The sequence below is a fragment of the Prinia subflava genome, chromosome 1 (assembly GCF_021018805.1).
Source record: "Prinia subflava isolate CZ2003 ecotype Zambia chromosome 1, Cam_Psub_1.2, whole genome shotgun sequence".
In the NCBI taxonomy this organism is placed as follows: domain Eukaryota; kingdom Metazoa; phylum Chordata; class Aves; order Passeriformes; family Cisticolidae; genus Prinia; species Prinia subflava.
The window spans coordinates 82,881,098-83,169,455 of NC_086247.1; the positions used below are offsets into that span (position 1 = coordinate 82,881,098).

General features: G+C 41.0%; 3 protein-coding genes across 9 annotated transcripts; 2 read left to right on the forward strand and 1 right to left on the reverse strand.

The window, feature by feature from the left end:
* Nucleotides 1-20,595: 20,595 nt before the first annotated feature.
* Nucleotides 20,596-147,930, reverse strand: PIGN (phosphatidylinositol glycan anchor biosynthesis class N). 3 transcript variants are annotated; one of them, XM_063400681.1, is made up of 29 exons: nucleotides 147,411-147,805; nucleotides 134,096-134,356; nucleotides 130,044-130,165; nucleotides 128,842-128,940; nucleotides 124,148-124,254; nucleotides 117,985-118,109; nucleotides 116,639-116,769; nucleotides 112,764-112,880; nucleotides 108,273-108,313; nucleotides 106,690-106,749; nucleotides 105,499-105,591; nucleotides 103,580-103,635; nucleotides 88,538-88,616; nucleotides 86,270-86,452; nucleotides 82,858-82,994; nucleotides 81,735-81,834; nucleotides 81,530-81,622; nucleotides 80,100-80,191; nucleotides 78,305-78,416; nucleotides 74,072-74,180; nucleotides 69,118-69,220; nucleotides 66,721-66,823; nucleotides 64,536-64,622; nucleotides 61,310-61,365; nucleotides 60,767-60,842; nucleotides 59,419-59,492; nucleotides 56,525-56,567; nucleotides 54,824-54,876; nucleotides 20,596-20,989 (listed from the first exon to the last, which is right to left on the reverse strand). In XM_063400681.1, exons 1-29 carry the CDS (start codon nucleotides 147,413-147,415, stop codon nucleotides 20,896-20,898), a joined length of 2,811 nt encoding a protein of 936 aa, XP_063256751.1. In that variant the 5' UTR covers nucleotides 147,416-147,805; the 3' UTR covers nucleotides 20,596-20,895. The 3 variants fall into 3 exon arrangements, with proteins under 3 accessions (XP_063256751.1, XP_063256759.1, XP_063256742.1); XM_063400689.1 differs by lacking the exons at nucleotides 20,596-20,989; nucleotides 147,411-147,805 and adding exons at nucleotides 46,531-46,906; nucleotides 147,876-147,930; XM_063400672.1 differs by lacking the exon at nucleotides 20,596-20,989 and adding an exon at nucleotides 46,531-46,906 and having other exon boundaries at nucleotides 147,411-147,803.
* A 374-nt stretch (nucleotides 147,931-148,304) lies between these two features.
* Nucleotides 148,305-225,544, forward strand: RELCH (RAB11 binding and LisH domain, coiled-coil and HEAT repeat containing). Of its 4 annotated transcripts, none has more exons than XM_063400701.1 (29): nucleotides 148,305-148,921; nucleotides 164,989-165,078; nucleotides 173,018-173,089; nucleotides 173,199-173,254; nucleotides 173,364-173,477; nucleotides 175,458-175,661; nucleotides 175,751-175,842; nucleotides 176,838-177,146; nucleotides 181,440-181,515; nucleotides 181,908-182,003; nucleotides 190,626-190,738; nucleotides 194,597-194,687; nucleotides 198,386-198,457; nucleotides 199,242-199,382; nucleotides 199,872-200,036; nucleotides 200,734-200,881; nucleotides 202,716-202,872; nucleotides 203,417-203,540; nucleotides 204,248-204,296; nucleotides 204,695-204,774; nucleotides 205,558-205,664; nucleotides 206,272-206,371; nucleotides 210,326-210,408; nucleotides 211,346-211,409; nucleotides 212,950-213,088; nucleotides 213,460-213,576; nucleotides 214,576-214,664; nucleotides 219,022-219,092; nucleotides 223,755-225,544. In XM_063400701.1, exons 1-29 carry the CDS (start codon nucleotides 148,438-148,440, stop codon nucleotides 223,873-223,875), a joined length of 3,624 nt encoding a protein of 1,207 aa, XP_063256771.1. In that variant the 5' UTR covers nucleotides 148,305-148,437; the 3' UTR covers nucleotides 223,876-225,544. The 4 variants fall into 4 exon arrangements, with proteins under 4 accessions (XP_063256771.1, XP_063256778.1, XP_063256787.1 ...); XM_063400708.1 differs by lacking the exon at nucleotides 210,326-210,408 and adding an exon at nucleotides 211,066-211,148; XM_063400717.1 differs by lacking the exons at nucleotides 210,326-210,408; nucleotides 214,576-214,664; nucleotides 219,022-219,092; nucleotides 223,755-225,544.
* Nucleotides 225,545-233,105: 7,561 nt separating this feature from the next.
* Nucleotides 233,106-261,098, forward strand: TNFRSF11A (TNF receptor superfamily member 11a). Of its 2 annotated transcripts, none has more exons than XM_063400737.1 (10): nucleotides 233,106-233,438; nucleotides 245,490-245,571; nucleotides 246,012-246,137; nucleotides 246,688-246,831; nucleotides 247,956-248,049; nucleotides 248,395-248,489; nucleotides 249,351-249,458; nucleotides 251,300-251,352; nucleotides 252,984-253,836; nucleotides 257,958-261,098. In XM_063400737.1, the coding sequence occupies exons 1-10, from the start codon at nucleotides 233,379-233,381 to the stop codon at nucleotides 258,335-258,337; spliced, it is 1,995 nt and encodes a 664-aa protein (XP_063256807.1). In that variant the 5' UTR covers nucleotides 233,106-233,378; the 3' UTR covers nucleotides 258,338-261,098. The 2 variants fall into 2 exon arrangements, with proteins under 2 accessions (XP_063256807.1, XP_063256816.1); XM_063400746.1 differs by having other exon boundaries at nucleotides 251,303-251,352.
* Nucleotides 261,099-288,358: the final 27,260 nt, after the last annotated feature.

Below are 288,358 nucleotides of genomic sequence, written 5' to 3' on the forward strand. Positions count from 1 at the left end.
ACACGTCAGATGATTTGATGTGTAAGTACAAAATGTAGGGAAGTTGCTCCTTCAGTACCAGCTGACTGCCTTTACACTCAAAGGAAAGATATCCCAGGAGGTGATTCAGAGCAGAAATCCATACTCTGAGTCCCCTCCTTGCTGCCTGGGCTAATCTCCCTGCACAGATAAGATAGGGGGAAAGGCTTCCTGCACTGAAGTTTAGTGCCCAAAGAGTCCTCTGAGGCTCCCAGTCTCGGGGACCGCCTGGGTCTGCTGACACATCCCCTCGCTTCCTTCAAAGCGGTGGCCCAGACTCCTCTCAGTGAGTCAGTCACCTTGGAGGAGCCACAAACGCTGTATCCCACCAGCAGGGTCCCACCTCTGGCACAGGGGCACTGCCTGTCTCTGGGCAGCGCGTGTGGGTGTGCCTGGGATGCGTTACCCGTGTCGGCACAGCACGGCCCAGCTGGAAGGGGACCTCTGCAGATCCTCCTCTCCATCCCTCTGCTCAAAGCAGGGGCAGCATCGGCCGGGCACTCAGGGCTGTCTGCTGCTGCATTTTGAACATCTACTGCCAGTACAGAGAGCTGGATAAACACACCAGGGGTGCTACCACAGCAGTTGCTCTCTGTACAGTCCTGGATATTGTCTCTGCTGCTGCAGCTGTCACGAAATGAAAGGGAGGGGTTGTTTATAAGCTCTGGCGATTATCTCCAGAGCTGCACTTTTCTCTCCCCTTATCCCATCACAGGGCAGTATTTAGAAAAATACACTTATACAAATCAAATCTTTGATTTGACTGCACTGAGTCATGCCTGTATCTTCTTAATAATTAATAGTTCACTGTGTATATAACAAAAGAGAAAACATATATGTGAAAAATATTTTCACAGTGATATCAGTGAATTTCAATTACCAAAGCCCCATTTTTTAAAGACCCTAACTCTTCTGTTACCCAAAGCAACACTGAATTTGTTGCTGGGCACTAACTATATTGAAAGTCCATTAGTTAGACAGCCCTTCAGTCATCCATGTTAATTCATTCTCCTCTGAAGCAGATGAGTTTTAAGAGAATTACAGTCCTCATATACAAACAGCACCACAAATAAATGGCATGAAGATATTTCATCATAATTTACTAAGTGCAACCACTACTTCACTGTTCAGGACTTGCATACTAAAGCATCATGATAGCCCTTTGGCACCAGCTCTACAGAGTAAATACAGGTAGTCCTATTGCTGACAAAAAGCTCAATTAAAAAGAAAATTGAGGTCGCAAACATAAGCATTTAAAGTTATAAAACACCCAAATTAAAGCTGACTGTGCATGTCCTCCCTGCCATAACCACGTTTCCATTACATGAGTGCATGTTGCTTTTCACAGAATCCTGGGCTTCCCTTCAGTTGCATGGGATCTCAGAAGCACAACCCCAGCTTCCTGCTCCCCAGTGCCAACCTCCTCTGCCATCTTCCCTTGTGCCACCACCCAAGTTCCATGTCCCAGGCTCCCTGTTCCCTTATTGCTGGTCTCCAGCCCTGTTAGGCCACTTTATACCCTTCAGCACCATCTCCCCCTTTTCCTTGTCCAGCTGTCACCTATATTAATCCCAGCAGTTTCCAGCCTCAGTTTCCCACCCCAGCACCCAGACCAGCTTTCTTACAGTGAGGCCCAAATACCTTCTCTACTCCCCAGTTCCAGTCTTTCACTGCAGGCTGCTTTAGTCCACCTCTTTATGCCAACTCCATAAATAAAGGTCCCTTCCTTCTCATTGCTTGGGATCGAGGAGGTCATTGACACAGAGCACAAGTCTCCATGGCTGCACCAGGAGACACCAAGAAGAGCATTGCCAGAAACCTCCCACTCAGTCCCTGCAGCCATAGATAGACCAGAGCACAAGTCTCCACAGTCTGAAACATCAAAGAGATCACCAGCCACACTTAGAAGCCTCTGCCAGGAGTGTACATACTGTGATTTTCCAAAGATTTATAATTTAGCTGAATCTGGGTATTTTTCACAGGAGCCGGAGTTGAGTTGCACCACTGTTTTTTTGGTTTTTTGTTATTTTGGGGTTTTTTGCTCTTGCATTTTGGAAGGGGAATCACAACCAGACAGTGATTAATGTTATGTAGAAAATCTAGCTTCAAGCACTCAGTGGTGTTATGTCTTTCACAGGAAAAAATGTCATAGAAAAAGCTGAACAGCCAGAAACATCCCTCCAGAATGACACTGAGCTGTTCATCTGGCACAGAAAACGTTAACCCAAAAGATTAAGGTTTCAACAAGCTGCAGAATATGAAAAAAAAAATGGTGCAACTCAACTCTGGCATTAATTAAAGCACACTGAGTAGAAGAAAGATTATTTTCTCTAGCCTAGCAGAAGTAGCAGATATATTATCCTTAGGATAGTAAGAGTCCACAGTTCACACTATAGGCCTTGAGGAGATGAAATTGCACTGTGTAAACACTTTAAATATAGTTCATTAGGACCTTCAGGACCAATCACCAGGTTCAGGGTGCTTTATAGCCCGTGACTGGTGTTATAAACCCTATGGTTACCCCAGGCAGAACACCCAGCCCGTGTCCAACAAAGTCCAGGAATCATCCAGACATCGTGTCTGTCATCGTGTACTTTAGCAGAGAAAAAAGTGAGGTATGCAAGTCTCAGGTTATGCAGACTTGTTTTCTTGACTTGTTTACAGTACACGTTTCCAAGCCACTGGCTGATCTTTCCAGCTCTTACCTGCAGGACAAGCTACTCTGAAGGATCCTCAGCTGAGTAACTTTACTCACACCGTGTTAACAGAATGAGAACCAAGGCCTGGAATTTCAGAATGAAATCTGAAGCCCACATGGAAAAACAAGCACACTGGGATGTTGATGTGCTGGGTACTGGCATGGCAGTGACTGCACTTCATTCTGACACTTTCTGAAAATCACATCATTTATAACTAACACTACAGCTGCAGATTCCCCTCCATTTACAATGAATTAAGTAGCAGAGCTCTTTAAGAAACCCCACAGATTTCCTGGGATAGACACTGTGGTTAGTTAAGCGCATGACTATGTGAACTAAACTTTTTTTTTTTGTTTTATTTGGGCTTCTGAAAATGAAAGCATCCTGTCTGTGCCTCACAGAGGGGAAGGCATTGCTGGTAGTCATGAAATAGATCAAAAACAATGCTATCCCTGCCAGAGGTGCCTGGTCAAACTAAACTGGTTGATGATAACCTTGTACAGCAGTCTTTCATTCAGGGCTTCATCTTGCAGTCCTTACAGTCCTGGAAGAAGCTTGGGGAATTTCAGTGGTGTCTAATTTGAAATTTATTTATGCAAGCAAATGCTTTCAGGACATACCAGCCAAGGCAGACACATTCACACCTATGTCAGTGTGTCCAGACTCAGGAGGACTACAGTTGCTGCTCAATGGCCACATGGGCTCCCTCCTTCTGCCCTGCTGAATACAAGATGATCCTGAGGGAATTTCTGCAGCGGCAGAGCTTCAAAACAGTCTTTTCCCAGCCTCACTCAGTTACTAGGTGTTCTTTCAAACAACCTACTTATGGTCTGAGAGAATAAACTTCTTAGTAAGTTCATAGATCAGTCTCATTAGTACTCACTCTTCTAGAGCTCCAGTCAAGCATTTTCTAGAACAGCACTGCTTGTGTCTCATGTAAGATTGCTGCCAGAAAATAAGTGCAGAGTTCCCAGTTCAGACCTGTGGGCTGCAAGGCTTGCTTCAATCTATGTCTACTCTCACTCCTGTAACATGGCAGCTCTCACACATAACTCTGATTTAAAAAGAGGTGTTCAGAACCCTATCTTCGTACCATCCTTAAAGGAGTACAGACCTCCTTAGAGATGTGGCTGAAGGGCAAAAAACTGCCTAAGTTTTATTTCTGAAGTCAGATGGGATTTACACCCTTAAAGCTTTTGAAAAATTTACTGTATCGCTGTTTGAGCTGAATAAAAATTACCTGTGAGAAAGGTGCTTTTTTTTCCCCCCCCCAACACTCTTTTTAGGCTTGGAAAAGTCTTTCCCTTGCTCAGGAAAAGAAAAGGATTAGGCTGTTTTTCAACTTCACAACGTTCCAAATTTTTCCAGATTCTCTGAAGAGGCCACTGGGTGCAGGTGGGTGTGACTTTCAGGGCTGTGAGCCTTGCAGGGCCACACCAAGTCCCATTAAAGTGAGTGGTGGGGTTTCCATTGACTACAATAGGGTTTGGAGGGTCCCACACAGAAGCTGCTCTAGATCTGGGAGAGCTGACGTCCCTGCTCACCTGCAGGGAGAGAGCACAGCACATGCAAGGAGGGAGTAAATTACGTCTCTCTTTTTTACAAGGAAAGTTTGCCTGATTCTCATTTATTTCAATCCCAGTACCTATATCTCAGCATTAATAATGGACCAACCTGCAAAAGGAGCTCATGGAAGCTGCCAGGTTTCCACCAGGGAGACTTGGGGTTAGCTGCCCAAGGCAGAAGGGAGCTTTGGAGAGTGCTTTGTTTAAAGTTGAAGCGTTCAAAACTGTTTTGCACATTCATCATCCTCAAACAGAAGTGCTTGGCTGCCCTCCATGGAGGGAGGGAAATGTGCAGCAATGGGACCCTCAGCAGCTGCCAGCAAAAAATAATCTAGAACAACCATGAATAAATAAAATACATTTTGCTAGGCCTAATATTACACAGCTTTCTTCATGCTCTCCCTCTAACACTGTAACTCCCTTCTAAACATTTCTGGTTTTAGTTTTTATCATGAGTTGTTCTCTTTCTGTCTCTCTTACTTTCAAGCCCAAACTGTGATTTTCTCCTTACCTGCAAGTTTCCCCTCTCCATTTCTTAATTTCCTACTCATTTCTCTTTTAATCTTCTTTTCAAACCATTCTCCACAATAACTTTGCAAAACTCCAAGCCTCTTTTATCTTATTATTTTCTCTGCTAATGTTTCCTTTCATCATAATCTTCCCACCTTTAACAAAGATTTACCTATGTGTGGCAGAATTCAATTCCATTTTTAAGTCAGAAGTGTTTTGCTTTATCTGAATGTTTTTTTACACCAGTGGTGCTAGTGACAGATGAGAAAACACACATTATGTATTGCACTGCATCAGAAGTGGAAAAATCAAGTGGTCTGCAGGGTCTAAACTCAGGATCAGCATCTTTCAGGCAATGCCTGAATGGAATCATGAGAGAGACCAACTTCAGCAAACCCTTTTATTGTTTAGCATGTCACCTTTTCTACTCATCATAGCTGCCTTAGGCAAATTGGGCTGTTCTCCACAGGACACAGATAGTTTCAATCTTGTTCATTGTGGCTTTATCAAAGTTAGGTCAGGAAGCATAGTTCTCAATGCTAGGATTTTATTTTATTCTTTCCACCTCATGGCCCATTAAGTCCTTCCCTGCTGCTATGAAGTGTATTCTTCGGCCTAAACTCCTTAACCACCTTCCTCATCATTGCCATCTTATAAAATAACAGCATCCTGCTCCATCCAGATCCCGCCCCAACCAGCTTGTTTTATCCTTTAATTTATGAGGGAAACTTCTCTGATGTGCAATGATGGGTCCAGGAGACTGCCAGGTAGCTTTTGGCAGAAGTGCTCGACTGGACAAGAAGGACCAAGCTACCAATCTGAGGTGACGAGGAGCCCACCCCTGGTACCTTAGTCCTGCTTCTCTCCGTGCAGCCAATCCTCGCCTCGCATTGAATTACTTTGAGCTCTGGAAAAAGCTGCAGTTGCAGGTTGCTGCTTGCCAGAGTCTAATGCCAAAGTCCTACCTGTCCAGACATCCCATATAGCAAGAAAGTGCTGATGGCAGCATGACAAACCTCTCTTTGGAGCTGATGCTGTGTAGTCATGTCTGCAGCTGAAGCCCCGGCACAGCCTCACCAGCGGGTTGGTTCTTGTGAATGCTCTTTTAAGGCAGAGGAGGTGCAACGGTGTTGCCACAGCATGAAAAATGAAATTTAAAATAGTGAATATTTACAGAGCAAGGTTATTCTGACTGACTGTGAGGTGTGATTTTTTTTCTGCTGAGTACATGTAGTGCAGCATCTCATTTCATTCTGCCACCTGTAAGCTTAGGCAAGAAAGGTGTGCTGTGGCACAGGGCTCTGCATATGGACTCACCAGTGTTTCCTACAGATCTCTCACATGCTGCTAATCACTTCTGCGAAGGGGTTGGGGGTTTTTTTTGTGGAGTAATATCAGAGGGAGAGTCTCAGTTTATGGCCCCAGTGATAAGAGCCATGGCTGCTGCTTATCCACAGAGGTTTCTGCATGCTTATCAAGATCGATAAACAGCGACAGTCACCCCCCAGCGACGCACCCTCGCCTGCAGCGATTGCTCTGGATCTGGAAGCTGACTAATCTCTGTTTATCTGCTGATGTCTTAACTACCCTTATCCCGAGTGTGCCTCTGTCAGGAAACATCCAGTAGAGTACTCACACTGGCCAGAGATTTAATTGCGCTAAACCTTCATCTTTAAATGCTGCAATATTGTAGCAGCTGCAGATTGTTTTATTAAAAAAAAAAAAAAAGAAAGAAAGAAACAGACCACAAAGAAACACACACACACAAAGACAAACAAACAAACAAACAAACAAAAAATCCCACCCAAACCAAACAACCACAACCACCCCTAACCTGTTTTATCACCATTGTCTTCTCCAGATAATGTCCCAGCAGTGTCCAGTGTCGGCCAGGCTTGCCTGTGACCACAAAGAGGTGTTTCACTCACTAAGCAGTCCTCAACATCTCTCCTGGCTTCTTCCCTCCAGGCACCATTTGATAGCCTGGGATGTGGCTGGGATAGTCCCTCCAGGAGCTGATAGCAATCAAGGTCTTTGCCTCCTCATCCTCTCCGTCCTCTGTGAGTCATCAGGATTCACTCCCGGTCCTTTGTCTCTTTACTTGGCTGTCATTTGACTGTATTCATGTTCCTTTTCTTTCTGCTCTCAGCCCTTGATGGCCTAGGTCTTTGTTTGTCCCCTGTTCTAACTTGTCCCTTGTTTGAGGAGCTCTGTGTGGGAAGGGGGGCCTGTGATGGTGAATATCCGCTAAACTGAGGATTTTCTCTGTTCTTGGAAGGACAGTGCAGCAAAACCAAAATCCCCTACTGCCATACTTGGCTTCGCCCCATTTCTCATCTTCCCTCCTTCTGGGAGCTCTAGCCCACAGCAGCTGGTCATAGCCCGGAATGGGTCATTTTCTCCAAAACTGAAGCAAAGGGCACCTACATTTTGGACGACCATCATAACAGAAAAAAGTAGAAAATTTTGGATGAATGGGGGGAAAAAAAATTCCAGCACTGTATCCCACACATGAAAGTGCAGAGTAAGCAATTGGTACTCTACAAAGCTTGTTAAAAGCCCGAGGTTTTGAGGGAGCAGTTTGGTACCAGCTTTGGCCTGCACAGTAGAATTGCAGGCCAATACACATTCATCACTCTAATTTTATACAACTGCTTTATTTTCACAGTTTATGGTGGCACCATCTCATTTATGAGGTACACACTGCAGTTACACATATGGCTGTATTATTTTCAGCACTGCAAGTTCAATTAGCAGTTTCACTGAGCTAAGACTGTCAAAACAACAGCAGGAGTACACACCGTATTGCAGCTGTCCAAAATTTATATATGTTTATGCAATAAATACATAGGAGTTTGTGTGCTTCAATTTGGGTCACTGGTTCTAAAATAATACCAGGAACATCCGGTGAAGTTTGCTGTCACTGACTCAGTTTCAATGACTGCGGCTCCAGCTCCTCATTTACACCTCGGATAATTATGGCATGATCATGGGTCACAGAAACACTGCTTCTTCCCTGCCCAGAGATGTAATGAGACAAAACACTGATGTGAGCAACCGGGTCTCTTACTCACAGCCCAAGCCTTTAAATACAAATTCCTGTTCACCCTCCAATGCCCAAGTGGTAGGGTGCCAGGAGCTGCCCTTTGGAGACATCTCTGTCCATAATACTTTATTTGAGTAATTTGCCAGCACCATAAATGAGCCTCCCCATTAAGGATCAGTTTCCTAGGGAAAGATGGGCAGGATGGGGACAAGGAGAAAAATTATACTAATTTCCTGGGTGATTGTGCTTGCTGAAAAATGTGCCAGTCTACATGTTGCTGATTTATTCCTAGTGCATTAAGTCATTTGGGAGGGTAAAACCACAGTGATAACGAGAGGTGCTATCGGGTGCTGCAAACAGATTGCAAACTCTGCTTCAGTCAACACCAGTGCTGACTTTGCCCAGCATTTGCATACTAGCAAATTTAGCAAAGAGGTGGCTGTTGTTCAAAGTTATGAGAAAGAGCTTGGCTCCTCCCCAAGCATTCATAGTGCTTCTGAAATTCTCACCTTTCATGCAGATGCTGAGCAGTAAGAAACTCTCTTCTCATTTTCTCAGTAAGAAAATCAACTTCTCATTGCTCCAGTTTCCCAACATGCAAACCAGAGAGAATAAAAGCTACCTTCTGGCGCATTCAAAAACTTGTTTATAGTCTTCCAAGTTTTCTTCAACCCCTGCATGGAAGATACCACTGGGGCATGAAGTGTAGTGAAGTTTCCTTCAGCTCCCATGGCTGGTTCTGGTACAATGAGAAGAGGAAGTGCCTTCAAGGCACCAAATCCGAATTAACAGATGTTTCTGTCACTCCTGCCTTCCTCCTTTCTCCACAAAATAATGGATCTATCCTTATCACCACCCCTTACACATGGCCAAATATAAATATAAAGAGGAAAATACTTAGAGCCGGAAATGAAGACTTGTGGGACTCGGCAGCCTCTGAGCATGTTTTCTTTCACATCCTGACAGAGCCTGGCATAAATTCAGCTTCTGACATGCAGGGGAAAGGATACCTTTTTTGCTGTACTTTTTTGGCCGTTGCCATTAATTTGGCTCACTTTCCCCTGCAGTAATGCCGACAAACACATTGCTCACGGTAGCATTTCAGCAAGTCCATTCAGGCAATTTATGTTTCAATATTTACGGACAGCAATGCACCACTTGGGCAGTGGGCTGAGCACAAATTTATATTTAAAACCTCCCAGGACACACGAATCCCTTTTTATACCTTCAGGTGGAAGCTCCCAGCACAGGATCCTCCAGCCGCATGATACATGCATGGGATTGAAATTTCACTCGTTCTGTACTGATGTCATCTTCCCTTCATGTGTCTCCTCCAGCCCTTCAGGACAGTTTTTCTTTCAACCACGTTTTAACATTTGTGTTACTTCATCACGAGCAACTGCCTCATGCCAATTTGATCTTTTTGTATGAATATGTTTTACTTGAGACAGAGTGGGAACTTGCCTGTCACAGCCACTGCACCTTAAAGTTTATGCCCCCAGTACAGTTTCACAGTACAAAGAAAGGTATTAACCCCCATATTATGTGGTTTTCTAGGCTTAAATTGGTGTGTTTCCTTCCTGTTCTGCTTATTGACTCATTTCCTTAAATTTGACTTGAGCTTGTTATTGAGTGTTAGCCTCAGTACACTGGTAGTGGCCGTAACACCCCCAATCGAGCAGAAAGAGAGGTGATAGCAAAAGACAAAAGATTTTCATTGCTTTTACAAGAAAGTACAAATTATTATTTTCTGATGAGAGACAAGGAGAAACAACAGTGGATAGGACAACCATGGAGCAGCTGACGTATTTCTTTCACAGGGAACCTTACCTGTTGCTCCAGTGTCCAAGCATATCTTGTAAACCCCACAGAAATACTGACCTGGATTCCCAGAGTTGTCATCAATTCTCTCTTGTAGTTAAACATGTTTAAAGATCTCTTACAAGAGAAGAACAGAATCCAAGAGTACTTTTTTCAGGAGCTGAGGAAATTGAAGAACAACTGCTTTTCTCCTCTACCTTAACAAATATTTGAGGTTCCTGGTATTCATTCTATCTGGATCCCACTGGACATTTTGCTTAACATAAGTTCTTTTTTTTTTTTTTTTTCTTTTTTTTTTTTTTTCTTTTTTTTTTTTTTTTTCTTAAGTGGATTAAACATTTATGATTTTAATCCACCGGAGAACAGATTTCAACAGCAAATGTGATCTTGCTTTTCCATGCTCAGGCACATATTTGCTCCAAGAGGAGCCTTTGAGTGTAAATACCAAGAACACAGCAAATGTTCCTGATTCAAAATTGCTTTAAAGCCAGCAGCTGTCTGCTCCCTTATACCTGGTCCATGATTAAAGATTTTTTTTTGTTGAATGCTTGCCCCTGGCTCTATTTCAGCAAGGTGAGAGACCCATGTGTGATGAAATACATTGTTATAGGAGTGGCTGGCTATCCAGTGTCAGCTGAGCTGTGTCCAAGCCTCCAATGGCTCAAGCACAATTTCCTGCCTGCAAGTGCACCTATTGAGATATCTAACTTTGTGATCTGCAAGGAAGTGCTGTGGCTCTGGTTTTTTGCCAGCACTTCAGCACATATTTAATAATAAACTGCAGGTACCCTACTTGATACTCACATTTAATTGCACCTGAACTGTCAAAATGCAGCCTTTGATCATGGATAAGTTTCAAGCTTTTGCTTGCAGTTAAGCAGGATGTTACAGGAAGCATCAGGCTGCATTTGGAGTGGAAGTAAAGGATGTCAAAGAACCCAGGTGCTTTCATTCATGCAAAATTTGTGGGTAAAGACACGATGAGAATGAACTAAGACCCCACCTCTGGGACAAAGCTTTAGGAGCCCAGGACTCATACATAGTCAGGCCTTAATAGTCTTTGGCCTTGGGCAATTCTTTTAGCCTCTTTGGCTCCCCTAAAACGATAATGTGGTAATACCTCACTTCCCTCACAGGCTTTAATGTGAGCTCATTACTCAGTGTCCCTAAGATACTTTGTAGATAAAAAATGCAATTTGACAGCAAAGGCCAAATTCTCTTCTCATTTATCCCAGCCAATATTAAAGTGAATTGAGGTGGAGCCAGGGAAACCCAGAGGAATATTTGGCTGTAGGCATGAAGTACCATGACTGACCTGTCTCTGCAGAGCTCATTGAGGAAGCTCCTCCAACCAGCTCTCTGGCCTCAGCTGGCACAGAAGCCTCATGCTTATTTTATTTAGTTGCTGCTTCTTCTTTAAATTGGCTGCCAAGGACTCAGTCACCGCTGTTGGTGAAGCCAAAGGGCTTTGGTTTATGTTGATTTGGATGATCTGCAGGCAGAGGCATCTCCTCAGGTTTTGCAGTGCAGGAGGCATCACTTTGGGGCAGGCAGTGAAAGGTGACTGGGAGTCACCTGCATCCAACCCAAACTCGGTGACTGAACCAGCATCAGTGTGCAGAAACAAGCCCCAGAGAAGCGTTGTGTGAGGCCGGGGCCACCTGGACTGGCTGCTGTAGTCATCTGGTAACAGTGCACCCTATGAAAAGAGGTACAGAAAGGCAGCTGTGATGGCCAGGGTCATCCCTTCAAGGGAAACGAGAAAATGGGAGACTCTCCATCAGCTGGGTCAGGAGGCTTGACTTTTGAAGCTGTCCTCGCTCTGTTTTGGGGACACTGGCACTGGGTCAGACAGGGTGAGAGGAAAAATCCCCCTGCCCCAGGCAGCTGGATCACTCTGCAGGGACCCACCAGCAGCACATAGCCAGGCCCCACCTCTGTTCTTGGGGTATTTTGATTATAGTGAAAGGCTCAAGAGACAGAGAGAGGAAAAGCTTGTTCTATGCTAAATTGACATTTGAATTGTGAAATGCATCTAATAAATTACATCTCAAGGAGGGGCTTAATCTGATCAGCATTTCAATGAGTCTGATACTGAATGACATGCTATCCTATAATACACCACGTCTGAGATTATTATTATTACTGTTACTACTATTATTATTATCATTATAATAATTATTATTATAATCTCAGGGTCTTGGGAATACAATCAAGAAAATATACGTAGTGGTTTTGTCTAGCCTAGACTGTACTAAAAGAAGACAGAACTTACTGTCCCTTCTGCCTGTTAAGTGAGAAAGGAATGTCCTATATTTGTTCTTTTGGGAAAAAGAAAAGAAAAAAAACAAACCAAAAGAACACATTCATGGTACTGGCTCACTCATACATCAGAAAATCAAGGGAGACACCACTAAGGATCAAAGGCTTGCCAGACATGCAGCTGAGAACTTACTAGTGGGGTAAAGGACTGTTTCCTCCTCTTCTCCCATCCCGCAGTCCCTGTTTGCCTGGTCCCTGCCTCATGCTGGGAATAAACACATTCCCAGACCAATGGACACCACGGGGTTTATCAGCTGCCCCAAAACTGGTGTAATGGGTCCAGCTCATGGCCCTTTTCCACAGAAGCCTCAAAGAATAAAACACACATCCAAGCAAAGGCATGGTACATACCATACTAAAACATGCACAAACTCAGGCATCTCCCTGAGTCACCTGCATGGACATGACTTTTGGGTTCCATGGACCTGTGCTTTGCATGTGCCTCCTGGGCCATGTAGCTGCATTTACAAAAGCCACAAGGAGCAAAGCACCAGCACCAGCCAGCAACAGTATCATTAGCTTATAAGCCTTGATAAATGGAGGTGAACAGCTTTTTATGGCAGGAAAAGTATGTAATAGCGGCCATCTCAGGTATTGTGGTGATAAATGGTATTTTCAATACCAACATTATGGTTTTCCAGAGGTAACCTCTGATACTGAGAAGAAATATGCCTCTCTGTTTGTGGCAGGGAAGGGAGCCCACAGAGCTGTGCCAGAAGGGCTGCCCACGTGTCCCCATCCCTCCCGCCAGCCCTTCGCACACTGGCCATCAGGGCCATCGCAATAATTCACCTCTAGCCCGAGATCCAAGAGCCTGAAAGTCACAAGTCACATTGTCATCACCTCATGTGCCTCACCAACCGCAGTGGTGCCCCAGAGAGGGGAGGGGAGCGGTGTGAGGTGGCAGGGAGAAGGGCAGGGAGGGATGGCTGCGGAGAGGAGCACTCGCAGAGTGGCGTCCGTGGCATCGCCCAGCCGTGCTCAGCACACTGAGCTCAAGGGCTGCCTGCACCCGCACCACTCCAGGGAGAACCAGCACCCCAACTGCATTGCTCTCTGTGAAGCCAGCCCATGGGAAAAATCCCCCAGGAAGGTCAGTGGGTTTTCTTTGTCTGATGATTCTGAGACATTTCTCCTTCAGGTAGACTGGGGTAAGGTGCTATCTGTGGAAACCCTGCTAGCAAAACACTTCACTAATGCATGTATGGTTTCCCCATACTGGCTTTGGTTAAAAGCCTTTAAAGCTCTTGCACACTTCCGTTGCCCTAAGGGAGAACTATCACCTAAAAGTCTGGCACTTTATACATCAAAGGATGTCAGGAGTAAAATTAAGCTAGATGTTTTCATAAAAATGTATCATCGTAAAATCCACTTTGGTGTTGTTGAGTGAAGAAGCTAGGATCTGAAGAGAAGCTTAAGTAAAAGCTCCACTTAGAAAAAAGATAAATACAGAATATTTGTACCTTGGGACATTTGTTTTCCCTTTTGAGACCCTTCATGAGCTATGCTGGTGTTTAGCTTCTGACTCATGCACTTGTTCTCAGGAAATTAAACACCATATCCCCAATTTTTTCTTTACATGAACATAAGCTGAGCCTGTAAATGTAAGCTGTCTCCACATTTCTTAGTGAGCATATTGCAGCTCCTACAATTATCCAAATAAAATGCACATAACTGTAAGGTAAATTGCCTCTTACACCATTAACTCGGGTTTTATCTGGCTGTTGTTAGGGACAACCACATGTCACTTATGGAAAGCCAGGGGTTTTGAGATGTAAGCACAAGGGATTCATTAGTTCCCCAGCATCTGACCCATCTTTAAATAACAGGCTGGCTTTTCAGAGGGACCATGCTCATCACTTCCTTGAATTGCTCAAGCCTCCTTTAAGTGTCTTAGACTGAGCCCATGAATGCAGAAATTCCCATAGCTGTCTGAAATCATGGTATTTGTGTCCAGCTAAAGGACTAATTTTTTTCCAATATCAGACCACACACACTCGTATAACCACAAGAATAATCGAGAAGAAGAAGCCAGGTTTGACTAAACAGGATGAAAGAGACACCAGTGACAAATTTAGTTCAACATACCCATATTATACAAACAATAAATGCATACACAAATATACATTAAAGCAAAAATACCACTAATGCTTGTGGTTCTTTCCTCAAACCCAAGCAATGCTATAAAGGAAAATATTTATAAATTTTCCTTTTGGTCCTAGGTCCTGAAAGCAAAACTAGTGGGTAGAAAAGAAAAAAGAAGCCAAATTTCACTGAATAATCCCCAAATAGAAGCAACCATGCAAAAAGATTGGCAAATACAAACACGTTGAATTCAACTCCTTCACATTTTCATAATTTGCAGTAAATCATGGCCATACTATAAGCACTGGAAAAAGAAAAAAAAAATCTTTTCAGCCAGCGGTGCCTGCTCAGAGCTAATGTGTATTGTGCTGTTTGCATCACGGCTGCCCCAGGCTGTTTCCTGAGAGATTGGCTTTGCGTTGCCTCCAGTGCCCAGCAGGACAGGATATAGCATATTACTGTCAGGATGCAACCAGTTCAAACTGTTCCCAGTTCTCTGGGCCAGCTCAGGCAGAAAACAAAAGCTGGTTTAAAGTAGCTGTTCCCAGGACTCCATTAATCATCAGTCTGCTGGGTCTTCCTCAATCCCAAAAACAAGCAGGTCATCCACCTCTGATTGGTGACCAAAGAGGGCCACCTTGTTCCAATGACCAGGGAAGGAAACCTGGAGAGCAGAGCTTTGAGAAGTGTAAGGGTTTACCTACAACAAAAGACCCATCAGACTTTAAGAAAGGCTGTTGTGTACAGGGGCATCATATGTGCTATGCCACTGTAGGTCTACATTTGTATTTTATACACAGAAACTCATGTGGATTGAAGATATGGGCTGCAAAAGCACATAATGAAGTGCTTTTGCATTTGTACAAATTTTTACACTCCTTTCTGTATGGCTTTTACACTCATCTGTCCCTTGAAAAACTGTCCTTCTAAAACACCCATAACTCAGCAGTTTTGAAGAAGCAGGTTCAGCCAAGCAGAGAAATGCAAGGGTGGGAATCAAGATCTAAACCTGGAACTCACTGAGCTCAGGCTGTATCAGAGCTTTGATCCAGAAATACCTCTGGTAAATAATTATTTTGATTCCCATAGTGTTTGGGTGGCCAAGAGGGTGCACTCTTTTCTGTCAGGAAACAAAATCCATGGAACTCTCGGGGAAGGATTTTTCCTATGCTGCATAATGATAATGATTGTACAGCTGCCCTACCTCTTTCTTTGCCTAGGCTTTCTGAAACAGAAATCTTAGTTTAGGATGACATTGGGGCTGTTTATTTAAAAATATGAAACCAAAGAACCAACTTCTTTCCCATGCAGATGAGGTGAATTTTCTGATACTTAGGTGTTAAGCTCACAGTTAGTGATGAGCATGATCTTGAACAAAATTCAACTCTTCAAAACATGGTTAAATAATGCAGTATGTTCCTTGGCGGTCCTAGATACTTCTAGAAGTTCTTCATAGCCTGGAATTGGCATGGGGGACATTAGACTTCAACTGGAAAGGCAAATTTAGTCCTAAATACAACCACTCGGCCCAAAGCTGTGCCTTTACTTGACATGAAGCAGATTGTTACAGAGGACAGCAGTGACAAACTAAACAGCTATTTCCTCCCCTTCCCAAGGCAGAAATCAAGTGTAAGCTGAACCCTGCCAATCATAGCACACTATTAACAGTGGCAATTACAGATAATCACCACAATTACTAATAAAACATTATCAAGGCCAATGGCATGGGTGATTGCTACCTTTCAATTAGGAAGGTCCAAGACCATGGCAAGACACACTCAAGAAGGATGGCAGTACAAGGATTCCCACCTCCCTTCCCGTTAAATGGCGCCCCTTAGGAGACCCCACAGCCACAGTTCAGGAAGAGAAGGAGTGAAGGTGTGTCAATCCTCTTCCCTGGAAGCAGCTTCCAGGGCAAGACTGGGAGCACAGCTTCACTAAAAAGTACCTGCAAAATAACTACTTCTTAAGCACTGTGATACCTGAGTATGACTGAGATGGACATCCTAAAAAATTTCCAGCTTGGTGCTTCCCAGAGCCACAGCTGAGGATCACGCTTGCAGGCTCTAGCTCAGGACAGCTTCCTGGCAACACTGGGGCTTGGCTTGACCCTTAGCACTGATCTTTGGTCTCTGTCAAGCAGGAGACCACATATCCTCCCTCAGTCCCCCAAAAATGCCTGGCTGTTTGCTACAGGGACTGAGCACAGAGAGCTGAGGGAATTGAGCAAATCCTCACTTCCAGCCTAATGCACATTTGCAGAGGCAAAAGTTAGTGCGGTGGAATTGTTAGGCCATCAGCCTTCCTGGCTGTGGGTCACATCTTTACATGGCCATTGGGGGACGCAGGAGAAAGGTATTTTTCCGGCTGACCTGCTGTCTTCAGAGGTTTGCATTTCACCTCACTCTCAAACTGATTTCCCACATTCCACATTAAATTATATATGAGCAAGTGGCAACTTGTGTGCCGGGTGACACAAACCAGCAGCAGCAGTTCCCATGCTGAGGAACACCTCATACACTTGCTTATTCTGTCAGAGGAGCTATGCTGAGATGGGTGTTTGTGTCTTCTGCAAAGGAAACAGCACTGGTTGTGTGTAACCTGGCGCAGAGGCACTTATTTAACTGGCATGCATCTAAAGCACAGGCTCCCATTTCCTTGGGGATTATTCTGTGAGGAGCCCCCTGAAACCATTCAGGTAAACATGGAGTGTGCAGCATGGTCCCATTTTGTGGGGACAGTATGTTTGCACGGGGTGCAGCAGCAGGAGGCTCATCTGGACAACAGAAAAAGTCAGCTTGTTTGGCTCATTTTAATATATTCAAGTAAAGGAAAGGAGTCTCGACGATGCACAGGATAAGAATATGCTCAGTTTTGGTCCAAAAGTAAAGTACAAAGTAAAATTATTGCTCTTCTACATGTCTTCTAACACTTCACACTGAGCATCGAATCTGGACCTTATCTCCATTCCCAGCACATGCAGCTTTTTTTCCCATTCACCAAAATATTTGCAGTCACGGGTAAAAGTGCCTTTTATTGGTTTTACAGTCCCCTTATATTGCTGTAAAAGAAACAGGATTTGATTCAGTAGCAACTATGTGTTGCTGAGCACAGAGCAAATTCCCGGGGCTTTTTATTGGATTTCTCTACTTGGTACTAGGCAAATCCCCCAGGGGGATCAAAATTACTGCAAAGTCCAAGAGGAGCAAAAGTTTCACAATATATAGCTGGGCCAGATCCAGCAGGCAGCCTGGAAGGCTGCCAGGCTGCCATTCCCCAAGCAAAGGTGGCTGGAATCTGCAAGTCAGGTCCCAGCAGTGTGAGCAACTTCAGGGCGATTGGCTGGCAGGTCGATGCAGCACGCACTGGAGTGGGAAGGAAGTCACACAGCTCTGCTGGCAGGTGGCAGAAGGTCAGTGAGGAAGAGGACACCAAAAAAGGGTGAAGAGAGAGTTTCTATCCAATCAATGCACAGAAAAATCCCCTTGCTATTACAGAAAGGAGCACAAAGACATATTACAAGTATTTCATTTACACAGTCTTGTCTTCCACATGGGCAAACAGTGACAACAGTATCTGGCTTAAAACAAGGGTTAGAAAACCATTAGAAAACACTTCTAAAAAAAATTAAAAATCCATCCACTTTAAGATTTACCCCATGTTGACAATTTACCCCATGTTTATCCCATGTCGACCAGCAGGTCGAGGGAGGTGATTCTTCCCCTCTACTCTGCTCTTGTGAGAACTCACCTGGAGTCCTGAGTCCAGCTCTGGGTCCTGCAATATAAGAAGGAGGATCTATTCGACCGAGTCTGGAGGAGGAACATGAAGATGATGAGAGGGATGGAGCAACTCTTCTATGTGGAAAGGCTGAGAGAGTGGGGGTTGCTCAACCAGGAGAAGAAAAGGCTCCAGGCAGACCTTATAGAATGTTTCAGTACCTAACAGAGCCTACAAGAAAGCCAGAGAAGAACTTTCGACAAGGACATGTAAAGAAAGGTGTCTCTTTCATGGCAGGGGGGTTGGAACTTGGTGATCTTTGAGGTCTCTTCCAACCCAAACTATTCTCTGAAGATTCTATAAATTTGCTCCATAGTTAGAGAGGAAGCATAGAAGAAGAATTTTGCTGAAAATTCTTGGCGGAAATTTTCTGCGATATTTTCTGTGACTTACACACTGACCAGTTGCCTTTCCAAGGATGCTTTGTGGAGAAAGTGGGGGCAACCATCCTATGATGCCTCAGCAACAACCAGCAAGGCTCTGAAACCTGAGCAGCATGCATAGTCTGAGAGATACAGTCATACAGAGATTTGAGAGCAGCCATAAATTTCATACCCTGAGCAACTGCCCACACTGCAAAATATCACTGTTAAGAACTTCCCCACTGTGAAGGCAGCCCCACGCTGCCAGAAAGGACAGCCTACAAAGGCTATGGTGGAAGCTGCTACTCCAGTGTACTCCCTTTCCATAATGCTGCTTTGGGGCCAACCCAAAAATCCTCACCCTCACCTGCAGGGCACACTAAGTACTACTGTGAAATACAAGTTTATCAGTTCTAGAAATATGGACATCAAGTATGAGCATCTGGAACAAAGGCATTTGGGAGTGGATTCCTAAGAACTGTACTGAGATATAAATCTCTTTGATGGACAACCATTTTTGACAAGGTATTTCCTGAACAGGATGAGGAATCATGATTAAATTCTTAGAGACTGATGAGCAGCTCTGGGGAATGTGAAAGAAACATCCCAGGCCTGGGCAAGGAGGGCAGCACTGTTTTTTCTGAACTTTTCTACAAACATTTCTGGGCATTAACAATGTGACACATGTAACTGAAAACTTTGGATGAGTAGATCAAACATATGGAAGAGCTACTTACCCTAGGCTAATGCAAGTTTATGTTTTCAGTCTGTATATCTTTGCTGTGGATTTAAATCTCAGCAAACGGCCCTCTCCTAGACAGCTTCACAAAGTCATCTTATCCACCCTTCACTGCAGCATCTCTGTGAAAATGACATTAATAACACTTATAAAATATCCTGTGATCTCTAAGATAGGGGCATCTCCACACCACAGACTTGCTGGCAAATAAACATGGCTTTTTCATCCCACTCACTCAGAGCCTCAGGTCTGGATATCAAGTTTGCATGTGCAATACAAAGGGTCGGAAAATCAGGCTCACAGAGCTCAATTTCTTTTTTATCCTTCAGCCCAAGGAGGCACAGTGTGTGAATGACCTGGGGTCTTGCAGCTCAGGAGGTCATGACTGGAAAGAAGAGTAGAGAGTCACGCTCCACTTAGATCTGCTGGAAATCACCCTTGCCCAAACCGGGCAGAGCTTTAGCCTCATCTGTGGCTCACATCACACTCTCCAGGAGCCACACGCTGAGATATCCAGATAGCTGCCATCACACTGGAGACCAGCTGCTGGGAGGAACAACAAGGGCTGCAGTGCAGCAGCCTCTGCTGGGGCTCCTGCCATCCATCCTCAGCCAGGAGAACAGGCAGGAGGGGCACAGGGGAGGAAGCATGACCTTCCACAACACCCTGCAGAGGCAGCTCCACACCAGCTCTTTGGAGAGAAACTGTTTTATCTGCCATGTGTAGAAGATGCGAGATGGGACTTCTACCCACTGCCACTGCAATGTAACTTGCAATAAGGAGCAGTAAGTGTAAACTGTAGAGTTTCCTACCACCTACAGGAAATTTCTAGTATCAGGGAATTGTGTGTTTGTGTTTCTGTGGGAGCTTGCACATACATTCAACCCTATGTACTTTAATGATGTTGGTTTTTCCTAAGAACATGGATGATGACAGGCTCCATTTGTCCTGCAAGATTTATAGCAAAGGAACAAAGTCGTGCAAGAGAACAGGACTGAGCAAAAAGGCAACTCTGCCTAGGCAAGCTTGTGGAACAAGTTCAGGAAAACCCAGCAAATAAAATCAGAAGGTGGGGATTCCTTTGAAAAGTCTGAGCTCAGTGCCTGCAGTGCCAAACTTCTTGTAGAGATGAGGCATTGCTTTCCACAGATTAATTCTGCAGAATCCATTTCTTGGTAACAAGTGACAAGTCCAGCAAAGCACAAAAGGAGCAGCCCTTTTGCTAATTTGTTAGCATATTTGGAGAGGTTTGTATAAGAGCATGTGAATTGTTTTATATGAGCACAGTTCCAGCCAAGGACACCATGAGATTCACAGTCTGCTGGCATGAGGATAACGAGGTCTAAACCTGACCTAGATGATCATTAATTCATGTCACATTCCCACCAGTGGGGCTCCAGTTCAAGTCCACCTCTTCCAAGTTGGCACAACTTGCTGTCGTGTTTCTACAATATCTGCTAAGAAGCAGATGCAGTGAGGTCATGGTAAGCTTTGGTCATGTGGGAGCAAAGTAAATTCTCAGAGCCTTTAAAAGGCAAGAAGAGATAAAAGGGAAGCAAGACTTCCTTGAGGAAGGGATGATGGATGGATATTGCCATGTCAGGCTACGTAAACACAGCTGCAAATCTCCATGTAGAGTCAAGCTGCTTTATGGGGTGTTTATTACACATCTAGATGGATATCTCTTTACATACTTATAGAAAACAAATATCCACATAAAATGCCCTTCTGCAAGTGCTACTCAGGCCTCTTCATTGCAAAGAAATTTTTACAAGTGGAATAAGGGAATACTGTGAAGCATTCAGATCAGAGCAGTGACTACAGGTGAGCCATCCCGATGAGATCAATGGCATTACAGTCCAGCACTCTGTGGTAGCAACATCAAAGCATCTTCTGAAGTCCTGCAAGCACTGCCACCACTGGGTCTTTTAACAGCAGTTTGAGGCCCTCAATCAGCTGCCAACATGCCATTAGTGCAGGGAAGAGTCACCAAGAGCGACTGTAGCACCGTGGTATCATTGGACATACAATAGAAATCAGCTCTGAAAGAAATGTGGACATAAAACCAAATAAAATCAGTTGCCTTGGCAAGGGATCAGTCTGGTTTATCAAAATATTTATGGACACAATACCTCGGCTTGCTTTCCTGCAGGCAGTCACCAGGAAAGGAAACATGGCTGGAGGGATACCTGACACCAGATTTTGCACCTTTATAGCAACATCTGCTCAGATTGTTCTCAACTTGCAACCAGCAGTGTAGCAGTTTGCTAGTTCTCATATTTATTTTCAGCCAGATCAGCACCCTAATCCCCATCATCTTTTGTATCAAAACAAAGAAGAGGGCAGGAACAAAATGCCAATAAGGAAGGCATATCTCCTTTACAGTGTGTCCTCACTGGCACAAGTTTTACAACCAAACTTCCGGTTAACTATCCTCTGTACCTTGCATCACACCTATGAATTCCAGTATCACCTTCTTTTCTCTCCAAACTCTTCCAGATTTCTTTCAGAGAGGCTATATACCAGTCAGCAAAGACTAAGCTAGAACTAGAAAAAAGAGCCACATATGGGGACTAGCCTGTTAACAAAGCTCCAGCTAGAGAATGATGACAACTCCCAAAAGAGCCATCAAGGACTTCTCTACTCTAGGACTGACAGATGCTGAGCAGAGGCGATGCCTTTAACAGATCTCTTGCTACTCCTTGGCCCTATGGCACTGGAACAGAAGGACACAGAACACTGAAGACACAACAGTGTCTCTCTTGCTGGTGGAAGCCTTTGATGTGGCTGGGCAAGTATTGGGGCTAACCCAGCAAAACACAGATGCTACACTCCTGACCACTTCCTTACTGCATTACACACCCATGCATCAGAGCATGTTTCTTCAGTACAAGCATAGCTGAAAAATTTAGAAAATAAAATACCAAAATAGAAATCTGGGAAGAATATCTGTACTCATCTATTGGAGGAAGCCTAAACATGAGTATGCATGAGTCCATGGGAACTGATGAGATTCCTCTGCAGGGACCTGAGAGTCCTAAGCCACCATCTGTCATTTTTGAAAAACCGTGGAGTCAGGTGAAGCCCCTGATGACTGGAGAAAGGGAAATATAACCTCCATTTCAAAAAGGGCATGGCCAGCAGGTCAAAAGAGGCAATTCTTACCCTCTACTCTTCTGAGATTCCACATGGAGTGCTACATCCAGCTCTGGGGTCCCCAGCATAAAAAGGACATGGAACTGTTGGAGCAAGTCCAGAGGAGAAACACAAAGCTGATGAGAGGACTGGAGCACCTTCCCTCTAAAGACAGGCTGAGAAAACTGGGGCTGTTCAGCCTGGAGAAGGTTGCACGGAGGCCTCATAGCAACTCTCAAGTACATGAAGGGAGCCTACAGGGAAGCTGGAGAGGGACCCTTCATCAGGAACTGTAGGGAGAGGACAAAGAGTAATGGGCACAAATTGAAAGAGGGGAAATTTAGGCTGGATATTAGGAAGAAAATCTTTACTGTGAGAGTGGTGAGACACTGGACCAGGTTACCCAGAGAGGCTGTGGGTGCTCCATCGCTGGCAGCGTTCAAAGCCAGGTTGGACAAGACCTTGAATAACCTGGTTTAGTGGGAGGTGTCCCTGCCTATGGCAGGAGCTTGGGAATAGATGATCTTTAAGGTCCTTTCAAACCCCTTAACATTCTGAGATTGAAGCAGATACGTAGCATCTATTGCATAACTATTAGATATTATGGCATCTGTGGGTAACCTTTATTATTTCCAAATTTTCTCTCTGTATTTAAAACAAAAATCCCAAACTTCCTAATCACACATCTTTTCCTCTCAGCTGACTTCTCACTGTAGTGACTAACCAGATATACCAACCACCTCAACAGAGATTCTCGTAAACTGTGGCCCACACTTAACATTTTCAGCATAGCTACAGCAACAAGCTCCATTTTATGATTTAGAAACTGAAGCTTCTGGTTTCAATAACAATTTTGCAGTCATTATGTATTTTGTTAAGGGGATACTCATAAACTGCCCCTGCACCAGGAACATTTTACCAGCAGAGAGCTTCTGGTGGAGATGCCTGGCTCTAATAAAAGTATTCCACTCCTCCAGGCATTATCAGATGAGATGGGAGGTTTTTTCCCTTATTTATTTTTCCTTTGGGCAGGCTTAGTACCCAACAACCCAGAAACTCCTTCCAGGACAATACAAGGCACTCTGAATCATGGGTGTCTCAGACACTCTCATGCCATCCTGCATCCCCTCCCACTGAGGGAAAAGTAGAGAAGAGCAACCAAATCCTCCCCCAGCAAAAATTAATGGTGACAGGAGATGTAAGCTGCTTCCCCCTGCTTTTCTCTCCCTCCATGTCCTCCCTCTGTGTGTGGCTCTGAGGAAGATGGTAAAAGGTGAAAGTTGTCGTGGGAGAAGGAGAAGCAGCATTTCTCATAGCTGAATTTTTGCCAGCATGAGCTGTGGTTCATGAACTCAGACTCTGGCCCAAGGCTAAGTTCAATTGTGTCTGAAGTCTGATGAAATGCTTCGCATTGCTCTAATATAAATTTTTCTTTCAGCTGAGGTTTTTTCCAAGGCAGGAGACAATTCCTCTGCCCGACTAAAAAACAGGCTTTGAGCACTGTTTGTAATGTATTAAAAGGGATTTGCTTTGTTAATTTTCACAAATACCAAGTCCATTCTGCAGGCATATAAAATGTACAGTTAAAAAAACAAGTGATCCATCTAAGGATCACAGAGGTTCTCTCTTCCACATTATGTCCAGTTGAGATAATCAAGATCCTGAACTTTAGGATTTTGTAATTCACAATGAAAAGTTTGACTGTAAAAAGATATTTCTAATACTAAATGGCTCTTTACAAGACAAAAACAAGATCTAATGGCTGGAAACTTGGCTAAGAAGATACAATTAATTTTAATAATCACTAAGCATTGAGAGTAATTAGCTGCTAGATCAAACTACCACTGAATAATAATAATTTTAAAAAATTTTAATTTCTGGCTTCATTTAATTCAAAGTACATGTTCCATTGTAAGGTGAACTGTAGCTCAAACAGAAGTTACAGGGCTGAAGCAGAAATTACTCAGAAAAATGCTACGACCTGCATTATACAGGTCAGGTTGGATGATCTAATAGTCCCTTCTGGCCCTAAATCCTATGAATTACAAATCCAGGGTGCTCTCCTTGGAGAGTTTGAAAATGCTTTGCCGACACGAGGTTATAATCCACTGTCATACTGCATGCCAAGCATAGCATCACCTCAACGACCCAAATCTATGTTTTATGGCCATCTCTAAAGGGATCAACTTTACTTATAAGGGTATTAAATATTTCAGAGGAATAGCTAGCAGATCTGATATGTGGAAATTTTCCCTTTTACAAAGCGAGAGCAGGACAGATGTGCATTATGAAGGTCCCTGGGCCAAGGACCTCTGTCTTCCCAGCAGGAGCACCATCTACTTCTAGGCTGATGTCTTGATGTCACCCTAGCAGAGCCACAGCGACCTCAGGTTTCAGGCTTTTCCTTACTGAAAGAGTAAATAATCTGACCATCTACCCCATCTCTCTACATCATAAGCAAAATAATGGGATGAAGATTCATTCTCCTGCTTTAGAGGCTGCTAAACAAGTAGTACAGCAGGGCAGTGCATGCTCTTGTGGACACACTGACACCCATATTGAAACACAGGTGTGTGAATGCCCCATCCCTGGAGGTGGTCAAGGCCAGTTTGGACAGGGCTTTGTCCCTGCCCATGGCAGGGGGTTAGAAGTAGATTATATTTAAGGTTCCCCCCCAATCCAAACCATTCTGTCATTCTATGATAACAAGGAATTAAATTTTCAATAGGCAACTTTAAGCTATATAGGGGTTGCTTATTTTAGTTGCAGACTAACAGGACAGTAGTTTGAAATTGCCTCTATGAACTCAGCTCAAACTTTGGGAGATTTCTCTGTCCCGACACAGTAACACAATAGACTGGCTCCAAAGCAGCTCAGCTCCAGGAGAAGATGCCCCACTTCTGTGTAGCAGGAAGCCCAAGCCAGCCAGCTAACCTGGCAGACACAGATGACTTCTTCCCTTGGCACTCTCCCACCACAGGCACAGCAAGATCCCCCCATCGCCAGGGTCAGCCTTTGCTCAGCAGCTTTACAGGTCTGGCTGGTTCCAGACCAAGCTCCCTGGTACAGCAGATCTCCAGAGGTGCAGCATGGGGTGCTGAGCCATGATCCAGAGCTTTCCTGGACTTCCTAATGCTACTGAGAGGAAGGATTATCTTCTGAGGATCAGTAAAGTCTGGGAAGGTCGAAGATGTCCACAGAAATAGAATTAACATGCCTGAACCCAAATGCCTCCTCTTTACAGAGGCAAGAAGAGCTTCAGAGGCCTTTCTGTGTGGCTTATGGATAGAGGAGGGCTGAGTGATCACGTACAGACTTTGGAAGTGAAAGAAGTGTGTGAACATCAAGGCTTGGAACAACTGTGACCATACAAACATCTAAGGGAATCTAATCACTGTGGTATCAGAAGTGCTGAAGCAATGTTTGAGAGCAGAGCAGGGAATGACCCCAGAGAGGATCATCCCATGCTCCTGCTCTAACAGAGTGTGACCAGACAGCTGCTCATGCCCATGTGACTTGTGTAAAGCCCCGTGAGGCATCCCTCCATTGCAACCGTCAAACCACAGATCTCTTACACATAAAGCTGCTATAGAATGAGCCTGAATACTTTTCATAAAAGCCTGATCCAAACCTGCTGAAGAAGATACTGCATTTAACTTCTGCAATGAAGCCTAACAAGTGTTTTTTAATATGCTACTACATTGCTCAGCATGCCCTTTCTCTCCTTTCACAGTCACATGGCTTTCCTACTGAGTTTTGTTTTGACCTAAGGTAGCAGTTTCAGCAGGCACACATCATGTGAACAAACCAGATAATCAACTGGTTTGTGATTTGCTGGTGATTTGCTGGTGATTTCCTTCTGCTCATGTTAAGTCAAACAGAGAGAGAGCACCCTTGTCTTCATAAAGCTCAGCTACGAAAACCTCAGCCAAGAGAAGTTAGGAAGTTGCTCCTCAAGTCAAATTACCCTTGTGAAAAAGGCATATTGTATATGTGGCTCTACGCAGATATTTACTATATGTAATCTGATAGATAGAAAAGTTATACTATATTAACATTAGAATAATGTAGTGAATATAGTTTTGTAATTAACAATAAGTTATAGTACAATAGAAGCTGTGTATGTGTGTTATATTTTTTTGCTCAAGAAGAAAAATTCCTCAGCAGAGAGATAACATTCACAGAGGCCCCTAAACCTTACAGAGGCCTCTAAACCTTCTAGTGAAGAAGAATTTATGGCCTCTTATCCACAGAACCTAACTTTCTCAAGGACGTATGCTCTCATGTGTTCTTTTAATTAACAGAAAGCTTTTGTGACAAGAAACAGCTGAAAATTACTTGTTTTACGTAAGATATGAATAGTCATAAACTGAAGGCTTAAAAAAGACTTCTCTTTGTTCTGGGCCCTTCTCCTTCCTAGCCTTTGTCTGGGAGGGAGGGGGGACAAAAGCCCGGGCTACCTTCTTTGCTCTTGTCTCATTATTTGTCCTGTCTCTGAAAACTTTTTTTAAACTTTTATTATTGTATTAATATTTTTGTAACCAATTTTTATTCTTTATTAAATATTCATAAATTTCAAAAAAACGAGTGATTGGCGTTTATCACACCCTTAAGTCTATTTTGAACCACTCTGTAATCAAGAAAAAATGAGGAGCCAACGGTTTTGTTTCCTTTCTGAGCCTTTTTATCTGCTTTGGCCAAGGACTCCTTGCTTCTGGACAGCTGGGTCCCATTCCATAGACTGTGCTAGGGCTTTGCTGCAGGATGTGTGTGGGTATGAGGCAGGTGGGAGCTGTAAGCAGCAGAGCATTGACTGCCTCACCTGAGGCAGGGCTTAATGGTTCTGAATCACAGTGTTGAGGGTCTTCAAGACTTGGGCAAATAGATTAAAAGTGATAATAAAACATATACTGAAACAAACATTCTTCTTTAAGTTAGAATAAGCCCACTCTGAGTTCAACAAATGCATGTGATTTGTCTTGGTTCTCTTTGTGTAAAGAGTGGGTTCATCACCAATATTAGTTCATAGCAATGTGTTGAATTATTGATTTGAAAGGCACATCTACCATCATAGTGGAGCTCTATAAATAAGCTGAACTAAAAACACTTGGACAGACACATGTAGCTAAAGGACTTCATACTTCAGTGGGCAAAACCACAAAATACCAAAATAATTAAATTTGTCCCTAAAAAGCCTTGAAAATAATTGGGTCAAGTTTCCCTATTTCATCCCCTCCTATTTTATAAGATAATTATGAACAACTCAATACACCCAGTTTCTGGAAGCAAAATTCTGCACATCCTTATTTTTCCTTTCTGCTTCCAAAGAAGCAAACAAAAGAAAGAATAACTGAGTCTGAGCACAGTTAGGTCTGCAATATGCCACTGGCTCTTCTCCATACAGCTCCCTTTAAGTCAAACCAGCTGATTAGCTCCGAGATGTCCGTCTCTGTACAATCTCTCTTCCCAGAGCCAACAAAAAACAGAATTGTGGTTGCCTGAACCAGAACAGTGCTTCTGGGATTTTTTCATGCACTCTCCCTGTGCAGAAGAGTCAACATAATAGTGCAAAATGACAAGATGTTGAGCCACAGTGCCAAGACAACTTGCACACTTTGCATTTTTCCTATTAGAGATGCATCAGTGGTTCTGGAAAGGAAGAGAGGGAGAGGAAAAGAGAGAAAATAGTGCAGAGGAGTCAAGTCCAGCTCCAAAAGCCTTTGTGTTTTCATTTTGCTATTAAGATGAGATATTACAAGACAGTGATGATTTGTAGACTTCAAGTATTGTAAAAATAAAATAAATTTGTCCCTTTATTAAAACCATTTTCCCAGGGAAAAAAAACCCCAAAAACCAAAGAAAAACAAACACAAACAACCAACTAAACACCAAAGCAAACAAAAAACCAGGACCAAAAGGAAAAAAGGACCAGAACATTACAAACTACATAGCATCCTCAACTGCGGGCCTCCCACTAAGATGAGCAGAGAAAAAATCACAAGCAAAACCTTCTTTCAGAGCCTTCCTCATAGTTTTTCTGGGAAATATTCCCTCCAGATCACACTACCAAAAAACTTGTGAGTTCCATTTCTTTTCTTACTATCATAAATGAAGAAATATGGAAAGTTTTGAATGGATTTTCTAATTTTAATTTTTCTTCTGAACTTAGACCTGATTTTCAGCTGGTTTGTCCGGACATTTTTAGTTTAAGGGAAAGGGAGTTTGTACTTTATCTTTGCATCCTTCCAAACCAGGGTTCTCCCAGTGCCAGTGCAGGGTGTGGCAGCAGCCAGAAGTTGGCCTTGTGCTGCAGTCTCCCCTCCCTCAGCACCCCTCCAGCTGGGTGCCCAGGGGATGTCCCTGCTCAGGACTCTCAGCCCTGCTCTGGCTGCCCTCTCCAGCCGGGGTGCTGTGCAGCAGGGAGCCTTTCAGCCACCCCAGGCACCCAGGGTGCCTGCTCTGACCCGAGCGAACCAGCAGCAGAACCGTGCTGGGGTTGTCACCCAGGCTGAGTGCCCACAGCAGAGCACCAGGGCCACCACCGCTCTCGGGCCCATTTCTGCAGCCCATCCTACACCATGACCTCATCTCACAGGGAGTCTGTGATGTCTCACAGCTCTTGAATCCTTTTAATTTGTAGTGACAGAGGAAGGGGTTGCCCATTGCTGATGGGCCTGTCTCCCTGCTGGAGGTATGCACATATCTGTTCAGTCATAAGGAGATGGCAGTTCATTTTCAGCCTTTTGCACTGTAAATGCATTGGTAGATTATGGGGCAGGAAGGTGGTATAATTTCTAGTGGAAATTAACTTAATTATAAATTAGAAACATTTAAAGAGGATTACCCTCATGAAGGAAAGTATTATCTCATAATTGTTATAAAAAACCTACTGCTCTGCTGTTTTAGCACAGTCAGCTTAAAACCTCGAGGCTGATAAAAGAGTTCCCTCTCACTGTTGTCTTTTTCAAGTAAGGAGAAGATATTTGGATTGACTTCCCTCCCCACCCCACCCCACTTCTAAAGTGTCGCGGAATTGCACCACAGCGTTACTGATCCATGAGCTGTATTGTAGATGTTTGCTCTTAATGGTCCACAAATCCCAACTGGTTCTTAGGTGACAACCTATGCCTAGGGCCCTGGCAGAGGTTATTAACTTTACCATTTAGTTGGCTTCCTGACGGAGACTTTTAATCCTGTGAATTATTTTTAGAAGGGCTACACCAAGAATTTCAGAGCTGCTTTATTATCTATGAATCAAGCCTTGGCTGCAAATTCAGATCATCCCTACTTGAGAAGAGCAAATAGATGTATGCATGTATGGAGATATAAAAAATGAGTCCTTCAGACCCATCTTGACAATGAAGTTCATGGATTTACATCCATTCTAAAGATGGAGTAGCAAAGAACAGAAGGTCACAAGTTTCTTTCCAATGTAAAGCCTGAATTTAGCCCCAGCACAGCTTTGGTCTCTGGAACTGTGAGCCTGAATTTGCCAGACACCCTCAAGTGACAGAGAGTATTTTTTCAGGAAAAAGAAAATTAACTGGAGACTTGTTTTTTCAAGTGTGGCTCAGCAAACCCCAGCAACCCTCTGTTGAGACTCTGACTCCTGCACTGAACCAGTAACATTTCTGCACAGAAACTTTCCTGGAAAAGTAGTTTTTGCTCTGATAAAAATTTAAATATAGAAACTAGGCAAAGAGCTACTTTTTTAGACAAAAAACACTTTTCAGCAAAACATTTCCTCTTTGGCCTTGCCTTTCAGTTAAAAGTGCTTTTTCCAAGCTACCTTTTTAAAGGTCATAACTCTGAAAAGGCTGGCCTTTTGGGGAAGGGCAAGGCTCTACATCAGATTTTCTTTATCCATCCATAGGGTCACATCCATACAACTGTTAGGCAAGTGCTGCAGACACTTTTGGGGACGTGGAAGAGAGGGAAGGTACATGCCAGATGTGCATCCTCACACCCGTCTGTGTATAAAGCTCATGGAGAAATAGGGTTGGCAAGCACAGCAAGCTCCTTCCTGCTTGGAAGAGCCCATGCCCTCTCCTTGATGGTGGCAAAATGCCATTGTCTTGGCAGGGAAGCACTGAGACTTGAACACCCCAGGGCGCAGAAACCTCTCCTCAAGACCACCAGCTAGGCACTGGAGGTCCCTCAATTCTTTGGGCTTGCATTTGCCACAGATGCTGATGTAGCAAAATGACTGCAAAAGCAGCAACATGCTGCCAAAACGGGGAGAGCAACAGGTGTGGGATTCGCCCTTCATCCCTATGGCTATGGGAATTCTAGCATCTCTTCTGCAGCTCCTTGGGCTGGGAGTCCCAAAAACCTAATAAACTGGAGCCAAGCATCCACCATGTTGGGAAGCACGTCGTCCTCAGATCACCCTTTGGTCATGTTCGTTTAGGCTGTATGCAAAGCTTGTGGCGAGCTATCCATTATAAATCCTCAAAGGCTTTTGCACTGTCATAAATGCTATAGCATGAGAAATGTTAGAGTCACAGCACAAGTGTTTTCCTAAGCAAAGGCATACAGCCCGGAGCCAGGAATGAGGTAATTACTTGTACAATAGAAATGCAAATTCAGTAACCTGAAGCGGGGGTGGGGGACCACAGAAGCAGTACAAGTCCTTACAGAGCCAGGTCCCAGGGGTAAGTCTCAGGCACCAAGAGGCAACCAGACAGGAGGAAGAGAAAGTTTTTATATGAAGGAATATGGCAACCAGAATAGATTCTCTAGAACTCACGTTTAAAGTCAGAGGAAGAGGTAACAGAATATCCCAGCCTCAGTAGCACCAGATAATGAACTACTCCAAAAAGCTAGTTGGTTGAGGGAATAGCCAGAAAAAATAAATACTTAAAGCTAAGTACAATATTAATAATTCTTTTATTTTATTAACTTTATTCTAGTATCACCCTCAGGCCTAAGTAAATATCCTTTATCGTTCAAGCTCATCTAGTGAAAATGCTGACTGTCGAGAAACATAAAACACAGGGTTTCAAATCCTTCTAGGGTGGAATCGAGAGGATTAGTATGTTTTAACAACAAACAACAGCTGGAAAAAACCCCAAACATTCCCAGGGTATCACAAACCTCCCCAGAGAGAAGGAAAGCTCCTTCAAGAGCAGTGGGGCATGGGAGCCCCTCTGGTGTTCAGAAGGGGGTGGGAAGGACCCTGGGCACAAAGGGTATGCAGCAGAGATCCAGCAGCAGCAGGAAGGCTCTCTGCCTCGAGACCAAAGCCACATACCAAACCCCCATACAGAAGGAGCTCAGGACACCTATCTGAAGGAGCCTAGGGCAGGAGGAGGACCACTGGACCTATCAGGAAGAGAATAAGCAGGAAGACGCCAGCAATCCCACCCCTTGGGCTCAGCAGGAAAATCCTTATTCCTCAGCAGCTTCCCATCATTATCCAGCCCCTCTGTCTAAACAAGTCACCTGAAACCCACCGCCCAGGGGCGGCTGTTCGAGTGGCTCACAACTCGAGAGGGATAAACCAGTTGTGTTTTGGCCAGACCTGACTGAAAACCCCAGTCCTACAGTCAGCAGGGCACAGGCAGTTAAAGCTCATCAGCTGGTGCAAAGCAGCTCCACATGTCCACCGCGGGTGCAGCTCTAGGAATTCTCATCCTGCAAGGCTCTGTTGAATGCGTCCTGGTTTCCTTTATAGTGTAAAATAAAACTTGTTATTTGCTGAGGTTTGGGATGGGGGGATGGGAACATGACAGCAAGATCCTGAAATGTTAAATAAATGGAGGCAGCAGTGTTTTGAAGTTCTGCTTGTGCCTTTCGAGGCTTGGCCCAAAAAAAAAAAAAAAAGAAAAAAAAGAAAAAAAAGGTTAAAAAAAAGTGAAAAAAGTGTGGCCTTGTGACTTTTTATAAAAATCCTGCTGTATCAGAAAGTTTGAAATATAAACAGCTGCTTTTACTGACTACATCAGTGCAGCTGATCCTTCACAAATAGCGCTCAGACAGGCAGGTTAGATCAGATTTTCTCATGAGCTCACCCAGGATAAGCTGGCTTTCATGGACAGGCACACTGTTATCTCTTTCAGCAGCCAGCGTTTTAACAGCCAGCTTTTGAAAGGCAGCCACAGTTTTCAAAGAGTCAGTCCTGGGGAGGAGGAGAAGGAGGTGGCAAAGGAGAGTACCTTTCATCACAAACCTGACACAGGAGAAGCTGTGCCTGGATTGATGCCACAGGAGAATGTATCACTCACTGTCAGGCAGAGCCGGGCCATTTCCAACAGGCAGCGACGGAGCTGCTGCAGAGCCCTGGGCTCTCCCCGGTGGGCACAGGCCTATCGAGACACAAATGCCCCTGGAACACCGGAACCTGGTTTTGCCCGGGGGGAAAGTGTAGCAACAAAGGATATGGAGCCGACCTTCTCCCTCTGAATCTCTGAGAGCATCCCGGCACTCTGGTACTCAAGGGATGGGGTCTTCCCACTGCAACACCTCATCCTGGAAACATCAGTGGGGAGGACAGAGAGGTCAGACTGCATATTTCAATGAGGATTGTTCACCTTATCACACAAGCTGGGGTTTTTAACATCAAAGGGCAGCAATGCTTCCAGCTGGACCTCCTGGCATTGTGGTTCCTACTCCTCAGGAGTATTTGACCAGTGGCATGGTCAACTCCATAAAGGGTGACATACCCTTAGCTAGAGAAAAGCATCTTGGAAAGAAAGGATTTACTGTAGAAACAAAAAAATGAAGATGCATTTTCAGTAGAGCTTAAATTGTAGGAGGATGACTAATCAGAGCCTAGCTTTGGATGGCCTGTGCCTGGCAAGAAAGCGTTAACCCAAACCTGCTCAGCCAAGACACACGGAAAATCACCGTCAGTTCTGCTGCCTTTGAGCTGATCACTACAGAGGCGTTTCAGAACAGCAAACACCGGGCTGCAGCCGCAGGGAGAAATGAACCCATCAGGAGTGAAAGGGGAGAAGTCCCAGCAGAAAAGCAGATTAAGGAGTGTTTTGAAGAGCGCAGCGCCAGGCCTGCTGTCTGAGGCGCCTCAGCGCTGGGCCCTGCGCTGTCCTCAGCCAGTCGCAGCTGCAGGCCATGAGCTGCCCTCCCTGTCAAAAGCCATTCCGTGGCAATCTTGCTCTGGGCACTTGACTGATGTGTCAGGAGAACCCCGAGGAGACGAGGGAGGTGACATTATTGCTGCTGCAGAAGAAAAGTGCAGATCATGAAAACTGTGCCTGTGTCAACAGCGCTGCTGAGGAAAGGCTTTTTCCTCTCTATGTTTCTGTTTCTTCAAAAAGACAAGCAAATCTCCAAGTGCTGGCAAAAGAAAAGGTGATTTTATAGGAGTCCACTGAAAAATGCAGCCAACATGAAGGAATCTGAGCTTGCTGGCTCCACGAGTGTTAAACCCAATGTGTCCCTCAGTGAAGGATGCTGGGCAAAAGGGCCTTTAGCCACATTTCCTTGTCTGTCCTTACAGCGATCCCAGCGGTGCCAGCCCATCTGAAAAAGAGAAGTTGGAAAAAAGCCACTACATCTGCATGTGCACTCGGGAGGGGCCAGTGCACAACAGCTCCCCGATGAGGGTCTGAGCTCCAGCCACAGACCCAGCCCAGCACAGGAGACTTACTGCCAGCAACCCCACAGGGCACAGAAGCTCTCTTTCTTTCCTGAACACCATCAAGCCAGAGAAGAAAAAAGCCAAAGCTCAGGACTTCATAGCACACTTCCAACTTCAAGGAAGTCAGTAGCCAACAGTGGGACAGGGTTAGTTTTTGGCCCATTTGAATCACAAGGTGCAGAGGGAAACACTTGATTTGCCAAAAAAAAGGATAATCCACCTAGATGATTTCTGCCAGAGGGCACAAGCTGTCTTTAATTTCCAGTTGCCAAGGGCTGCAGAAAGGGAGGGGAAAGAAGGATGGTCATTGGGAGGCCAGAGTAACTAGCCTGTGTCCTCAGGAGAAAAGACTTCATCCTTTTCTGCCTCTCTCTCTTAGCCAATTTCAGCTGAATTCAAAGGAGTCTCAGAGGTGTAAGTCTCAAAAATAATTGAACTTGCACATGACTGATGAGACAGAGCAGTCTGGGAGAATAAGCGACCCCAGGGAAAAGCACATGGCCAAGACCGGACACAGCTGTCCAGTGGGTCAGCAATGCCATTTGTCTGGATGGCCCCTACCTGGACACTTGAGGAACATGGCCAGGCAGCCAGGGGAAGGGAGCACAGGCACAGCCTTCCCAGGGTCCACCAAGTCGTCTGCTCATGAGACGTAACTTCAAGCAATACAGGATATGGCCGAGGAGAGGAAACAATTTTCAAGTAATTTTCTGTGACTACTTTCTTTGACAGGGTATTTCCATGCTTTAGATAGAGACTCAGCATTAAATTCCTTGGTTGCAGTTTGAAGGCACATTATCTAGGTTGAAAACAATCTCCCTGTTTCCAGAGGAGATGGGGATTTGTCCTGTATGCTACACAAACACACCATTGCCAGCATAGGGTTGCACACCTTCCTGCAGCAAGATAAATACCCAGCCCCACAAGGATCTCCATTAACAGACAGATTCAGTTCCTGTGGCTTCTGACACGGAAGTGCATGCAGAAGGAATGAAAGTTTGCTTTGCATAAGGTTCTCTGTGCATAGCTGCTGATAATAATTGTTCTTACTGAGCAGGGGGGCATTCTTCTTTGTGAAAAAAATCAATACATATTTAATTCATAGATGCAAGAGAGGTGATGAGCAAAATATACAACTAATAAAGATAAATGGCTTTCGTACTCATGAAGAAGTCTCATAAAGGAGTCAGAGGAAAAAGTGTCCCTGCTGAGCAAAGAGAACAAAATAAATGGGAGATTATATACTGCAAACACAGCATTGAATTTAAAAAAAGAACCCCAAAAACACAGGAGAAAACAACATTAATGCATCATTAATGCTGAGTGTTTAAATCTACAGAAACCAGCACAACATAAAGGAAGATTCCTGAGGCAACATTAATGGGGACTTATTGTGGGCTGTTATTGATAATTGTGTACAATCAACTGCGTAAACAAATTGCCAAAGCTGTATACAACTGGAATGCAAATAAGGCACGTGCAGTCATGTGGTTGCTCCTACACTGTGAGACCTGTGCAGCAGGAACAGCTTATGGGTCACCTAGAGATGCACACACATGTAAGTATGTTCCATGGAGCAGCATAAGGCAAAGATGCCACCCACAGCATCTTCAAGATAAGTTAGTTGTGTTTATTTATTTGCGGGCAAGTTAAAGATGGGACTAACAATGCATTCTTTTAGTGCTTGCATAATTTAATTTGTTTCATCTGTTGTATCTGAAAATGCTGAGACACGACAAGAATGTAACACTCCCTAAGTGGTAAAGTACTTCTATTTAGTCATTTTATGGCCAAATGAAAACTTTGTGTTATTTCATGTCCCATACTGCCAGTAAAACTGCAGCTGAGATAACATGCTCCAATCCCTATGCCTATTTTCCAAAGCACAACATCCTGGGGACATATTCTCTAAATTGCCTGCAAAGGCTTTGGAACCACACAAAGGCAGCCCAGAGAAAGGGCCCCATCCATCAGTGGGGCTGTGCCAGAAAGGCCAGGGTCTGTCTTGGCTCCAGCAAGTAACTTTGTACCTTACCGGCACCAGGCCGGTAAATGGCACTCAAGTTGATGCTGCAGGGGGCTTATTTGCATCACTGAGATTCCCAGAAACCCCAATGGAGATCAGATTCCTGCTGCAAGTACAAAGGAAATTGCCCCTCATGTCCAGGTAGGCTATTAACCTTTCAGAGAAGAGTTAAAGTGTGAGTGGGTCATCCTCAAAAAATTCCCATTTCATAGGGGAAGAACTGACCCTTCTACTGAATGCTGTGGATTGAAGTGGGAATTTTGGTGCCATGACCTTTTGTTAAAAATTAAATCAAGCTCAAAAAAGTGATCCCAGACACTTTATCAAGTTACCCAAAGTTGCAGACTGTGACAGAACCCAGAGGTGCCCAACTTCCCCACTGGCATTTTCCTTGACTAGGCAGTCCCTCCCCACCTTTTGTGCCTCCTCTTTAATCTGAAAAAAAAATAATGGAAGTGCTCATGCAGTGTTGCATCTTCTTTCTACTTTTGCTTCCCAGCTCCTCAGCATTTGAGCATGGGGTGAAACAGACAGGAGGGACATTCTGCTTAGATGATTTAACTAATCTCATGCAAATGTACTCAGCAGTCTTGGTACCCATTGTGTTTTCACCTACATAATGGCCAAGACAGCTGAATATTGCTTTTTCCAAGGATAATAGCATTTTTATGCATTACTCCTTAAAGCTTTTTGTGCTCACACACTGAAGAACAGCGCCAGCTGAGGAATAGCTGAAATCAATATACTCAGTCTCTGTCCAGCTAATTATGCATCCTCCTCCCATGCTAGCTTAAGAAAATATGATAATGATAGGAATAATTAACATGTCTATTTCCTCCCCCTCCCCTTTTCTTATTTTCAGCTTGTGAAATGAAAAACTGCAGTTAAATGTTTCTTATCACATATTTTCTGACATATATTGCCTACTTATCCTGCATTTGAGAAACGGGAAGGATTTCACAGGCAAGACAAAACATAAAAGAACTGGTTTAAACCAGAAAACAATACACTTGCCTTTCCTGATATGAATTTATATGGTTTACTGATTTCTTAATTGTCTGAGTCCAGTAGACAAGGACAAAAAAATCCCCCAAAATATAGATAATTATATATATATAGTTTCCTTTAGTAATGGAAGCAAAGCCAAACCACTCTATAATGGTAATGGAAGAGTTGTCAGCTCGTCTTCCACATCCCTCACCAATTCTCAAGTTGATTTGCCAGTGGTAAAATCCACCTCAATATACCTTCTTCCCAAGGAACCAGGATTGGTTGTGAAAATTAGTGTTAGTGGGTTTCTCCCTCTTCAGTTCTGACCAGGTGTTGCTCCTGCCCACGCTCATGGCTTGACCAAAGCACAAAGACTTTTGAGGAAAGATTGTGATTTCAAATCTGAGACCAAGTGAGCTGGAGGATTTGGATGGAGGGAGTGGGTTGGGTTGCACATGACAAGACAATCAGCTCGTGGTCACCTGGAGCATTACCTGGAAAAGCTGCAGCAACGTGGCACCTGCAATAACATTCCAGAAAGCCACCACTTCCATATAGGTCCAGCATATTAAACCTGGCTGTAAAAAAGGAATGACAGTAGACTTACAGAAAATGTAAGCACTTAAATTTTGTAATAGCCAGCCTTTAACTTATGCTCCTGAGAGAGCACTTGGACTGTTGATCTATCTACGGCTGACCTTTCAATCCACTGGCTTCCATGGGCTTTAGGAAATTCCTGCAGATTTTGACAGTTGTTGGCTTATATCCAATGTTCCTGCCCTACAGAAGAATAAAAAACATAAAATCCATTTTGATACTTTAAACAGATATGGAGAAAGCTCCAATCCCCCATCCCCTGACTACAAAAATAGGATTGCTTTCATTGTAGGTGTGTCTCATGCTGTTTGATCATCGTTCAACCTCTTTCAAGTTAGGTCCATTAGGAGGAGAATTTGCTGAGGGATTCAGGTAATTTTATGCAAACCTGTTGATTTTGAAAAGAAAAAAAGAAATACAAAAGCCTTGAAGACAGTCTGAATCAAATCAGAGTTAATTTATCATTTTCTAGCCTGCACTTGTATTTGTTATGAGAATATTTTGTCATTCTCTCCAAACTGTATTTCCAACTTTTTTTTTCTGTCTCCAGGACTTTCTAGATGCCATTTCTCCTGCTTGTTTCCTGGCTAATCAGGCTAGAAGCACACTCCAGTAGCAGTATCTTATTGCTTAGATCTTAATTTGAGCCCTGGAAAAATATTTTCACCTTTTTAGGTTTCTAGTAAATTATCCAGAGTCTATGTTTTGGGCACTGAATCCATTCACATTTGTTTCAAAAGAGGAGGTTATCATCTTCCTTCTTGTCTCCTGAATGAAAGACACCATCACACTGATACACTTTAATTAAGCTTCACCCAACCACCAAGAACTTCAGACACGGTTTAAGAGAGATAAAATCAGCAGAGATAGAATAAATTTAAAAAGAAAAATTAATTATGGAGCCAAAAAGCTTCCCAAAATGGAAAGAACATGCAACAGCAGCATGCATTACCCTGTGGTGACATAAAAGCCCACAAGGACTGAGTGAATGCCTGGTGAATGGACAGTAGCCATTGCTCCCAGGTGTCTGCTGGAGATGGGAGGCGTAACTCGAGGAGCAAGTCACTGACAGCAGATATAAACCCAAATATTCTCCTTTAGAAGGGATAAAAGAAGAAAGCAGTGGACTTTATGTGTAATTCTCATTTGGTAAATTTCACCCAGGTGCATGGAAACATTCCTGAATTGCTACATGGAGACCAAAACCAGCTCCATCAGAACGACCCTCATTTGGGCCTTCAACTTTTGCTTAACACTTGTGCTTCAGAGCAGCTTCTTCAACCTCCAGCTGCAGCAACTTCCAAATACACTGTAAAAAAGTGGCTTGTGATGAAGCAAAGTTGCTAACAGGATTCTTGGTGGGTGCAAGATGAATGCTGGAGAAGTTGCAAATTACTGGAAAATGAAAATACTGTTGGGAGGTTGGGGGGTTTGTTGTCTGGGGTTTCTTTGAGGTGTTTTTTTGGGGGTTTTTTTGGGTTTTTTGGTGTTTTTGGTGGGTTTATTTGGTTTTTTGGTTTTTTGTTTGTTTTTTGGTTGTTTTTTTTTTTTTTTTTTTTTTTTTTTGTGGGTTTTTTTTTGGTTGTTGTTGTTGTTGTTGTTTTTGCCAAATCCCATTTTCAATTAAACCATTTAGTGAAAGCAACATTTGGCCAAAGCAGAGCGTGATTTTCATGGAACAGCAATAAAATATTTAGCATGTTTATGTTCCCCAAAATTAAAAACAAACCAGAACAAAATGCACAAAACAAAACATTGTGCTGAAATGGGCAGACTGGATTAGCCTTTTGCTGCAATACCCTGGGTTTTGCCCTTTGTCTGAGAAATGCTAGGCAACTGACAATTCCCACTTCATCAATAGGAGCTGGGGATGCTCCATCTGTGGTGAGCTCTGATCTGTTTACAGTCCTGCTTACAGCTGCCATCCCAATTTAAAAGCATTCTACGAGAAAGCTTTTCCTGTTTATAAGCTCGCTTAGCCAGACTCTGGTCCTCATGGTCACTTAAGCACACATTTAACTGAAGTGCAGGAGGAGACTCCCGAACTTAAGAGAGGCCCTGGCTGCGGGCAGGGCCAGGTAGTTTGAAGTTAAGCACATGCTTAAGTGCTCTGCTGGATTTTTGCCCAAGCTGCCAATCTTTTATGGTTAATCATTTATCACCCCGCTTATGTTGTGGTAGTTATGCTTCAGTGTGCAAATATGTAAATTGCTTTCATAAAGCTCCACGCACTGAGCACAAATAATGCTTCCTCAGCCCTTTGCAGTTCTCCAGTCCTGTGACACCTCAGATAGATCAAGTGACACTTAGAACTGGCAAGAAAGTTACTTCTCCCTTAATTAAACAGAATCATTACCGTGTTCGTCTTCTTAATGGCGAGGCACATTCACAGACTTGCAAAGTAAGCAAATAAATAATGCCAGTTAGCTCTCACCTGACAAGTATCACACATTTTGCCTCTAGAAGCATGTACACCAATCCATCTTCCTCCTCCACTCCCAGAGTGAGAAAGGGATCAAGCTGTCAAAAGTATCCTAAGCATATTTGCATAACTCTGGCACAGATTAAGTTAAATCACTGCCTACAAGGGTATTTGCAATGCATCACAAGGTAATTCTCCCAAACACCAGTGACCATTTTAATTTTTCTTTCCCTCCTGAGGTTAATTGCTGTGAACTACAGGGGAATGTCACCTCCACTTACCTGTGCTCTGTTGCTTTGTATTCAGAAAGCTCACAGCTGCCGTGATTTTTTTCACAAAGAATTAAAATTGCCACGAGGAGAGAAAATATAGTTACTGCCATTCAGTTCCAATATATTTATTGGAAGGATAGGCAGCAATGGTGCCTCACTGAAATAGAGCCTTAAAACACAATTAGTTGCAGTTCTATAAATTGCAGAGCCAGTTATTCTGTGCTCCTGCCTGTGGGCCTTCCATGCACCCACTAATGAAAAGGCTGCTTTTCCCCAGATGTCAGGTTTTTGCAAGAAATGAGCAGCAGGAAGGGAAAATGACAGAGTCTGTTCCTTTGCTCTGTAGAGCAACTTTTTGTAAAAATTTATTCTCTGTCAAGCAAACTGCCTGGAAAAAAAAACCCCACAGTCAGCTACATTTTCTAAGAGGAAGCTTGAACACTGCTCAGATTGAGTCATATTAAAACAAGTTAATGCCAACAGCTGGTCTCACAATCATTACTCGAAAAAAAACCAAACCTCAAGCTTTAAGTATAAATTTTAAAAAACCCAACTCCTAAACAAACAAACAAGCAGCAAACCAAGCAAATGGGCTCTCCCGTGATAGACCAGCTGCCATCACGACCCACTGAACAGAACAAAACTCGTCCCCTGAACACTCCTGGGTCTGGGGGCTGCCTGAAAAATGCTCCTTAGATCCTCCTGCAGAGTTGAGCTGGCAGATCAGGTCCTGGGCCACCCAGGACACAGACTGCTGCAGAAGCAGAGATAGGAGTGACCCTCAAGTGAAACCCTCATGCTTGGAAAAATTAGATCTTAGGCAGGGTTCACTGCATGGCTGTTTTGGGATTGGTGGGGAAATAAAGCCCCAGGAAATGAGGAGCCTCAGACAAATTTCAGAAGGCTTGTGTTCAGCTCAGGTCCTGAATGGAGATTTGGCCATCATCCCAAATACTAGGAGGTTTTCCTGGACTATGTAATTCTTCTAAAAAGAGACAAACATTAATACCTTCTTTTGGTAACTACTAGTTAATTACCAAGTTATATTAAAGTAAGTTTGTAGCATTTTAAAGGAAATACAATGTGTTAAAGTTAGAAAAGACACTTTTCAAAAGATACCACTTGTATGAAAAAATGCATGGTGGTGAAAGATATTTTCCTTTCACAGTAGGTCAGATATAACAAGCTCTTGATGGAAAATATCCACTCACTTCTGGAGATCTAGTGAGATGGAGACACAAATATCTGAGCAGCTAAATATAGTTCTGGATAGCAAGTGCTTTGTACAGTAAGTTCTAGTGTATCTTAACTTAATATGGAAATTGATACAAAAATAAAATCACAGCATTTTCAGAGTCTATCTCTGCTTGTGTGCTCACTGGGACTCACCACACCCAATTTCAGCCTGTGCTGAAATTACTCTGCAGTTTTTGTCTTGCACTGCCTCACATGCCAAGAAGGCAGAATACTGATGTCCATCACTAAAAGGCCACATCTATTGAGACATCTAAAGGTTACTCCACAGAAAGTCAATATGAGAACTGCACTGAGAATGCCTTGTCCTTCAGCATTTCTGCAAGAGTGCTAAGTTTAATTAGAGTACTCTAGGTCTCGGTCAGAGGTTCCCCCAGGCCTAAATGCCAGTGGTTCAATTTTGCAATGTTTTCTACTGGACATGTGCCCTTTGGATCAGCTTGTGGTTGCTGAAGCTTGGAGCCAGGCTTGGGCAGGTACTGCTGGAGCTGCAACCCCTCGAGAAGAAAGAGGAGGCAGTGGGAACAGTGAAGAGCTGTGGTAGTGACACATGGCTTTCTCATATTTCTCTTTCCTTCTCACTTTGAGGCAAAAACTTTGGACCCAGGTGTGGTTGCTTTTGCAGCAATTTAAATTTAAATTCCCCAGGCCTTACTCTACACTACTCTGTCCTTACTCAACCACTGGCCCCAGCACCAGGTGTGCAGGATTTGGTGGCTGTACACTGTGTCACAGGACAATTCAGGTCAAGAGGGACCTCCTTGCAGCTGAGGTGACACCCTGAGGAGGGTGCAGATGCCAGGAAATTCAGAGCAGGAGTGGGCTACACCCCTGGCTGTATCCCACTGCAGTCAGAGATGGCTGGGGCAAACTTGGTCTGGTGCTTTTTTCTCCCTGTCATAGAGAAAGCACTGGATGATATCCAGCCATTACTAACAGGTTTGTCAGCAGTACCGACCTGAGTGAAAGGTAAACCTTCAAGTCAACTTCACTTTATGTAACACTTGAGGCATTTGCTCTTACAACTCACATGGAAAGTAAAATGTAAACAAAAGGTGTATTGTCATCTGTTTTATATCATTCACCTTCAAAGCTAGAAAGTTACGCCAAGCATAAGTCAATAAATAAACAAATAAGGAAAATATCGACAAGCTTGATTTCAAAGGTCATGGGAAGAAGGAGAGAGCCATGCTTTCAGCCTTCTTCCTCTTTTCAGTCCTCAAATGCTAAAATACTGTGCCTTGCCCTGAGGTGAGGAAGGAGCCCTTGCAGGAAGCAGCTGAATTCAGAGCCTCTGTAAGCAGATAAACTGGATTTAACACTACACATCCTTAGGAACATAACTAGTCCAAGAGAGACCAGTGAGAAGTGCAAGTAATTTGGTGACCACTAGCTGCTGTGATGGTCAGTTCTGGCTTACCACAAGCCCTGTCTCACGGATGGGTAACCAGGACTGATCTGGGCCTGTACCACCCACCTGGCAGCTCTGCAGGCCAGGCTCCCAGACCCTCCCCAGCCACAGAAGCTCACCAGGCAGCTCCTCAAAGAAAACACACAGGAGAATAAAGTTTTTCACCTTCAGGCTAGATGAAGCCATGTGATGATGGAGCTGGCATCTGGAAGTGTCCCATCACTGACATACAGCAGAGCCCAAGAGCAGAACTTCTCCCTTCCCTACCACAACTATAGCTCCCAAAAATATTCTCTTCATGTGGCTCCTGCTCACAGAACCCCACATCTAGCAGCTGCAGAAGCATGGCACCCTCCATGTTCTCATCCTTTTTGCCAAAGACATCTGGGAGAAGAATCCCCACCACTCCAAAGTCAGGGGAAAAGGGACTGCAGGATTCACACAATCTGGAGGAGTAATGAGCATCACATCCTTACAAATTAGCTGGGGTGGTAAGAGCTGAAAAAACATTTGCATTGTGGCTTCTCCAAACCAGACACTGCAGTTTAAGGTTTGGGTGAGACCATGAACGTTCATTCATATCTTTGTTCTCATTCAAAAATGTGAAGACTGTACCAGACTTACAACTAACAGGCACAGCATGCATTGAAATTGCCAAAGCTTGTAAAATCTGATTTACTCTGTGAGGGAGAAGGGGAAGTTATTTCGTTTGAGTCATAAGAGGTCTTGATACAATCTAAGCTTCATCATTTCTGAAGAAACAGCTCACTCCCTGGGCAGATATCAAAAGGCTGCTGTGTACAGCCTTGATAACAAAAAAGCAGGGAACAATTCCTAGTGCTGAAGATGACAAGACCTTTGTATCAGCTGCTCTTCAATACAGTTTCTCTTGCATTACACTACCTGATGGGCACCCTAGGTTTATGGTTAGCTCTTCAGGGATCCACGGACCTGAAATCAAGAAGATAGAAGTTTTGCAGAGGTTTTTAGTTAAAAAAAAATAAAAATTGTGCTATCCTTGGCACAAATAACAATGTCAATCAACCTGCCTTTTCCAGCCTGAGGTTTTTGCTCTCTGGACCCTCACCTGCTCCAGAGTCAGGGAGTATGCAGCTCTGCTGCAGGCAAAAAAAAAGGCAGGCAGAAGGGTTTGGGGTAATTCTGCCTTCATGTCCTTCACATGTGCTGGAAGCCTGTGCTGGCTCTGAACCCCTCTCTGTGGCCTGGATCCTGTCAGGACCCCATAAAGAGGGATGATGATGCCTGAAGACCCACAAGTAGAACAAAAGAAAGCTTAAACCCATCCAAACACAAAAATTTACTCCCTACCTTAGCTGCTAAGGCTGGGGAGGACATTTTATTGCTGATGCCATTTGTGTCTGGAGAACTTGCATCTGTGGGAGGGAAGAGGTTGACTTTGTCACACACCCCATGGGGCTGTGTAAAGCAGCTGAGTGGGAGAATTCTTGACACCTCTCCCTGCTGGAGTCAACCCAGAAGTGCGGGCCAAAACTCCAGCAAGAGCCTCCCGTGGGGAGACGTGAGAACAGCACAGGCAATCCTGCCTTGCCATGAGAGCTGCTCTCCAGCACTCCCGTGGCCTCTGACAGACACTGAATTCACAAATGGCACAGGGATGCAAGGAATCAGAGGGGGAAAGGGCAGCTAAGGTTGCTACCACCATAGCCCAAGCAGAGCAAATGGCAAACAAGAACAAAACCCTGCAGAGCAGCACTGGGGGAAAACAACACATATATTGCAAATACTGCCCTATGTTCATTGTCCCTTTTCTTCTCTTACAAGGAAGGATGCAAAAAATAAAACACACTTCCTAGTAAAAGGTGCTATGGAAACCATAAGCAGAAAGAGTAACTGATGTAGGTTGTACTTTGCACATTCATTTCCACTTCCCTGCATACCACAGCATATAGATTATTCCTACTACCACAGACAAGCAGCACCAGATGCAGTGGGCTGAGATGCTGTTTTATTAGCAGCCTCCTGTGGTAAAAAAGGGCATCAGGCTTGAGCTCCTCTGAATCCTCCCATTCTCTCTGCAGTGCCAGCAGTATGTATCTCCTAATAGGTAGGACATCCACTTGGCCTTGTCATAGACAACAAGCAGTTTTGATGAGCTTGCAGAAGGTGTGACTTAAGGGTGGCAGCCCTGTGAGTCCCACATTCCTGATTCTTCAGTCTCTTCACATCACATCAGTGCCAGCTGTTCAGCTGCTCCCATGAGTGAATTTGTTCTCCAAACAGTAATTCTGCAAAGCAGTCACTCCAGCAATGGAGACTGGGATGGTCAATGGCTCAGAGCTGTGTGTCTGAAGGGACAGCCCTGTGGACAGAGCTCTCAAGACATCAGCTAGGTAACAGAAAGCTGAGGATACGGTAAGTACCCACAATGACACAGTACACTGTAGATACTCGTGGATTGAGGCTGAGGTAAGGACAGCTCTCCGTAACAGACACTGGATCCTGGAACAAGTGTGGCACATTCCCAGGCCTATACATAGATTTTGCCCTGGTGGCAACTTTCCAGCTGCTCGTGCTTGCTCCTTGCCTTGGCTGTAGGGTACAACCACCAGCCCCAGGCACACGTCCACCCTTAGGTGCGCAGTCTGCAGTACAGCCTGTAACAAATACAAAATATCTTCTGCTGCTGAGGCCAGCTGTGAGGCAACGTGCCCAGTAAGACCACTGGATCACCACCTAGTGGAAAAAATTACTCCCTTAACAGTACTCAGACACTCTCACGAGGCACTCTGAAGCTGCACAGATGACTGCAGGCCCGCAATGCCATTTCTTTTCTAGTACCTGACAAGCAGATGGAGGTTTGTGACCATTTTTTCCCAGCCAGACTTCCTGCAGAGGGATGACAAGTTTTCAGAGAGTTTAACAGACATGTGACCATGGCCAAATGCCAGATGGCTGGAAAGAGCATTGGAGAAGCCCTCATGATGCATGTCTAGCCTTGGCTGCCAGCATCATGCACCATATCTATCAACTCCCAGACAGAAAGGCCTGGCTGCTAGTTGGGAGTGTGACACAGGGATATATAACATAGAGCAATTTTCAGTGATGCCATCACAAAATGGGCCAGAATGAACAACATTTTTTTCTTTTCCTTGCTTCTTACTTGTAATCAGTATACAGGGAATCCGCATTAGATTCATTGTGCAGCCATTACTGATGCTCGTAATCAGGAGCAGAACACAAGTGGAGAGAAAAACAAGGAAACAAAAAAAAAAGCCTCCACACAGCATCACTTTCAGCAAACCAGCAACTCCAGCTGCAGTTTCATGACCTCTTTATGCTGATCTAACTCTGGGCTGCTACAGAAACAATCAACCCTAACCCTTCTGCCCACCCTGTCATGAGCTGGCCCAGGGAATTTGACTGCTGTTTAACCAGGTTCCTTTCATTTGGATCAGCTACCTGAGTGTCAAACTGCTCAGCCCGCCCAAACTCAGGAGGCAGCAGGACAGCACAGTCAGCAGCAGCAATTCACAGCAGGATGAGCTGGAAGATGTTGTCTTACAGCAACAGCCTCACAGCACACCAGCCTTAACCTGCCTCAGCATATTCCCACAGGCACGCTGACAGGGCTTGCAAAAAGCGCAGCCTGTTTCAGAGATGTTGCGACGCGTGTGCCACATCAGCTACACACAAACCAGTGATCTGCCCAGACTGATTTCATTCATGCCTTAGTCTGGGAGGTGCTTATGCGAGACACAAAACGAAGTCAGAAATTTGCAGACTCCTAATGAGGGTATGTGTGAACAAATAGCTGGCAGCCAAGTTATAACAGCAAAAAAAAAAAGACAAAACCTCATCTCCCCAAAAATCCAATCCAAAAGACAGTTGCCTATGTATTTTAAAAAGAATTTTGTTGCTGTTTTCATTTTCAGGAATGCATGTACACTTGAACAGAGGCTTTTTTATTCCCATATTCCCATTGGTGTCTAAATGGTAACCCTCAAATGCAAATTTGTCATGTGACAGCATTTAATCAGTATCAGCAGAGCACTCTGATCGCTGGATGGGATTTTGGCACTCTAGTCCCTTAACCCTGATTTACATTCCAGAGTAGGTGGTTCAGAGGAACCCTGAGGATGCTCTATCACGTGGAATGGTGCTTAGTCCTTCTGGAAAGTCCAAGTCTCTGTGTAGTTAACAGCTGGGCCAGTCCATTCATCACCATCATAAAAATGGTCAGTGACATCACCAGCACATAGTGGCTGATGCTGCAAGGAAGAGACAGAAAAAAAGTGAGAGAAAAATACAAACTTACAGAGCAAAGAAAAAATAATAATACTGTTATAAACAACCCTCTGCATTTTTTTTTCACTTTAAGTAGGACTAATTGTTCACCTAGGATGTAATTTTATATACACTGCTCTTACAAGACAAGTATAAGCAGCACTGTCACATAAAAACCCAAGTCTCTGACAAAATAAAACAGTGGGGACAAAACACAACTAAGCATACACCAAGTGAGTAAGAGGTACCAGGTGTACTTTTCATTCAAATGGATAATTCAGTGTGAGTGAAACAACTGCAAAACTTCCATTTGCTGTCAACTATAACACAATCTAGAGAGAACTTGCCATCAGACAGACATTCCTTGATAGTACAACAACTCAGATATTTATGTCAGATGAAGTGCAATTTTCTAGAGAAAACACTATTCTAGTGACAAATAACTCTAAGAAGAAAAAAAATGTTACTTTTTCATTGAACATTGCTAAAATCTGGAGAATTCTCTGCTGTGGTAGCACATGCAAAGAGATTAAAGAGTGAATTCAAGAGTGGCTAATAAACACAATATGAAAATGCAGCTTCGATGTTAGGATGTCCTGAAGCCACTAATGATTAAAAGGCTAACAAGCAGCCAGCTTGTTCTCCACTTGCTCAAATTCTGTTGCCTGAGGTTCACTGGTGTTACAGATGGGCTATTTAGGGTCAGACCAAGATTCAATCCAGGACATTCAGCATTCTGTATTCCAATGGGTTCAAGGCCCATTTGGAATTAAATCTAGCTAAGGATGTCAAGAATAACAAGAAGAGCTTCTTCAAATACACAATAACACAAGGAAAACTATGGAAAATGTGAGTCTGCTACTGAATGGACCCTTGCTACAGAGGCTGCAGAAAAGGCTGTGATACTGAACGCATTCTCTGTTTCAGCTTTCACTGCCAAGGCTAGCTCTCAAGAATCCCTGACCCAGGAGATCAGGGAGGAAGTCTGAAGGAAGGCTCTTTCCCTTCATGTGGGAGAACTGGATTACAGACAATTCTGATGGTACAAAGCTGGGAGCAGTGGCCGATAGCCCAGAGAGCTGGGCAGCTCCTAGAACGACCTCAACAGGCTGGAGAGATGGGCAGAGAAGAACTGTCTGAGATTCAACAAAGGCAATGCAAGGTCCTGCACCTGGGGAAGAACAACCCCAAGCACCAGGACATGCTGGGGGCTGACCTGCTGTAGAGCAGCTCTGTGGAGATGGGCCTGGAGGTCCTGGTGGACAACAAGCTGTCCATGAATCAGCAGTGTGCCCTTGTGGAAAAAAGGCCAAAGGTATCCTGGGGTGCATTGGGAAGAGCATTGCTGCCAGCAGGTTGAGGGAGGTGATCCTGCCCCTCTGCTCAGCCCTGGTGAGGTCACATTTGGGGTGCTGTGTCCAGTTCTGGGCTCCTCAGTACAAGAGAGACATGGAGCTCCTGGAGCAGGTCCAGCAGAGGGCTAAGAAGATGATAAAGGGATTGAGAGACTGAAGCATCTTTGCTACAAGGGAAGGCTGAGAGAGCTGAGCCTGTTCAGTCTTGAGAAGAAACAAGTGAGAAGGGATCTCTTCAATGTCTGTAAGTGTCTCAAGGGAGGGTGTCAAGAGGATGGATGCAGGCTCTTCTTGGTGGTGCCAAACAATAGGACAAGAGGTAATGGGCACAACCTGGAGCGCAGGAAGTTCCATCTCAACATGAGGAAGAACTCCGTCACTGTGCAGGTGACTGAGCACTGGAACAGGCTGCCCAGAGAGGCTGTGGAGTCTCCTTCCTTGGAGAAAAGCCATCTGGGCACAGTCCTGAGTAATGGGTTCTACGGACCCTGCTTGACCAGGGAGGCTGGTCTAGGTGACCTCCAGTGGTCCCTTCCCACCTCAATCACTGTGTGATTCTGTAAGATCTGAATCGGGTACTGTTAATGTAAGCCACTAGACATCGAAAAACCAGAAATCTTCCAAAACCAGTGATATTTCAGGTTAGAGCTACAGATGAAACACTGCTGCACCCAGGTCCATTATGCATCCAGTGCAGCTTTGGTTCTTCCTGGGACTACTGAAGAAACTAGCACTCTGACATGAGAGGTACCCACCCCTCCTGATGCACCCACACCTATTATTCCAAAGTAGATGGCTCCTTAGGACAAACAGAGTAACTTTAGACTTGATGAAGTCTGAGTTTAGTCACAAAAAAGGATTGCAAGGAACACTTGCTGGCTTAATGACCTGGAATTTCTGCCAGAGGACTCATTCGGTTTGAGAGTTTAGCCACAGAAGAGCAGTAAAGCTCATAATGCCAGCACTATCAATCCTCACAACCCTGAGACTGTGACAACTCTGGCACTAACCTAGTGCAATTTAGCCCTGTGAAGTGGAGAAGCACCAGCTCTAAACAAAGCTGGGCTGCTAACCAGTGTGAGAGAATAAAAGTAATCCAAGAAGTTTTTCCACAGTTTCCACAGCCAGGGTGCCGTGCCAGCAACCAAAGGACCAAACATGGACAACGTGAAAACAGACTTGGTACATGCTGTAAGATTTTTCTGTTTCAGTTGAGTCAGACTCAAAACATCTCACAAGTACCTTGCTCAAAATACAGTTTTTAGAAATCAATTAGAAAATCCACTGTCATAAAAGGGCTCAGACCTCAATGAGCATAATGAGCAGCACATCTACAAGAACCAAGCTCCTGTCCTGTTTCTGTGGGGAAGGTGTAAGAAGACACAGGGAGAGCATGAAGTCAGGCACAGAGCCTACTGTCACCTGGGCAGTGCACTTTGGACTACACAGTTCACAGCACATTTACAACAGCAAAGATAAACTCCCTCAAGAGCTGCCCTTGCAAGACCACCTGGGTGTGTTACAACTTCTGTTTCAGTTCTTCATGGGACAGATCACATTGAGAGATAAAACTCAAACTCTTGCTGCAGTTCTCTTCATGGTGTAATGTGCCCTTGGGAACTGTACATTCGCCACAGGTAGATAAGGTTGGTGGCACTTAAAGGGAACAGCCACTCTGGTAAACACCTGGACACTTAGTGTCTGCTGCCTTACGGGTAACAACTCAGCTTTCCTTCTCACTTGGCACCAGAATTTTAGTTTTCCATATAAGCACCATACACCACTTTCGTTGTAAATTTCAAAGAAAGCTTGAATGAGTAATCTGAAAATCACAAGCCAAATGAACGCCCTGCCTTTACTCCCATAGATAGCCCAAGACCATCACGCTGCATGCGTGGACCCCAGACAGGCATCTGAGTTCCTGTGCACCCCCTAAATGGAGCTCTTTCAGATGCGATCAGGGCTTCGGCAGGGCATAGCAAGGGGCTTTCTCAAAGCAAAAAGGTCTTTCCAAACTCTGCTTAGCCACCTGGCAGCTGAGGGACTGGATCCTCCATACTTTTGTAAAGAAAAGAATGTTGCACACACTCCTCCCTTGCTATACTGCAAAAGTCTGCGCAGTTATGCTCCTTTAATAAAACATCAGATGTTCAAATGTATATATGTAATGTCATAGAGCACAATAAAAACAATTTCAATCTACTTGTCACAATTACAAACAGCCAGCATCTCTGGGGCTCTCAGCAACTGGTACTGCACTGCCTGCGGGCAGCTCTGCCTGGTAAATTACTTCTTAGGCTGGGGTAATACTGTATTTAAACAAAGAAAACAAGACTCTTACAGGTTTATGCCACACAGCAGTGTCAAATCTTGATCTCTATACAATTCAGAACCTGCACCCTTGGCTGGATCAGTAGTAACAGTGAAGGAAGTAACTCTCTAAAGAAGCTTTCTGCATCAGAAGTCAAACCTGAGCTAATGAGAAGGAGGAGTAAGATTCCAGGCTCCAGGCAAATTAGATCCATGTGGAAGAAGAAGAGCCATTAAACAGGTACAAGAGAATAGCTTAATGGGGCACAGTGGGGCAATGCTTATAAAGGATGAGAGGGCAGATTTAGTAGGTGTGGGGGATCATGGATGATCTACAGTAAGGCAGCGCTGCTCAGTGGAAAGGTGAATGCCCCATGTATGGATCAAAGTCAACAGGCAAAGCTGGTGGTAGGAAAAATTTTTATCAGGCAGCAAGACACCTCTTTCATGGCAAGGAACCACAAGGAGAACATGTGAGGTACTACCACCTCCTGGCTTTGTGACAGTCTTTATTGGTGAGAAAAAAGAAGACAAGAATCTAATATTAAAAAAATTAGGGGGGTAAGCAGCAGGAATCAATCTTGCTACAAAACTTGGCTTTCTCCCAAGACAGGCTAATTCCTAAGACGACAGACCTGATTAGAAGCTGGAAAGACAAGAAGATAGAGTAAGTCACCATAGCAATTAAAAAAAACTAGAAACAAAATAAGTAAAACAAAACCAACTTGTGCAAGGACTTGGATAAGCAGTCTCCAGAAGAGTCCGGAGACATTATTTCTACATGACATGCTCTTTGAACTGTTCCCAAGCACACACTGAGACCCCAGATTTAGATTCTGAATTTTAAGTTTCCTGCTTTTCCAGCCAGGATGCCACACCCTCTCTCCTCAGTTTCACCAAAATCAAATCACAAAACTTTTGTTTCAACAGTTTGACCTAGAAGCCCCAGCACCCCAACCCTGAAATTAATTCTGTTATTCCTAAAACCTAAAAAAATCAGTTGGTGCTTTATTTATGTCCCCTGACCTTTGAAACAGCAGAAGAACAGTTAAGATCGTATCTTTATCTTTCAGCAGCCATAAAAAGAAGGAATAGTACAGTATGTGTCTGTATACAGCTATATAATAGCCATATAAAGAACCTTTAAGGTTTATGTTTATTATCAGCTTATACAACTATTTACAAAGTGCATATACTGTAAAGATATAGTCAGCTTTAAAGGCTATTTCTCTCTCTTTCTGGAAATCTACAGATAGAGATAGATAAACACAGCTTTTAACCTGCAGAGAAATTATTTCAGTGACAAAGAAGCTGAAAAGCCAGCTATTCCATTTGGCTGTTATTCAAAAATAAAAGGATCTGTCAGAACAAACTTCTCATGATCATGTATTACACACTAATACATCAAAAACACGAAGAAAATGACATTATTTTAAGGACACTTAATGGGGTGTTCTTCCAGGGCATATGATGCAATTCGGGCTACCTCAACTTAGAGGTAGAGAGCAAGGTTAGCAGACCTGAGAAGTTTGTGTAAGATGCTGCTTCGAGTTCTGCATTCACTGCAAGATTATTATCCCATTATTATATCAAAACAATGAAAAACACTCTCTGAAAGACAAGCTTACATTGATTTTGGTATGACCATTGAGAAAAGGGGCTTTAAAACTTTCTAAGAAGCCATAAATATTTATGGCGATTGATAATTTACTGAGAGGAGGGAATCAGTGGTGCATTGATAATTTGCTGAATGTGGTAATACAGCACTGTATGTTGGATCTGTTGTTGGCCAGCATTTCATTAACAAACTGGAAGAGTGGAAGAGGTAGAAATCTGTTTCCATTCAAAGACAACACTTATGTGACATGGTGAATTCCACTGGGAGAATAAAGACATGTTGTTAAGGCAAATGTGAGGCATGGTAAAATGTCATGCCATATGGTTAAGGCATAGTTGAATAGGATGTAAAAGCCAGGAGCTAGGGATGAAATTTTTAAAAATAGAAAATGTCAGTTCAGTAATCAAACCTTACTTCCAAAGAAGGAGATCCACTAAGAAAGAAAACATCAAGGTGAAAAAGCCGTGAAGGTCTTTTTATTGCAAGGGATTTAAAGCCAACTCATCTACATGAAACTTGGCTACTGGAAAACCCAAATATTGCCTAATGAGTCTCCTACTCAACTTGCATGTTCTTAGTAAGAGAGAACGTACACATTTTTTTGAACTGTAAGAACTAGAAAATCCATGGAAAGCCCATCACCACAAAACAGGATGAGTAAGGAAACACACATCAAAGATTTACAAATGTGGCACATACACCACTGGACTCTGAGATGCTTTAGAGGAATTAATCTCCATGAGTCAATTAAGCTGCTGTTTTTGCACCTCTGATTTCACTGATGTGGTAACCAGTAACATAACACAAATCCAGATATTTTTGCTGACTTCCTATCAGTCCGACAAGAAAAAAAGAAAAATGTAAGAGCAGCTGTCCCTAAGACTGCTCCTGTTCTCAGGGAAGTTTTGGCAACATGGAAAATGTCAACTGAGACAGGATATTTTCAGACCTTGCTGTCAAAGCAGCAACAGACAGCACTGCAATGAGAACACCACAGAGCTGTCACTGCACTTGCAACAGGAGGACAGGAAAGAGCTATGTCAGTATCTCACTCCCACTGGTTTTGGGATTCACCCAAAACCCCTTGAAGCTCATCTTCCCTCTCAGGAAAAAACAAAAAAAATCTGCTATTGCCTGATAATTTTGCCAAGCCTGAGGATCACACATTAGAAATCCACTCAGAAGAGAAAGTTCTGGTGCCAAAATAATACTCATGCTTGATAAAAGTAGGACCACTTAGCTCTGCACCTATGGCTTCACTTCCTTTCTTATGCAACCTAATTATTTTTCTTATGTGCAATTACACACCTACATATAAAACATATATAAAGAGACTACAATAAAATAACATAGGTGGCAGAGTCAAGAACTCAAAAGTGAAGTCATGACAGAGGCTGCCTGAACATTATGCACTTCCATGTTAAAAATTATTCAGAAATTGCTTTTTCAAAAGGCCTTTTTCAGTGCTTTCTTCAGTGATCAAAACACACACACACACACAGAGGCAGAATTACAGTGGTGCATAATGAGCTCTCCTAAACTCTTCAGAATAAGGCAACCTTCCACCTGAAATAGATCCAGCAATGTGTTATTGTTGTAAGGCTCTAGCTGTGGAGGCCATGTATCAGAGAGGAAGTTTTTTGGGTACTTGTAACAATTTATACTTTTGCTGCTAACTCCCAATTAAACTTCTTGCCCAACAGAACAGAAATTTTTGGAAGGCTTTAATATCCTTATTAATCTGTAGAGAAATTCAAACCAAAGGATGAAGCCCTCTGACTTACCATAAACTGACCATAGCAAGAAGTGTGATGCTAAAGGGACATTTTCACTCTTTGATTTAAGTGTACCTCTGCCCACTTGGAACCTTCAAAAGGTAACAATAAGCAGGAATTGTGCAGACTGAACAGAATATTAACAATGGGTCACTATTCAGCTTCTGTTTAAATAACAGTGTCAAGTGACCAGATTGGCTGGATTAGTAACAGCGCATTCCCTACTAAGCTTATTACTGCATTTTATCTATTTCCACAATCGGGGAAGGGAAATCTGAAATGTGTATTCCTTGTATTTGAGGATAATATGACTTTTAATGCAAAACAAAATCTCTCATTTTAGCTGTGATTGCTATGTTTAAATGATAAACTCTTCCCCAGCTAGGGGAAGGATAAATGGATGGGCCTTGGTAGTCACCAGAATATTTACACAAGGTTCACTAGTTCACAGTGAACTGTATATGGAGGCTTAACTAGATACAAGATGATTAACAACTTCAATAAATGGTTATTTTAACAGTGATTACAACTAACTAAGATGCAAAACATTTAATTAAAATACTTTTTGTGTAATTATTTTTCAAACAAATCCTATTAACTGTATTTCTTGCCACGCAGGATTTATTACTTACTATGTGTTGCACTGGCACAGATATTAAGACACAAGTTTTAGCTTGGGATATGTATACATATGTGTGCACATGTGATTAAAGTATGTGGAACACCCCTGAAGCATTTGATTAAGCAGAGTAATTGGAAAAAATGACAAGAGTTGAGTAGATAAACAATGGTATGAACCCATGAAGCTTTAAAAATGCAATGGAAGCAAAACAGGTACTGTACCTTGTGCCAATATCCAGCCAGCTTCCATAATCTTTAACCAAAAAGAAAAAATGCTAGGAAATAAAACAACTTTGATTAGTACATCAACACTGCACAATTTGAAACAGAAAATGAAACCCCAATTTTTTCAGGCTGTTTACTCTAAATTTCTAATTCTTCACATGGAATAAGCACAAGAACCTCCCAGGAATGATCATTTAGACCACTGTAAAGAATAGTCTAGGAACCAGAAATAGATTTAACATGGTATCAAACAAAACCATCAAGAGATAGACAGAATTTAGTCCAGCTTGGCTTGCAAAAAACCAGAGAAATACCAGAACTTTTTCAATAAGAAAAGACAAGCCACCTTATTGTTTGAAATAACAACATGTCAAATAATGCATAGTGCCTAAAAGTTTTCATGGAATTTCATGAAAGTTCTGGCAGCTCTCCACCTGTAAAGTAGGAATAATGCTGGGAGAAGAGAGTACTTCTCTATTAGTAAATTCCCTTAATTCAATCCCATTGATCCAAGATTACAAATATGTCCTCTTTTTGTCCTGTTACTTTCTCTTTTCTTGAGAGAGTTTCTACATATCTCCTACCAACCTCACTGGTATCTTTTTTTTTCCTACACCAAACACATATCTACTAATTGTTTCAAAATACTTAAACCAAAATAGGAGAATACATGATATAATATATATGATGATGATACTGGGGCTTGCTACACACCAGTAAATACCCGTAGTCTTCATCTGGTTTAATTATACTGATTTTATTAGTGAAATGCTATGAATGTGGTTTATTGGTATACTATTTCTTTTCCTGTGGAAGTTATCCAAAAGCAGATTAGTCACACAGACTTATTTGAAACTTGACACAACCATACCTTCTCCTTTTCTCACTCTATAGACAAATTAGCAATTATTTGGTTTTTACAAATATTTACAGTTCACATTGTACTAGGAAATAAGATCAGGAATGCTTACTGCAAGGGGTAAAACAAAACCAGCATGTATAAAGTGACACCACCAGCCCTACCTGCCAATTGAAAAGGTTTCTATTTACCAGTGGCACTGCTTCCTGATTTGAAGACAGCTGGAGCAGGCAATGAAAACATAGTTTTAATCTGCAAAAACTGTGTTGGGGGATTTTTCAGCTTTGGGTTGTTTGGGCTAGCTTGGTTTGTGGATGCAGGCTTTCTGAAGGTAGCATTTCCTGACAGCTTATTACAAAGGGCACAAAGTGTCTTTTTGGATGTTGCTGGTCTGGATTCTGACTAGTCTTACAGAGCTGGTGGGTAAAGCATTTCTCCTTTTCCTCTCCTTTTCAAGAGAAGCTGGGGTGGGTAAAAGGTTCAGAATTCCTGAACAGTCAACTAAACCCTGCACACAGCTAAAACTAATATTCTTGTTTAAATTTTTCCAAGGAATTTGATCATAAAGCACATGAGGAATTCCAAATGTTAACTCATTACTTCATTTTTGTCTCTTATTATTATGAGAACATTGCTTCTTCAGAAGCATTAATTACATGAAGCTCAAAAGGCAGTGATTGGAAGAGTTTTATCTCTAAGTTATGCTAGGATTTCAATCCAATTCTCTGCCCTAGTTAGAAAAACTTTGAAGTCTGAAACAAATTCAGATCTCTCTTGATGGAATTAGGAGAACTCTGCTTCTTGATCTTGTTTGAAGAGAATGTGCAACAACAACTTACCAAAGCCATAATGTCTGAAATCACAAGAACAATGAGGAAAAGGCTGCAAAGAAAAAAACCCAGCAAAATCAGACCACTGACCTTTCTTTAGGGCCACAGCTACTAAAAGAGCTTATTAAAACCCAGAGAAAGAAATTAAAGTAAGTTAAGATTTCTTGCATTTGCCTTTCAAACAGTCAGGAACATTTCAATCTACCAGAAAACAGTTAAAATACATGACTAGGACATCTGGCATTTATAATTTCACATTAATAGAGCTTCAATTTTGCAATGAAGAAACCTAACATGAGCCATTTTTTAGAGAACAAAAGAATCTTACAAACAGCACCTGCCCATTCCCGATGGAGAGAGCTGGTTAGACCAAATCAAGCTGATTTAGGAGCTTCATGATGGACTCAAGAGTGAGCAAAGCTCTTTGGCAGACACCTGAGCTGATCAGTCCCACCTTGCTGACAACCACTCTGCTGGGTCAGAGGCTGCAAAAGGAGGTGCTTGCCCCCATCCAAATCTCTGCATGCCCATAACCTGCTCTGGGAACACTTAGCATTTTGGTGGCACACTCCTAAACCGTGGGCCTCTTTACAGGTACCAGTTTCCTTCTGGAAATGAGGCTTAGGCTAGCAAAAGGCACCAGAAGGGAGGAGGCAGAGCTATTTTTCCCCCCCATTAACCTAATCTTCTTTTCTTTAAACTATGTAAATCCTAAATTACATGAAAGCAATTGCTATAACTGGTTAAAACAGGTTTCTAAGTTAATGACACTGAAGTAATGTTGCAAACAGCTGACCCATTAACAAAAGTCTTTAACTAGAATACAGCTAATTTATCAGTACTACCATCGTAAAACTACAAATGTTTTCTTTTGGAAAAATGTCCTGCTGCAGCATTGCATGAACATGTACTGGGTGGATATTCATACTAATGCCTCCAAATGAGGAACTTTCTGATATTGCCTACATCAGTTGTGCCTCATTAGTAAATCAGGATGCAACAAACCAACTGTATCTCAAGACACAGGGAAAGGCTTCTCTCTGCTAACCCGTGGCTCAGATAGAAAGGATGTTGCAATCATAGTGCTTAGGAGGCACCCAGCTACGGGGCTGTTTTTACACAGGCAAGCTCCAAGAACATACTGGGACAGAACATTCCCCAATGACAAAAAAAAAAAAAAAGTCTTTAATCTGTAAACAGGGAGTTTAGGAGCAATTTGTCCAAATCATAAAATCCACTTTTTGCCCTTCTGAACTGCAGGAAGCCTTTCACAACAGAAGGACAAGACTCATTTCCGGGCATGTTTATACACTGCAAAGACAAGATTGCTCCTAGTGATGGCTTCATTTATCTAGCAGGGGCAGAAAAAGCAGTAAGAAGTGCAGCACAGACTTCAGGATGTGCTGACAATCAGAGCACAACCTCTCCAGGGATCCCGGGCGCACCTTGCGGTTTCTGCCTTGTTCCCAGGTGGATGCTGTGGCAGTATCACTGCATTTGTTACCTGAGCACAGCAAAATGAAGCTGGCACAAACACCAGACAGAGTTACAGCCACAGCCTCATGAAGAGGCACAGAAATACTTGTGTGCCCTGGTTTATGAAGGCAGTATAATTTCCCCTCTCACACACTCAGATGCACATTCCATAAAAGTTTGCAATATCACCAGTGCTGCCAAGGCAAGCATTCACAAACTGGGAAATGCTGACCTCCGTGATGCTTGAGCCCTAGGAATGGAAACCACTAGCTGGTCATCTGAGTAACCCCAGGTCCTCAACGCAGCCCTGCTCTTGCAGAAGCCTTTGGGATAGGATGAACACCCTTCCTTGGGGGTCCAAGGAGGACACCAGCACAGTGTGCACACAGCTAAGGCAGAGTGGGTAAAATGGTGGGGAGCATCGTGCTGCCACTCCAACAGGGAGTCAGGTCTTGGGCTGCCCCATCTCTCTTTGGTAGTGGCTGGTGGTGTACAAGGAGACAACAGGCAGGGTCAGTCAAGATGAAAGCAAACAGAAAAGCAGAGGGCATCACAACAAGTGAGGGCAGCTTCCTCATGCTCAGCTGAGCAATGCGCAGGAGAAAGTCCCTGAAGTCCTCCTGCCATACACAGGCAGGACTTTTGGTCAACCCCACACAACCCCCCAGTGACAAAATCCCATGGCTGACAGGGACCCCCTCCATCCCAGCAGCACCTATAATATATAATCAGCAGAGGATTCAGTCATGTGCACTGGGTCTGCTGAATGGGGAGAGAAGGGCTAACAAAATAAAAGTCTTGAGACAGGGAAAACATGAGGATATTTCAAGTCTGGAGACAGCACTCGGTGAGGCTGGGCACCCATATTTTCATCTCTGGAAAGTCCTTAGAGATAGGGAAAGGACTGGCAGCCATCTGCTCCTACTGCAAAAAAATATGTAATACTGAACACATCTGGGAAGCACTGAACTGCAATGCAAGGACATCCAGTGCCTTTTTTTTAATGCTATTTGTGGTGAGGTCAGTGCTACAAAGTTATAAATTGGTTAGATTACAAATGGGCTATTTAAAAAAATACTATGCTATAGGCAGAGATGAAGTATAAAGTAAAAACCAGCCTTTAAATTCTGCTCATTTTTAACATTATGGGGGAAAAGGGGTCCTTCTTTGTATTGCCAACGAGCAATATTAAATATCTGATTGTTTCAGACAAGGCCAACACTTCAATTTATACTCATTTATCACTAAGGAAAAAAACCCTGAGCTTGCAGAAATCACTGAACAAAACCTCAAGCCCTAATAACAAATAAAAGCAACAACGAGATCTAACAGGATTTTTTAAATTTACATTGAGATTTGAAAATTCTGAATTCTTGCAAAATAGATTTGAAACCCTTACTAATGCAGGAATACAGCATGTAACATACCTCTTAGAAGACAGCTGTGTTGTGACTTGAACAGCTTCGAAAGCACATGATACCAGAACAAATGGGATTGCAACCTGTTCAAAACACAAGCTACATTTTGGCTTATAGTCATATTTACAAAAAGAACCTGGGCGGGCTGTGGAAACATTTTCCTGTTTTTGAAATGATCACAGAATGCGTATATTACAAAATAAAATACTGGCTAGACAGGGTAGAAAATGTTTTTGCAAGAAACATTTTCAGTTAGTTAATACAAACCCCCTTCCATGGTCACAGCTAAACTGCAGCGAAATAAGCCACGAGATAATATGGAAAATCATAATTAAAACATATCCTCACTTCATTTGTCCATTTTAGCACTAGTGATAAATACTTCAACAAGGCTAGAAGACAGAATTGTTCAGACCCAGCATCTCACATGACAGGCTGCAGAGTTTCAAGTGTAAAAACATAATTTCATCACAACCACAAAAAAAGTCTGAATACAGAAGGCATTCAATAAGGCAGGGTCACGCTGCCCCTCCAGAGCCAAGCCAAGCAAACATAAATGGTTCAGTAAATGAGGAACAAAACAAACTAGAAAACACGAATGCTGTCTTTTCCTCTTTCCATAGTTGATTTGCAGTCCTTATGTGAGCAGTGTATAAAACCTGACTGCTCACATCCAGAATGCTTGCACTATTGATCTGTGTCCTGTGAGACAACATGCAGTGTACCTATAACTTCAGTCTCCTTTCCCTGGGACAAAAGCAGCAGAAAAGGAGAGATAGGAAATACTGCTTATTTTAGTAACAACCCACAAATTCAGTGTTCTTCTTCACCCCTCTGGCAGATCCTGTACTCAAATACTAGAAAAGAGCTACCACATCTTGCTTGCAAACCAGAAGTGCGATCCAATCTCTGACAGACTACTAAAAAATATAGAAAATAACAGCCATTGTAAATGACAAACTAATCAGTAGAACATTCAATGCCTCTATTCAATGTAATATAGATAGAGCTAATTATATACATCCTCAATGTTTCTGTTGATATTATACTACAGAAAAACTTATACCTTTAAAAATTATTGAAGTATTTTCAACATTTGAAATTTCCATTTTAATGCAATAAACTGACCTAACGCTGTTAAATTACACTTCCATGCACTTCAGCTGCTCTTTTGGGAAAGAAAATGATCTCTCTAGAAACACTACAAAGGCTGAAAGCTTCACACATGGTTAAGAAGCTTAATGAAGCTCAAATATATAGCTATTTTTTTGTGAACAGCAAAGTAACAACCGTGTATGTGATACGTTATTTATTCCACAGTTCTTTGAGAAAATTTCACCAAGCTAAGATTACTAACCTTCAGTAAAAGCAAGCCTCCCATCATGAAGGGACTGAACACAGTCAAGAAACAATAGACAGAAGCAGGATCAAAACTAGAGAAACACGAAAAAGACATGACATCTCTTAGAAATGGTGTTTTCCATTTAAAAAACCCCCCAGCCTTTAACTACCCTGTAACACATGGGGTTGTATATACATTTTTAAACAAGGCTTCCAATTTTATCTTCTCTTGATGAAATATTAAATCAGCAGGGGCTGCCAACCTCACCTTTCTTTCTCTACAATTTTTGTCTGATCATGTTTTTCAAGGTGTCGTGCTGTTGGTGGGCAACCAAGCTCTCTCTGCTCATCCTGTTGATAACATCTAATGGAACTGGAACAACCTCAGGCTCTTGGGGAAGATGTTACAGAAAGCAGAAGCAAAATAAATTGTTATGCTTCCACTGATTACTGCTTTGATTCTGCTGCCCTGATTTTTCTAACTACATTTATATTTAGTATGTCAACTGCAGGAAGAATCCTTTGTACTCTGTGTGCCAAATAAATTAATAAAATTTACCTGTTAATAGAAGCTATGTTTCCAGTGCCAAAAAAGGCTGTCACTATGAAGAAAACCTACATATGTTTAAGGAAAATACACCACAGAAATGGCTGCAATAAAATAAAACCAGCATTTATCCTCCTTCATTCCAATTTACTTTCAAAATCGATCATGAAACCAACAAGAAGCTGACCCACTGTTACAGGTTTACAGTGCATTAAGAAATCGAAAGTATTTTTTAGCTCTAGCCTAGATTTTACACACAACTGTATCAATTTTAAAACACACATACTGCCTAGGTAAGGTTTTAGAGCCTGTCTTGAGGCCTCTGTAAGAAAGCTGCAGCTGGTTTTTGGGATGCCTTGGGAAGGCTGACCTAAAAAGAGACTGGACAGAGCTAAGAGAATAAAGTAGGTATTTACTGAAAGGCCTTTAAGGGTACACCTTGGGCAGGACATGGCCTGACCCGGGCTACACCCAAGGTGGACCTTAGAATGGTTACAAAATAGACAACTGGTTACAAGGTCTTACACTTTTATAAATTTTGGTCTATTTGCATATTGGGATTTAATTGTCCAATTACAGCTTCAGATTGTGAGGACTCATCCTTCTTGTTTCCTCTCTTCAGTCCACTGTTGTTCATGCTTTTGGGCCTGAAAGTTGTCCTTAGTCTTCAGCAGGAAAGGATTTTTGTCTACCTACTTCTGTGAAGAGAGTTGACTAACACTTAATGTGAAGTTCAGAGCTACACCCCGAGGCAGAAGAGGATCTGAAAACATGAAAGCTAAAACTTAAGGCATCAATCCCTGGACCAGAAACCCAGCTATGCACTTCAAACCCATGCTTTTGCAGAAATGACACATGCACGTGTTCCGCACACCAAAAGAGATGGCTTCATTGAGGAACTGACCATGGAAGAGGTAGCTGGCTCTTAAAAAAGGCTAGAGGTCCCTATGCTATCCTCTGGAGTTGTTGTCCAAAGAAATATGCTGAGTCCACCCATGGCAGTATGGGACTCCCATTTTCTTCCTCACTCGAGGGAGGATCACTCCAGCAGTATCTGTACAGCTACAAGTTTTTTGATAAACCCGACCTTTTTCATCTAGATACAACACTTGCTGCAACATGAGCCCATGAAAGGGATTTTTCTTGCTCCTGAACTCAATGGAGCCTATTCTAGCTCACATGGCTTCAGCTGAAGAATAGTTTTTATCCTATTTTGCATAATAAGAGGGTCATAAGCCAATGAGGATGGGCTGCTGTTGCCAGAGCTCCCTCTGGTCCTTTTACTGCTGTTACAGCTCCTGCACTGGATCATTTAAGTCTCTCCATAAACAATTTGTAACCAACTGTTGAGTGGGATCATTGGAATTCTGCATGCAATATTTTGGAAGGATTAGGTCAGCATAAGTGAAGAAATCATGCTTCCCAAGAGTATCACATAATTTTGAGTTCAGTAACACAGCAGTGTAACAGCCTAGTGCAGTTCTGAGATTTATAAGAACAGGTCTGCAATAAAACGAACAAGAAAATACCAGTAACACACACATCTAATCCAAATGCTAAGCATGAGCAATCTGAATCTTTTCCTCAAAGACCAGGCTCTGAGACTTCTCAGCAGATGCCAGCTACTGGGCCTGACACAGGAGCCTTGGGACAACCTTAAGACACACAGTTCACAGGGTGGTAGTTGCAGTATGACTGCTCTAGCAGAAAAGGTTTCTCCTCTAATATCATTGTCTCTAAACATTAAACAGCACCTAAATTAAAAAAAAAAAGTCACAGTATGTTTTGAGCAGGTAAAGGAGATTTGCAAATTGGTTATTTCTTCAGGTGCTGAGCAAAACACATTCAAGTGTTTTAGAATGAAGTAGTGCTCACTTGTGGGGCAGTGTGAGGAGCAGAAAAGGCCTTGACTCTGTGCAAGCACTGTATTATCAACACTGTTGTCATCACAAATGCAAAACATAGCCTTACACTAGTTACTGTGAAGAAAATTAACTCCAGCTAAAACCAGCACAGCTACATTCCAGTGTTAAGGAAGTACTATGCTGGAGCTTTAAAAATACAGTTGGATGAGTTGATTTGTTTTTACTAGTATTTAGCAACTGACAGACAGCAGTAGCTTTACTAAAGTTAGCATATGTTTTGCTAAAATAGCAAATGAAATGGATGCGTTTGTTGCAAGGTATGTCAGCTCTTTTTAGGTACAATAAAGCAAAGACAAACATTAAACACCTAGCAAATTGTTTTGCCTTCTTTCTTAGCATTAATCTGCCTTCTTAAATTGGTATCTGTTACACTTTCTCTGCTGTAGGTTCCCAATGTCCAGCAATACAGTTCCAAATTCCAAAAGTGTGGACTCCAACTGCGACCCACCCTCTCAAATCTGCTTATCTGACGAACTATAAAGCCTGTTTCTGTAGGAACCAGTATTGGTTCCTCCCCAGAGGAACTTCCTCCCCACACAGTAACTCAGCTGCACTAAACCCCTCTATGTCCTAGACTGGTTCATTCTGTCTCCCATTTAGCATTCATCATCCTTGCCGGCAAATAGCTCTCACTTAATTGCAGTCTCACAATGAAAGAGAAAAATGACAATGTTACCAATGTACAGGACTAAAAAAAGAAAAAATCAGCTGCAGTGTCAGTTACAGGAATGCAAACTAACTGCTGTGTTAGTGAACAAACAGCTCTTCCCTCCTAAGACCATATAAATTCTAACAGCAGAAATCACTTGTGATATAAATAATTCTAGGCCAGATTCTGGTAACATGTTTCACTACAAACCTGCAGGAACATTTCTTCTTGTTTCATCTGCCTGCTACCTAACATCTGCTTCCTGACACACTGCCATGCTCTAAAAACAAGAATTACTTTAATATCAACTTAATAACTTTAATATCACCTATTTAAACTGATTTGTGAAGGTGAGCAAGTTCTCTCCAGCCAAAATGTAAATGTAATCAAACAAAACCAAACTGAAAACAGAACCACTCAGAAGAAAATTTACCTCAGCTGCAAAGGTCATAAGTGGGCATGGAGCCAGATTCTAAACCAGTGCATTTTTAAGTACTTGATAAAAATGCATAATGTACGAGACCATTGCCTTTTGAGCAACATGAGTCAAATCATCTTTACCAGCTTCTGTTCTCAGTGAGTACCAGGCTACAAATTTTCACTGTAGGTCCTTTTGAAACAAACCCTTTTTTGCCCTGGAGTGCAGCAGCCAGCCAAAGGATACAAAGAAGAAGGACCTCCGGACATCGTCCAGGTGGAGCTGTCGAAACTGAGTTATATCCACAGCACAGGTGAAGTTGAAAACAGCAAGCTGCAAAGAGAGCAAAAGGAATCAACACCAAATATCAACTAATGGACTTGGACAGAGCCACCGTATTTTTACTGAAATGGATGAGAAAGAAACCTATTTCCCTATCACCAGTTATTACAGTATTATAATAAGGACTGCACTTCCCATGTTTTCATTATACTTCAATGAATTAATGAATCTGCCAGAAAGACTGTACAAGTGAGATGATCAAATGAACAGCGAAGCTTCCGCTGTTATCTACACTAAAAATGAACTTCTATGCCTTAGACTTATAATCATCCTTCTTCATCAGAAATATTCCTCCTACACACATACACTTCCACTGCTCACATGAGCATATGGATAAAGATCCTCAGAAATAAAAGACTGCAATTATCCTCATTTGACTTATTTTGTGAGTGAAAATAGTAAAATACTCTCTATCTCCTTTACTCAGTCCTCAGCACACTATCATTCGACTTGAAGAGAAATTATCTTCATGGAATTTAAGAAGTCAGTGAACTCCTTTACATTGGGAAAAAGAAAAAATCAAATCATCGACATTCAAGACTGATAACATTTTAATTTAAATTAATCTCTCATCATCAGAGAATTGAGCTGAATTCTCTAATACAAGATTTACTTTGCAGCATATATTAAAAGGCATTCTAGGGATGATAGTTTCTAATGTAAAAACAGGAAGCAGGGGTAAGCGTTATTGTTCCTTTCACTTGAAACCAAAAGTTTCAAGTGAATGTTGACGTACAGTGAACGACAACTTAAAACATAATTCTAGCCTATCTATGTTCTTTTTATTTGCATTTGATTAGTAAAGTGTTCACCACTGTTTAACATTACTTTAATAGAATTTTATTTTACAACAAAGAGAACACCAGACTAACAGCAGACAGGCAAGCATCACAGATGCCTTGTAACAAGATGCAAAAGATAGAGTGGGTTCTACAGTGGAAGAGAAAATACATCCCACAGATGCTAAACACCTTCAGTCACAATCATGGCATCACACTAATTGTAATTTTGATATTCAGATTCCATCCCTATGGTTTAAGATGCTACAAAACAATTACACAAATTATCATATGTAAAGGTAGCATAAATAGAAAGTAGTTCCTGGTTTTATTTCTGTTTTTCAAAACTATCTTCCTTGTAAGAGCACCACAAACCCACTGTATGTGCCAGGTTTGCTCTGATGACTGTCTTGGCTCACGTTTCCCTAATTATTAGGAGCTGCAAAAGGAAGAAAAGATGTGTACCAACACTTCCTTTCAAGTGACTCTGGCCACTCCCGTGCATGTGTAGCCAGGGAGGCTCATCTGGGAGAAGCCAGGGAGAGCTGTGGTGCAAACCCACCTGGCTCCAAGGACCCAAACCCCTCTAACTGGCACTTTGGATCTGACCAAAACAGTGGCACAGCCCCAGTTTGTTCAAACACCTAACCTAAGAGCTAAGCTGCAGTGTGAGCAGCATGGCCTTTGCAAATTGTCGACAATATGCTACATTTTAAGGTGGAAGAAGTTGCATTGATTACAAAATTCCCTTTTCTCCTCCAGGCAAATCTGAAAAAGTGCTAGTTCCAAGTTGGTCTCCAGTTCCTTATCAGTCTAAACAGAAATCACTCTCCATCCTTGAACAAAGAGAGGACAAAGTCAAATTAAAATTTCTAATATTTCCTACAGGTCTTTTCAGAAATCAAATAATTTCTTTTCAGTCTCTCACTTGTGAGTCTGTGATTAGACCAAAAAAAGGACAGTGACATTGTACTTACTCTGAAGAGTTACTGTACCTGATGCTGAATTATCACTACACGTGACAGAGACAGCTCTGTGGCCTACAGACCAAACCACTGTGTCCTGCTAAGGCAGACTGTCTTCCTGCATTCCTAGAAATGGCTCTGATGTGCAATATCATCAATAACATGAATTACAAATCTCACTTACAAGGTCATATTCCTAGTTCATGACTACAAATACTAGCTTCCCAAAGTGAAAAGAAATGCTAAGTGTTGCTCTCTAAAAACCATTCAGAATATTTATTAGATCCTCAAAAAAAAAAAAAAAAAGCTGTTAATTAAATTGATATTTCTATCAAGAGCTGTTACCTTTGGCTTGAGTGAAAGACCATAGTGCTGCAGTGCTTCTTGTTCCATATTTATCCACAGAAACATCAAACCAAACAGTGCCAGTGGAAAGAGAGCTTCATATCTGAAAAGTAATGTAATAATCACAGTAAGGGCAGTCACTCACAACTAATTAACGTCAAATGCTGAAATGTTTCTTTTCTTTTTTCTTCACACAAAGGATATATCAAGACATAGTGGCATTCTCTTCCTTTCCCCATTTCCAAATACCCATAGCTGATTGAATTTTAAAGCCATAAAGCAGTTAAATGGCAAAAGCAGGAGAAACAGAGCTTTGTCATAGCTTGCATTTTTTAGTTCAATGGCTGCCACAATGCTGGATGAGTGCTCTTTTTAATTTGAACAAAACTGGAATAAAGTTAAAAGAAACAGAAAAAACTCCATATTTGACATTAATTTTCTGCAAAATGGAGTATTTTTCAGTGAGAGTGACTTGGAAGTGAGGGGTTACAATTCAACTTAAACAGCAGCTAGAGATTGCATCTCTTTAGGATCTGATCACACAAACTCATTATGGTGATCTCAGCTTGGTTCTAAGGAAAGAGACATCTGTATAATAAAAGGAGCATTAAACTTCACTTCAGTGAAATGTTCCTTTCTTCACTGTATTCCAGCCCTTCACAACAGCAGCATCAAGTCACACTAACCATGGCCGCTAAGCTGTTCTAGCTACAACCCCAATCTCTGAGGAGTATTTCTGGCTCCTACAGCGCTCAAATTCCAAAGTATGAGTGTATTTATGTGAGACATTAATACCCCCAGAAAACATAAGGGTGTACAGTGAAATTGGATAACATTTAGTTTCTCCAGTTGCACTTCACAGTACCTCCCAGGCTTTTTTCTTTCAGAATAAAATTGTAATACTGATGAGATTGTGTTTCCCTTTTTATTTTTTCCTTCTTAGACAAACACCTGTTTATCAAAAAAAATAAGGAAATCATTGCAATCAATCTTGATATTGTTTCTGTTGGGCTACAAAGCAGTTTCAAACCAGAACAAAAGATTTTGAATAGACATCTCCACTTTAATTATCAGAACAACAGGCAGCTAAACATGAAGATGAAACAGCTATGCTGTCAGTAACAGAAACACTACAGCCCTTAGAATGGGCCACACTTGCCTACAGATTAAATATCTTGAACAGAGTCGGTGACAAGTGGTTGTACACAACCGTGCTCTTCAGCTGGCTTCGGTATTTCCACTTAACCACCCTTGGAGAGGTGCTGCGATTACCCAGGCAATGCGCTGGGTTATCAGTACATGACAGAAGAGTGCACCAAGGAGAGAAACACTGGACACTTCTGGCACCAGTGCCTTGGATTTTGTTCTCTTTTTTACGAATTACTCCAAATTTTTTTCATCTATTTGGACACTGTAGGAAGACAGCAGAGCTGTCAGCATTTACATGGTCTGGTGCAGGGCCAAAATACAAAGAGGGAGATTGCCAGCCTCAGAGAGAACAACATTGGTGCTTCATCCAGTAGCCAGCACAGGCTAAGAAGGCTGAGTGTAAGAATGTGTGTGCAGTCAGGAGTAACATTAGGATCAAAATCTTAATGGGGAAGTGGGAGGAAGGGGAGGCAGAAGACTGGAAAAAAAAGGGAGACGCTTCAACTAAAATGAGAGTATCCACAGGAGGCAGCTATTGCAAAATGTCTGCTGCAAGATGTTTTATTCCACTTAATTTTCCAGTGTAATTAAATCCAGAGGATAAGTGGGAGGGAAGACAGAAAGAACAGTTCCTATACTCCCCATTAATTATGCTCTTAAGAGCTACCAAGTCTGAGAAAAAAAGAAAGGGTTGGCTGACAGTGTTTTCCTCATTTAAAACATCAGAGGAACTGACTTTTATCCAAAAAGAGGCAAAGTCTAGTTGTTACGGGAAACAACATCCCTTTGAAAAAAAAATTACTTCCACAAAAATCTCTCAGAATACAATTTCCCCTCATTTTAGGACTACCTGTTTCCTGGCACACATCATTTAAGCCATAACTAGACACTGGTGCTGACCAGCTGGGAGAGATGCTATTTCCCTTTGTGAGCAGAACAGCACACATCAAAACAACAAAAGGCATAAACTAAACCAGACTTGCTTATTTTGGTGCAAGATTGTTTGAACACACACCCTTCCAGTCACTGCCTTGTCTAGCTGAAAGGAATGTCAACAAACTGTGTTTATAATACAAGGAAGAACGTGAAGGTTCCCTTGAAATTTTATTTAGTAAACTAAACAAGGAGATACATGTTCGAAGCATGTGTTACACCTTTAACAGAAATGTGCATGAGATGAAGCAGTTTTACATATAGTCCTGGATTTTCATATGTAAAAACAACTCAAACAGAGTAAGAATGAAGTACCCTGTGCTGAGCAGCAGGTAGGTGGACATCAGGGAGAGCAGTATGCTAAACAGTCTCTCAAAGAGAAACGTGGGGCTCAGTAGCAGCAACACTGGGGAAGAAACTGCAATAAGAGAAGATCCATCAGTCACAACATGCAAAACATTTCATCCTCAGTAACAAGATAACTTCCCTCAAATCTTGACGTTTTATGTACAGAAATTCAATACATATCATATATGACCCTCTATTTTCAGAAGTTACTTTTGTTAAAGAAAACCCAATGTTTGGAATGTTTCACATTCATCAAAAGTACTTTCAATTCTGTATTCCCTATCTTTCTAAGTCACAGTCTTTATAATTTCTCATGAACTGATGTTAATAAGTCTTTAAGATGATGCAGAAGCACTACCCTAAAACCCAGTGTCATGGGTTAGCACTGGCCAGATGTTAGTGCACCCATGAATATATGTTTTTTTCTCTAACAACTCCTGTGGGATGTGATCAGGAACAGAGCAGAGCAGGCTTAAATCTTGAAAACAAAAAAACCCACCAAAACTTTATTAATTACATAAGAACAGGGACAGAAATACTCTTAAACACACACAGAGACAGAAATAAAAACTTCTTAGAACATTTCTTCTCCCAGTTTCTACCTCCCCACCCATCACTCTTCAAAGACCAACTCTTGGGTTTTAGATTAAACAATCACCACTCAAAAACAAACTAATCTTCAATTCAGCAAGGGAGAGAGGAGTCTCTCTCGCACCACAGACTGTTCCTCAGAAAACACGGGTCCACCCCTTATGTGTTTCCATGTCACCTATAGCACCGCCCGGAGAAGTCTGCTAAGGTGACACTCTCTTTTTCCTATGTCCAGCGCTCTCACCGCTGTCTCATAGGCCAAAACTGCATACAGGGCTTTTTAAGGATGCTGCATGCCGAGCTCTCCCCTTTTTACCCAGGGGCCGGGGTTCCAGGAGCAGGTCTGCCCTGAGGGCAGAGGGCACCACCTCACCCTCCCCCTCTCTTCTCTGCTCGCTCCAACTCTTCAAGTGCCAGTCACTGTAGCAAAAGCAAGGGCAGCTGCATCCACCCAAAAATGCAGTTTATGTTCAAAAGAGACTTAAGTTCAGTCCATGGCTGACATTATGCAAGAAAAGTCCAGCTCCAAGGCTACTCCTCTCATTCTTCTATCGAGTTCCTTCCAATCATGCTTTATCATCTCGGTCCCAGGCCGCTTCCCTCTCTCCGAAAACCACCAGTCATGAGAATCAATGTCTAAGAAAAGTTTCTTTCTGCCAAGCAAGGGTTAACAGTTTTTTCTCGGCAGGGTGCTGCAGGCTCAGGCACTCCCAGGCTCGGCAAACCCCCACGTGGCTGGGCAACTTCTCCCAGAGTTTGGGGGGGAGGAAGGGGTGAGCACACACAGCAGGCACTTCCACAGTTTTCCACCCCTCCATCCTGGACGGGGCAGCTCAGTTCCAGTCCTGTCCCTTCTCTTCTCCCCCCCCGGGGGCTCCGGCTTACCTGAGCCGACCACGTGCTTCCCCTCCCCCACCCAGCCTCGTGGCTGGGTGGGGAAAGAAGCCTCACATGTCTCTCTGCTGAAACCGAGATCTAAAAAAAGAGGCCGAGCCCCCCAGACTCCTGCTTTTAACTCTTTGTGTCCTCAGAGGCGTGTCCAAACCTCTGAGTGACCAATCCAGGTGTCAGCAGAAAAGCTGATCACTGATTGGACTGCCCACATCCCCCTGGAAAAATTCACCTCCCCCCCAACCAGGACACCCAGTCAAACTGTCTAATACTTCTCTGAAAACCACCTACCATTGCCCTGAGGACCTCCGGCAGCTCAAAGACTGCAGTCAAAGCCACTGCTCCACTGGATTAGAACCACAGAAAGGTTCGGGTTGGAAGGGACCTTAAAGATCACCTAGTTCCAACCCCCCGGCCATGGGGGACCAGATTGCTCAGAGCCCCATCCAACCTGGCCTTCTGTCCTTTGTAATTAGATTAGGAATTCAGCTACTGCAAAAGTGAGTAAAGAGGAAGAAAACCAGGAACAATGGCCAGTGCTTGAAGTAGGGAAAGGGAGAAGGAGAAAGCATTGCTGTGACTTCATCTTTAAACCCTTTTTTTTCAAAACATGAAAATTGCATGTTTATAAAAAAGTATGCTGACAAATAACATCCATGTGATTCTTGATTGCAGTATAGTAACTTCATTACTGAATCATTCAAAGGTTGCATCAACAGTAAGCCAAAATTAATAATCACTCTAAGGAACACGAAACTGTAAGATATGGAAAGTACTTGCTTGTGATGATCATTGTCGTATACATTAGTATTTACAGTAAACACATCAATCAAAGAGAGGTGAGGAGGTTTCTAATTCCTGTGGGTCAGTATGTTTTATTTCCTGGCTTTCAGCCTTGGCCACTGCTACAGTTACAGAATAAGTGACTTCAAGGGGCTCCAAGAAGGCCCAGTTCAAGGGGGAACTCCAAGGACCTCACTGAAAGTCAGAACAGCTGGAAATAAATTCAGCATGGCAAACTGGCCTCTGTGAGTGACACTGAACATATCAGATGTGTATCACTCTGAGTGCAATCACAGATGAGAACAGATGAGTGGCTAGTAGCTGATAATTAGTCTCTCTCTTCCATCTTAGATTGATACATCAGATATTAATCATAAAAAGACCTGTAGGTCTCTGGCTGAACTACACAAACCTCTGTATATGACCCCTGTACACAGTTGTGACACTAAATTCTTCAAAATTTGGCAAGTTGTTGTGATAAATTTCCACAGATGAAAATTTTAAGACGTAATATATATTCATTTCAAAATATCTGCTAACATTAAGATAGTTCTGAATAACATGGGAAGCAGTTGAATTGATGTTACACCTCCTGGTTTTGCCTCTATGTTTGCAGTTAAGTGCACTGTATGAACCATACAGTGCTACAGTTAAAGCCACTGCAGGAATCCAGGCATCACTAATTCATTTGCCTGGTTCCTCAAACACCAGTCTTTCTCAAAAAAAAAAAAAAAAAGGTCAAAGTTAAAATTTTAACAGTTAGGCTTCATATTAATCAGTATAAATAGCTGAGAAGGGAGGCAAAAATTCCCTAGAATACCTCAGAACTATTATTACTATTATCCTGACACAATAACAGATTAATTAACAAATACTGATAACTGTGTGTTTCTAGTTCTATAAGTGCACAGAGATGCAAAATGAGAGTTCAGTAACAGTGCCATTCTTCCACAACTAAGCAAAAAGACTAAGAGGAGTCGCACCACCTGTAATCCCACCAACCTCGGAAAAGCTACAGTAGAGTTTGGTACCTTAATTCTTATGGTATCCCATTTGTGGTCCACACTGGCAACAAGGCAGGTGCCAGTTGTGGTTATGGTAATGACAAGTCATGTCTTTCCAAGAATTGGAAAGTATTGGGGATAATTGGAGTATTGAGGACACATTGGATGCTTCAGAGTTTTACCTGCTTATTTCAGAGTTTAATTATGGAAAGCAATTTCAGCAAGTACATAAAGCCCCTATCTTGTATATCATATTCATATAGAATGATTACTTTCAGTCTGAAAGACTTTGCTAAAATATTCAATACTACTGTGGCAACAAGTAGACATTTTGAGTACCTAGAGTTTACTTCACTGTTAGTTTTATTTTTATCACCACCCACAACAAAGAGAATTTCTAATATACTTTTTCCTCAAGACTCTAAACCTCTTTGACTGCCTGAATCATCTCTTAAATGAAAAATGTTTCTCTTTCATCCTTACACAGGAGAGAAATATAACCTTTACACCCAATTCCTGCTCCAGTAAGCCAAGCAGGACTTGATCGATTTCATTGACTTTACAGCTGCAAGAAATTCATCCACACAGAGACCCCCATTTAGCTTAGCAGGCTACAAAGAGTTAGGGGAGCATGATGGAAAGGAAAATGCTCCAAAGAAAAATACATTACTAAAAAAGCATTGCTCACACACACACTGAACTTAATCTTGAATCCATTTGCTCAAACAGAAGCAGGATTGCTAAAATTCACAAGATCTGCTTAAGTTAAAACAATGTCACGAGTACAAGAACACACAAGACAACCAGCAAGGAGGTAACATGGGCCACAGTTCTTTCATTAAGCTATGTTTAAATACCTGATTTTAACTTGTAGCAAAAAGCTGCTATCAAACTTCATATGGCATATGTTTAGCTCTAAAACAAATCCCACATTTCTGACCACTCAGGGATAAACAATGCTTAACATTTTCTAATAGCGCCATATAGAAATTATTTTATAGCTGAAATACAAAAGGTATTGCCTCACTGCATTCCAGAACTCCAGTAACAATTCCATTTGCTCTGTTTAATCATGCTAAGATTTTTGAGTGGTGAAAAATTCACAGACTTGCAAATTGCTTTATTCTTTAATAATTAGATATCAAACATACACTATCATTATTTCACAGGTATTTTGCAAGGCAGCTCTCAAAATTACTTCCACACCCCAAGGGTCACTGGCATCTGCTGCAGCTTCAAGTTTACACTGAATTAGAGCAACAACTTTTGGTCATTTCCCTGTGCTCAACTGGATTGATGGCAGAACATCTCAGATCACCCACATCCGGCCCCAAGTGAAACAAAAATGGAATTTATTCCATTATATCCCCTAAAAGTGGTCTTCAAAATATTCAGAACACTCAATATAAAAGATAAAGCTATTTGTAATTCAAAGGTATTTGCATTTTAGCACAGATTTACAAAGGAATAATATTTTAGAAGACTAACACATTTCTCAAAAAAACTCACTTAGGAAAGCAAACATACAGAAGCATTACCAGCAGTCAGATAAAGGAAAATAAGATGCTAATGAAAAAGTGACATCATCTCCCACCCAAGCCCAGACTCCACAAACTGACAGCATAAAAGTCTGAGGGGGAAGATTCTCTTACCTAGTGTCATCCAGCTAATAACTTGATTCATTACAGGTAATCCCTGTTTGATCTTAAGACTGTTATGGGTACTGCTCACAACATATGTCGAAAGTGCAACACTGAACATCTAGAAAGAAGAAATTAGGCAATGAAACACAAAATTAATGTATGGATCTCCGCAATCCCATCCTAAATATGTAAATATGCTTTAGAGTTGCATAAACACCTCATCTGAATCACCATAAGAACAGGAAGTTAAAGACAGTGTCAAAATTCATAGCTTTTTATAACTTACAATTATCGGCTTTTTAAAACTTGTGTCTAGACTACTTTTTATTAGCATTCTTACTATTTATTTGTGCTGTTTTAGAACAGTAGACACAAGTGACTTGGACCACTGATTTGACATGATATGCTCTTTGTCAAGAGTAACTATTTAAACACTTCCAAAAACCACAGAAACCACATGTCCCCAGTTCTTCAAGGAGCATTTGTCCTCAAACAGCAGCCACAAAGAACAAGCAGAGCCTTTGGCCTTGCTGCAGAATCAGGTACAGGGAGAAGGGGAACGCTCTTGTAAGAGGAGAAGCAGCAGCAGAACAAATTGGAGATGGCTTTTAAGAGATGGAAAGCAGTTGGGTTTTTTGCCCCCAACTGAATTGACTGAATCACCTCAAGCAGAGCCCTCTGCCTTGCAGAGGCACAGAAGCTAAAGAGGTTTTTTCTTTGACTAATTCAAGAGACATCATTCAGTCATCAAGGGCAAAAAACCTTTTGAAAATTACCCCATGAGTCAGTTATTTTTGAAAGGTGACAATTATCCAAGAAAATGCTTGAGCCAAGTTTTCAATTACTGCTATTTATTCACAACTCTGCAGTTCCACTAAAAGGCAAATCAAGCATGCACAGTACTTTGCAAACATGTGCTTTAAAACTGCATTACAAGATGTAATTGCAGTTGTGGCTTTTTAGTGCAGAGCAACTACATTCATATCCATTACTTTGTGCCATATGAATAGCTGCTATTTCCCTGCTAGACTGCAGTGATACCTGGTGGGATCAGCCCAGAGGACACATTTAGCATCAGCATTCTTTTTTGACAAGTTTCACAGGTGCTCAGTATCTGCTGCTTCTATTTAATTTCAGGCCACAAGAACACATACCTCATATTTTTCTGTGACATCAGTAAATGAGGTCAAAACATTAGGAATCCAAAAGCTCAAGAAATCGGACCTTTTAGATCTCTGATGTTTATTTTGGACACTTTTGCTGTATTCAGGGCCTTTGATAATCTTATCAAGTACTTTTTAGTGTCATGAGCTCTGGTAATTCCTCTAATATCCCCTAGACAGTGGTGAAGTCACTTTGCACTGACTTTGTGTCACCCTCCACAATACACCCTGTGCCTTGTGACGGCCTGGGAACATTCGCAAGCACAATGTAGTGCTGCTAAATCTATGCCAGTGTCCAGGGAAGGGCTCAGCATGTGCTTTTGAGAATCTGTGTTTGGATTTTAAGTAACGTTCAAACTGCTCTTGGAATACAGCACCTCCAGGACTGTGGAACTGTGCAGAAGAAACTTAGAGATGCAAACAGAAGTCTCCAGCTAAGAATCTGTCTCCCTTCATCCTTCACAACCCTCTCCAATATTCAGAGAGAATTCTTGAACAACTTAAGAGCAGGTCTCAGATACAGAGGTCTCAGATACACATACCTAGGTCATGTAGGTCACAGCTACAAAGAAAGCAAGGGTGACACCTGCAGTCCCAACACTGCCAGCTGCTCTGGTTGGGAGCGGTCTTAAGCATCAAACATTGTAAGGACCCATAGGGAGAATGGTAGGAGAACCAGCATCATCAGCTGGGCACAAGGCTGGTTGAAAACACCCTTCCTGTCCCCTGGTTCCACCAGAGTGACATGGATTCCTACTGTTCACCTCTCCTATTTTAAAAGACATGTAGATGTTGCACTCAGGAATATGGTTTATTGATGAATCTTGGCAATATTAGGTAATGGCTGGACTTGATCTTACAGGTATTCTCCAACCAAAATTATTCTGTAATTCTGATATAGAGGAGGAAACTAATAAGCTCATCACCTTGGACACACATGAAGTCCAAGCATCCTGGGAATAATAACTTGGTCCAACATTATCAACCAAGGAAAAAAGTATGTTTTCAGTAGTGTGGCAGAAACTGAACATCACCTATGAAATGGACAGCAAAGAGAAACCGGCTGTCTCTTTAGCCAAAATAAAGTTGTACTGTAAGCACTGCAGCAGTCTAGCTGATGGATCATCAGTGACTCTGGTCCTCATCATTACTGAAGCCTTAATGACCTCTCAGAGATGACACAATCAAAGAATTGTTTAGGTTGGCTTAGGCTTAACTCATTAGTGACCGCAAACATTAAGTGACAGTGTCATCAGAAGAATGCACATCATTTGATGACTGCCTCTAAACACCACTTATGGGGGACCTGCAAAACCTACTTTTAAAAAATCCCTTGTCAGATGCAGAGCAGGAACCTGAATGAGTGTGCTTATCTATTTGATTTGTCAGTGGCCTGATCACCATTTGTCACTGCAAAATAGGTATTTTTCCCTGACCAAGGGATTCATCTCACCTTTAAAACTGTCTGAGAGTTGTAAATCAAAACTCAGGATTTCAAAATGAGCATTTTTGAAGAGTCCCCCTTCCCATTCCCACTGAAAAGTCCAAAGGAAAAAATAAAAGTAGAATTAGGGAATTCTGTTGCCTAGAAATACCATTATTCTGACAGGCATTTTCCTTTTGTATTCCTGTACATTTCAAAGCAACTAAATGTAACCTAACCTCAAAACAAGATATTTATTTAGAAACACATATAACACCTATGTAATGTCCCTTTATCCCTCGATATGTCAATAATCTCACACCTCTCAATCCTTTCCTTACCCAAAATATGAATGGTGGGTGCCATATATTCCATTCCCAAATAAGGTACTGAAACAAAAATCTAAGAGACTTATTAATTGGATGCTACTATTGCAAAATATCTTCTGATTAAGGGGCAATTTGGGGAACTTTATGATCTTAAAAGCTGGGAGGAAAAGGAAGATGTTACTTCCAGAATAAACAGGCAGAACATTTTCATCTAATTAAGTATCACTCTGTGAGTGAATTTCCTGATTCTCTAAGTTTGCTCAAGAATAGTCTGGCATTACTTTTTTACTACAGACCAATTTCTTCATCATCCTGAGATGCTGCAGCAGTTTGTGGTGAGCTGAGGTTGGCCAGCTGCCCACTGGGCTGCTCCCTCACTTCCCCAGCCAGTGTAAGCTTTCTTCAGGGATTCCAGAAAGAAATTCATTGCCCAGTGTGTATTGCAAATTTATGTTCTAAATGCTTAGGAAAGGAACTGATACCTCTTTCCACATGTAGGCTGAAAAAATTAAGAGACATCACCACCACATTTTACATGCATTCATACTTGGGTAAAGCCATTTTAAGCATTCATTACTCTTTCCCTTCCTTCTTTCAACCAATTTGAGCTCCCTACCTAAATCACTGATATAATGAGTGCATTGTTTTGCTCAGTAAGAAACTCCACCCCACACTAAATTATAACAGAAAAAGCTGGTCCTGAAATAAAACTATTATCTTGTAATGGGTTGAGGGGAAACAAACAAACAAAAAAAAACCCCTACAACAGGACAGCAGACATGCAAGGTATTAGAATCTTGAAGCTCTCTAGAACTTAATTAGCTCTAAGCATGAAAAAACCTACCTACTTCATGAAGCTATAATTCACCTGAAAGAAGACTTAAATAACAAAAACACCAGCTCAGTATCAATCTCACATTATTTTTCCACAGCCAGAAACCGAAACTAGTTCAGCCCCCTGAACCAGCAAATCTGTCCTTAGTGTGGCACATGCAACTACTGCAAAGATCACTGGGAAGTGATAAACACAGACCAAAGGCAGGACAAACTCTCAAACTCTCCAAGCAGAGCATAAAAATCTATATGCATATCTATACATTAATCAGTATAACTATGCACAGGATGGGCTTTAGGGAACACAGCATAATGGTGTTTAAATACGTGTACACGGTCCTCTTGAAACAGCCAAGGAGAAAATTTTTGGGAGCAATCTTTTTTTTTTCTTGAAAATTGTAGCCTTGGTAGAGACATGATCTTAGAAAGCAAGTAAAAATTTGCACATAAAAACCCTCTAACATTCAGAATTTACTGAAAAGTAACAACTGACCTGATAAAAATATACTTTCAGATCTTCATCATCTCTGTACTTATTTTCACTTTTACAAAGAGAAGCCAACGAGAAGAAAGATATCAAGAGGGTCAGCAAACCAGCTGCTATTCTGCAAAAACAAAAGAACAATAAAAACCCAGAAATCATAATCAAAAATTTCTTCTGCTACTGTATGCTGTCTTGTTCGACTTGACAACTCCCTCCAGATTCAGCCCCAGGAGAGCTTTGGCTTTCCTAATCTATCCTGAATATTCAGTGTCTCCAGGTTTCTCCTGGATCATCTAACCCTGCTTTCACCCCCATGTTTCCTTTTTATGACTGAGCTGAGTCAGGAGCTCCCTGCTCCTACCATACAAGTTTTATTAATGTACTGAAAAGCCCTGACTTGACAGATAGCACCACTGCCCAAGAACAGAAACACCTATTTCTCACTGGCTTTCTGATTTCTCCCTCTTGTATCTTCTCCCCCATCAACTTATCTGCAACATCCTGAATTGTCACATATATTTTTAATTGCTGCTTCAAACCTTTCCAGCTTCAAAACTCCCTTGAAAAATTTGAGACAACGACAGTGTTTCAAAGATACAATGTTTCATCAAAAGAATAAATACAAGGAAGTACAGCCTGGGCAAGGTGACTATAAAGAAGTGTCAGAGAGAAAGATCTGTAGGTAATTTAATTCCATTTTGATTTCTAAGCTGTGCACATATGTGCTAAAGAATAGAAAGACCTCAGTTTGGACCAGCAGAAATACACATGTGTATATGCAGCTGAGAGGTTGTAACACAGCCAAAGCAAATCTGTGCTGAATATTTCTAATGTGCCCAAGGATCAAGACTAAGAAGGGTTTTCAACACACAGATTTAAAACACAGCGGAAAATATTGAGGCAGAATGTCAATAATCTTGGAAATATCAGGGCTCATAATTCTACCTGCAATCACACACTACTGCTCAAATCCCATATTTCACTGAGGATCAGGCATCCCGGCTCTGTTGAGGCACGGTACCTTCCACCAGCCAGCAGGAACCATTGCACCCTAGGGTAAATTCACTCTTTCTGCAGGAACTACATACAGACCACAAGCCTAACCCTTCAGGCAACCCTTCATTGCACCCAGATATGAGAGAACGCTCCTATGGCCAATGAGTGGCTCATAAGAGGAGAGGGACAGATAAGATGTACTAGAAAAACAATGCAAATCAACCACTGTAGAAAATCAGACAAGCAATGCCAGAAAAGACGACTCAGGACAGAGAAGCACAAGTGGAAAAAGAAGAGACACAGGAAACACAGAGGAAGAAGAGAGGTCTGCCTATCCTGTTTATTTCCCTGATTATCTCAATTGGTACAGAGTGCTATTCAAAGACAGATTTTTCAAAATTGGATAGACAAATTCTGAAAGATGCTGTCAAAAGTATACTGCTTTTGATTTAATTCTTATTTATATATGGTAGTGCTGTTTACCATATTTGCACCCCACTGAAGCTTCTCCTTTAATGATCCCCTTTATTTTGCTGTAAAATGTGCAAGTTCTTGTATTGTGAGAAATGTTTCCCTTGACAAGGATTTACAGAATAGCACAACGACCAAATGGATAGTGGAAAAAGAATTAAAAGCCTATTCTCATTAATGAATAACTGAGGTTTCTACAACGTTATTTAAATTCTGAATTTCAACTCCTGTCTCAGCCAGCCTTCAATAACACAATTCCTCACACATACCAAAATGCAGTCTAAATTTTGAATCAAAGAGGGAATAAAAAATTTAAAGAACAAGATGAGATTCTTACACCAGAGGAATGTTTGGTTCTCTTCCTACAACAGGCATTAATGGAAATATTGCCAGGAGCACACATAGGAGAGTCCAGATCATTGCTTTCGTCTAAAAGAAGAAGGAGGAGGTCATGTGGACAGACAATTGTCTAATCATAAAGAAATACTTCAGTGAACTAACAGCTACTAGCATCTCCCATGACCAAAGACCCTGCATCACCAAGGAGCAAAATCTGCTAAAAAAAAAAAATAGCACATGGTCATTGGTATTACAGCACTTCAATTTAATACAGAAAAGAATTTAATTTCTTTAGCTGTCAAAATCCCATCAAAGACAATGGTAATTAAAGTTAAGTTTACACTTACAAGTACTTCCTCAAAGTGTGGCCTTCACACATTTTGCAGGCACCAGAAATCTGACAATTGACTTTACAGAAGGAAGGCATAAAACTAATATCCTCAGAAGGTTGCAGCAGTTATTTAATCAGCATTGAGAGAGAATATTCTGAGAATAGAGTAACATTATCCACTCTTTGCATCTCTATGCCATTTGATTTAGCCACCATAATCACCTAAGTAGTTCTCAAAACTCTTTGCTAGGAGGAAAAAAACCCACCTTATCCCAGGTGTTTTATTTAGCTAAAAACATTAAGAGCTGTTATCATTTAAATTTTTCAGGCTCAAGTCAAATTCATATTCCTGAAAGGAAATTTCATGCTACAGAACATCAATCTGTGCATATCCAGCTTAAAGACAAGTTACTTGATTACTCAGCTAGAACAAAAAATTGTAAATTAACAAACACAAGCCTCCATCTTGACAGTTCTTGGAGAGCAAGACTTAACAATTTGACTCCTTTTCTCTACCCCAGAATCCTAGGTTTTAGGTATCCCCTGAAATAAGAGATATTAGAATCAATTAATGGAAGAAACGTCTCTCAAATGAAATATTGGGCCACTTCATAAAAGTAGAGATTTTTTTCCTAGGAAAAACAATACAGAAAGCTGCCTCTGAGGAACAGTGTATTCCAGCTGATTGCAGACAATAATGAGTTGACAACTGCTTTTCCATTATCTTCAATATTTTTTTCTAATAAATGATCATATTAGTTCAATGGTGACACTTTCACCGATTGTACATGCCAACACCACATTCACTGCGACAGTTTGATAAATGATGCATATTTCATATGATTGAGTCAAGCATCTTTTAGTCATCAACAACAAAAAACTGACAGGTGACCCATAGCAGAACTCTTAAGCACTCTTATTACTTATGCTGTATAACAGATCTACCCAGACCCTATTAAATTCCCTTGCTTTGCTGCAATTCACTTATGACAGAGATGGGTAAAAGAGCATAATTGAATAAGAATCTAAAGCAGCATTCCAAAGCATTCCCAACATCCTAAGATGCAATCCAGTTGCTCACCAAAGCAATACAATACCTTAGCTTGACCCCACAGCTGTGTGATCACTGGCCAGCCAGCAAAGACAAGAAGGCCAACAGTAAGTGCAGAGCGGTAGAAAAAGCTGAAGACCTAATTAAAACAAAATTCAAGAGAGGACTGAAAATCAAACACAATAATTCCTCAAAGAGGTAGAACACAAGACATTAGATAGCCTGATGATAAATAATGATAAAATACTTACTAGTATTTCAATTCCCAGTATACAAACCAAGAGGAATCCTATAGATTGACCAATATGAAGTGACAAAACATTTGTGGCAAGGTCTTGAATGACAGGAATTCTGTTCAAAATGATGGAACAAGAAAAAATTTATTAAAAAAACCCCACACACAACAAAACAAACCCCACAAACAAACAAACCAGAAATAACTTAATTTTACCTTTACATGGCAAGGATGGGGTCAGAGCACAAAAAAAAATTAGAGGTATTGTTAGACCCCATGACTGATAGCCAGATGATCCTTCTGCCCAGTTTTACTTGATAGAAAATCTACAATAAAATGTTCCAGCCTTTTCCTCCCATATTTGGCACATCTTCACCAGTGTTTGTACAAGCTTCAGATTATGCACTACCACCCAAATTGACTCAGAGTATATGAATATTTTTGGTTATGTTGTGCTTAATGTCTGTCATAACTGATGAAACATTCAGAAGGTTTAGAGAGAGAAAAACCCTACTTGTTAGCTTTTCCCATGCTTTATGAGACAGCTCATTATCTAACTGCAGTTGGTCTCATTTTCTCTGAATAATACTGAGTCAGTATCTACAAACTGCCAGTAGATCAAGAAAGTAAAAGGCATCTGAAGGTAACGAGTACTTTTGGGCTTGGAGTAAAAGGATATCCAAACAAGACAAATATATTTCAGTATGGGAGCACATTCCTCAAGATGACTAGCACGTGTTCCCCAAAAGTGGCTGGTGTTGCGCAGACTTGACACTTTGCAGAATCATTCTGCAAAATAAATCAGCTGCTACAGGTATTTGCAAAGATTTTAGAACTCTCTTGTGACAGTTAGAAGTTTAAAAGTATGTTTTTATGGAAATAGTTTACTTTATTTTTGCTAATAGAAAAGATATCTTCTAGAATTGGCAGCTGCATTAGTCAGTTTGGACACTACTCATTATGTCAACCAAAATATAAACCAGAGTCCTTCGGAATGTCTCAGAAACACAGAAGGAAGTTTAATAGAATTGTACCTAACTTTTTGTCCCAAATTTATGGGAAAAATTTAATTCTCTACAAAAAGGAAGTCCAGACTTGGTCTTATAAAACAGTAGTAATAAATTGCATTCTTTACTTACTCTTTCACAACTGCATACCATACTGGCACTGGCAAGAGACAGTATACATAGTATGTCCAAGGACATGTTTGAATCAACAGGAAAAAAGCTATTATCATTCCAGCAGCAGCAAAAACATAGAGGAGAACGGTAGATTTCTGAAATACAAGCGTTTGGACAAACATTCTTGAACCAGCAATAAAATGTTTTAAACTACACTTTATTTTCCATTTGTTAGTTACAGAGTAAAACAAATGCTGTTTTAACACAGCTACACAAGCTGCCATGAATCTCTACACAATTCTAGAAAAGTTGTCAGCCAGATTAAAAAAAAAAACAAAAACAACCATAGGATTTGAAGATCTAATTCTAAGTATGTCTCTTCATAAGATCCTGCAGTAAAATCTCCATGGGAAAGACATACTTGTACAATCTGGAGGCCCAATGTATGCAATGTTAGTTATGTTCAATTGATACTTGGAATCCATCTGAAGCCAGAGACGCTAAAGGGTTTGGGAAAAAAGAACTCACAAATTTAGATTCTAGAAACAGACTTGGAATATAACTTATTGAGTTCAAGTTCATAGCCTTACAGTCAAAGCATTTAATGAAAATTCCATCAGAACATTTCCTCCTCCTGCTTGAGACAGTTGCAAGAGAACTAATTAAATTAAAATATTAAGCATTAACTCCTACCAGAAAAAAACCCACAACTATTCAGGATCTAGGAACAGCTACAAAAGGAGGCTTGTGATCAGCCTTCCAAAGGAGAAGCTGCCTTCCTCAAAGAACCCACAATTTCAAAATACAACAGAGGACTAGAGTTGCACAGCACTAAAAGGGTAGCATAGCCGCAACTATTACATTTCATCTCCACCTACAGGTACTGCTTTGGGCTTTTCTTAGAAAAAAATAGATATAAGATTAGAACATTATCTACTCAAAGAAACACATTCTCAGACTGAGAGCATTCTTAAGGAGAAGCATCAAAGAGAGAAGGAAAATTTTAAAATGGTTTATCTGAGATGGGCAAGTCAGTCCTTAATCATCAGGTAGCAGAAATCTCTTGTTTGTGCAAAGAGAAGCCTTAAACAGTCACTCTGCATCTGCCTTTTATCTGGTCATTGAACTATTCTTCCTTATTCAGGGACATTCAGATATCAGAAGAATTACTGTTAAGGGAAGATTATGTACAATTTAAATAAACAATTTTATCTGTGTGTATTCCAACTTGACAGAACAAAGGCAGCTTTAGTGTAGGTAATGACACTGTTTTCTTCTGCACAAATGCTAGCTTCTCGAAAGAGTCAGGCAGACAGACATACAACTTTGTTAAATATGCTGAGAAGAAGAGAATCAGCTAGCAGTTCACCTAGATGGATTAACATCTTTTTTGGCTTCCCCTCCCCGTAACTGATATACAACTGCCTTGATCTAAACTGACAGCAAATGCAAGTTCTAAATGATTTTTAAAATAGAATTTTTGCTAAGATATACCATTAGCCTAAGAAAATATATGTCATATAGAAAGCTGACCCAGGGCAATTTTGCTTTATTAGTTTTAAATTTTACATTTGCTGACATATAGACAGAATGAATATGCATATATATGATATGCACACAATATAATTTATCACTGAATGAGTAAACACAAAATCAACATTTTATTCCATGTAGCAACATAAATATTATCAAGTCCAATAAAGTCAGTCAAGCACTGAAAATGGAAACCACATTTGCATTTCTGTGAATGTTTAAAATAAATTAAAAGGTTATACTTCTTGCTAGGCAGAACAACATTCTACACCAAAAGGAAAAAAAAAAAGGTTTTTCTTCATATGCAGCAAAAGAAGCCAAAAATTTTTAAAGATTATATATATAGGATACGCAATTTCATTACTCAGAAGCTCTTTGATTTTATAAGGACGTGCTTTGCAGGAGACTAGTTGTCGATGGTACATTAGTCTCTCAGCAAATTTCTTTAAGTTGCTCCAATATAAGCTATAAACAAAATAACTTCCATATATGAAGCATTAGCCTCACATTGTGATTCTCTAAGTATTTAGGAACTCTAAAACGTTTCTACAGAAAATGGCCTCTTATGAAAACTGAAGAAAGATAAATTTTAAAGACAAAGAACTAAGAAATCTCACTTCTTTTCTGCCAGTGTCACTAGCATAAAATTTGCCTTCAACAAGTAAAATCAAAATACCAAATTAAAATCTATGCCAACTAAGAATGCAAATTTTTCCTTAATGTAGTTATTAATATGCCTGATACTCAGCCTACTTATCGTAATTATTTTGTTTGTATCTAACATAACATGCATCCTGGATTATTTCCTCTCAGCTATTTTATGAAATAAAACCTAAATCATGCAGTAGAGCACTTATGAATATTTTCCATTTTAATTTTGTTTGAGCATTTTCATGAAAGGTCAAAACTACCTCATTTCAGCCAGTAGTAAAAACCTCAAGATAGCATGATAGGAATTTTCTCAGAGTAAGATACTGAAGGCAGTAAAGATGTTAAGTGAATGTTCATTCTCACCTACATTACAAAATGAAACAATTTCTTTTATTCTGAAACAAATTCTTGACATTTAGGAGAATTTCCTCTCCCCCCAAATGCTTTAACCCTTCTCTAGTGAAAATGCTAGCTTTTTGCCTATCCACCTTTTTGAGATCCTTCTTTTCCTGATAAATGACTGAAAAGAAATTCTTAGGATTTTATACTTTGTGAAAAATCTAACCAAAAATAATCTTATCAAAAAGATCTTTCTTCATGTTTCATGTCCTCTGCTGCACACTTGCAAATCACAAAGAGCAAGAGAGCACACTGTTCTGTGAAACCACAGCTCACCTTTTATCAAAACAGGCTATACATTTTTAAAAATGCCATGATTGGACTGCACAGTTTCTAAGAACAGATGCAAAATTGCCAAAGAGGGCAGGAATAAAATAATTTGCATGCTGGGGCTTTTTTGGCCTTACAGTGAAGAACATCAATAAAACCGGAAGCCTGAAATCTGTATTCTTCTAAACAATTATTATTACAACAGAGTGCCATTAACATTGAAAATTAAACCTGGGAAAACGAAACCTGATTAAAGCCAGACTCTTTAATAGTTTTAAATCGGTATGTTTTCTCACATTTGCATTAGCATCTCAAATGGACAGCTGCAGAAATAAAAACTGAGGAAGAACAGTATTGCACACTGACTTACACATCTTAGGGACACTGATCCTTATCAATGGACTGAACTGCAACACTGCACAGGATTACAGTAGATGGAAAACTCAACAGCTTGCCAGTCTCCACATGAAGTCAAAAGAAGTGTAAGGTATTCAATTCATCCTGCACAGAGTCACTTAGCATACATGTAACACTGAAAACTCATAGAAAAAAAATCAATTGAATGCTTCCAACCTACCTTTTTATTACTTGGGACAGCCTTGATCAAATTGGTATGGGCCTTGATAATGACCAAAATCACGTAAGTCGTCCAGCCCACAAAGCCCATGGCAATGCTTAGACCCAGGAATAATCTATCATAGGTGTGGTAGTAAGACAAGCCTTCCAAAGCAAGGTTAATCAGGGTTTTGCACAGGGATACCTGGAGGCAGACAAAACATTCAAGTAACGTATTAGAAGAGTGTGAGCTCCCCATTCCACAAATCAGCCTAAGTGACAGCAACTGGAGCTCAAGCAGCTCTACCACTCGTGGCACATGTGCTCTCTCTAGCTCTCTAGGTAGTGTTTTGGCCAGCACCAAACAGGTGCTGGAGTACACCCTGCTTGGGACTCCTGCTGGATTTCAAGTCTATCATCACCTGGCTCCTTCACCATCCTCCCCGGCCACAACAGTGGTTAGAAGGTGAAAGCCACACAGACAGCACACCTTGAACACCACCTACTACCAAGCATGCCATTCAGTTTTCCCACACGTATTTGACTGTACATATTCCAGTGTAAGTTATCCCCTTAAAAAACAGTCATGTGCTTCTGAAGGCTCATTTACACAGGAGAAAGATTATGAATATAGCTGAAATAGGGTCACTCTCCACAGCCTGAAGTGTCCCCTGCCTGGGTTTTGATGTCCCCCGCTTCAGTAGTACGGGATACCACAAGCACCAGCAGTGAATTCAGAGACTAAATTGGAATCCCAGATGCATTTACAAAGCAGCTGCTCGTAGCTCTCAGGATGTAAATCATTTGGAAACAAGAAGGGTTGCACCCAGTCCAATCACAGGTCCCCTCACTCATACCTCCACTGGGGAGACACCATGATAAAGCCTGTGAGTTTTCCCAATGTGCCATTGGGGTGTGCTGGCCTCTGATTTCCCAGAGATGGGAAGCTTGTCTGTGTGATTTGGAAGAGTACAGTAAGAAGCTGAACATACACAGTGAAGCTTTTTTTATATTTGCAGGTATCCAGTTGGGATTCAACACCAAAAAAATAGAAAAAGGTACAGCAACTACTGAAGAGATCACAAGTCTGCCAGTGGGCAAACTCACCCCAAAAGGCATCTGTTCTAAACAATTATGAGTGCACATTTGCAATGCAAAGAGTTGCAAGGTTAAGGCAAAGAATCATCCAGACCCCAGGTTCTGGGATGCTGAGGATAACCAGGGCACGGGCACAAGTCTGATGTGTGAGCGATCAAGAGTGAACTTAAACACCTGGGGCACTCAAACGAACAAGGAGTAAAATTTAGATATAACCAACAACACTGCAAACCACAAGTTCTACTCCTGAAATGTATAAAACATCCCCAATCAGTAAATGTGACAGCTAGGTAGAAGTATTAGGAAACCAAGAAGAAAACCTGCTATCACAGCAAAATAGAGCTATTTATTTAAGCTGAAGGATTTCCAATTCACAACAAGAAAAGTAAAAAGGCATAAAATAGCTGTCCTGTGCATAAAATAGTAATTTATTACCCTAAGAATCACATTAGGAAGAAAGAACTGAACCCTAACACACAACAGAATTCTTCCATGCACCTGTTAAATATAGGTTAAATATAATCTTACATATTCAATATTTTCATGTACTTTTTAACACAGAAGTCAATAAACAAACTAAACATGTTAAAATGAAAGACTTCTTGGTATAATTTAGCTCTATAAATTCTTTCTGTAAACATCAGAATACAAACACTGGTGAACTGCACCCATCAAGTACCCTGTCACACACTGAGTGTTAGCAAATTCTTAGGAAAGTAATACTGGAAGTGGGAAGCAACAATTCCATGTATGGCTCCCAGTCTGACACACTGAAATGTGAAAGTAAAACCAAGAACAGCTGGCTCAGGTAAAAAAGGATCAGGTGAAGTAGGATCTACGATGGAGCAACAGATCACACTTTTTTTCATGCAACTAGCCGTCTAAATAGTGCAAACGTGAATTACATTCCTCAGTTTATCTCTCAATTTACCCTTTTCTAGTGTGGAAAATAAAAAGACACGCTATGTGTTATTATACTATGAAATAGTAACTAACAGTTTAAGAAGTATGAGAAAAATATAGCAAGTCAGTATTATTTATTGGAATTGGTATTAAAATCTAAAACTTGGAAGACTTACAGTGGGGGTTTGAGTTAATGAGATGTGCATCATAAGGAAGGAAAAAAGTTTTATTTGTCAGTTAATTTCAATTTAAAGAAAATAAAATACACATATTAGCAAAACAGACTTACCGCTTCATCGTACTTCTGCTGCTGAATATATAGTCTTATTTTTTTTAAAAAGTTGATCTGTTCAGAAGCAGAAAGTGGTCTGTACAACAACATAAAGAGGTATTAACATTTCTCCTTTTCGCAAGCAGCAAAAATTAACTTTGCAATTAAAAGAATTACTCTGTAATGAAACCAAAGTATTCTGAACTTCATTAGAAGCAATTAGGTAATTGAGACTAATCTATTCCTCTGCATTCATCTTCACATGTGTCAACACAGCTGCTTTTTAACTTATCTCTAAATCTCTGCATTAATAGACATCTCTTATGTACTGATCCCATCTAATACTACTGAGAATTATCTCCCTTGTGCATTATTACTGACCATTGCTCTGGACAAGAAGCATGGCACACAGGAAAATGAAGCAATTTAATTGATTTGAATACGGCTGTAAGCGCCTTATAAGACAGCATTGAATGATTTGCTCACATTCCACACCAACAGCAGATGATGCTTAACAATCTTCTCTTTGAAAAGTACAACCACGTCTCCTGTTACTCAAGAAGCTCTTAGCTGAGTCCCCAGAGCAGGGGATAACACAGTTACCCTGCTACACTGAGGTCAGTGATAAAAATCTCTTTGATTTTAATGAATTCGATCATCAGCCTAAACAATTGCTACCATTCTTCCCTGACTGAAAGCAGTAACAAGGACTAAACAAGCCAGCCGACCAAACTCCCCAAATGAAGGGAGAAGGAGCTGTTTCTCCTGTACCATTTTCTTTCCACGTTTAGGAACGGCGAAGGCCTGAGAATCCCAGGCTTACCGTGGATAAGTTATAAGCCACAACAGAGTCATCACTGTCACTTTAGGCACCACACTCAAACCACCATGGGCCACAGCTGACAGCCAGGGAATGCCTATGGCAGGTTTCCTTCACACCTTCCACAACACAGCAGTGGCACAGAAATGGCACAGCTCTCAGCATCTCAGCATCCAGGGCACAAGGTGGCCCAGCCTGCCTCCCTCCCCCCTGCTCCTCCACATGCCTGCTACAGCACCACCAGCCCCGTGCTCCCGGCAGTGCCAAATCAGGTCACTCCCACCATTGAAATCAGCAGCAGTGGCCCGTGTGGTCACTCAGCTGAACCACGGGGGCAGGTCTTGATTTCATGCAGCTGGTGCATGGAAATGTTCATTCCTGCAGCTCCCAAACAGCTATGAATCACTTTTGTCTACAACACACCATCCTTTGAGCCATAAAATACATTATAAGCATTCTCTGCCTGAACAACCTGACTTTTTATTAGTAGTAACATCCTGGTGTATTTTAATGCTATTTCATTAAGTTCAGAGCACAGCAGTATCATGTAGGAAACTTCCAAAACACTGAATAATTGGAAAAACAATTCATCTGACTTTAGAGAATAGTAACTGTATTAAGAAAATGTTTGTCTCTTTTCAATCTAGAAAAGAATTGAAGGATGGTATCCTATAAACAAGTAGGAAGAAAGAGGTCCCATGGAAAAGGACAAAAAAGATGATCACAAGGTCATGGTAGGAGTTTGATCACAACTTTGAGGGGAAACCAGAGGATTTTAGAAACTAGACTTAAAATTAGCAAAGTGAATGTTGGTTGTTTCTGCACCTTCGTGATGCATCCCTACAGAAGCCAACCTTACATCTCCACAGGCTGAGGGCTACAGATAGAAACAATTCTTAAAGGAGGCAAACCAGACCCAAGCACTGCCTCAAAGAAATCTGTGGCCCTCAGATTTTGCTAAGTTGTTTGGCAGGGGAAAGGGAGCAAAACATCCACTCAAGGTGGGGGTTTTACCATGTGTGGAGGTTAGGAGGAAAAAAAAACCACACCATATCTTAGGTTTTAGTTATGGATTTTAAAAAAAAATCTGGAATAAATATTCAGAAGCTTTATTTAGGACTTAAACGCATTCAAGATGTTCCCATGTTCCCTGTCTCATTTTTATTGTTTTCCACATACTGTTTTCCGTGAATTCTATCCCTGCCAAATTCAATGCAGATTTCTTCCAAGCCAAATTATATTTCACTTCATATCTTTGTTCATTTACCTGTAACCCACTTATTATCTTTTTACTCTCCCTGAATCGTTATATTTTAATGAACAATGGTCTTCACCTAATTCCTTCTTAGATGACAGCACCTAGGATGTCTGTACATGGATGGTGTAACAGAATAAATGGGGTTTTCAAACAGTAAAATTTTGAGTAAGTCAAACACTGAAAGCAATTATTTTTGTCAAACCGGGTTACCATTGGCAGATGCATTTTTAATTTTCAATAGCTAACATCATAACACACACACTACCTTACTTCCACATATATAATTTTCAAGAAGTTGAATTTACAACTGTCTAACAGTTGTTTCTGTAAAATTTATTAATTTCATCAGAAAGTAAGGACTATTCATATATAGTTATGAAAATGCAAGGCATTATCTTAAGCTATTTTTACATCTATATTAAACAAAAAGGCAAAGAAGTGATTAAAGAATTTTTGCATTTTATACCAGTCTAAGAAGGTTACCAAATATGCTGATAATCCCTCAATTAAATGGGTGTAGTTCACCATAAGCAGTTTCTCATCCATTGAGGATACTGATTCATTTCCTGAAGCTGACAAAATAGATGAGAGATTTAAAAGAAATCTAGATGTAGCAGAAAGCATAAAGAGACAAAGATGAGCCATGAACAGAAGTGGAAAGTTGCCTATGAAAAAAACCCATGGACTTTGGAATGGCAGTTCCATAAAATCTACAAGACTTACCAAAATCCAAAGCCACACAGAAAATTTAAATCTTACAAGTTAAAGCTTGAAATGCTCATAGCACTACTTGATTTTAACTTAAACTACTTTAAAGATCTCCAGTAGTGTCAGGAAATAATAAACTGATCAGTTTTATCCTGTGTTTTACTATACAGCATGCCAGAGGCACTTGCAAATGTCAATGTATTCTCAAGGTCACTTAATATACACATCCATTCAACTAATATTAATAGTAATGAAGTGAATTTATTGATCATTATTAGAAAGATTCTCAACTCTAGAAGGAAGACTAGGGTGTATGTGTATGTGCTCTTGCCAGCTATCCACCATCAAAATCCAATTCTAACAAATTCAACATGAATAGCCTTGCCTAGTAAAATCTGAGGTCTTTTTCCATAACACAAAAATACCTGTCCTATTAAGAGGCACAAAGAATTCAGTCAGTGGACTCAACTCTGTCTTCTTTTTCTTAAAAGTATTGCGAAACACATGCACTGAAAAGGGTAGTACTCAGAGGTTTAACTCAAAAGAAAAAAAAAGTAAGAACTCCATGATCACATAGATTATAAACACACACACATTCAAAATACCACTGGGATTCTAAAGACTTAAGATTACATTCTTCACAGAAAATTATGGTGGTTCTGGAAGAGAAATTTTATTTTTCATTATGGCTATTAGAGATTAACTTCCTGGTTTCCAGACCGAAATCACAGCTTCATCCATGAATAAACATAATTCATTATGAAACAAGATGATTGGGCTAATCATGCAAGTGCTTGTAAACTCTCCCTTCTGAGATGTTAGTTACCCTTGTCATAGGTATACCTGACAAAATTAATCTTTCCAGCACATCCTTCATGCTTCATATAAGCTAAGCTATTTGACAGCAATTCACAACAAGACTGTGATGAAGTACATTCACCATAGCAATGTCAAAGGGATCTCTCTTTGGCCAGTGAGTCTTGTTTATCATCACACTACAGAAATTACCATCCCCAACGGCATAGGTAGCATGCTGCAGACAAATCGTGACATAAAAAAATCTCAGAACAGAAGGAGATGCCTTGCAAATACATCTGTACCCACCACTGCAAGTTTGTTCCTTTTATTATGCCTGGTTACTTGGGTAAAGATTTATGGTAATCTCATTGCACAGTAAATTTTCCAGAATTCTACTATAAAAAGTAACCTCTTCATGTCTGTATTAGTTGAGCACTTAAAATGCTGCAGATTTAATAATGAAAGTCAAGGAAGCATCACAGACGTGTAGATGAAATGTACAAAGAGAAAAACCGAGATCTTTGCCCAATTCATTGTCAGATGAAAATAAACTCATTTCAGCTGCTTCACTATACACACCCACAAACCCCCTGCACCTGACTGGGTCAGCTCATGCATATCTACACCCTTCTACCACTGCCTTTGCACTCTCCCCATCAGAAAGGAAGAAAATACTGTACACCCTACAATTCTTTTAGAGGGGCAAGATTTGCAAAAGACACATTTCTAAGACCCTTATCCAGCAGCAAATCAGAAGCAGCTGTTCAGCAGTTTTCTAACTTTTTCATATTGGCTATTTGGGAGATGGGGAGGAAAGCACCAGCTCCTCCTGCTGATGCAAAACTAAAAAGCTAAAGGATATGGACACACATCCCTTGACCCCTGTGACAACCCCACGGTGGAGGCAAGGCCATTTGAATAAAGCATGATAGGATTTTTTATAGGTGACCTGCTTTTGAGCACCACATAAAGCAGAGCTTCTCACATGCTTTGCTATGAAATTCCTAACTCCAGAACTGTTAGCAGCAAAAGTGCCATCAGATTGACACTGTCCAAACAACTCCAGCAACCTCTTCAGACAAAATGCTGAGTATTTACAGGTTCTTACAGGTTCTTCTGTCCTCTTCTCCAGAAAGAAGATCCCTGGTACCTGAGTAACTCGCAGCCTGAAATAAATCACCCAGGATAAAGTTGCCCATCTCTAGAGCATCCAAAGCCTCTGCCAGGCAGACACTGCTGAGGGCAGGTGCCAGGGCCTGTCTGTTCTCTCCCCACGGGAGAAAACTGCCAGCAACAGAATCAGCAGAGTAGGTTCAAACTCTGCTGCCACAAACCCCTCTGTGACAGGGCCATACTACAGAGAAGAGATGACTTCCATTCCAGCAGTTCTGCAAGCAGCTGAAATATAGTACTTACAGGACCCACTATTACTGCTTTGATCCACAAAGCAATAATTTGATCCACTGCTGGCAAAAGGTCATCTTGAAAATGCAGATGTAAGGCCGGCCTGATGTTTCCACAGAGCTGCTATTCGAAAGTAACTGAGCCAGTGCAGCAACAGGAGGATTCCAAAATGCAATCTCCCATGAGAGCTGCCTTCAAACATTGTCAATACACAACAGTATGGCACCTGAGAAAGCATCAGGTGGGTGAGGGGAGAGTAGAGACACAGATCTTTCTGCATTCAACACTATTAATGTGGCAGAAACATAATTGCACACTTATTTCTGTTCTACAACAAATTCACTCCAGTTAGCAACCCGTGGCTGCAGAGACTTAATATTGATGACAGTGCATTCACAAACAAACCCAATGTTGTCCTTCTCCTGTTTCTTGTTTCCTACTTATTTTTCAAAGTACTGTGCACAGTCTTGTAGGAGCAGAATAAAATGCATAAGAAAACCTTCTCACTTCATCAACAGCAGAGAACAATCACAAAGACAATGAATGGCAAATGATGCAAAGACCTGAGTTCATTCAACAAAATATGAAAAAATTGACCAAATAAATATTGCAAAAATCAAAGTCTGGAACCATGATATTTCCTCTCTGTTGAACTTGCTGTGCAATACAGAGTACATGATGTTACCTGGGGCAATAATCAGGAAAAAGAAAGCTGTTACAGTTCTATGGACCTCACCAAATTACCCATTTACATGAATTTTAATGCTCACAAGCCAATTTTTCCCATTTTCAAAATGTGTTCAATTCCAGTTCTTTAACTGTGCCTTTTTGAAAGAAAGAACTGTTTTACAGTATCTGCCCAAGACAGACTGAAAGCACACAATATGAGATAAAGAGACAATCCTTTGCATAAATTTTAGTTTTGATCAGAGTGAAGCTTCAAAGACTAACCAATTTGGTGAGTAACTCAGTGATCCTTAATCTGTTTAGATGGCTTTAATTTTACTTGTTTACTAAAATATTTTCAGGTAAGCTGCTAAAAGAGGCAAGTTCTAAAAAACTTCATTTTCCTAATTAGAAGATGCAAGTTGATTACAGATTTTAAAAATTACAGCCATAGTTTTAGTACAATAAAATTATGTTTCTTAAAAGAAAACGTGCTCTACATAAACCTACACCAGTGGGTTTATTACAGCTTTATAAAGCCTAGAACCCACAATACTTTTTCCCAACTTAATCTAATCTCTTTGCTCCTGCTGTTCCACTGCCAGGACTTTCAGTTTTGGAGGGTCTAAATTAAAGTGAGTTTTTGTATTTCTGGATTTTCTGACTCCTGTGTTAAAGTTTTAGTCAGGTAGTCTAGCTGTAGGGTTGTAGTAAGTTATCTTTGCAACTCGGTTATCTTCTTTCTTCTAAGAAGCATTAAAGAGAACTTCTGGCACTCCTGAAGAAAGAAAAGGATTAAGAAAATCAATAAGAGGCTCCTCTTTTAAGTTCTGAGGTTTTTGTTCTTTAAAGCATAATGAAATGAAAGGAGGATATGCACACTTCCACAGGCCAAAAGTAGCAAAAAGTGTATTTACTGAGACATTGCAGGAGGCCCTCAGTACACGAAAACTTTTGCATTCATCAGATTCACAAACATGCAGAAGAGGACAGCGGGACATCAGTGAAGCCGCAGGAAATGGTCTGACTGCTAGTGCTCTAACCCTGGATTGTCAAGTCTCAGGAATTAAAATAGCCTTTAATATTCACAAATCAGAATCCCTGATGTAGCATATTCAACAGCATAGCGCCTTAGGGTATTTATGTAAATCCTTTAGATAACAAAGATGAGAGAAAAAGGAGCTGACAACTAAACTGCCAGCTGCCAATTCATTGAACAGAGAAGCAGTTAAGGTAACTGGGCTGCACACAGCATATTTTGCATGTAAACTACTATGGCAAGAGCTTCAGAGAACCAGAGGCCAGGAGGGAGGAGGCCACACTCTGAAACTGTCCTTCTGGCCCCCTTAAAGCAGAACTAAGGAGATGGATGCAGGGATCTTGCAATGACAGGTGGTTTGTCCAGAAAGCCATAGCAGGACATGATGCTGCAGCCTTGGAAAGCAAAACTGCTCTTCAGGGAAGGTGGAAGATCCCTGAAGGAAAAGAAAGTGTGAAAAAGTCATACTGTGTGGCTCTACGCAGAAATTTACTATATGTAATATGCTAGGTAGAAAAGTTATACTGTAATAACATTAGAATAATGTAGTGAAAATAGTTTTGTAATTAACAATAAGTTGTATAATAGAAGCTGTGTATGTGTGTGATACTTTTTTTGCTCAAGAAGAAAAATTCCTCAGCACAGAGATAACATTCACAGAGGCCCCTAAACCTTCTAGTGAAGAAGAATTTATGGCCTCTTATCCATAGAACCTAACTTTCTCAAGGACATATACTCTCATGTGTTTTTTTTAATTAACAGAAAGCTTTTGTGACAAGAAACGGCTGAAAATTACTTGTTTTATGTAAGATATGAATAGTCATAAACCAAAGGCTTAAAAAGTAAGACTTCTCTTTGTTCTGGGCCCTTCTCCTTCCTAGCCTTTGTCTGGAAGGGAGGGGGGACGGTAGTCCCGGGCTACCTTCTTTGCTCTTATTGTCTCATAAATTGTCCTACTCTAAATTGTTTAACTTTTATTATTGTATGTGTATTACCAATTTTTTTATATAACCATTTTTATTTTTATTAAATTTCCAAAAATCACAAAGCGAGTGATTGGCTTTTTATTACAAAAGGCACCATTTTTAAAGTCTCCTCTATTTTAATACTACAGAAGAGGAATATGTGCTAACTCCACATAACACCTTGCCAATGCTGTGAGTCCTCACCTCTGCATGAAAAATTATGATTTATGTCAATGACTTATGTATGATTTATGGCAATGAGCTGGATCAAGGTAACTGCAGTGTTGTGGCTATGTAGCGTTATATCACAGCTCCTCTTCTGCTCCACAATCCTACAGGCCCATCCTAAACCCTAGCTACTATTTTCCAAGCAGCTGCATCCAGAGCACACAGCTTGTGCTGTGCTGGGCAAGTACCTGCTAGCAGGGCCCCATGGCCACCAAAACGTGTCTGGGAGACCACTGTACAGCAAGGAGTCAATGATGCACACACGTTCAGCAGGCCCAGGCCTGTGGTGCCCAATACCTTGGCCACGGGACAGACCCAGTCAGCTCTTAGGAACAGAGGAGCCTGCAGGCAATTCCCACTTGCTAACAGATTACACCACCTGCCTGTCCTCATGTATGTAAGAGCTGCAAGAAGTTCTCATGGGAACCTCCTTTCTGTCTGACACTAGAAATTATCACCAGAGTTGATTTCTTGATAGAAAATCATATAGCAGCTTGAATAACCAAAACATGGGAGCATCTCCACAGCAAGCACTGGTGTGGCACCACCAGAAAATGGATCTGATGCTCCACAAACACAGGGTACCCAGCATCCGAAGGGACGTGTGATTTACTCGCTATCTGTATTCTTCTGTTCATTTTCTCTTATTAAAACAGCTATTTTCTTAAGCTATTTGTTATTGGGCTTTTCTTACTGAGATCCAGAAGGAGTCCTGTACCTCACGCCCCTTACCTCACACCCCAGAGCAGAGCACTCTCTGTCCATCCCCTCCCACCACCTGCTGTAAATCCTCCCTCATCCTCATTGCACAAAGCCTCAAGTTCCACAAAAAGGCCAAAAGGATTTATAATATAAGGAAATAGAGAAATACACATTAATCTTGTGATATTCTATCTTATACACCAGCCTTTTAGCTCCTTCTAAAGACCTTACCTACTTCCTCCTCGATAGTAAATCCAATTATATCCAGTCCTCCTACACAGAAGCTGTTGCCAGTTAGCTTTTCATGTACAAAGGAAAAGCTTCCCATTGCACTGCTGAAACTCAGGACCAGCAGGATGTCTGCCTTCTAAGAGGATTGCATCCTCCCTGAGCAGCAATGTGCTTCAGACACAGCCCATTCAGTGAGAGAGAAGCTGACATCTTTGCCAAAGAACAGGCATTGATTTCTCTCTGAAGAGATAATACCTTTACTGTTTAATCAGGAGGGCTTTTTGTAAAAAATAATACAAAGCCATTATTTTCATTTGAGCCCTTTATCTCAACAGCACTGCAGTTTTTGATGTATATACATCAGTTCTTAAAGCTGAGCGGAGAGGGCAGCCAGTGTGCCTCCCAACACCAGCAGGCTAAAGGTGCCCACACTGGCCAGCTTGTACCAGCAGCCCCAGCAGCCCTATGCCTAGATTCACACCTGATAACACAGTGGGGACAAAGTGAAGCAAGGAAAAGGCTGGCTGCATTTACAGGGTTCACTTGGAATTGATAGAAGCTGCCAGGCCTTCATTCTTGACCACAGGATGAAAGGGCTGAAATCTCTTTACAGATAAATCAGTGCTTCTGCTAAATAAAAGGTCCTCTGAAGACACATTCCAACAAATGCGCAAGGAGAATAATCACTATTAGACTGTCCTTCCCTACTGCAATACTTTCACCCTTTCCTCTTGGCATTTAATGCTTAATGTTTGCTCTTGCAAGCATTATCACACATATCACAAATGTCTTACAGATTACCAGTTATTTCAATAAATGTAATCTATGTAAACAAAACAAGAATAGTATGTTTCAAAGGATGTGCTGACATCTTTAAGGAACCCTGCCTTGCTCAGTGGTGGAAAAGAAATCACTTGCTTCACTTTGATCCAAGTGTCAATTTTGTGGGAATATCTATTATTTAAGTTTTGAAAGGCCATCAAACTGAGGGATCAATGCAGTACTCTATCTCCAGTCATCAGAGAAGGGACGAAAAGAGAGGTATCTGTGCAAATGGCAGTTTTTTGAAGTTTCTACAATCTTCAAAGACATTCTACACTCTGTTTTCTTTTCTATCACTGACAAAATATATAATGTGCAATTATGTGGAAAGACTCAGTCTCTACGTGATTGATACTTCCTTGCACCAAATCCATACAAATGCTTAAGGAAGTTATATCTCAACTCATACTAGAGATTAGAGCAAAGGAAGAGTTACATTTTCATATGGTGAGAAGCACATTTTTATTTAATAGCTGTACACTGCACATTAAAAATGCAGTGACTGTCTATATAAATATGCAAGTTGTAACTTGATTATACACACAAAATAATTATTTGGTATGATTAATGTGTAGTATTCAGGCAATTAGGTTACTTTAAAAATGTAGCATAAGGTGGTTTTTAATTTTTCATATATAAGAAGACAGCTCAAGTATCTTATTTAAAGTCAATTTTCTATTTCCTGCTAAAAAAACCCCAACCATTATCGATAAAAACTTCAAGACATTCAATAAAAAAGCACAGCTAGTGGTAAGCAAGCACTGATTATACTTTAGCTGTTCATCTCTTGGATATTTTTCTTTATGGTGATTCTTAAACTACTGTTCCTGCTGTCTTACTGTGAGACACCAGAACTTGAACAGCTGGAAGCACAGCCATCTCTGAAAGCACTGTGTACACCAGGACTATGCAAAAGGAATCCTGTGCTTTCGTATAATTTATTATCTTAAATCTCTTGTACCTGTTGGGACAATAAAATTGCACCTATTGGTTATGCAGATTTTAGGGCAACACTGATGCGCCATTTACTCACCACACCACACTGTCCTTCTGAAACTTCTTGTGGGATTACCTCCACAGGCCAGAGATGCCAACTTTGGGAATGATTTTGCAACAGTAGCATCTGGCCCCTTGGCACACTTGTCTTTGAGCTGTGCCAGCTTGGCAGTTGCCTTAAGGTACATCAAATGGTCAGAAAGCTAAGATAGTTCACTATCCTGGACATCAGTTTTCCTCTGTCAGCAGTCTTCAGATTTGTCCTCTCACTTCCTTCAAAGCATCTGGTATCTTGGCACCTTCTTTTCTTACACATAAAGGTCAAAGCATTGTGCTTTTCTTCTCAGAATTCTGAGAAAAGACTCTGATTTTGCTAAGCAAATGGTTTTTGAAAATGTGTCTTTTATAGTTGGGGGAAAGAAGGTAGGGAGAGAAAGGAACTGGGAAGGAAACAAATTTCAGATCGTAACTTCTTCCATATATCCAACTGGAACTGCAGGGAAGTATTCAATATCAGCAAGGGACACTGCACCTTGCCTTGCAGCATCAAACACTTGGAGCTGAGTTTCTGAGATGTATTCTCAAGAGTTTCACGAGTAGCCTCAAGACACACTTTTACTTAGATGTGTTCCTTGATGAAGGTACTTTGATAAAGCAAAAATGGCATGACTGGCAGCCAGACACATCCTTATTAATAGACAGATCTATCTAAACTCTAACCTGCCTCAAGCCTGGTCAAGTAGACACTGCTGAACTTTCTATCACATAACACAATGATCAGCTCCATCCTGCTCATCATTATACAGCTGACAGATTTCAGAGATGCAATTTAGATCCAAGTAGGAAAGGGCACATATCTACTGGCCTCCTTCATTTCCTGTCCACTGTGCCAGCCACGTTTGTGCTAGGGATGAGATTCCCTGTGGAAATCAGAAGCTTGATATCAATTCAATATTCTTCCGCTGTTGCCAACACTAAAAATAGGCTTATTTTATCCATATATATATATATGTACTAGCTTAATGCTTTTGGTGCAATATATTCAACATAACACTAGGTTTTGAGTCATTGCAGCTGAAGGTCATGAAGAGTTTTCTACTCACTCAGTAATAAAACACCTGAAAATCAAACTAGAAAACAGGATTTTTCCCTCAGGATATTAAAACAAAAATTCTAATGCTATTTCTGACTGAAAAATTAAGTCCAGGTTAAGTTTCTGTTAAGTTTCAATTTGTACAGAACACACATTGCTTGTGAGTGTATTCTCCCTTCTCCCCTACTCTGAAAAGTACGTATTCATTAGTAATTGCACCTCTAAAACCAGAATGTCTCAGTCTGAAATTCTAGACTCAGATTTTTTCCAGAGCTGATAGCTACATTTCTATTACACAGGCTTTATTCCACTACATCTTTAAATAATTTAAGAAATTCAGTTCTTAGAGATACCTTTGTTCATTTTCAGGTCACCAAGTTGCTGAAATAGCACAAAATCTGTAACAGTCACAAACAAAATATTTAAAGTTTGCTACATAACTTCTTGATCCCAAAGCACCTCAGACAAGAATTATACTTCACTAACATCCAATAAACTATGAAGGAAAAAAGCATTATATGCTAGAGCACACACTTTCTGAGCTTCAAGTTACATATTTCAGGCACCAGAGGGATTAAAAAAGAGTCTAACTCCTTTGTACAACAACTGAAAATGAACAGAGGTGGAAGAAGTTATTTTGTCTGAATGAAAGGACAGTAGTGCAGAAACACAGCACAGCACAGCTGCAGCAGCTGGTAAGGCTAGTCATAAGTCAATACAGATCAGGGGTCAAACCTGATATTAAACCCGGGCTGACAGCTCCCAATATGCAGAACTGCAGAAACACAACCTCCATACAATCACCAATTACTCTGAAACGTAACACAGCACACCAAGACATCTCTTGCCTCAGACAGCAGGTAGGTGTCCCCACCTTTGCATTTTTAACTTCTGAAAAAGCAACCACACCCTTCTACACCCTTTTATCTACCACCAAAAAAAGCATCTCAGCAAAGACAGCAGAAGGGGATACATGCCTTTCCCTCTCTAGCTCATTCACATTCAAGCATAATTTGTGTGAAGAACAGATGTGGTTTGCCTTATACTAATGCTTCAGATCATGCACCTGCAGCTGAAGTTCAAGCTTGTGTTCACTGCACACACATGTGAAAGAGGGGATGGATCTACAGACAGCTCATGCCTTGAGTATTCCTTTGGTTCCTGCAAGCTGGAGCACTAGGAAGTTACTCACTGTTTAAAAGTAGGTTTGTGTTCAGCCACTTCATCCCAGCTATTAGTAAGAGGTTGGACAAGACTCCTTGGTAGCTTTCCAGACATGAGCCAAGTTTTTAAAGTCAAGGAGAGCTATGAAGACTAATCAGAATTTGGCCAAACTACCCCCAGGACACTGCAGGTGAGTATTTACGTTAGCGTGTGACCATCCATGGTATGAGTCTTTTTCTGCCTTCCTAGAATGAATAAACAGTATCATCTTGAAGCAACAAAGAAAGTGTTCACCCCCTCAACATTCCTGTAAGGCAATTGACCGTGGTAGTGGATTCCCTGCCTCCCCACCCCCACTGGCTGCTCCTCAAGGTCGACAGATTTCTTGCCACAAGAGACCATTGGCAAGTGACTAACAGCATGCCACACTAAGAATCTTGGCTAACTAGCACAAGGTTTTGTTTGCACATGTATAATCCTTTAGACACAAACTACTGACCAAGTCTGAGACCAAGTCTGGACCCAGCTGCACCTAAACTCCCTCTGAGAAAGAGGATAGAATGTAAGGGGGTATTTTCAGAATCTCACAACTCAACAGGAGGGTCTCCTTGACAGCTTTTGCTGACCCCATCCTTTTACACAGTAAATAATCAAGTGTACCTCGCCACTGAATCTTGCTAGCCACTGTCACGTTTACTATCAAACATGGTGAAATAATTATTACTTCTCTCTGATGAGCAAGGTGCACCACTCCATCCATGACATTCACACATCCAAGGAATTCTTTTGGTCTCAAAAACCTTTCCTGGAACAACTATTAACCCAAATTTTGATTCAGAAAAAAATTGCAGATTATCTAAAGAAAATAAACTTATTTTTGCAGTGGACCATACCAAGCAACAATACGTTTATACCAAGTTTTAGCAGCAGTTTCAAAGTGATAAATGTCTCTACATTTAAAACAACCCAACATATCATAGAACAGGAAAAACAGCAATCCATAAAGCAATCAGTAATACTTAGTTCCTTTAAAGATAAACACAGCATTAAGAAAAGCACATCCTATTTTATAGAATCAGTCTTATTTCTCAAGGAAAGGTAAAAATGTAAGAGCTGTAAAAAAAGCTAATAGTCATTTATAAAAGAGGACTGGCCATCCTTTCCATAAGAGCATTTTATTTCATACAGGTCAGTAAATTCTTTGATAATGCAGCTGTCATTCTTATTCAGAATTTGTTCTAAAAGATTCATTATGTGTCCAAGATTAACTTGACTTTTGTCTCATGGACTGTCTTGAACCTTTCCCTTTGAAGGAGCTAGAGGTATAAAATAACAGCAATTGTCTGTTCAGAGAGACAGCAATCGTCTTCAACAATAAACATACTTCTCAGGAAGCAGCTCAAGTACTTTTTACTGCTATGATTTAAAGATCTTAATTAACACCAGTTCTATTTCCCAAAGGAAAACAGCTGCTCTTGGTGACAAGGCATTTTTGGAGCACTCCACAAACTGTGAGCAGAACTGAACATTATCACGTGCACCCACGGCAAAGCTTTTAAAAACCTTTACAGAAGCAAGGAAAAGGAAAAAGCAGCTTTAATTAGATAAGACAGAAGGGTGAGGGGAACAGTAACTATTCCATACACTAGAAGAGAGCTCCCAGATACACAAATCACTACAAAGACTCCTCCACAGCCCTGGAAACACTAAGACGAGGCAACACAAATGCTAAGCATTGTAAGGTTCTTTTCCAGATGCATACTATTTATTCTTCATTAGAATTTAAATCACAGAAGAAACAACTCTTAGCTCAACTTTTACACATATAGAAACAAACAGTTTGCACCTCCCAAAGAATGTTGAAAAAATCATAGCAAAAAAAATCAGTGAAAATTATTGTGCAATCTATATAGCTATACTGTCAAAAAAGCTTAAGACCAATAATGCTTAATGGAAAATTAAATATAAGGAACAGACTTTTTTAAATAGTTCTGGTGAAAAGTAGAAGTTAATTGCATAGAGTTCTAGTGCACAGTTTCATAGTCAGATAAACATTACCATTTAAAAAAAGACTTAAGAAACTCAATGTGTTGTTGCAGCTCACTGAAATACCAAAGTAAGCGACAAGAAACAATCAGGTAAAATATAGATAGTTTTTACACTTACTTGAATGGTGTGAACAGAAATGACAATGTAGTTTCCTTTTTCTGACTCATCTTAACCTGCATAAAAGAGCATTAAATCATTACAATCAAGTTGCAACAGGACTAAAAATTGTATCAGGAATTAAACTACAAAAAGTCACAGAAGATTTCTGAGACTTAGGAAAAGGAATGAAATCACACTGTCAATATGCTGTCCATTAAACTGTGTGTTATACTCCAGTGAGCACAACTCCTCTGAGTTCTGGAAACTCAGACCTGTACTAAAGTAAATAAAATAAACCATGCTCCAGCCACTGTTTTTCTCAGAAAAGACTTCTACAGTTTGCAGGATAAAAGGAAGATACGGGGAAAAGTGCTACCAGGCTTCAGTGACAACCTCCCTCAATGAAACCAGCACCATTTATGTCAGACAGGTACCAGTACACTGCAGCAAACACCACCAAAGCAATGCTGTAAATCAATTAACCTGCACATGGACAAAACCAGAAGGTTTTGATGTCATCAGAGCCACTTTGTCCAAGGTCCTCCAAAACATTTTTAAGGCCTCCTGCAGCTGCCTGACTCAAGTTTGACTGTTGGCATAATGTGCAGTCAGGAACTTCCTAAGCACCCTGCTTGTAAAACCTGACAGCTGGAAGTAGCAACCCACATATTTCATCCTATCCTCCAAGGCAACATCCTCTCCAGGGAGCACCAACTGTGGTCAGAGCAGTCCATCACAGGAAAAGTAAAAATCCACTTGGCATATCTAAGCCAGTGCACCACTTCTGCTTTAGCAGAGAAACGCAAAGGAAATTCAGACAGGATCATTCCACTACAGTGCTAAAAACGAGCCAACAACAACAACAATAACCTAGCACTACAGAACAACAGAACAAAAGTAAGCTCAAAGGAAAGGAGAAACAGAACTACATTGTTTTTTAAATCATCTCCAAGATGCCAATTGAACTGAAAAATATCTGAGTCATCCTTATTTCTTAAAGCAGAGGTCTTCCAACTGCTGAGGTGCTATCAGCATGCTTCAAGCTTCACATCCAACCCCACTTTCCCTGTTACATGCCAGCTCTGCACCGTATTTTTGAAAGTGATTCTGCTGCTGACACTGCTGCCACCCTGGTATCCACACCTTTGTGAATCTGGCATTCACAAAGGACAGAAGATGATGAGGGTGCTAATCTTGTGCAAGTCATCTCATGCAAGTTCATTGTTTCACTATCATGACATGAATTTCCAGACAGGATAACAGTTCTTTTGTGTCTTCGCCTCTATCTGTGGAGGATGGTTTCCACTCAGAGCATTTCTCTGCCTTGCCAAAACTGGGGTTTTTGGACAGTTTCTCACTCCACTGCTTAGTGAAACAATCTTTTTTGTTTCGACCACTCATGCGTTCTCATAATGCAATATCCAATATTAAATGAATCAAGACAGAAGCCAGAGATGAACACTTGCAGAGCAAAACAACAGATATAACAGCATTAGCTAAAAGTTCATTAGGCCATTAATTTAATTTCTTTAATGCACAGGAGCCTATTACCTTTCTGATCTGTTTGTGTAGTGACCCTGATTTAAGGCCTTGTCCCCCAGCCCCCATTGCAAAGACATTATTTCCCTTCCCCAGTACCAGGCTCTACTACCTACTGCAAGCAGGTTTACATTAACACCAATAAACATCACCATTTTTGTTAAGAACCAAGAAAAAAGTTATTCATTCTCCTTACAAAAAAACCAACCAAACCTGTTTATTAAAGTCTTTCAAACTTTTTCAGGTAAGTCTCACAGCTATTCAATCAAATGAATGTGCACTGAATTTTAATCCTTTCAATTTAGCACACTATGTATAGGATAAGCCATACAATTATTTTACATATAGCAACAACTATTATTCAAATAAGTTGGGCCTTTTTACCATATGTTTAGTACCTTAAATTGCTCAAGAATCTGAACAGCATTGGTGAACATACTCTCTGCTTTGAAAAGGGCACTACTGTTCAGATACTCCAGAGGCAGAGTTCCCTGAGGAAGAAAAATACACATAATAAGTAAAAAAATTAAATAACAGGAATTTCTCTTAACTGAATTTCTGGCCAAATAAGCAGTAAGAATACTTCAAATTACTCATGGAGTAACTCATATAACTGAAAGAATGTCGCTGAAATAACTCATGTAACTCCTTTGAAAATGCTCTTCTCACACAGATTTGCAACATCACAAGGATTGTTTATAATAGCTGAGCTTCTACAGGAATACAAAAAAAAAAAAACCAAAAGTTGTTACTAAACTATATACTACAAAATAATATAAACTCAACCTCTAATAAGAAGCCATTTTTGATACCCCTAAAAGCCTTCCACCCAAAGCCTCACCTGGGCCTGACTCAATCCAGTACTTGTGGTAAGAAAAGGAGCAGTTCCCATGCCACCCTGCATTGGGCAGCTTTCCTTACACAACTAGCAATGAGTGCAGGACAGGGGGACAATCCCTGGGGCAGAGCCTCCAGAAAAAATATTTCCAAAAATACACTGTAAACAGGTGTTTTATATGTGAAACTAGCAGTTTGACAGCACAATAATGACATGCTAATTGTCAATTAGATATTTATGATGCAACTTTTGGACTATGTTATAATACATGAGAGAAATTAAAAGAAAAAGCCATCTCACTGTTCTCTAAATTAGAGGCACAAGACAACATCTGAAGAAAGTACACTAGTTTAATCAAGAAATAATTGAACATTAAATTGCCAGAACTGGCTTGTTTATAGGCTTAGCTTTCGTGATCAAAATCATGTGTTATTCAAATCATATTACATTTTTACCATTCCTAAAAACAAAGTAAAAAAAAATTATATAGCTCAGGAGTATAAAGTTGCAGATTATAAATGGACAAGCTGCCTTTCCAATTAAAAGCCCTACAACACATAAAAAGATGTCAGTTGGTACTCTAAATTAAAGATACATACATAAAATTAAAACTACAAGCAGTCTTCACATCATATCCCACTTTTACAAATCTGTAATCCTTCATCTGACACACCTCAAGTCTTGTCCCCAACACCTCTTCCTCTATGGTGAACAGATTTTTATAACATAGAAAAACGTTTGCACTTCTTACCACAGAGTTCAGGGGGAAAGGCACACCAATAAGGGAAGCCATCAGTGGTGCTATATCAGCCTGTGCAAACAGAAGCAATCCCATTTTAACATAGTTTCAAGCCTCTGAAGCTAATAAATTCAGCTTAATTTTAACATCTCTGCATTTACAAAAGATAATTATGTAATATTGCCAGGTTACACATACAACTCTCCTTTATAGTTTTTTGTTTGTTTGTTTGTTTTTTAGTTTCCAGTAGTCATGGCATGATTAGATTCAAAACGCAAAGCTCCACTGCTGATCAAGCTTCAAAAAAAAATATTTTGTTTAAATAGCAAATATAACCACCCCAGTATTTATTTGCAGGAATTCAGCACCTCCTTTACTGCACTTGGAGAGGCATATCACTTCTTATAACTGTTTATATGACCAAAAGAACTAATTCCATATTTACAGTTTTAAGCAGTATACTGGATATACTGCTCTTCACATGCTTTATCTTGTGCTTCCACAGCACAGATTACTTACCTTCTCCCCTTCAGAGGGAGTTTCTGCACACTTTTAATGTCCAGTCAGCCCTCAGAAAGACCCTTCAATCTACACCAAGGCATCTCATAAAATAAGTTATCATTTCCTTCTACTTGTGATAATAAACATTGCCTCTTACGAGGTTTATATTTTCCTTTAATATACAACTACACACCAAAATTCTTTGTTTCCCCAGTATAAATCTGAAGAAACTACACTGAAACCACAGGCACTGCACCAGCCTCAGATCAACTGAGCAGACTCCAAACCATTATTTATTGAGAACAACACACTTGGAGTGTAATGATAATTAGAAGTCTCATTTGCTATTTTTATCCATATTCCCATATGTACTATAGGACAAAAGCTCTGTCTTTGGGAATTCCATTATCCAGGACAAAGTAATACTCAAGACTCTTCTATACAGTCTCAAAACAACATTGCCTTAACCCGTCCCAACCTTGAGAGGAAAACTAATCTCTAGTTTTGTAGCAGGGCTTTGCTGAAAGCAGTTGATCCAGAACATTCCCAATTTGAACCTTCTAGCATGAGATTCTTTCCTTTTGAGTAGGTTTTGAGTCTGTTATTCATATATTGGGTTTTGTTGGATAACAAAGCACCACAGCTTAAAAAAGCTTCACTGATATAGGATCAAAGGATAAGCTGCTCACTTTCTTTTCTTCCTTTACAGTACTAATTGTCTAAATTGCAAAATATTTGGGACACAATCACAGATGAAAAAAACCCCACAGTTTAGCATTTTAGCAAGAAGTGGTTTTGATTTAGTAACAGCAGCTTGGGGGACGTGGTATATGGTACTGCACTCTTCCTACAGCTGTGTAGGATCACTTAAATAACTGGTGCAGAAATGCACCTTCAGGAGAAGTTGTGTGCAGATGTCACGTGTCAACAAACAATTTAAACTTACCCTCATTATGTTATTGTGGTTCCTGTTTCTAGGGAAATGGTACATTGGTGTGATCATTCACTCAAATTAAGTAAATTACTTTAAATCACACAAGAATCATAGTTTAAGGTGAAAATTTATGAACTACTAAATTAGGTATGTTTGATACCTGATTGACATCAATCCTCTTCAAGTTCTCCAGTCTCCATTCTGCAAGAAACAACAGAACACCTGAACAGCTAATCCACACAGATTTGAAAGGACAGTTCAAGATCAGTTGACATTTAATACCTTGCTGCCATTTTCTGTAAAGTGTCAGCACTAAAGAAAATTGTAATTTTACATTGGGATGCTAGCTCAAGAAGGGTCACAGATGGAACTCAACAGGCAGAAACAACAAAATGCATTCATTTCAGTTCACATTTTCTTTTATCCAGCAGGATAAACTGCTGCCTGCAATTGTGACCTAGATCAGTAGAAGAAAGGCCGAGGCTTTTATTTTTTTCAGCACAGTGATGTATTACCTCCTGTGCCAACTAAAAGAATCAAACCCAGATTTAAGAGATTTATAGAACCTCTTCAATAGTTTGTAAAAAAGGCTAACCCAAGGTCCTAAATGCACTGGTACAGTGTGGTACAAATATTAGATCCTAAAGCTTTGGCGCACCATACAAAAACCTGGATGAAAATGGTATGTTCCTGCTCTACACTGGCCTCTAAGGAAACAAAGAAAAAATTGCCTGCTTTCTTTGGGGGTGGAAAGTTATTTAAAAACAGTTTAGCAAGGTTTGGTTTTGGTTTTTTTCTTTCATACAACTGCAGTATTGCATGCACCAGACTTATTTCCAGCAATTAGTTCATACCACTGCTACCTTTGGGGGTCTGAGTACAAGTCTGCTGTTATTTGGTCCCACAAGCACCCTGAAGAGCAGACTTGTACTTGAACAGTAGTGAGACAGCTACAGGGAGTTCCCATGGCAACCCAGGGAAAGTATTAGCTGCATTAATCATCAATTCTGCTAACCTCACACCTAAAGGAACAAGTTTGCTTCCTTTTGCTTCCAGGAAAAGGAAATGGATTTATATTTCTCAAAATAGACTCTTACCCATATTTCTATTATATAAATTAATTGTCTGTTTTGCTTTTAAATATAATTTTCCAAAGAAAAACATGGGAAAACTGTCTATACACACACAAAATGTGCCTAATGTAAGAAGAAACTGTATCGCTGCTAGAGAAAACATCTCTTTTTGTCAGAAGTTTTTTCATCTCCACATGCCCTACTCAGATACTCCAAACTGCAGAATTGAAGACATCTGCTTTGGACCAGGAGCCACAGGACCCTGAGCCCAGGAACTCCTAAGGACTGGGACACACCTACAGACTGGCCAGTCCAGAATGTACTCCCAGGAGCGAGGCATCTTGGCTGTACATGGTGCCCACACAGGTTTATGATTCCAGCTCTCTGTCTAGGTTTCCTGTACAGTGCTCAGCAGTTTTCCACCCACTTTATTGGGGTTGTTTTTTTTGCCTTTACCCTGCCCTGCTTATACTGCAGCCCGCTGGGCTGTCAGATGCAAACAGTCCAGGGAAACAGCAGGGAAGTGCCAGTTCAAAAAGAGGCTGAGGATGAGGCTACATGAACCAAAGAAGATCTCATATAAAACCTCAAAGCCAATCTAGTGGAGGGTACACTGAGCTCCCTCAGCTGTGGCAAAGCAGGCTGAGCCCCCTACAAACCAGGCTTGTGTATAATGTCATCAAGCACCCCATGTCCTGATGCTGCAGGAGGTTGTGCTGATGCCTCACTGTCCCTTCACAGGGTGCCAGAACTGATGCCTTGGGAAGGCTGACCTGGAACAGAGACTGGACAGAGCTAAGAGAATAAAGTAGGTATTTATAAAAAGGCCTTTAAGGGTACACTTGGGTAGTACAAGAGCCTGGCTAGGGCTACACCCAAGGTGGACCCAGAAATGGTCACAAAATGGACGACTGGTCACGAGGTCTCACACTTTTATAAGTTTTGATCTATTTGCATATTGGGTTTCGTTGTCTAAATACAGCTTATGAAGATTATGAAGTCCCATCTTTCTTGTTTTCTCTCTTCAGTCCACTGTTATTTATGCTTTTGGGCCTGAAAGTTGTACTCGTTCTTGGTCTTCAGCAGGAAAAGCATTTGTTTTGTCTACCTACTCTGTGAAGAGAGCTTACTGGCACTTAATATGAGGCTCAGAGCTACACCCCTAGGCAGAACAGAATCTGAAAACATGAAAGCTAAAACTTGAAGGCATCAGTGCCCTCACTCACAAGCTCCTCTGGGCTTGTGCCCCACGGCCAACCATCAGCCCATGAGGAACTAGAGAGTATTTCTGTATTCTCTTTCATTCTGAAGAAAAGTCAAACCAGTGGCCAAATGGGTAACACCACATGTTGCCCACAGGCTGCAAGGCTGCCGTAACAAATATTTCCAAGAGGATTACATGACTGGGCCTGAGGGAAGGCAGAGCACAGGTGACAAAACTGATGAGGAGAAGGCTGTCAACCCAGAGCAGATTCTGTGCCCTTCTGGCCATCCAAGGAGCACATTAATCTGTCTGTGACAAACTGGACAGGCTGAGTCCTGCCTGTTGGCACTGCCTTTGGGGGTATGACCCCTCCATGGCAACAATGAGAAGAAAGACAATTCACTGAGCTGCCTACAGCCTGCTTGCACTGAACAAGCATAAAAAGTTTGTCAGCATTAGAAACATTCAGTCAATATTTCCATAAACACTTAACTCAGAGAAATTAGAAAGGATTGTCAAGAGATGAAAGACCTTGAACATTGGAGCATGCAACTAGAAATGTAAGCCTGACACCTGCGTACATCAGTGACACAGCAGTCTTGAAAACGCCCTCCTCCCCTGCACACAGTCACAGCTGCAGCTGTATGGAGCAGGAAAGACAAATTCAAAGAACATTTCAAGAGTACTCGTTTAAATAGCTTTTCTTTTATATGTTAACTTTGTGAAAATATCTGAGATTGTAACAATGGAGTAGCTGAACTGTACTGACCTGTGCAAGTGCCAAGTTCCATTTCAACAATTTTCTCTTTACTTCTAAGCTACGTAACCTACTAGACACTCTGATGTACTGCCATAGAGAGAACAGTCACCTTTTAAGAGGATACTCACTACTCAAATAGAAATTCAAACTCCCAAGATACTCAGAGCATCTCAAATCTTCAATAGAGATCACCCTTGCTCAGTTAAGAATCTGTAAGTGTCTAAACAAAGCAACAACATGCTTGACAGATGCAAAGCTAAATGAACAGGGGAGTTTCTCATGTTTGCTTTGGTGTGCTTGGTTTTTTGTGTGGTTATTTGGTTAGCTGGTTTTTTTAACCATCAGTAGGAAAATATGAAGCAGGCACAGCAGAGTGCAGACCAATGTCATCCTTTAAGTAAGTACACACTGCCTAACAGATGAGGGCCCTACAGCTTTCCCTGTTGTGCACCTGGGAGTCTGCTCAATCTTTTTTGAAATCTCACACCATCTGCATCATGACTTGAAGTCAAATACTGAGGTTTGTACTAAAGCTGCTGAGAATCAAGGAAACTGACAGATGTAAAATTCCACTATTACAGATCCACCTTCAGACATCAAGTGCCCTTAAGTCTAGCAGATCAGCCATCGCAGACACCAAAATCAGTTGTTCTATTCTGTTTTTTATTTTTTCCTTACAGCTCATTTTCAATGTTATCACAGATGTCAGTTTTATAGCAGCAGTTTGGTGCAAAGAGTGAAATGTTAGCACTGTCTATTTCTGAAATGACCTAATCTGTTACCAAATACCTTCTTGAGAGCAGGGCAGAGTTAAAACCTCAGGGCTGAAGTAATTTTTGCCTGTTTTCTCTAATGTACCTTGACAAACAATGCAATAAAATAGGAAGTCATTATCTCATTGATTTTAAGCAACAACCCAAGACTCAAGGCATCTTTAGAAACAGAGCAGGCTGCAAGAATAAGGCACATGAAAGAGGAACAGCTGGAACAATTTAATCAGGTGCCAAAGACTCTCTAACCCCACTGATATTTCAGTAAGACAGTGTTCATTGCATTATGAATGTGAAAAAACAGAAATTCCTTCTTTTTCAATAAAGTTTACTCTTAAATAAATTACAAAAGGAAAAATAATAATGAAGAATCACTGTCTTTCATTAAGAAAAGCTGTTTACATTTGCACAACAGCTACAAGGATGCAAATGAGACAAGACAGCCCCTGGAAAGTCCACAGGGTTGTGCTGTGAAGTTAGAAAAGCGTCTTTGAACTTGCCAACTTTTCATGTTTCTGTACAAATAGCATTCAAACTCTGGGAGTCCTCCTAAAAATTGAGTCTCCTCTGGAACTAAGTTTTAGGAGCATGAACAGCCTCCTGCCGACAAAGAGAGAAAGTTTTCAATTCTATGATTAGAAAAGAAAACTGACTGATGTTATCTACCCAATTTTGCAGTAGCTTCCTTAGGCATACCCTGCCACCTTCTCTTTACACAGCACACAAAGCAAATCATACTTACTATAGAAATAGAACAGAAGTTGGTGAAGCTCAACAGATGTAATGGTTAAAAACAGCTCAGTTTCCACCAGAAATTTTCACTTAAGTTTTATAGTTCACCTACCTTTCAAAAAATTGTCTTCAAAGAACTGGGATGTAACTTTCTGTGGATAATTTATCCCAGCACCCCAAACAATCAGTGGTGTCAAAGTTTCTGAGGGATGACCAGCTCCATGGGATCCTAAGACACACCAAACAAAAAAAAAAAGAAATAGAAACTTTGAGACGTGTGCTGTAAAAACAAATAAAATCTACATGCAATAAAAATATGCACACATACTAAGCTCTTGTTACAGACATACTAGAAGCCTATTATAGACAACCTATTCCAGCCTTATAGGTTATTTTTATGTCACTAATTACAGCTACATTCAAGTTTCAGGTTGGGAAATCAGTATCAGTTAAGTCAAGACAATAAAGACAGAACTTGCTTATATTAAAACCCTCAAATTTTTAACATACGGAAACTAAAGCCATAGTATTTTTAAAGCCTCAACATATAGAGGAGTTACCAGTTCAAAGCATGTACCTGTGCTTATCCTGAGAATCTCAGTGAAAGCAGGAATGCCTGATCTCAGTAATATTAAGCAAATGTAAAAAAAATCATATAGAATTGACCTTTGAATAAGAATTAGACTTCCACTTCAAAGCCAGGAGGCAATATGCATCGCAACTGCCATCCTTCCAACAGTGATAGAAGTTCACTTTTAATGTTTTAAAGTCTAGTAGCACATTGCTTAAAAACTGATAAAACATTACTTTCTTCCCTGGGGAAATTTATTCCCTCTAGATTAACATATCAGCCACCAAAAGCAGGAAGGTTGAAAACTATGACATCTCAGCAGCAGCTGTACTAAAGCAGGAGCCACACAAGCTTGAAAGAAAAACTGGTGATTGAACCCAGTGGGTGAGGTACCAGAGCAGTGAGATAACCCAGCCTCAAAGGGAAGGACTTTGTTACACAACCTCTATGTGGGTCACTGCATGGTCTACAAGATAACACATTTTCCTTATTTTTGCATAGACACATGCTCTTCCCTGTCAATAAATACATATTTTAATAAATACAGAGAAAGCACACTGTTGTGCAGCCTCACAGCTATTCCAATTTTCATACCCAATTCTGTCCTTAAAACAATCACTGTGGCATAGCTGAAGAGCCAACTTTGCTTACTTTAAACAGCCCAAAGCTTAAGAGAACACTGGTCTGGGAATTAAGTTTCTGATGTTCCTTGGTGGGCACTCTTCTCTGAGCTCAAAAAACAGCAACAATTGCTATTCTTTGAAGAACTTGGGAAAAGAGCTTATGGAGAGAGAACTTCCTGTATCTTCCAGGGACCAGGGATTATTTCTTATATCAGTTATATCCTCATTACTGCAGGAGGAAAGTGCTATTTTGGTGAGTTTACATTTTAGCCAAGGCACCAGCTCCATCAGCATTTCACAGAGATTCTACCTCTATGAATATGTTAAGACAGATACAGGTGAGAGAGGCAGCTGTACCCACTCCCTCCCTGTTGTAAAGAACCAGGTTTCAGCCTGATCTGAATAACAAGAGGGGAAGAAAAATATTTTTTTCAGCTGGGTCAGTTCCAGGTTCCATCCCCAGCACTCTCCAAATTTACTTTTTCAGGGGAAAGGGGGAAAAAGGGTGCTGCTGTTTAGTTGTCTGTTCCATAGCCCAGCACACCACACGGGTACCCGTGCCAGGATGGCAGCAGGAACAAGAGCCCAAGGTGAGGGTGGGTATGGAATGCCCTGTGTTGGTGGTCAGCAACTCCATCTGACATCAATTTCAAGCAAAATCATGGGGTCAGACTGAGAAAGCAAGTGATTTCATTGGCTTTTGCCAGCAACCACAATGGCTTTGATCATGTCTGATTCAGATCGTATTCTTTTCCCTAACAGCCCCCCCATCCTTCCAATGTTTAATTTGTTTTAAAACTGGTGCACATCCTATTGTGACTGAAAGGCTGCAGCAGGGGCTGATAGTACCAACCAGCTCAAATTAAAGCTCCTGAACTATCCTTCAGACAGCTCACAATGGGCCTTAGCAGAACCTCTGGGTTTGCTCTCGGATTCACTAAAATCAGCTTCAAAGATATTAACACTTCTGACACAAGATCAAGCTTTTCCTTCAAGACAGAAAGATACATTTTCAAGACAAAACATACAAAACTATGACAGACCAGTGGTTCTCAAAGCCTGTTACTCCTAACACTTTTTATTCCCCTTTCAAAGGATCCAGTACATAAGGAGAACACCCCTGCAGCTCACTCTGGCAGCAAGGAAGGCTAACAGCACCCAGGCAGTGTTAACAGGAGAATGGTACAGGGAAGGGATTGGTCTCCTCTATGCAGTACCTGTGAGACAACCTCTATACACTGGATCCACTTTGGGGCTCCTCTGGTATTAGAAAGACACCCATCATCTGGAATGGTCTCAGTGAGGAGCACCTGCCCTGGGAGAAGCAGCTGAGGGACTGGGACTTGTTCAGCCTGGAGAAGAAATAGCTTTGGGGAGAACACAGCAGAGCAGCCTGCCTGTACCCACTGTGAGAGGGTTTGAGAGAGGATGGAGCCACAGTGTCACTGCTGTGCTTGGTGGGAGCAGGACAGAACAGGCATAATTTGAAACAAGGGAAGTTCACACTGCAGACAAAGAAAACCTTTCCCCCTCCATCAGGGCAGGCAAGCAGCAGAGCAGACTGCCCTGAAGGGTTGCATAGGCTCCATCCCTTTCAGGTTTTAAGGGCCCTGCTGAATAAAGCCCTAGCACCTGTGTCTGATTCCAAGGTTAATTGAGAGGTTGCTGGAGCTCCTGAAATCCCTATGATCATACATATAAAAATAAATATATACACACAACCCTTCCTTACAAAAAAAATTAAATAATTTCTTGAAATATACAAAAAATATAGCAGAATTAAAATTTTATTGCAAGTGGCAGTAAGCGCAATAGTAAATAATATTCAAAATGGACTATTTTGCAAATGAACAGATGGTAATTAGGCTGATTGAATAAATATACAAATATTTTTGTTATCTCTGGTGACAGAAAAAATCTGCATCCCCTCAACAAAAAACTTTAGGATTTCACACACTGAGTAAGACGCTGACAGATGTTTTGCCACAACCACGCCTGGAGCAGCCTTGGTTCAAGAATATCACAGTTAGTAGCTGCAAATACACAGCACTGGAAGAGAGACTTATCACTTTCACTGGCTGCACATAGGGGCAGGAGTGTTCTTAAGATTCTTGAAAGAAGAAAGAACTAGGGAAAAATATCCAGATTAACTTACCATTGTAAACTTTTCTCATCTGCCTTCAAAGCATTTAGCCACTGTGGCCATAGCCTTCACAAGTCTCCTCTGTGGGTATCAGCATGGTTGGCCCCTGCCTCACTCTCCTCTCTGTACTCTCAGATCTTTCACCTGTCTCCAGCACCAGCCTTCTCTGGAAAGATCACACAGCAGTCCCATCCTTTCTGTTGTGCTTAAAAGGCCAAAAGAAGCAAAAAGATTCTGCACCCCTCAAAAAACCTCTACCTGTACAGTTTTTTACTAGCTCCTGGACAGATTTCTCACCTTTTTCCAGGTGCTTTACAGCACCCAAGTGAGACCTGTATATCTCAGAGGGGCTGGAACAAGACCAGATTTGCTGCTGGCAGCCAAATAACACCATCTCCTCCTGCTTGAGGTGGTTTTCTGCAGCATTCTTTCCATCCCTACAAGCAGTCACTGAGGAAGTTATGCTTCAACTTAGTATCTTTTTTCTGTCCAACATGGAATGCAGCTGTCACAGCAATCTGCATGGATTTTCATACACAAGCAACTTAGGATACCAAAACAAAGCAGGAGTTCCAAAGCTTCTCATGAGCTCTTTAATCATACACCAGATGCCCATAAACTCAACTAACTCAATATTTAAAAGGACTCACCCCAATCTGTCATTCCATGGTCAGAAGTTAAAATAAATGCAGTCTTTCCATCATTTCCATAGAAATTGTCAATCAGTGAAGCAATTTCTTTCACACCCTCATCAACTTGTTTAATATTCTCGTGGTATTCCCTTGAAAAATAGAAAGAAAATGTTACATTCAAGGTGGCTCTCACACTTGGTATAAAGCAACTTATCCATGCTCATAAAGCCCAGTCCTTTGAGTACAGACAGCTTTAACATCAAATAAACATCAAGCTAACAAAAGGCTTTCTAGATGTAAAATCTCCTCTCCTCTGAGTCTTACTGAGATATTAAATCCTTGCACAGTTTGAAGATTACTGAAACCACAGTTTAAAATGGATTTATATTTCAAATCTGACCTGCCCTTGACATAAGACAATAAATTTACTACTCACAGATGTCAGGCAAGTTAAGCAGAATGCCAAAACTAAGGAATTCTGGAAAACTCAAAACACCTTAAATGCTAAGTTGCAAAAATTACTTTAAGCTGGTAACTAAACAGCAAAGAAAGATCTCGCCAGGCTGTCAGTGTTTTGAGATGATTCGCAGATCAGGACAGACCCTGGTTTTCTGTAATAGAGGCTAGATAAAAAAATTGTATATTTTTAGAAAAAGTGACCATGATTAACTTGCAGACAATTTCCTGTCAGTTGCTAAAGTCAGTTTTAAAACTCTGTCTTTAAAAAAAATCATAATAAATGAGCATTAGACATATAGCAAGTATGAACTTCAGAATGATGTAGGAAATCAGAATTTAAAAAGTGCAAAGATCAAGAGAAAGACATAAAATCCTGCAAAGCAGGATGTGAAGAAATTAAAGTTCTCAAGTAATGCACTTCAAGATGAATTGGTGATGAGAACTGTTAATCTAAATTCTTTTTTCAAGTGTGATAAGGAGAGCCAAAACATAATGCCAGAATTTGCAGCCACTATTGCTGAGCTTACTGTTGTCTATAAACTCAACGATATCACTTCAGCCGTGAAGTGGTATCATCTGAAAACTCTGTTTTGTTTAAAACTGCATTTCCTACATATCCTCTGGATTATGTGCTGGCTGTAACTAGAACAACTGCTAAAAATCAGACATGAATACAGGAGTATAACCTGACATACTGTATAGAGCATAAATCTGTCATTTCTACAGATGAGACCTTAAAAAACAAACAAACAAAAAAAAACCTCAGAAGTTCAGAATGTAGGTGATCATGGTGACATACATGACCTCCAATACTACAAGCCTTGTTTCTGGCCTGATAAATTGTTAAAGAAGGTACTATATGCATTTAAAACTAGTAAGAAAGATATGCTTAATGTCTCAGTTACCTTGAGTTTGGCCGATGAGCATGTCCATTGGTGTCTATGCCTAGCAAATGCAGGAACAGAACCACTTTCTCTTCATTCAGTGCAGAGAACAATGTTTGATTGCTTCTGGAAGAATTAAAGAAGCTCTGTACGGAATAAGCCATAAATATATTAATCTGAGTAAAGTGGAAGAAGCATCTTATTAAAACTAAATCACTACTGTTTCCATGTCAAAATACTAGTAGTTATTAGAGTTTAAATAGAAGAAAAATAATGACTTCCCAATTTACAGCTTGGAGACAACTGCTATCAGTACAGTCTGTCCAAATTTTTAGCTTATCTAAGACAACATTTACTTTGAAATGTTCTGTTGTTTAGGGGGCTCTTTTTGTTGGGTTTTTATTTGTCTGTTTGTTCTGGTTTTGTACAGGGGTTTTTTGAGTTTGTGTAGGAAAAAATATATCATCCTTTCTTTGTCTCCTGTATAAACAAATTGATAAACCATTTCTGAGTGCCACTTATGGCTCTTTATGTCTATTGATTTACTGAATTTAAATTGGAAGCAAAGGTCTCAAATATTCTTGTTCTGGAAGCAGCTTCTGCAGGACTGAGATACGAAGCTACAACTTGTTTGCAGAAACTAAATAAAAACAGAACAAAACATGACATGCTTTGCAAATACATGAACTACAGAACATATATCTGCCTTGCACATGTCTACTTAAACATCCCTGAGGCAGATGCCAGGGGAGGATTTTCCCTTGGACTGAATGAGTCTTGACATGGCTATTCTGTGTGAGACCAGCCACATTACAGCAATGCAAAATGCAGGCAGACAGCTATTCCAGCATCAGCTCCTTAGTAACAGCACTGCCCAAGGAAACAAACTTGGGTAGGGTCTTAGTTCAAAAAGCATCTAGAGAACCTTTCAGTACACTAACATAAGTGAGAGCGTCTTTGAATTTCATGCAAGAGTCCAGGGAAAATGCTGGTAGAGGCAGGAAAGTATTTCTACCACCAAAGGACAGGGCAGGCCACCACACAGCTGTGATAGTGATGGAGCTCTTAAAATCTAAAGCTCATCCCTTGTATAAACAGAAGTCACTGCACCCAGAGGAAGACCAAAGTGCCAGTGAGGATATCACAGTGAACCATGGCAGTATGCAATTCCACTTTTCTAACTCCCTGAGTACACACATGCCACGTGGACTAATATTTGCATGCTCTCAGCTTCAGCTCTTGTCCAAACAAAATCATGACCAAAGTCCAGAGATATTTTAAATAAAGATACAAGAACAAAATCCGATTACATTAAATAGCAACAGAATTATTTTTAAGGAGATTTTCTTTTCCCTCAGAGATCCATCTACCGGCACATATTTGACCACAGACCGAAGAAGCTTTCCAGAGCACACCAGCAATTTGCAGGATACAATAAAAGTCTGCTTCCTTAATTTTAATTCAATAAAAGGAAATCAAAACAAAGCATATCAAAACAGACAAGCAGGAAAACTCCCAAAATTAAATCCTAAAATGTAGATCAATATTAGAAGGCATAAGTTTTCCTGTCACAGAATGATTAAACAAAAGAAACCGTTCAGAAGGCAGCAAGGCCTGAGCTTCTCCTCTCCCGCCAGACGAAGTCCCAGGATACACCAAAAGCATCCCACTTTCCCAGCACTGCCACCTCACAAGCCAGAGCAGCAGCAGGCAGAAGAGTTTGCCCAAATTCTGGCCAATTGCAAACAAAAAGACAAAAGGAAGATGAGTGCAAGCTAAGATGTGACATCTTTTCCCAGAGCAAACAAAACTTTATCCCATGAAATTGAATAAAAATGGTTTACTGAAAAAAATCCTAAGAAAGAACAGGAAGCTCACCACAAGGAGTGATGGCTGATAAAGGTGGTGAGTTGGCAAGCAGGTACCAAACAGACTAAGGGCAAAAATCACTTCACCTTGCTCTGGACATTGCTGAACTGCTTGTTTAGAAGTATCCCTGTATCTCCTTAATACCCTGCTAAAGGCCTCTTCTTTTTGGTACTCAGTGATCGCAAAACTTGAGTCCTACCTCTACTCAACACTAGTTTCCAACCCATCATTCTCTTAACTATCTTCCTGTCTCACTCTTTTTTATTCTTGCTTCCCTTTTATTTCCTCTATTCAGTAATATTGCCTCCACTGCATATGTAAGCTGAATGTCACCAAGAAGTTTCAGGGACAGCAGTAAACATTTAAGAGGCTGAAAGCAATCAGTTTTTCCAGTCTCAAGAAAAGCAGCTAAAGAGAGGTCCCATTGCTCTATACAATCACCTACCATGAAGGTGAAGGGAATCTCAATCCTCTGATTGAGCCAGACTGATCGGAGAGCCTCAGAGATGAGACAGGAGCAAACTCATAATTTGGAACATGGAAAATTGCATTAAGACAAAGAGACTTTTAAAATTATTTGGTAAACCATAACTACAGCCAGATATTGGAACAGCTGCTTAGAAGGCTTGTCCTTGGAGATGCTCAAAACTTGACTGGGCAAGGCCTGAGCACGTTGCTCTAACTGAACTGAACTCTTCTTCATGAAGAGAGCTGGACTCAAGATGACTACAGCTTCCTTTCAGCATTCTTTTCAAATGATTCTGGCAACTTCTGTTTGATTTTCTGGCACCTAACAACAAAATAATGCACTGGTCACAGCTGATATGCAACTTAATAAGATAAGAACAAAGTTCCCCATTAAAATATTTACAGCAAGCTGTGAACTTAATTATAATGTAATACTAATTAAACTACTACAACAGAACTTTAGTTATAACTATGTGAAATCTTGATCTAATCACCTCCCTCCTCAGATGGGAGAAAGCAAAGAAATAAAGACTACTTAGAAAGTCTAACAAATTATTTACAGACGTCTGAACAAAATATGAACTTTAAAATGTTAAATATCTAAGTAATTGAGGACCTTTTGTTCCCTCGGTGTCTTCCATGGAAGCATGACTCTTTAGTAGAGCTGATAAACTGTTGCTGACTGCATGTACTAGAGAGACCAAACAAACTTCTTCCTTTCAAAGCTCCTTCATCTAAGACAACTTAATTTAGTTGGCTGCTTAAAGCCATGCACACTGATTTGTGCTGATGGGAGAGTTTAAATAGTTATGCCAGTTTTCAGATATAAACAAAAGTACAAAGGCAGGACAAACATATGTGCCAGGTTTAGATCCATTGAGCATGATCATGCCCAAGACACTAACACATTTGAAATAAATCATAAAACCATAGGACGTCTATTAGAGCAGAGCTATTTGTATTGAAATCCACTGGCACAAATCCACATCCAGTCAGAGCACTGTCTGCAGAGCTTCAAAGTCTAACATAATTCAATTCTAGACTCCATCCACCACCCTGCACAGAAGGGACAGTCTGAAAGTTTGGGTGGCCTTTCTCCAGCAGAAAGAGGACAACGGAAGAATGGAATACTGTGTTCAAATTCAGAAAAGAATAAAGGAAAAAAATCTACAACTTTTGGCCATCTGTATCTACATGTCCCTTTCAGTGAGAAGACTTGAACTGAATACCTTGAGCATATCCTACCCTCTGATCATAATAAATTGTGGTTAGGCAATTACTGAAACTCATCTCCAAGATTAAGTTACTGGAATTTTAAACTTTTTACCCTAAAAAAACAAGTTGAATCTTTCAAAACTATTTTCCACTAAATATTTTTAAAAATCAGAAATGCATCAACAAGCCCATTTTTTTCCCATTAGTTAATCTAGACTGCCAGTATTTTGCTCTTTAGTTTCTTATCACAGACTCGAACTATGAGTTCAGTAAAGGTCATTTAACTGAGAATCATTGAGCCACATCACAGTGATTAAACTCCATCCCTTAATTATTTTGCCAGCTTCATGAAAAAAAAATCCCAAATACACTAAGAGAACCCCCAAACAACCCAAAAACCAGAAAAAAACCCCACAGTCCATCAACTTCATGCAAATCTGAAATGCCAAACCATTCCCAAGTTATTACTGCACATTAATATTGCTGAATTTTCATACTGTTGTAGATAAAAATCCCACACAGTCTAGTCCATCATGTATTTCCTGTCCCTAGAAATGGTTACAATCACCTTGTATCATGAGGAGACAAGACAAGAACTATCAAGTGTGATACATTTTTTCTTCTACTCACGATTTAAGCATAGATAAAAATAAAAAGTAGTTAGAGTTTGCCATCTCCTGATGGTAAGTTACTATTAGATAGCAGTTTTAAAGAGAATAAGCAATTTCAGAGTGCCACACTAGCAAAACTCACACGAGTGCCACACTCATGCCAAACATGACTTAGCCATTCTTCATTTTATCCCCATCATTTTTTGAGGCAGAAGGCAGCACAAGTGGCCCTCATGATGCTTGGGACCTGTGGACTGCAGATTGGAGAGGAAGTACATTTGGTGTCTTTTGCTTCCTAAAGAAGCAGAAACCCAGGGACCACGTTGGCCAACATATGAGTTACACAATATATTGTTAAATACTTGAGCTAAAACACAGAGGGAAAGAAAAAATAGGCAAAGCAGAATTTCGATTCCAGCACACTGTCATTCCTACTTACAGATCTCACTAGAACAGCTGAAAGTTGTTTGAGCTATAATAGCAGAGTGACCTTGGTTTCAGTAAGCCTCAAGTTTCACACTCCTGAAGCAATTGTTGATGTGTAGTTGAAGAGATGATTAATGGAATGTGTGGCTTACACCAGTCAATCAAGTCCTATCCATTCACAGTATGGAATTTAGATGGGCAAAATCAGTCTTAAAAATAATGGTGCTGGCTCCAAGGAAAAAGTAATCAGTAATGACATATTTTAAACATATCATTATAGCTTGAAAGGATAAATGCCATTAGGTGTTCTGAAGCAAAAGAAAGGTAGTACCACCCCCACATACTTGTGCAGCTCCAAACCACAGCAGGGTGCAACTTGATGACAACAGCTATTCAAGTGTGACTGACAGCCTAATTTGATTTGTGTTATTCACATGCATTACAACACACAACGTGGCACAAGTGCACGTTAAGGGAGAAGATGGCACTTAGAAAAAAAATCTTTTCACCTGCAAACTCAAAATCACTTCCTTTGAAAACTTGCAAACTATAATAAACTTTTCCACCCTATGTCACTGTTTAAAGCAGAACCACCATTCACTCTCTATATAAATGATGACTGGGTTTCTTGATTTTGTTTAATTTTTTTTGTTGTTTTGATTTATGCTGGTTAGCTATACTAATGCATATAGCCCAAAGATCTTGTAGAAAGTGTAAGTCTTAATGGTAATTCCATTACCATTGTTATGAGATCCAGAAAGTGACTCAATTAATTGCTTCAGTGATACAGATATTTATACACCAATGCCCACTACCAGCATTTCTTAATCCAGAACAAGCGAGGTAGCATGGAATAACAAATAGAGGAATTAATGAATAATCAGAAATCAGGTGCCTTGGGACTACTAACACTTATGGTAAAATAGTGTCACAGAAGACAACAGTCATGAACCAGCATTGACCCATCAGCTGAACAGAGCACCACATCAACAAATTCTACAGCTCCAGGGTCTAAGCTGCCTCTGGCCTCCATCTCACACCCTGTTCCCCCAAAACAAACTGACTGCTCTGGCAGCCACAGCACAGTGTGAACCACAACAGAAAATCAGAAGCCACCTACATCAGGAAAAGTCACACTGAGCAATTACAGTCAGGGTACAAGCTTGACAAAAAATAAGTCAATAATATTGCTTATTTTGCTTCCATGATGAAGACTTATTTCAGCCATGCTGCAATACCTGCAATACAAAAATCCTTAACTAATTGCATTCAAGATCTCAAAGGGTCTTTAGCTCTCCAAGATGGGATTCACATTAGAGGCAAACAAAAAGAAAAACCAAGAGTGTTTTTATATGGTACTTTTATTAGTGTTAGTTTCTTAATTAGCATTGAATAACAAATACTTACTTGAAGCTTCTGTTACAATTGTCATGATAGTTAATTCAAGAAATTTTTACTTATGACCCCAAGTGATAGGTCTTTCAAAACTTTCTTACTTTCTAAGTCTATGATAAAGTGTCAACATGTTCTGTGATAAAGTTAAAATGCAACTGTGCTTTTTATAAACAGGTAGCATGAAAAGATTCTCTGCCTACCTTAACATGGTCAAAAACCCATGTGTCGAGCTTGGCTGCATCTTCTGCTCCAAAATCTTCACTTTCTGCTGCATAACAAAATGTATAAACATGATCTCCAGTAGCACCTGCAAAAACAACACAAGGCATATGAGATACAAGGTTTTTTACTTTTCTCGTACTCAAAAATACTTTCATACACAGGAGTAAAAACCTACCAAGAACAATGATCTTGAAAGAAGTCAAAGAAATTTGCTGCTCATTTTAAACTTTCCCATAATTATCCTTTTTGGAATCCTGGATAACATTTTACCTCATTAGCTTATCAGCTCCTCAGAGGAATGAGGAACAATGTCATCCAGTATGCTCAGGCAAGGAAATAAAATACGGAAAAGCAGATAGGAGAAAACCAAATCCTAGTTTAAGCAAATTGAACAGAATTCGGTTTTGAAACAAGGAATTTCACAGAGAAGCTTCTAAGCAAGGAAGATTCATATTCATAGTCTCACTTGAACACGTGTTTTGGGGGCAGGCTGTTTAAGAAAAATATGCTCAGCTTTCAGTAGTTCAACTGAATCATACAAGACAATGTCTTAGCCATGAGGTCTCTTCCACAGGAAAACATCATATATCACACACAACAAAGGCACCAGGAGGGTTACTGTATTTTAATTCTAGCTATCAGAAGCCCAGTGGACAACTTCAGGGAGGCGATATTCAAAGTCTGAATATTTGAAATGAGCATCCAAAACAGAAATGGGAGAACTACTGGACTTTGTTCAGTCACCAAGTACAACACAAGGGCCAGTGATGTGCAAACACAGAATCTGGACAAGGCAACTTCATTCTCTACTCCCTGTCAAGGAAGAAAGCAGAGAAGAGAGGGGGCAGGGGTAAGACAAAGATAGGGAAGAAATTAAACTTCAGAAGTCCTGAAAATATTTGAAGCTAGGTGAAGTTTAATTAAATAGTTCAGTCAATGGCAGAGCTGTTACAGTTCAGGGGTGCCATTTATACTGTGACTGTATAAACTCCCAGAGGGGAAAAGGTTCTTCAATCAGTTGATGACCAGAGAGAATATATCTGATCTGCTGGATGTCACAATTACAGAATGCAGTTGTGTAAGCTTCCAGGCTTGTGAATGATCTAACATCCCAGTACAAGGCAGCTGCTTAACCAAGATTATGTGGAAACCCACACAAAGGGATGCAGGTGTTTGAGGCCAGAAAGATGAAAGCTGGCACAGATTTTCTGGTGCAGCTCTCCCCTGAGCCCCTGGAGATGTTATCACTACTTATAACACAGAACACTCACTGCAGCTCTCAGTCTAAAAGAAAATGAAGAAAACACTGCCAGGTATTAAGAAGCAAATTCAGGAGCTCCAATTGGTGGATAAATGAGTTCAAAAGAAGAAATAAGTCCTGTCCATCACTGCCAGGACGACTGATAGTCTAAGAGAATAGAATGCTGTAGTATTTTTCCACAGTGTCACAGCAAAGCCAAGAAGTCCTCTCCTTGAGAAGTGCCACACCAAGGAAGCACAGTTTGCAAACCAAGCAAAGGAACCCATCTACCAATTAGCCAATTCCAATTTCTACCAAAGCAAAACAAAACAATCCATATAACCCAGCAATGCTATAAAGAGAAACAGTGGCAAAACGAAGTCATACCAGGAAAGTTTTGGGGTTTTTTTAAATAAGAAATTCTACTACACAAAACATTAGAAATGATTATTTTAGTTCTATTGTTTGAGGGGGCAGGCAGTAGTATGCCAACACTTTCTTTAAGTCTGGGGATGAAGAAGCAAAGATGGGATAGAGAAAGAGAAGAAAGCCAGGGATGAAAACATCTTTTAGAAGCAAGCACACAGCTCTGCTGGATTTGATGATGCCTTTGCACTATGGGAAACAATTGGAGGGGCCAGAATCTCCCAAACAAGATACCACCCATTGCTTTTGCTCTCTTCTGTGCCACTATATCTCACACTCAGCATCAATAGTCAAGTATTAGGATCAGGGATGAAGTCATCACATTCTTACACTAAGACTTACATCCTGCAGAAAGTGAACGTCTTGCTCTGCTAGTGGGGCAGGTCCTGTCTCTGACAAGCCTGTCGTGGCTCAGAGTCCAGACCAGCAGGAGAATATACCAGCAAATTTTGCAGGCACAAAAAGCAGGGGTGGGGGTAAGAATGAATACACGAAAACAGTCAGACACTGAGCAGGACAGAGTGTGACCATCAGAGAGCTGTAAGCATATACAGCCATGTGAGGGATAGGAGAAATTCTGCATTGTTTAACAATAAGGAACTAAACCAGAAGATGGAGAGGTCTGTCTGTCCAGAATAATCCTGACAATAGTTTGGCCCAGTTGTTCCCATGGTCCTGCTGATACCTTTCTTCATGCTCAAGTTAAAACAATGGCCCTAGCCTTTCTGAAAGCTTCCAAAAAAGAGAAGGGGAACCCATGAAAGAAGGGGCAACTTGAATGCAACAAGTATCTACTTCCTCTCAGAGAAGCAACAGTCTCAGCTCCTTTTCCAGCAGGACATCCAATGCTCTGGAATACACTCCAACCCAGACCACTGACAGAAGAGTGCAGGGCTGGACTTTTCAGGTCAAACCTCAAATCTTGGCAAGGCCAGAAGAGAAAGTTTTAAGGAGCACTCTGGAAACAAAATAGGCATTTTCAAACCATGTTATTTTTAGATAATTTCAAGGTTATAATCTAAAAATATCATAGAAAATAAGGTTAAAATTAGCACAGTGAATTTGTGTAACTTAAGTCAGTTTAACTGTTAGAAACAAGTGCCTTTTAATCCTGGCTTGAGATACAAAGGTACTTCAGACATTTTCTCAGCCTGAAATACTAATCACACAGTCATTAGAACTTTGCCAGATTTAGATTTCATGTATATCTACTCTGATATTAAAAAAAATCTGTGTTTTTTTTTATTTTCTTATAGAATTCTCAACCATTTTCTTGAAATACATATTTCATTACAAGAAAAGTACCTAGAGAAAACAGACAATGACAGGAAACAAAGGATTTTTCTATCCTTTTCCAAAAGGCAGAGGGTATAATATAGTCTTTATGTGTCATCCAATGCAAGTGGTGAAACAGCAAAACTTGGAACATATTGGCACAACAAAATATACACAGGAAAAGTCCTGAGGCTTCACTAATTTGCAAAATGAAAAGAAAGGGGCACATAACTTAATTTCTCTCTATCTCCCTCTTAGCTTTTTTGTAAAAGTAAAGATAAAGAACAAACACTTGATTCCTTTCCCTTCCTTACTATAAAACTTGGCCTCTTTAAAAGAAAGGGAACTATCTTCTTCTAAAAGAAATTCATCTGTCTTTCTATCACGAGAAACCATGATTCATGTTCTGACACAACATCTACTTCTCAGATACATGACTGCACCTAAACTTTGCCAACTTTGGAGGATTTTCCTCCCCCCTGCAAAAGGAAGCGGGATTGCTGATACCACTCAGAACAAGCCATATAGAGTATTATCTTTGCACATCTCTTCAGATAACATCAAAGCTGCTCACAAGCCCTCTGCTTATCATCTTACTCCAACAAAACCAGTAGAAGGACAGGGCTCTGGGAAATTGTTGAATTCCCCGAATAGTTTCCCAAGGACATATCCCTAAAAACACAAATAATCTGCGCAAGGGCAACTACCTTTCCCCTCTCCCCAGCCACCATCACACTATTTCCAAATACAAGCTGTAATCTGAGGTCATGGGAAATTATCAGAAGATATTTTTACAGCTCATCATAAATTCATGAGGCTTAAGCAACAAGCAGAAAAGAGGGGCGTGGGGGGAATCTCAGGATGTGAGGGGGAAGAGACATGAGTTCAGAAAAAGTTCAGGAATCATGAGAAATATGATGTATATTTTCTCTAAACCAATATTACATTCCTCTCCTATCCTGCCTATCTCATTTTTCTTATTTGTCAATACCAATGCCTAGAACAGAACAGCAGCACATGCCCTTAGCTTTCCCACTTTTCACTCGAGTCTGTTTATTCTGAGATTATGTGAAAAGGCTTATATGCATTCATTCCTCCAAGAAAACAACAATATTCAACTTGGAGAACCTTTAAACAGTTGAAGTGTTGCTCAGCAATCTCTGCATGCTCAAACACCAACAGCACTGGGCTGACAAGACTTTAACACGCTGCACACCACAGGCAAAAGACCTCAGCTTCTGGAATAGCACCAGGAAGTTTTTGGTTGCATACAGTTCTTCCCTTTGCACATTAATGTTCTGAGTAGAAGCAGACAGAACTCACAACGAGCCACTTCTTCAGCTCTGACACTGAAAAAGCATGGCTGCAGTTCTACCTCCCAGCTCTCTGGGAGATGCAGGCTTGCAAAATAGGAGTTTTAAACCTCACCAAGGACAAAAATAGCATGTCCTTATAACTAAAGGTGTGCTCCTTTAATATACTGACAGAACTAGCTAAGGCCTATTTAAATGAATGAGTAATAAACAGTGATATCAGCTTGTCATCATCATCATCAACAGCTTGTTTCTTCTCCTCCACCCCATCTTCATTTCACAAACTAAAAATCAAGTATACAGAAATACACAAACTGAAAACACTTTTTTCACCTTCTTCTCTAACTCAAAAGTGTTAAGTGTCTATATTTTACTACCTGATAACCATGTGTTAAAGACTTATAAAATTAAGTCTTACCTTTTGCAAACATTGGCAAAATATCTGGGCTTCCCCAGCTCCAGGTATATTTACTTTCATTGAAAACAGAGTCAAATTCCACTGGATTCTCCTTCCATCCTGTTAAACAAACACACCTGCATTTCAATGGCATTGTCAGAAGATCTCATTGACTGCTAAAATTGATAGTCCATGCAAAGCATTGTGGGGTTTTTTTTTAAAGGTTTCCCCTATATTATTTCACAATGAACTCCAATTTGTGCATCTTGATTTTATTCCATTTAAACATCTATTACAATTACTCCCCCATTCATTAAGAAGTGAGCTGAAAATCTAGGCCAATCTCATTATGCAGGGTTTCAAACAGGCAAAGCACACAGCTGGTTTACCTTCTAAACAGCTAACATTTTCCTGAATTCTGCATCTCCTATTGCCTGAACTCAGTCTTTGGCATTTCACGCAATAAGACACACACGTATACTTCCAGAAGTCATGTTGCAGTTCCTTACAATAAAACTTTCAAGATTTTCTGTTTCCATGAAAAGGTACTTGGCAGAAATACAGAGATGCTCTTAACTAGGTATCCCTGCATTTGTAGTCACTGTCAGAAGGAAGAAGCTTTTCATCAGGAACACAGGCAAGACCAAGTAATTCCTCTCATCTCCCCCATCCAAAACCAACACACATGACTAGTGTTCAGGTCTAGAAGCCTGGGGAAAGGCAGAGGAGCACACAAAAGACCAAGTCAGTAATGCATAGGGTTGCACTGCATAAATAAGCCCCAAACACTCAGTAACTGCTCTGGACAAAACATGGGCTTGGGGCTTTTACTTTATTTTGCTCCTGATTCTTCAAGCTAGCAATGATTCAGCAGAGACACTGCAGTTCATTTGTTGTTTACAACATCTACTTAGCCATATCCTAATGCATCCCAAATGGTAACTGAAAACTCTGTTACATGAAGAAGTGAGGCCATAAAATACTGCTGCTTTTAGGTTCAGGCTGCTAAATTAAACCATATTAAAAAAATATTAATTTATGCAAACTATTTTCCTAGCTATCAATATTAGGAGTGGAAAATCCACCCCAAATTACTATTTTCCATATCATCTTGGCACACAAACTACAATGCAGGTATTTATCAATAATCACCCAGAAACCCAGCACATCACTGAACCACTGTACTTGGGAGGACAACATTCAAAGCTTTAGGACCAGCCTACCTTTAGCAACTGCACTGACATCTTCATAAAATCCAGCAATAAGTGCAACGTGCCCCGGCCTGGATTCTGTTGGGACCCGGGTGTGAGAGATTCCCCAGCTGCCATTATTCTCTAAAATACCCCTGGAAAAAAAAGATTCAAGACAGTTAGCATTCATGACTTGTCCAAGTACAACAAATTGCAGGTAAAAAGAGTGGCAGGTAGATGGGAGGCAGGAAGTGAAAAAAAAAAAAGCCCCAAACCCAGACTAAAACACATTTTCACTACCACCTGCATAGTAAAACAAGCAGAGCATTAACCTGCAAGTAGTTCCATATTACAACACTGTACAGAGAACATTACTATTGTGGCCCATCAGCTCTTCAAACAGCTGAGTTCAGCTGGTGTTCTACTAATACACTTAAAATTAACATACTATTTTTTCTGCTGCTTTCCTCTTTAGCTTTTTTTCCCCCCTCAACAGATTGTTTCTGTCTGGTGTTACTCTTTGTTCCTTCCACTTAGCCTGAAAGTGTCTAGTTCAATCTTATCTTACTCTTTAAATACGCTCAATTATAATTATCTCTTGTGACCATGTCTGCCTTTATCAGTGCTGAATCTTGGAACCAAAACCAAGAGAATTCAAACCCCACATAAATCTAAGGTGCAAATAATCTTGGCAACAGGAAGAAAATTTAAGTAAACCTTGCATCTTTTGCAATTACACTGAAGTGAAGGAGAACACATCCTCACCACATACACAGAAACACATCACATGTCTAGGGTTTATGCACGTACAGTAAATAGTTACAACAGATAAAAAGCAAAGAAAGCAGAGGACAAAGCCCAAGCAGAAGAAACAGCATCAAATTTTTCTCATCTGACGAAGATGTGAACATCTGGAGCCTGTCAAGAAGCAAGAGGTGAGTGTTACCATATGCTGTTTTCTTGTCTCCATCTTCTGGAAGAACAAAGATTCACTGCTCACTGTCAGAGCAAGGGAATAAAGAAAACAAAACACAACAAGACATATCTTACACTGATTCTGAGGAAAAACCAACAGAATCTTCTCAACAAATTCAAACTAGTTTTTAACAGTCAAGTTACCAGGAAATTAAAATTTTGTTGTTCATGATATAAGCTACCAAATTTGCTGTGTTTATGTGTTTTGGTCCAAGTAAATTCTAAGTTCATGCCTTTAAACACCCTAAAATTTCAGGCTCCACTCTAAGCTTGCAGCATTCACCATTCTTTTGTTGGGTTTTTTTTTAAACTCACCTTAGACCTCACATCCTCAGACCTACTTGAATGCTCACAGAACTACTTGGAATAGCCCAAATACTACAGTGAGGAATATAACCATGTCTAGAGATATAGCCCTCTAACATGTTATTTCTACTCTCATCTCAGCTAGGAGATAATGTAAGCTGTACTGAAAAAAGTAATTTGAAAAAGGATTTATGTATTAGTCAAAATGGTTTCTTATTTTTCGCACTACAGACTGATCAGGGTGTATTGCACTAACATTCGTGAAAGATTTAAAACAACACTTGTAGCTCTCCTGAGACTTCATTGTAACAAGGGGTAGAAAACTGATTTAATTAGAATTTTATTTCTATTGAATTGGAAAGTAATTCTTTACCTTTGCTTGTCAACAATAGGATGACTTCAGGATCTGACATCAACAGTAACACATACCAGGCAGAAAAAAATTACATATAAATTTGTCATTTACCTATTCAAAATTCATTTAGATACTTTGAATTACTTCAATGCCTTTTACTCAGAAGAACCACTGAAAAAAATTAATTTCCATGACAGTATAAACATTAGCTAGCCATAATAACAATGATAAGTATTAACATGATATAGTAATATGGCTGAAACATGACAGGCAAGGATAAAGAGATCTTCCCTGAAATCACCATTGCAGCAGTTCAGATCACTTACTGGCCCTCACAGCTATGACAATGCTGCTGAAAACCAGATTTTTCAAGAATATTGTGGAAGACTAGGTACTTGGTGAACATGTATTATCCAAGAATCTGCTTCAAGCCTAACGGATATTTACTTTTAATTCCATGTACCTACTAAAACTTTGCTTCTTTTAATAGCACATTGCTATTAAAATGAGTAAGAATGATTCTTACTCATTTAAAGACAATCCTCATTAACAATGCAGTAGTTCCCAAGGTACTCTACTTGGATAAGACTAATAATCTGGCTGTTATGTTGCCCACTGTTATAAAATGGTTAAGGGACTGAATGCTTCCAACTTAGGAATGAACATATAAAAAAGTCAACTTTATATTAAATTGAATATACTTTGAATTAGTATAATTGAAACAGAAATGTTCAGACGTCAATAACTTGGCAGAATAAAAAAGGAAACACTTCCAGAAACTAACACATGATCTTGTCAACATGTTTACAAAGTTAACTTACAGAAGTTGTGTAGCTCAAATGTTCAGGGACAAAACACTGAACCTGTTGCTTTGAAATTGTGGCAGCTCATGTAATAGACCTGAAGATATGCTCTGGGCTGCCTGATCCTCCACATTTCAAAAGGCACAGCATGCTGCATGTTTTTTCTTTTCATCATCTCTCACATATACATGCTCACACACATATGCACTTCTATGCAGAATGAGAGCTGAGAGAAATACAGATGGCACTTCACACCTCTGCTGGCATTTTCTTCCACTAGGCGACCTACCAGCATCTTTGCTTACTGCAAGGCAGTTCTTCCCCTCATGTACTCATTCATGTACTTTCAGCACTGGTGACAATGCTTTACTGCTACAGATTTTGAAATATAAAGTCCCTAGCCCCACAAATGAGGTAAGACAGAAAGCAAAAGTGCCAATTTTCCAGCAGTAGACAAGCTAATACGTGGTTTAACTTGTTTCGAGCTAGGCATGATAATGCTGGGTGACTGAAACTTAAAAACTCACATCACTTAGTAAAAAAATAAAAATACCCATTATAGCCATTTCCTGGCCACTACTGACCCCTGCTCCTAGTGATGGGGCCATTACAGCATTCACACCTTGATGGTGTTGGCTGGTGGTGCAGAAGACCAACAGTTTTACTGCTAAGAAATGAAACTGCTCTGGAGCATGCGTGAAGTCCACTGAAGACAACACGGTAAACTCCCACTGATGTGGCAGACACCTGCCAGTGGCAGACAGCACCTTATAGAAACAGTAACAGCAGTAGAAGTGGGTAGGAGTAGGCCCATAGGGGCTGGCAAGCACTGTAGGAAGGACTCCTCACATTTCTGTGCTACATTTGCAGCAGTGGACTGCAAAAGCCCTAAGAGCTTCAGACGACTGACCATTTGGGTTTGCTCTGATATTCAAGCCAGACCAATTCTACCATCACACAAAAGAAGTCTTATTTAATGTGTCTTCTTTTTCAGTCTAGGAAACTAATTGTCTTGTGCTCAAATAATTATCTTGATATAAGGAGATAGGCAAAGTTAATGAAAATTAGTTCTAAGCACACAAGGATATGACTTTTAACACTTCTTTAGCAGCCTTAAACTAAATCATTCCTTTAAGCGATTAGACACACATTGTAGAGAGCACAAGGGAGGCAGCAGGGTCATGCATGCAGGAAGGGTGGAACAAAGAAGTGGCAGCCTGCTGTTAGATCCATTCAGGACATCTCTTTTAATCACTCCTTAAAAAGTTTTGTCAGTAGCTTAGCATTAGAAGACAAGCACGTTAATGTACAACTACTCTTAAACTGAGCATCCAGGAAGCAGTTTAAATTAGCAACTGCCAGGCTTCAGAATTGATCCCATGCTGATGTGAAAGGAGAAAGTTCACTCCCCTCTCAGTTACCGGCTATCTGTAGAGCTCAGAGTCAGCTTTCCTGACAAGGGACACCAACCCAAGCTCACGCATTTCTGCACAGTGTAACCCTGCAAAGTTTGCTACTTCAAAGGCAAAAGGAAGGCAGTACTCAAGCCACCACAATCGTTGTTGCTCTTCTTGTTCCCTTCTCCACATTGTGTAGAGCTGCACCCAGAAGCAAAGCCTCGTGTCTCCGCAGAGTTCTGGGCTTACCGCAGGTACGGTGCCCGGGGCGTGCCGCTGCCGTCCAGCTCGTACAGAGAATCTGCTCGCAGACCATCGGCAACGAAAAGCACGAGACGCTTTGCTGGAGGGGGCAGCGGAGTCTGCTGAGGGCTCATGCCATGGACGAGGGGAGAGCTGAAGTAGATGTCAAAAATGGAGACCAAGAACACACAATGCACAAGGAGCCCCGCAAGTATGAAGACTGGTATATCCATGGCAGCAGCCGGCTGGCAAAGGCAAAACACAACACTAAGAGAGAACAAGAAAAATAAAGTTAGGTAGATGGGACTTATCGAAATCAACATTTATTTTGTCATGGAATGGGAGCAACAACCACAGACATCTCCAGAATTCATAGTCCATAATCAATTCCTGCTTCCAATAAGCTTTTTTCCCCTGAGAAGTCCTGGTCAGAGCCACTGCATGACTAATTCAGTGATTCAGATTAATGATTATGTCTCAGCAACTCATCCCTGGAGTTTAGGGTTTTATTGGATGGCTTCAAAAGACCACTGAACCAAGCCAGTTTGTTTTGTGAGCTATATCTGTGACCAAAGACACAGACAATGCAATGTCTCCATGAACATACTACCCTCTACTGGCTGGTTGCACGACAGAGTTGAAGTCTGTTCAGGCAAATGCAAGCCAGACAGCTAAGAGAAAACCATCCTATAGTAAACATCCATCCAACACTGCTTTTTTTCCTCCAAGTTTGCCATCAAATCTGGGCTCGTTATACTCTGCCTAGAAACTGAAACGTTCTTTTAAAAGAACAAAGATGCTGTGCTGAGCACAGAATGCTATCCCTCTTCTAAAACAAGTGGCAAAAGCACAATAGCTGAAAAATCATGTTTCTGAAATTATCTTCCCTTTTTGAATGCCTTTTTATTTTTTCCTTGTCTGTCATCCCCTTATATCATGTAAGACAGAGATACAAATATGCTTAATAACAGGTACACTAGAAGCTGTGTTTGCCAAGCACACTGTGGGGTTCATGCAATGCTTCCTGGGGGTAAATAAGAATATTGGCTGAAGTTAAGTATGGGGCTCAGATCTGACAACGGACTATTAGTGCTGTCCAAGCTGCTTAGTTATTTAAATATTAGCTAATTATCCACCTTAGCCAAACATCACCTCCATTCACCAATTAAGAAACAGATGTTCTTAACAGCCTGAAGGTTCAGGCTACCTATGTAAATACACAGCTCTTGCTAAAAGAAACAGTTTGTTTAAGAATCGAGTTAGTGCTTCTAAATGACAATATAATATATTGCGCTTGTCTTGTTACTTTCAGAATTCCGGTAGCTGAACAGACACAGGCAGCCACCAGGTAAGGTAAATCTACCGCTCTTACTAAATAAGGATAAAAGGCTTCACTACCACATAACCCTCACTCTGATCAAAACACTGAAATATGTTAAAAAAACACAAAAATTTAAAGGGACAGGAGAACTGGAGGAAAAAAAGAAACACACCAAAAAAAGATTTGCAAGATAATACACCGTATTACTTATTAACCTAAAGAAAATTCAGATCTGCATGCAACTTAAACATAACTTCCAGTTCCACCCATTTTCCTTACTGAAACACACATGCAAGAACTCCAACTCTAATCTGAAACATTACTATAGCAATTTCTCATTTGAGATATTTGGAGAGAAAACTACATAAAAAATGACGTAACAAAATACAACATTTCAAAGAGACATACAGTACTCACATTTAAATGAACAAAAACTTTTTGTTAATCAGGAACTTACAAGCTTTTAGGTCTACAAGTGAGATTCCAAGAGATTTGGAATATCTGTAAATATCAGCTTGCTTATTTTTTATTTTTAAGTATTCAGAATTCCTGCATCAGTTTAAATATATGAAATCACAATCACAGAAATACCACTAAGTTCAGTGCCAGAGCTCATTTTATTCAATCAGTTTTGTTTCCCACAGGGCTTTTTCTTTTGATGCAATTGTGCTTGATAAGAGAATATGAAGTACTCATGCCTTAAACTGATGAGACTGAACACCCTACTAAACAAAGCAGTTACTTCTATCAGATACTTGTTGCATGCTCCCAATCCTACAATTCCATAGCTTAACATATTCTACGTTCTTCTAATTAAAGTATTAGTAACCTAATCTGTTTTCTGCACTAGCTAATTCTCTTTGCTTTAAACTCTCCCCAGGCCTCAGTCTTTGCTCACAGACAAAAACAGTTCAAGCATCACAATCCAAATTTAATGCTTAGATTATAGAATTAGTGAGAAAAGAAAAAAAAAAGAAAAGGATACTTTCTTTTGCAACCATAGTTTGACTACGTTACACTAAACCATTTATCTGGGCCCAACACCATCACATGGTTTCCAGATAGGCAGCTCCCAAAGCACCTGGTCCTGCTACATCCCTCACAGCCACTCTGCTGCCTCTACCTTAACTTATATTCCTCCTTGAATGCTGAACTTTGTGTGCCATCACTGTGACACAATGTTGTGAGAAATATTCTGTCCTCAAGCTTACAGATACTTTCCCACAGGTACAGAGGCTTTGGAAAGTTCCTAATTGCACTCAGCTGAAGGCAAATTTCCCTATAGAGCCCGGTACTCGACTGTTCAAGAATGTTCGAAAGGCATTGAAAGAACAAGTTCTTTCTCACAAGCAAAAAATAACCAGGATAAAACAAAAAATTGGATTAAGTATTAGTTTATAAGAAAAAATAAAAGGCACAGCCTGTTGAGAGAAGAAAAACAGAAATGTATTAAGCATTCATGCTTTTGAGGATGAGGAGCCATATCTAAGTATTTATGACTAGTGCCAGAATCTCTCTGCCCTCAGGTGCTTGGCCATCCAAATTGTGGATAAACAAACTGTCACTTGAAAATACATCTTACATCTTTCTGTCAAGGGAACTTGAGCCAAGGATATCTCAATATTTTTGTGTCCTGTGATACTTTCTTAGGCAATTCCTTAGTGCAGTACCTTCCACAGTCCTTATTCTCAAAGGGCAAAATACAAGCTTTGCTCAAATTCTGACTGCATTACTCCACTTTATTCTATTAAGTCATTGCTTATCACACCAAGAGGAAAGAAACACTCTCTGAGTCCTGCAGACAGGAGAAACATGTTGCAACCTATTTGCCACACATGATTTCTGACTGCCCACCCAAACTCATCACTTGTATCAAGAGAATCCTGGAATCCTAACACAGTTCAGACAGCCAAATCACCTTTTCTACAGACTCAGCCTAACTAGTAAGCTATATATCAGACTCCAATTTATTCCTTTCTTTCTACATTTTCTCCCTTCTTCACCATCTCCTAAACATACAGAGCTAATCATGATACGGTCCAACCCCCAGTATGCCACACCTTAAACTATCCCAATAAAATATTTTTGTTCAAACAATTTGGAGTCAAAATCACAAAGCTGGCACGGATCCTTAAACAAAGACCCTTTTCAGATCCTTAACAGGAAAGTACTAAAGATCCACTAAGCTACTCACTCACTGCCTGCTAAATGCAAGTCAGTCACACAACCGGAGCAAGTAGAAAATGAGCAGTGCCAAGGTGATGCAGGGGGCTCCAGGAGACTTGAGAGCTTCTCACTTCTTTGGATGTCATACAGGAGCAGAGAGGAGAGTGAGAAGATGCAGGGGTGCAATCGATCTGAGAGACAGCAAGGCAGAACCAGCAGACACCTTTCCTAAAGTCTAGGAGATTAAAGAAAGAAAAGCAGCAAGACCTTCTGACTGCAGTTAATTACTTTTCCAGAATAAAGTGATACATGCAGATTAGAGAAGAGTTTTTTGGTGGTTCTCTCCCGTCACTTTGAATTCTCAGGGAGAAAGTTAAGCTCCCAGCTGGCGGCAAAGAAACCCTTTCTTTCTTTGTATTCACACCTACCAAAACAATACTAAAAAATCTTGCTGTTAGCCCCAAGTTCCTCACCAGCAGCCACCTCAGTACAAAGACTGAAACACCCAGACTGTGATGGTGGCAGGGAAGCAAGACAGTTGCAATGAGCCAACCCTTCTTCACATGAGCTTTTCCCTCTTTTCAAGTTCACCTGCAATTTGTTGACAAGACTGTTTTTTTCAAGCCTTCTTTTTGATGTCATAGGAGCTACATCCACAGCACCAGGCTGGATCAGGTCCCTCAACAATTAACAGGAAGGCTGACATAATTAAATGCAGCATTCTTTTCCCCCAAGTAATCTACATCTAAATTGCATTCCCTCTGAAGTTATAATCTCTCAGCATTATTTATAAGGCAAAGAAAGCCATATTTGTACTGCAACACAATGTAATTCTTCATATGAAATGTAACATTCCCCTTTTATATTTTTATTTCTCCAAATACCCAATAAAGCATACACAAAATACTGCATGGAACATGCCCCATTGGCAGGAATATTTTCTAAAAGACAATGAAGTGTCAAAACAAGGAGCTCAAGGTACATTAATAATTTCTTTTAGAGGGACCATGCTTCACCAATACTGTCAAGTCTGTTGATTAAGATGAACAAAACCCATTGAAAATGCATTTTCAATAAGCATCAATGGCCTTGGTAAGTGCCTTTTACAGAAAAAAGGAATAGACAAGAATGTCTGCTGTGCTTCTGGTTGACTAATATTTTTCAACAGAAGAGTGTTGCGTATTTTGTAATTTAACTGTCAAAGTTGTGACTGTACAATTTGTCCACACATGAAAAATGATCCTTAGGGCAGAAGAGCAAATGGAGGTTGGGTGGTCCGACAGTACTTTGCATGATATGGCAGCTCTACAACATCTAAGGTGGTGTTAGCAGTCCCTACCCTCTTCTTTTACTAGATTTTTAAAGAGCTACACTAGTCAGGAAATGCATTTAAGTAATTCCTGCTGTCACAGCCCACCCCTATTAAGTGCACAAGGCTGTAATTTATACAAGAGACATGCCAGTCAATTCTGAGTAACTCATATCTTCACCCACTACTTAAACATAGGAAACCCCAAATCCTCACCTTGACTTCATCATGTATGAAGTGGGAACATGATAAATTCCCTTTTCCTCTCTAGCACATTTCCATTTTCTTTCTCTATTGAAGTATAACATACTCTGCCAGACAATGAAACTACAACTACAGCATTTCCACTTGCTCTGGCACTGAAGTGGCTTTTGTAATTCAAACCATCTATTTAAAATTATTTTATGTACAACATCTTCACTGAGCATTTTAGGGATTATAATAACAAATGACAACTGTTTTAAATTTTAAATATGGTTCAGTAAAGCACATCCAAACCTGAGGCAAAGAGCTCAAAGAATATTTAATTTTCTTAACATCACTTGATAATCAAAATTACTCTGCCTGCCTAGAAAAGTCTCTTTTGCCAGAATTTTACAGGGAGCAATTTGACTATGGCCTCCAAAGCATCAATGAAACATCAACCATTCCAATACTTGAACATACTGCACATCAGTCACCCCAGTGTCAGCCTATGCAATTTTCTCTGAGTTATCCCTAAGCATAGGAAACTGCATCCCCAAGTTTCCCAGGAAAAAACCCCATACCTGAGAACAACACTGACAAGGGGATAGCAGTGATAAAAAGAGCAAGAGCACTTCATTAAGAAACAATTACAATTTTGAGGCATGAAAGAGAAAACAGCACTCATACTCTTTGGTACCACTTGTTAGCCAAGTGAAGGCAAAACACAGAGTAGAAATCCAGCATTACATCCTGGATGCACACAGCTAAAAATTCAGAACTGAGAAAAAACAAAACCCAACAACAAAAAACCTTGACTGATCTTGCTGTGAATTATTTTACTGGGTAACAGCATTTGGAGGACCTATGCCTGGTCTCAGGAGCTATGGGCAAATCCTCTAGCCTATTTCTTGATTTCTAAGTCATTCAGCAATACTCTACCAGCAAGTCTTCTTCAAACATCCCTGTTACACTATATATATACACATATATATTTTTTAAAATTTCAATATGGACTTTTTAATACCACCAAAAGTAGTAGATCCCTTCAGACTCTGCATTCTTGAATCAAACAGAAAAAAAAAAGGGGGGGGGTGGGCAGTGGAGGCGGCGTTCTGTCACTGTTTTTTTCCTTAACCTGCTTGGAGATTTTATAGACAGATTCCTCATATTAAAAGTTTTATGGGACACTTTTGGGGAAAGAACATCACCTGACAGTGTCTAATAAAACTCATCCTACCAATTTTCACAGGTCAGGGTCAAGGGACAAGTGGCACTTAAGAGAACACAAGCATGAGGAAGACAGCTTGCCACAGCAGTCGTCTGTCTTACCGAAGCACTCCCTCACAAACCAAGGCTGAAGGCCCCCTGAGGTGTTTTTAAAGCCATTTGCAATAAACCCACACAATAAAGCAGAAGTACTGATACAAGCATGACAGTTCTGCCCTTTAACAACAAAAGGGGCAAGGATCATACTTTAAACTCATACAACAAATATTAATGTAGAATACACAGGGATGAGGATGGAAAAAATACTTTCAGCTGCACTCTTGCAAAACTAGTTTGCAAATGTATCATATATACACACACGCTGGAAAAAAATACCTTTTAACAAAAAACCCTGAAACAAACAATGCTTGGTGTATGTTCTACAGAAACTAGTATGAGCAAGGAAGGTTTAAAAAAGTTGGCAGAAGTTGTTTTTCTTCTATTAAGTCACATTTGCTTGTTGAGAGCAACCATTACAAATAAACAAGAATTATGTCATATAGTAACATCTGTTGAATCTTATACATAAGCCTCAGCAAATTTACCAATAGCTTCAGTTTGAAGGAAAGAAAAAAAAGGACCACAACCTACCAAGCATACAGTAATATTTCCAAAAAAGGCATAAAGTCAAATAATCAATTTGTAGTTTCCCACCTTTCCAGAAGTTGGAGGGGTTTGGGTTGGTTTTGTTTTGTTTTTGTTTAAAGACACTTCAGAACTTTTTGGGTTCCAAAATACTACTCAGTTATGCTAGCAGGCTGACTGCAATGCGTAGCTGAATACTACTCAACCAGCTAGCATAACCTACATTTTATTTACCTGCCCAGCTCCCATTCCCAGCAAAGCTGACACGGCTAGAGGCGGAGTTAACGGAGCTAACTGAGAACACGGAGCCGTGCAGGGCCCGAGGGAGCGGCCGGAGCGGCCGGGCCGGGCCGTGCCCGCCGGGCGCTCTCCAGGGTCCTGCACCGCGCTCGGGCCCGGCACAGCCAGCGCAGGGAAACCGCACCCCTCACGTGTTAAAAGAATCGCAATAGTCGAGTTGGAAAGTGTGCAAAAACGCTAAAAAGGATGGGTTATACCCCCTTTAAAAGATCATTAAGTCATAATATAAGCATACACAGTATTTGTGCAAGGATACTTTGAGGTCCAGTAAGAAATCTTTACGCAAAGGAATCCCCTTCTCTTTAATTCCTCCACCAGCAGATATACCTGCAAGCTGTTCACAAAGGAAGCATTTCCCTAAGCTCCCACAGGACTCAAAACTCACTGAGCTTATCAACTACTGCAACCTGAAATGCCGACATTTACTTTAGAACAAAGTTCTCTGTGCTCCTACATCAGCCTCGACAAACCAAGTAGTTAACATTCATTAGCACTCATGATATAGCAACTAGCAAACACCCTCTGCTGAAGCCCTCTGAGCTTGTATTTGTTTTTATTACAAAGCCAAGCCACTTTTCATTTGTATAAGACACCTTTGTTTTTCAGCTGCTGACTCACTCTCATAATTAATAGAGACAGAAAATTATTCCTGAAAACAATCAGGATTCTGCTTCTTTGCAATATGGAGAACTGCTGATTTAAAATGAAACCTCCCCAGCACTCAAACTCTTTTGGCAAATAAACAGCAATAGATGCACTGTAGAGAGAAAAAAAAAAAATCTCAGAAGACAAAACTAGGGAGAAACCCACAAACCTGGAGAATACAGACAGGCAACAACTCTCCAGTCCTCGTATTTCTGATGATGTCTGTATCAGTTATTCACTTGTACCTTGCCACCTATAGAAACTTCAAATACATTTTACCAGGTATTTTATACAAAAACAGCTGTCATGAGGGTAGCAGTTAGCAGAATAAGAGGCTTTCACAGTTACAAATACTTCAAGAAAAACCAAGCCAGTAGAGCTGCAGAGAGCTATCCTGTCCTCCTCTGCTCCTGCCCACTTATTCCAAAGCCAAATATCTTCCTTGGGCTGGCATAGCCAGGTGTATGACTGGATAGTTAAGCATCCTAGAGAACAAATTCAGTTGAAAATAACCAAGGGGAAAAAACAAATGAAACCAACAAACAAAAACAAGCAGCAGGAAGAATAAAGATGACTTTGCTGTAGTTTACTTCCCTGAATTCCCAACACAAATCTCTGTGTTGGCAGCAGGACAGGATGACATCTCCTCCTAACAAAAGGCCTAACTCTGCATTTTCAAAGCATGTCCTCAGGGTCCTTCGTTCTTTAAAGCCTGCACCTCACATTAGTTGGAGTCAGCAGGCCATATAAGGAAAAAATACAGATTTTTTTTTTTTCCCAAAACCATGCAAATCCTAAATTGAAGAGAAATAACATGAAGGGAACAACAAAAGCACAAAGAAGCTTCCCTTCCCTATCTCCACCAATCCTCACCACAGTGAGGCAGGGGAAGGCACCCATCTCAGAGCCTCTGCAATGCCTTTTTGGGCAGCCTAGAATCCAGACAACATGTTCTATCTTCCAGGCTACAGTGAACCTGGCCCAAGTAACGCAACATTCAAGTGTTTGTAGTGTCATAGAAAGTCATATCTTTGAGCCACAATTTATATTTCCTCACCCAACTGTAACAGCAACTTTTCTCTGTATATTCATTCTCACAAAACCATAAATATACACATCATAAAGCCTGAACAAGTTTTACAAAATACTCCTTAGACTCTTAGTGTGTTTGATCTCTCTCCTCCTTTTTTTTTTTTTTTTTTTGATGGTAGGCTTCCAAATACCCACTGTTTACAGTAACACTTCAAAACAGCAGTTATGGAGGTAGAAAAACACAGCCAAACTTGAATTCAAAGGGATTTTGGGGGGTTGTTTTATTTAATTCAGTTCTTCACCTGATTTCATGGATCATTACCACACTTTCAGTGATGCTGAAAATAGTTTCAAGTGCCCCTTCACACTACTGTACTACCTTTACTTAAAATCCCAATTTAACAAACCCTTTATAAAGTTTATCTGGGTAAAGTTATGCTGTAGCAGCTCTCCAATTAGAGGATAAAAATGAGCTGAGGCACAGACTTCAGCATAAAAAGGGTCCTGGTTTATTCCTTGTTACAGCTCAGCCATCTCAACTCCAACTATTCACTGACTCTGGCTGCAGCAAGCTCCTACTGTAGGTTTCCCTTGCAGCCTCTGACTGCTGGTTATTTCCTGCTGAACTGTGACTGAACGTATCGGTTTACAGACTCTGAGTGCAGGCTTTCACCTGGCTAGACTGTGACTGCAGGTTCCAACAACAGACTCTGAATGCAGACCCAGACTGACCTCACAGCAGTGATTCTCTCTCCCCAAGGACCCTGCTTCATGATTGCCTCTATGTTCCTCAAAGTTCCTCCTCCATGATGATCCTCCCCTTACCACCTAACCCTCTCTTTTATCTCACTCATCCTTATTGGCTGTAGCTGTGACTCATCAGGGGCAAGGCTGTATTGGTTAATTAACAGAGCTGTCACTTATCAGGGGTGAGGTCACCTGTATTCCCTTCTCCTACAAGCTACACCTGAATGTAACACTCAAGTAGCTATTACCTACTGATACAGGCTGTTCTCATTAAAAAACATTCCCCTGAAACTGGAATGGACAGATCTTTAAGAACAAGCTACAAACATTAAGACTCTCAACATTTGCATTATTTTGCTCTTGCAAAATATCAAAATATTTTAGAGCTTAGAGTTAACAAAGCACTAAAATACATTTTTAAGGTCTGAAAGCAAACAAAAATCATAATTACTTTAAAGTTTCTTTTGAAAGGAGGCAAAATTTAGCCTTTAATAAACATATATAGACAAAGATTCTTTCAGGCAGCTCAGTTTTAGAAGAAAACTTAATCAAGAGTTGGTAGAACTCACAGATCAGCACTATTTTAAAGTAGAAATCAGATTTGCTTCAGTTAGTTCTCCATTATTTTATTCCCTGTGCCTCAACTGGGATCCCAATCAGATGAAAAAATGCTATCCTACTTCCTTGTAGGACCCACTATAACACACTAATTCATATACTTTGAGTATTCAGCACAGAAAAAAGCCCCAGTATGTACCTAATAGAATTAACTTCTTTGAATTAAATTAACCTTCTGTGGAGCTGAAACAGAAACCCCCTTAAAGCTTGTGTGTCCACTGGCTGTGAGAATGGCTGGTGCTGCACCAGAGTCCTGCAGAAAGAAAGAAAATTTCACACACCCATTACCCCACCAAACAACAGAGTGGGGGGGATGTTTTAGTTCATTAAACTCTCAGGCATTAGCTCAAGATTTAACACTCCTACCAAAATCAACACAGTAAAAGCAAAATCTGGGTTTTTTCTCTCATTTTTCATCTCAAGGACCATAAATTTAAAAGTTTATGAAACAAAACATGCATAGACTGAAAAAAACACCTCCTCAAAAAAAAACCTCTTCTGTCTTTTTTTTTGTACAAGCCCATGTATTTTGGACTCTTCTCTTCCCGAGATGTGCTTAGATATGTTGTTCTTCAGACACAGAATTCAAATCCTTTAAAAGTTAGAAGGAGACAGCAACTCCAGTAAGAGACAAAGCAGCTTGATGAACAATCTGCCTCTCTCAGAATGACTACTGAATAATTAACTTGCAGCTGTCTGCCTCAACTAGACCTACATAATGCTCCACTTTCAGAACTCATGCAGCTTTTTCTGCCTCACACATCCTCTGAGGCATGCCACTATCAGGTTTTCTTCTTTGGTTTCTCAAAACAATACCCCTTTGGCACAGAAGAAACTGTTTCCAGCATATTGTTACAAGCACATTTTTCTACCTACACTCTTCAGTCCCGGAACAAACATTTCAGCGCAGTTAGCTTTTTCCCAGCCATCTATAAATTATTTTGGAGCAACTGAGTGCCATCTGTAAATATCTAATTTAGTTTCACAAACCCAAACAAACCTCTTCCAAGGCACTGAAACAACTTCTACATTGTTTTTGGGCGCGGAAGAGTGAAAAAGTTTCGTCCTTACTGCCACAGCAGGAATGAGTTTGTGGAGAGGCGGAGGGGAGCGCCCCGAGTGCCGCCGCCAGAGGCCGCTGCGGGACCCCCGAGCGCTCTCCCTCCTTCCCAAGGGCGGCGAAGCACCAGACCCAGCCTTCAACAAACGCACTCTGAACACGCTCTGACTCTCCAGAAAGGAGAGGGAAAAGCAGAAGTTTCTTTAAAGGCTCTCAACTCCACCGGAGCAGCAACAGCAAAATGTTACTTTATGCTACAACCAGTTCATGCTCTGTCACTTAGGCTCTTTTAAGTGTATCAGCAACATAAAACAATACAGCAGTAATAAAATCCATAGTTTATTATAGGACAGAATGCTAAAATCAGTATAAAATTTATGGAAAAGTTACGGAAATTCCAAACTGGAAAGCACAGTCTCTTACAGCACACCACCATGTGCATGCAGAGTTTGGAGTACTCAAGAGTGCTTTCAGATCTCCATGTCACTGCTAAACATTCTCACTATTCTATTACCAAGAGTTCAGCCCCAATAGGCAGGTCCTAGTGGGTCAGCTTTACACGGAGCTTCCATTGGTGGGAACGGAACGACATCTTCAAAGAAACGAAACAGAAACCAATGCTGACCCTGTTTTGCACTGAAGTTTCCAGTGAGCTGAAGTTCCTTCAGTAGAACACACTACCTGCTGCGACACTGCGGCTTCAGGGGTTTTGCCAGGTAACACACAGCGTAAACACTTTGCATCATCTTTTTAAAAGCTGTAACTTCACCCTTCCAGCTGCCCAACTTCATGGACACATAGAGTCGCTAAGGTTGGAAAGGACCTCGAAGGTCACAGACTCCAACAGTTAACCCAGCACTGCCAAATCACTGCTGAAACACATTGTCAAGTGCCACATTCACGGGTCTTTTGAACATTTCTAGGGATGATTATCCCACCACTTCCCTAGGCATCCTGTTCCTATGCCTGGCTACTCTTGCAGGGAATAAATTTTTTACTAATATCCAATCTTATGTATCTTAGGAAAATAATTCAATAGCACAACTTGAGGTCATTTCTTTTCCTCCTATCACTTGCTACCTGGGAGAAGAGGCCAACCTCCACCTTGCTACAGCCTCCTTTCAGTTGGTTGTGGAGAATAGGAATTGTTCCCCCGTAAACTTCCTTTTCTCCAGGCTAAACAACCCAGCTCCCTCAGCCATTCCTCATAAAGCTTGTGCTCCAGACCCTTCACCAGCTCCACTGCCCTTCTCTGGACATGCTCCTGCCCCTCAATGTCCTTCTTGTAGTGAGGGGCCCAAAACTGCACACAGAATTCAACGTGCAGCCTCACCAGTACCAAGTTCAGGGGGACAATCCCTGCCCTGCTCCTGCTGGCCACACTACTGCTGATACAGGCCAGGATGCCTTTGGCCTTCTTGGCCACCTGAGCGCATGCTGGCTCATCTTCAGGCAACTGGCAATCAGCACTCCCAGGTCCTTTTCTGCTGGGCCAGTTTGCAGATACCTTTCCTGCAGCCTGCCTGATGCAACCTGTCCAGATCCCTCTGCAGAGCCTTCTCACCCTCTGCAGACGAGCCCTCCGACCCAACAGGAGTATAATTCTACTCCCTGTTCCCTTTATCTGGCTCAGGGGCTGAACATCATGAGGGTAACTGGGTTTGTCTTTGGGGAGTGATAGAAAGACATTTTATACCACTGCCTTTTCCTCACCCTTTGCCACTGCTTCCCCTTGCATTCCGTAAAGGATAAACACTCTCCTTATCTCTCCTTTTGCTGCTGATGTACCTGCAAATATATTTTGTTGTCTTTTACAGCAGTAGTCAGATTAAATTCTAGATGGGTTTTGGCCCTTCTGATTTTATCTCAGCATAACCTTACAGCATCCCTGTAGTCCTCCTGAGCTGCCTTACCCTTCTTCCAGAGGCCACCAACTTACTCTCCACCTGTGCTTGTGCCCTCCCAAATCGCAGCAACACCTGATGCCCACCGGGAACTCAGACTACAGAACCACCTTGGTTGGAAAAGGCCTCTGAGATGATGACATCGAGTCCAAACCATGACCCAACACCCTCATGTCACCTACACCATGGCACCGAGTGTCCAGTCTTTCCTTAAACACCTTCAGGGACAGTGACTCCACCACCTCCTTTGGCAGTCCAATGTCCATCTGGCCGGGAGCCCTGGTAGGGCGCTGCTTTCCCTGGGAAGCCCTAGCCTGGCGCAGTCAACGCAACCCGCCGAGGGTCTGAGCCCTAGCCCGGGCTCTGAGGCCAAGCCGAGCCCGGCATCCCCCCCGTCCCAGCAGCGCCGTGAGGCTACAGGGGCTGGGCGGCCGCCGTGGAGGCTGCGAAGCGGACTAAGCTTTGCCAAGCGGGGAGGCGCAGCCCGTGCCCACCCCCCTTCCCGGGGCCGCAGCCTCAGGATCCGCCGCAGCCTCAGGATCCGCCGCAGCCTCAGGATCCGCCGCAGCCTCAGGATCCGCCGCAGCCTCAGGATCCGCCGCCCCCTCCCCGTGGGAAGCGCTCGGCGCTCGCGCGCCAGGACTCACTCCTTCCCCCGCCGCGACCCACGACCACTTCCGCTTCCGCCCACCCCGCGCCCGGCCCCGCCCCGGCCCCGCCCCAACGCGGGGCGTCACGAAGCCCCGCCCCTTTCAGTGCCCGCGCTCCGGACCGCGCGCCCGCCGCGGGCGTGTCCCAAAGCCACGCCCCCTGCGTGTGGCCGCGCCCTCCCCCTCAGGCCCCGCCCTGCGCAAAGGGGGCGGGGCGAGGGCCGGAGGGGGCGGGGCCGCGCGCCAGGGAGCAGCTCGCGGTTGGCCGCAGGAACTCTCGCGAGAGCGGGGATCCGGAAGCGGCAGCGGGGCGGGTGGGAGGCCGCCGGGGAGGCGGCGGCCGAGAGTCGCTGCGGCCGCGGGTGGTGGCAGCGCCCGCAGCAACAGCAGCATCGTCAACATCAACACCATCAACACCATCAACACCATCAACACCATCGTAGGGGCCTGGCAGCGGCTCGGGCCCGGCCCCGCCAGGAGGGGTGTCTGCGGCGGCGTCTCCGCGCAGGCTTTGCCGCGGTAGCGCCCCGGCAGCGGTCGCGCCGCGCCGGGCTGTAAGATGGCGGCGGCGGCGGCGGCGGGCGGGGGCGGCAGTGTGAACCCCTTCCTCAGCGACTCGGAGGAGGACGAGCCCGAGGAGCCCCGGCCCGGCGGCGGCAGCAGCAGCAGTACCGAGCCGGGCGGGCCGGCGTACCCGCAGCAGCAGCCGGAGCCGACGGCGGGGAGCCCCGAGGAGCTGCCGGGTCTGCGAGCGGCGGCGCCCGGCGATGCTGCCGCGGGGGCAGGGGAGCCGCCGCGGGTGCCGATGGACGCGATAGCGGCGCAGCTGCTGCGGGACCAGTTCCTGCTGACGGCGCTGGAGCTGCACACGGAGCTGCTGGAGAGCGGCCGGGAGCTGCCCCGGCTCCGCGATTTCTTCTCCAACCCGGGCAACTTCGAGCGGCAGAGCGGCACGCCGCCCGCCGGCGGGGCCCTGGGCAGCCTGGGCGGCAGCAGCGGGCTCGGGGGAGCCGGCGGCAGGGAGCCCGGGCCCGGGCAGCTCAGTAAGTGGCCCTGGCTCGGGGACGGGGGGACTCCGGGAGGCGGGGGCGGCCGCCGGTGGGAGCACGGGGCTGGGCGGGAATGGCTCTCGGTGTCGCTGGGCGGCCGGGAAAGGCGTTTGGCATCGCTCCGTGTTCCAGTCATTCCTTGCTCTCTCTAACCCGCGCGGGACTGAGGGAGGCTGTGGGAGCGGGGCAGGCGGGGGCTGAGGGGTTGGGCTGTCAGAACCGGTGTTACCCTGGTCCCACAGGCGTGCTTTGATCGAGCTTCGGCATTCTGTGAACGTCGCGGCTGTTTGCCAAATGTGGAAGAAATAATTTTCAGCAGCGTCTTTAGTGCTCATTGCCAAGAGATAAGTCGTACGGTGCTAGGGAAAAGAGTGGGGTGTTAAGCCTTGAGTGCCACATTGAAACTCTCAAAACTGTCAGAAATGGAGTCTAAGGAACCAAGGTGTTATTTCTGCTGGTGTGTCTGAAGATAGGTCTGAGTTTCACAGGCCTTGCACAACTAATACAATGCTTCCTATAATTAACGCTACCCTGTTTACCAAGTGTCTGTAATCTTTGGTTAGCCAAGGAGATGGGGAACAGTAAGTATAGTGAGTCGGTATAAGTTGAGGGAGCAAAAAGAGTGCAGATATTGGGACAGTGGTCACATAGCTGGCCTTAAAAGCTTTTGAGTTTTAAAAGTAGCGCACATGGCTTAGAATAAAATCACTTGTGTGCTTTGTCAGTGTTGCTGGCAAGACACATAGGGTTCTACAAAGGAGGTAGCCTGTGGAAGTGGCTTAGGAAAGAAGCTGACCAGCCATTTGATTTTTGAGGACTTAAAGAACACGTGGGAAGGTATTGAAAGGAATTGTGGGTAGCAGACAGGTGAAAGACTTAATTATGTGTTTACCAAGACACCTAAAGGCATTTTGTGAATAGTCCTGTATTTTCGTTTCTTTTAAGAGTTTCTGATGTTGAAAAGACACAAAGTTACACTTTAGGTTTGGAAATAACTAGTAGCATCTGGATGGCTGGCATAATAGAAACATCTAAACTTCAACTTGTTAGTGCATTTCAAGATCTTTTAAAAGATGTATGGCTTTTAAAAAAGTTCCTGCTGTGTTGTTTATGTTGTGCTTATCTTGTTTATGAATTAGAATTTCATACTTCTCTTTGTCCAGCTGAGAGTTTCAGTGTCATCTTCTTGATACGATTAATGAATGTTGGAAAAACTTGTACTTCAGGGCTTTGAACTGATACCAGTTTCTCTTTCATCCCCAAGCCACTTCCTTGGAGATTCCAGTCAACCTGATTGATAAAATATTCTCTTCTCTTTGTGAACATAATACGTTGTTTCCAGTTATTGATGCTGCGCATACTCCAGAATTAGAAAAACAGCAGCCTGTGTAGCTGTGTTGTTATGCTCTTGCAGTCTTAGACCAATGTACACTTATGTAAGAACATCTTAATAATTATTTTGCTGACCTGCTAATTGATAGGTGCCTGTGGGATCTCCGTATTAAAAAAGGAGGGAGGAGGCCATAGCAGTGGGGAGAGAGAAGGGTGGACTAACATTTAGTTTGGACAAGTTTAATAATACTGAAGTGCTAAAATTAAATATTGTGCTGGACCTTATGCTAAAGGTGTGTCTTGAAATCTGATGCCTACAATAGGTTAGAGAGTGCATTTCAAAAGATGTTTTTGTCTCAACAGTGATTCAAAAGGCACTTCACATTAAGTGACATTGAAAGGTGACAGATGCAGAACAATGAAAAAATATTTTTATATCGCTCAAGTAGCTTTTTTAACTTTAATGCCATCAGACTTCCTTGCAGTCTGGAGTCTAGCATTGAATTAGCAATTGTGACAATGCTGTTCAGACTGATTCTGATTGAACAAGAGCTGATAGTCTCATGCCTCTGTAGTTACGTCATTTTTAAAATAGTAAAAAGTAGATTGCAGAAGACTGATGGGCTGAAAATCATGGTCTTTGAAAGAGTTCCCTCGCTTTTCCCCCTAAGCATCTGCTATTATTTCATTTAGGTAGGTGACTGAGCTATAGTTCAGATCCAGGAATAAGTCTGAATGGTTTTCTAAGTTAGTCAAAATGTCCAGTTTTGTTGAGAGATCCAGTCTGTTGTACCTGCCTTTATAAGAGAGTTGTGCATGTACCTTCTCTTGCTTCAATGTGCCCAAAGGTATTTGAGAATAAACTATTAGTTTTCTTAATAGAAACTATTGATGTAGAAAGTAGTGCAGGTTGGCATGATTGCCATTTCAAGGTCATGTAAATTTTATGCCTCAGTGAAAAAAAATCATAACATCATTAAAAAAATTATTTCTATTGATTTCTGAAGCCAGAATTTCTTCTCAGTGCTAGCTTTGTACCTGCTCCTCCCAGCCCCCAAGTTAGATTAATTTTTCTGGCTTTATTCTGAGATTTTTCATGATTGGAGTGGATGCAGAAGAAGTATGACTGGCAGTTCTTACTGAATGTGAAGTATGTTTGGAATGCTGCCTGAGGATTTCCACGGAGCAGTAGAAAGCTTTTGTACTTTACGTGCTGGACAGAATGGGAGAATTTCAGTACAAGTGTTCATTGCCTAAAAGGACTCTGAGAAGTGCCAGTCTAAACTCTGAGTGCGTGCTGGAGTTTATTTTGGTGTGGTTTTATTTCTCCTCTTCGTGGTAAAAGACTGTTACAAAAAGATTTTGCTGAAGTGTCATCGGATTTAAACAACCAGCATCATGTGGTCAGCGAGTGACTTAGAAGCTGTTTTGTCTTTGAACCGTGCTTCAGAGTGCTTGGTTGCAACAGCAAATGACAGTCAGATGACTGGGATTTCTTACTTCTTTGCAAAAACACCCTTCCTTTTTCCAGCAGCAGCAACATCACATCTACAAACTGAGATTGAGATATATTGTAATGAAAAATGTGGAAATGTATCTTTTGTCTAGCAACTTTGCTTTTCTAGTTTGAAACAAATTCATGCTGTGAAGGAGGTAACACTATTCCTTTAGGTGCCCAGCACCTGTGCACAGTTGTCCTTCATGTCCTGGATCTCAGCTAAATGTTCCCAAACTTCTGAGAGCTTCTTCCACTGGTTTCAACAGCAGTAGTTTCATGTCTGCTAGAGCATTTAGATACGCTTTTCTAATGCTGTTCATGTGAGTAGTATGGTTTGGAAGTCCCCTCTTTCTTACTGTATTCCAGGTCTTTTCCAAGGCTTTAGTCAGCACCTACACATTAAATATTAATTTAAGTCCCTATCATTTTTGTGTAAGAAGGTGCAGTGTGAGCTGAGATACTCAAAATTTAGAAATAAAACTGTGGCTCAGGTGTCTCATCTGTGTTCCTGTACCACAAATGAGTTTCTTATATGCATGACCATAATTCAAGCTTGTGCATAGTGGGTGAAGAAAACTTCTTTTTAATGTGATTGATATGATGCCCTTTCGTTGCTATGTTTGATGAATGCCCTTTCCTGAAGGAATGTAGCTTATACTGGTAGGACTAGTGTTAGTCTTAAAAATTGCCTTTTTTTTTTTTTTATTGCTACAAAAGTGCAACATTCCCAAAATTTGAAATAGTTTTAATGGAAATCATGAGAGGTTTGAGCACTTATGTTACATTTGTGGTTTTCAGGAGATAATTTTTTTCTAATTATTGCCATAATAACATTGTTTATAACTTTCTGGGGACTTGATTCCAGTTATATTAAACTAATCCATGAGCACAAAGATATAAATTATTGCTGCTTCTTCATAGTAAGCTCCTTGCTTTGTTTATGATTTGGGGTCTTTGATTTTCTTTTGGGAGCTTTTTTGGGGGGCTGGTGTGGAATATTGTAGTGCATTGCTTCTCTTGCCTGTAACAGTCTTTGAAATTCAGTTGGATCCTACTGGAAAAAGCTGAGTGGGAAGAATATACAGATTCTACTTTTGTGAGAGAGGGGTGTCTTGGTAACAGCTCTTCTCAATCCTGAATCACAAACATTGTAATTTTGTGTGGGGCTTTGCCATGACCAGTGTTTCAACAGGTTTTTGTTCTGAATGAAACTATAGCAGAACAGGGCTACTTCCAAACAGTTCATCATACCTCAGCTTAAATAGCAGTCTGAATAACACAGGAAATTTAGAAGATGGCAAATAATTTTTATTCTAATGACTACTTGTTAGGTGTTTTGGTGTTGTCAGCTCAAGTTTTTGGCTTGTTACTTTATGAAAGCAAGCAAAAATACCTAGTCCTGTTGGCTGTATCTGCAGATAATGGGAGGTAGACTGGCAACTTGTGAGTAAGAGTGGTTTTACTACCTGATTTGGAATATGTGCTCCTCTGAGAAAGGACAGGATGGAAAGGTGCAGATAAATAGGTAATCAAAGCTGCTGGTAATCAACAGATGGGAAAGGCTGATTGTTGTCACTTTTAATGAAATACAGAAAGCTTGAAAGAGTTGAGGTTTGTATGGAATGTTGAAGGAAAATGAGGCAGAATTTGCTTCCAACCTGCCAGAAAAGAGCGATGCCTGGAGGAAACCTGAGAGGCTTGGTGTGTTCTGATGTTGACTTTACTAATAGGGGAGCCAGGTGAACTTTTCCTGTTGTGGCTGCTTTAAATGCACACCATTTTACTGACACTGATGTTTCTGACAGGTTTTCAGTAGCATGCACTTCACAGCTTCCAAGCTGCTTATGTTAAGGCTTTTGCAACTGTTGGATTGTCCCGTGAGTAAAACTGGGTCTGCTGGAAGCTGTCCCTGGTGGAGGAGGCTAAGCTCTGGCTGTTGTCTGTGTTGGGCTGTTTTGGGATGTAATGGTAGATTGTTCAGGAGACGGGTTATTCCCCATAAGTATGTGACTACATGAAGAAGGAACAAGATAAGGTAGCATGATAAGCATGACAGTTATGGACAAAGGAAGACAGAGAGAAAGCCTCTCTTACTAGGCAGGCAAATATCAAGTTATCCACTGAGTAGTGAGTGACCGTGATGTATTTTCCCCTGTTGTAACTTAGTGCGTGTTGTGGTTCTTTAGGATCCTCAGAGCTGTGAAATGGTGAATTTAATTGCTTTTGTCGTGACTTCTGTTCCTTTTACTTTTTGATGTCGGGGAAAGCTAGGTGAATCTCTCTATATAGGCACTGTAACTAGTTCAGTTATGTGTGAGTTTAACCATTCTGTGGCTGAAAGCTTCAGCAAAACCAGCTGGATTTATGCTGAAGCAGTACACCATCCTTCTGATGGTTTTGCTGTTAGGGAAAGAAGAGATTGTTTTTTGTGATTTGGGTAGGTGGAAAGAAGGAAATTAGAATGTTGGGGTAGAGCTTTGCATTTCAGAATCAACCATTAGCGACTTTTCTGAGTTCTCCCATATGTAATTTCAAATCTGTGTAAGTTATATCAAATTTCCTGTAGCTTTTCTTCCCTCTGAGAATTACCTTTTTCTTAACTGAAGATGTGACTCATAAACTCAATGCAGTTGAGAGAATGCTTGCTGAAAATTTTACACGAGTTTCACTACCTGATAAAAAAGGTTTGTCTAGTATTTGCAAGCAAGTTATTATCAAGTAGTTATTGATTATCAGCTATGTTGGAAGCTGATCTGTTCGCAGTCCATCTCTGCTAATTGAAAATTTGTAAGTACTGGACTTTTATGTTCTATAAACACAGAATTAACAAAAATATGGGAAAAATTCTTTTTCAGAGTGTTCTTACACTTCCCAAGTAAGCAAAGATTTTTTACGAAATCTGAATTAGGTAACTTATATCTACGGAGCTTTCTAAGACACAGCGTGAGCAGTCTTTTTATAATGAAAAGGTGTGGGAAGACAGTGCTAAAGGCAACCTTGCCTCCAATACATTGTAGCTGTGTTAATTACCAAAGAGTGGGAACAGCCCTGCCCTCCCAGCTATGGGTGTGGTAAAAGAGTGAGTTGGCTGATTGGAGTCACTTGGAGTCTGCTGGCCGTGCTGTGAGGAGGAAGGGACAGGAGGTCGTGTGAGGAACAGAAAGGGTCAGACGTTGTACGAGGGATAGACTGGGTTAGGTGGGTGTGCTAAGGACAGGAGGAAGCCAGCTGGAACAGTAGAAGGAAGAGAGAGGAAGGAGAGAAAGAGCCAAAGCTGTGTGGAGCTGCCCATGGGAGGCTACATGGGAAAGGTGTGAAAGACTTCTAGATAACAAGGTGCTGATGCTTGAAGCCTTTTAAAGTTTTACTGAAGCACTCTGAGTGTTGTGGCCATCCTGAAACTTTATACTGCTGGGTTCAAACTGACAACTCCTGTCTTCAAGGTGTTACTTGGATTTGGTTTTCTGGTGTATTGTAAAGTTGCAGGTTTGAGAAACGGAATTGAAATCTCTAGCACAGGCTAGAACATTGAGTAATTCAGTAAAGGTTGTAGGCATTATATATATTTTTATTATGTGAATGCCTGAGACATGCTGCTAAGTATATTCAGTGTGTTGGACAAATAGTTAAAAAACTGTATTTTTTTTTTAAGACAGATCAAGTTGAAAAAGCTTTTGAGAAATGATGAGCTCTTTCTTCCAGTGCACTGTAGAGGCAATTTTCTTCCTCCCTTCCTGCAATATAACTCTGCATGATAGTGATGCAGCTGATTACTTTGTTGTTGAATTGAAGGAAATACTGTTACGTCAAAAGTCACAGAATAAGAATTTTGTATTTATATAACAAGTACTTTTTCCTCTTTTTTGATGTTAGAGGAGAGAGAAAGCTGTGAGCTGTTTTGTCATTTGAAAAAAAAAACCTTTGGGAGTAAGAGAAACCATGGCAAAAATCATCTCAGAATCACAGTATGGCTGAGGTGGGAAGGGACCTCTGGTGATCATCTGGTCCAAGCTCCTGCTCAAGCAGAACTACTGTGATGTACAGCTGCTTTCCCAGGATCATGACCAGATTACCTTTTAGGTATTTTTAGGGGTAGAGACTCCATCACCCCTCTGGGTAATCTGTGCCAGTGCTCGGTCACCCTTACAGTAGAAGTGTTTCCTGATGTTCCAAAGGAATCTTCTGTGTTTCAGTTTGTGCTTGGTCTCTGTGGTCTGTCACAGGTCACCACTGAGAAGAGCCTGGCTCTGTCCTCTTTGTGCACATCATGAGACTCCCCCTGAGCCTTCTCTCCAGGCTGAACAGCTTCATCTTTCTCAGCCATTTCTTACAGGAGAAATGCTTTGGTCTCCAGTTGCTAGTTATTTTTTGTTAATTCTCTAGAAACCACATGAGCACAAGTTTTAACTGGAAAATTTACTACTGTCCTAAGATGAATGTAGAAAGTGAGCGAAAGAGAACTTCCTGAAATTTAAATATGAAGAAAACCTGAGACAATACCGTGCTTGAGAATAAAGATAGATATTATCCATACACTTTAAGTAGCCCTTCATCAAGGGCAACCATTTAAGGACTAAATTGATACAATTTTGCCTGATGTTAGTGTTTAATAGAGAGCTGGTTTACTGAAACAAATGCAAAAACACTTGTGGTCCGAGTTAGTGGATACACTCTGGACAATGCAGTCCTGCAGCATCAAGTATATGGAGTTAATTTGATCCTGGTGATGATTTTTGCTAAAGCCAGCTGGGGTCATGAGCTGGAAGAAGTATCTCCATGCCACGTTTTGCCCTTAGCTCTTGTGTTTTGGGAAGGTCTTCTTGTTCAGGAGCATTGCAGCTTGAGCTACTCCTTGCACATCTGTAGGGGGTCAGCCTGGGTTTGAGGCTTTTCCTGAGGTCACACCCCTCTGGAGCTCAGTGTTCACTGCAGCAGCATCCAAATGGCTTTTTGCAAGGCTGGCTTAATTCTTTCAGGCTCAACTAATTTGGATGCTGCCTGAGAGGGTCTATGCAGTAAGCCTCTCTCTCCAAAAGCAGCCTGGTTTTGGTATATTTCTCCAGGAGATCAGTCCAGGTGCATCTGTATCATAACCCAATCCTGTGAGCATGTTATTTCTGTGCTAGGGTGCACAATCTTATCTATTTTCTACTTGTAATTTCATCTTTCTGATGAGCTTCTGTAACGTGTCTGTCATGGGAGTGAGAGTAATACATTTTTGTTGCAATGTGTCTGCAAAATATTTTTTACATATCTGGTGGTTGAGTTTTTGTTGTGGTTGATTGGTGGGATTTTGTTGATTTGTTTGGGGTTTTTTTCTGTTCTTGGCCAGCAAGTATAGGTTAGTGTTCTCTAACCAGCTTTAGGGGTTTACCCTCACATGCTTCCTATGAATAACTTGCTATTAATATGTAGTAGGTAAATGTATTGATCATCTGTTTTAATCTGGTTTGGATTGCCCATCATGAACTAGTACTGAATGTCTGTTCTAGGTAATTGGTAAGTAGATTGTTCTAACAGCTTGGAAGTTAGTTTTATTCCAGTACCTTTACTAAGTAAGTTTTCATTTGATGAGAGTCTGAAGTCTTCAGAACGTACCAACTTGGAAAATTCTGCAGGTCTCACTGTTTAAAAATGTCTGGGAGAGAGCAAAAGAGGCACTTGAGTCCCAAAGCAAGGTTGGTAGGTCAGGTGCTCACAGTTTAGTGCCTGATGCAATTAATTTAAGGCTTTTTGTTCCATCCCCAAGTTACCATAGCAATGTGAAATATGTTGATCTGGTAAAATTTACTCTGCAAGTTCAAGTTCGTTTGAAAAATTGTTACGTAAGTCTGTTTCTACTATAAAGGTTGTGTGCTAGATCATGTGTCTGCTGCAGTGGATTGAGTTTGCTTTGCTGAAAGATCCAGCACTGGTAAGTGTGGAACAAGTTGAAACACAGCAGAAATTCTAAATGCAGCAGACTTTTAAAACTTTTCAAAGTAATATTGCTCCAGGGATGTCTTATGAAATGTGGTATGGTTAAAATAAATTTGCAGTTTTATTTATGGGGAATTAAGTAGTTTAATTCATTTATTCATATGGATTGTACAACATATCTATTTCAGTTGCTGTATAATGTAGTCACAAATATAAACTGTGAATTGATGATAACTTATTAAGGAGTTAAAGATGCCTGATTGTTTGGTTTAATGTAGAAAGGACTTCATTAGAACACTTTGGGTTTTCACATTATCCCACATTATCTATCACACATGCTCGCTCGCACTCTCTCTCAGTTTGGTTTATTCACATATGCATGTGTGTGGTTCAGTACTAATATGGGGTTTAAGCATGTACAAAGAAAACAGGAGGAAATTTTTTCTTTTTCCCAATTAACCTCCATCCTCTGTTTCCTTGGCTTCTGCTATTTTGTGCCTGTGATACTGTGCAAGATAGCACAAAATACTAGTTATTCAAGGACGTGTTTTTTCAGACCAGTAGCTCTAGAAAAGAGCAGGCCATCTGCTGCATGACCCTACTGGCTGGTTTACTCTAGGTCTGGAATGTTTAAGGTAGGTAAAATACCTTGCTTGCAGTCTTCTTTACTGCCAGCAGAAATAGACCTAAAATGTGTATTTATACATCTGCATTTCCTTAGATTGGAATTTCAGTAGTTCTTTTATTGTATCTGTAGCACAGAGAAGAGAGGAAAAAAGTGTCAGACCTCAGTAATTTTCATAGAAGCTTCTCATTTAGGATCTATTATCAGAGTACTTGCTAGTTTGCCTGTATCTTTGCATTTAAAAGTTAGGTTGGGTGTCCTAAAAGTAAAGATAAACTATACCCTATAAAATATGGGTACTGTTGTCCTTTGCAGATGTCTGTGAATTTTTTTTTCTGACCTTTGATTTGCAGACACCTTAAAGTTTTGGCTTTGATCTCTTCATGACGTAATTTTCTTTTGGATGGAGAATTTCCCATCAGAGGTTCCTCCATGCAAGAAGGGGTTTATGTGTATGTTGGGAGGAGGGACAGCTTAACTCACAGGAATAGCACAGCTTATCAGGAAAAACTCGTGTGTGTCTTCTAAAGTTACATGAAACCGTATGGTTATTTTAAAGCTTATCTTAGTAATAATCCGTGGCTTGTTGGTCGAAACACACTGGGGGCTTTTATAGCTTCTCACTTTTCAGAGATTTGAAAGAGTGTCTCCGAGTAAGTTGGGATTTTTTTTTCCACATACAGTTGTAATTGCCTCCTTTTCTAACCTGTACAATCCCCAACAACTTCCCTTGTATGATAGATCATAACTTTTGGAGTCTAATTTACTGCTGTGTGTTAAGGTGACACATATTTGTTGATCAAATTATCCTGCTTTGGTTTTTAATTTGTAATAAAATCAAACCTTAGCCATTCCCTATTTTAATAATTTTGTTCTACAGAACAGATTTTCAGTGCCCAGTTCAAGAATGAAGTGTAACTTATTTCTGTTGCTGCAGAGAATTGTATTCTGGAATCTCATTCAGGTTTTTGTTACCTAGGAATAGCCATCAAGATGATGATGCTAAGGAATAATTTTTGATAGCCTCAGTCATTCACTTATGTAACTTTCAACCTCTGGTTTTATTCAGGATAAGCTAGAAGGCATTAACCTGAGATGGCTTCTAAGTGAGGTTGTACCTGACACTAAACTGGCAGGCCTTGTTTAATGTTTGTCCCTAGTGAAATCCTATGTAGTGAAAATTTAATTTAGTGATGTGAGTGTATTATTATCAAATAAAATTGCTACTAGTGGATTAAGTTGCTTGTAGGATAATTCTAATGTTAAAACATTTTAACTTTGTCAAAAGAAGAAGACTAAATGAAATAAAAATTCTTTGCTTCTGGAAGCAGAACTGTGCTTGGATGAATATTCAGAGTTCTTGATATAAATCTTTGTAGTATCCAATAGCATGAACAATGTTCTTAACAGTTTTTTCCAACTCTGTGGCATGTTGGGTGTTCCTGTTTGATAATGCTACAGTAAATGACAAATACAATTGTATTAAGCAATTGGGTAGAATGTATTCAGAGAGTGTTCTTTTGCTTGGTTTTGGGGTTTTTTTCTATGCAGAGTCATGTTGCTTTTTTCTTCTCCAAATAGTAATGTGTGAGGGTGGATGTTGGAGGACCTGATGGCCCTGAAATAGCATTGTTGGGTATAAGTTATTATCCAGACCTTTGCTATCTCAAAAAAACCCAAAAAGGTTGTATCTGCCTGTGATATGTGTGAGCTTTCTGCCTACAGCTGTTTCCTTCTCCATATAACTGTATAATTCATGTAAAGCCTGGCTTAAACTGGGAAATGTATTGTCCTAGTATGTGCAATATCCAGTGGGAAACTGCTCTGATCCTGACTGGGAAGGATTCACTTTTAGTTCCATTTTTATGCTAATCAAAACCCAACTTGCAGTAGCCATTTATTTCTCCAATCAGTGTAAAATGTGGTTAGCCAGCTATTTCACTCAGCAGTTTAAAATGTGGCAGTAGTCTTGTTTGAGGGTTACAGATTTTTTTCAGTACAAGTGAACATTTAGTTAGCAAAGTGAATCTGTCATGTATAAGCATAGTATAATTTCTTCTCTTTGAATTTCAAAGAAAAATTGTGGCTTTCTGGATCTTTATATGTTCCATTTGATTAATTGTTAGTACATAATGATATGATTTCCTGTGATCTTAGAGGAAATGTGACAACTGGGCTGTTTTATTGACTATTAATTTTTAAAGTCTATTTGGCTGTTTGCAAAGTAAATTCAAATAGCTTCTAAAACATTAATTTTTAAAATATTTTTTCTTGAGCCTTCCTATCAATAAATAATGCCACTTAATTTGTCTATGCTTTTAGCTGATTTACAGTGTAATGCACATGTAAAGGTTATTTAATGAGATTTCGTAGAAGATTGCAACTTATTTCTCCTTAATGCATGTACTATGACAATATGGCTAACATGAAAATATGGCTAATATGATCCTTCTTGGTGTCCTTTAGGTAAACTGGTAAAAATAATCTATTTTTATCATCAGAGTGAATGAAATATAACCTTTTTCATATTATGTATGTCAGTGGAGGGAGATGTATCACTTTGAGATTTCATTGCTTTTTCCTACTTTGGTAGTTATGCTCAACTTTCAGGGAGAGCTGAATATATGCCATGGGAACACAAGCTGTCAGCAGAAATCTGCATGTCATCTGGTGCCAGTTCTGGGAATAAGAAAAGAATTAAAATTCCTTTCCTCTGGAATGAAGCAATATTTTTAAAGACTGTATAAGTTAATAAGCAAAATGTGATGTTGAACCTGATTTTTAACTTCACTAATGAAATCAAATGCATTGCATTTTTTAACAAATGGATTAAAAATCTTCTTGTCTTTGAGTGTATTTATCTTTGAGTGTATGAATCTTGGCATTCTGATTTTGCTCATCCTTTCCCAGTGGTAAAGGTAAGAGACAAGAACTGTGCACAGGCTCTCCTTTATTATCCCAGTATGTCTCCTGGCATTTCTCTAGTATGAATTATGAAAACCCTAAGCCTATTTCACTGCTTCTCTATGCACTGTGACACTCCTGTTCCACATTGAGGTGATGATCCGTGTTCTGCAGTTGTTTGTACCTGCTAGTCAAAATTGTTCTTGCTACTTTGCTTTTACCGTTTCTGATACATGAAGCTGACAGCAATTATTTTGCCAGTATTCACTAGGAGAGCTTTTAGCAAAAAGGAATTGCTAATTAAAAAGTGTTTTAATTCAGAGAAAGAAGCTAAAATCCATGCACAGGAGACTGTTGATAAGAATGCACATGCCAAGACAACAAAATGGGCTCCCACTGCTGTGGCAGACTGGGTTTCTTTCTGGGAAAGAAGCAGATTTCGCCCAAAGAGTATCTCTCTTTTTCACTGGTTTCGCCATAAGAAGTTGCTTTGATATACTTTGCCAAATCACTTGAAACCAAAATTTTTATTTTTATTTTAAAGATTGAGTAAATGTTTTCTTCTAAAGAATTTTTTTTCTTTTCCCCTTTCAGTTCAGAAAATAGTTATCTTTTCTGAATACTGTAGTTGAAATGCTTCCACTCAGTGTCCTGGAGTACAACTATTTGTACTTCAGACAAATGATGATGTTTTACATTCCCCAGGTGAGCTGTGTGACTGAGCACAGCCCTTCCCTTTGATTCCTTTCCTTCAAACAGCCCTGCCCATTTTCCTAACAAGTGAGGCTGTTGTGCTGCCAGCAGGGAGGTGCCTTTTACACCCGCTGATCCTCTGCGGAGCAGGTACATCCTTTATGGAAGTGTAGAATATGAAGTTGTAAGATGTTATTCCATTATTTTCTAGGCAATGGCATTGATTTTAGGAGTTAAACCTCTGCTGATGACTGCCTTCAGAGACAGTGGTGAATAGCAAGGCCACAGACACAGTTCCCCAGGGTGACATTTTAGGCGGGAGGTTCTGGCACTGGGCTGCTCCTCTTCACTGTGGGCTCTGTTCAGCAGTGCCTGCCCAGCATGTGCCATGACTCTACTGATAATGACACATCTTGGGTTAGGGGTTGTGCTAATGGGCATGGGCTTCTGTAATCAGCATTACTGGCAGAGGGAAATAGTGGTAGCAGGAAACGGGCTGTGAGGCTGGTGTTCCTTAGCAGATATTCCTTGGTCCCATCAATCTGAATCTAGCTGATTGTGCGTCTTCGTGGTGTTGGACTGTATGAAAAGGAAGCCAGATGTTTGGTTTTACTATGAACACTGTAATGGTAAAGCAAAGTCTAAATGTTGAATGTACAAGCTTTAACCTTGTAAATTGCTGCTGTGCATGCAGGGCTGGTGCAAAAGGCAGTTTCTGGGTGTTGAAATGGTAAACCCCCTTGGTATTGCTTGTTCCTGTAGAACCATTAAGGTTGTAGAACTGATTTTTGTCAGTTGTTGGATTCACAGCTGCTGGTATGATCTTAAACAGCTTCTGTTATCTAAATCCTGACAAAGATTGTGATTACCCCCTGCTTTTTTGTAGGCATCTCGGTTTTGGTGGTTTGTGGTATTTTCAAGAGGTTTTTGGCTTTGGCAAATAACGTTGTGGTTTATTCCTTGGGTTTATCAGTTTTCAGAGGATAACCTGGGCCTCTGAAGTGTGCCACTAGTCATATAAAGAAAAGGTTGTGTTGCTTATGGCTTCGGATGCTTCAATAATTGTGATGTGGTTGACCTAAGTTGAAAATGTGAGGATTCTCTCTCTGATGTTACGTTGCTTCTGGTCATAGATCAATTAGAAAATTGATCTGTTAACATGGTAAGACTGCAAGAAGGAGCAGTTTTATTTCTGCATTTGCCATAGCAGTGCTGGATGTGAGACTTGGTTACTTCTCTTCAACATGAGCTTTTCACTAAGATCTCCATTTGAATGTTGTCTTGAATTTGATTTCAAAAAATGATCTTGTAGCTCACAAACAAATAATTTGGAGCAGTATCTACTCATCACGGTGCTGTGTCTTTTCAAAAGTCAATTCTAAAGACTCATACTGTGCATGAATTAGTGTTTACTTTTGAACTTAATCTCTTCAAATGTGATTCCCACTGGTTTATTTTCACAACAGTCTATTTTCCAAAGGTGCTGTAAAAAGAAGAGCTTGTACTGTGTTGCTAAGTTATGTAGAACAGCCTACAGAGAATTACTAAATCAGATTACTGTCTGAAAATATTGCAGAGGGTTAAGACTGGAACCTGCATGTGAGCAATGATAATGTTTAAAACCAATGACTGAGTAGAGACTCATTGAGGAGCACCAACCTGTTTCATTGTTTGCATAAGAAAGCATTGTGACAAGAAAAAACCCTTCGGTAGATATAAGGTGTCATATTCTGTATGTCCATGGGACAGACAAGATTTTCAAGCAAGTCTTGATGTTGTGGAACTCAGCTAGAGTTGGTAACTTTAGTATCTCTATATCTTTTAAGAATGCTTTAATCAGTCTTAATTCAGGTGTTCTTATTTGAGTGCAGTGCTGGTCTATATGTAGAGAGGATATCACACAACCTTACAGTACAACTTAGGCACAAATATACAAAGAAAGTCACTAATAGATTTTTTTTTTTTTGGTTTTTCTTTTTTTACATAATGCAGAATGGGAGGAGAGGTTAAGTACTTAATGATGTTAGTCATGGCAGAACTTGACTGACAAGTGATGAAATTGCTTCTATTTCCACTGACACATAAGAGGTTTTTTGACAACTCTGTGGAGTTTGTTCTTTGTTAATATGACAACAGTTCTAATGTAATTAAAATTATTTCTGAAGTGCTACATAGAAATTAATTTCAAAAGAAGAGGAAAGATAGTAATGTACTTAATATAATTTCTGCATGTTCAATTGTGCTAGGGACCTGTTCCATTTGAGTTCTGTTACCGAGTAATTTGTGCGTTTTTATAACAAAAAGGTGAATATCTGCTTCAACAGACTTAGCAAAACTGCATTTCAGTTGATGGTTTTTTCTTTTGCATTCCCATGAAATGAAAAATGTCAAGATCAGATACAAACCTTATGCTGGTTACTTAAATTTCTTGTTTTTTTTTTTTTTTTTTTCTTTCTAAATTAAGCATTTAATTGTAGAGTGTGACTATTATACCTGCAGTAGCATGAACTGTGCTTCCTTTGCTTTTGTTAGATACTGTGTTCCTTAAAACACATTAAGTAGGTATGTACTGAAGTTAAAAGCTAGATCAGGAGAGATATAAAAAAGTATTTAGTCACGTTAATGTGCCTTAAAATACTAAAAATGGGAAAAGGAGCTAGAGTATTTGAGGCAGTTATAGATTTGTTAAATGGGAACTGCTTGAAACTTGTCACACAACAGTTTGGTTTGTTTTACATTCTCACCTGTGTGTCCAAGCCAAAGTCCCTGGCCCTTGTGGAAAAGGGGAAGTGCTGCAATGCTTTGCTCCTCATCTGCTGTGGGCAGACTATGCCATCTTTCAGGGAGAGCCAAAATCTCTTACAGTCTGTTCAATGCACTTGCTATAGTGGTACGTTTTTTGTTCAATTTTACTGATGTACTCTCTACTCACAGACCTTCAGAAAATGCAGTAAAACTTGAGTTTTGCAGAACATGTAGCCTCCAATTTATAGTTTTTGAAATGAGATGCTGTTTTGACTTTCTCTATAAAAGACAGGCAGCTCTTCAGGATTCTTTCTGATATCCTTTTTTTTTCCCCTACCCCTTAAGATCGTGCTGGAAGCATCAGTACTCTTGATTCTTTAGATTTTGCAAGATACTCTGATGATGGCAATAGAGAAACGGATGAAAGAGTAGCAGGTAAGTGTTCTATGTTTTACGAACCACAGAATGTTAATTTTACTGTTTATATTGTTGTTTGTAGCATAAGTATATTTACATCAACATGTCTGAGGGTGACAAGATTTAACTGAGGTGATTTAACTAGTTGCTTGATGCATCATGCACCATCATGCTTTAGACACTTGTGCTGTAATTACTGTAAATATTCAGGCAGATGTGCTTGTCTTTGATTCCAGATGTCACCAGTGCAGAAACAGGCAATATACTTGAAAATTGTGCCCAGCCATTGACAACAGAACTGTATCTTGATACTGCCTACTGGCTACTACTGTTGAGCTGAGACATACACTAAATTACATAGTGGTCTGTGACTACTCATGAGTGAGAGCTTTCTGACATAAAGATCTATTGCAAGTCTTCTCTTAAGTATACCTTTCCTTGAGATCAAATAAGCACTTCCAAACCCAGAGCAAATTTGGGATTTACTCAGTTCCATAAATCTTGTTTGCTACAAATCTGAATTCTAGTGCTTTTCTCTCCTCTTTGATTCTTCAATTGTATAAGATTGGTTTAAAGAAGCGTCATTTTTTGCCTTTTGTCCTGAGCCTTTTGCACTTTTAATTTCAGGATCTATTATATCACCAAAGGCAGAACCTTCTGTTATATTTGAAATTACTTTAGTAACCACTTTTACATGTGATCCATGTTTCTCTCTCCAGGTTTTTTTCCAAGTTAATATATAAGTTATTCACAACTTCCACAAAGAAACCCATAAAAGCTCTCTAGAAATGGCTACAGAGCTCTGTTTACTTCTTGTCAGTTAGTACTGCTCAATATCCTGAGCTCGTGGAAGTTGTCCATGCTGAGACTTCTGCTCACATGGTTAAGCTTTATGAAACCTGAGGTGATGCAAGCTGCCATGTCTCTCTTCCACCCTACTGTCTCTACTGTGCACCACCAAGCAATGAAAAGGCTGATGAAACATAGTTCTGTAAAGCATCTTCCTTCTGAAATTTCATCTCTGGGTCAGTCTGAAATGGTGGGAAAATCTAATTTTTCTTACCCAGCCAGTGTTACTGAGTTAAAGGACTGGATTAAATTCACAAACACAAAGCAAATCCAGGTATTCTGGTGTTCTGGTCTAGAACTATAGGAACTTGCTGTTCTTCAATTTATATGGACACTTCTCGATTCTTATTACTATCTAGCTACTTGCTTTTTCAGTATACATAGTCCTTTTCAAGGAGGCAATAGTTGTTAATAGAAAACTAATCTTCTAAACAAATTGTGTTTAAGGAGCCCAAGCATTTGTCAATTGTGTCCTGGAATGCAAGGAAGAAACAAGCAAAATCCCAGTATTGTATTTATTTTCGTTATCTTTGTAGATTTTTCCTGGTTCTAGTCAGTATTTCTTAGTGATAGTGTTACTGAGAGAGCTGGTTTGCTTTTTGCTTGGAGCTGTCCTTAGAATTGGATTAGAGATGCTTACAGAAAACACAGACCAGTCAGAATTGACATCCAGTAGAACCAGTAATCTGACAAAACATAAGTAACAAAATATTGATTTCTTCCAGTATGAAATTAATATAGACGAAAAACAAGTATTAAGTTTAAGTAAATAGTAAAATTGATCAATATTTTTGTTAATTTCTATATAGTGATTGACAGATGTCATATGTAATTGATGAGGAAATTGTATGTCAGGATATTCACAGTTGTGTGTTCCTTTAGAGATGTTCTTCAAAGGGTTCCTAAGAAGTAACATAAGAAGTTGAACAAAGTAAGACTAAGTATTATTTCTGGATGTTTGTAAAGATGGGAAGTTTTTAAAAATACTCTTTCTACTTAAAATTCTGGTTCGGTCATAACTGCTTAAAAAATTCTACCTCAATCCTGTTTAAAGCCATCTTCCTGAACAATTTCAAAAACTGATAAGTATTTATTTTACACATTAAAACATTATGTCAACAGAGGTTTCAAAATTTTGCAAGTCCAGTTCCTTCTTTAAACAAACTCTAGCTTATAACTTCTGCTTTGGAAGTTGTTCTTAGCTGGAAATGTACTTTGAAACGTAACTGGAAGTCCATCTTATTTCTTCTGAAATTCTTTCTTTTCAGTTAAGAGCTTTGATGCTTAGGAGATTAAAATTCTAATCTCTTGTGAAAGCTTGGGGCCATATCTAATAGTCATATTCTTCTTTTGATAGTTCTGAAGATGACGTTTGAATAGTTTCTCTTTGTAAATGCCTTTCTCATGCTGCTGTCTTTGTTTTTTACTGTTTGGACGGAATGTGTGATTTCCATATCAGTTCCCTATCATATCAAATGGAAGATAGGAAATAAATGCACATCAGTCACTAAATGAAACCGGTAAACAGGTTCCAAGTCAGAAGGACTTCAAAACTGAAGTTATAACATATCCACTTTACAAATACTTTTGTGTCTTGGCAATGTTAGAAAGCACCACATCAAAAAATGTGTGCATATATCATCATCCAAAGCCACCATATTCCATTTGCCCATTATGAGTAGTGGTAGACTTAGCTGCCATATTTTTTTTTGTTTTAGCAGTCCAAAAATTCCTGAAAATAACTGTATCAAATCTTGTTTGAAATTGATTTCAGTATTTAAAAACTATTAGCTCACTTCATTCCATCTGGCATTAGAATCAAAATTTGGCCTAGAAGCAAACGTGTTGAAGAGCTGCTGTGAGCTTTTCACTTGAGAAATCTGAAGTAGCTTCCTTCTAGAAGGAAGCAAAGTGAGGCCCTTCTGTAATATTATCATCAGCTTGACTGAAAAGATGCAAGTCACAGAAGCCAGGCAGGATGTTAAGTATGACAAAACTAACTGCAATTTAAAAAACATACATTTTCTTCTGTATCTTCCTGATATTAATGAAAATTCGATTTACGTAACAATTTGGATACATTTGTAATCCACTAAGAGACGAGAAAAACCAAAATGAATCCTTACAGCTTGCAATTTACTAGATGGAAACAACTTGTTCTCCAAGACTGGTAAGTTTTGAATCCAATGTCATGTATTAAGTGCTTGAAAGAATTGTTGCTAGGATAAACCCGGTACTGAAGGATTTGTTAGATGTAGTAGACCTCCTCCAAATACTCATCATTTCCATAAAGCAGCTAGAGAATAGGAAACCTGCTCCCTTTCTGTGTAATAAGGGTATGCCTAACTTGAATACCCACAGGATTTGCTTTAAATAGGTTGCCTGACATTCAGTCTAAGAAACTGAATCTTCTGCCACATCTTAAATTTGCTGTGGTCTAAATCCCCTACCTTGCATAATTCAAAACGTTTATTATTGCTAACCTCCCTTTGACATCAACTGTTCTGAGAATCTAATAATGTTAAAAACACATCCTGCATTTTCAAAGATAAAATTAATTCTTATAATCAAACTCCATTTCAGTCATATGTATTCTCAGATTTCCCTGTATTTGCATTGATTTCTAGTGAGTCTGTGTGTCTCTGATGAGCAGAATAAGATTTGAAAGGAAGCAAAGTTCAAAAAACAGTTCTTTATTTTTTAGTATTTAATTTATCTAAACTTAGGTTCACAGTCTCTACTCTTTACAGGGCCTTTTTTTGAGTTTGTTAGTAGGCACTATTAAATTGTGCACACAAAATCAGGGGACAATCTTCTAAAAACCAAACAAAACTAAAAAACAGAACACAAAAGGCATCTGTAGTACAACAATCACATGGTCCCATTGTGTGCACTTTGTTCATTCTGAAAGCAGATGTGGTTTTGTCTTCCCATTACTTGTCTTAAGCCCTGTGAAGGAGTTGTAAGCCTCTTAAATTTCCTTCCAGGCTGAAGGTCTCCAGGGGCTGAACCTCAAGCCAAGTCTGCTGTAGTTCAGGTCTTCTCTGTAGGTGGTCCTGTCCCATTAACTTCAAAGCACTAATGAGGCTGCTGAGTGTTGGCCTGCCACTGTTAGACTGACAAGTTCTCTGTTACTTGCTTGTGAACCCTCCTGCTAGTCTGGTAGTCATCTCCTGTGCTGAAGTTTCTGATTCGGGGCTATTTATGTCATGTGCTGAAGTGTTGCACATTTCAAGGCCACTTTTTTTCTTAATACTTCCATCAGGAAAGTCGGAGTTGGGAAGCCTCAGGTCCTGAAGTATGTTTGGGACAGTGGCTTCATTGCTAGCTGTAGTCAGAGAATTTAAATTTCTTCTGATTGATTCAAAATGTATGTACAGATTCATCAAATGTAATGGGATGTCATACGTGTTTTAGAGGGCATGATTTAGGACACCTGGAGTTCTCCATTTACTGGGCAAGGAGGAAGGACTCAAAATGGCAGTTAAGGAACAACAAAGCTTATAACAGTATGAAAGTGAGGAAAGATGGCTAAGCACAGGGGCCCTTGATACCTCACAGGAGAACTACTTTTAAAAGAAAATGTCCAAATGCAATATAGTGGCTTCATAACATAAAACTACTCTTCTACCATTATCTGAAGTACTTACTACTTCATAGTGCAGTATGCAAAAAAAAATCTGGCAAGGTATTCTAAATACAGAATAAATACAAATATAATTGGAAATACTACTGCTCATACAACACAAGTGCTGGATGATTTTAGAAGTATTGTTTATTTCCTCAGCTTCTTGGCTTTGGCTCAAGAAGACTGCTGTTCATGTAGATCTCAATTAGTTCAATCCCAAATTGCAGGTGGTTCTTCGTAGGTAACTTCTCAGTCTATGATCCAATAACTTATGAAATCATTAACAAATGTGAATCAATAGAATAAGACCCTTGAGAAAGCTTAATTTTGAATTTTCAAAGCTCAGCAAACAAGCTACTCATTCCTGTTGTGCACTTCTCTTTTAAGGTGTATCAGATTAGCTGCATGAAAACTGAAACATTTGAAAATGGCTGCTCTGAAAACCTTGGTCCAGTGCATTGTTGCTTGCTTGAAAGATTTACCTATTTTAAGTCAGGCTTTGTAATTTTTTTTTTCAGGATGGTAGCTGTAGTGATTAGAAATTTTTAATAAAGAAAAAGCACAAGAGCCATTGAAATTTGTTTCCTACCCTAAGGCAAACTGAATTGTTCAGAAATGCCCTTTCCTTGTAGGACGATTACCCAACCTCAATGTTCTAAATTTCTGTTCTTTGCTTTCCTGGTGCAGAGTATCTGATTCTTTCCTTTCTTAGGCTTTCTGCAGCAAAACATTTGTGCATTATTCTTCAGGAGTGTCATCTCCTTCACCAAGTGCTGGGAGTTCTAAGCGTTATCAGCCCGGTCTAGCATGAAGTTAAACTTTAGCTTGGCTTTGTCAAAGTTTCTGAAGGTGTAGCTTCAGCTTTGTAACAGGAGAGGGGGAGAGGCATCAGGTCATTTGTATTAAAAGTCAATAGTTCATAATGGTTACAAATAAAGGGGTTAAAGGTTGACTTTTTATTGAGGAGGAGAATGTTACAGAATCAGTAAATAGGGACTGCTAGTGTTGATTTCATTGGTAGTAGACATGTTGTATTAATTAATTGATCATTAATTAATTAATCATTATATGTTTTGGCAGATCACATTTCAGTATAACTTAAAGAGCTTTTAATCACAGTTAAATATTTGACTGAACTTAATGTTATAGCTATTTACAGGTATGATTGTATAAACACCTACAAAGTGCTTCAAATAAAAGCTACATTTGTGACTGACTTGAAGGCATCACGGTTTGTATGATGGCAATTATGGTGCCATTAGTAAGATTAGATGAGGTACAATTGTAACAATGCTGTGTTGTGGTAGGATTGTGTGGCTGTTGAGACATGCTACCAAGTATGACAGCTTCTCAAATATACTATGTCTAGAATTTTCTACTATGTAACAGAAACATGCAGCAGAGTAATCTACTTTTAAGGTTGAATGGGTAAAGTCCTCATGACTTGTAAGAATTTTCATCATCGTCACAGTTCACTAAAAATCAATTCTTGCCGTCTGACATGGGTTTGTCTGACATGAGTTTTTTGGCTTTCTATGCCTTCAGACATGTCTTATTTTCCTTAATTGGGTTCCTGAGTTTTTATAGTTTGCATTGTTTTTCCAACTTTTTTTATTATTTATATCATTCTAGTGCAGGGCACTCCTGATCTGCAACTGTTCTGGTCTTTGAAAATACTTTACAATGGTAAAATGTTAACACATAGTCATTTCCATAAGAAAAATTACTTAATTTGGGTTCTTTAAAATAATCAAAAAGTAACAAATTAGTATCTTACAACTGTGAATAAGTAACTCAAATGCAAGGAAGTGCTAAAATTAGGTACTTACTTTACCATGAGAGCGTTTTCTAACTTTGTTGCACAGAAGTATTTGCAGATCAGCATTGCTGAATACTAGAGAGATTTTACATATTTTATTCATTGTATCCTCAGTTGCGCTTTTGTATTGCTGCAGTAAAATTCTGTGCATCAAACAAGTTAATTTCATGTAGCAAATGTGGTGTACTGTAGTAACTCCTTCAATTTTTATGCAGAACTGCAAACTGAGTGAATCTTTTTTCCATGAGTGCTAATTAGCAAGAGTCTTAGTAACAGATGCTCAAAAGAGGAACCAGTTTTATTTGCAGCCTTCAGTAACATTACTTAGCAGCAAGGGCCAATATAGTGTTTCTGCTGTGCATTGTGTTCTGTGTAAATATTTCAAAATGCCATGTTAAATTGTTTCCAGGCAGTGATTGAAGATCTCATTGAAACTTCCTTGTTAAAAGTCACTACAACATTTTTCGTTTGTATGTGAATAAAGTAGATATTAAACTATTTCTAAATAGATCACCTAACACTTAAGCATGGTAGTGTTCTCTGCTCATCTCTCCTAGTGAAGAGACCTTCCTTCTGGGGACCATATTTGAGTGTGATTAGATCAATCTGAGAATTAGTGGAATACATCTATTTATCTCTTAAATAGATTTCCCTAGATTTTCTACCTGTAAATGACTGTTAAAAGAACATTTGCTATATGTTTTAAAAAGGTCCAGGGGGTTCAAATTTGAAGCCACCATATACATAAGACCTCAGCATCAAAACACAGGAAATCCCAGTGCACACAAATCACCACTGGCCCTTCTTGGAGGAAATACTGGAACATGAGAAACAAATAACAGTGACTAGAGGAGCAGAAAGGTGAATAGAGAGTGGAGAGCTAGAATTAAGGCTTTTTGAATTTAAAGTTGACTCTAGGTCTTTGAAAATCAATACAAGCTTTCAAGAATAAAGGTGCGAAGACTTTCTTTCTTTCAAGCTTTTTTATAAGTACTGCAGAAGAGCTGCATTTTTGGAGTGTTTTTGGTCTTGTGCATCTCTCATTTGATTTCAGTGAGCTGAATTCAAAATCCTAATCGACCGTAGAACATTCCTAAAACTACACTGTTTTAAATAGAAATCTAAAATTACATTATTCTTTTTAGTAAGATAAAGTACATTTCAAGATCTCCCATTTAAACTACTAAAATTTTGGTGTATGAGCTTATTTTCCCAAAAAAGTCTGTGGTTTCAATGGGACTGTACATTCACTTCATGGTTTAAGCTTTGCTACGGGGAGCTTCCTCTGCTACCATGATATATTTGCTTATTTAGATCTGTGTTCTTATTGCCCATATATTCGTCTTGCCCCAAAAACCCGAAACATTTGACAGCATCAGCTCCCAAATATTTTCCCAAAACCTTACAGCAGGTCCTTGTCAGACAGCTTGAAATTTTGACTTAGCTAACCTAAGGCCAATGAAACTATGGAAAATGTTCACCAGTTTGCTTTCAGACCAACTCTGCTGCATGTGTTCATAAGTTCCATAAAGATTGCATGCTTTATGTTTAATACAAACGGTATCTTTTTTTTCACACCCATCCTTGCTTTTTATATTTTATTTTTGTTTCCCTTGCCTTGGTTGGATGCCTGTGTGTGTTTAATCCAAATCCCTGTCCAGTCCTGGAGTTTGAACTACGGAAAGCCAAGGAGACCATACAGGCCCTTCGAGCCAACCTGACTCAGGCTGCAGGTGGTGTACATAAACCTTTTCTTAAGTCTCTACTTTGAACAATGTAGAAGTAGCTGAGCTCACCCTCTGTGAGAGAGTAAAATTTAGTTACTTCTTTTTTCCTCTCCAGAAAATGAAGTTCCTTTGCAGGAACGAAAAAACTATAAATCAAGTCCTGAAATTCAGGTAGGTGGCTGGTGATAAATGAACTTTGCATGGATTTTAGTATGAACGCCCTTCCATAGTTGGAAGGGAGATAAACCAAAGATCTAGTATATTTTCTTTTTTTTTCCAGGAGCCAATCAGACCTCTTGAGAAAAGAGCTCTAAACTTCCTAGTTAATGAATTTTTATTGAAGAATAGTTACAAGCTTACATCAATAACATTTTCAGATGAAAATCATGATCAGGTAAAGTTTGCTTGTGAGTTTGTTCGGGGGTTTTTACACGCCTCCTGCTTTCCATATGCTGATCTTGTCATAAACTCAAGTGAACTTAAGTGATTTTTCCTGTGCATGTGATTTGCTTCATATATATGAGTACCCTAAAAGTTAAATATGTTAGCATTTTCATATATAAACCATGGTTTGAAAACACAGCAGTTTGAGCAGTAGTTTCCCAAATTTTGTAGGAAGGATACAGAGTGTTGCATTCTTTAAAGGAAGCAAAACAAGAAGTGAAATACTGTGAGTTAGATATTTTCTTGTGTTCTGGTGTGACACGCATTCAGTTAAACTCAAGGATCTGGATCTCAAATGTTATCTTTGCCTTGGATCCTACTTAGTTCAGGACATACCATTTACTCATTGGTTGTCTTCTGGGCGTGTGTGAGTGTACGTGATCACCTGTGGCATTGAGTACAGTATTGAAGAAGCTCTTGGTAATAAGGTGTTATCCTAGATCTTTCCCAACATAGCTGTGCTTGGATGCATTTTTCTTAAGAAGAGATAAGTTTTATCTCTGTTGGCTTGCATTTGATGGGAAGAACATCTTGGAAAGAATGTTTGGAAGGTTATAATTATGTTCTCACTGTTTCTGGGTATGAAATACCCAGTAACATCAACACCCAATATGTATTCATCACAAATCTGGAATATTATCAGAAGAATTAAATATAGAATTTCATCCAGTTTTATCTGCAACTGGTCCTCCTATACCTTTCCTATGTTTCATATCCTAATCTGTAAAGCAGATATGTTGTTAAATAGAGATTCTGAATCATCCTGCACTGAATATTTGCACCTAACATCCTAATAGTTGAGAATACAACCCCCAAAAGAGAAAAGATGAAGAATTTATTTTATTTGTATTCTCAACTGAGAATGTTGTGTTGCAAAATAATTAGCAAAACAAAAGCAGAATTCTTAATTCTAAAAAGTAAATATAAACATACTGCAATTAACGTAAAGTAGGCGCATTTTTTTTCTACATTGTTCACATAATTCTTTGAGAAAATAATCTTTCTTCAAATAAGTGTATATGACCAGGCTGTGGTAAAAATACAGTGAAGACTGGGAACAATAGGAAAAAAGTTTCAACCAATATTTAATGTCATTAAAGAGATCATCACAACTCCTGTGTCAAAGTGCACAAACTTATTTGTAGTTTGGACTGGAATTCTAACAGACATGGAATATTCTTGTACTAATAGAATGATAAGATGTAAATGAGAAAAGGAAGAACATAGAGTGATCGATTGAGAGAGGAGGCCCTTGTAGTGTTTGCACCTCACTGTCAGTCATCTGCAGAGCCATTTGAGCTATACAGGACATCAGGAGGAATTTCTTCATGGGAATGTTAAATGTTGGAATGGACTGCCCAAAGAGGTGGTGGAGCCACTTTTGCTGGAGGTGTTCAAGAAATGACTGCACATAGCACTTAGTGCTCTGGTCTTGTGTACATGGTGATGATCAAAGGTTGGATTCCATGATCTCGGAGGCCTTTTCCAACCTGAATGATTCTATGAGACTGTGACTGACAGCCTCAGGGAAACTACACCTGCACTGGTGAATGAAATGGGAACAAACCAAATATTTCTGCCTTGTATCAACTGCATTGGCTTCTGCTAGAATTTGAGCAATGTTATTTCTGATTCTAAAAAGTGTTCATATCTTAGCAAGAAAAAAAAAAGTACCTTCCAATGTGATTGGGGAGGTACTCTCTCTAGTACTTTACCTGGAGCTGCCTTTACAGTGGAACTGCTTTGGTTCACGAAGTGGATCCTTCCTCTACTACTGTTTCTTGCTGAGTTAAGCTTCTATCTGATTTACTACAATGCAGTCTTGATGTGATTACTTTGCTATTGCATCACCTGTGGTCAAATGAGGAAAAAAAAAATGAAAATAAAAGGAAGTATGTTGTATGCTTTAATTTCTTTTATTCTTTTGAAGGATTTTGAACTTTGGGATGATGTAGGATTGAACATTCCAAAACCTCCTGACCTGTTACAACTCTACCGTGACTTTGGAAACCATCATGTTACTGCAAGGGATGTGGTGGATGCATCAGTTGGTGTGGAAGATGACGAGTTAGAGGCTGATACTCCTATACTTGGGACTGTCCCTGTGTTTGAAACAACACCACAGTCAATAGAAGTAAGATTGTACAGAAGAAATGTTACAGCTGCTTGATGTACTACGTAACTTTATTGTACTAAACTCTTTTGTTTCTGTCTTGTTTTTAGCAATGTTTAATAGTGCAAAAATTAGAAGATCAAATTAGTGTGTTAAACAGTGAGAAATGGTCTTTGATGGAACAAATCCAAAGACTTGAAAGGTATGTACTTATCAACCTACTTGACACTTGATAAATGTTGGATAATTTTTGACGTTTTTCTAACACATACATGAAACCATAACTTAGATATAGTTAGGGAACTAAATATAGTATAGAGAATTCTTCAGGGGAGGGCAGTCTTTCCTTTTCAATACCTAGTATTTGACTTAGAAAAAGTCAGACTGACTGATTCCCTATTATGACCTATATAATTTAATTTTGTAACCAATTTTGTTCTTTCAAAGTAACTTTATTTCTTTGAGAACAATCGCTTCTCATCTGTTTTACATAGATTTTTTCTTCAATTAGCTTTATGTCACTCCTTAGTGTGTACAGCTTGCAAACTCTGTGAGAAAGATGCTTGTTTTAACATTTGACATCAACAGTTTTACTTTCTGAAGAGCAAAACTGGTGGACATGACAATATCTTTAATAACAACAAAAAAAAACAGATACGTAGAAGTTTGGTCAAAACATATCATTCTGTAAGCCATAAGATATCGTTCCTCTTAAGAAGTTTACTGATGCAGCGTGTGGGAAAGTGCATAAATTTTAAATGACTTTATTGACTTGCACAGTTACCATTTCAAAGCTAGATATGATAGTACATATTGATTCACCACTGTAGTGTTTGATGTTTTGCATCCCAGATAGAGTTCTGTCGTGTGACAGTTTGTGTCTCAGTGCTCAGATTTCTGCCAGAAGGGGAGAAAACTGTTGTTACTAGCTTGTTTCATTGATTCACTCACTCAGAGTGCAACATTTTTCCTGCTACTAATTATTTACTAAAGTGCTCAATGAAACTAGCTTCTTTGAGCAGTCTGTGTGATGAAAGTTATTTCTGTTACAGGAATTCTTAAACATACATGAACTGAAGAGGGACCTCTTGAGTATGTTGAGCTCTTCAGTATGTTGTCTTTATTTCTGTGCTGCGGCGTGATTGGAACAACATTTGCATGAAAGCTACAAAAACATTTCATATTTTGCTTTTTCAGTGAAATAGATCTTCTCAAGAACGAAAACTTTGCTGTGTCAACAGTTTATGGTGTAGCTCCCCATCCTTCTTTGAAACAAGTGCCTCTCACAGTCTCAGAGGACAATGGACGGTACTTGGATATCAAGAGCTCTGAGAGTGACAATAAACATGGAAATGTTGAGGAAACAAGCCTTGCTTTATCAGCTGAAGTAGATTCAAGGACTTCTAAAGATGATATGCTAAATTCTGTGCCCTCTAAAGAGACAGAGAAACTGTCCTCATGTGCTCCATCATCTAAAGCTGCAGTCCACTTTGATAAACCTAATAGGTTAGTGATAAGCTGTAAACTGCATGCTATTATATATCAAATATCATTTGTGTTTTGAAGGCAAATAAAAGATTTAACATACGTCTAGGGTACAGTGCTGATATTTTTATATTGTTCCTAATCTCTTTAGGAAGGAGTACATATGACAAACCTACAGTTTTAGTATTAAGTTTCAGAAATTCTTTTCACTTGGTACTTGTTTCTAAAACCAGCTGTTTGTTACAACAAAAAAATAGGTAAAATCAGAATAGTGAATGGGAAGACAAGAGAGTTCTTTTCTCTTCGGTTTTAATTTCTTAATTCTCTTCTGCTTGAAGAGTTGTTGGGAAAATTTTTACTGTTTCTGTGTAGATGTGTATAACTCTCCTAGAGAGCAGTATTATTTTTCATTTACTTACTTCATAATTATCAGAAAGGTATCTAATGGCATACTGCTTTTTTGAGTTTTGATTTTGGGGCAAGCCTTTACTGGGTAGCTATGATTCTTTTAACTAAAATAGGGTATTCATGTTGTGTTATTGGAGACTGAATTTGTGCTTATAAGTGTTCTTGAGAAAGCCCTTTCAACCTGTACAAGTGTTATAGTGAAGAGGGGAAGTGGCTTGTTCATTAAGTGATAAATAAACTGCTGTAGTCATCAGGAGTAACACGGACCACAAACATAATGAGGGTACGTACAACTTGTAATTGTTACCACTGTGGACAAAGATATGCAAGTAGCTCACCTTATGATCTTACTATTGCTGTTCCTATGGAAGCAGGCAGCCATCCTGCTTTGTCTTTTGACAGTTCTCTTAGCGAGCTTTTGCTGGTGTTGATACTGTGAATTGTTTCTAGGGTTACCTTTTCATCTGAAAATACCAAGTAGAAATCCATGTGACATTCTGTGCAGGTGGAAGAATAAATACAAGCTTGTAGTGGAGGGCAGAAAAGGAACACCCGAAAAGGAGTTGCTAACCCTGCTAGTAATTACCTTTTCTTGCAAACTACAACAGTCCTGCTTTTTCTGGATTTTCTGTACTTCTTGCATTAGCTTCTAGGGTCAGGGCTACTTTTCAGTGATACCTTAACTATTAGAATTGGACAGGAGGAAAGATAATATATACTGAATGTAATACTTTGGCATCCGTAACAGATTCCTTCTTTCTTCATGGACTGTACTAGTGCTTAACAGGAAAGTAGAACAGCTTAGATTTTTCTGGGAAATGGTCAGTGGTTTAGTTTAAGCTTTCCATTTTTTTTTCTTTTTAAGTTTCTTTCAAATCGTAGCTGAAAATCTGGACTATGTAGTAATCAAGACTTAGAGCTGCTGTGCATTGATTGCTATATACTTGTCTACCTACTCTCATTTGGTGTGTTGCAAGTTTCTTTTTATTCACATTGATGGTGAGTCCTGGGCAACATTAAGTGCATGACTATTAGATTGACAGTTTGGGGATAGTGAGAGTCTATATCAAAATAGGGTTAAATCACTGAGTGAGGAATGAACTGTGTATTTCCAGTGGAATTTATGGCAGTAGAGTCTAGAAGAGCAGCATTTGTTCTGCTGCTCACATCTGTTTTAACTATAACTGCGCACAGATTTATTTGAAAAGTAGTTCAATGAAGCCATGAATCCCCATTGAGTTAAATTCACAAGTCCCCTCAAACGCAGTTCACTGCAGAAATAAGTAATGCATGTGTAATATGTAGCTATTTTTGTACTCTGCTTTGGGCTTAATATGTCAGCAAAGGGTCAAAGGAAAGCATATTTGATACAGTGTTTTATAGACCAATATCTAGTACTAAATTTTCTTCCTGGATTATGCCCTAGGTTTGTAATAGTGCAGTAGTTTTTTTCACTAAGAAAATAGATTATTTTTTAAATGTTTTGAGATCTGTGGGAGAAGCAGCACAGTGGAAATGCTGGATATTTTATTTCAATCCAAGGTTATTTGTAGGAGACAATTACTATAATTTATGCAGAATGTACTAAGAAGGGTTAAAAACTAAGACTATATCCTAAAAGGCAAGATTGTTAGTGCTGTATCTGTGGAGTGTCTTCTTGGCATAAATCTTGCCCAGATGGAAAAGAGAAGAGGAAGTGAGCCTGCTTTGTGTGACTGCACTCAGAGCAGCTGTGCGTGCATGCTGGCAAATGAGGACATGGCCATCATTGGAAAAATGCCTCAGTTAACAGATTGCAGTGCAGAGCACTAGCAGTGGTTTAAATAGACTGCACCACATGTGTTTACTCAACTAATTTAAGGTGTCTGGTAGTTTGCACCAAATACAAGGTTTTTTCTGTACATAGGAGTCCTGGCTTTTTGAGTGAATTGACTTTTTTATCCCAGAGTTCTATAGAATAGAATAGTAGTGTCTGAGCTTTTTATTCATTTTACTTTCTTGTATTTGGACATCTTCACTACTTGCATCTGTTGGCCCTTGAAGAGACTTGCCACTGACCTGTGCACAAGAGGCCTTGGTCTTCTATGGGTTTTGTCCAGCGTGGCCATCAAGGATTTTGTTAGGCTTCAGTAAGGAGAAGCTTGCTGGACTCCAAGTATAGCCAGCAATTGTAACAGGATCCACACTGCCCAGAGCTTGCTGTTATTTACCCACAGGGGAGTTCAGTGACGTATTGTCATACTTACTTGTCATTCTCTGCAAAGTGGGAATGGAAAGTGGAACTTTGCCCTTACATAGGAATTTAATAACGATTCCAAGTGGGAAAGGATCTGATTTTCTGTAGAATGAGTGCCAGGTTGAAGGACAGCCTGGGCAAAGGGCTGGCCAAGGCCTTGACTCTGCCTTAACGTTGAGCTGCTGCTTTGCAATGCTTGCTTATTCTCCCAGTGTAAAAAAACTCTGCAACTCTTGAGCAAAACTTGTAAATCTGTCAGTCAAGACTATTTTACAACATAAGGACTAACATATTGTGAAACAGATCCTTTGCAGTAATTAGCTACCATTTAAGCAGTTTAGTAACTTCTTTAAAGTGAATCTTGCACAAAACCAAGCTGAATAGAATTAAAACAAGGTTCTGTCATTAAATTTTAAAATGTACTTTAAAAATCCATACTGTTAAGAAAAAACATTTATTTTAAGTAATAAATTTAAAAAATCTTATTTATCATAATTTTCTAAATAGTGAGAAGAGGAAAACTGGTATATTTATTGATATCCTCTTGGATTAGTTTAAGTAATTATAGGTAGGCCTTTGATTATTAATGGGCTTTTTCAGTTAGAAAAGGGTGAATGTTGGTGCATTTAATGTAAGAAGTATTATGTTTCAGTCTATTAGATAAAATGCATGTCCAGGCACATAATTGTGTTGGATTTTGTGTGTTCATGTGTATTTTTGAGGGTTCAAAGGTGCTACCAGTTTCCACATAAGAAATAGGAGTTGCCTCTTCTCAGGTTCATTAGAGGATTCAATCAGCAGATGATGGTAATGGGTGAGATGCTTTCTGTGCATGTTTTGGAAGACAAATGTTGTCTGTCTTCTTTAAACACAGTGGATGAAGCATTGTTAGATTAGCATCTAAGTACAGGCCTCAGATAAGGCAGAGGAAGTTGTCATTACTGGGAAAAATAGGGTGCTGCTGCTTGCCTGTTTAATGTAGTGGTCAGTAATTGTTTTCTGAGTACATTTCTGACAAATTACCCTTTCAGACACGGCTGTTTTGGAGCTTTTATCAGGACTTGATATGGATGCTTAAGGCTTTGAGTAGCTTGGCTGCATGGGCTGGTGCTGGATGTGGCCAGGAGGCAGTGCTTGTGCAGATGCACCCTGTATTGAGGGCTTAGACAGCAGTTTAAGATTGAGTTTGAGGTTCTGGCAGCATTTGAATCCAAAGTTAGATCCCAAAGTGGCAACTGAGCAAACTTTAAGCCTGAAGCTCATAACTTGACCGACTACTCAAATGCTTTTATGTAATTTGCAGAATCAGAGCTTTAAGCAAAAATACTGTTTTGTGTGATTTCTGTGCCCACCCCACCCCGTTTGCATAATTGTGTGCTTCCTCTTGTATTGCCTAAGCTTCCTTTTCTTCATGCTTTAGTCCTATTTTTGTCTGTGCAGCAGTTTGAAAGATGTTATATTTTTTGGAACTAGAAGTAACTTCTTAATTAGGACACTCAGATTTTTTTTCTTGCTACAAACTAAACACCCTAAAAGCTAATTTTAAAACTTCTGTAGTATGAATCACTTAAGCATGTTTTCTGGGTGTCATTTACCTAGCTGATTAAACCAGAGGGAAAGGACTTGCTTTATCACCTTTCTGATTTATGTTTTCTTCAATGATATTTCAGGAAATTGTCACCAGCTTTCCATCAAGCACTACTGTCTTTCTGTCGAATGTCAGCAGACAGCCGTTTGGGATCAGAGGTATATTTCCAGTTGACATAAACTAAAAGAGCCTTCATTTTGCATGGCAGCAATAGTTAAACAAGCAGTAATTGCTTTGAAACAAGACATAGATGGAGAGATGAATTTATGTGCATGAAAGTCAAGAAATAGAGATATGCTTTCAGATTTTATGCTAAATAAGAAACCTAGTGATAGAGATGTCATTACTGGGAACTTCTGAGTCTCTACAAGTGGATTCATGCTTTTGAAATTACTGATGCATCAAAAACTTACATCTTAATTTGTGGGAGTAAATTAAACACTTTTCTGGTAAATGATCAGCCTGCTGTAATTTTTTATTATTCCTTTCAAATGGTATTTTTCTGTTCTTGTGCTTCTAAAAAAAGCAAACAAGCAACTTGGTTTTCTAGGTATCTCGGATTGCAGATAGTGAGAAAAGTGTCATGTTAATGTTGGGACGCTGCCTGCCTCATATTGTTCCTAATGTGCTGCTTGCAAAGCGAGAGGTGAGGAACCCTGAGAATTTACATTTTATTTTTATCACGATGTTTTGTTGTTCATTTTGAAGATGTGGTGTCTAATTTCATCAAAGTCTGTTACTTGCAATCATGTTCTTACTTTTGTGCATGCATCTCTGCTCCTAGAAAATGGTTTTACACCTCTGTCGGGTGAGTTCAGTAAACCTGCATGCTATCCTAATATTTCTTCCTCTGCTTAAGGCACCCATTAGCATTCAGCAAGACTGTTACTGTAGGTCCATCTGTTTGTGGTAGCACAAGTGTTTTTGTTAGAGAAGATCATAACAATGTGCATTGTAAAGAACAGGGGCTATGAGTTCAAACATTGTTTGGTTTATTTGGTCTAACAATTCAAATAAGGAGTCATGTTCAGGTTCTTTTGCAGCACTATGTACTTCAACAAAAATAGTTTTCAACAAAAAAAATTTAGTGTCTTTTTTGGAAGCTCCGTGTATCAACCAAGTAAAGGTTCATCAAAAATGCCCCTTCATAAGGAAATGAACAATCTTTCTTATATGTTTTCCTTAACTTTAAAATGAGAATGACTAAAAGTTATAAACATGTAATGTGTATTTTGAATGTAACTGAAGGTGATGGTTTGCATAATCATTCATGCTCTACAGCATTCAAAAGGAAGGAAGAAAAACTAACTGGTTTTGTTTTGCTTTGTGTAAATATTGCACATTACCAAATATGTAAAAATAAAAAACCAAAACTGAGGACATATCAAACAAAAATTCAGTGTCCTTATAGTTGACATTGAAGTAAAGAGTTTAAAGTAGTATACCAAATATGTAAAAAAAAAAACCCAAAACTGAGGACATATCAAATAAAAGTTCAGTGTCCTTATAGTTGACATTGAAGTAAAGAGTTTGAAGTAGCATATCTCATTGAGCAAGTTTTAGTCCTTGTTGACGGGACCTACAGTAGGGTAGACTTAGTCCTGTGTTTTGCATTAATTCATTTTAAAGCTTTGAAAATTCCTCAAGAAATTTGTACTGATCCTGTAATCTAAAATTTTATACCGTACAAGTAGTTCTCGGCAGCTGACACACGAACTTGAGCTGTGTGCTGTGTTTTGACAATTCATAAAAGGCTTTTTATTTTTGAGAGGGTGGGGGTGTTAACTAGGTGCTCTGGAAGTGCTTCTGTCTTTCACAGTAATTCTGTGAATGTTCCTGGATCAGTGCTTAATTTCTGATTTCTTACTTATTCCTTTCCTTCCTTCTGCTTGGCTGAATGTGGTATTTTGGCTTCTTTTCACAGCTTTTAGCATAATCTGTGTAACATATTGAATGTTTCTGTGACCTTTTAGTCTGTTTCCTACTTAGGTTGTTTTACAGTGAAAGTTACAATTGTTTACATGTATTTTTGCCTTAAATTATCTCTTTGAGCTTAATTGAAAAAGCCGCAAATGACAACCAAGTAATTGGATTACATGGGATGCTTAATGTTTCAAGAACTGAAATATGCTTTAAAAATACCTTCTTTTAGTTACCTGCCACCATTTGCTCTAGCTATTTTAATGTTCTTTCTGATGTAGTCATGGAGGGAAAATTTGGGTAGACCACCTCTCAGTAGTTATCCTAATCAAATTATGAAAAGCTAATGTAAGAACTAGACTGTCTTCAAGGTATAACTTGGGAGTCTTGTCCAAAAACAACCTTATAAGAAGAATATTGCACAGAGAAGGTGTGTAAAAATATACCTGAAGATCACTACTTTGAGAAAGATGTCTAACAGGTTCAGATCACAGTGCAAAGTGATCATCAGTCTGTTCTGAGACAAGAACGGTAGTATCTAAGATCTTACACTGTCAGTGTGTTAGAATAAGAGTTAAACATAATTTTTTGTGACTCTCTGAAATGTCTTTGTTCTTTAAGCATCCATCATGTTGAAATTGGTTGCGAAATCTTGAGCTGAAAACTGCAAAGCTATGCATCTTCATTTTGGAGAAACTGAGTTTGCAGAGCTTGACAGTCTCTGGATAATTGTTGTCCTTTAGCAGAGATTCAGCAATGGTTTTTCATAAGTTTTTAAGCTTCTTAAGGTCAAGTAGCAGCCTGCCTGATCCAGTAGTAAGTGTTCTGGCAAATATTATAGTTGACATTTCTGAAATTATTTATTTTTGTGTATTGGCGCAGCTTTAATTGTTTTTCAGTGTCTGTAGTTCAGGTTCCAATGGAGTGTAACAAAAAAGGAAAGACGTAGTATTGAATAGGGTGGCTGAGAGGATAATTTTAGTTGTTTCTAAAAAAAGCAGTTCAACTGTGTAAAATCAATAATGCATCATACAGGAAAATTGCCTCAAAGCAATTTATAGTCATCAAAATTCATGCAACAACATAGAAGTTTAATTTTGTTTTCATCTCAAGCATCTAGGTTATCTTAACTCCCTGAAAATGTATATGTCAGTCTTTAGATTTGTATATGAATGCCCTCACAAATAAGGGAGATGTTGCAATCCAAGTAACAGTAAGTGGAATGACCAGTAACAAAATGCTAAAATCCAATTCTTAAAAAAAGAGCTCATTGTTTGGAATGCAGTCTGTGATAATACTTCTTGCAAATGAGCAGCTTCGGTTCAGAAAAATTGATCGACATTGGAATCTGCGCTCTCAATTGTCATTTTACCACTTAAAATACATTAACAATCAAAAAAATCCCAAAAGTAAAATCAGCCACCTTCTATTTGTTAACAGATGTGTCATAGAGAAATTCGTTTGGCTAAAATGTAATTAGAGAGAAGCAGTCTTTTAACATTTTTGTAATAACTAATCAGTGCAATACTCAGTTTTCATGCTTTCTGAGATGTAAAAGTCAATGGTTTTTTGTCAGGAAACAAGAGTAACCTTGTTTGGCTGTACAACTTCCTTCCTCTGCAATATATAGTCCTTTAATGGAGTTTGGCCCAGAGTAAACTTTTTGCTTAATATTTTATTACTCTTGTTCCTAATCAACACTTTTATTTAATTATTTACATCTTTCATCTCGACTATTATTCCAGTGTTAGTCTTTAATTTTCTTTTGTGTTATGCAGACTTAGCAAAATCTACTGAATATATACCACTAAATAGTTATACTGAGAAACTGTTATTTATAGGGAGTTCAGCATGTCAAGAATAGAGTTTTGCTTTTGTTTGTAAAGAATTAATCACATTTATGTGCGATAACTGTGCATAAATATCACCAAGACACTTTAATTATCTGGCATCTCTCTTTAAACACAGTAGAGTTGAGTATCTTATTATGAATTTTCATCTCAGTCTTATGCTTTAAAAGTCACAAAATATTTGCTTTGCTAAAGAAATGTAAAGAAGACTGTGTCAGATCTTGCAGTATACTTAGTTGTTTGTTTCCAGGGGTTGTGTCAAGCAGATTTCATTGTGGTTGGATATGGATAAAGGTACTTAAACCTGAGTTGCTGGGCGTGAAAATTGTCAGTTGTCGGTATCTTCTAGATGACTGCTTTAATTTCACATTATAGGGGAGAATAAAGAAATCTAAATGAACAATTACAATACTTTGTTACTCTGTAAAACTTAAAATGCAGTAGACTTCTATAGATTACGTTTCTGAAAAACAGGGATAATGTTGACCACAGCTTTTTTCTGGTCCTTTGCTGATATACATGCAGTGTTGGTTTTGGCTTGCAGGACTGTTTTTGTTCAGAGGGTGAGAGTGCTCCAGAAACATGAGATGTAACCATTTTTAAAGTCCTTTAATTCCCTTCTCCTCCATATGAGGGTCTAGTGTAATTTCCTTAAAGTAAAATAAAGTGTCTCATAAAGTACCCTTTTCATCTCTAGTCTGAAAGCTGATGCCTTTCAACACTCTGTCTGTAAAGCTGAAGTAGTTCATGGATTCAAGGAGTTGAATTGGATGTTTATGAATTAATTGCCATCTTTTGTTCTATCACAAACTTTTGTATGTGTTTTCAAATAAACAGTAGATACAGACAAAGTAGTACAAACTTTTTTCACACCCACACCCTACCATTGATTCTTATGTAAAAGCATCCCTTTGGGATCTCTGAGAGGCTTACTTTGGATCCTGGGATAATAGTCTCCCTCCATGAGAGGTAATTAGAGCTGTGTTTTTAATATTAAGTAAGATTAGTAGCACAAAATTTTGAGCCATGCATTAATGCTATGATTAATTTTTTTTTTTTCATTTTTAAACTAAAAGGATGAATTTGGAACTTCAAATATATTCTTGGCCAAGGCAGTCCCTATCAGTGGTTTGTTGGTACCTGCAGTTATTTCAGTTGCAGACAGTAAGATCATTTTATTTTGTTGTTGTCAGAGGCTAAGTTACAGAATAATTTTGGTTGAACCATTGCATTGGTTCACAATATAAGCATTGACTATTAAGGATTAAAAGGCACACATTAACAAAATTGATCATGTCATCCTGGTTTATATACATAATTAATACATTAATATTTGGAGTAATAAAAAGTATTCTTATTTGAATGTACTGAAGTAACCGGGCTTGACACTTAACACTAGTTAAATTTATTCTTTAAGATAATTTTTTTGCTTATGAGCACTCCAACAAGAAGACAGTAATTAGTGAGAGCAAATAAGATGTAGAAGACTTGTTGGAATATTTAGCAAAATATTTGTTATAATGATGGAAACAACACTGACAGAAAATTCCTTGCTGCCTTCTAAGATGCTTGCATTCTAAGATGATGCACTTTAAAAAAACCCAAAGTTTAATATTTTGTTGTAATACTTTTACTATGTAGGAGGAAGTGTCTTGCATATAGTTTAGGTGGTACTAATTACTATTAAAAAGCCATGTTCTTTCAACCAAAATTAAGAGGGAGCTACTCTGTATGTCCATGTAAAGGTTGCCTTTATTGATAACTCAAAAAGTGAATCCCTTTCAAAGATAATGGAAGAAGTTTTTATAAGTTAGGAGGAAGTTGTCCAGAGATACTGTGCTGAGAAAAATGTGCATTTTTCTTGGGAGAGGCCTACATGGAGAGTTAAACAAGCAGAGCAGAGGGAATATGGGCTGTTTCAGTTCTCCTGTGCAGTGTGTTAGGTCAGCCTCAGAGCAGTGTCTATCAGCCACCTGTATGTAGCTTCTCTCACAGTAAAACCAAAATAACTTCTTTCACTCCATCCTGCATTTGGGCAGCTCAGGTGTCAATTGCCTCAGATATGAACTTGGCTTTTCAATAGTAGAGGTGGGACCTATGACACATAATGTTCTGTTGCATCAAGCTGCAAGTGCCAACAATGTTAATGATGTCAGCCTGCTTGGAATCTAATGGGAAGACAGTATCAAAGCTCTGAAAGTCATTCTTTTTGCTATGGTCATGAGAGTCACTACTCACGCCTGTGGACTAACACCGACATGAACTATCAAAACTCGTGTTCTGAACTCAAAGGCAAAAGAGAAAAGAAGGACTTGGGGATGAACAGGATGCTTAGGAAGGATCACAAATTAAATAGAGGCAGAGTTGTTGGGGTTTTTTGAAGCTTAATTTCTTGCTTTATTTTATGACTGTCAGCACAAGTGGTATTTCTTCCCAAGGAATGCAAAGTGTTTCAAATGGTTCTGGAAGTCCACTCCTTGATTTTTAATAATTATATAGTCTCCATAATTTAAACGGCCAAACAGTAATCTTACTGTGTCTTATTGGAAAATAACTATTTTTCAATAACTTCTTTGCTGGTTTCAAGAAAGAAAAATCTGAGATTTGTAAAACAAATCTGCATCAAAGGCATGACCCTTAACAACAGGAAGAAATGAGCTCAAACCTACCTGTAGGCTGGTTTTTGTTCTTAATGCTCCTGAATGTCTTAAGAAGAATCTGCCCCTTATAAGTCTTTGGGAGACTTGACTTGACCTGTTTTGTCCTTCTGTAGAGCAGGTTTTTTTCTTCTGATCCCACAGTCACCTTTGCTTTGAGTTTTACCTTTCTGTTCCTGAGGGCTGTAGGGAGCACAGAAAACACTGTTCAAGACTTCTCACTGTTTCTCCACTCCCCTTAATAGAAGGAGCTGTACAAGCCCTGATGCAGCGATGCAGAGAGCACTCTCTTCTCCCCTAGTATGCATGAGAGAATGTGACCAATGGAGAAGAAAATACAGCTAATTCCATCAGCTAAAATAACCAGCTTTCTGCAAGGTAAAGAACCAGCCTTGTATCTGCCCCATGTCCCTGCTGCTAGGGTACTCATTAGCCTTTCAGACACAAGGCAGTAGTTTCTAGGTGAATATTCTCAGGTGTTTTCCTTTCATACAGACTCAGCTGAAAAAAGACAGTGTTAACTTCCTTAAATTCCATAAGAAGCTTTAAAAAACCCTACCTCATGGTACTGTTTTAAACCATAGCAGTAGTTCTGAGTAAGCAGTTGAGATTTTTGAGTAGGTACTCAAACATACTAAGAAGGTTAAATCAATGTGTTGGTTTCAACAGAAGAAACAAAAATCCCGTAAATGTGCCATTTCATGGAGTATATTCTTTGTAAAGTTTTTCATGGGAGTATTTAAGAATATTTGCAAGAGTATTTGAATAATGTGAATTTAGGATAGGTTTCAGAAAGTTAGAGTTCACTAAAGTAACAGATGTTAACTTAGCTTTAAGTTTTTTAATTAGTTTTATTCTTTATGGTAGTAATTTTGTTCTGTATCTACAAATTGCTATCAGATTTCATATTTAAAAGATTTTAGTTTAATGTACACATGTGATATTTAGAGTAGTGTTGGGGCAGGTATTATTTTAGTGATATTCTTTCAAGTCTTTTTGAATTAAACCAGTGTTTGCAGTAGAGAAAATTCTGTGCAGTACAAAAAAAAAGTTAAATGGGTTAAACCCCCTGACTTCTCAGAACTTTAAATGGGTAAAAACCTTAAATAACCAAAACTAATAAGATCTAACTTGCAGATTCTAGAGGGAAAGAAGCTCTCAGCTAAAGAAAGTTGAGTTCTTCATGCAATTTAATTTGTAAAGTTCTTTAATGAAGGTCTTCAGTTCACATTATTTAGTGTTGTGCAACACTTGTTTAAAAACAACCCCCTGTTACTCTTAGAAGTATTTAAGAAATGGAAATGTTCAAATTATTAAAATGTATTTTCCTTTTCTACCTTTACGATTTTTTAAGTGATAGGTAGGATATTTCCATGTTGTTTCCTCTATCATAAATTCCCTAATCTGTATCATAATTGAGTTAAATAGTGCCAATAAATCTTCCAGAATCCCAGAATATTAAAATACAGTTTAGGTTGTGTCTTGGTCGTCTTTGGAGATGGAATATATCACATGGAGTAGAATTCTTGTGGAGAAAAAAAAAAGCTTGTCAGGAGCTGAGTAGCTTAGACATTGCTCTAAAATGGAGTCTTGTTCTATGTTTAACAGAAATACAGCTCCTGCTCTTTAGGAGAATACAGGTTGAGCAATGAGGATGTTGTCAGTGGTGTTTCCACAGGTGCACAAGAACGTCATGATTAGGTCTCTTTGAATATCTGCAAGAAGAAATTTGCACCTCCCTGCAAAGTCATTCTAAGCAACCACAGATTTTTCCAGGTTTTGTATAATCTCTCCTACCAACATTAGATGTGTTTCCCATTGTCACCTGCTTATTTGTCACAACTTAATAATTCACAAAAAGTCTCTGCTAAAAATGGCTCCAAAGTGCACAGCGGGTGTGCAAGGTAATCTCCAGATTACTCGCCTGTGTTCTTTTCCAGACACTGAGGTTTTTCTTGTTCTTTTTTTCTTGACCTCCCAGTGTGATGTTTCTGTCCCTAAGATACTAAATCACCTAAAAACTGTCTGGCTTCCAAATTCAATTGGAGTAAAAGCTCACATCAACAAGGTCAAGAGAAGGGACTTCCAGACAATGTTTTAGAAACATTTGTTTCTTCTGGGAATGAATACCATGAGCTTTGTAGGCACATTTAGAAAGGAGGAGGTCTTCACTATAAAGATCCTTGTATTTTCTCTTTGTATTTTACACAGTATTTTCTTTATAATTTGTTCTTTTACGGGATTTTTATAGCTCCAAAAAGAAAACTCAGCCTCAGAGATTGCTTTTGTATGGAAAAAAAAATCATAGAACCTCTACAAAAATCACATAATTGTCAGTCAATACAAAATCTGTCTGCAGTCACCTTTACCCCAATGCATGTTTCTCAATGTTCATTTTTTCAAACTTGTGCAGAAAACTGTGTGGATGCTTAATTGGAAGTTTTAATCTTTAACTCTGTGGCATTTTTTCATAGGAGCTTTATTCCATAAATATCTGTGGAGCTTCAGTTCAGTAGGTAGTGAAAACAATTGAAACCATGATTGTCCTCTGATTCTGGGTACAGGTGACCTGCATATGTTAATTTTAATCTTTGCAGAGCTTTTCATTTTATGTTCTGGTTCTCCCCTGATTTTTCCTAGCAGAAAAATAATTCTAACTTTTGTAGACCTTCACATTCCTTAGGTCACTTAATAAGACATCACGACTCCAAAGTATCTTTTCTAACTGTTTTGATGTTATGTGATGTTAGATTTATCTTCTTAGGTTCTTTTGCTGTTGATGAATGTATACCCAAAGCAATTTCACTTTGTTTGGTTTTTCCCCTACCCACAACTTTTTAGGAATTGATCCCACTCATACTGTGTACAGCCTGCCTCCATCCTGAACCCAAAGAGAGAGATCAGCTTCTGCACATACTGTTCAATCTGATCAAACGGCCAGACGATGAGCAAAGGTGTGTTTGTGCTTCTGTGGTATGGGACAAGCAGGAACTTTTTTCTCTGTGCAAGCAGCAGAACCAATAGAAATGGGAATAATTGGGTGGTATTAAAGAAGTTGCATTTAAGCTGGTGTTTTGCCTGTATAGTGTTGACAAATTTATGCCAAGTTCAGGACTTTCCATTTCCATGACCTGTACTCCTAATTACTGAAATGTAAGAATGTGTTTGTAAGCTAGAGTGTAACATTCCTTTTTTCTGTTTGAAAATGAACAGAACTGTTTTGTTAAAATGATATTTAGCATCATAATTTTTAGCACTGATTGATGTAGAAATCAAGACAGCTTTTTTTTAAAACCTGTCTTAGCAATCTACATGTTTGTTCAGATAATCACCACATTTCTTTGGGGAAAATAGTGCTCTTTCTATGTATGGCTCCTTGCTATGGTAGCAATAAAAAATTCAGAAGACTGTAACAGTGATCTAGGTCTGACGAGTGTTAAGAACTTTGCTTCTTTTTGCTTAAACTTTTGAAGCAGATTACACCTTTTGTTCTATAAATTTAATTCTTCCCTAGTGCTCAGAAAATCTTACTTTGTACTGATCTTGATGAGAATGTCCTTAAAGTTTAAAGACAGTACCCAAGCTGATAAGTTTCCTTCTTTTAAATGTGGAATGACTTTTCATGTTTGAGCTGTAGCTCTTCCATTATTTTCCTTAGCGATGTTTTGGAAAGAATCTGTGTCTGTTGTTGCTCTAGGCTTCAGGCAGAAAAGGCTTTATGAAATAGGTAGAAAGCATTTCTTTGGAGGCTCTCCAAAACTGAAGTGTTCAGGCATCTTTCTGAACTAGTCCCATGGTAGAATTTAGAGATTAGGTATAACTGAAAGCCGTGGCTTTGGAAACCAAAAAAATGCTTAAATAAACAAAAGCAACTTGTAGCATAGTGGCTTCATGCAGATTGAAATTACAAAAAGATGCAGTCCTGGTTCTACTATGACGTGTTGCTTGGAGTCTCTTGTGATTAATTTGTTACAGGATTGGTGGCCTATCAACTAGACTTTACCTATCCCCCTATAGGTGCCTTAGGTGTGTCTTTTCCAGCAGCTCAGAAGGAAAAAAAAGCTTTTTTTCCTTGAGTTTGTTCAATTTTTGTTGTGAATTAGAGATTTATACATAAAAATTACTTGTTTTCATGAGAAATTTGGAAGAATAGCCTGCCATAAACTATAGGACAAAGCATGCATATACATGCTTTGTCCTATACATTTGCACACACAGAAATACTAATTGCTTTTAAAGGTGCCATAACCTGATGGAAAACCAGTTAAGATTCCATCAAATAAAAGAGATTTTTGAATAGTAATTTTAATAGAAACTAGTTTTTCAGAATTTAATGAGTTATATTTATAGATTGGTGTGGAAGTGTATCATGCTTTGTTTTTATCTAAATATGTTCAAATAATATTTTAGCAGTCTTGTGCACTATGAAGTGAGCAAACACATTCATGTTTAGTCACCAGAACAATGATGTTAATTATTTCTTGTTACTCGTTTACCTTCTGCTGTACTGTACAAGCCTGCTGCACTATACCTTGATGTAGCAGCTGATTAGTTGACATTTTTAATTTGCTAAATGCAAGAGCATGAAATGAGGCATTGCATTTCTAAGAATGAACCCATTAAAAGAAGTATTTTGTTTTACAGTGTAAAATATCTGAAATATGTTAACAGTTATGCAGAAAGCCTGGATTATCTGTCTTGCCCATGGGAGATGCTTTTTGGTGCTTGGCATATTTCTGTAGTCTTGCACACTAACATTATATTTAACAAGGCCATTTTTATCCTCATGGCTTTGCTCATCAATGTCCCATTCAACTTTTTAAAAGGCCCATCAAATTCTCTTCTGCAAAGGAACAAAAATGTGTTCACATAACCTCCTTTTTGTACAATTGTGTTAGTTTTGGAGGCTAGGAGCCATGAAGGAGTGAGACTAATGTTGGACTCTAATAGGACAACGTTAAAATGTTGCTTCAATCACCTCTTACTGAGACCCTTACAGCTTTCCTTTGCCTGAAATGCTGACTGTTACATATGCTGTTAAAATGGTTGCAGTAAAATGTTTAAAACCTTATTTTAAAATATTTTTGAAATATCTTCAAATTCTCATCTTTGTAGATAGGGCAAAAGGAATTTGGACTTAATTTTGAGATTTCATTGAACTTTTTTGAAAATATTTGATTTAAGAAAAAATATTTTGCTTTATCCCATTTCAAATGCAGACATTTTCAAGTAATTACTGTGTTCTGCTACTTTCTAATATCTAAAAAATGTATATTCTGTTGCCTAATTCTGTGATTAGTTCAATGTATAGAACCAAAGACAATAACTCAAATGCCTATTTTTTTTGCAGTAGAACTCAGAATTGCCACAGGCTTTTGTCTCCATGTTATCAGTTGTTGATTTCTTGAGTCTTATCTATTTTTGGTTTTTCCCTACTTTTTACCTTCATCAAAGGCCTAGTTCTCTGAATGTGGTAGAGAGGTAAAAAACCCAAACACACACAACACAAAACAAAAGAACTTGCTCTGTCTGTTGGCCTAAAGAATGCTGGGATTTAAAAAAAAAAAAGGTTTTGATCTTTTAGGATCTTTCTCCTAAAAAATCCTTAAAGTGAATGAGTCTTTTTTGATGGAGTATGTTCTCTAAGGGGTTAAAAGATAACCAGCAGAATCTCTGCCTTTCAACCTTAAGGCGACACTGTTGATACAGAAAATATTTAGGAGTCTAGACATGACACCAAAGTAACAAATTAATTCTGGCTTACATTTCACAGAATAATAATAATTAACTCTGGGTAGTGTCCTAATCTTACTGAGGAGGTGATAAAATTGAGTCTCATGTCCACACATTATCATTTGAAACTGGGTATTTAAGAGTTCATGTAGGCACTAAAGGCAAATAGAATTTGTGAATTGCATGCAAAGTTGGTATTATTCCAATCCTATCAACAGGAAAAATAGAAATAAAAACATCTTGGCAAGACAGACATTCATTAAATAAAATATTACAAATGACAGTTTAGTGCAATCTTACTGAAATTTTAAATATACGTCTGTGCCTATGAAATTGATGGAACAATGGCAGTTTATAGCAAACTTCAATGAAAGGTAAAAATAATATGAATACAAATAACAGGTGATCATAGATACTACTGGTTGATTACTTGCTTTCATTCTTTAGTGGGCTTTAGAAGATTTCTCACAAGAGTGAAGTCCAGTATTTTGTGAGAGATGACAGTAACTGGCATGTTAGAATGTTGCAAAACTATGTCATAAAAGAAATAAGCTGCTTGCTCTGAAGAAAGCTCATTAAATTTTATAAATGCTTGTAAATAAAATCAATTTACTTTGCTAAAACACTGATGGTATGATACTATTAGGTAATTTAGATCCTTTTACTGCATGATAGTATTCAGTACTAAGAATTAAATGAGAGATTTAGTCAGAGACTTCCAATCTCAGACTTCAGAAAATCAGAAATACCCAAATCAGAGGTTCTCAGACTGGTTTGTGGAGTTGAGGATCTACAAGATTTTGGAAAAGGCATTTTGAATATAAAACAAGGTAAAACCGTAGGATAGTTTGATTTGGAAGGGACGTTTGAACGGCATGTAAGCAAATCCCCATCCTGCAATGAGCAAGGATATTAGTGGCTTTCAGTTTAATATTTAATCTTTGGGTCAGTATGGATGGTGTAAAATCCTGACAGCAGACAGCAACCTATTGCCTGTCAGCATGTGATATTCCTAACTTAAGAATATATGTTATATAAAACTTTATAAAAAGGTTAAAGCTTTAAATTTATATTTTCAGACAGATGATACTGACTGGGTGTGTGGCATTTGCCCGACATGTTGGACCAACACGTGTAGAAGCTGAACTTTTACCACAGTGTTGGGAGCAGGTAACTGATTATTGTTTGCTTTACTCTCCAAAATTAGTTAAAAGTTCATAAGTTTAAGTTTTATTTGTTCGAGGGGAAGGTTTTGGGTTTGGTTTTCAAAAAGATATTGGGATGCTCTTTGTTCTCATCCTCTATATAACTTTATCTAACATCGAAACACCTCAGAAGCAGAAAGCTTATTCAAGACTATCTGAACATTTTAGTTACCTACTTGTACCTGGATAAGCTTGTTATATTGAAGTGTAGATAAGCACATGTTCATCATCAGTGTTGTGTAACATATTGCTAGGTCAGTACCTTTATAATTTTTACTGTACCTTCCAGCCTTTTGGAAATCCATTTTCATCCAAAGACTTATTTGCTGGTTTTTTTTAGTGTTGTATTAAGTCCCTGGAAGAGTGTCCACAATTCAGCTAGTTTAAGTTCTTAAACAGAAAATCAGATACCAGAGTACTCGTAAGCAAGTCTCTCCCAGGTGGGCACCTGTGAGATGAGCCTGAAGTTTACATGTCATTTGTAGAATCAGTGATCTTTTTCACAGATACTCCAAATTAATAGAAATAACTGAATAACCAAACTGAAATGTTTTTACCTTTTCATCTGAAACATAGAAGCAGAACATGAGCTCAGCTGAAAATGTGTTGTGTTTTCCTACCACACTGAAGGAAAGGGAGTTCATCATTGCCTGAAAAGACAATGAATAACTAAGCCATGATGGAGTGGGAATGCCTGCTTTGAAGGCAGTGTCTTTCTGGTCTGGTAGTTTTCTACTGTTCCTTGCATAACACAGCAATCTGTGTTTCACAATGAAGTCTAAGCTTTAATAGCCTTAATGCTTTCTGACAGTAGAAGTATGAATTATATGCAGCGTTTGTGCTTTATTTGTGCTTTTTGTGAATGACTGATGTATCTGTTGATTAAGTGAAGGTCTCATGACAGTTTGAAAGGAGCCATATAAAGAATTCTGTATTCTTGCCTAATTTTGTAAGCAACATTTTGTTTTCTTAGTCCTCATGAAATTTAAACTGTGATTGAAAAAGACTGTCTCACCTCAGTAAGAGCACTTTCTCATCCACTTCTTGCTAATTGCTGATGCAAAAGAGAAATTAGTCCAACTGTACAAGTACAGCATATCAGACTGCCAAGTCATATGTCACAGTGCACTTACCTAATGCAGTTTGCCAGACTTTGTTTGCAGTACTGGAACCAGGTCATTATTTTCTCCAGCGAAATACCAGCTGAATCTTATTGTCACAAGTCTTGAGTTTGTGGAAGGAACTCTAGTATAAACATAATTTTCTAATTTTTGCAGTAGGTGTGTAAATTATGAAAAGGATTCATGCTCTTGGTCTCCAACCAAAATCTATTTACAGTTGCAAAGGATTGGTCCCTCAGGAAATTCATCCTTTCCATTGATACCTTGTGGAACTTAGAGTTGTCAGGCTAGTCTTTGTAAACTGCTCTTTTGCAGGTAAAATTTGGTAACTGGCTCAGTTTAGTTGAAGGCTCTGTGAATGCTAAAAAGATCACTCAAAACTAGTGACCAGTTATTGGCTTCCAAAATTGGAATACTGCTTACTAAAGACAAAAGGAAAATAAATTGTAATAAACATTTTAGTTACCTTCAGTTTTACAAGGGCTACTTATCTTCCCTGAACCCAAACGTGACAGAAACCTGAGTCTTTTTCCTCCAGTATGTCTTTGCAATATCAGGGGTGATATTTATATTGCCATGCCAGCCCACCTAAACCAGCTGAAAATAGTCATTGCTGCTTCCCTCAGGTAGACAGAGCTCCAGAAGATGATGGGTCTCTGTTGCCAGTGAGGAATTTGCATTTGAAAGGATGGCACATAAGTCAAAGATTTTACAGAAAAATAGAAGTTAGGGTTGGAAGGGACCTTAAAGACCATCTTGCTCCAAGCCCCATCCAACCTGAACACTTCCTGGGATGGAGCATCCAGAGCTTCTCTGGGCAGCTTGTTCCAGTGCCTCACCACCTTCACAGCCTAGTAGGTTTTAAAATAGTCCATAATTACTTGTCCACAATATTCTTCATCTCTGAAATCTCCATAATTCCAAAAACTATTACAGGTGCTCTACTGATGAATGAATGCAAAATCATGATAGACACACTCAAACAGTGATCTCCCATACGTGAGACTTCAGTTGAGTCCTGAAGCTTACAATTTGTTCATTTAAGTCTCTTTGAAATCATCTTTTCCACACTTGATTCTTGAGAGAGTTCTCAGTAACTTCATATACCAGAACAGTCAAGAGTCAGGCATCACTGTTGAGTGTGCTGAGCCATTCATCTCAGGAAGTTGTCAGGTTGGTTGTGTTGTTTTCTTTGATGTAAATACATGCTGGCTATTTCCAGCCACCTTCTTGTCCTTTGGATGTTTGGAAATACTTGGTAAGGCTGATTATTCCAACAGGAGCTGGTGTGAGGCAGACTGGCCTGTGTTTTACTGGATTCTCTGTCTTACCCTTCCTGAGGGTAGCAGCAACATTTGCCTTTTTCCAGTCCTCAGGGACCTCCCCCATTGCCACAACATTTTGTTAATTGTCAAGAGTGTTCTTGGAATGATCCACCAGATCCCCAAGCACTCATGGGTACATCCCCATCAGGACCCACAGACTTGTGTGTGTCTAATTTCTTAGAAAGTTTCTTCAAATATTTGCTGCTAGTTTTCTGCCAAAGATCCTCCTTGTGCCAGAAGTTGGCATGGATTTTATGCACCTCAACCTACTGGAGGCAAGTCTTTCAAGAGAGAGACAAAGGCGGCAGTGATTACTTTGACCTTTTTTCATGGTGAGAGGGCTGCCTCACCAAGGCTATGCACTTTGTAGCAAGAGAGAAACAGTTGCACCAAATGCTTCATATCCTATTTTATCTGACAGCATCAAAAAATTCACATTTTACTCCCAGCATTTTACCATAGACTTTTTTATTCACAAACTATATTGAAACATTTCATTGTTTCATTGTGCAACCATTACATGGGCTGCTAAATCTGGCTCCACCAGAATGCAAACTTGATTCTGAAGTGTCAATACTAAATATTAAATTTGTAGGGCAGCATTTTCAAGCAACTTTTGAGTAGAAAGGGGAAATATCAGAGAATCAAGAGGTTCTTGGTAATATGAATTGTTTTTAGAGGCATGACATATTTATGCTGGACTTGAGAGCAGAGCTTTAATAGCATGCAAGTCCACTTAGGCTTCTACAGGGGTCTTCTCTTGACTGGTTGCTCAGCAAGACCTGGGCAGCTCTGCTACACTGCTGGGCTCAGAGCACTAGAGGGCACTTGTGTAGCTCTTGCAGAAACAGTGCTCCTGAAAGGCTTCATAAGACAAAATATTTCATGTCATGCCAGTTCAGGAGTTGTGCAGATCCTTTAGTGTACAGCAGCCCGTACACTGCTTTCCTTTTCATTGCATATACGTACACACTTCTCATGTAACAATGTGCTTCTCTGGCTCTGTCCCTACTATAAGCTCTGTCTGATAGGATAGCTGCCTCACCTTTATGCCTAAGTGCAAGAATTTCAGGCTGCTTAGTACCCAGGTGCAACTTCTGTGAGCTCAGTCAGTGTGTATTGAAGTGCAGACACATCCCTCTGTTGCAGTTCATTCTAACCATGTTTTGAATGCTGGTTGCTGCAAAGCAAGTAGTGCATCTGCTTCTCTTTACCAGATCAACCACAAATACCCAGAGCGACGGCTACTGGTAGCAGAATCCTGTGGAGCTCTAGCACCTTACCTTCCAGTAAGTATTAATAGGCTCCAAACACCTGCTAGGGAAAGCAAGGTAAAATCTGATCCATAATATAAGCATCCTTTATGATTTTCAACATTACCAAGTGTGTATGTTATGCACAGACAGTCACACTGTCTTCTACTTTATATCACACATGAGATTCACTAAGTCATTTTAAGGAGATACTCTGTTGTGAAGCAATATAGGTTAGTCTATCCATAAAATGTCTCCAAAAACAATATGAATACTCATTTCAGCAAAAATGAGCTAAAGAAACGATAATTAGGACCAATTAAGAAAACAATCTATGAAAAAAGAATTGGCACCCAACTGTAGCAACTTCAGACACAGTGGAATGTTACATCAAGAGTGCTGCCAGTAAGAAGAAGCAGTGAAATTATGTCAGTGGTAAACTAGAATTTGAAACTTCAGGGACAGGGCAGGGGGAGGGAACCTAAATTAAAACCCAACTTAGCAATGCAGTGATAACTTAGTTTTAAGTCTAGACGTATAGTAGTTTTACTGCTGTTAGTTATTTTTGATTCCATGCAAATGAAAGGACCTTAGTTCTGTGCTTAATAGGACAAAAGTCTCTCTAATGAAGCTACTGACATTTTATATTCATTCTTCTTCTGTTGTGAAAATTGAACATGTAATATTCATAAAGGAATTTATGGTTGGAGGAAGGGATTTTGTTTGTGAACACTAACAGAAGTGGAAACTCTCTAAGTGATGGAAAAGCACATTTCTTGTTTCATTGTCCTTAACAAATATGTTTCTCATTTACAAACAGAAAGAAATTCGTAGTTCATTAGTACTTTCCATGCTGCAACAAATGCTAATGGAAGATAAGGCAGATCTGGTACGAGAAGCTGTGATCAAAAGCCTTGGCATCATTATGGGCTATATTGATGATCCAGATAAATATCAACAGGTATAATTTGTTTTGAGTTCTGTACGTATAAAATGTTTTCTATAGATATTTCATGAATAATAAAGGGAGTTGGTATAATAATAGGGGGTTGTTTAAATTCCTGCATTTTTTTTTAATTCATTCCAGTGATTATTTGTATGAATTTTGATTTTATTATATCACCAAGACAACACAAATACTACAAGTAGCATTAGAATTTCAGGTGTAAGCCTTATACAGAGAAGCTGCTCCAGTAATTCAAAATTTGCTTTTAAGAACATACCACTTCACTGCCCATCTCATATTATTAGCCAGTTTGATATCATCACTTACTAACACAGGTTCATTTGCTACAGCAAAGCCCACCTGTAGTTCAGCTTAATGCTGCCTAATAACGTTTCAGATAAGTGAAAATAAAGAACTTCTCTCTTTGAGTTTTTGAAGGCAGAGTGGTAAAATGTGTATGTCAGTTTTTGGGAAATAATTGCATTCTTTACTGTCTTTTACTAGGGTTTTGAACTGCTGCTTTCAGCTTTAGGAGATCCTTCAGAACGTGTAGTTAGTGCAACTCATCAGGTATTTTTACCTGCTTACGCTGCCTGGACAACTGAACTGGGAAATTTACAGTTCCATCTTATACCCACACTGCTTAATAAAATTGAAAAATTGCTCAGGGTATGTACTCAGCTGTTTCTACATTGGAGAACTTTCTTTGTTTTCTTTACTTGTAGTTTGGAAGAAGGAAAAAAACAAAACAAACAAAAAAACCCCCACACACAAGAAAAAAACTAAACATACTTTTCTTTAATACTGTGTTGTTTTATAGCCTAATAGCATTTGCCCCAGGTTTAAATTGTGTAGATTTTAGTCAACTGCAGTTTTTATTAAATAAGTGAGAAAAGTAGATTTGAATGGTTAACTTAGGTCATTTCAAGTTATGATCCAGTTTGCACATTTCGTTTGATAGATATCTCAGTTGTTCTGGAAAACCTGCGTGTCTCATAACTGTCTAACACTGAGAGAGGATGCTTGCTTTCAGAGTGCAGGTGACTTGTTTGTTCAGTTTAGATGCTTTGGTCTCTGAGGCCAAGGATTCGCATTCCCGAATTGTGCAGAAAAACGTTCTTTCAAAATATCAGTCTGTTCATCAGCATGAATTGCAAAGTACCAAAGCCTGTATTGCCTGAATCTTTTTGGTAGAGGTGACTTAAGAGTGACAAAATATGCTTATGATTAGGCTAAAATGCTTTATAATTAGTGTGTCTGGATAGAAGTTCATCACAGATGTGTTGATGCCTTGCCAGGGAATACATGCCCAAGGAACAGATCATCCAAACTAAAAACTTCCAAGTTAATGTCCTGTTTGTTTCAGGAAGGAGAACATGGCTTGGATGAGCATAAGCTCCACATGTATCTGTCTGCCCTGCAGTCATTGATTCCTTCGCTGTTTGCACTGGTGCTACAGAATGCACCTTTTACAAGCAAGGCCAAACTTCAGGGAGAAGTACCACAAATAGAAGGTAAATTATTAATTTCTGATACCTAGGTCTTTTTCATATCGGTCTGCCTTACCAAATTCTTAAGTAATGCTTCTTTTTTTCACCCCTTACTATGCTTGAGATACCTGATTATCACAAAAAAAAAAAAAATTGTTTTTCTCTGCTTCTTATAAGAGGCTTTTAGAAAGCAAAGCAATTTTTAATTGTACTTGCTAAAAGTTTCTAAAGGACTGATTTCCATTAATAGCCAATAATAGCTCAGGAAGGCTGGCCTCAGTTTCAGTTCATTCTTACAATTTTATGGAGTGGGCAAAACAGAGCATAATGCAGCAGCATCACCGTCTGTTATTTATCTGTGTAATATCCTAGAAGACCGTCCCATCCCTGGCCGTGTTCTAGGCCAGGTTGGGTGGAGCTTTGAGCAACCTGGTCTATGGAAGGTGTCCCTGCCCATGGCAGTAGTTGTGGAACTAAGTGATCTTTAAGGTGCCTTCCAACCCAAACCATTCTATGACTGAATGGCCTCGTGGTGAAGTTGTCCTTAGATGAGCAATCCTAGCCTGTGGAGTGTTTTCTACTGTTGCAAATACTTTTTAAAGATGTTATTGGTAACACCTGCCACATGCTGATAATAGTGCTGTGTGTGTGAAGATGCAAAGAAAGGGGGGTAACAAAGGAGAACTTGGAAAGTAGCTAGTGGTACATTGCTGTCTGATACTCCTTTGAAAAATGTTAAACATGCCATGGTAAGGCTCATTTAGCTGACTTGAGTAATTTGAGGATGAGCGCTTTTTCACTGAGTGGTTACTACTTAAATAAATAATTCAAAAATTTCGGCTTTCAGCCTGGTCTTCTCCAGGCTGAACAAGCACAGCTCCTTCAGCCTTTCTGCATAGGAAAGGTGCTCTGTCTTTTTGTGCACATTTTTGTAGCCGTCCTTGGACTTGCCCCAACAAGTCCATGTCTTTGCTGTGCTGGGGACCCCAGAGCTGGATGCAGCACTCCAGATGGGGTCTCGTGAGAGAGAAGCAGAAGGGTAGAATCATCTTCCTCACCCTGCCGGCCACAGTTTTGGATGCAGCCCAGGATAGCATTGGTTTCTGGTCTGCAAGCAAATATTGCTGGGTCATGTCCAGTTTTATCACTCACCACCACCCCCAAGTCTGCTCTCAATCCCTTCATATCCCCCAGCCTGTATTGGTACACGGCATTGCCCTGACCCAGGTGCAGCACCCTGCATTTGGCCTTGTTGAGCCTCATGAAGTTCCCATGGGCCCATTTCTCCCACTCTCAGTCTTGCCATAGGGTCCCTTAGGTGTGTCACTGCACCACTAGCTTGGTGCTGTCTGCAAACTTGCCAAAAGTGCACTCTATCCTTTTGTCTGTGTCATTGGTGAAGATAGTGAACACTACTGGTCCCAGCAGGGACCCTGAGAGGCACAGCTTGTCACTGACGTCCATGTGGACATTAAGGCATTGACCACTATCCTCCAAATATGAGCATCCAGTCAATTCCTCATTTGCAGAAAAGCTGAAACATCAAATTCATGTTTGTCCAGTTTAGAGAGGATGTTTTGGGAGACTGTCAGAGGGCCCTAGGTTGGTCAGGCAGGGTTTGACCTTGGTCAAGCTGTGCTGGCAGTAACAATAACATCCTCTCCCTGTATTTTCTCTTTTTAACTAAGGGTTACATAATCTCTTCAGAGAAGATTTCAACTCACTGCCTTTTCAAAAGATAATCTTATAGAGAAGGCACTTAATGAGTTTCCCACTTTCTTAGCTGTTGTTTCTGACATCACCTCCATGGTATTTTCATCTTCTTTCATTCCTGGTTGCTTGTTCCCTGCTGGTACAGTCACTAGGTTTCCCCGACCCGTGTCACCTCTTCAGGACGTCGCCGTCATCGTTGGAAGCCGCGAGCAGTTGGCAGCGTTGTTGCAGCTGTACGACCATCAGCTAGAACACGAGGGCACCACGGGCTGGGACACTCTGCTATGGGTAGTCAATCAGCTGTGAGTTACTTTGTGTCTTGGGATACCTAGTTTTAAAATGTGTTCAAGTTAATAGTTCTTAAGCATGGTCATGTTTAACAATTACTGAATATAAGAATGCTAAGAATGATTGCATTTGAGAATTATTGAAGAAAATTTAATTTATTTTAGGTGGTTTAATTTTCATGCTGAATTGCCTTTGATTTTATTCGGAAAATATCAAGTCTAGCAGAACATGTAGGTCACTGTTTGCTCTGAAAACTTGTTTCTTTTATTTTTGCACTGGTATAGTGAATTCTCTTGTGAGGTAAAGATTGTTGTATTCTGACTATCTCGTGATAGCAGCAGATGTTTGAAAATATGGGTCAGACTTTTCTGGCACTTAAACCCTTGCTTTCTTCACAGGTCAGGAATTGTAAAGAACATGGAGTTAATTTTATAAGATCCCATAGTGCTCTGTGTGTACATGTACTTATTAATATAAGCAGTAAATCTGTATAAATTTAAATGGACAAAAGCCAAAAATCAGAGTAGTGTTTAATATCCTTTTGTGTCCTGATTTTAGGCTACCACAGCTTATAGAAATAGTTGGCAAGATCAATGTAGCATCAACTGCCTGTGTCCATGAGTTCTCTAAATTTTTCTGGAGACTTTGTAGGACATTTGGGAAAATTTTTACAAACACTAAGGTAAGATATTACCTTAAATAGTCTACTTAAAGAGTACCTTGATAATATATATCCTCTATATTTATGGTGTGTTGGAATGCCTGCACTTTGTGACCATTTATATTTTTGTCACACTGATGCTTTTCCATAAGTACATTTAAACCTGCTATTTTTAGAGCACTGTTTCTGTTATCCTTTTCTGGTTTTGTTCATTTTGGAATGGCTTTCTTATCTTGCCCAACCAGGGACAATTTTTTTAAACTATATTCTTTGTGTTTCCTTTGTGAATGACAGAGAGAAAAGAAGAGTCCTAATTCTGGTTATTTAACAGCTAACTTTCTTGAGAGCAGCATACTGTTCGCTCTTTGCGGTGTACACAAGTACTCCAGCTTTATTTGATTAAAAAAACTTAAAGTTGATGCCTTCCCAGCCTGAAATATTTTCTACAGGTGGTATCTAAACATTTTTATCAAGGAATTATATTTGTTCTCAATAAAATAACTTCTGAATATAATTAAAAATACTTCAAGGGAAATTGCCAAATATGATGAGAGGATTACCTAAAGATCAAACTCTGTTAGCAGTAAGTGCTACCTCCAGAGAGGAGATTGTTGTTTTGTTTGGGGGGATTTTTTGTTTGTTTGTTTGTTTTGCAACTCTTTTATTTTTCTAAGGTAATTGACACTGGTACAGGTTTTCTTACATGGAATTCATCATCCTTTGCATAGGTAAAACCACAGTTCCAGGAAATCTTAAGACTGTCTGAGGAAAACATAGGTAAGTAGCTTTTTACTGAAATGAATTGATCTTAACTGCAGCAGGAAAAAAAAATTCAGTCTCTTGTTCAAATAACGTTTTCGGGCTGCAGTTCTCAAATTTGTTATCTTTGTGAAATGTTGAAAAATCTAGTCTTAATCTGAATGGAACACTCTGAAGTTGTAGACTGTGTGTACGGTAAAAAAAAAATCTTAAATCTAAATACCCCTTGAGTATTATTTAAGCATGTTTGTATATATATACGTATATATGCACATATATGCATACAAATTCTTCATGTGTATATAAAAAGGGGTTTAAATCTATAATACTTCAATACACACATCTAAGCCTACTATATATATGTTCTATACTCGTATGTATGTATAAAGCCTCAATTCTTCCCTGTGTTTCATTAGATTCCACAGCAGGTAATGGAGTGCTAACAAAAGCCACAGTTCCCATCTATGCAACAGGGGTCCTTACATGTTATATTCAGGTAGGTTTGGGTTTCTGTCTGTTTGTTAAATGTATAATAGTGTGCAAAACCCGTTTTTAAAAAATACCTAAACATTACTGTGTTTGTTGAAAACTTACTGTTCTTATGTGTTGAAGATAGGTAGGTGAATGGGCAGCTGTAAATACATTTACAAGCAAAGCTTATTAGTCAGGTGGTGATGCACATTTAGATCATGTGTTACCATGTCCCTCTATCAAAACTCTGTTAATGTTATTCCTGAAATGGTTTCTTGGCCATTTACCTATGAACTTTGCAAATATCATGGTGCAAAACTTACTGAAACAGGTAAATTGCCATTTGAAGCCTAGTTGGAGTCTTAAAATTTTAATGTTACCTGGTGCTAAAACAAACACACCATAAATATTACCTCATCCTCCAGCAACGAGCAGTCAAGTTCTAGTATGTACATATCTTACAGGAAAAAGAGAAATTCTTCATAATCTTACAGATTTCTAGTGGATTATGATTTATAAACTTTCAGGAGTCAAATGTGCTTAAGTACTCTTCTTAAAAGTTTTTTTAATAGAAGAATTTATGCATGAGTATGTGCTTAGTTGATGAAACACAATCTCTTTGTGTGTTTGCTTTGAAAGGCTCTTGTTCCTTAACCACATTTTTGAAGTTCCTAAGAAAATTGTTAAATGCTTAATCTGGTTTGTTCTTTTTCATAGTTTGTCTCCTCTGCAGCCATAGGTTGCCATCACAACATCAGCAATCCTTCCAGCACATTCATCACTGTAGTCCCTTCTTCCCTTCTTTCAGGAAGAAGACCGCAAGCTGTTAGTTGGATTCCTGGAAGATGTAATGACCATGCTTTCACTGTCCCATGCTCCTCTTGATAGCCTGAAAGCTTCCTTTGTGGAACTAGGGTAAAGAATATACCTTGGAGCTGACTACATCTAAAGACATTAGAAGCTTTTATTAAAAGCTGCTAATCTATTTGTAATTTTGAATAACTGTGATGCTTTGGGTGAATAAAGGGTATACTTGCTTTTTTTCCCCTCATGTAAATGTAATTTCTAGGTTAAAAATGTAGCAGTAAAAAAAGAAAACATCTGAAGTGTAAAAAAGGAACACCAAAATCCAAACATAAAATTTCCACAAAAATAACTCATTGAGAATACAATGAAAATTAATTTTGTATTTGCCGTAGTATTGTCATTTGTTCTAGATATGGATTTTCATTCAATGTAATAGTTCTCTGAAAATTATGTTCTTAAGATTGAACTTGGAGTTCTTTTAATTAACTTTAAAAAGGAACGTATTTTCTGGACTGCACCTGTTGTGAGCCTTTCATAATGACATAAATATATGAGAGGAAATACAATATTTCTGTGTCCTTCAGAAAGGATAAACACTGGAGTTTTAGATTTGTTGAACAAGGATTTCTTAAGACTGCATTTTTTTTGGGTAAAGAACATATCCAGGGCTTGGGAGTATTTTTGTTTGATCAGTTGCCCAACTGTTTTCTTCTAGTGCAAACCCAGCTTATCATGAGCTGCTGTTAACTGTTTTGTGGTATGGAGTTGTCCATACTTCTGCTCTTGTTCGATGTACAGCTGCTAGAATGTTTGAGGTAAGTGTTATCCAAACTGTTTTTCACTTTTTTAAAACTAGAGTTTATTTTTTTATAACAGGGATCAATCAGACAGTGTTGATACATTCTTAATAATTACAAACAACTTCAGTAACCTGTGTACTGTGTGATGGAGCAGGAGGTCGTTGTTCAGTTGTTTCTGTATCTGTTCTCTGTTCAACAGCACATCTTTCTATAGGTCTGTAGTTAAACCTAAGCATCTCTGAGTTGTAACTTCTGCTTTTGCTATTCAACACATCATCAGCAGTCTAATATACAGCTTACCATTTTCAATAGGTCTTGTGTATGGTCATACAATGCACTTGCATTGTAATTCGCATTAGTTTTCTTTGTAGCAGATATAGTGGTGAAAACACATGTAACAAATTCGTTATTTTTTGCGAAAGCTAAAAATTTTAAAAGAATTTATACTTACTTTACTTGCCTCATAATGGCAGCTTCATTTTTCCCTTACCATCTGTAATAATGGTCAGAATAAAGACTAAAACATATATCCAGTAAGTTTGCTTTTATTTTCACATCATGCCTTTGTTTCATCAAATGTTCATTTTAAAAGACGTGCAAAATCTCTGGGACATACCCTATTGGCTGAACAAAGAGAGAACTTTTTGTCTTTTGTATGTTAGAAACACATATTTCTAATCACTGTTACTTTTTCCTTCTCTTTTTTTGTGTATTTCTTCCATACTTGTCTCATTTGGATAGCTTTGGAGGGGTCTTGTAGCAGAACCTGGCATCTTGTATCCATTTGCAAAAACAAATCTTAAGCCTGCCTCAGAAAAAAGCACTTAACGTATCCATCAGTTTTCTTTAGTGATACTCTGCAGGTCAGAGCAGAGAGAGCAGTAAACAACCACAATAAGCTCCATCCTGAGGCTTCAATTGAAAACATCCAACAATGTCCCTTTTTTCTGGGTTTGTTGGGGGGTTTTTTGCACCTCCTTTTAAAAAGGAAATGGCAATTTTTTGACACCCTTAAAATGTATTTGCATATTTTCCCTCTCACAAAAGCATCTTGTAGTAATGCAATAATAAGCTTTTTATGTAATATGTAAGCTTATGTAATAAGCTTTTTTCCCCCTAATAAACATTAGCCAAACATGTGAAAGACCTCAGTTATAACAGGCTGTTGTCTTGGTTGTAGCTTCTTTTCAAATTCAGCTGCATGTTGATTATTTCTAGGCAGTCGATGTGTGCTATTTCATATCTTGTTTCTTAGCATATCTCAATTTTTACCAAAGCCTAGGCAGCTTTCTTTTAAATGCTTTTCTTACTTGAAAATAGTAGCATATTGCTATTTCCTGGATAACCATGGCATACATATTTATACATGGTATTATGTAAAGTTGGGAAGTCACCTGTGCAAAGAGGTAGTAATAGTTGGTTTCACTTCTGGAAGATTCCGTCACTTAAGGAATTTCTGTAACCTTAGAGGCTGCTGAATGGCCAAGCCCAGTGATTAGATACTAGGATGAAGAGTATGTGACCTGCAGGACAGCTGAGAACAGTGAAGGTTCTGGGCAACACAGAGACTGCAGGCCTGACTGCTTTACCCAAACCTTTACAGTGTGTTAAGGGTTGGAAGGACACAGAAGTGATGTGGGGCCTTTCCACTCCCTCGCTCCTTTGGGGCAGGGCAGCTTTGTGCTACCATTTTTACACTGTAGTATGTGTAAGTAATGATCTAGAGGAATCAAAAAATGATAAGAATTTACATTGTCTGTCTCATTCTAACCTTATATGCTGCTACATGGTTCTGCCCATCCAGCTGTTCAGTTGCCTCTGTATTCGTGTTTTTAGTCAGTAGCTTCCCATTTGATTGTTGATACAAACAGATTTGATTGCTCTGATTTGAACGTGAAGCACGTAGTTGAGTTATACATAAGCTTTGCTGGTTTGTTTGGGTTTAGGGCTAGAGACATCTTCAGAATGACACTTGTATTATAAAGCTTGTTTTATTTTCTGTGTGATGGAATGCATCTGTTCACTGTGCTTTACCATACTTAGAAATGTGGCAGGCCAGACAGGAATGAAGCTGAGATCATTCTAAATTATTTGCTAATTATACAAATCCCAAGTGTTTGGAGTTTTTTTTCAAAGTATAACTGCTAGGCTTTTCTTTAAATGAAAGTTGGTAAAGAAAACTCAAAACCCTCTTTGTCCAAGATTGAAAATTATAAGCATTCTCTATTTTAATAAATGTGAAAATTAGTAGAGCTATGTATGAGAGTAAAACCATCATAAACAAACTGTGAGCTATGTCCTTAACAGCTGTTTGAAGAGTAGCCCATGAACTCAACAGATTGGCACTTGGAGTTTTTGCCAGTGTAAATAATTGTGAAATGTATTAAGGTTAAAATGTTGTAGTTGACCTGACATCCTAATACTTTCTGAAGAACAAGTATAGGATGTTGCAACTTTGCTTCTCCAGGGCTTTGCAGCAATTGTGTCTTATGTTCTTACCCAGCTTCTCCCCATTCTTCCTTCTCCAGTAATTGTCTGTGAGCCCACACTCTGTTCCATGTCTGTGCGTGCACACATACACACACACACAAATGTTGCTCAGTAGGAAAAACTGCTTTATATGGAAGCTTCTGAAAAGTCAGGTTCCTTCCAATCTTTCACAACTTACTTTTACAACTTACAACCGGTTTAAATTCAGGGTTGGTAAAGCAGGAATGGTCTAACAAATAGCAGAATGTAAAATCTTCTCTAGTTAGAGGATGAAAATACTGCCTGGTTTTGGTACTGTTATACTGACAGCTATTGCTTTTCCTGGCGGAAAAGCTTATAATTGAAAATTAATTATGTGTTAATTATGCAATATGAGTAGCCAGAATATAGCTAAATATTAAAAAGACATTTCATATTTCTCCTATAAACTTAATGATAAGATTTTTTTATATTTATCTGCTAAAACCAGCAAATACATGCAGACTTCCTTACTTGAGACACAAAATGGAAATATCTACTCTTTCCTCTTTTTATTAATGACAACAAAACCCACCATTTTGTTAAATATGAAAAAAGTTTATGACTTGGTTTGAAAATTAGTAGGTTTTCACATGAAGAAAGCATTTAAAGGGCATTTGCAATATATTAGCAAATGCTTGTATATAACTACATAGGTAATGTGAAAAAATCACCTGGGAACATCTGGATTCAAACAACTTTGTGTTCATGGATAATGAATTTTGCTGTGATTTCAAGCTTTGAACATTTGGGATGCAATGCAACAAATATATCTCTTCCTTAGTTTGCAAAAAGACTTGAGGAAATACATTTCATGGATAGTTCAAGGATTCTCCATTTTTTGCCTGCACAGACCAGCATGCATACTGCTTGGATGGTTGTTAAATATCAACGAGTCCTGAATGACTTTCAGGAAAACATTTTGGCATCTGGGAAGGTGCTGTTTGTCTCATTGTACAAGGTGTGAGATGTATCACTCAGTGTGGGGAGATCTATACCCATCAGGCCTAGTTAATGCTTCTGTGTTGCATGTGACAGCAACCTACTATGATAAATACTGTTGTGTTGAGTTAGGAACAGCATTTACATGAAATTGTCAAATTCAAATCGACATTGCTTTAGTACTTAATTATACATAACTTTATTTATACTAGCATCTGAAATAAGACATGCAATTACCTGCTAAAGGTTTGAGGTCAAGTTTTGAAATATCTGAAAATAAAGAAAACATTGTATTGTTGAATTTGTCACGTTTGTGCTGATTGCCAGACCACTTTAGCTTTCTTCACGCCTTTGCATTTATGAAGCTCTAGTGTAGCAGTATTTGCTTAGCTTCTAATTTTGGTTTGCTTTTTATGTTTTTTTCTTTCTCTCTCTTGGTTGTGCCGTTCTTCTTCCCATGATACTGTACTCGCTCTTTCCGTGCATCACCTGTGATACCCCCCTGCTCCGACCATTCAGCTGTTGGTGAAGGGGGTACATGAAACTCTGGTAGCTCAGAGAGTTGTTCCTGCTCTCATTACTCTCTCCAGTGACCCTGAAATGTAAGTTCCCTGTCTTATAAACCTAGCATCTCTCTTAATACTTAGAAAGAAATAACCATCAGTTATGTCTCTTAATCTAGCTGAACAAAAATTGAATTACTTTTAAGGGAAAGTAACCTTTAAATCACTTATTTCTAAATAAAAAGCTTTACTGCAACACCTGGAATTAAAGTGTATAAACATGCTGAATAAACTTTAAATAGAAAACTTAAATCCATGTAATTTAGTTTTTGTTTTCTATATTTAATCATGTTCTCAGTTTTCAAATTTGCTTACATCATTTCTAGCAGAAAGATGGATACTACTATTCTGTACGCTGTCAGCTTTGCTACTGCAAAATTCAGTATGGTCTGCATTAATGAAATGCAAAGTAGTTTTGGCTGCATCTCATTTCTGATAGACATCCGTGGCACTTAATTTCCTGGACATTCTGATGTGGTATTTCTTTCAGGCTAAGGAGGGATGCTTTGCTGATCTCACTAACAACTTGTTACTAACAGATGCTCCAGCATGAATAGTCTTAGTGGCTTTAATGTTTTGTGTGGGTGACTAATCCAAGAACAACCCCAAGAGTCTGCCTGCCCATCCTCAGTCACAGCTAACCCAGTTCTTCAAGTTTACCAAAGCGTTTTTTATTGCATGTTGACTGGTTTACAGCTGACTCTTCGAGGCATGAGTGAAGCATTAGTTGACAAGCGGGTTGCTCCGGCCCTTGTTACCTTGTCCAGTGATCCTGAATTGTGAGTTTCAGACTGAGACCTTGAGTTAATCCTGTCTTTTTCCTGGTCTGCTTTTTTTCTTTTTTTTCCCCTTTTTTTTTTTCTTGGTCATTGCTAGAAACTAATGTAACTTAAAAGTACTAATTTTTAAAATTTTATTTAAGTAATTTTGTTCTTGGTGTTGAATACATCTTAAAGACCCTATTCTTCCATTGTAGTTCAGTAAGGATTGCTACAATCCCTGCTTTTGGGACCATCATGGAAACTGTTACTCAGAGAGAGGTAAGATACCTGTTGTCACCTAGGTTTTTGTTGCATAAGAAGTGGATGATTTTTTAATACATCCAGAATAAAAGAAAGGGCAACTCATAAATTCTTTCTTTCTTCCTTATCATATTCTCTTCCAAAGTGCTTTACAGTTTTGCAATGGCCTTTTTAATTTTTTTTCCTAAACAAACCAACCCTTATAACTAATAAAAGCATTTCCTCCTAAATCTCAACCAAATATAAACAGAGACAGATTAGTAGAGGGGAGGCCTGTGCTAGAAGATGGGAAATCCCATGCTTAAAATGTTTTTTAAAACCTTCTCCAGTACGATTGTGAAATCTAACTCCATTATTTCCAAATGAAATAGTTCTGTTTTAAAATGGTGACCAAAAACATCCACATATTGTACTACTGAATACTGGACTATTTTAGATGCTCTAGGATATTCTGCTTGGCTCCCAAATACTTCAGAAGAGCACAAGACTCTTGTTGTTCCAGTCATATCTGGAATGTATCTGCTGGTTTGGCCCTTGGTGTCCAAGATGGCACTGAAAGACATGACATTAGCAAAGAATTCGTTGAAGATAATGTAGAGATGAATTCCTCCTCATTTTTTAAATGATGATACTATGGTAATAGATAAGAGTTCTGAAGACAGGATTCTGCTTTAAGCAGTAGAAAACTGGATTTTGTTTCATGTAACAACTGTGCAATTGAATTGCTTCTGTAAGTCCTTGCAGCTTTTTGCAGAGCTTGCATTCTTCCCGTAATTTCAACATACTCTAAAAGAATGTGTTTGAGGAAATGTGAGTAATGTGAGTCAAGTCAGTGGTGACTCACACGGACTTGGAAGATGAAAAAGTTAGAATTTTGTAGCTTGGAATGCATGCCTATAATCAGTTGGGATGAATATTGTTTTGATACCACAGAGAAGTTACTGTATCCATTGCAATAATTATAATAAGCCTTAGAGTACAAAGGTGATAGCACCTTCCAAAATGTACCATAAAATGTTGTTTTTTCAACTTTGAATCCAAATTAAATACCTATCTCATCTTATTTTTGGTTTTTTAGCCTTTAGTTGAAGAAATCTTTTTAATTCCATTGATTTTATGATGGTTACTTTTGCATTTCTGTCCTCTACAAAAAAAAAATAAGGCTATTAATTGAGATACATTACAAAAAATGTTAATAATTGATTTATAATTGAACAGGAAAAGTGTAGATGTTAATAGTAAGAGGGAACTGTAATAGCAGGTAAAAAAATGGGAGTCTCAGACTCAAGGAAACCTCAGGAGGAAAGATCAGCTCTATGGGAGCACCTGTCCATTTTTAAAAAGATAGATCAGATTAAAACTCTGATAACAGTCTTTAAAACATAGCAGTGCATTGAAGAGTTTGAAACATCCTGTTAGAAAAAAATCTGTAAATTAGGAGGAAATCCAAGATCTGTCATCTGAAATGTGGGAGATTATAAACATACTCTGAACTGATCATAACAATTTCTAGCATCTTCATTCTTTTGTGTTCTTTCTATTTCTGGGAATATTTAAGCTTCTGGAGAGAGTAAAAATGCAGCTGGCATCTTTCCTGGAGGACCCTCAGTATCAAGACCAACATTCTTTACATACAGAAATCATAAAAACATTTGGAAGAGTTGGACCTAACGCTGAACCCAGATTTAGAGACGAATGTAAGTTGCATCCATGGGAAGATGCAGTCTTCCTCTCTGTCCAAAAGCTAATAGGTATGCTGGTTACATTGAGAGGGTTTTTCTTTCTTTTCTGTAAACTCTTATTATTTCAAAGGTACTCCAAGGTACCTTTTTATTTTAGGTGGTGCTACCACAAGTTTTTATTTCAAGTTTGAGTCAATCCATTAAAATGTGCAAGGGCAACCCCATCAAACACAATTGTTTGCAGTTCTTTTTCCATGCTGATGTGTGACGTTTTAGGCACCTGCAGTTGCCATATAGCACCTGTTTAATGCTAAATAAGTCTGTGAAAAGCAGTTTCAAATTCCTGTTATTGCTGTATACAGTTATTCCTGTATTTACTTTTCCAGTTGTTATTCCACACTTGCACAAGTTAGCCTTGGTCAACAACCAGCAGTCGGTTGATTCGAAGAGACTGGATATCGCTACCCACCTGTTTGAGTCCTACAGTGCTCTTTCCTGTTGTTGTATCCTTTTTTCAGGGGAAGTTTACCTGTTATGTCTGTAGTAGTGAGAGAAGTTGAATGTTTGAAAAATAACTAAGTTTGTCTTCAAATCTGTGATGTAAAATATCACCTATTCAGCAGAAGGGAGAGCTTTTCAGAAATGGTGAATATCATGGATTTGCTGGGCAGGTGCCCACCAAGCCACTCGCATTCCCCTCCTCAGCAGGATTGGGTGGGGGAGAAAATCAGATGGAAGAAAAACTCATGTGTCAAAATAAAGGCAGTTCAGTTAAGCACAAGCTATGCATGGAAGCAAAGAAAAACAGAAGACTTACTCTCTACTTTCCATTAGCCAGCAACGTCCACCTTCTACTTCCCAGGAAGCAGGGCTTCACCACATGTAGCAGTTGCTCCAGAAGACAAACAACATAGTAAGAAATGGTGTCCTGCCCCACCACCACCACTTTCTCTTAGTTTTTATACCTGAATTGGCATCCTTCCCTCTGTTCCATCCACGGTATGGAACATCCCTATGGTCAGTTTGGGTGAGCTGTCCAGGCTGTGTGCCCTCCCCCAGCCTGCTGATGGGGGGAATGTTGAGAGACGGCTCCAGTGCTGTGCCAGCACTGCTCAGCAGTAGCCTAAGCACTGGTGTGTTACTAACAACTTTTTAGGTGCAGTGCAAAGCGCTGAGGGCTGCTGTGCAGAAAATGAACTCCAGTCCAGCCAGACCCCATACAGTGGATCTGATAGATAATTTAAAAAACAAAACTCTAGATCTTAACCAATAAATCAAGAAAAAAATCTTGAAATAATTGTATGGGTGTATGAAATATATGATGTTAAATATGTTTAAGATCTTTTTTCCTTTTTATTAGTCATGAAGTGTCAAATGCTGTTCCATTTTCTTAGTTTTGCTGCTGCCCTTGTATTCCATAGAACAACATTATCAGAAAACAGAAAAAAAAAGTATAATTTCAAAAGGCAGTCCTTATAATACCTTAACAACCTGGGCTTTAGTTATTTCAGAGGATTTAATGGTCAATCACTTTTTGCCAGGACTGAAGTGTTTACGAATCGACATGGAGCATCTCTCTCCAGAGCATGAGGTGAGCAGCTATGTTTACTGAGTATGAGATGTAAGTGGCAGAAGTTGAAATGTGATGGCATTTAAAACCAGAAGTTAAAGAGGGTTTCTCATAAGTGGTTTCAAAACATGGCATTGAGGAGTTTTTTTGATGAAGAATAGGTCATATGATTTTAAAACCAGTAAAATCTTGTAGAATGTATTTCTAAGCTGAGGACCTCTGCAGACAAATACTCAACTGTCAGAAATGCATATGGAAACAGATCCTCCTAGACTGAAGAAAAAGGAAATGTTTTTACCATCTTGATGTTAATCAAACCAAGGATGCACTAAAATCAATGGCTACAATAAATCCATGGAAGTGCAGATAAAAATTGGTGGAGTGCAGGAAAGAAACTATTAAGGATTAGAGAAGAAGAGTCCTAAAATACCTGGGGTATACTTCATATCTGAAGCACTGTGTCCAGTTCTGGGCTCCCCAATACAAAAGCATGGACTTAGTGGAGAGAGCCCAGTGAAGGGCTGGAGGAGATAATGAGGGAGCTGGGACTGTTCAGCCTGGAGAAGAGAAGGCTTGGGTGAATTTTATCAGTACCTGAACAGAGGGTCCAGAGAGGACAGAGCCAGGCTCTTCTCAGTGGCGCTCAGGGATAAGACCAGAGACCATGGGCAGAGTTGGGGTGTTTTTTAATTGTGAGAATGACTGAGCAGTGGCCCACATTGTCCAAAGAGGTTGTGGAGTCTAAATGCTTGGATACTCAAAAGCCATCTTGACATGTTCTTCCTCGGCATTTGGCTTCAGGTGGCCCTGCTTGAGCAGGGGGTTGGACCAGATGATCCTCCAGGGGTCCCTTCCAACCTCAACCATTCTGTGATTCTGTGAATTGTAAAGGGCAGATTAAAGAAGGAGACAGGACAACATGGGAGTGAAATAGATCTTCTCTGGTAGGAGGAGCTTACAGAAAGCAGCAAAAAACCCCAAAAAAATTAGCAGAAGAAGCCAGCTTGAGCAACTTGAAAATCTTGGCCCTATGCACTTTTTTGGTAAGTACTTGAAGAGGATGAATACTAACAGAGAATGAAACAAAGATGTTAAGTCAGTAGCAGAAATAGAGATGTCGTTTCATTACATGTTGGGAAAAATCTTTACAGGATGAACATTTCAAGGGATGGAGAAAAAAAATAATTAGAATGTACAAAAGAGCACTATTGTAGTCTTTGAAGGTTAATACTGCACTTTCATAAATGACATTGTACATGAGAAAATAAATTGACTTTCCTTGTGTTTGCAAAAGTGACTGGATTGAGATGACTGTATTCTCTGGGAGTCCTAAGTTCTTATATTCAGTAATAAAGTTCCTTCTTGCAGTTACATTTTCCATCTAAAAGCCTATAGTATCAATCTTTTATTTTCTGTATATTATTATTGGAGGAACTTTTCACCCTGAAAGGCAAGAATCTTAGTTCAGAAGGCTGAGTCAGAAGGAACAGTAGTGACCGACTGAGCATCACTCAAAGACAACAGAATTGTGCTTCCTTACCACAGGCAGCACTGGAAGTGTGGCAGTGATAGATATTCTGTGTCCAGAGGGAGGTGGAAGATGGACTGGGAGGTCTTAAGCATATATCTGACAGCTGCAGTAGGCAAAAGTTTCATTTTCTTTCACCAATGGGATAACTGATAGAAATTCTGCTACTTCATTTTTGTAGTTAATGTAACTTGTAAGGTTTAAAGACATAGTTCAAAAGATACTCTGAGTTAGAACAAGGGGTTTGACTGAATTTGAATCTTGTAGTCAGAGAAGGAACTGAGGACTGGAATAGGATAAAAAAAATTGGTAAGTGAAGACAGCTCTCAATCCTCCATTACAACATTCTGCATTACTGTGCTTAAGTGACTTCAGGCATGATGCCAAGTGCTTTGGTTTTTTTAGCCTGAGAGCAACATAAAATTTAAAATATTTACTTCTGCTCCAGTGAGTTAGAAAATTCACTACAGGCTTTACCATTTTTATCCCTTTTATTGTAGAAATGGATATCTAGTCCTTGATCAGCTTCTCACTTCCAATAGGATGTTTGTAGGCATCATGATAGAAGCTTGTGAGGCCCAGTGAGTTCTAGTGTCTGTCTTGGAAGCCTTCTGAAATGAATGCCTTTTACTGTCTCAAACAATTAGACATTTGCATAAACAGAATTAAGCCTTTTTTCATTATTTTGGCCACTGTGGTGTTATTCATGATTCAAATGGCATATCACTTGACAAATACACATTTTCTAAATCACAGTGCCTTAGCTCTAATGGCTTAACGTCAGTACAGAGTTTATTCTCAATTTGAAAGGGTAACATTGTGGAATTGGCTTGTGTGGTCCTGTCTGGCAGCATTTACCACTCATAACCCATACTTGTTTTCCTTTCTTTCATATAAATGAAAGTGCAAGTTGGGCATTAGTCACATCTCTGAAGAAAACATTTCACTTTGTACAGACATTCAGATACTTTACCAGCATCTCTAGTTCAATGTCAAGTCCTGTCTTCCTCATTTTCCACTTGCCTTCTATGGGTTTTTGAAGTAAGTGGAATGGAGATGCACGATAGTGAGTCAGTACTTGGTGAAAATATTTAGTCCATATACTGCAGTATTGTTTATAAGACTTCAGCATGTTAAGTCTCTTAAGTGTCTCTATATTTAGAGTTAGTGTTCTAAAATATTTCTCTTGAAGGAGATGTGATTTCATAATCAGTCCTATGACCAAACAAAGAGAACTTAAGGGAATGGGTCTGAGCAGTATGTGCAAAGCCATAATGTAGAAATTTAGAAATTAATTTGCAGAAGAGACAAGAATTGCTCCACTTCATCACGAATAACACAGCCTTCCCAGAAGCTGTGCAATGGATGGGAAATCCATCCTGTTATTTAAATCATCCTGGATCCTTGATGAATTATTCTACCCCTTGATCAAGACCTCATATTGTTGATATTTGGAACATCTGGATTCAGATGTACAAAAATATAGGAAAGCTCCACTGCACAGGTAGAAATGCTAAAGTAACAAAAATTACAGCAGCTGTGCTTAGAAATTTCAGGGGGTTTTGATATAGAACAAAAAGCTTGGTTTTTTACTAGAATTCTGAATGTATTTCTATTGTACCTCTGTACTCTTGAGAGTTAAGTATTTGTATAACATTTTATGCAAATGTAGGACAGCAATTTTAGCAGGAAGAGTTTTAGTCCTGTTTGAATTCTGCTCTCTGAAACACTCAAGGGGTGTAAAACTTGCTACCTAACATGTTTCAAATGTTGAAGTAATACTTTTGGGGAAACAGAGGGAGCAGTGGCACAGATCTGCACACCAGGCCACATCTTATCAGTGTAGTTAATGGTTGTGCTACAGACTTGACAGAAACCAGCATTTTAATTTATACAAATACATTTTGAAATAGTTACCAGTTGGTAGTAACCATTAGTGACTGATCTGTGTTTTAGAGGTTGAAAATGGGTTTTTTCCTTTGTTGTATATATTCAGGTTTGGTAAGACAGTAGTGATTTTAAGTTTAGTGTCTCAAAAAAGTATTTGGCTTTCTTCTGACCTGTGGCAGAGGAAGTTTCCATTTATGCAGTGTGTATATATGTGTGTATATGTATACATTTATAGTTTCATACTTTGCATTCTAACTTTTTTTGCCTAAGTGTTTCAAAACACTTGTTTTTTTAATGTGTTAAAACAGTACTGTTGTGAACAGGGCAGGGAGTCATTTATCTGTCCCATGAATTAACTGTATGATTATTTTTTTAAGCTTGCTGTTGAGAATCATTGCTTTATTTTTGGATAAGTGTAAAAATGTCAGTATGGAGGTGTTTTCAGTCTTAAATACTTTGAAGAAACCTTTACCACTGTAATTGCTTAAATAAAGGGGAAAAAAAGCCATGAATCATAGGAACTGTGGAAGACACCAGTGGAATGATATCAAGTTGATTTTAGCACTTCCATCCATTAAGGTCTTGTCTCAGGGTGCCATCACACATTGTTTCCTGCTTTTTCTTTCATGCATAATGTTCATGAAGATACAGTGTGTCACAGATGTGAGTTTGTTTTAACTCTGTTTTTAAAAGCCTGGGGGAAAAAGAGAGAGTCCTGAACTTCTGTAGCTATTTGGGACACATTTTTTTCCTTTAGTTATTTTGAACGTTTTTGTTGTTTCTAACCACAAGGCATTATCAGGTAACTGGAACTCAAAGGCACTTGAAAAAAAAAAAAAACCAGGGAAACATTTTAAACAGTTCTGCTAATGTCAGAATTATTTGCAGAGTAGATTTCGTAAGAAGTGTTAATGTAAAGGAAAAATGTCAAATGTCATCTCTCTTCCTTATGTGACTTAGGTTATTTTGAGCTCCATGATAAAAGAATGTGAACAGAAAGTGGAAAACAAGACCGTCCAAGAACCACAAGGGTAAGACTTACACTTCCCTTTTTCTATGTGCCTCCAGAGTAGTGTTCTGCAGAGTGTATTCCATGATGGTGTCTGTTGCAGCAGCCCTCTTATTAGGAGGGTAGAAATGAGCTGAGAGAAACTTCTTGTTTATCACAGCATGAAAAGGGTCCTGGTTTATTCCTCGTTACAGCTCAGCCATCTTAACTCCAACTATTCACTGACTCTGGCTGCAGCAAGCTCCTACTGTAGGTTTCCCTGGCAGCCTCTGCTGGTTATTTCCTGCTAAACTCTGCCTGCAGGTATCAGTTTACAGACTCTGACTGTAGCTTTTACCTGGCTAGACTGTGACTGCAGATTCCAACAACAGGCTCTGACTGCAGACCCAGACTGACCTCACAGCAGTGACTCTCTCTCCCCAGGATCCTTCTTCATGATCCTCTCATTCCCTCTTCCTCAGGGTTCCTCCACCTTCATCATTCCCCTCACCAGCTAACCCACTCCCTTTTGTCACACTTGTCTATTGGCTATTGCTGTGACTCATGAGGGGCAAGGCTGTATTGGTTAATTAACAGAGCTGTCACTTATCAGGGGCAAGGTCACCTGTATTCCCTTCTCCTACACGTGTTCAAGGTTTGTGACCTGAAATCCTGCACTGACTTAGGCTGTATTTGAAAACAGATTTTAGAAACTTTAATACAGTGGTTGTTTCTGCCACCAGTGTAAAACATGAGACAACATTTTTTTTTATAGGAATGATGTTCTTTGTTCTTAATTTTTTATTCATTTAAAGCAGTATTTAAATTTCTGTCCTGACTCTGAGAAATCAGGGAGTGCCTGGCCTACATGCTTAGAGCAATATATGTAGCAGACACTTTGTCATCCATGGGGGTGGCAACCTGCAGGCTGAGGGAATTGTTCTGGTCCTGGGAAAGGCTTGCGTCAGGCTGCTGTCCTGGTTTGCACATGACCAATGCACAGGAGAACAGTTTCTCCAGTGTACCCACTGACCCTTGTGTGAGGGGGCTGGTTAGGAAGTAGGCTGACTTGGGGACAATGCCACCTGTGTTGCACTTTGGTAAAACACCCTTTCCACAAAGAGTAAACCCAGCTCTCCAGGGAGGCAGCAGACATGCTGCAGGTGCATCCATTTGCTTCACATGTAGAGACAGTATCATACATGTGCACCTCCTGATAACAGAAGTAGCCAGCAGACCCACACTGGACATGGAAATTTGGAATGCTCAGTGTCATTGTGATGAGTTAGTTGTATGCGCTCTCTCACCTGCGTACTGCCTGGAGTAGCATGCCAGCAGGTAAATTCTTGTGGATTATTACATAACTTAATAAATCCTTAGCAGTGTTGCCAGGAAGTGTGTGAGAAGGTATCTGAAAAGAGAATCTGTTCTCAATCCCAAGGCTTCTTCATGAGAATTGAGACAATTACTGAAGCTTGTTCATGTCATGCTTCCTTATCCGTAACAAACTGATAGAGTTTCTTGAAAGAGCTCACCCACAGTCCTGGAAGCAACTGATAGTTTGAGAATGACTAAAATAAGGTGTACAGAACTGAACAGAAGAAATGTGAAGTAGAAAAAACCAAGTGTACCAAGTGAATACTTCAGGCTTTACTAGTAATAAATACTCTGACATCAGTCAGTCCTGTTAAGCCATTGCAGAAACAGATAAATGCAAACCTCATACAACATCTAGTGTATTTTCTTTAAGAACGCAACTGCTGAAAACTAAGATATGAAAAGGATAAGTCTCTGCAATCTCTTCCTTTGTTCTTTAATTAGCCTTCCCCTTTCTTATTCAACATCAGGCTATGGTTGCAGTCCTGTACTGTACAAAATTAACAAGAAATATTTTACCACTGAAGAAATGACCTTTTCATATACATAAATATCTCTGTTTTCTTCCTAAGCACTTGCTAATTTCAGTTCCTAATTTCAATGACAAATATATATTTGACAAAGGATTTAAATGTGACTGGGATATAAATTACTGGGGTATGTTAGCAGCATGGGAGTGCATGCACAGAAATCAAAATGAGTGCAAAAGCAATTTTCAGATGTTCTTATCTTGTCTTTTCCCTTTGCTATTAGGAAAAGTTGGTCAAATTATATGGGATCAAAGAAATAGTTTTTTCAGAAGATTAAACTCTGCATTTTAAAATATTGGATAGCCACTTTTGTTAAACATTTTCTTTAGCAATTAACAAGGTATTTCAATCATGGATAACAACTTAGGTTAAAAACTGATTGGTATAAAATGCCCATCAGGAATGTCTGTTTTGACCTGGAGCTTCTCCATAAAACAGGTTGAACTGCATAGCATCTGATTCATCTAGACACCAGGAAAAATTTTATGTTTACAGATAATTTTTGTTTGTGGGTTGGGTTTTGTTTTGGTCTTTAAATAATTAATAAATGCAAGGACTCCTCTGTAGGACTGATGGATTCAAACAGGATATACTACTGCTTTGTTGGGTTATTTGATTACTTTTTAAAGATGTGAGACTCAAATTATTTGATTTCATATTGATTTTTGCTATGTTTAAATATGTTTAAATGGAAGCACTTTGGAGGCATATTTAAACTTTTAACTATGTAGGATACTGTGGATTATGTTTCTATTTACAGTAACATAGTATTAGAAAACATGAGCTTCTAGACTCTGCAGTTGGTACTTTTTAATTTTTGACATCAGATGGCTGATATCCCTCTTAACTGTTTCAAGAACCAATGGAACACCACCTTGTTTTCCTCAGTCTTATTCAGGTTCATTAGACTAATGAAAGCAGTTTGTTTAAAACTACAGGTTTGTCATCAGTTGCTAGGCTTTCTTTTCTGAAGTGAGCAGTTTTGATTTCTTAATGCTACTAATGCTTGGAATGTGCAGTATTTCCCAAATAAGTTTTCACAGCTACACACAACTCTAGGATACCTCATAGTCTGAGCTAGCTTCTTGTCCTTGACTAGCTGATAGTGAGTATAAGCTGTTATGTACATAATTTATATGCCCTTGCTTTATCATGAAATCAAAGGAAATCGCATAAGGCATCCATCTTACTGTAGCAGTAATTTCCCTGCTGAGTTTTATCAGCTGGAAATATGTGATTCATTAGTTGACTGGAGATGTTTAATCAAGCCAAAGATGTCTGGCTATGTGAATGTGCCTGAAATAAATATTTTACTTTAAAAGTTTATAATTAAACTATTTCCAAGTCCACAGTGCAGCACAGTGAGAAGCTTCCCTTTATTTTTAAGGTACTTTAAAAATAACCAGTAATCATTTTCACTAAGGACCTTTTTTTGTGGTGTGAAATGGGAGAAAGTACTGGGTATATCCCTTCTGCCTTTGAGGAAATCATTCAAGTTCTGTTGTAACAACTCAGAGTTAACTTCAGTTGGATCTCCTCGATGCAAGTGTGTCTAGCAGAACTGTTTATAACTTTTCAGACTGAAAAGTCAGTTCCTGGAATCTGGCCTTTGCGAGGAAGACAGATTTTCTGGTCTTAGCTATAATTTTGAAATGCACAGTCTGCACTGAGTTCACAAGGGAGAATTTATTTGGTAATGTTTTCTAAAATTGTCCTTATCCAGTGTTGAAAAACACTTGCCATTTTGACTACAAATATAGGAAGCTTAGAATATTTGTTAATATTCCTGCTGTGTACGTTTGCTCTGTGTTAAGACAGATGACTCCTACTGTGCTAAACAGTTACATATATCTGAAGTTGAGCTCACTGATATGTTGTTAATTTTAAAAAATTTAATCTGTTAATGTCACATAATAGGGATAATTTCTCAACATATAATTCAAAGCTTAGCATCCCGTAGCTTCAGCATTGATTGGATTGCTCTTTCCAGTCCAGTTTATAGGAAACCTATGAACCCTCCATTGCCCTGTCTAGTATGTCCCAAGTAGGAACAACCAAACACAGGTAATAGGAGCCACATGGACAACAACCAGGAGAAGCTTCTTACCCAGTGAGGGGCTGACCCAGTAGGACTCAGGGTGGAGTTTGCAAGAAATTTATAAGGAGATCAAAGGAAAGCTGATCAAAATATATAAAATGAAGATTTATGGGGAGTCACTAGGTTGACAATCCTCACCAATTTTTAACTCTGCTCAGGTGGAAGTAGTTGGAAAATAAAGAGTTGAGAATTAAGGAAAAAGGTCACTGGTTTGTACTTACCTTGCCTTTGCTCGTCTCTACACGTCTGCTGATGTCACTGTTGGAGGCAGGTTACTTGGGTTAGAAAGGTCTGTGTCTGAACTAATACTTTTGAACTTACACTAAATGAACATAAGGATTGACATTTCTGGTGAGAAGGCAAAGCCAGTCTTGCACAGACTGTATTTCTCACTATTTGTCACTATTCACAAAGCAATTCCCCAATAGGTAGCAAATGCTAATATGGTGACATCCAAAAGTATTAAAAATTAGTGTGCACAAAAATATTTTGCCATTTTCACAGGCACTGTGAGCACATTATAATAAATTTAACAGTGTATATATGGACTAGTTAGTGATGGGTTTTCAGTTCTTCACAGACTGGGTTTTTTTGTTCTGAAATCTCTGAAACACAAAGACAATTTAGTTGCTTAATAAATAACAACATCATGTTCTTTTTAATTTGTGGTCTTATGCCACTAAATGTTTTCCTTTCCTAGCTCGATGTCAATTGCAGCAAGCCTGGTGAGTGAAGATACCAAGACCAAGTTTTTGAACAAAATGGGCCAGCTGACTACATCAGGTGCAATGTTGGCTAATGTGTTCCAGAGGAAGAAGTGAGATGGGAAAAGGAACTCCCAGCTAACACTAAGGTGGACCTCACAGAGACTGGTTCCTGTACTTGAAGTACTTGCCTTTTAATTTCTTCTGTCTTATGTTCTTGTAGTATAATTTTATTCTAACCTCCAAAGATATTTGCACTGCTTTTGAATATCGCTGTGTATCTGTTAATTTTGGGTTAACTGTGGTTGATAAAAAACTGAAATCATAGTCTGTACCAAGTCCCTGTTCTGTGTTCTTGTCTTTCCAGCATAATTTTTTTATATAGTGGAAGGTTTTGGTTTTTTTTATTTTCTGACAGGATATCAGCAAATATCTGTATTATACATGGAGCTATTCTGACGGTACTTAAAATAATGTAAATTTGAAGTCATTGTCATGAAGTAATAAAAGTGGAGATTACTTATGTATTTAAATTATGAGAGAGTAATGCAGATTTTTTAATTATGTTTCTAAAAAGAAGAGGAAGAGCCACCAGCATTTGTCTGTGCTTCTAGGGTTGTTTTTGTAAGTATTGTGCATCTTGAATCCAGAGGAATTGCCGTATCTAATGTATGAGACTGCTTGCAGTGCATCAGTCTGCAGGGAATGCTCATGTTTCAGATGCTTTATGCTGACATTGTAAATGCTGTACAAAGTCCTTCAGATAAAATTCTCACATCTATGTGGTTTTTTGAGGGATCTTTTTTCTTTTGTTGGGGTTTTTGTTTTATTTTGAAGCACTTTACAATCTACACATCCACATCCATTAAGTAAAGGAAAAACAAGATAAATTAATAAATGGTGATAAATGTTTAAGCTACTACATGGTGTCCCCAGTACAGTTCTGCAGGCAGAGGAAACCTTTTGTGGGAGAGACAGCTTTCATCTTGCACTCGGTGTGCAATTCTGTGGACTGTGAAAACTAAAGAGATTTTGTTGTTTAGATTGAATTTCAGTTCAAATTTAATTTTGGAGCGTTTGAAATTATGTTGAGTTTGATGTGCAGTTTCTTTAAAATGTTAAGTAGACTGCCTACATACTTCTTGAAAATGGCATTACAGGGAGTATATTCAAGTACCAAATATTTTTGTTAGCAAGGAAGCATTAACAACTAAATCCTTTTCTTCTTATGCAGCACTTTTTTCCCCCCTCTTTATGTCAATGTAAGCTTCTGAAAGTAAACTCAAGTGCATGCATGGACTGGTATGAGGTAGCAAAATATAAAAGCTCAGGCATTCTCTGACACGGTACCATTCAGCTGGAAGTATGGATGTCTTTGAGGACAGGGAAAGCAAAAAGAGCAAGGGAATAAAGTATTCCCTCCTGAAACAGAATATGGATGGAATAACAGGTTGAGTATGATGACCCTTGGATGGAGATGATAATGGAGATAACTTGAGGCTTCTGACTGCTCCATGTCTGTGCCTGTTGGCTCTGCATACGCTGCTCCTGCCACGTTTGTGTTGTGACAGGGCTGCTGCTCACAAGTGCACCGTGGTCCCCTTGCACTGCACCCATGGAACATTTTTCTGGAGGTTACAGACAGCTCCATGCCTTCGTGTTGCTCGTTACCATGCAAGTGTGCTTTTAGCAGACTGACTGTGAACTGGAGACATTCCTGAGGAATGGGAAGTGGTGACGTTCCTCTCTATTGTTCTGTTGTCAATAAAAAGTTTTGTATACCTGCCTTGTCTTGTTACTTCTGCTCTTCTCTGAAATGATAATCACAGCAACAGAGCTGTTACAGGAGAGATGTCTAATGCACAGGAACTGTTTCACCTTAACTCTTTTTACATAGCAGTGGTAGAATGAATTTGCTCAGTTTCCCATGTGCATGCTTGGCTCCTAGACCTGTGGCTTTACTGCCATTTTCATGCAGGGTCTCCTCTCTTCCTATGTCTCCTGTGCCATGGTTTTGTTTTGGATTTTTTTTCTCCTTCTGTTTTCTGACTTCTCGAGCAGTTGCAGGGCTGGAGACAGCTTTGTAGTCATGAGACTGAAATCACAGATCCATGGTTAAGCTGCTGCTTTCTGAAGCAGGGCAGCTGCCTGTGAAAGTGGCTGCTCCCCTATGCTGAACTTCATCCAGTGTTTGGGAAACTTGTGGATTCACACAAGCCAAAAAACTGTGACAGCAATTGAACTGTGGAGAAAGTGGGATGAGACTCTTTAGGGGTAATAGGTCCAGTCTCTCTAGCCCCTTGAAAAGTGTAGCTTTTGCTACTCAGGGTTCTGCTTCACACCAGTTGTAGGAATTTGAGCGAGGATCCCAGGAATTACCATCACAGTAACTACTGAAGTAAAAAACTTACCGTGGAGGCAGCAGACTTCCAGTGCAGGTTGTCTTCAGGAGTTTTGCCTCCTAAATTTCAGGTCTCTGCTAGTATATGTTGGTTGCAGTAGTTTTTGAAAGTGTTTATTAGTTTTCAAATATGAACAGACTTTCAAGATTGCAAGAAGTTGTTTGGGGGAGGGGGGGTGATTATTTCATTTTTTTCTGATTATTCCTCCTAACTATGTCACTGTAGTGTTCAGGACTGGAAAATGAAAGAGAGACCCATTTAATGAGAAGAATTACCGGAATATTTTAAATTAACCTTTCCCCTCTTTTCCTGTTACTATTCAAAATAAGTGGGAGAAAATGTTTTGTTAAAAGAAAACAGTTTGTCCCCTAAGGGTTATCTTCAATTGCTTATGGCTCTGCCTGAGTAATGATTCTGTAAAAAACCTAAATGTTTGCTTTAGTGGCATTGCCTGAACTTCTTCAACTTGTTAGCTTTAAATAGCGAAGGGCTCATGCTGCCCCTAGTGAAATTTCAGAAAAAACTTAAATATCCTTATTTAAAATATTGACTCTCGTGTTCTTAAAAGTGATCAGTGGGCTGAAGGTACCTGGCTGACTCAATATGTGTTTTCTGTAGATTAAGCATAAGGCTAACTGATATTATGCCTGTATTTTGTTCTGAAAGAGATTGTTTTCTAGAACTAAATTAGGCAAATTGCTCTTTTTGTGTCTTCTAAGCAAGATGAATAAAGGGAGCTCCATAAGAAAAGCTGCTCAGTCTTCTTCTGTCAGTCTCTTCCTACTCCCCTTCTGCACCAAGAAGAAAAACAATACTGCTATTACTGTACATGAAAGTATATTGTGGTTAGGAGAACCAGAAGCAGTGTTTGAATGGATTTGGGGCTAGAGAAGGTAAGGAAGCTGATGGATTGAAACATTTAAAATTATCCATTAAAAACATCTGTTGTGAAGAACAAGGAGGAGTTTTTGTAATATATTGTGAGAATTCATTCCTGCATAAGGATGATTCAAAAAGATTCTGCAGAAAAGTAGATTTGTGGGATATTTCTACTCTCTCTGTTGTGGCACTATTAATTTCTCTGTTCCAGGAGTCAGTGGCTCTGCATTTTAGTGCATTTATGAAGGTAGCTAACATGTATTCTAAATGTTTTAAGTAATTTCCCATATGGAACTTACAGATGATGATATTTAAGTAAACCATAAAATACCAGCACAGGTTCATGGAGCAGAAAGTCACTGATGTGTTGATACAGCAAACTGACCAGCATGGTATTGATCTCAGATGGAATCACAGAAGTTCCTGCATCAAAAATAAGTGCTGATGAATAACAGGAATTAAGGCAACAAGATTTCAAGGAAACTGATTTACTGGTTTTCTGAGTGTATTTGGCTAATGTTTCTAGTAAATACATTCAGATCTACAGCTAGTTTGGTTTAGGCTATGAAATTGGTCAACAAAGGCCCAGAGGAGTGTGGTTGTTGAATAAAGCTGTTCAGGTCCTGGCTGTCAGCGGTGTACACTGATATATCGTGTGTTAACTAATCCAGTTATGGATGAGTAACCATGAATGAGTAATCATTTTTCCAGAGAAGCTGTTTATAAGGTTTAGCTTAGAAGCTGTTGTAAGGTTTCCTTAGGTTTAATGCTGGCCAGTTTTCATCCATACAGGTAAGCTGTAGGAAAAGATGATTCTGCTCACAGAGTTAGTGGCAGGTAAGTCAGTGGTAAACACCCTCTGGCTTTGGAGGCATCTGCAGTACGTGCTGGGCTTGAACGACCATCACACTTCCAGTTTGGTTAAAGACTTCCTTAGGCTGAAGATTTCCATTTCCTAGAAACTTCTGAGCATGAGCAGTTCTACTGCAGAAGTCAGTGACTTTAGTGACTCACCACTTGGTGTCAAGGGCCAACCCCATGGCAGCGGTCAGTCTGGTTCCTTTCCCAGCACTGGGGTTGCGTGTGCTCGCCACTGCCTCCCTCAGTCACCTCGTGTCAGACTGGTCTGCACCCTCTTGACTTCACCATCCCACAGAAGCAGTGCGCTGCTTGCTGTGTATTTGACTATTGCCCTTCCCAAAACTATTGTGACTGTGGCCTTGTGCTGCTGCTCCTTGCCCTGCACTTTTGCGGTTTTTTCCCATTCCACACCACCTGAGAGGCCTCTTCAGGAGAGGGAGGCAGTACAGTGGAGTCCTGCTGAAGTGGCAGCTGTAGCAGAGCATGCTAGCAGCATGTAGCAGTGCTCTGTAGGATCATGTGGGACATTCTGTCAGGCATTTGCACCTTCCCTTTAAATATGCTGCAAGGGATGGGGAAGTGGTGATACGGAAGAGGCAGCTGCAATGTTTAATAAGCAATAAGGGCTCATTTAGGTTTGATCCCTTGCTGACAGATGAATGCATTCCATTGATCTAAGTATGAGTCATCTCAATCAGGTGAGCTTTCAAAGGAGTTTGGGATCATTAAGCGTGCTGTTAGATAAAATGGTAGGATGGCTCTGGGGAGCTGGTAATGGGGTGTTGCAAAAGAGTTAGGGTCTCAGTCCCCCTGCTGGTAGGTGTTAGCTAGCCTTAAAGACTTATCTCCAGGCCTTGAGGGGTATCCTGGGCAGAGCAAGCTCCCCAGGCCATGGCAGTATTGCTCTTGTCCCAAGGGTGAATATATGACTCAAGTCTTAGAGGTCAACAGGTAAAAACATCAAAGTTTAAAAAAAATCAAAGTTAAAAATTCATCATGACTTTGTATTTCCTCCCAGGAGTGTGCAGCCATAGCTATTGCCACAGTGGCTGGTGATAACCTGTCAGCTCAGTGTCTGCTTGCACGTACTTCAAATATCTGACGTACTAGCGGTGGGTGGATTTTCTTTTGAGTGCTGTGGACTTGAGGTTTTCGGACAGGCATTTAGCAGTGGTACATTTTTGTGGGATTGTAAAAGGTGTGTTGTGTAAACCACACCAGTGTGACTAAGGAGCTTTATTATAGTTGCTCTGTCATGGGAAATATTTGTGTGTTTGAAAATTTCAAGGACACTGGGCAAAAGAATGCTATGGAAACTTGCCTTTCACAGGAAGAAAACAGTTTCAAGTTGACCATAGGAATTTGTGTATGCGTTGGGGGTTTTTGTAAATAATAGATATAATTTTTTAATTGATTTCATTTAATAGGTAGAGTTCTCAAGTAAAACTAGAGCCTCCTGTGCTAAAATGAGCATGTATTTTTCTGTTTTTTTCTCCAAGTCTGGAAAGCTCCACATGCTGGGTCAGACAGTAGGGCTCCCTCCCTGCAGGGGCAATGAGGCAGCTGAAGGCAGCCTTTCTCCCTGGTCCCGTGGCAGACTCTCTGCATGGATTGCTGGTACTCCATGCACTACTGCAGTACTCCAAGCTGCACTGCAACCCATCTGCCCCAGAGGGCATTCCCCTGATGCAGAGGGATCTTTCCTAGAGCTCTAACTTTGCACTGCACTGCTTTTCTTGCTCACCTGCTGAGAGGCAGACCCCTCACAGCTTTGCAAATCCTGTACTTAGTCCACAGACTGAAACCCCAAATAACCTTTGTGACACATACTGAAAGAAAACCATTGGTGGTGACTGATCAAAACCCTTCATCTCATCCTGTATCCCTCGACAGCATGTGAGAGGCAAGGGAATGCCTTCACAGCCTTTCTGCACATGTGAAAGGGTTTCCCAGGGTGCAACCATCTGCCTTTCAGTGTTGCTTCTCTGCCCAGGTTTCCATCACATCACTTTGAAGACCTGGATTTAACACAGAGCCTCATGGTTCTCCCTCCTGGGGAAAGGGGGCATCACAAGGTCTTGGTGCCCATGTGCAGGTGAGGGGAGTTCAGTGGCATGGATAAAGTGAAGGAACAGCTGGGGACATGAACATGAGTGTACAGGTGCTGCTCAAACGTCCTGATGTATCCACCAAACCATTCCTGGCCTTTGCTTTTTGGATTGAAACTTTTGGAAAGATGGGACACAAATTCAGACATTGGCTGGGAGTGAGTTGCCTTTTATCCAAGCTCCTGTAAAAGAGGAGTTTTTACACTGATGCTGAAGGGGTTTAATTTTCACACAGCTACAAAACTTGCAGTGTTTTGATGTGCTTCTTTTAGAATCGCATTTAACAGGTAATACCCACTTTTCTCTCTCTAGGAAGGAAGTAAGGAGAGATCCATACTGACCACAGCCCTGCTAAGTGGTCAGCTGGCCTCACAGTTTGTTTTCCATGGCAGGCATCACCAAAGAAGGGATCCTGGAATTATCCAAGGTATTATTTTCATTCTGTCACACCTCTAAGGCTGCACAGGGTTTTTCATCTCTCCTCTTTCATAAGAGCTTCCCAAAGGCTAGTCCAGTTTACGCTTGTGCACCACAGTGGTGAACAAAAACAAGAGGCACCTGAATGTCACCATTAAGTTTGAAACCTTAATATTTCAAGCATATTGCTTTTATTCAGAACAGGTGCTTCACAAAGGTAGCTGACAAAATCATGTTCTGTAAGAGAAAGAAAAAAGTTCTAGGACAGATGGACAAACCAGTTTTGCTATAAATCTTTAGGTTTTATTTGTGTAACGTAGAGTGATATATGTGATAAGTGTGAGAGAACTGACAGTGCTACACGTTCCCCGGTTCATATTTTATAGCATTCATATTTTAGTTTCTAACTATCTACTGCAATCCATAATTAAGACTGTAAAGCACCCAGTAGTGGTTTCTGTGGGTTTTGGCTCAGAAACATAAAATTTAACTCAGAGGAAAATGTCTGAGCTTTCAAAAAGAGGCTGTTTTCACATAGTGGTAGAAAATGAGAGAAATTTCTGCCCAAACAATAAATATTTCAGGCAGGATCAGGGGTGAGAATGTAAAAGTAATTGAGTTGATGTGCAGTATTACTGGAGCTCCTCGGAGCTGCACAGAGCTTGGCTTTACTCAGTGCCTTCAAACCCTTCACTTGACACCTTCAGAGCAAGTTGGTAACACATCTAACTGCTCGTGAGAGTGAGTTTGCTCTTGTAAATCTGTGGTTAGAACGAGCAGCTGGTAAATAAACACAGCCTATAGCCTTGGTGTTGTGCTAAATGTGAAAAGGGGAAGAGACTTAACAGACTGTTCTGTTTAAAATGAAACATTTCCTTGTACCATAAACACAAACATTTTAAAACATCCTGGCTGGCACAGAGCTGCATGTTTTCAGCAATGGGTGGACGAGGCTCTGGCAGAAGGACCTTTGCCCCGGTGCTGTCCCTCCCTCTCAGTGGGCTCTCTCCAGGACCAACCACGACTAACAGTGCTGCCAGCAGCTAGGCACACACCTTTCCACATGTCACACCTTACCTTGCAAAGCCCCAGTGAAGTTTTGCCTTTGTTGCCTACCAGGCACACTGGGTGCTGTGGCCATGCCTCCTACTCCTCACTCCCAACTCAGTTGTGTTCCGGACCAGCAGTGTGACTCAGCAAGCAGGGTGACAGGGCTCTGACACTGCACTTGCAAGCTCGATGGCTTGCTGGAACCCTTGCATGATCCTTGCTCAGCCACCCCCAGAAGAGTGAGGGCAGCGGAGCAGCCGCTGGCCCTAAGCCAGGCACCTCACGCAGTGTTGCTTTGAGCCAGGGCCCACTGTGGAGCATCAAACTGCCCTGGGGGCCACTGTGCCCAAACAGCCATGGGCTGTGCCAGAGCCCAGGCAGGAGAAGGAGGCCAGCAGGACCTGCTTGAGCACAGATCAGGCAGGGCCCAACGCTTGCTGAGGACACTGGGGGGTCAAGCAACTTTAGGGAGATTAGAAAGGCTTTATGGTCCCGTGGAAGTGATGTAGGGGTGAAGGTCACAGCTTCATTTTGCTGTGCAGGCAGGCCCTGCACTAGCTACAGGGGAAAAGCTCGGCAGCTGTTTCTGTCCTGAGTGTATCATTCCTCTGAGCAGGAATCGGACAACAGCACCACCGAGGAAGGATGAGTTTTTAATAGTCTCTTCATCTTGTGTGTTTGAATGTATTTGTTTGTTTGAAAACATAGAGAAACTCCAGGGTTTTTTCCTGGTCAAGGGTTAAAATCTAAATACATAAGGGAAAGAACAACTTCCTTCTTTGCCTACGTCAGAAACACGCTCCCAAGCTTATTTCTCAGCATGTGAGCACAGGGCAGGTTTTGTGTCCGCAGGGGCAGCTCTGCTGGATCCCCAGCCTGTGTCAGTAGCCCGGCCGTGTCGTGCCGCACCAGAGGACTCCCGTCCCTGTGTGGGACAGGGACACGGCGGGCCGTGCCGGGCATGCCCCTGAGGCCCTCGCCCCCGGCAGGGCGGCTACCGCGGGCTGGCGGCGGAGGCTCTCCGGGGGTCAGGAGGCCATCCTGCAGCGTTCCGAGTCAGGCCGCAGGGACTGGCCCCGTGCGCGGCGTGGAGTGGTTTGGGAGAGCTCCCAAAGCACATCTTCCGCTTTTCTTCCCCGCTTGGCAGCAATCCCGTCCGCCAGCTCCCGACATCAGCTAAAGTGCGTGGAGGGGGAAGGGAGAGGAGGGAGACCTCGAGCTGTGCCAGAACGCCGAGGCTGCCACCCACATGTCGCAGGGACACCGAGAGGGGACAGGGCGCGGGAAGGGACGGGACAGGACAGCAGCGTTCCTCAGTGCTGGGAACAGACCCAGGGCGGATGGGGGGCGAGGTGGGAGGCGGTCCAAGATGTCCTCTGACAGTGACAGGCGACACCCGGGGGCCTGAGGGGAAGGCAGCAATCCCAGGGAAGATGACAGCCGGGGAAGGTGCTGGGGGCTGGAACCGGAGGGCGCAGAGGCGAGGGCAGGTGCATGCCCGGCCCTGCCGAGAAGGACTGACCGGGAATGCAATCCCCACCGGCCGGAGGAGGGACGTGGGAATGGTGACTAAACTTCTTGTAAAAAGGGGTGGAGAAAGGAAAGGGAGGGACAAGAAGCGAGGAAAAAAAAAAAAACACCAGCCCTGCATGTCAAGGCTGAGGAAATGCTGTGGGAACTACAGCCAGGCGCCTTTTTTTTTTTTTTTTTCCTTTCCCTTCTTCTTCTTCTTCTCTCTTCTCCCCTCGTGTAGCTGAGAGGAAGGAAAGGAAGAAAGAGAAGTAGTCAGCTCAAATGTGCCTCGCTGCGCTGCCGGGGCGCGGGGGCTTGGCTGGAAGGATCTAGTTTCCCTTCGGTGGCAGGAAAAGGAGCCACGGGAGGAGGCAGAGACGGACACCCAGACATGCTCGTCCCGTCAGGCTGCTGGCTCCTTCTCCTGTGCCTCGCTGCCGCTGGCAGACAGGTAAGGCTGGGGGCCCCGGGAGGAGGTGGGTGTCGCACCCCCTCCCTCAGGGCCGGCCCCGTCCCGCTGCTCGGGGCCATCGGCGCGGTCGCAGCCCGCGGGGCCGGGCAGAACAGCCTCGCCTGCCCTGTTCCCCGCTCCGCTGGTTTGGGTTTTGGTTTTGTTTTTATCCCGGCAGCTCGTAAGCTTCTCTCGCTTCTGTAAAATCGAAGTAGTCCAAACCCAAAGTTGCAAAGGAAGCCAGGGGGTCTGCAGGGAAAACAGCCTGCTTCTGCCCAGGGCAGGGTGTGAGAAACCAGAAGATATTTGCAGTGAGGTTGCTGAAGGATATAATTTGCATGTAGAGTAAAAATAAGGCAGACTCCACCCTACCGAACAGATTTATTCGAGAGAGCGTGGGCACACTTGTCCCTCCGGCGCTGGACGCGGGGTGTTGGCAGCCCCGGTCCAGCCTCCCCGGCCGGGTGAGTCCCCTCACGCCATCCCAAATGTGGCGGCCCCCGAGCGGCCCCGCCGCCCGTATGAGCCCAGCTCGGCCGGGGCAGGCTGGGGCTCTGCGGCCGCAGAACTCGCTTGAGGGTTGATGCGCTGCTCATGGCAGAGCCAGCAACCCAGCCCGGTGCCAGGTCAGCTGCCCCGAAGGGCAGCCCTTTCCTCGGACGGGGGAAGATCTGAGCGAGGTTTGGCTCTGCGGTTGTTTGCAAACACAGCGCGCTCTGGTCGCAGCTCTGGGCGATGCCAGGTGGCCGCTGGTCAGCGCGGTACACTTGGGATCGCGGCTGGTCTTCCCCTGCTGTCCGAAAGACTATTTTCTCCAGCCAGCTCTTGCTCAGCCTTGTGAATGGCGTACATGGCGTTTCCTCCAGAAGATTACATTGGCAGAAGCTTGCTTTGCTCTTTCTAATTATACAGCTTAAGCATTATCCTTCTCCCCTCTGGTTATTTAGACCCCTTCTGGTTATTTAGACCCTTCTAAACTGGCAGGATTTACAAATACCATGCTACCATTTATTTACACTTTATTTCCACCATTAATCATTGTTTGGCAGCCTTGCTACCATTTGTATTTCTTTCATCTGAACTTCTGGTATTTCTCTGGTTCTCATTATTCTTGATAAGTTATATAACTTAAAGTGCTTCCCTCAACATGGGGCCATGGCTGAGTTCCCTGAGAGCAAGGTGCAGCTTCAAGAAAAAAAAAGATAAAAAACCCAAACCAAAACAGAAAACCCTCTGCTGTCTACAGCTTACAATTTAATGTCTGACCGCACAGTCCTGAGAGCCTTTCCTTTGGATCCCTGGTCCTAAATATGTTGCCTAAAACCACACAGGCCGTTTTTTCCCCTGTAAAACATACGTTTCGCTCTGTCCACCCTCACTCTCAGGCTTCTCTCAAATCGCTACTTTCCAGGTGTCCTCCATATGTATGGGAATGAGCCTGCAAATTTCGAAAGTGACTTTTGCATCACAGCTTTCAGATGGTTTATCCTGTCCCTCGGTGATATACTTGGTCCCTATCATCTGTGTCTCTCTCTTTTCCTGCCCTGGTGCTCAGAACTGATCAATGCAGCAGGAAGAGCAGACTTCACGCTGCTTTGTATGCTGCTTTTGCTTCAGGTCACTAACCATTATATGCCTGCTTCCTTCTGGAGCCATTTGGGTTTAGTGCAGTTTTTCCCTTTGGAATACCCTCATTGCATGGAACTGCCTCAGCTTTTGACCAAACCTTGGAAATTCAGATTTCCATGGTATAGCTCCCAGCATGTTTAAGGTGCCCTGATGTAGGAGCCAGAGCTCCTCATCATTTCTCACCTCTTGATTCATAGCCTTTCACAGGACAGAGAACAGGGAACTTGTATTTATTTTGGGCTGATGTGTCAAATCTTTCCACTGCATCCAACACGTGCTTAATTCTGAGTCTGTGTTGTACAGCGTGCAACTTTGCATCCCCATTCCTTTGGACAAGTAGCAGCACAAAACTGCAGGTAGCTCCAGGAAAGCTGGAGCGTAAGGGTAAGGATAAAACAGTTTGTCAAAGAGCCCATTAATTTAATATTCTGCCTTCAATGGTGAGCAAACCTACAAGAATGTGAAAGGCAGGCATAGAGAGGTGCTGCTCTGGAACAGCCTTTCAGTTTCTCCTTTGTCTGACTGATTTGAGTGGTGGTTTCTTAGAAGAGTGATACTTTCTGATGGAACAAATGTGAGAATACCTGCGGGAGGGTTGAGGTTTTTCTGATGCACCTGTGTTGTGCATCCATGCAGACTGATTAATAGAATGGAATAGTGTTTGAAGGGTGATATTTGCAATGCATTGCCTGCAAAGAATGAGAAGCGTTCTAAAATGTGAGTTATTGCATACTCACTCATAATTCTGCTGAGAATAGACATGATCACTGGCATCATTTTCACCAAAGAGGAAATGGGAACAGAGAATTCGTGACTTGCTCTAGGTCACACACGGAGCAGAACTTCTGGGAGCAGAGCTCAGCCCTGCTTATCTTGTGCTTCAGCCACAAAATGATCTTTCCAAGCGATTCGTTTTGGGCACCTGGCACAGTTTTTTTGCTTTCTGGGGCATGATCTGCTCAGCTTCTTTGCACAGAATAGTCACATCCCTTTCCTTGCTTAACGCCAGTAAAGGATATCAGTGTTACTATCAGATGGGAATCACATTCTCTGAGAGTGTGCGTTTGCAGATGTGCAATAAATCAGTTGCACCATCAGATTCATCTCCCCTTTTATGGCATGGGATGGGTCCTTCCACTATTCTGTAACATTTACCTCACAGATAAAGTTGCTCATTGTCTAAACTCCTGGATTTATTCTACCATTAACAGCATGGGCTTCAAAGCTACTGTAATTCAATTAGTTCATTTGTAAAAAATCACTTGCAGCAATGGTTCCCGTGAGGAACACTGGCAAGCCTTTCATTGTTTTGCAGTTTCCCCCAGAACATATGAAAAATCTTACAACACCTCATATCAACAGAATATAATGTATGTAAAACAACATCATCCCACAATTTAAGAAATCTGTCCCACTTCTCTTTTCATGTTAATCATCATCTGGATGATGTAATTTCTTCTTTCCCACCAACAGGACTAAAACAAACCTTTGCCACATTTCACGAGTTGGTAGAATTCAAAGCTTATCAGACATCTCAAGGGTGCTGACCAGTGTCATCTAGGTCACATCTAGGGCTTTCTTCATACTGTGCCAGAAGAAAAAAAAAACAAAGAAACAGATCAAGCAGAAAGATTAACTGCATCCCTAAGGATCTTTTTTTGTTTCTATTGCCCATTACTGTCTGTTACCCTTAAGCTTAGAAAAGTGGGATGTAACTTGACAGCTGGGAAGAACCAGTAGAGATGGTAAAAGGGGTGCATGCATAATTACGATATAGAAAATCATGGAAACCTCAAAGTGGTGCCCTCTAGCATTTATACCTTAATACTATTCAGAGGAATCATACTTGAGTCACTTTGCTACATTTGTCCATCTGTCCCCAGGAGTTCAAGTGGGAAGGACTCTCCTGTAGTAGGTATGTGTGCAGATGCAAGGAAAAGGCAGCGCTTGCTGCAGGGCTGTCCTGCTTCTCCCTGCCCACTTCCTCTCTGTATGACCAGGTCTCCAGGAAGTCCTTGTGGTGACCAGAGCCAGGAGGGTTCCTACCACCACAGGCTGTGACCACAGAATTCAGATCTCCCTCCATCCTGCGCCCCGTGCTGCAGGGGACTGCTCTGCAGCAAAGGCTGCTGGACACTTGGAGGAGGGGTTTGCTTTGGGAGCTGGTTGAGCTTACACAGGAGGGAAGAGGGAAACAGAGATGTCATCAGCTGCAGCTCTGCTCCTTGCCTTGACCATCCCCTTCCTTTCCATGGAAACTCAACTTGCAAGGCAGCACTGGCTTCTGCTGCAGCCACACACCCCTGGTTTTAAGGATGCCTTGTTTGGCGTTGCTTGCACAGAAAAGCAGCTGCTCTGAGAATGGCTCATTATTACTGATGGACAACACAAAGGCAAATATTTGTGTGTTATAAATGCAAGATAAAAATTAAGTGATGTTTAATCAGTTTGCACTCTGGACTTCAGTAGGCCTTCTGTGCAACACAATAGCCTGCCTGCAAGAACTTGCCCCTTTTTATGACTTACTCTTCTTTGAAAATGGTCCAAAGTTCATGTAGTAGAGGAATAACTCCACAAGCAGCAATGGCTGGAAGTCACAAGGTGTGCTGCAGGTGGGAATCCAGCTGCACTGGCACTCAGGGCAGCCTGCTCTTGTGTCTGCCCTGTGGGAGCAGGACTTGGAGTGATGCACTAGGGAAAGCAGGTTTCCTGATATGTCCCCGTCTGTGTGTCACCGTGGTGTGCTATCTTATTTGTCGTGGGGTGCCTTCTGAAGGGCTTAGCACTGCCCAGGAGAAGCAGTGCTGACATCACCCTGGCACTCCAGGACATCCTGGTTTGTGTCCCATACCTGTGTAGCCACCTCAGCTGCTTTGTGCAGGCCTTCCAATGGTTACCTCTTTTGTTTGCCTTCTCAGGGTGTGAGTTCTCTGGGCATGGCTTTCTTTGGTGTTTGTGCAGTGCCTGGGATGTCACGGCTGCAGACAAAGCCAGAGAGTCGTTAATCACGTCGGGATAGCGCCCCATCTGCTTCCCACCAAAGTCACAGGGAGGTCTGCCCGCGCAGGCCCGGGAAGGGAGTGGATACATCGCCCTGGCCGGGTGCCACAGCGTAGGCTGCAGCATCCAACCCTCACCCTTGCTCTCTGGATCTTCTTCTGCCCAGGACCCCGGCAGCATCTCCACGGCAGAGGCATGTTCCCCACACCCTTTGGCCAGATGTGTTTGTGCTGCCTTCTGCAGCATTCCCAAAGGAGCGCCTCGAGCAGGGGCTCTGGCAGGGCATGGCAGCGCACTGGGCAGGCAGAGAGCTGAGACCCAAGGAAGCCTGTCAGCCTTTGCAGAACCCTCTAGCTGCCTCCCCTCTTAAAATCCAGATAAAAGAGACCAGGAAAGGCTGTGTTTTGGTAAAAAAGCCAAGCTGGCCGGTTTAATCCACCCTGCAAGAGCCAATTAGCCAAGGAGGGGGGAAAAAATGAGGTCATTCACCCTCACCACTTTGTGGCTACTCCAAAAGAAAAAAAAGTATATAGGGTCTGTTCAAGAATGACAAAGAACAACATTTGTGACTGCAGATGGGTGCAGAATATATTTAGTCAGTGGTCAAAGTGGAGAGAAAAGAAAAGAATCTTGTATGGAAATAAAAATACTGTGAAGTTTTGTTAGGCAACCCATTAATCTGGAATGCAGAAATACAGATAGGGAAAAATGTGCAACTAGGTTCATATGAAGTCTTAAAATTGCTTATGTATCTCACAAGGAAATCTATTTCGAGTACATTATTTTGCCACGGTGAAGAGTTTTGTCTTACGAGCAACGCATTCTCCAGTAACTTTGCATTGTTTGGTAGCAAGGATGAGATGGTTCCTTGAATCTGATCTCACAGGAAGAAAAGCATTCCCCTGCAATACCACATGTTGTAAAACAGCCTGCTTATGGAAAGCAGCCAGAACCTCTTCATATGTGGAACATTTCCATAGACATTACTGGCTGCAGTCACTAGTAGAGCTGGTTCCTCATGATGACACCTAAAGAGGGAATTAATCAATTCTCAGCTCAGTCCTGAGCCATTTCATAAAGGCAGCAGTTCCTCCAGGACAGAGAAGGTGCAGATACGGTCTTGCAGTCCTCCCTCTAACTCACACCGAAGCAGAAAGGTCTGTGGGTGTTACATGCGTCCCCCCAGACTGCCCTCATCCCAAGCAAGGGCTGCAGCCCCACCACTGCCCTCCATGTTTCTGTCTGTAGAACATTCAGCAGTTGTTCCACAGGCAATGCTAAAATCCAGGAGAAGGAAGCCAAAGCACAGAATCAGGTGGTAAAAGCAAGCTTCCTCTCTTCTACAAGCTTTTCATTCTGCCTAGCAGCTCAGCTACGATTTTGGGACCTCGCCTCACATCATAAGAGATTAGTATGTTATGTTGCACTTAGAGGGCATGCTGGGCAGAAAAGGTACATAAATATACAGATTTTAAGCATAGAAAGTCCCCATTGGACTCCTAATCTGGCACCCAGCCCAAGAAATCTGTCATGGTCATTTCTTCATTAAGACTCAACTTCAACTGATGAAGCATAGAAAAATGATCTGCTGAACTAAAATGCAAGAGGAGCATGTTCCCCCTAAATCATTGTGGCTTTATTGGTATTTTTTTAATTCAGCATGGATTGGTGTAGAGTTACTCATGATGAGTCATTGAGATTGTACCTGGAGTGGTAAGGCTACTAAACTTTCCTTTGGAGCACTGCTCTCGCACCTGTTTAATTTAGAGGAGATTTGTCTCTGCAGGCCTTACCACAAGCACACCTAGGTATTAGCTTTGATAATGTCATTATTCTGCAGTCTTTATTTATGCTTGTTATGGACCGTTGGTCTTGCTGTCAAGCCTTTTTGTTAAATATTTTGGTTTGGTTAGCGTTTGGGTTCTTATTCTCTGAGTCACCTTCAGAATATTCTGCCTAGTAGCTGTTAGTCTTTGAATCTCGGTGTCTGTGGGGGCACGTAGGTCGAAGCATGAGGTTTTGCAGCAAAGGGCAGGCAATGTGCAGGCATTACTGACTGCCCAGGCAGTGAAAATGTTAAGTGTGCCCCACTGGCTGCAGTGTGGAGATGACTTTGTCTCTGAATGACAAATGTTGTGCACGTGATGGCAACTCTTCAGCCCTTAGAAGCAGGCTGGCTGATTCACAGCTTCAGTCAGTCACCGTTTCAGCCCTGCCATCTCTCACCTCCATTGTCTCCCATCTGATATGTCTGATATACCTGAGGTTCCTGTCTGCCTGCCCCCACCCCGCCGTGGGAGCCGTCAGTGCAGCACTTCTGCTTTGCGTAGCTGCTGGCCAGAAATAGCTCTGGTGGGTTTGAGATTGAGGAATGCCTCTTCCCACCGGTGGAGCAGCACCAGTTGCTCAGGTGTTTGCTTTTGGCTGCATGCTGGAACAGAGGGACAAGGGGAATAGCCAGGACAGAACTTTTGCCACCATTTGCCCAAGTCCTGGCCACATGTTACAGTTTTCTCTTCACCTCTTCGTTATTGATTTTATCCCTTACGCTCTTTGTGGCCTCTTCAGGCATTCAGGCTCTTGCAGGGTTTTAAGGACCTATTTTTAAAAGTGAAATAATATTTAGTTTAAGCTGTTGCCATTTCCCGGCTCTGTTTACCACGTGGTGGTAGTTCTGTGATGTGGTTTACTGGTCACTGGAAAGTTGACATCACAAAAGCATTTCATTCACAATCTAAGATTTTTGTGATGAATTACAGGCTTGTAAGCAAGTAACTGTAATTGCAAAGCTGCGACTTGGGTGCTGCTTTAATTTAATTTTTATCAACAGTGAAGACTGTCCATGAAGGAACTGTTGCATGCAACGTGATTATGATTAAGTCTTTAACACAGGACTCCTCTTTCCCCTTGTACACCCACAACTGTAAAATTTTCCAGAGTTGTTACCATTATGTGCCTCAACAGAGTGCCTGGGAGCACCAGCCACAGAGCAGCGCCCATCGAGAACCAGATTCTATTTTTACTCTTAAATAAGTTTTTAGGCAAGCCTCTGAAACTGGCAGTGGGCTGAAGAAATCTGGGGTCTGGTTGGCCACACTGCTGACCCAGATCAGGTTGGAGGCTGGAAGGCTGTGGGCACAGTTGGTACCTGTGAGGGCAGAGGCAGTGGCTCATATTTGAAGAAGCAGCAGCAGAGGCCATTTTAGCTGTGCTTGCAGGGGCTACTTCAGTTCAGGAAATGTTGCTCAAAGCTCACTCCTGTTGACAAAAGCTAATAAAGCCCCAAATGCACAGATTTTTTCCAGTTTTACAGCAGGCAAGTCTAAGGACCTCAAAAGCAAGTGGCTTGAATAAACCTGTGATGCAAAGTATAAAGAAGTGGTGTGTGCAAGGCAGGACAGACTGTAGTTTTCTTTCCCATAGGTACTTCGATGCTGTAATAATAAATAGAGGAAAAAATGTGCTTTGCTCAGTGAAATGATGACAGATGACTTGAATACTCTCCAGAAACAACTACACTGATCAAGAAGGTGTCGTCTTAAAAGACAGTTACCCCTTGACGTGTCTCTTTACATCTCAATTTTTGCAAAACTGGGATTATTGCTAATGAGCAATCTTCATTGAAGCCTCAGGTTCTTGTTCAAAAGTGTCATGGGAAAAAGGCCATGGAAACCCCCGACCTTGTTCTTCCAGATTTTTTTCTTTTAAAGGAAAGAGGCCCATGCAACTCTATCTTTTCTGAAATGTGAAGAGTGAGAAGGGTAATTTTAGCATCCATGACACACAGCTTCTTCTGCCCTCTGATTTCTCAAGGGTACAAAGAATAAATATTTCCTTAAGCCTGGGGACAGGAGTCTGAGTGCTGCTGGCTCTCCCCTTCAGAAGCACCTGTGTGTGTGTTTTTTTAAGGTGTGAGTAACGCAGTGCTGCTTTGTAGTGCTGTCGTCGATGTTCTCCAACCCTAAAAGCACAAGCACGCTATCGCTTAGTGTCCTTTTCAACAAATAAGCAAGAAAAAAACCCCAAAGCTGAAAAGTCTGCCTGCAGCTCAACACCAAAACACAATCTTTCTGCAAACCTTGATGCAAGCATGCCTGTTTTTCCAAAGAAGTCCATTGTGGTAATCATGTGCTTAAAGGTAAGCAGGTGTTGGTGTGCTTTACCAAACTGGATCTATCAAGCCCAGAAGAGGTTTGTCTTTTCCTTCCTGGCTTCTTCCCCTGTCAGATACACTTGTTCTGAGGTAATATTGATCAAATGGGAAAGCTGCCTGTTTTGTTAGGGACTGGTGTAAATCTGAATGCTTTGCACACTTTTGGAGTGACAAAGAAACTTGCACAGGATACATAGAGCTCTCTGAAGCACTTAGATGCACATGGTGGTGGGATTTAATGAGCAGCTTCATCAATAGTGAGACCATTAAAGGAATGACCAGGCTGGGTTTTATCTCATTTAAGCACTTCAGAGGATGTTGGCACTTTCTCTCTCTAGATAAGAGCTTGGCGGTGTCCAAATCACTCTGACCCACAGGCTAGCATCCGAGGAGAGGAAGGATGTTCCAGGGGTTACGGAGCAAACTTGAGCCTTGGGAGACTTGGTTTGGTTTCCTGTCACCTCTGCGAAGCCAGATGGCCTCCTGGTACAAGTTCCTCATCTGCAAATGAATTGCACTTCCCCGTCTCAGAAAGACACGCTGGCAGGAATGTGCTGGTGATGGTGAAGCACCAGGTCATCGTGCTGCCAGCAGCACAAGTACTTCTCATCCTCCAAAGGAAGTTAATGCACAGTTTGAGACAGACACGTCTGCCTGGCAGAGGGATTAAGACGGGATAGCCTGACATCAACACCGCTGTGTTAGCAAAAAGTCTTGAGTTTGGCTCCCACCCTAAGAAAGCTCCAGGTTGCTCTGGTTTCCCTTCCTGTCCACTCTTGCCCCAGCTTTCATGCTCAGCAGGTCCAGCCAGTCCCTATCTGGCTGGAATCCCTCACCTTCACATGGGGGTTAGCCCGTGTGTGCTGAGAGCCTTGTTTCTGTACCATTGGGCATAAATCAAAAGAGGGAGTATTGCAGTTTTATGAATGCCTCAGCTTGTGTGAAAAGGGGAAGGACACGGACACAGAAGAGGCTGCTTATTGACACAGAGCATAGGTTAATGCAGCTGTGAGCTATTCCATAACAATCGCCCTCATTGTGTCCTAAAGCTTGGTGGTATAAAACAGTGTCCAAAAGGTGGCTGAGCAATTAGCCTCCCTTCACCCTGGTTCCAGGGCCCTGCTGCTTCTCCTCAGGCTGAGTTGTGATTCTCAGAAATTACTCCAGACCCTTTAGCTGAGTGCTCCTTAGCAGATTTGCATATCCTTCCGTAAAAAGGATGACTTTGCCCTTGTTTGACACTTCAGTAATTTTTTGAGTCTTTTTTTCTAAAGAGGAACTGTTGAACAGGGGCAAACAAGGAAGAAGAGGACATTCTGTAACAAAAAGCGAGTGACTGGACCTGCTTTTGGTCTCACCACAATTGTTACCTTTGTGGATGGCTGGGTAGAGAATCAATTGCTCAAGACACTCATTGTGCTTGGTTCCACATCATCACCTCAACCATTTGCTGGCCATCTCAGTGTTTTAGCCTGAAGTGCATTACAAAAAACGAGCTCTTTCAAGTGTAGGGGTCACTGAGCTGTATCACTGTTCAGCTGCCAGGCTGGCCCAGCTTTCCTTTCCCTAGATTGCCTCTTCCCTCACCAGCACTGGCTGTTACCCTGTGCCCCTCCTTGGAGGTGCTGTGTAAACAGGGAATGCAGTGTTTGTTCCAAAAACGCATTATCTAATTGCAGGAAGGGTACTTCTAATGAATGCAAACAAAGAGACAAGGCAGCAATAAGACAACAGAAGACTAGACTCTTAATTTGACCTGGGATTGTTGTGATGATAAAAAAAAGGCTGTAAGTTGTTTACACCCTGCGAAAGTATGAGAACTCAAGACCTCTGACTTGTGCTACCTTTTCTATTCCAGACACAGCTAGTGCAGTTTTGATAAACACAAGTCATGCACCAACCCATGGTTCAAACTCCAAGCCAAAAGGTGGTGTTTAAAAAAAAAATTCAGTCTTTTTTCGTCATCTTAAGTATACAAGACCTTTCCTAGCATTAGAAGAGGGCAAGGTGCTTAGGGAAAACTATTTCTTTTTAAAGAGGTTACTGTTGCTTAAACTAGAAAAGGAGGGAAGAGAAGATGTGAAGACTTGGAGGAAACAACGGGAGAATGCTAAGCAGAGGAATGGGAACCAGCACCAGCACGCACAGGGTTGTCATGTGCTGTTAGATGGCAAAAGCTCCCTTTAACAAGCAGCAGAAGCTTTATTGCAGCTTTTTCCAAGTAAATGCAGTTTTCAGGGCCATATCCAAGAGTATAGAATTCTTTGCTATGGGCTAGATTTGAAATCACCCTATCTAATTTCAAGATCAACAACTGGTTGTGAAGTGTGGAGTTTGCCCCGAGTATCCTGATCTGCCAAAGCAGGGTCAGTGAAGAGCAGGGCACAACGCTTGGCTGGCCAGGATCCCCAGCACAAGCCATGCCCTGAAGCCTGGGCTCTGGGTGGGACCACTGTGTGTGCAGGCAGCTGAGAGCTAGGAGGGGATGCAAAGGCCGTGAGGGCCAGAGGCAGCTCTGCTGCCCACTTTGCAGATGCCCTGTCATGTACCCATTTCAGGTGGGTGGGGGGAGAGGGGGTGGTTTGTGTAGCTTTTTGTTGGTTTTATTTGGGAGTTTTTTGAGACACAAAAAGGTGCTGGCTTAATTGCATCATCTTTCTGGATGCCTGCCTTAGTCCTTGAGACCACCTCTGCTGGACACAGTGGGAGCCATAAAAAGCTGCAAAATTTACATCCAGTATTTTATGGGACTAGCCAGGATCATTTTGTATCCCAGTGGGAAGCTGGGAACTTCTTCTTTTTCAGGAATATAAATCATTCACTTTGCTTGTTTGCTTAATGCTCTGCATTAAAACTGGCAGTTTTCCAGGTCATGATCTGAGGTATTTTCTGTGGAAGAGACTACAGAGGTATCTCTATGCCTTTTTTTGTCTTTACAATTGTTTTAAAGGTGTAGATTTTAGATAAAAGAGTACTGTAAGAAGAGGTTGTGTAGCAGGGCAAAAGTTCATGACAAATTGCAAGATGGGTTATTTGTTTCTCACCCGGCTCTATTAAAAGTCCCTGTGTGTACAGCATCAAGTACATACCCTTAGCATGTCTACAAAGCACCTCTGAATTCACAGATGCTGGGTGAGTTTTATTGCTTGGTATCCACAATGCCGCACAGATGGAAGGTCTTCTTTCTCTCTGCCAGCACTGGGTCTGGGTAGGTCTGAGGCTCTCAGCTGTATTGGTTCTCATGTGCTGTCTTTCCTTCCCTGCTCCAGCTGTCACTACAAATCACTCCGCCGTGTGAGAGCGAGCAACACTATGAGTACTCTGGAAGGTGCTGCAGGAAGTGTGAGCCAGGTATGTGAGCTCTGCTGGGCTGTGGGGCTGAGAGGCTCGTGAGGAGCTGCTCTGGGTCCCTGGTGAGGCACTCAGCTCTCCTGGCTGCTGATGGAGTGGTACGTGCCCTGCAGGTGCCTGATCTCAGGTTGACGAGTGCCTTCCTAGGGCAGGAGTGGTCCTGCTGGCCTCAGCAAAGGCCACAGCAGCTGTTTTGATGGGCTAGCACTTAACCTCTGCAGGAGACAGAAAGCAACTCGATTCTTGTGCTCCCAGGCCATCCACTTCACAGGTGTGTCAGTGCCACACTAGATGGGGAGCCACACTGACAAACTAAAAAGTTGCAGGAAGAAATTGTTGTCTACAGCAGTGTTAGCACCCAACCTCTTATTTTCTTCAACCTCCTTAGAAAACTGCTCTGCAGCTTTCATATGACCTACTTGTCCTTTTCTTAATCACAGGGAAGTATTTGTCTGCTAGATGCACTGCTACTTCTGACAGCGTGTGCCAGCCGTGTGGCCCAAACGAGTATATGGATGTCTGGAATGAGGAAGATAAGTGCTTACTACATAAAATATGTGATCAAGGTGAGCTGTTCATACTGCAGAACCTTTTAATCCAAATTAGTGAAGCATGAAGATGGGAAAGTGGATTTAGGGAAGTTGCTTTGTTCAGGTGCCCAGGACTGAAGGCTGAGCTTGCAGAAGAGCCTGGCAGAGAGGGAGATCCCCAGACAGCAGAGACCCTGTGCTGTGCAGGGCACCATGACTGCAGTCTCTGTGCTGCTGATAGTGATTATCTTCACTGGGGCCATTCACCCCTGTGAGCTGATTTTAGTTGTCCTTTTGCCCAGCACACTCTGCGTTCACTTCCCCTAACGTGTTTGTCTCACCCTTGCAAATGCTGTGTTTATTTTCTACAAAAGCCGCAAGGAAATGTATTGTTTAGGAGTGCAGTGGGTGAGGAGCCCCGTGCTGATCAAGGGTCTCCCTTGCTTCCTGAAGGGGACACCATTTCCTCTAACATGAATGGTTTTGCATCTGCCATTCAAGCAAAGCAAGTAGGTAGAACAGGAGGTTCAGAAACTTGAGGCTTGTTATCAGAGAGATTTTTCCTCTCATCTGCTTTCTCTTTCAGGGAAGGCCTTGAGAGAAGTGAACCCAGGGAACAGCACGTTCCAGCGGCAGTGTGCTTGTACGATGGGCTACCACTGGAACGAGGACTGCGACTGCTGCCAGCGCAATACCGCGTGCGCTCCTGGACTCGGGGTCAAGCCTCCTGGTGAGACACAGAAGGGGGATGTACACAGTGAAATGTCCAGCTCAGGCCTACTGGAGGAGGCCAGTGTCATGTGGGTTGTGACATTAGAGAGAGTCCTTTAGACTCTCAGAGGACTGCCAACAGAAGATGCATGTCTAATTGTCATTACTGCCACATCTAATCCTCCTGGACTATTCACATTTTTTGAAGGCTTCTGCCTCCATAGTTTAAATAGTATCCTGGATCAAGTGACTTCTGCAAGATATCACGTGGACATGGCAGTAGTTGCAAGGTGTCCAGTACATTCCTAATGTTTGCTGAGGTGTCTGACTGTGAGTCACCAGGTCATGCGCTGCTCCTGTGTTCAGAGAAGCACTCTTTTGGGGGTTGTTCCTGAGGTCAGATTTGCAATCTGGTTTTGTGCAATGACTTTGCCTTGCCATTTTTTAATGTTACAGACAGGTTAAAAGTGATTAACACTTTTCAGGTAGCTCATGTGTTCTGTTTTAGCAAGTACTCTGTTTTGCATGGCTAGTAGTGCAAAGGTTTATTAGACACATTTAATTTATTCTCAAGTCTGATTAAAAAAAGATGCAGCTGTTTTGTGGGTGGAAAACAGACGGTTAAGTTCAGAGGTGTAGTGAACACTAGGAACAGCTGCATCAGGCATAAGGAAATCCAAAAAAGCAGCAAGTAATAGAGTAATGGAAGAAGAAATGCTTCATGTGTCTGGAGGAGAGTTGCTGTTTTTTCTCCAGCCTAACAAATCCTGATACAGCATTTTGTTTACTGTGGCTTCATAGAAGTGACAGTACCAGACAGTATCAGTGTCTGTGACACAGCATCATTCTGTGGGAATCAATAGAAGGGGAAGCATGTAACAGCTGAGTGCTGCTTTACAATAAATAACACAAATGGCTCCTGGTCATTTCTCATTTTGATCATGTAGAGAAGTGCTCAGGTGAGGCTTACATGGGACTGCCTTTTCTGCTGTAATATAACCTAAGATCCCACTCTTTGTGAAAGCTTTTAGGGGAATTGTGGGGGGAGAGTGGAGCAGGAGGATGGGGAGCCTAGTCACCTTCCTCTCGCTTGGAAGGAACCCACAGAAACTCATCTATGACATTTTTCCTTCCTACACGCAGTGCAACAAGACAGGGACACAATGTGCGTACCATGTTCCAGAGGCTACTTCTCAAAGGTGTCTTCATCCACCGAGGAGTGTAAATCCTGGACCAAGTAAGTCCCTAGGTGTTGTAAAGGACCACACCAGCCAGAGGGCAGGAAGAAGCTTGGCCAAAAGCATTTCTCAGTGGGGTGTTCCAGGCTGCCTGTAGAGCACACGGAGCATCAGTGTTGGCTGTGCAGTGATGAGGACAGCGGCAGGCTGAAGCTTGAATTCTCCCTATAGGAGAACAAGAGAGAGCAGTGCCAACAGAACTGCTGAGCCGAAAATAAAGTATCTGAGGTTCTTAGGGGTGGAGAAATGTCGAATTTTACAACAGAAAGTACTGCTCTGCATAAGTGTAGGAGGCACAACAAACTTCCTTGAGAGAACCTAGCCTCTTTGTCTTTCTTTTTTAGCTGTACAGCTCTAGGAATGGAAGAAATTGTGCCTGGGACTGACAAGTCTGATGCAGTTTGTAAAGAACGGAAGATGCCGGAGCCATCAGAAGATGGTTTGTGTTCTTGTATGGATTGTCAGGTGGAAAGAGCAGGGAGGAGGAGGGATGTGATTACTAGAGGTTTGAGCTGGCTTTAACCCGTTCTCATTGTGGGTGACTCTTGGGAGAGCAGGTGTAAGTCAAGACAGTGCTCTTGAAAAATCCCACCTTTAAAAATTGTTCCAGTCCTGGTGACTCCAGGGCCTATGTCCACTGTTAAGCTGAGTATGACACCTCCCACTAAAACTGCATGACAGCATTGCTGTTACAGCCATGTTATACCCAGGACTCCATCCCATTTACAGCTTGTTCATTTTTATGTGCTTTCCACACACATCACTTGTGTAAACACTAGCAGCTCCCCTCCTTGCTTATTTTATAGCAATGGATACAGTCTCATCCTGATCCTTCTCAGATATCCCTTCTTGCCCACTCTCCATGTCCTTCTTCAGTGTGGATATGGTACCAAGGAGGTTGCTTGCCTGGCATGTAGTGATCCACCATAACCTGAGATAAAGGACAGATTTTTCCATGAAATGTATGTCATCTGTCCCCTGAGTGAGCTCAAGCTCAGCCCTGTGGCCTGTTGGCAGCTTGCAGGGGAACACTGAGGGAAGCCTGACCAGACAACATTGCTCTGTCACACCAAGATTCTGGTTTTTATGGAGATGTCTTCGTACCGGGTACCATCAGTGTGGCTGCTTGTCACAGAAATGCATGAGTACTGGAGTTACTGTTCTTATTATAGAAGCTAAAGATCAAATAGGAAGGAAAAACAATCCTCTCCTGTAGAAAAGCAGGTAAAATGAGCAAGGATTATCATACTGCTGAGTGCAGGCTCTGTGTTCATGGCACTATCTTTTTTACACCCTGCAGGAACAAACAGGATCTTATACGTGTTGATTGTCATCTTGTTTTTTGTGACACTAATTGGCATTGTCGTCTTCATCGTATACTACAAGAAGAAGGGGAAAAAGCTGACAGGTACATCATAGCTAATGATATTCATGAGTGTGACAGCTGGGGCTCTCTGCACACTCTGATTTCGTGGGTAACCAACAGATTAAGAAGCTCGGGAATTATCCTGTAAGTTCTATGCCATCCCTGTGTCTGTCCATATGGATATGCTTTATCTAGCACAAAGCCAGGCTAAAAATTCCTTTCCTCGAGGCAGGCAGTAATTTACAGTGTATGACGCTTGACCTGTGGAGTGACCATCCTCAGGGCAGACATGACTGTGGTTGGGAGGAGGAGGGCTGGTGCTGGGGGCTTTCATAGCAGCCTGGCTGCTCTGCAGTACCTGGCACAGCTGATCCCTTGGCTGAAGGGAAGCAGGGATAGACAGAACTCCTGTCTTCTTCACCTTACTTTCCCTCCCACCCAAAAACCTGCATCTGGACAGGTTAAAATATGGATTTCAAGACAAAGGCCTGATGTATATTTCAGAAAGTGATGGAGACAACATTTTCAGCTGAAAGCTGAAGTTCTGATGAAGTACTGAAGAAATACTAGAAGGAAATAGAATGAATAGTTAAAGTAGAAAAATAGAAAAGTTCTAGCCAAAGGTATACTGGATAACAGTGGGATACTGAGTTTATTATTAATAGAGTGGAAATACCTTCACATTCCTCCACTCTCTGTTAAGCCCTGGGTCTCTTCAGTGAAGGACATACTTCTGTTGTTCTGTTTATTTTAATTTTTTTTCCCTAAACATGGAAAGCTTTTTCCATCATTTCCTTTCCCAAGTGCCAGCAATTTATGAAAAATTTTGGGAGCAGTGGAAAGGAAGACAGAACTCACTTCTTGTAAAGTATTTTTCAGCCTGTGTTTTAGAAATAGGCTGCCTCTGCCACACTAAACATGGGTTGTGCTAAATCTGGAATTTCTGGGATGGGCTGGAGGAAATGGTGACTCTGCTTGCAAACCAAATCCTTGCGATGCAGAGCAGGTTAGGGGGGAATGCAATTTCTTTGATTTTTCTATTGCCCTGCTGCTCTGCAGTGACAGTCCCTCATTGCCTTCGCATGGGGAACCCTGCTCACCCGAGCCTGGGAGAATTGCAGGCTCAGGAAGGAGCCTTTCCTGCTTGGTGTGGGTACTGGTGGTAAATCAACATCAGAGCAAGAGTTGTTGCTGGGAGCTGGCAGTGGCTGCACAGCTGATCCATCTTCAGCCATGCAAAACCATCGTAAACTTCAAATGTGCATGGGACTTGAGCCCTGCAAAGTCTCCTGTGTTTATAAACACACACCAAGAATTGCTCACTGTGTCAGTTGCTGCCTTAAAGCATGTTGGACTTAAAGCTTTTCCTTGGGAGATACTCCAAAGGAATTGGAATGAATTTCCCCATTAAACATACTCTGATTAAGTAGAACATGCTATATTTGAGCTTGCCATCCTGTGGTTTCAGTGGCTTACCCTCCCCTCTCCAGGCTTCTCACTCTTGTCTGGGAAGGGCCTTTGGGCCATCCATGTGACTTCTCTTGAAATAGACCATTTCTGCTGTGAGCGGGTCCTTGTTGGGCCAGTCATAGCTTGGTGTGACATATGACCAGGAAAGAAACCCCATTTGATGTGGAACACAGTTTAACCGTGGTCTATTTTAGGAGCTTGGAAACATTTGTTCCACAGAAATACATCCCTGTTCCAGTTACAATGAATCCTCAGCTAGACCCATGCTAGGACACTTGAAGAGGCAGTAAAAACAGGCTTGCTGGTTTTATTTAATATGATATTGCGGGTTGTGAATGACTGTGGGTGTTTAGGTCTGTGGTTAACTTAAGTGCCTGCTATATGTTACAGCTGCTCTTTTGTTTTCCCTACAGCAGATCTACAGAACTGGGCTAATGAAGTGTGCAGCCAAATAAAAGGAGCAAAGGTGAAGTCAAAGATGGTAGCATTTTCTCTTTGTTTTGTTTTTTCCTCATGGCATTCCTGACATCCCTTCTGAAGCAGACTCTGTGGTAATCTTTGGCTAGGAAACAAATTTTGAGTTCCTCAAAAATTGCTCGCAGCTTTGGCTTCTTCAGTCTGGTTTTCTGTAAATGTGAGGCATGTGAAATCACCATTCACAAATAGCTTCTGAACTTGCTCTCTGGTTTCAGCCAGTTTTAACAGAGATAAAGGTTTCATGATTATTTGATATTTATGGTGAGAAAGTTAATCGTGAACCCACTGGTTGCTGAACACCTGAGACTGCCTAGGAGTGAGCCTTTCTAAATCCTAAGGGCAAGAAAAGCTTCAGCTGAGTTTGCCCCTTGTTACATACCAGAGTGCTCACAGGGAAGAAACCTGGGTTTGGGTGATGCCAAAAATGCCAGGCATGCAAAACATTAAACACAGGGCCGCCAGCTAAAGGAACTGTTTGACTCCTTAATTCTAGGGAGGAACAAATCATTTCTTGTGCATTCCAATATGAAATAAATAAAAGCTTTTGCTCTGGAAGAACACCAACTCCATGCTTGAAATAGATGGTAGCACTGGTTCAAGTTCATTTGCACAGCCTACTTAACACTGGATGTGGACTGTGGTGTCCCAGGTGTCCCACCGCCCCTTCTGGGAGCTGTGATGAGCTTAGCTGTTGAAAGACTCAAATTTCATTGCTTAAAAGAAACCCCAAACATACCAAAAAAACCCACCTTTCTGAGCAGGCAGTTCCTCTTTTGTCTCGTAAGTCTTCATGCAACCTCCTGTCTTGGCAGCTGCTCAGATCCTCTGGGACAGAGGAATGAATCAACAGCCATTAGTGGCTGGCAGCACTTACATTCTTTTCTATCCTGGAAGATCTGAACAGGTGCTAGAAATTAAAGGTATCAGTTCCCAAACACCCGTCTTTAAAGCACAACTTGCACAAACTGAAGAAAACCCCTGAAGTATTTCCCAACCCTTTTTTTGGAGCTGCTACTGAAAATGTAGCTTTACTTCGTCAAGTCCTGTGACAATGGGATGTCATGGACCTTTGCGTTTTTGTCTTACCTTTCAGGTTAATACAACCTTGCTTGTGTTTTCTTCTAGCTTGTCTCAGAACTTCTGAATCAACCCGGGTTCTTTCTTTAGCCATTGCTGATATTAAAAATTCAGCCCCCAGTAGGCCTTCACAGATCAATAGCCCTTCAGGTACATGGGAGTGTTTCTAAAACCTAATAAGCACTTAGGTGTGTCTTACTAATGGTCCATAAGGAACAGCAGAATCCAGCAACTCTTCTAGGTTTATTAACTTCTCAAGTGCCCTCAAAAAAAACCTAGGAATAGTTGTCTCACAAGATAAAATGTTATTGCTCCCCAGGCCACCAGATTTTGTTCTGAACACCTGCTGAGCCCAGCATCACCAGTCACAGTTTCACAGCAGAGTAGAATTATACATCAAGACTCAAATATAGCAGCAACTGCTCAACCTCAGCAGCACCACATAGAGGCAGGACCATGATCTGCCTTTTCCTTCTTGGTCTAAAAAATAACTTCATCTTGATCTGTTTGTTAAAAGACATTTTTACTTGTAATTTCTTTCAGGAACCTCCCAGAGATGCATTTGTCACTGTGAACATCACAAATGCCGCTGTCCCCCAGACCTCTGAAGACACGTGTCTCCTGGTGCCCTCGGGCTCCCCCGTCCCTGGAAACTCGTGCTGCACCTCTGGTCACACAGCTTGCAGGGATGAGAGCCCCAGCCCAGAGCCTTGTGAGGCAGGAGAGTTTCCTGTGGTCACCGAGACTGACGATTACCACTTCCCACCGGTTCCCACGGAAGATGAATACATGGATAAGGATCTCAATAACACTGATTATTTATCTTTACTAAGTCGGACTCCCAGTAAAGCCGTGTCATCGTTTTCAGAACCAATGGAGGCAGGGGAGAATGACAGCTTGAACCAGTACTTTTCAGGTATTGGGAGCACAGAGGATGTGTCAGTCTCTCAAGGCATTCACCCTCCCTCCAGCACAGATGGGGCACACATTGCCACGGACCAACTTCTACAGAAATCTTGCCAGCATGCCCACAGTTGCCTGAAGGAAACAGGCAACAAAGACACAGATCATTTTGCAACAAACTGTGACTCAGAGAAGATCTGTGTGAGGTGTGGTATTTTGTACAGAGAATCTCCCCAAAAGTGTGGCAAACCCTGTTGTGCTGCAGCTGACAGCACCTCCACCTCCCCAGAGACTGGTTCCTGTGCCCAGTGCACCTGTGGTTTCAATTTTCTCTCTGCTGGTCAGAGCACTCTAGCAAACGATCTTGGTATGGAAGATGCACCTTCAGATAGTACCAACATGAAGTACCAGAACACAAACAGAAGCACTTCAGGGACACATAGAAGCACTTCAGGGACAAACAGCAGCACTTCAGACCTCCCTCCAGCATCTGGTAAGTCCATTAGGCTTCACCTATACACAGTTGTATAAGATTGTTCTCTTTGCTAGCTCAGTAGTATTCAGAGGATCTGATTTAGGAGAAGAAAATGATGCTTTTTCACTTTCCCTGAAGCTAGTCTGAAAAAAAAATCTGAAATTGTAAGGCCATTTGGTTTGTATTGAATTCTGCAAGAAGAATGAGCCCTGCAAGGGACCATTGTCCCAGCCTGATCCAACCAGCAATGGAGAGCCCACCTTCTGTCTGTCACTGCAGAGGCCAGGCAGTTCTGTTAGCAGGTGGGTGTATTGGAGAAAATTAGAAAGAGCACAGTATAGGGACCTAGAGGCTGAGATGAGGAAGGGTGCCTAATGCTCAGGCAGATACTTTGCATTCAGCAGTGTGCACACATATTTTTGCTGTTAGATTTAAGTCCAGTTACTTTTATACAGTGGTCAGTGAAACTCCAGCTGGAGCTGTAAGCTGGTGTTTGTGACTGGGTCTAAGAGATTATCTACAATTTTCTGTTTCTAGCTCTTTCTCTTTGTTTTGATTTGGTGGCATGTAAGTGTTCACATAAAATAGTTTCATACAGACACTGTTTTTCCATACACATATGCTTTGTCCCCTAAACAACTCTGAAACCCTGATTAGTTTATTAATTGTCTACCAATTTATTAATTGAATAAATGTATCAAAATTATCAAATGAAAATAGGGAAAAAAAATCACCGAAGGAAAACCAGCAGAAGGGAAGTTATGCGCCCTCTCTGGATGAAACCTTCCTTCCCCAGACTTTTTTTCAGTATAAAAGTCTGCAATCTGCCTGTCATATGTTATTAGTCGTTTTAGATTATAATCTCCTAAATTTGGATGCTCTATTTTTATTTGTATCTGTGCACTGCCAAGCATAATGAGACCCTAGTGTTGAGTGGGACATCCAAGTATTACTGTAATACCCACAGCAGTTGTAAGCTGTTGCCCTTCTTTAGGGCAAAAGAATGTCGTGCCTTAAAATTTCTTACGGAGACATTCTTGTCAGTCTGCCAAAGCCCCAAAACAACACACTTGAAGGCCTTTCCTCTCTCAGCATGCATTCCATGTGGGAGTCTGAAAATGTGTAGTGTTCATCTTCTGAAGAGCAGAAACTTTCTGCTGCTTCAGTTTCCTGAAATCTTGACTCAGTTTCACTGCCTGGTCTATACAAAATGCTGCAGGAGTAAAGAGAACACAGATTGTCTTTTTTGTTATTGTTGGACTCTCGAGGTACAGCTGAAAGTCAAGTTATATTTGGTACTGCTTTTCTTTCTAAATATGTCACAGAGAGAAAGAGAAAATATTAAGGAGCAATGGAGGAGACAGGAGAGCTGGGAAATAAGCGCTGTGCTAATGCCAGCTTAGATCTGCAGCACAGTTCTTTATACGGCATTTTAATTGTGTCTGTGCCTTTGGATATGTACATGCTCTAGTGCCATCTGGTGAAACCTGAGCACAGACACCGTGTTCCCAATTTGCCAGCTTTTACACATGACTACGGGAAGATACTGACAGAGCTGTGGGCAGTATCAGAGCGTGGGTTATCTGTGGGTAACATGGCTTGCTGGCAGAGGAATTTTTCTGCCCACAGAACGGCCATGCCTCCCTGGAAGTGCCTGGTTGCATGAGGAGCAGGACAGGGCTTAGCCATAGGTTCCTCACTGAAGCAGCCCAGCCATGCCAGGGCTGCACGTGTGGGTGCATCAGCATCTGTCATTTTGCTAGGCCTTGTGAAATGCCCAGATGGAATAAACGTGCATGTAAAATAACTTCCTGTAAAGCTTTTCAAAGCAACTGAAGCCATCAGGCTTTGCACACAGTTATGCTAAAACAGAATGGTACAAAAGAGGGTGGATGAAAAATGGGAAGAAAAAGACCATGGGAAATTCCATGAACTTGTGGTCTTGTTTCACTAACACTCAAAATGACAGCAGAACTGGTAAATTCTGTCCCTCCTGTGGAACAATCGTAGGTGCCTCTTCCATGTGTCATCACTGGAGATGGAAGTAAGCCTTCAAGCAGTTCTTCAAGCCCCACAAGCCTGGAGGCAGTCAGAACATAAAGGGTGGGTCAGTTCAGGCTCACCTCAAGTTCTGTGCAGGGCTGTGGCATAACACGAGTGCAGGAAAGCTTAGCTGATTCATAATTGGGTCTGGTTTTGCAAAGCCTTTCACTTCCAGATCCCAAACCAGCCTGGTTTGGCAGTGACAAACAATTCTCACCACCTAGAGGCCATTAAATGTCTCAGAGAAAATAATTTGCCTGCGTTGTTCCAGTTCTTAGTGAACAATTACCACAAAAATTAATCTGTGTTATTAATATCAGGTAGTCATTGAGGAGATCAAAAGGCTGAAACACTGCAGAGAACAATGCCTTCACTCTGAATTGATCCCTTAGACTTTTCAGGTTGGAAGCATTTTTCTTGCACAGTGTAGGAAGCACTTGTGTCCATTTTCTGTACTTTGAGGCCTTAAATATCCTTTTGTTTCAGCATGGTGTCTTCAGAAAGCACAGAAGGTTTGCCAGCCACACTCAGCTAAACATTATGAATGTGTTAATCTGCCTTTTTTTCCCTCCCCACTGTCACATATATTTCTACATTTTTGATCTCTTGCTGAGAAGTGGTAACTTTCTTCACAGCACCTTTTGCAAGTGACAGGCAATCTGTTTAAAGACAAACAGTTATTTTTGTACTGCCATTATGCCCAAGAGTTTTGTTCATGGCAAACAGCCAAACTGAATCAAACACAGGGGAGAGAACCAGCAGGGAAAATCTCCTGCAGAGAAAGCCCTTATGGACATCTCATGTTAATCAACAGCACTTGGAAAGGAAGCAACGAGCTAGCAATGCAGAGGTTTAGGTGAAATAAGTAAGATTGTTTAATGGGGGCCTATTAGAGAGATGCTCGAGTGCTGCCCAGCTCAGCTCTGAGCAGGCACAGATCCTGACTCCACACAGCTGGAGCCCAGTGCTGGTGTGCAAACATCACCCATGGCCACTGGAAAAACAGCATTTCTCTGAACTGGGCCATGTTTATCTGCAAGGAAAATGGGAATGTCTCAAGTGTTGAGGAATGTAATGAAGAAAGGCACAAAATATCTAAAAGAAGTCAGATCAGTCTGCAAGTAATGATGAGGTGAAAGACAGCAGGAAAAACATTTCTTAGTAAGAGTGTTCACAGGCTGGGAAAATTTTACTTAGTTTCTTCAGTTTGTTTCATTTTCAAACTTCAGCAAGCTTGTTAGTTTGATGTTGGAAGTTTGTTCTCAGTTATTTTCTTTCTGCTCTGAGGAAATCTTATTAATTCCCAGAGCCCGGTCCTGCTGTCACTGAGGTCAGCAGCCCAGTCCTTGAATAGCAGAAAGATTGCATTTATACTGAAAAATCTCTAACCTCAGGCAGACTGACTGAAACCATAGCTCTGTTAAGTTACTATAATACAGACTCTGTCTCTTCAACGGCGTCAGTCTATATCCAGCTAATCCACGCAGGGGCGAGGTGAGTGCCAGAGTGTACCTGCATGGAGGATCTGGACTATGTAACATAACTGTATAAGCTCTGTGTTGGACACTGTGTGACTGTGATCTGATGTTAAGTGTTTCAGTATTTATTCAGTCAGCCTGCTATCTAACCCAAATGGTAGGACTGATTGGGGGTTTATTACCTCTTTGGCAAACAGTGTGATTTCTGGGACTCTAAGAAAAAATAGATTTCATCATCAGAAATAATTAGCATTACCTCACAAACCACAGGCAGAGGCAGATTGGACACAGCTTTGTGCATCAGGCAATACAGGGAACATGAGATCGTCACCTTCTCTCTGGCTTCCCAGATCACAGCTCAGAGGGAAAATGTTTCCAGCCCTTCCAGACAGGCTCCTTGTGCATGACAGACTGTCTTGAGAAGATGAAAATGGAAATAATGAAAAGGTCCAGTGGAAGGCATTGATTATCAGAGCATCCTCATGTCACAGGGGAAAAAATAATGGAACAAGAACAAAGCCACCACAGCAGATAAGGTTCACTGTACTAAGTGTCCACCTTGTGAGGGGAAAATATTAATCATGTGTGTGTCTTCTTTTCTCCCCGCTCCTTCCCTAGGAAATGTGACTGGAAACAGTAACTCCACCTTTATTTCAAGTGGACAAGTAATGAATTTCAAGGGCGACATCATTGTTGTCTACCTTAGCCAAAACTCTCAGGAGGGGGCAGCGGCCTCGGGGCCGAGCGAGGAGAACGTGGGCAGCCCCGTGCAGGAGGAGAACCTCAGCCGCTGCGAGACTTTCGCGGGCAATGCCCAGCACTACAAGGAGAAGTGTGCGGAGCTGCAGGGCGCCCGCCCGGCCCCGGGCAGCGGGGGCCCGCGGTGGCCTGGCGGAGCCCTGGCGCAGGAGCGGGGCCCGTGCCGCGGGGGACGAGCCTCGCAGCCCGTGCAGGAGGAGGGGAAGCTGGGACACTTCTCGGAGAAGGTGTTGAACTGAGGGGACGTTGTGTTCTCGCTGCCGGCCAGGGCACCGGCACACAGCCCCCGGTGGGGTGTGGGGCTGCTGCCGTGCTGCCAAAAGCCTGTGTGCCACGACGGACTGGGAGACTGTTCCTGCCCCCGGTGTCTCCTGGGGAATCTGACAGCTGGAAGGACCCTCATGGCGCACATGTCGGCCGTGCTGCTGCTCTGGGTGGAGGTGGCCAGTGGGGACGGGCGTGCCCAGGAAGCCGGGCGTGCTGCCCCTGTTGCAGAAGCAGCAGCAGGGCTTTCTCCTCTCCCACACAGGGAGATGGGCTCCCTGCCTGCGCCCCGTTCCCTGCCACCTCTCCCTGGCAAGTGGCAAAAGGGAGCTGAGATCCATCGACCTGGGGACTCTGTGAGGAGGAGAGCACTGCTGGCCAGGTGTGCAGGATGCTCCTGGAGAGGGGACCGTGTGGCCAAGAATTGGACTCATGGGGGCCCCTGGGCTCTGCCTCGGGGTTTCTATTTTGCAACTAAGCTGTACCCCTTTTGCTGGGTCTTGGAGGTGGAAGGAAGCCATGGTGCTGCTGCCGCCTTTCCCTCCCTATGGTGATGTGGCAGCTGGCATTATCCCTTCCCATCTTTCCCCAAGAAAGCATTCACTGCAGTCCCAAATCAGCACCAGAGCCAAGGTCCTGGGCTGCCCCTTATTGACTTGTGGATATAAATAGGTGTGTGTAATGCTGCCACAAGCAGATGATAACATGCAAAATACAGCTGATACGCCTTAAAAGCATATCAGATTAATCTCGAGCAAAGAGCATTTATAGTGACCCTGATTCACCTCTGCCTTACTGCACTTCTCCAGAGGAGTTCTAACCTCTGGAGATGAGGGTGATGTGTGCCTGGTACACTGCTGCAGGAATAACATTACTATAGTTTAGGACAAAAAGCTGCTAGCAGATGGAGAAAGGGTCTGTGACAACCAGCTGTGGGTATTTCCTGAGTTACAGGAGAGCTAGGGATTACCCAAAGATGGAGAATTTGGTCAAGGTCAAATACTTGTTCTTTCATCTGCAGAAACAATTTTGTCATTCCCTTTGCTATTTTCATTAATAGGCAGAGATTTACTTAGGTAGCATGAAGTTATTTCCAGCACTTGGCCTGTGTGAGCTGAAGTCAGAGTGTAGCCTCTGTCACATTGAGAGCTGATGAGCAATGGGACCAAAGGTTTGGCATTAAAGAATAAGAATAGTTGTATTTAGAAGGGAATCTTGGTTACTCAGCTGACTTTGGTTCGTGTCCAATGTCCTGCAGCCTTCTGCAGCAGCCACTGTGGAGAGAAAGATGAAGGGAACAGAGTCTCAAGGAACTCTCAAGAGGAAAAGATAACATTTTTAATGATTTCCTGACAAGAGATAATTTTCTGACATTCTCCTGCAGGTGTAAGTGCTGCAGGAATCTACCTGCAGCAAGAGCCTTCAGGAGTGCAAGTGCTCTGTTTCCTGCCAGACAGCAAACACTCTTACCTAGTGTTGTTTTGGCTTCCCTGATAGAAAAGGTCTCTGGTTGGGAGGGCTTCTCCTCAGGAAGGTTTTAAAGCTGAGGAGTTCACTGCATAGCTGCTGTTTGCAGTAGTACTTCTCTGTGGGGAAAGAGCATCTATAAAGTTGGCAAGGTGATCACTGTGTCACGATGAGCTTCTCATGCATAAAAAAGATGGGCTTAGCAGCCTTCACCTCTCCAGAGTATAATTCTACATTTTTTATATATCTGGGATGTAAAGTTCAGTACAAATGTGCAAGACTCTCTCTTGGGTGACTGGCAAAAAGGGCAAATGAACAACCAGTCTCACTTACACCTCTATGTGGCCTTCAAAAACCTGGATCACCCTAGCCTCGACTCAGACAGGCAGGTAGAGTGTCCCATTCAGTGATGGCCCAAGCTACCTCTGCCTCTCTGAAGGTGTGTAACTGGTGCTCTCTTGTCTGTGGTATTCTTTTGTCTTTCCTGCTGGATCTTTTACAACCTCTTTCTAGTCTCTTCTGGAGTAGCTCTGTATCCCCCAGGCACTGGTACAATAGGGACAAGGAAGCAGAACCACCAGTACCTTGAGACAAGGTGCTATAGATATTTTCCCACTTCATCCTAATTTTTTCAGTCACTTTTTTCTGGAAAGCATTCTCCAAGACATCAGTTCTGCTGAAAAGCATTCAACCACAACCCCATTTACTGGGCAGGCAGGACTGAATTCTTGCACTCATCTCTGGGTAAATTACCCAGGTCTGTCTTCTTCTCCTTCTGCAGCTTCTTTCTTCCCTTGGTTTGTAACTGCCACCAGAGAGCAGCTCAGAATCCTGGTTTGAAGGGAGACAATGGAAATTTACTGTGTGTCCTCAATGAGGACACATGTTTCACTTGTTGAATTTCAGGTTCCTACTGGGCAAGGATTGAAACTAGGATCATCAGCAAGTATGAAGAAATGAGTCCCATATGGGAAACGTGATGCATCAACAGGCCCAATTCTTTTTCTTCCTCCAGAGTCTATTCCAAAGTGAAAAAACAATATCACAGCCATTAGCATGCTGCATGTTCCCTGGGTCTCTGCCTGACTCCTCAGACAAGGATCCCAAATGGACTTCTTTATCCTCATGATTTCATTTGTCATCAGTTTGGTGCTGGGAGTGGTTTTTAGCATCTGTTTGTACAAGAGGGACCTATGCATTGGGCACTAATTTGGCTCCTGGCTGCTATTATAATACACATAATTAATGATAATAAAAATCTAAAATATCTATTTGTGGAAAGGTGAAGGTTTTATTTGAATAAATAGGGAGAATAAAATACATTGTTATATGTCTCTACCTGTTCAAAGAAAAAGAAAAAAGAGCAAAATGTGAGTATAATTACATTCCTAGTTTGGCTTTTGTAATATATTTTGTATGTTGAATTGTTTCAACAAGAAGTGCTTGCTTTCCACAGTGTGTTCTGCAGTGCATATTCTGCACCTGCACTGAGCCAGACAGGAGCTCTGAGACCTGGTGTGGAATGCTTTACTGCTGAGAAGTAGGCACTGATGCCAACTCATTCCTGAAGCTTCCTCCTGCACAGCATGCACTTTTACAAGTCTTTTAGTTTGAGGAGTCTCATTAATTATCCTTGGTGAATATACTTGGTGTTCTTGAAAGTCAGCCGCTTTCAGACGTGGCAGGACAGGAGTAATTCTGCATATAGCCATGGGAAAACAAGGACACTGGAGCAGCCCTTCTTATTGCCACAGAACACAACATGGCAGTGAAGATCAGTATAGACAGTAATGGCTGTTCACTTGTGTGCTTTGATGTGTGGTCACACAGAGACTGGAAGTTACTCTGCAAGGCCTACAGCATACCTGGGAATAGCGCTGCCAGAATGGCATTTCTACTTGGCCATTCAGGTTTCCTCCTTTTTATTATGTTGGTGCTATCTGAGCAATTACACCCCTGTGTCTATCATAAAACAGAACCCTGCTGAAAGATGTCTTTGTGCTTTATCAGGTATTTAATGGAGCTCTCATCAGATATCTCCATGCACATTAGGCAGCAGTGCCCCGTAAAAATAATCTACCATGACTGGAGAATTCACTTCTGCAGCACCTTGGCAGACCCTAGCATACCCTGTTCCTTGGCACCCTTGGCAGACCCTGTTCCCCATAGCTCTCACTTTGATAGTGTGGTTGCTTGGTTTTTCCTTCTGCCAGGCATCCAGGTTGGTTGTGGCCTCCAAGATGGTTGTGTTGTCTCTGCAGCAAGTATTGCTCCAGTCTTGCCTTCAGGCCTTCCAGCTGACTTGTCACATGGTTAAACATCTGTTGTGTTGTAAAATGTGAGCATTCATAAGCATGAACTTTGTGAAAAAAATGCTTTATTATAATTCTCTCTGGCTTTTGAGCAAGACAATGACCACATAACATTAAGGAACCTTGTCGCTGTAGGTGAGGATGCCAGTGTGTCCAGTCGGATGTGTTTTAACACTGCTTTTTTATTTCTTCTTCTTCTGGACAGCTGGCTTATAGTTTCTTTGATTTGGCTGAGGATTACCACAGCTGTTCTGGTTCATTTCTTAGCATGCCTCCCCACTGGGTCGGTCCCTGGGCGTTGCACTGGGTTTTACTTGCATCAAAATTGAGAGATCTGTTCCATCATGTTTCTATTGTGGTCTCACGTCTATATAATATATGCAGATGGTTGTATATGAAATTACTCCTATTTCAGCTTCACTGTTGGAAAGGTTTCCAAGGAGAGCAAAGGAGTGCAAAGCAGTGTTTGGGACCACCTGTACAAGTGGGACATATACAAGTCAGTGGGACATATACAAGTCAATGGGACTTGGCTGAATGCATCCAAGGCTGCTGGGAGGGCTTGCCAATATTATTGCAGAGGCACACTGCAACATCTTTGACAGGTCATAGAGTTTGGGGGAAGTCCCAGCTGACTGGAAAAGGGCAAATATTGCACCCATCTACAAAAACAGGAAAAAAAAGAGATATGGGAAATTACAGATGAGTCAACCTCACTTGAGTACCTTGAAAAATTATGGATTGGTCTCTCCTGGGAGCTATTTCTGGGCATGAAGAATCAGAAGGCAACTGGGAGAAGCCAACACATACCTCAGCTATCTCAGCCCTCTCCCACTGTCAGCAGTTTGTTATTTGTTTGATCATTGGTTCCATAAAGGAACCATGAGGAAGCATGATCTTCCTCATGAAGATCTAGGCAAAGAAGGCACAAAGGAAAATCTTCAGGTCTCCTTCTGTCATTTATGATTTAACTGGCCAACCCCACTCAACAGTGGACTTACCTTTTCCTTGTGCTGCTTGCTAACAGACAACACACTATGTTAGTACTTTTTTGCTATTCTTGACATCTTTTGCCAGCTCAGGCTATGGCTGGACTTTAACCTTTCCCTCTGCATCTCTGCATGCCTGAGTGGTATTTCTGTATTCTGCTTGGAAGCCTGTTCCTTTTTCCATCACTCTCATGTTCCTTTTTTTGCATCTGAGTTCTTTCAGTATCTCACTGTTTAACCACACTGGTTTCTTGCTATGCCTGCTTAGGTGGTTGGACTGCTCTTGTGCATGGAGAATGCTGTCTGAAAGTCTCCCAACGCTCCTGAACACCTTTGGCTTTCAAGGCAGACCTCTGGGATACCTCCTGACAGCTCCCTGAGCAAGATGAACTCTGCTCTTACGAAGGTCTGGGGCTTTACTCTGCTACTCACCCTCTTCACACTCCTTAGGATAATCTTACCAGTGCAGCCAAGGCTGCCACTGCCAGTCTTCAGTTGTTTGAAGAAGATTTTATCTGTTTCCACATCAGGTCTTCCATAGCAGACACCTACCACAAGCACTTCCTTGATGGTGACTCCTCTGATTTTGACCCAAAGACACCCAGCTGATCTGTCCTCTTGCCCATGTCCTCAAATCACTCTTTTATGTAGAATATAATCCCTCCTCCTCTTCCACCTTTTCTATTTTACCTCAAAAGCTTGGAAGCTGTTCTTTTTTTTCTAATAGAGCTATTTCCTTAGCTGGTTTCTAAAATGATAGAAAAACCTAACATTTCACCAAATTCTCCACTGTTGTGCCTTTGTCTGGTTATAGGTCAATAAATTTTATCTAGGGAATGGGACTTCAAATTTCCCACCTGCAAGTAGCAGAGGGTGAGAGGCAAGGGTTAGGGCTGGTGTGAGGAGCAGAGGCTGCAAGATGTGTCCCCTCTTCCCATTGCCCTGTGGAGATGTGGGGAGAAGACAGCAATTTGCCGCTGCTGGAAATGGCAGTGTGGCCATTCCAGCAGCATCCTGGAGGATTTGTCATTCCTGGTGTCCAATACCAGGTGTTATCCCATGAAACCTCAGTCTTCTCTGTCCTGCAGGGGAAGAAGCAGCTGGCAACTCATCCAGGGTTTCCATCAGATGAAATCAGGCCTGTGTGTGTCTCTCTCAAAAAAAATCAGTGAATGCAAAATGAACTGAATTTGCCATAAGCAGCACATGAGGACAAACCATTTCAAATGCGGAAACCTCTGCATCAATAGGCTGTTCCTATTGATCATCACTGGATTATAATGGAAGGCTATTTATACAAAGTCTCAATTATTTGAAGCACCTCAAATGAGTATTTAGAAGGTGTTTTTAGCATGCAGGCCTGCCACTACAGTCCTCAATTACATATCCTTAGGAAGCAGCTTACTTTCTTTGTTCTCTCTGGTTTTGTTCAGTTCTATCATTCATTTATCTCCCTTTTAGTGTTGTAGGCACCACTCAGGCACAAAAGTTCATGCTCTCTGTGGGAAATACAAAACAGTTTCCCCAGGGACATTTGCCTTTTGTATCATTTCAGTTTCTTGTTGAATTTTTTGCAAGCTTAGGTGGTCATAAATGAGCTAGACAACAGATGGTAGAGCTCATGCTATAACACAGAAAATTTTAATTTACTAGGGGTTTCCACTTAAAAATGCAGCTGCCCACTGGTGCACGGCCAAATTTTCTTCTGAGAACACTCTTTGAATGTATTGGAGAATGAGATGGATACAAGCAGCTCTAATGATTGTCTCAGCAGGCTGCTCATAAATGTTTCCTGCAACCCCTATTCTTTTCATCCACACTGCATAGATCCAGCCTGTCTGCTGGATGGGCCACATTTCAGGGATACATTAGAAACCTGTCCAGTTTATCGTCTTCACTTACACAAAACAATCATTGCCAGGATTTTGTCCGCTTTGTCTCAAGGGATGCTCCAAGTATGACAGAAGCATAAAAAAAAAATCCACTCAAGTTCTTGGGTTTTATCAGTCAAGCTGGCCTACTATATTTAAATATTGATGCCCTCTGGGTCTGTTCTCTTCAAAGTCATGTTCTTTGACAGGTCCCATTTGGGTCCACCACGCTACACTTCTGTCTGCTCTGTAGGAAGTGCTACAGCTGGTGGTTTGTTGAAAAATACTAGAAATCAGTTTAGTAGTTTTTTGTTCTTACTGAGGAGGAGATGGAAAAACACACTCAAGAATTCTGTTCCATTAATAATTTTTAAAAGTCTTACAAGACTTGTTTCCTTTTGGATCTTCATGTTTTGGTTACTTTGGCATTAACAACTCTTCCATGCCAGCATTTTTTTCCCCTCGCGGGATAATTGTGTGTTGCTGAGGATGGCTGAGGGGCAGGATTGCTCTAAATTTAAGATGGACTCTATTTCTAAATAAAGTTTCTCATATGGTTCCTTTACTGGATGAATGGACACACAAAGCTTTGCCCTGCTTTATTGTGACCAGAATATGCCTGCTGCAGGGTTTGCGGAGCTGTTGACACGATTCCCTTGGAGTTCATGCAGATACACTAAACAAACCCAATCACAGCCACAACTTCTTTAACTTGCATGTGAATAACATCAGCCGACTGTTTTAAAGGGCAAAGATATGCCTGGGTTTGGGTGTTTTATGGATTGTTTTGGTATTTTTTCCTTCCCTCTAGTTTTCTTTCCCTGTCCTGAGCATATCATTCCTTTTTCGGTGTAAATGCAAAGGTCATGGTTTTCGGTACGGTGGGTGACTCATTCTCATGTTTGAGCCATGTGATCAAAATGGAAACTTAGAATTCCCGGTATGGTGTGTGTCCATGCCACCAGCATGCACGAAGAGCGCCTTTTGGGGCTGGCTCTCCTGAAGGGAACCTCCTGAAAGCGTCATGTGTGTGGTAACTGCACCGCGAGATCGGAGCAGATGCTTTTAACCTGACCGCGCTGCATGGAAGAATAAGGCAGGTCGCTTTTTGCTGTCGGGGAGGTGCGTGTGACGCCTTTGGCAGCTCTGTAGCCGTGTGTGTGTGTCTGTCTGTGTCTGTGTGTCCGCCCAGCGCGGCGCAGGGCGCGCCCGGGCGGTCCCTCGGAGCCGCGCCAGGCCCGTCCCGCCGTGTCCCGCGGGGCCGCGAGGTGGCGCCGCAGGGCAGCCCTGCCCTCAGGAGGCGGCGGCCGGAGCGGGGCCGAGGGGAGGGCGCTTCGCAGCCAGCCCCTCTCTCCAAAGGCTGCTGTTCCCCCGGGCACGGCTTCTCCCAGCAGCCAGGAAGGAAAGCTAGCTTGCTGTCCGGCCAGCGAAGCGAGGCGCGGCCAGCGGAGCCCGGCCGACGGCGCTCGGCTGCTGGCAGGCCATCGCTGCGCTCGGTGCCCTCAGCAGTCCTCGCCTCAGCCCCGGGCAGCGCTTTGCCTGCGGGCTGTGTGGAACTGCAGAGCCACAGGGCCAGAGGGGTCCTGAGGAGCCAGCCTGAAAGGAGACACGGCTGTACATAAAATACCATATAACCTACCCTTAAAGTCACAGAACCGGAGAACAGCTTGCGTTGGAAGGGCCTTTAAAGGTCACCTAGTTTCAACGCCCCTGCCATGGACAGGGACACCTTCCCCTGGACCAGGTTGCTCAGAGGCTCATCCAACCTGGCCTGGAACACTTCCAGAGATGCAGCATCTGCAATTTATCTAAGAAATCGGTTCCAGTGTCTCACCACCCTCACAGTGAAGAATTTTTTCCTAATATCTAACCTACTCCCTGTTTAAATTCTCCCTTGTCCTGGCACTACATGCTCTTGTAAAAAGTCCCTCTGCATTTTTCTTGTAGACTCCCTTAGGTACTTGAAGGCCACAACTGGATCATCCCGAAGCCTTCACTTCTCCAGGCTGAATAACCCCAACTCTCTCAGCCTTTTCTCATAGGAAAGGTGCTCCAGCCCTCTGATCGTCTTGGTGGCCTCCTCTGGACTCGCTCCAAAAGGTCAATGTCCTTCCCTCCTGCTGGGGACCCTGAAGATGGATGCCCCACTCCAGGAAAGGTCTCACCAGGGTGGAGTAGAGGGACAGAATCACCTCCCTTGACCTGCTGGCCACACTGCTTTTGAAGATGGAAACACTGCAGCGTCCTGTGGCAACATAGTCCTATGTGTCACTTCCTCTATGGCTAAATAATTCTTCCTGTTGTCTAAGTTAGGTCACCACTGCCATGGTTCAAGTCCATATTTTCATTTTCAGGCCACCGTGTAGAAAGAGAATGTATTATTCCTGTGCTCTTCAAATACATATTTTAGCCTGTGTTACCCATTGACCAATCCTTAAGTAAGATGTATAAATGTTGTGCCCAAAGCCCACGGATTGCTGTCAGGGAGCTTAACAAAGGTCTATAAATAGGGTGACTGGGGTTCTTCAAGGAAATGTAAATACGGACTCAAAATGGAAAATGTATCTAAATCCCCGAAGCTGCTTTGAAATCCTTAGCCAGCGAGGATAAACAGCCACAACAAATAACATAACTGAAATCTGAATGGGAGGAATAATAACTTATGAACAGATGCTGATGGTCTTAAAATGAGATCTTATCAGCTAGCAAAGTCAGTGGGACCTTGGGCTCCGTGCACAAAAAGCACATAATTATGTATTTTACCAAATGGAAAACTCAGGAGCTCAGCAAGCTGGGCTCCAGCCAGCACTGTGTGCCACTCACTAACATGCTTTACAAGAACAGACATTCAATTAGTAGAAAACAAAATCTAAAGAGGAAATTATTGGTTTAATTGGTCCTGTGCCAGCTAGAAATTAAACCTTTGAAGTCAAAGACTGTTTTATACTAGAATTAAAGCTTTCTTATCTCACTCTTGTTGTACTGGGACAAGAGTTGCCTCTATTTGAAATGGTTTCCTAGAAGTCTTCTCATTTCTGAGCTGCCTTTGAGAGTAGAAATTCTAAAAGAAAAAAAAAAAAGACCCCTTTCTTAATAGAGAAAAAGATCCCTTCAAATTACTCTATTGAAAATTACTATGTGGAAGTATTTTTTTTCCTGCTGAGTCTAACCCAGACCTACTTTCCTGAAGTAAGAACTGCACTCTGCTTAATAAACTCAGCACAAAGAGAATTATTCCTTTTATAACTACTACAACCTCTGCACTTTTGAGTCTGAATCATGACACTTCAGGTTTTAAAGATGGAATACATTTGTGTGGTTTTTATCCCATTGCCATTTCTGTAAAATGTCATGTCTGGCTAAAATCTAACTTACATGGAAGAGCATATTTATAGTGAAAAGGAAAACATTAATATAAGACTGTACATTTATGAACAAGGACTAGGATATTGTCCTAGTTAAAAAAAAAAAAAAAAAAGCATGGAAATGTAACACAGCTACTAGAAAAAGTTACATTTTTAAAGCAAATAGCAAATATTGGCAGCCTAGTAATATCTTGATAGTCTTTCATTTTACTAGTAGCAATCACACACTGTTAAAAAATAGTAGAATATTTGTGAACAGATTCAAACTTTATCAAAAACAACACAAAGAGATTTGGGTGTGCATTTAACAAAGCAGAGGCATTGCATGGTTGGTTAAAGAGTGAATGTTGTATTGCAATGCTGATATGTAATATTAAGAGTATTTAGGAAATACATGTAATACAACTCTAAAGAAAAAGCATAAATTCTGAAAGATTTTTTTCTCTGTTTTCCCCAAAGTTACATGCATACAGATTTAAAGACAAAAGTGCCAGAAAGGTTTTCTGGCTGAACCTCTTTTGCCACTACCTAACTCACCTGAGGTGAAGCATTTGGTGTCTCATGGGAGGCTGGTGAGCCTCAGAATCTTAGTGGCCTTGGAGGAGTCTGCTTGGTTTCTTTGTGTTCCAACCAATCTAAATAATCCAGTCCTCTAAAACTCAGGTCTCATCACACAAAGCCCAGGCTGCTCTTCTGCCTATGTAGTCTAAAGCAGGGCTTAATGTCCCAAATATCAGCGAATAACCAAAGGTGGGTAGAGTTCAAACCACTCTGTATGGCACTAGAAAGAAGAGCCTAATCTTGGGGTATAGCCTTCCTTCACCCTGCTCCTTGAGAGGGCTTAAACCCTCCTCCCATTCGGATGGGTGGACCTTGTTCACTCCGTTTTGAGTAGACTTAGGTCTTCTTCTGCCTGTCCTCATTCTAGGTTTCAAGTCAACTGTGAAAATATTGGTTTCTTTTCTCAAAAGTTTTTGCCATAGGCTCCAGTGGCTACAAATTAAGTAATTGTGGTTCTGCTACAGAGAAAAGAATCAGTGTCACTTTTCAGACTGACAGTGAGAAAGACACGTGTCTGCAAGGAGCAAAACTTGAAGGATCTCTTTTCCCTCCCAAAAGGGATCTCTGATTAGAGCAGCTTATCCCCTCCTAAGGCTGTCAAAGTAACAAAGATGTTATTTGCAGCATAGGACTCCTGGATTCTGCAAGTACAAACTTTCCCATTGCAATCATTAGGGGTTCTGCACCTAGAAGAACTGCTTCTGTTACTGGCCCACACATAAATAATGGCACATGTGGGGAGAAATGCTCCTGGAAAGGCCTCACAAAATTGAAGCCCATATTTTACATTTTGAGTAGAAGTCATGATATTTCCTCACCTGACACTTTCGCTCCTCCCCCAAGCACCTGCTTTGCTAACAGCCCTTCTACCCCTTCTGCCCACAGCAGGAAACCTGCCCTTGCCAGTCCTTCACAGCTGCCTCAGTGGCTGCAGCATTAACAGGCAGTTTGGTGACAGTGAGGCAATCACTTCCAACAGTTTTACAGGGAATAAAGCTCTATAGATGTGTTTGACTTGTCAAAAGGGAACTTCTCCACGGGTAAAACGCTATTTGACTTCTGAGTAATTTCTGTCTGACTTTAGATTTCTTCTCTGTTTTCTGTTTAACACACAGGGGTGCTCACTGTTTAACATGTACACACCCCTGTTTAGCATACAGTGATGCACCAGTGCTCTGGTGGATCATGTCCCCCAAAACAAGGACTTGCTCCTCTATGCCGAGCTGTGGTGTTGTGACCCCCTTCCTCTCCCTGCCCTCCCATTTCAAACACCCCCCCAGCTAACAGTGTCTGAACAGCAGACTGCAGAGGTGAGCTTGCAACACTGCTGTTGAAAGGTCCTGGAACTATGTTGCCTGCTGGATGGAAAAAGTTTGCAATTTTTCTAAAGCTTTAGACAGGGTCACTGAATCCAGAAGGTCTTGCTGCTTAGTCCCATTTGCATCTACACGGAAAGAGATAAATTCTCTATCAGTTAATTTAGGTGAACTCCTAGGGCTCTGGTTACCCACACAACTTGTAATCCTGCTTGAATCTGATTATGTTTTTGACATTCGTGCTTCCTCCGTAGATTAAGGTTTTGTAGCTCTGACCTATATTTGCTGAGCCAGCAGCTGCAGCTCTGTTTCATCACATACTTGTTACTGCCTCTCTGTTGCTGGCTTTCAGCCCCATAATGAAGTGGAGTGGAGCATGTGCCCCAGCTCCCAGCTGCCAGACCTCATATATCTTGCTACGTGGCCACTTTCATTCAGGTTTCCTTCAGGCCAAGGTTTCAGCCAGTGCTGGGGGAGTGACCAGAGAGCCAGCACATGGTCCTTCCAGTGTCTGCAGTGCAGGTACCAAATAGGAAAGGGTATCCAGGCAGTAACCTCCCAGACTGCTTTCACAGCAATTTCCACAGCATTTTAAAATGTATGGACTGTGTAAAAGTGTTTCCTTTCCTGACATTGTGCATTTCCCATATTCTAATTTGCTGAATATCCCCTCTTTTTATTACAGAGAAGAGAAAGGAGAAGCTCTTGATATCTCCAGATAATTTCTCATTCTCCATGCTTGATATCATGCCCTCTCCTAATTTTCTGCTTGCTAGAGAATAGTCTCACTCCTTCAGATTGCTTTTTAATTGGAAAAGTTTCTTACTTCCTATTCCTTATGAACCTTTGTGATACTTTTCCTGAAATATTTTAATCACTAAATACACAATATTATACCCCAGTCTGCCCAGTGCTCAGCCATTTGAAATGATCTTAAAACATTTTCTTTCTTGCTTGCTTTTTTCTTTTTTTTTTTTTTTTTTTACTTGCAGCCCATTCTTTAGGCTTTCTCATATATTGTCAACATTTTTGATTGCATGTTAAGCAGAGACTACTGCTGGGCTGTGCATTGCCACTTGGGTCGCTTTATGAAATTGAGGTAGTTAGTTTAGAGCCCTTAAGGTGCTTGAAAATGCTCTCACTACTCCTCCTGCGTGTATTACTTTACATTTACTGAGACTGAATCTCATTTCTGTTCATCTAACCAGTTCTCATCTCTGAAGATAGATAGCAAAGAATTCCAAGAGGGCAATCTGCTGGGAAAAAATACAAACTTATGTTAGTTACCAACTAGCCTCTTTAATGAGGAAAATATCCTAAGGGAAGCAAAACTCTGTGCAGACTTCCCTTGAGCAGCCTGCTGAGGTGAAAAGGTGGGGACTTTCTGGTTTAGACACTCGGATTTCATATGTAAACAATATTATAAGGCAGCGCCCTTTGTGGTCTGGAATATAGTGTTGCCAGGATTAGTGAATGATGCTTTTCATTTTCAGAACCAGGGCTGGTTGGCTATTGTAACACCCTGATCTAAGAGATATTTTTAATGAAATGCATTTATATATATATATATATATATATATATATTTAATGAAATGCATCAGATGAAACAATGGTGCCGGCTTCTTTCTGTAAATGTCTGTAGTTTTGAGTCAAATATGAAATGAAGCCTTTTTTTTCTAGTGATGTAGGGAAAATTTCTGTGCAGCAATAATCATGGTGAAGGATATTCAGACAGCACATGGATCCAGCTTTTCAGGCAATCCTTTATTAAGGGTTTATTAAAACAGCTTTTCCTGCAAGCCAAGAAAAAAAAAAAGTCAGACAGACATTTCAGGCACAAACATGTCTTTCTGGCAGTCTTGGATGGTTCACTTTCAAATGTGGTAACACCCACTCCTCCCTACTGTCTGGAGCAAGGAGGTCACTGGGGTGTTTCAATGCACTTTAATGACTTTCTGCAGGGAAGGCAACCCAGCCTGAAAGCTGCTCACCTTCCAACAGATTAAATAATTACTTTGAAAAGCACTAAAATGATCAGCTAACAGGAACTGCGCATCACTTTATGATCTGTTTTGTGCACTACAGTACGTTACATCACCAAGGCATGGTGTCAGTTGTGCCATTAAAGTGTTGATATTTAGGACGTGTGTTCAGGCTCACAGTGATTCTGCTCACTACAGCTTTTCACCTCATATATCCCTCCTTTAGTTGGAAATCCGTGGAGGACAACTAGTACTTCCCAACACCTTCCTTGTTTTTGAGGGGGAGAGGTTTGGGGAGGGTAGGGCGGTGGGGATGGGATCACTTAAAGTGAAGATAGCTCCAATACAAATACTGGGCAACCCCCTTGAGCATCCCAAGTATTTTGGTGCTCTGGCCAGTAATCCTGCTGCAAGGACATCTGAATAGGTAATGAATGCATCCAGATGCTTAAGCAGATGCCAGGGTGTTGTCCTGCTGTGGCCACCTTTGCCTTTCATTGCCCCACATGCTGTTGTACCCTCTGCACCTGCCTCTGCTTTACAGAAAAGCTATTTTAGAGCCTGCCAAATTCAGTAATGTTGATCTATTTCTTATCCCTCTCCCTGTAATAACTAGTTGCCGTAGTTACCTCATGTATCTAAGGCAACCAGATGTTACAGACGGAGGCACTGAAATAGCATCAACAAGTACGAAAATTAAATGTTTTAACTATTTTCCCTGAGTTGAGCTGCTCAGGGCTCTTTCCCTCTTGGCTCTGGGATTTGCCACTTCCTCTGATCAAACCTGCTGGCCTGTTCCCACCTGTCTACTGCAGCCTTTTGGAGCTGTAGACATCCCAGAGTCTGGGATGGAAGAGAGTGATTCCCCACTCCCCCCAGAACTGATGGCCATCGGGCTGCTTGACTTTTCTATCAAGGACATATTTCTGGGCTCACAACATATTGAAAATGTGGCATTAGGGGAACAAGGGGTGTTTACAGTTAGTGCAGAGCTGGAAGCAATGACCTGATTTTATTTAGTTTGGGAAAAATCTACTCACAGAATGAATAGGATTTATCTCATTATTGGTTTGAGGGTTTTTTAACAAGAAAATGCTTGCAAGACTGCCAGATGTTTTCTGATTTCTAGGTACTGCCGGACGGAGAACCAGTGACTTCTAAGACATCAACAGTGGTGCTGTTTTCAGGCCAAGTTGGTCAAACTCAAAATACTAAGTGGCTGATTCCTGTTCCCACCTTACTAAGGAGCTCGCTGAGCCAGCAAAGATAAAAGTAAATTGTTTCTTACATATAATTATTTTCCTTTATAAAGTTGCAGCTGCTCCACATTGCCCAAAGAGTTGGATGTCTGGGATGAGCCTTCAGGTGCAGTACAGCACATGGGGAATTGGAAATACAGCATTGAAAATGCAGGAAGCATGAGGTGCTGCAAGAAATAAGAATGGGAGTGCATGCACATGTTGAAAATCCCTGTTCTAGGATAACTGCTCTGGGTGAGTAGTATTTACAAGCTGTGAGCCAGTCCCAGTGGGAGTTGATTTCCTGAGTGTTATGGCTGTGCACAAGTTACAGAACTTTTAAAGATCAATGAGCAGCAATGGTTATGTCTCCCCTCCATGCCCTTCCAAAAAGGCCATGAGTTAGATGGAGAGGGACCTGCATGCCAGGCCAGGTAGGAGAGGAAGGAACATGCACTTTGCCACACAATTGCTGGGAAGTGTATCACCAGACTGCAGTCAAAGGTGTTCCCAGAAACCCTTTTTGGAGCATGTGGTCCCCTAAAGAATATTTCTCCAGCTGCAATGCTGTATGGGTGGCTTTGCTTGTGCTCCCAAGCTGGGAGCATGGGCAAGGCTGCTGCTTAGCTGGTGACAGCCATGCTTGGACAAAGGGTACCTGGAGGAGGAGGAGGATGGCTCTGTGCCACACAGGTACCCCAGAAAAGAGAGAGGCAGACTCCCTTGGGCAGTGCAAGATGGGGGTAGGCTGGGTGAGGTTCATCAGTCCTGAGCTTCTACAGTTTTTTGTGTGTCTTGACTAGTTTTGTTTTAAACATGAAAAAGAAAAAAAAAAAAAGAAAGAAAAATAATCCAGGATGGGAAAGTTTTGAGGTTTTTGAAAAATAAATTGCAATGGAAAAGGAAGGGTTAAGCAGAGATGCCAACCAGGGATGTATTACAGGGAAAAGTAAAATTAATTCAGTAAGGTGCTGCCTTTATTCTATCATGGGTTTCATCTTACAGCTGTTGTCTTTTCACTCCCTCATTTCTTCAAAAGCTCCTGTTTCCATGTGAGAGCCCAGGGAGGGCACCTAAGCAATTAATTTCACATGGTAAAAGCACCTTCCTCTCAAGGTTGTAAAAGAAGAAATTAGACATAACACCCTTCTAAGACATCTTTCTCAGGCTGGAAGGAAGCAGGTGTTTAGTGTTACATTAATTTTAAACCCATAATTAGTGTAACTTGAGTCCTGGACCTCATCCAGTTTAATTCATTGTATTCCTGCAAAGGAGACTCCCCTGCTGATTTTATGTGAATTCAGCAGGCCAGGTCTTCAGCTACCAAAGCCTTTCCTTAGGATGTTTGGGGTGCAGGAAATGAGGTGTCAGGGAGGTGCCATATGGCTTTCTATATGGCCTCTGCAACAGAGGTGTGGCTGACAGGCTGTGCTCTGGCTGTTTGCTGGCCATGAAAAGGATGTTGGTGGCCCACAGGTAATGAGTATAAAGAGGGAGCTGCCTTTGGCTCCTCTCACTGCTCAACGCCCTCCAAGATAGATCATCATCAGAAGTTGCTGAATGAGGTTTTTGCTGCCTGCCTTCTTTGTTCTCAGTCCATTGGATCCCCTTTGGAGTGCTTACGTTTGATAGAGGATTTTTCATTTCCCACTCTATCTTGTGCAGCTGTGCTGGTGGGGTTGCTCCTGCTGGAATGGGAGCTATTGGCAGGGAGGAGGCCTTGCAAGCACCTTTTATTTTGTTTAGTTTGGAGAAATAAAACACCAGGATTAGCACTGAATAAAGCAAGTTGGACTGCTATAACAAATGGCATAAGGGATTGCTTTTGTTTGCCCTCTTGGAAGCAATTTGTTATCACTGGGAAGTACTTCCTGTTGGAAGATACGAAGCACACAGGCTCAGCCTGGGGTGAGGCAGGGAAGAGGATGCAACCAAGACATAACTTGACTAGCTGTCGATAACCACAGACTTTTTGAAGTAACAGTTATTAAGCAAAGTGTGTTTTGCACCTTACGTGTGTGTTTCCTCTGTGGAAAGCTGCGAGGAATTACGAGGGATGCTCCGGAGGAGCGGTACCTGCCCAGGCACTGGCTGTGGCATTGTGGCTCTGGCACTGTGGTATATGATCACAGCCTAGTTGTGAAGGCAGTCAGTGTGGATCAAACCTGCCTCTGACTTTGCTAAGCTGAGGCTAAATATGAGCTACCTGATTTAACCCTTGCTTTGTACAGCTACTGCTTGGCAGAAAATATCTGGGACAGGAGCAGAGCCAGGGGAGAATGAGAGGACACGTAGGGAAAGAAGAATTTGTGCATTTCGGGCAGGATTTTAATTTATCTGAGCACTCAATCGACCAGAAAGAGACAGAAATGCCATTGTGCCAAAACCGCTTGAGAGCTCGCCCTCCTTCCGGGAGAAAGCCTTAAGGTCAGAGGGAGGGGGAATGGAGGCCTGGAGGAGTGCTTGGGAGGGAGATCAGGCGCTGGAATCTGCCGGGTCATCTGCAGTCTCACACAGCATAGAAAGTGTGAAATGCCACGGCTTACTGGGTTTTTACTGAGCTCGTTAGGGTATCTGTTAGCCCTGAGTGAGCAATTAGTGCTGATTAGCGGTTCCCTCTGCTGGCTGAGCTATCGAAGTTATCCCTTCGGTTCTCCAGGAGTGCTTCTGCTGCTGCAATAGGTTGAGCAGCGTGGTGTCCCGACCCGGGAATTGACGACATAAGGCAGTACCACAGGGGAACTACGCAAATAAAACCGTGGTTCACTCTACTGCCATCGAACTCTTCTCTGGTAATAAAAAGAGCAGAGCAGCCACAGACTCTTTTTCTAGGAGTGATTCTCACAGTCATTTCCCTCGGAGCCATTGCTGATGTTACTTTGCATTCGTTTGGCTGCTGCATTATTTTGTAGAGTTTTTTGCTCTGTGTATGTGATACATGCTGTTACACGGTTTTGAGCAAGGACATAAGTCTACTCATTATTTTTTTATACAAACAGTGGGTTTGATAGTCCGTTTTTGAAATGGATCAAAATACTCGTTTTTCTTCAAGGAACAATAACGCAGAACACTGATTTGACTTCTACATCTCTCAGACAAAATGGAGATGTGGTGACTTACCACATCATTAAGAAGTTGTGATCTAACTGATACAGACCTCTGAAGTTTTATGTCACCCTGAAATAAGAAATGAAGTCAGGTTCTCAGCATCTAAGCCATCTTCCCTTCTGCCCAAATGACTCTTTCTGATGTGGTTCCTCAGGGCGGAAGAGCTCATGGCAAAGCCAGTTTCTGCTCACAGACTTGCACAGCAGCAGCTGCAGTCACAGCTCAGTGATCCTATGAAAACAATTTTACAAACAGATGTGCTTTTGTTACCTTTCATGTATTTAATATTCTTTTTTCCTTTTTTGACCAAACATGGCCTGTGAATGAGAGGCCTCTGCTGCTCTTCACATTTTTGTTATTAATCTGCTAGGTGCTTTTAGACGTGTCTGTGCACTCCTGCATTCTGTGGAGGGGAGTTAACTCACCTCTCACAAAGTGCTTTGCAAATGAGCATTAAGAAGACTATGAAACTGTTAAGTAGCTGTTTTCACTTTCAGGGTGCCTAGCCCAAGCCCAGTGTCTTAGGTAGCCAAAGGCTTTCCACGAGGAGATTCCTATGGGTTTCTGTGAAGAGCCCACCTCCCCTTGAACCACCAGCCCTCACCATCCAGTCAGGAGACGGGCCCGAGGCAAAACCACTGCCTTCTTCCTCCTGCCAGAGAAATCCTGCTTCACTCTGGCCCCGGCTGAAAGCTGAAATATGTGCTTCCTGTGCCGTGGCTCGAGCTTCTCAGGAAAACTTCAGCTACATCCAAATTAATAACTGAACGCAAGCATCCCAGCCTAAGACCAGGCTTACTGTGGGAACGACGGGATGCTGGCAGCGAGATTGGCTGCCGCGGGAGGTGAGCACGGCCAAGCCAAACAGCCGCCGTCTGGTCCCATGTCCTCCTCCTCCTCCTCCTCCTCGAGAGCAGCAGCCCTTCCCCTGCTCACCATGAGGCCAGGATCGGGGTGTGCTGGTCATTGGCCCCGCTAGCCAAGAGGTGAGGGACCATTCCACGCCTGGCTCTACCAGGACTTTGGGATTTAACATGTCCCAGAGACACGGGACACCCAATGCACCTGGCTGCGTGGACTGTAAATCGCTTTCGCTTTCTTACTCCAGCCGTGGGAATTTGCATGCAAAAAGCCCCGTTAGGCCCCATCAAAGGATATTTAGATTGCTGGTGTTAAATAACCAGAAGCAGACAGTTTAGTTCGGAGTTGAACTTCCCCACTTAAAAGTGGAACAGTGTTAGGAAGGTTTCCCTAACCTGTTAATAAGAGTTGTACTGCTTTGCTTGCTGGGGCTTCACTGCAATGTTAAAATTGAATTTCTGTAATGACAGGGAGTTTCAGGAAAGGTAAAATTTCATGCTATTTTTTTCAGTGTTTAATATTTTTACATAAGGTGTTGAGCATTATTTATAGATGCATTGTTTCACCATTACCCAGTGAAATAAATTTAGTTTACGCTATGAATAATATTAACCAACCAGACAGTAATGGCAACAGAACTTCAAACAGAATCACGTCTCTACAAGTCTTTATCCCCTTTGTGGTTCAAGATACTGGCTCCAATGAGGTAAAGACTAGGTCATAGTTAATTGCTTTCAACTAACTCCTGATTCACTGAAGCTCAGTCCAGGTTCAAGTCACCCCTTGTCACTCAAGTCATATACTGGGCTGTTTGAACCACAAATCTATAACCCTCCTGGTTTAAATGGGCTAGGAGCACCTTCATTGCAGGTGAGAAAAGCACCCAAATGGAGCAGGCGCAGGTACAAATACATTCTTGACATACATTTCCTCTCTGGCATCTACCTGTGCTTCACGTGCCTTAGTCACAGGGGAAATTCAGAAGTCCTTGTGTGAAAACTCAGCAGTATTGGAATGCAAATAGAGAAGTGTGACTAAGTAGTCTCACTGCTCCCACTATTTTACATGAAAGGTGCCAGCATTGACAATGCAAATGTGGCATGCTCTGTATGCCCTATCAAGGCATTTCAACCCCTGGCTCTGTGTTTGGGGTATATGAATGCATCAAATCTAAGGTAAAAGAAGCACTTTTCCTTAATTAAACAATGTTTAAATTGGTTGCTCCGTGGGATTTCCGACTGAATTAATTGTTATGCTGTAAAAGGGATTTTCAGCCCATCAGGTTGAATGAGAGCTGCCTCTGAGATCCTTTCTTTCAGAAAAAATACCCAAATGTGCACAGGGAGGCTCAGGAAGAAATAAGCTGGGGAAAGCATCCTAGGAAAAGGGATTCAGCAGCACCAAACCAGAGGTGGCCTAGGAGCCCACAGAGTCCAGCTGAAAACCACTGTGGGGTTTCTGGAACACTGCTAAGGGCCCCACAGGTGTGCTCAGAGTGGTTCTGTCCCATGCTGGGGACGTGTAGGTCTGGGCACATGAAGATGACCTAGCCAAAAGGGTGATGGAGGAAGGCTGGGGTTTGCAAACAGGAGACAAAGGAGAGAGCAGGCAGGTGGGGAGATGCCCGGCTGACAAAGATGAGAGAAGAGATTCATAATAAAGCACAGTAAGAAATGTGTTGGATTTCAGACAACAACACATGCTGTCAATAAACCTCTGTGTTTTAGAGAGAAAAGGAATGAAAATTCATTTTTGAAGACCCTAAAAAAGAATAAATCTTTCAGAGAAAAGCTGTATTTAATTTGGTTCTAATCTGGTGAATTGAGATATATTTCAACTTGACTGAAGACTCCCAAGCACAGCTCATAGAGGAAACCAGATCACTTCTGGCAGAGGGAAGAAAAACTGTCTGTTAGAACTAAGTTCTCTCAGCTGGCATGTTTATTGCCAGAGATCAATGAAAACCAGAGGACAAATAAAAGCAGATTTTGAAAATGGACCAATAGACATCCAGGCACCAAAAATACATTTCTTTCTCTATGTGTCTTGTTTTTCTTCACTGGAGAAAATCAGATTAAAACCTGTTTTATTAACAAGCATGTATCTTATTTGCACATTTGCAAGACTGATGAACAAATGGCCCAGTGTCATGTAAGTCTCAGATTTGCTGCCCTTTCAGACCTATTAGTTTGTGGAGACTTGGACGTAGTATGTCTTTCAAGGTGGGACACAGTGTTCTGCTTTAACAGGAAGCACATGGCCCAGCTTTAACCACATAGCAGGACTTAGATGGGAATAAAATTACCAAGCAGCATGCTGATGGTTTTATAAAAGCTTAACTGTATTTCCCCAGGGTGTCTTGGTATTTCTAAGGGAAAGAGAGAGTAAACAGTATGTTTGTATTTAATAACAGATACATGGGCGAGAGCGTCCCACATAGGGATAGCTATATTGCTCCCAGGATCTTATGCAATGTAGAAGCATCTGTGATTAGTGTCCTTGCACATATCTTGTGTGCCTTTCTTTGCTTTAGATTCAAATGTACTGGAAGAGTTGAACTTCTATCCAGTTGCTGCCCCACCTGACCTCTCTCCTCTGCTCTTTGCCCTCTGTTAAACAACACAGCCTTTTGTTTCCATCCCCTGCAATATTATTGCCATATGTTGTCCATCTTCCATCTCTCCAAACGTTCCCACCTAGCCTTCCTCCCTGATTTTGATTCTGGGCTCCTTTTCCCCTTCTTTCTGCCTTTTTCTGTGCCCATGCTCTAAGTAACACCATCCCTGTCCCCACCAAAATGGACAGTCCCTTGAGGTGATCTTCCTATGACCCTGCACTCTCTCCACTTTCTGAACAGCTAAGGAAATTACCAACACCAGGTTTTCTCTGACACCACTTTTCCTGCTTTAATGGAGTTTACTGAAGGCGTGCACAAGGCTTTTATTAACTGGTTTCACTAGCAACCTCAAAGAACTCTGCTTTTCTACAGTGCTGATAAAAGAAAAGGGCTAAGCCACCAGGGTGCTGAGACCAGGACACTGCACACAGATCAATAGGATTTCATTGGTTCCATATATTTGCCCATTTATTGTCCATTCCATCTGGCCTTGTATGTGTGCTGTGAACGCTCCATCTTTTTGTTCTGGATTTGTGCTGAGTATAATGGAATCCACATCCTTGATTAAGATCCCAAAGGATTATTATAATAAAATATTTAAGAAGAGGAAGAGTAGTTGAAACTTATCTATTACTAAGAGTTGTTATAGCTGGAGTAAGACTTTAATACAGAATTCAAAAAGGGAAGTATTTTATTTACAGATTATTCCTGTGCTTTTTGTATATAAACATGTGCTTTACAGTGAATTGTTTACAATCTAATTGGGTTTGAATCTGTGTTTCTTTAGAGAAACAGCAAAGCAAGAAAAATATGGAAAGGTGGAAAGGTGTTTTTGTCATACACTGTATTTGAACTAAAGCCTGTATGATAGCTGCTATGCAGTACTCAAACATCCTGGCTGCAAGAGAGACGTCAGCATGCCTGTCCATCTATTGATCTTACTTTATTTTTTTCTTTCTTTCCTGAGAATAGCACCACTAAAGTCCTTAGATACTAGTAGAAAGGTGTAATGCAGAGGAAAAATAAGGCTGGATGAAACAAAGGTTTGATTGAGTGAAGTGTCACGATCGAAGAGAAGTCATATTTTTTCTGGTTAAAATAAAGAATCTTATCAAGACTGTCTCTTTGATTTGCCCATACTATTTGAAGCAGACTCCTGGTATTTAATGAGCTGCAGAACACAATGACAGCTATAATTTGGCTAATTGAAAGCGACAGGCAAGGATTCCTCCTCAAAGGCAGGAAAAACCCTGCTCATTTCTCATAATAGTTGGTTGGCCAGTCGGGATGTTCTCATCAGTACAATCTGAAGTACTTCTCCAGCCAGGTCAGCGTCTGGGCCTTTTTCTGAGAGCACATCCTGGCCATGTGGCAAAGTGTGCAGAGACCCGCCAGGCAGCGATGCCCTGACTGACACTGCAAGCCAGAGCTGTCTGGTGGGATGCCCTAAGGAGCAAGTGGTACTAGATGCCTTGGGAGGAAACAAGTCCCGGTCAGCTTGTCAATTCTGTAAATCTGCACTGCTGAGTTTTTGTTATTCTCATTACTTAGGGCAGCAGGATTAGAATTGGCCCATTCTAATGTACTTCCTTTATGCTTTTGTTGGGCAGTTTGTTGTCACAGCTAGTAGAAAATCATCTCATCAGTTTAATCCCACCATCTCTTCCTAGCCTACCTTCTGTCACTGCTTCCCCTCCATACACATATTAATTAATAATTTCTTCATGTTCCCATTATCTACTCACTCTAATTTAAAACTAAGATTAAAATTTTGTCAAAGCACCTTTCTTTTCTTGCTTCCCCTTTCAAGGGAATATAAGTCAGGGAAGGAGGCTTCTCATTTTGCTGAGCTAAGTCAAAGTTGGGAGTTACTGGTCTGACCTGTGCTCAAGCCTCTGCAGCTTTACCCAGGTACTTAGCATCTTTCAGCACCTCAACCTTCTACCTGCAGTGTGAGATGGCAAAAAAGCCCACCTGCCTTAGATGTTCTGAGCTTTACTGTATTGCTCTTGGGATTTTGTTGCAAGATCCTATGATGGAAGGTTTGCAGGGACATAAAGTATTTTTTTCTGCGTGCTGCTAATAGATTAGTATTGTATTTTTTTGTAACCAGTCAGTAAACAGTGTAACAAACAGCCAAGGGCAGTGGTGGGAGACATTTGGTGTTCTGCATGTTTAAAATGCGTGTGGAAACAAGTGACTGGGATCAAGCCACTTTGTGATAGCATCCCACTCCTCAGTCCTGTGTAATTTTTCACCCTTCGTATCTGTGGGATATATCCAGTACTTCTACCCTCCTGGTCAGTTAATTTACGCTTAACTCTGATGCATGTCCATGTCACTTCATCCTGACCACTTCTCCCACCCAGCCCCCCATGTAGGTGAGCATTCCTCTCAGTCCGCTGCAGCACTACTGTGTCAAGGCAGTCCCTTCCCTGTCTGCTGGCAGATGCAAATGGTCAGTCAGAGAGCATGCAATAAGTGTAACTGTGCTGGTCCACAGCAAATGGATGCCCCTAGGAATTCATAAGCATTCACAACTTATCCAATTCATGTAAATCTGTGTCTTACAGCTCTCACAGAGCAGGATAACTTACCTGTACATTAGCACACACGTTCTTATGTGAAAGTCTCCGAAAAGGGAGCCCAAATAAAATGCACTCTGTGTGTAACATGGCTGCAGTCAATCAAGTATTGATTTCAAGAAAATCCACACCTACTCACCGTGCTGTTATAAAGCTGTGTGGTTACAAGTTCAGGAGGTTGCCCCACGGTGTCAGTGACACCTTATCAAGTTTTTGGCCTTATACCAATCAAATTATCTTCAGAGAATTAGCATAGGAAGAAGTTCTCCCCTCTCCCCAACAAAAGTGAGGAAATAAATAAGCTTCCCTGTTCCTTCACTTGAGACTGGGAAGATAAGCTTCTTTCCTCTCTCTTCAATAGCTTTGGAGACTAAAGAACCTCATGGAGGTAAGTAGAAAGGAGAGCAGCAGAAAGCACCACTACAGAGAATAACTCAGGGTTTTCTTATATTACTCCACCCAGCAGGGCATAAAGGAAAACTGTCTGAAAAAGTACAAATCACCTAACCAAAAAAGTGTATCGACTGCCTTTCCTTCAGCCTTCAGGTAATATTTAACATACAAACACATGTGCGCACACCCTGCCTTCCCCCATCTTCTCTTTCCTGGAATCAGAAGCCCTGCCAGGTCCCTTCAGTCTCCCCAAACTCTGCAAAGAATGGCCACGAACCATCGTGCTGAGCAGTCACGCTCCTCCCAGATGTGTGCACACACCGGACATCACAGCTCTGTCACTGCTCTGCCCCATCAGACAGGAATGATACAGTGCCATATGATGCCACCACTGACATCTTTTCCCACTCTGGCTCCTCCCAGGACTGCGGGGAGAGCCCCCAATGGGGGAAAAGTCAAAGTGCCTCGGGCTCAGCGACTGAGGGCACTGCTGATCTCTTCTGCTGGAATCCTGGATTGGCACCGGGGCCGTGCACATGAGCTCAGCACCACCACCACACACGGCCAGGTGCCCAAAGTGCTGACCAAAACTAGACATGCAAATTATTAAACCCACCACCACTGCCACCAGAGCGCTGTACAAAAATTCTTGTTTTCAATATGACAAGTGACTGAAGTACCACCTCCTTTCAAAATAAAAAGGATATTGAAAATAGACATTGAATAGTTCAAAGCATGTGTAAAAGGGGATGAGGCCTCTGCCAAATCAATTGCGAGTTTAAGTAAGCTCAGACGTGATAGCTAATTACTATTATGTCTGGGTTGTCTGTTTGGTGGTCTCTGCGAAATACCAAGTTTTGATCTTGAACAGATTCCCAGTGTAGAGCTAGCAATAGCTCTAAAGCCACTACCACTGAACCAAGCCAGCAGCTTTCACTCTGGGCTTAAGAAACATGTTGGGTGTATTTCTGTGACAGCTTAAGCTGGTCTAAGTCAGAGCTGGAACAAGCCTAGGTCCAGCCAGGCACTTGCTTTGCCCTGACACAATGTTTGCCACATGATGAGAACAATTCAAAGAGCAAACCAGAAAATTAACAGACACAAAACTGAAATTACCAACTTGAAAAAAAAAATCCTGTAACTTTTTCCTCACTAACTGCCTGAACTAATTTGCAGTAGAGAGAGAAAAATGCTAGCAGCAGACACTGTTGTCCAGCAGCCTTACACACAGGCTGAGGTATGTGAACAGGTCAGACACAGGAGCAGAGCTTACGCTTCTCTCCTGAGCACTGGAAATCACTGGCACCTTTTTTTGTCTTATGCTTTCTTCTTGACCTTACTTCCTTCATAGTCTTTCCATTTTGTCTCCCTCAGTGTGGCTGACACCTGGCTGTTTTGCATTTTTCTTTTTCCAGCTGTTCCTGTAATTGCTTCCTGTAAATGATGTGACCTGCTTTCTTGTCAGCTGCTTTTCCCTTTGGTGAGGTCTGGAACTGGGAAGTTTGAAAGACTTTTCCATATGCTAAAGACAGCATGAGCCTAAAAGGCAGCAATTCCCATAAAAAATATATGTGTCCATTATACCTGTACAATAAACAGTATCTGGAATTGTCTAGGTTCGTGGACTTTTAGGACAGGGGTTCTGATACATAAAATGATGATACAAAGATTGGTGCAGGGTCTATTTATTTCAACTGTTCTTATTTTATTAGCTGTTCCTTGATGACACCTATGCTGGTCATCTCTATAGGATTTCTGGCACAGAAAGCCACATCTATAAAAACAAGCAGTGCCCAATACTTACGCTGTGGATGTATATGCAAGCTCTTGAGATTATACTCGCCGTGTTCCAAGTCTGACTTATACAACAGCAATTCTGCACTCCTGTAGACAAGTAAATGGGCTCTTAAGAAGACATGAGTATAATTTGTAGCCAGCCTCAAGACATGAATTCCCTCCCACCATTTGGAAATGTGTTATCAAGCTGCATTAGGTTTTGAAACAATTTTTATGCAGCAGAACAAAATTGTGTTGAGGCGCCTATTGCGAGATTAAAAAAAACTCCAATGTTTGTTTTTATTTGTGCCTGGTCAACAGTAAGAAAGTAATGCTGTACTTTTCAGAGACCATCAAGAATTTCATCACAACTAATGCATTCCTACAAATCATTGCAGCTTTGACAAGACAACATTTTTCAAAGAAAATTCATTTTGTTGGATGTTCTTGTTGGTTCCAATCATCTTACTTGCACTTTAATGTCCTTTTTAAGTGGCTACAATGCAGTAAAATGGATCTTCAGGTTGAGTGTCAACGGGGTTATGCAATAGGTGTTAGGAATGATTCCTAACATAATGTCCTTCTTCTGTCCTAATGACAGTTTGAAAGAGATTTATTGCAAATAATATCATTTATGAAAAACAATACTTTTCAAGTTTGACACCATTCACTAATTCACACTGAATGAAATGCAGGATAATTTTCAAAAGCTTTGCTTTTTTCTTCCTTTCTTCCTTTTTGTTTTCAATTTTTTTTTTGGTTAAAGTCAAAAGTTCTGACTGTTCTGATGATATTTAAAAGGGCAGATACTGCTTAGGGATAAATCAGCCTACTTGAGTGCCTAAATTCGTTGTCTCACATTATCTCATTGGCAAAGTTCCTGATCTGCAGTTTTAATCTGCAATTAACTGCACACTGTGGACCAATTCTGCAACCTTCTCAGGCTAAAGCTTTGAGGTGCCACAGGAGAGACAAGGCAGTAGGAAGCAAGCTATTAGATGTTGCCTTCTGGGTCTTACAGGCAACAAGTAAACCACTGCCATTCTGATGATGTTGCATGACAGGGTGAGCATGTGTTCCTCAGATATGCTATCAAGGTTTTTCAACCTGCAGGTCTTTTTATGACAAGCCAGTGTGTCTGGCCAGGACAGAACAAGAGAACTGACGGTGCTAAAATGTATACTGGGCATATCCACCCTGGCAGGGGCAGTGGTGGGTGGTGGTGGGTCAGTGCTTGGCTAACCAGAGGCAGTGAGATGCTGCTGCATTTCTCACTTCTGTCATAATGCCCTCCTGCTTTCCTGCCTGAGGAGATCTGCCTAAGTATTGGGTCCATTTCACAGACAGGAGACAGGAAGACAAGAGACCAGGGAGGGTTGGTGCCAAAGCCCGAGGCAGGCTGTGCAACTCACCCTTTGCTTCCTTCAGAACACACAGGCTCCCCTGAGGCACCGCTTCACCTCCCACTGCCCCACCAGACCTTTGCATTTTAGTTTAACTCTCAAACTCTCAAATAAGACCTCCAAGTAACCATTCCTACTCCTCGGCACAATTCTAGTTCGCATACTCTTCTTTAACCTCTGTTCATGATTAAAGATCCCTTCCTCTAGAAACCTTCTAATTTCCCCATTCTTGTCCTCTCCAATTGCTCCCTCCAGCCATCACTTTTGAAGGTAGAATTGCTAAAGAGATTGCATCCACTGGGAATGAATTCCTAAATGATGAGGTTTAACCATGTTTGTTTCAATTTCTATACCTTGAACAAGAATGCACTAATTTCCCACCGGTCTCCCAGGAGAAGGTTAAGATCAAGTAAACAATGTTTGAAAAGCATTTTGCAGATGGCAAAAAGAAGTCCAAGCATTTCCAGAGATCTAGTGAGAGGAAACATCTTGTTAAGCTGCATGTCTCAAGTTTCAACAATTTTTTTTCTCTTATGGTTACAAGTTTATTTAAAAGCAAAAGTAATACTCAGGTTTTATGGCACTTGCTGTTTGAAATTCACGTCTCTGGCTTATTCTTTCAGCTTTTCTCTTGTGCTCATTTCTGTGCTCTCTCTGTGCTTAAAAAACATGAGCTCCTAGGCCAGTAGAATTTTTAAATTAGTCAGAATATGATGTTCAGAGGAATTGAGGGATCTGGGAACTCCTTGGAATTCATTAGATGCCAGATTTAAACTACACATCCAAGCTAGATTTTCGCATTTCAAAGATTATTTTTTAACATATTTAAACAGAGCATTCAGGACTGAGGAAGGGCAATCTCCAGAGGCTCTTTAAAACAGGAAATGTAGAGAATGAAAGAATTGGGCAGAATTATGTTGCAACCAGCTTCTGACACTGATTAGTACTTAAACTGGTAAAAAATGAAACTCTTGAAATTATTTAAAATGCATGCACAGAACATCCTTTCCCAAGGAGCTGGAGTGCCTTTTAAAGGATCCTGCAAAAGGCTGCATTGGTAATTCATTTGATTTAACTGATTTTGCCACCTTTTCTCTGGGAGGTGATAAAGCAGGTTGTCAAGACAGATAAGAGTGCTGCATTGTGGACTGTGTGCTCACAACGTTTTCCAATTTGAGCCTTCTGTCATCGGGGCTTTCTCATCTTCAGGCAAACTCAAAGGATTACAGATTGCAATTCTTTCAGTGTCTCAAAATGCATCAGGCATATTAAAGATAGAGAAAGCAACATGTTCCAAAGAGAGGATTTCTTAATTACTATTTTATTATGAATCTTATTACTTTCTAAAGGCTTTGATCAATGCTTTGGCTACTGCACAAATACAGAGGAAGTCTCTGTCATGGCCAGGTGAGTTTATCACCAAAATTGAATGTAGAAGTATAGCATAGAAGAAAAGGAAGTTCTTGAATGGGGACTGGAGGAGAACACAGCAGTCCACATTGTCCTTGAGGCAGTCTGATTCCTACACGTGATGTCTTCCCCTGCATTGGGCAACACTGGGACATCTGCAGAAAAGACACTGAGCAGCCCTGTTTGGTCAACATTGCAAGAGCAGAAAGGGATGGCTGGAGCAGGAGGGACCAAGAGATTTGGCACAAGCCACACCAAGAAAGCATCATTTGGGCCAAGAACAGATTTATTAAGGGAATGGATTTCAAAGCCCAGCAAAAGACTTTTGAAGCTCACTGATATCCAATGGCAAGTATTTAAGAAAGAAGAGCAGTTGTGAATAAAATAGCCCAGAGAGAAGAAAACATGGGATAAATGCAGAAAAATCTTGAAATTGCTCAATTGAGAAGAAGATGCTAAGCACTTTTTTGACAGAGAAGTTTTTAAATCTACTAATTAAAAACTAGCCTATTGCCAATGACTTCTCAAGTAGGCTTTTTGTTCTTCAGAGCCTGCAATACTTCACAGATTTCTGGGAAAGAAAGGGTATTCCTCTTTTAAACTCTGATTGCTCTTTCAGTGCATGCTAGAGAAAGCTAGGCATGACTGAACTATTATTTCAAGAGTTAGTAGATGATTGTGGATGATAATTATATCCTGTTGAAAACATCCCTTGAGGTAGGGATGGAATAGGGTAATTTGT

Excerpts from the sequence above, each read along its gene's own strand:
- RELCH (XM_063400701.1), top strand. The coding sequence starts at position 148,438 with ATGGCGGCGGCGGCGGCGGCGGGCGGGGGCGGCAGTGTGAACCCCTTC. Across the intron at positions 165,079-173,017 it reads AACGGATGAAAGAGTAGCAG|TCCTGGAGTTTGAACTACGG; the intron begins GTAAGTGTTCTA and ends ATCCCTGTCCAG. Across the intron at positions 199,383-199,871 it reads ATCCAGATAAATATCAACAG|GGTTTTGAACTGCTGCTTTC; the intron begins GTATAATTTGTT and ends GTCTTTTACTAG.
- TNFRSF11A (XM_063400737.1), top strand. The coding sequence starts at position 233,379 with ATGCTCGTCCCGTCAGGCTGCTGGCTCCTTCTCCTGTGCCTCGCTGCC. Across the intron at positions 248,490-249,350 it reads GCCGGAGCCATCAGAAGATG|GAACAAACAGGATCTTATAC; the intron begins GTTTGTGTTCTT and ends TACACCCTGCAG. Across the intron at positions 249,459-251,299 it reads GAAGGGGAAAAAGCTGACAG|CAGATCTACAGAACTGGGCT; the intron begins GTACATCATAGC and ends TTTTCCCTACAG.
- PIGN (XM_063400672.1), bottom strand. Across the intron at positions 81,623-81,734 it reads TACTGGGAATTGAAATACTA|GTCTTCAGCTTTTTCTACCG; the intron begins GTAAGTATTTTA and ends TGTTTTAATTAG. Across the intron at positions 61,366-64,535 it reads TCCGGAGGTCCTTCTTCTTT|GTTTTCTTCATAGTGACAGC; the intron begins GTATCCTTTGGC and ends AAACATATGTAG.